Below are 247,732 nucleotides of genomic sequence, written 5' to 3'. Positions count from 1 at the left end.
TTGGGCAGACAGAGGCGAGAAAGTGACTTTGGTAGATTAAAAAAAAAAAAAGACCAAGGTGATTGAGAGTGGGGGAGACGTGCAGAGATAAGGGGGCTCCAGCTGCTCTTTTCTTTTCTTTTTGAGACAGGGTTTCTGTTTCGCAGGCTGGAGTGCAGTGACACGATCATAGCTCACTGCAGCCTCGACCTTACAAGCTCAAGCGATCCTCCCACCTCAGCCTCCCAAGTTGCTGAGACCACAGGTGGGTGCCACCATGCCCGGCTAAGTTGTTTTTTAAAGATAGGATCTCGGCCGGGCGCGGTGGCTCAAGCCTGTAATCCCAGCACTTTGGGAGGCCGGGGCAGGCAGATCACGAGGTCAGGAGATCAAGACCATCCAGGCTAACACAGTGAAACCCCATCTCTACTAAAAATACAAAACATTAGCCGGGCGTGGTGGCAGGCGCCTGTAGTCCCAGCTACTCAGGAGGCTGAGGCAGGAAAATCGCTTGAATCTGGGAGGCAGAGTTTGCAGTGAGCTGAGATTGCGCCACTGTACTCCAGCCTGGGTGACAGAGCGAGACTCTGTCTCAAAAAAAAAAAAAAAGATGGGGTCTCATTATGTTGTCCAGGCTGGTCTCAAACTCCTGGGCTCAAACTAACAGTCTGCCATGGCCTCCCAAAATGCTGGCATTACAGGCATGAGCCACCACGCCCAGCTGGAAGCTTTTTTGATATTGGTGAAGCCAACAGGAGCCCAACACAAATGAATGTCTGTATCATCCTCTGAAACTGTGGTATCTTCTTGTCCTTATCAACCATGCAGATACACAGGAAAAAGCAAATCACATACAAACTTTGGGGTTTCATGATACCTCCGTGTACCAAGACTACACGGTGCAGGAGTTTCTGGGCTCTGCAGATCCAGACCCTCCAAGTCATGGTCAAGAGTAGGAATACAAGGCTGGGTGTGGTGGCTCACACATGTAATCCCAGCACTTTGGGAGGCCAAGGCGGGTGGATCACTTGAGGCCAGGAGTTCAAGACTGGCCTGGCCAACATGGTGAGATCCCGTCTCTACTGAAATACAAACATTAGCTGGGCATAGTGGTGCATGCCTGTAATCCCAGCTACTCAGGAGGCTGAGACAGGAGAATCACTTGAACCTGGGAGGTGGGTGGAGGTTGCAGTGAGGCGAGATCATGCCATTGCACCCGAGCCTGGGAGACAGAGTGAGACCCTGTCTCGAAAAAATAAAATAAAATAAAATACAAAAAAGTGGTACACACCTATAATCCCAGCTACTCAGGAGGCTGAGGCAGGAGACTCGCTTGAACCCAGGAGGCAGAGGTTGCAGTGAGCCGAGATGGTGCCATTGCACTCCAGCCTGGGGGACAGAGCAAGACTCTGACTCAAAACAAACCAACAAACATAGATTGGGAATACAGGTGTGCCAGTGATATAAATGAAGCTCCATGGAATGTGAGACATGGGTTGAGGATGTGGCCCTGGGAGGGGATGGAGGAGAAAGAGGAGGCTCTGAGCTTCCAGGGAGGGAGGAAATCAAACTAACAAGGGAACAAAGGCTTTGGGAAGGTGGGAGTAGTCTCCAGTGTCTTGGGCTGGCCTGGAGGCTGTGTGAGATAAGAAGTGGGTGGTTGCATTGGATCTCGGGACACGGCGTCCTATAGTGACCTCGGGGAAGACAGTCTTAGCGGTATGTGTGTGGGAAGGCAGGAAAGAGGGTGTCCGATGAAGAAGTCAGTGAGAGGAGTCAGTGAGGGAGGTTTTACCTAAAACCTCCCCTCCTAAACCTCTCTGCATCATCACCCACCATCCATTCTTTTTTTTTAATTGTTTTATTTTTTGAGACAGAATCTTGCTCTGTCATCTAGGCTGGAGTGCAGTGGTGCGATCTTGGCTCACTACAACCTCTGCCTCCTGGATTCAAGTGATTCTCGTGCCTCAGTCTCCAAAGTAGCTGCGATTACAGACACCCGCCACCACGCCCAGCTAATTTTTGTATTTTTAGTAGCGATAGGGTTTCACCATGTTGGCCAGGCTGGTCTCAAACTCCTGACTTCTGGTGATCCACTTGCCTCAGCCTCCCAAAGTGCTGAGATTACAGGTGTGAGCCACCGCACCTGGTGGCCACATCACTCCTTTTGAGGTAGGAAGCAGGACTGGACTCCCGAGATGGGGCTAAGAGCCTGGACCAGACTGAAGGCTAGCTGAAACAGCCTGGGCACGGTGGCTCATGCCTGTAATCCCCGCACTTTGGGAGGCTGAGGCTGGTGGATCCCCTGAGGTCAGGAGTTCAAAACCAGCCTGGCCAAGATGAGGTAACCCCATCTCTACTGAAAATATGGGCGTGGTGGTGGGCACCTGTAATCCCAGCTACTTGGGAGGCTGACCTGGGAGTCAGAGGCTGCAGTGAGCCAAGATCACACCACTGCACTCCAGCCTGGGCAGCAGAGTGAGCCTCCGTCCCCCAAAAGCAAACAAACAAAAAACACTAGCTGAAACGGGGAACAGGTGAAAGCACCTCTCCCTAAGACATGCCCTCCAGTGTGCCATGTCAGTTTACCATTGCCATAGCAACACGCAGAACTTACCACCCGTTTCCATGGCAGTCACCCAGAAGTTACCACCCTTTTCTAGAAATTTCTGCATAATCTGCCCCTTCCTTTGCATGCAATTAAAAGTAGGTATAAGTCTCACTGCAGCACTGCCTCTCAGCTGCTATTCTGGGCTCCCTGCCTATGGGGCAGCCCTGCTCTGCCAGGAGCAGAACCTCTGCTACTGCTGTCACTTCAGTAAAACTTACACCACCAGCTCACCCTTGAATTATTTCCTCGGTGAAGCCAAGAACCCTCCCGGGCTAAGCGCAAACTTTGGGGTCTGCCTATCCAGCATCCCTTTCCTCTCTCCTCTCCCAAGCGGTTCTCTCCTGCACTCCCATCCTTCCTCCTTCGGTGTCCTCTTTTTTGTTGGTTTTTTGTCTTGTTTTGTTGAGTCGGAGTTTTCCTCAGTCACCCAGGCTGGAGTACAGTGGCACGATCTCGGCTCACTGCCACCTCTGCCTCCCAGGTTCAAGCCATTCTCCTGCCTCTGCCTCCCAAGTAGCTGGGACTACAAGTGTTAGCCACCACCATGCCCGGGTAACTTAATTTTTTTAATTTTTTTAGTAAAAATAGGGTTTCACCATGTTGGCCAGGCTGGTATGAAACTCCTGGCTTCAAGTGATCCACCCACCTTGGCCTCCCAAAGTGCTGGAGTTACAGGCGTGAGCCACCACACCTGGCCTATTGGCCTGCCTTTCTTTCTTTTCTTTTCTTTCCTTTTCTTTCTTTTTCTTTCTTTCTTTCTTTTTCTTTCTTTCTTTCCTTCTTTCTTTCTCTCTCTTCCTTCCTTCCTTCCTTTCTTCCCTTCCCTTCTCCTTCCTTCCCCTTCCTTCCTTCCTTCCTTCCTTCCTTCCTTCCTTTCCTTCCTTCCTTTCTTTCTTTCTTTCCTTCTTTCCTTCCTTCCTTCCTTCTTTCTTTCTCCTCTCTTTTTTTCCTTCTTTCCTTCTTTCTTTCTGACAGAGTCTCACTCTGTCACCCAGGCTGGAGTGCAGTGGCGTGATCTCAGCTCACTGAAACCTCCACCTCCCGGGTTTAAGCGATTCTCCTGCCTTAGCCTCCCAAGTAGCTGGGATTATAGGCACCCACCACAATGCCCAGCTAATTCTTGTATTTTTAGTAGAGATGGGGTTTCACCACGTTGGCCACCATGTTGGCCAGGCTGGTCTCGAACTCCTGACCTCAGGTGATCCACCCGCCTCGGCCTCCCAAAGTGCTGGGATTACAGGCGTGAGCCACCACGCCCAGCCAGTGTCCTCATTTTCTGTTTCTTGTCCACCTTCTATCTTTCCCCCAAACACTATCCCTGTTGTGGAATTATAGACTATTCCAAAAGAACAGAGCCTTAAACATCTGCTAGTCCAAACCTTTCCCCGGAGCTCACAAAATTCAGCCTATCCTTGATTCTTTCTGTGAACAGGGAGCTCATTATTGAGAAAAGCCATATTTTCCAGCTCTGTTGACCACACAGTTATTCCTTTAGCAGATTCATGCATACAGTAAATACTCAATTGATGTTTGTGGAATCTGTTTCCTGGCCCTTCTGGTACTTTCTGAGCCCCCATCACCCTGACTTACCTTTCAGTATGCTCTCCTCACTTCTCAACTTCTCTACTAAGTTATGTATCCTAAGGCTGGGTGCAGTGGCTTATGCCTGTAATCCCAGCACTTTGGGAGGCCAAAGCGGGAGGATCGCTTGAGCCCAGGAATTGGAGACCAACCTGGGCAACAAAGGGAGACCCACATCTCTACAAAAGATTTAAAAAATTAGCAGGGTGTGGTGGAGCACCTCTGTAGCTACTTAGGAGGCTGAGGCAGGAGGATGTTTTGAGCCCAAGAGTTTGAGGCTCCAGTGAGCCGTGATCACGCCACTGCACGCCAGCCTGGAAAACAGTGAGACCTTGTCTATATATATATCCTAGATGTAAACATCATTTTCAAGGTGTGAAGTGACTTGCAGTCGTCATAGAGTTTATTATTTTATTACTTATTTTATTTTATTTCATTTTGAGACAGAGTCTCGCTGTGTCACCCAGGCTGGAGTGCAGTGGTGCGATCTTGGCTCACCGCAACCTCTGCTTCCCAGGTTCAAGCAATTCTCCTGGCTGAGCCTCCCAAGTAGCTGGGATTACAGGTGCCCACTGCCATGCCCAGCTAATTTTTTTTTTTTTTTTTTGAGACGGAGTTTCGCTCTTGTTGCCCAGGCTGGAGTGCAATGGCGCAATCTTGGCTCACTGCAACCTCCGCCTCCCGGGTTCAGGCTATTCTCGTGCCTCAGCCTCCCGAGTACCTGAGATTACAGGCATGCGACACCACGCCTGACTACTTTTGTATTTTTAGTAGGGACGGGCTTTCTCCATGTTGGTCAGGCTGGTCTCGAACTCCTAACCTCAATTGATCTACCCACCTCGGCCTCCCAACGTGCTCGGATTACAAGTGTGAGTTACTGCGCCTGGCCTGGCCATATATATATATTTCTATAAACTTATTTATAATAAATATATTAACATATATTTATTAATGTATTTGTTAAATATATATTAATAAATATATAAATAAATATATATTAATAAATATATAAATAAATACATATTAATAAATATATAAATAAATATATATGAATAAATCACCAAGCAACTAATGTGAACAAATCTGTCCCTTAGGGGCAGAAACTTACCACAGGGAGGGACTTCGTGTGGTGGATTGTAGAAGTAATAATTCCCGGTTTGTTCACATCTGCTCGTATCCACGCCCTTGGGGAGTCCCCTCCCATGCTGACTCAGGGTTTGGCCATATGACTTATTTTGGCCAATGGGACAATAGAAAATGTGAGAGAAGCAGAGGCTTGAAAAGCATTTGCACACTGAGGTAAAAGAGGGGATATCACTACAGTCCCTATGGACATTAAAAGGATAATGAGGAAATTTTATGAACAACTCTGTGGCAATAAATTTGACAATTTACCTGACATAGACAAGTTCCTCAAAATGCAAAACCACTACGCCTTTATTTTATTTTGAGATGGAGTCTTGCTCTTGTCACCCAGGCTGGAGTGCAATGGCACAACCTTGGCTCACTGCAAACCTCCACCTCCCTGGTTCAAGCGATTCTCCTGCCTCAGCCTCCTGAGTAGCTGGGATTGCAGGCACCTGCCACCATGCCCGGAAAGAAAAGTACAGACCAATATTCTTCAGGAACATCGATACAAACAATCCATCACAAAATATTAGCAAATTGAGTCCAGGAGTATATAAAGAGGAAAACATGTCCTGATCAAGTGGAATTTGTCCGAGGGATACAAGGTGGGTTCGGCATTTGAAAATCAATCAATGGGACTGGGCAAGGTGGCTCAGAGAGAGACTCTGTTTAAAAAAAAAAAAAAAAAGTGGCCGGGTGTGATGGCTCATGCCTGTAATCCCAGCACTTTAGGAGGCTGAGGCAGGTGGATCACCTGAGGTCAGGAGTTCGAGACCAGCCTGGCCAACATGGTGAAACCCCGTCTCAACTAAAAATAAAAAAATTAGCTGCGTGTGGTGGCAGGCACCTGCAATCCCAGCTACTCGGGGGACCAAGGCAGGAGAATCGCTTGAACCCGGGAGGCGGAGGTTGCAGTGAGCTGAGATCGCGCCAGTGCACTCCAGCCTGGGGGATAAGAGGGAGACCTTGTCTCAAAAAAATAAATAAAATAAAATAAAATCAATCAATGGAATTGCCAAATTAAGAGATTAAACAAAGAAATACATGAAACATGGCTAATATCATACTTAATAGTAAGACTCAATGTTTTATCCTAAGATTGGAAACAAGGTAAGGATGTCCAGTTTTGTTTTGTTTTGTTTTTTTTTTGAGACAGTCTCTCTGTCGCCATGCTGGAGTGCAGTGGCGCGATCTCAGCTCACTGCAACCTCTGCCTCCCAGGTTCAAGCAATTCCCCTGCCTGAGCCTCCTGAGTAGCTGGGATTACAGGCGCGTGCCACCTTGCCTGGCTTCTTTTTTTTTTTTTTGTATTTTAGTTGAGACGGGGTTTCACCATGTTGGCCAGGATGATCTCGATCTCCTGACCTCGTGATCTGCCCACCTCGGCCTCCCAAAGTGCTGGGATTACAGGCGAGAGCCACCGCGCCCAGCCTGGTTTTTGTTTTGTTTTTTGAGACAGGGTGTTGTTGCTTTGTCCCTCAGGCTGGAGTGCAGTGGCACGATCTCATCTCACTGCAACCTCTGCCTTCCAGGTTCAAACGATTCTCCCAACTCAGGCTGCCAAGTAGCTGGGATTACAGGCACATGCCACCACACCCAGCTAATTTTTGTATTTTTAGTAGAGACGGGGTTCCGCATTGTTGGCCAGGCCGGTCTCGAACTCCTGACCTCAGGTGATCCGCCCACCTTGGCCTCCCAAAGTGCTGAGATTACAGGCGTGAGCCACCATGCCTGGCCAAGGATGTCTGTTCTTACTACCTCTATTCAGTATTGTATTGGAAGTCCCAGACAGTGCAATAAGGTAGGAAATGAAATAAAAAGCACACAGACTTGGAAAGAAGAGAAAGATGATAGCGAACATATATGAAAAGAAAGAAAAATAAAACATCATCTACACAAAAAATCAGAATGAATGTACAAAAAACCTACTAGATCCAGTAAGTGATTTAGTGAAGTTGTAGAATACAAGGTCTATATATAAAACTAAACTGTATTTCTACACGATAACAATGAATAATTGGGAATTGAAAAATTTAAAAATCAATATCTTTTTTTTTTTTTGAGATGGAGTTTGGCTCTTGTTGACCAGGCTGGAGTTCAGTGGCGCCATCTCAGCTTATCACAACCTCCACCTCCTGGGTTCAAGCGATTCTCCTGCCTCAGCCTCCTGAGTAAATGGGATTACAGGCATGCGCCATCACGCCCATCTAATTTTTGTATTTTTAGTACAGACAGGGTTTCTCCATGTTGGCCAGGCTGGTCCCGAACTCCCAACCTCAGGTGATCCACCCACCTCAGCCTCCCAAAGGGCTAGGATTATAGGTGTGAGTCACCATGCCTGGCTTTTTTTTTTTTTTTTTTTTTTTTTTTTTAGGACTAAGTCTCACTCTGTTGCCCCAGGCTGGAGTGCAGTGGCATGATCTCAGCTCACTGCAACCGCTGCCTCCAGAGTTCAAGTGATTCTCCTGCCTCAGCATTCCTGAGTAGCTGGAATTACAGGCACCTGCCACCACTCCTGGCTAATTTTTGAATTTTTAGTAGGACGGGGTTTCACTATGTTGGCCAGGCTGGTCTTGAACTCCTGACCTCGTGATCTGCTGGTTTCAGCCTCCCAAAGTTCTGGGATTAGAGACATGAGCTGCTGTGCCCAGCCGTGACTCCGTCTTTATAAAAAAAAAATTAAAAATGAGCTAGGCATGGTGTCGCATGCCTCTAGTCCCACCTACTTGGGAGGCAGAGGTGGGAGGATCGATTGAGCCTAGGAGGTGGAGACTGCACTGAGCTATGATCATGCCTGTGCACTCCCTCCCAGCTGGGCGACAGAGAGAGAACCTGTCTCTAAAAAAAAAACAAGAAACAAACAAAAGAACAGGGACTTGAACGTGCACAGAGTGGCAAGTTCTGCCGCTTGCCAGCTAGATGGCCTCGGGTTTAAGCTCTCCCAGACTGTTTTACCATCTTTGTATTCTACCTGATTTTAGTCCCTGACACAAAAGTTTGCTTTGTAATGTAAAGAAAACTAAGCAGGACTGGGGCAGTGGCTTGTCAGTAATCCCAGCGCTTTGAGAGACTGAGGCCGGAGAATCGTCCAGTTTAAGACCAGCCTGGGCAACATAGTGAGATCCCAACTCTGAAATAAACCAAACACAAAAATTAGAGATAACATAAAGATATCCTCACAGATGCACGTGAAGATTCGTACATATTCATCCCCTCGCCGGGCGCCGTGGCTCATGCCTGTAATCCCAGCACTTTGGGAGGCCAAGGCGGGTGGATCACCTGAGGTTGGGAGCTCGAGCCAGCCTGGCCAACATGGAGAAACCCTGTCTCTACTAAAAATACAAAATTTACCAGGCGTGGTGGCGCATGCCTGTAATCCCAGCTACTCAGGAGGCTGAGGCAGGAGAATTGCTTGAACCCGGGAGATGGAGGTTGCAGTGAGCTGAGATCGTGCCTTTACACTCCAGCAATAAGAGTGAAACTCCATCTCAAAAAAAAAAAAAAAGATATTCATCCCGGTTTCATTCATAACACTGAAATGTCAGAAACAACCATGATCACAGGATTAAGTTACTTGATAAATATAACCATAACCCCCCCCCGCCTCAAAACAGTGGCTGGTATACAATAAGTGTTCAATAAACATGAACAATGCTTGATATTCTGCCTAATTGATGTGACAAATATTTCCTCCCAGACTGTTGCTCTGCCTGTCTTCTGTTATGTTTTATTTTCTGTTTTGTTTTTGTTATTGTTTTTTGAGACAGAGTCTTGCTCTGTCGTCCAGGCTGGAGTGCAGTAGTGCGATGTCGACTCACTGCAACTTCCACCTCCCGGGTTCAAGCGATTCTCCTGCCTCAGCCTCCCAAGTAGCTGGGACTAATTTTTGTATTTTTAGTAGAGATGGGGTTTTGCCATGTTGACCAGGCTGGTCTGGAACTCCTGACCTCAGGTAATCCGCCTGCCTCGGCCTCCCAGAGTGCTGGGATTACAGGAGTGAGCCACCATGCCCGGCTTTCTGTCATTTTAAAGAAATATTTAGGCCAGGTGCGATGGCTCAAGCCCGTGATCCCAACACTCTGGGAGGTGGAGGTGGGCCAGCCACTTGAGCCCAGGAGTTCAACACCAGCCTGGGCAGAACAGTGAGACCCTGTCTCTACTTTTGTAAAATAAAAAATAATAAAATTTAAAAAGAGCCAGGCAAGGTGGCTCATGCCCGTAATCCTAGCACTTCGAAAGGCCAAGGCAGGCAGATTGCTTGAGCCAAGGAGTTTGAGACGATCCTGGGCAACATAGGGAGACCTCACCTCTACTAAAAATAAAAAAATTAGCTAGGCATGGTGGTACATGCCCTGTAGTCCCAGCTACTTGGGAGGCTGAGGTGGGAGGATCACTTGAACCCAGGAGGCAGAGGCTGCAGTGAGCTGAGACAGTGCCACTGCACTACAGCCTGGGTGATGGGATGAGACCCTGTCTCGAAAATAAATAAATAAGTAAAACAAAAAGAAATATTTAACAATTTCAAAACAGGATCATTTCTGGGGGCTTTAAAAATTATCAAATAAATTTAAAAATTATCACAATAATGCAATCTCATTGTTAAAGTGTCAAACAGTAGAAAAGTAAAAATATTGAAATTCTCCCCCTTAAATTCCCACCCTGATATTTCTTCCCAAGGAACTATCCTCCCAGGGCATCCCGTGCATGTACAAACCTGTGTGTCATGGACGGTCTTGGACGTAAATGTGATCATACTGTACACAATGTTCTATGACTCTTTTTATCCGTGGAGCAGAGTACCTAGGAATTTTTTTTATGTCAATAGCTATAAGTCTGTTTCATTCTTGTTAATGGCTTCAGAGCATTCCCGTAAGGTACTGTGCCCTAATTTATTAAACTATGCCTCTGTTGTCAGTCACTGAGACTGTTTTCCAATTTTCACTTTTATAAGCAACGGCATCATTGCAGAAAAGCGCTGTGAGGAACACACATCTTTAGACGCATGCGTTTATAGAGGATTGATTGTTGGACGAAACCCGGCTAGGTCAAAAGTTATGCGCTTTATATTTGTTGTTTACTGGGAGGCCAAGGCGGGCGGATCACAAGGTCAGGAGATCGAGACCATCCTGGTTAACATGGTGAAACCCCGTCTCTACTCAAAATACAAAAAATTAGCCGGGCGTGGCGGCGGGCGCCTGTAGTCCCAGCTCCTTGGGAGGCTGAGGCAGGAGAAGGGCATGAACCCAGGAGGCGGAGCTTGCAGTGAGCCGAGATCACGCCACTGCACTCCAGCCTGGGCGACAGAGCGAGACTCCGTCTCAAAAAAAAAAAAAAAAAAATTTGTTGCATGATGACAGTCAAATTCCCTTCCCCCTAAAATCTCCATAATTGACAGTTTCCCAGCCTAACACTGTGAAGATGTTTCTTATTCACCCAACTTTCAGTGTGACTGGATGTGTTAATATTTTTAGCATTTGCCAAATTAAGAAGTGAAAACTGGCCGGGCATGGTGGCTCACACCTGTAATCCCAGCACTTTGGGAAGCTGAGGCAGGAGGATCGCTGGAGCCCAGGAGTTCGAGGCCGGCCTGGGCAACAAAGTGAGACCCCCCACCCGCCTCCGCCATCTCACTTTGAAAAAATAAAACAAATTAGTCAGGTGTGGTGACAGGGGCCTGTAGTCTCAGCTACTGGGGAGGCTGAGGTGGGAGGATTGCTTGAGCCCAGGAGGTCGAGGCTGCTGTGAGATATGATTGCCCAATAGCACTCCAGCCTGGGCGACAGAGCGGTACCCATTCTCAAAAACAGCAAGAACACCAACAAAAACACCAAAAAGATAAAAAAGGAAATAATAATACTACCTATATCAAAGGGCTAAAAATTAAGTTATTTGATAAATACAACCCCCCCCAAACAATGGCTGGTATATATAATAGTAAGTGTTCAATAAACATGAACAAAGCTCGATCATCTGCCTAATTTATGTGACAAATATTTCCTTCCAGGCTATTGGCTTTGTTTGTCTTCTGTCTTTGTTAAGCATGTTTTCATGTCATCAAACGCTCTCATCTTTTCTTTCAAGGCACTGACTTGCAATAAAAGCAAATCTAGGACATTTAAATTGATTGCAGAATAAAAAACTGACTCTGGGCCAGGCACTGGGGCTCACGCCTGTAATCCCATTGCTTTGGGAGGCTAAGGTGGGCAGATCACCTGAGGTCAGGAGTTCAAGACCAGCTGGCCAACATGGTGAAACCCCATCTCTACTAAAAATACAAAAATTAGCTGGGCATGGTGGCTTATGCCTGTAATCCCAGCTACTCAGGAGACTGAGACAGGAGAATCGCTTGAACCCGGGAGGCGGAGGTTGCAGTGAGCCGAGATCAAACCACTGCACACCAGCCTGGGCGACAGAGTGAGACTTCATCTCAAAAAACAAAACAGAACAAAACAAAACAAAAGGAAGGAAATTGGGAAAAAAGAAGGGAGTATTAGCAGTGTTCACATCCAGGCGGTGGAATTCCTGTGACCTTTTCTTTTTTTACACTCTGCTTTCCATGAACATATATTTCCAAATGAACACATATTACCTTTATGTTTATGTTGCATTTGTTTTATAAATTTGTTCTAAGCACACAAGTAATAATTTGTTTGTGGGTTTGTTTGTTTGAGATGGAGTCTCACTCTGTTGCCCAGGCTGGAGTGCAGTGGTGTGATCTCAGATCACTGCAACCTCCACCTCCTGGGTTCAAGTGATTCTCCTGCCTCAGCCTCCCGAGTAGCTGGGATTACAGGCGACCACCACCACGCCCGGCTAAATTTTTTGTATTTTTAGTAGATACGGGGTTTCATCTTCTTGTCCAGGCTGGTCTCGAACTCCTGACCTCAAGTGATCCACCTGCCTCAGCCTCCCAAAGTGCTGGGATTACAGGCATGAGCCACTGCACCTGGCTGAAGCACACAGGTAATGATTTTATAATGAGAACAGTACTCCCTCCCCTCCCCTCCTTTCCAATAAATGTTAATTCTAAACGACAAAAAAAAAAAAAAAAAAAGCAGTAAGTCAGCCCACAGCTACTCGGTGCTTAACCCTCCCCTAGTCAGCAAAGCTCCACCCCGGAGCCAGACGCCTGAACGCCATAGCAGGACCGCCCCCTGGTGGCAGAAAAGTAAGAATCTGGTCCAGGTAGGTGTGTGCGTCAGTTTCCTCCTGCAAGGAGCTCTGTTTTGTTTTATCTTAGTTTTATTTTATTATTAATTTTTTTGAGACGGTGTCCTGCTCTGTCGCCCAGGCTGGAGCGCAGTGGCACGATCTTAGCTCACTGCAACCTCTGCCTCCTGGGTTCGAGCGATTCTCCTGCCTCAGCCTCCTGAGTAGCTGGGATTACAGGCGTGCGTCTCCACGCCCAGCTAATTTTTGTATTTTTAGTAAAGACGGGGTTTCACCATGTTGGCCAGGCTGGTCTCGAACTCCTGACCTCAGGTGATCCCACCCGTCTTGGCCTCTCGAAGTGCTGGGATTACAGGCGTGAGCCACCGTGCCTGGCCTATTTTATTTTATTAATGTATTATTCTTTATTAGAGACGGGGGGGGGGGTCTCACTATGTTACCCAGGCTGGTTTCGAACTCCTGACGTCAAGCGATCCTCCCACTTTGGCCCCCCAAAGTGCTGGGATTACAGGTGTGAGCCACCACGCCCAGCCTGTTTCCTTTTATTTAGATCACAGGTCGGGCATGGTGGCTCACGCCTGTAATCCCAGCAGTTTGGGAGGCCAAAGTGGGAAGATCGTCTGAGGTCGGGAGTTCAAGACCAGCCTCACCAACATGTAGAAACCCTGTCTCTACTAAAAATACAAAATTAGCCAAGTGTGGCGGCACATGCCTGCAATCCCTGCTACTCGGGAGGCTGAGGCAGGAGAATCGCTTTAACTCCAGAGGCAGAGGTTGCGGTGAGCTGAGACGGAGGTTGTGGTGAGCCAAGATCATGCCATTGCACTCAAGCCTGGGCAACAAGAACAAAACTCCATCTCAAAAAAATAAAAATAAAGATAAATTACAAAGCAACCCACTGGGACTAAAATTAGGTAGAATACACAGGTGACAAATTTGAGAATGGGGGAAGGGAAGCCCAAGGTCAGCTGGCTAGCAATGGGCAGAACCTGCCAATCTGTGCAAATGTAGGACCCTGATTTTTTTTTTCCTTTCTGGCAATAAAGAAGGAAAGGAAAATTCCCTGTTTTTTGCTTTTTTTGTTATTATTTTTGTTTCAGAGATAGGGTCTTGCTCTGTCACCCAGGCTGGAGTGTAGTGGTGTGATAATAGATCACTGCAGCCTCAAACTCCTGGGCTCAAGCAATCCTCCTGCCTTAGCCTCCCAAAGTGCTGGGATTACAGGTGTGAGCCGCCATGCCCAGCCTCTTATTTTTTTTAATTTGTTTATTTATTTTTTGAGATAGAGGCTTATTCTGTCACCCAGGCTGGAGCGTAGTGGCATGATCTCGGCTCATTGTAATCTCTGCCTCCCAGGTTCAAGCAATTCTCGTGCCTCAGCCTCGCAAGAAGCTGGGATTACAGGCACGCACCACCACATCCAGCTATTTTGTATTTTTAGTAGAGAAGGGGTTTCACCATGTTGGCCAGGCTGGTCTCCAACTCCTGGCATCAAGTGACCTACCTGCCTTGGCCTCCCAAAGTACTGAGATTACAGGCATGAGCCACTGTGCCTGGCCTAAACTTATTATTAATATTATTTTTATAAAAGGTTTTACTCTGTTGCCCAGGCTGGAGTGCAGTGGTGCAATTATAGCTCACTGCAGCCTCTAACTCCTGGGCTCAAGCGATCTTCTAACTTCAGCTTCCCAAGTAGCTGGGACTACAGAAGCCCACCCTCACACTCAGCTACTTTTAATATTTTTCATAGAGTCAGAGTCTCACTATGTCACCCAGGCTGGTCTTGAACCCCTGGCCTCAAGCGATCCTCCTGCTTTGGCCTCCCAAAGTGTTGGGATTACAAGTATGAGCCACTGCACTTGGCCTGGGTGGCCAAAAGATGTCCTACAGCCTGACCAGGTTGGTTCTTCCCTGTCCAACCTCTACATGGCCATTTCCAGACACTGGGCAACAAACACACCAAGAGGCTGGGTGCGGTGGCTCATGCCTGTAATCCCAGCATTTTGGGAGGCCAAGGCAGGCAGATTTCTTGAGGTCAGGAGTTCAAGATCAGCTTGGCCAACATGGCAAAACCCCATCTCTACTAAGAATTAAAAAGAAAATTAGCTGGGCATGGTGGCATGCACCTATAATCTCAGCTATTCAGGAAGCTGAGGTGGGAGAATCACTTGAGCCCAGGAGGTGGAGGTTGCGCTAAGGCGAGATCACACAACTGCACTCCAGCCTGGGTGACAGATAGAGACTCTGTCAAAGAAAGAAAGAAAAAGAGGAGAGGGAGAGGGAGAGGGGGAGAGAGAGACAGAGAGACAGACAGAGAGAGACAGAGAGAGACAGAGAGAGAGAGACCAAGAAAACACTCTTGAGAATGTGACTTTATCAGTCTCTTGGGTCCACACCTCGTGGCCAGCTCCTGTGGATTGCAGGACAGGGCCCCTGACCCTGAACCCAGGTCCTCACTGTAACCTCAAAATTTCTTGGCGCTAGCTGAGTCTCAAGCTCTGGAACCAGAGAGGGGTAGCCTAGAGAGTCCAGGAAGGTCCAGTTGAGGCTCAGTTCCAACTCTGTTAGTCAATAGTTTGTTTTTTGTTTGTTTTTATTTTAATTTTTTGAGACAGGGTCTCGCCCTATTGCCCAGGCTGGAGTGCAGTGGCATGATCATGGCTCACTGCAGCCTAGACCTCCCTTGGCTCAAGTGATCCTCCTACCTCAGCCTCCCTAGGATCTGGGATTTCGGGCTCACACCACCATGCCTGGCTAATTTTTTGTATTTCTGATAGAGATGGGGTTTTGCCATGTTGCCCAGGCTGATGTCGAACTACTGAGCTCAAGCAATCCACTCGCCTCGGCCTCTCAAAGTGCTTGGATTACAGGCGTGAGCTACTGCAGCCCAGCCTGTTGATCATTAGTGATGATCACCAAATATTTCCAATGCTCTCTCTTCTGGGCACATGGTAGGGCTGTTTTTTCCTGGCCACTTACAGTTGGGTAGGACCATGTGACTTTTTCTAGCCAATGAGCAGTGAGATAAAAGTATTGCATCATTTCTGGACCAGAGTATTTAATGATGGGTATGAGGCCTTCCAGAGATGTCTTTCCTCAGTCACAGTGACCCAAAACATTCCAGATAGTGACTACTTTTGTTTTAGAGACAGTCTCACTCTGTCGCCCAGGCTGGAGTGCAGTGGTGAAATCATAGCTCACTGCAGCCTCGAATTCTTGGGCTCAAGCGATTCTCCTGCTTCGACCTCGCAAATAGCCGAGACTACAGGTGCATGCCACTATGCTCAGCTGATTTTAAAAAGTTTTTTAGAGATGAGGTCTTGCTATGTTTCCCAGGCTGGTCTCAAACTCCTGGGCTCAAGCAATCCTCCTGCCTCAGCCTCCCAAGTAGCTGGGACTATAGGCATGAGCCACTGCACCCAGCTCAGAAATTACTTTTGTATTGTTTTTGCCCCCCAAGACTTTGGTGTTATTTGTTACAGCGGCATAACCTGACTTGTCCTGCCTGATCCATTACACCATCCACATCATGGCAGCTGAGTCTAGCCAAGGGCTTCTATGTTAATTTGCTAGGATTCACTGTCACAAAGTTCCACAGATGGGGTGACTTCAGCAACAAAAACGTATTGTCGGCTGGGTGAGGTGGCTCACGCCTGTAATCCCAGCACTCTGGGAGGCTGAGGCAGTTGGATTGCTTGAGCCCAGGTTCAAGACCAGCCTGGGCAATATGGCAAAACCTTGTCTCCATCAAAAATACAAAAATTAAGCCAGGTGTGGTGGCATGTGCCTGTGGTCCCAACTACCAGGGAGGATGAGGTGGGAGGATGGTTTAAGCCTGGGCGTGGTTGCAGTGAGCTGAGATGGCGCCACTGCACTCCAGGGTGGGCAACAGAGCCAGACCCTATCTCAAAATAAAACAAAACAAAATCAGAGAGAAAGAGAGAGAGTGGGAGTTATCTCAGGGATCTTTGCTTCGTCTTTGGAGCTTGATGTCATTCGACATTTACTGAGCACCTACCATGAGCCAGGTGCTGTTCTATGCAAGGTTCTTCCAGTGATGGAACTTATATTTAAGTGTGTCTTGCAGAGACAGATGAGAAACAAGTAAGCAAGTGAGGCCTGATGTGATGGCTCGTGCCTGTAATCCCAGCACTTTGGATGGCCAAGGCAGAAGGATCAATTGAACCCTGGAATTTGAGAACAGCCTGGACAACCTAGCGAGACCCTTGTCTCTACCAAAATTTTTTTTTAAAAATTATCCAGGTGTGGTGGTGCTTGCCTGTAGTCCCAGCTACTTGGCAGGCTGAGGTGGGAGCATCACTTGAGCCTGGGAGGTTGAAGCTGCAGTGAGCTATGACTTCACTACTGCACTCCAGCCTAGGCAACAGAGTGAGATCCTGTCTCTAAAAAAAAAAAAGTTAATTAAAAACTTTAGGCCGGGTGTGGTGGCTCACACCTGTAATCCCAGCACTTTGGGAGGCTGAGGCAGGCAGATTACCTGAGGTCAGGAGTTAGAGACCAGCCTGGCCAACATGGTGAAACCCCGTCTCTATTAAAAATACAAAAATTAGCCAGGTGTGGTGGCGGTTGCCTGTAATCTCAGCTACTTGGGAGGCTGAGGCAGGAGAATAGCTTGAACCCGGGAGGCAGAGGTTGCAGTGAGCCGAGATGACACCACTGCACTCCAGCCTGGGCAACAGAGTGAAACTCTGTCTCAAAAACAAACAAACAAACAAACAAAACAACAACACCAACAACACTTTATACCTGTAATCCCATCACTTTGGGAGGCCAAGACAGGTAGATCGCTTGAGCCCAGAAGTTTGAGACCAGCCTGGACAATATGGTGAGACCCCCATATCTACAAAAAAAAAAAAAAAAAAACTAGCTGCATGTGGTGACTCGCGCCTGTAGTCCCAGTTACTCGGGAGGTTGAGGTGGGAGGATCACTTGAGCTCAGGAGGTCAAAGCTGCAGTAAGCCGTGATCACATCACCGCACTCCAGCCTGGGTGACAGAGTGGGATCTTGTCTCAAAATAATAATAATAATAATAATAATAATAATAATAATAATAATAATAATAATAGTAATAATAAACAATGAAAACAATAAAAACAAGTGAAGCAACTGTGACTAATGAAGTGCTTTAAAGGCAAGGAGACAGGGGCCAACGGGAACAGGGAAGTTACTGTACACAGTCCGAAGAGGTGACAATTGAGGACAGGCTTAATCAGCTACACAGGGAGTAAAAAGCCCAATTCTGTGCTTTGAGCCAGGAATCGATGGAGAATTTGAGGAATAGAATGAAGGCTGGTACAACTGGAGCCTTGTGAGCCAGGATGGAAGGGGAGCCAGTTAAGATACAGACACCAGTAGGTGCCAAACTATGGACTGAACTTTCCCCTAAATGTCCCCCTCCACCCTCAAAACTCAGAGATCTGGAGGGCGCAGGGATATCGGCGGGGGTGGGGGGGCTTGGAGGGAAAGACACAGAGGGGGCGTCAGTAGCACCTCGGACAGCACCATCCCTGTCCATGGTGCTGACAGCTCGAGGCACTGACAGTCGGTGGGAATTTAAAATGGTGCAGCCGCTATGGAAAAGTTTGGCGTTTCTTCAATTCAACACAGAATCTCCATGTAACCCAACAATTCCACTCCCGGGCATCTAGCCAAGGAAGTTGAAAGCAGGGATCCAGATAGTTGTACACCTGTGTTCACAGCAGCATGACTCCCCATAGCCAAAAGGTGGAAGCAACTCAAGCGTCCAACAGATGAACCAATAAATACCATGTGGTCCATCTACACAATGGGATATTATTCACTCATAAAAAAGATAAACCGTTCTGGCCGGTCAAGGAGGCTCATGCCTGTAATCCCAACACTTTGGGAGGCCAAGGCGGGCAGATCACTTCAGGTCAGGAGTTTGAGACCAGCCTGGGCAACGTGATGAAATGCCGTCTCTACTAAAAATACAAAAATTAAGGCCAGGTGTGGTGGCACATGCCTGTATTCCCAGCACTTTGGAAGGCTGAGGCAGGTGGATGGCTTGAGGCCAGGAGTTTGAGACCAGACTGGCCAACATGGTGAAACCCCTTCTCTACAAAAAATACAAAAATTAGCCAGGCATGGTGGTGCTCGCCTGTGGCCCCAGCTACTTGGAAGGCTGAGGCATGAGAATCACTTGAATCCAAGAGCTGGAGGCTGCAATAAGCTGAGATCGCATCACTGCACTCCAGCCTAGGTGACAGAGAGAGACACTGTCTCAAAAATTAAAACAAAAAACAAAACAAAACCAAAAAACCCCCCCACAAAATTTAGCTGGGTGTGGTGGCGGGCGCCTGTAATCCCAGCTACTCAGGAGGCTGAGGCAGGAGAATCGCTTGAACCCGGGAGATGGAGGTCGCAGTGAGCAGAGATCATGCCACTGCACTCCAGCCTCCAGCCTGGGTGACAGAGTGAGACTCCATCTCAAAAAAAAAAACACAAAAAACAAAAAACACACAGAAAGAAATTGAGGGGTGCCATATCGGGCCCCCAAGAGCACCTGTGAGCCCGGGAGGGTGGCACGGAATGTCTGGCCCTGTGGTCCGGAGTCAGCACTGGCTTCTGAGGAGCCAGAGAAGGGGCAGAGTGGGGACAAGCACCTAGTGGGGCTCCGTGTGGATTCTAGAAAGGCATTCCCTGTGGGGGGCAAGCACCAGGTGGTGTCAGACCCCAGCCCCAGCCATCCTGAGCACAGAAGGTGGGTCCCCAGTCCGAAAACGACAGGAAGCCATTTCCAAGAGGCGAGTTTATTGGGGGAGGGGCTGGTCAAGTCATCAGTGCAACACTGCATCCCCGCTCAGGGCAGGTCAGTCCAGTGTGTGGGCCGCGGGGGTCACAGGCATAGCAGCAGGAGGGGGAGTGAGCTACCCCCACGGGGCCACCCCCAGCCCAGTCCAGGGGTGGGAGGGAGGGGGTGACCCCTGTCGAGGTCCTCAGGCATCTGTGGCTGAGCCGGGCGGCTCCTGGGGCAGACAGCGTCGTTGCCGGAGAATCGACTTCTCCTCCTCCTGCGAGGGAAGGTCACACACACGTCACCCAGCACGGGACACTGATGCGTCACATGTCAGCCAGCACCCAGCACACACAGGATCTCAAATACGCCCCCGGCTCCCCTGCCTGACACTGTACTCATGACCCTCTGGGGGATGTGAGGGGACCCTGGGCCACCCACTCTCACCATCTCGGAGGCAGTGCTGGGGCTTGCGCCCTCGGGGGACCCCCCTTCATCCCTCGAGCAGTCGGGTCCGGCGTCCTCCTCATACTCTGTCAGACAATCTGACTCCTCTCCTGGAATCGGGGAGCAGGGCACAGGTGAGGGGATTGGGGCTGGCCTGCCATCTCCAGCCACTCCCCTCCCTCTTGGGGGGTCCCCTGGGCCCCTCACCGTCAGCACAGCCATCAGAGACATAGCTCGTGGGGGGCTCAATCCGGGACACAATCTCTGCCAAGTCAGTGAAGCCAGAGCTTGGGAAGGCAAGCACCTGTGGGGTGACACTGGTGAGGCTCTTAGGGGGGGCCCACAGAGTCTTGGGGCCCCTGGGGGGCCCAGTGGTGCATTGGGGGCTCAGAGGAGATCCTAGGGTGGGAACTCTCTGAAGTCAGCAGAGGTCTGAGAGCTCAGCAAAACCCAGGGACATGTGGGGTCATCTGAGGTTTCGGGGAGACTTTAAGGGGGCTTGGGTTCTGTAATCAGTGGAGTCAGAGTGGCCCTGGGGGCATCACAGGCTTACGTCTGCACGGCGGCTCTCATTAAGGTCTGTAGACCGCCGGTCTGTGAGCATTTTCTCAATGACGTTGCCACGGCTCCAGCCTCCAAACACCGCCTTCCCGTACTGGTAGCCCACATCCTGTGGGAAATGAGGGGCTGGGTCCATGTCTGCAACCCTGCTTTGCTTGTCCCCACTCTGTCTGCCCATTCTCTGGCCCCTCAAAAGCCTGATTCTCTGGGGGAGTTGCATTTGAGACTAAACCTATTTCAGAGTCAGCTGCACATAGCACACTCGCCTACACATCCCCTGTCCTGCCCTTGACAGACATTACCAATCAATCTCTCCATGTTCTTTCCCACACAGCCCCATGCAGGGTGCTGGGTAGCAAATAACACAAGGTGGTGATGTGTGAGCTTATTTTGAAGTCTGCAAACAGGCAGTACATCTGTGGATGTCGCCATCCCCAAGCCCACAGCAAACATCTTGAATTTCTCATGGCATGCTATCCCAGTGAGCCCACAAGGGACATCACACATCTCTTCTCAGACTCAGGGCTTCTGGGCTGCAGCTACTGATCAATTTCTTTCTTTTTAAAAAAATTTTTATTATTTTTATCTTTAATTTTTAAAATTAATATTATTTTTTGAGACAGAGTCTCACTCTGTCACCCAGGCTGGAGTGCAGTGGCACAATCTTGGCTCACTGCAACCACTGCCTCCTAGGTTCAAGCGATTTCTCCTGCTGCAGCCTCTCAAGTAGCTGGGACTATAGGCATGTGCCACCACACCCAGCTAATTTTTGTATATTTAGTAGAGATGAGGTTTCACCATGTTGACCAGGCTGGTCTTGAACTCCTGACTTCAAGTGATCTGCCCACCTCGGCCTCCCAAAATGCTGGGATTAAATGCATGAGCCACCATGCCTGGCCCTTTCTTTTTCTTAGAGACAGAGTTTTGCTCTGTCACCCAGGCTGGAGTGCAGTGACGCAATCATAGCTCACTGCAGCTTCAAACTCCTGGGCTCGAGCGGTCCTCCCACCTCAGCCCCCTAAGTAGCTGGGGTGACAGGCATGCACAACCACACCCAGCTAATTTTTTATTTTTAATCTTTGTAGAGATGGGGTTTTGCTATGTTGCACAGGCTGGTCTTGAACTCCTGGTTTCAAGCAATCCTCCCACCTCAGCTTCCCAAGGTGCTGGGATTACAAGCATGAGCCACCATGCCTGGCCCCCTGATCAATTTCAATTGGCTTGGGCTATGGCACATTTTTCAGGGTCAGTAGCACATAACACACGCACTGCTACCTCCCTCTCCTGGAACTGTGGCAGACATTTCTGCTTCATCACTATTCTCATTCCCACCAATGCAGAAATGGCAGTAGAAATCACTATACAGTGCTTCCAGGGGTGCAGCTGGCCTATAAGGAGAAAGTTCTTACACAGCACATGCACAGCCACACCCCTACTACATCCCCTGCAGACATCACCAATTGATCACTGATCTGTTTTCCAGAGATTCCAGATGGGATTCCTGGATTCCTCCTGGATTCCTCCCCCTCATACCACTCTGGGCTTTAAGTAGCAAAGCTTAGCCGGACCACCTATGCAGGCACCATGCCACTCCTGCCCACTCACATAGATCTGGTCGAACTTCCCAAAGTCCATGGTCTTGAAGCAGTCGATGGGCGGGCGCAGGTACTCGCAGTAGGAGCTGGACTTGACAACCTCTAGCTGCCGCACACAGGACACGTAGGCCAGGCGGGACTGGATTTCAGCCATGTCTGGAACCTTTACCTTGTCAGCCCAGGGATTCAGCCGCTTCCACAGCAGCCACCAGCCGGACAGGCTGTCCCCGTAGGTGCTGAGGTCCGTCTCATCCTGGCTCCCCACGTCAATGGCGATGACCGTTTTGGCACCCATGCTGCGGGCGATGTCCGCTGTGGGGCCAGGGGGGTCAGCGGGCTGCTCCCCTCGGGGGCCCGGGGCAGAGATGTTCAACCCAGTCCCACAGATGCCATCATGCAAATGATCACGCAAAAAAAAAAGAGAGAATACCCACACATGCAAACACCATGCTGTCATGCACAGACGTGCAAATGATGCAACTGAAGTTGAGGAGGGGGGTCAGGTGTTGGGAGGTTTTGTTTTATTTTCTGAGACAGAGTCTCACTCTGTCGCCCAGGCTGGAGTGCAATGGCACGATCTGGGCTCGATGCAACCTCCACCTCCCGGGTTCAAGCAACTCTCTTGCCTCAGCCTCTCAAGTAGCTGGGATTAGAGGCATACACCACCACGCCCAGCTAATTTTTGTATTTTTAGTAGAAACCGGGTTTCACCATGTTGGCCAGGCTGGCCTCGAATTCCTGACCTCAAGTGATCCACCCGCCTCAGCCTCCCAAAGTGCTGGGATTACAGGCATGAGCCACTGTGCCCAGCTCAATAAAGCTTTATTTATACAATCAAACAGAGGGCAGGACTCAGCCTGTGGGCCATAGTTTGCCCACCCCTGGCCTACAAGATTGTGAGCATGTGTGCAGTTGGCGTACATGTCTGTTCATATATGCACACTTCTGGGGTGTGAGATTTTAAGTTGTGTACCTGCCCGCTTCTCACCTGCACCCATAAAGGTGGTAGGCATGACTTAACTCGGTCAGAGGTGCCGCATCCTATCTACGTGTGTGCACATCCCTGCGTGTTTGAGGGAACGTGCAGGACAAACGGGACAGACTGGCATGCGTTGGCAAATGCCCTATTTCACTGACACACGTGTTCATCTGTGCACATGTGCCTGTGTGTACACGTGTGTGTAAGCCCTACCTGCCCCTGAGAGAAAGCATGTGCATATATAGCTGGTGTGCACACGAGTGTTGCATTCCACCTGCATGTCCCCTGATGTGTGTGTGGACGTGTGCACCTGTCCCTCTTGTACGTACATCCACTTGTGCTTAACACAGCACGCCAGCAGGTAGATGTAGATTTCTTTCTTTCTTTTTTTTTTTTTTTGAGACTGAGTCTTGCTCTGTCGCCCAGGCTGGAGTGCAGTAGCATGATCTCAGCTCACTGCAACCTCCAACTCCCAGGTTCAAGTGATTTATCTGCCTCAGCCTCCTGAGTAGCTGGGATTACAGGCACACCCCACCAGCCTGGTTAATTTTTTGTATTTTTAGTAGAGACGGGGTTTCACCATGTTGGCCAGGCGGGTCTCAAACTCCTGACCTCAGGTGATCCACCCACCTCAGGCCTCCCAAAGTGCTGGGATTCCAGGCTGAGCCACCGCGCCTGGCCAGAATGTAGATCTCAACTGCACATGTCGCTGTCCACAGGCACATTCATGTATCATTTTGTGCAAGTGATCGTATGTGTGCGCATGTGTGTCTGCACCCCTGCATGGGCAGCTTGGGCATGTGTCCCGTCATCGAGCCTGTCTGTGTGTGCCCACGCGTGTGCGTGTGTGTGGTGCGGGAGGTGCTTGCGTGTGCGGGTGGTGCGGGCGGCCACTTGCCTGGCAGATTGTTGATGTAGCCGCCATCCATGAGTAGGTGCCCGTCCTTGGGGTCGCACAGCGGGGGCAGGTAGCCCGACAGCGTCATGCTGGCGCGCACGTACCGCCACAGGGAGCCTGCGCGGTGGGACACACAGACACAAACACGCACAGACACGCTCAGACACGCCGGAGGCCCAGCCGGCCCGATGGGCTCGCTGACCTGGGACGTTGTTAACGTAGCACCCGTCCACCAGCAGGTGCCCGTCCTTGGGGTCGCACAGTGGGGGCAGGTAGGGGCAGTAGGAGGCGCTGGCCCGGACGTAACGCCACACACAGCCTGCGGGGATGGCGTGAGGGGGGTAAGGCGTCCGACGAGTCTCCCTGCTCCCCTCCCCCAAGGACGGACGTACCTGGGGTCTCCGGGGCATTAGTGGGTGGCGGTTAGTGGTCGGTGATCGGGCCAGGGTGGACGGTCACTCGTGTTAACAACGTCCCAGAAGCTCAGCGGCCCTCCCGGAAGCATCCCCCCAACCCCACGTGGCGTCAGCGGTTGCTGCAGGCTGGGCGGGGACACCCACCATCTTTGTGGACTCGCATGGCTGAGGCGGTGATATCTGTGGTCACGTTGAAGTAAGGCAGCCACAGGTCCTGCGGGGACAGGGATCGAGGTGGGGGAGGAGCAGGGGGCTCCTCCGGGGAGGGGTAGGCAGGGCAGGGGATGAGGTGGGCCTACCTCAATCTGCTTATCCTGGAAGACCCGATGGATGCTGCGGTTAAAGGCAGACCCAGTGAACATGGAGGTGACTGGGTACGTGAGGTCCAACACAGGTTCCAGCACCGAAGTCATGCTCTAGGGACAAGGGGCCAGACAGGGTCAAATAGGAGTTACATGGGGTCACAGATAAGGTTCATCAATAGGGGGTGAGCAAGCAGCACTTAGGGGCCAGGTGCAGCGGCTCACACTGGTAATCCCAGCACTTTGGAGGCCAAGGCGGGCAGATCACTTGAGGCCAGGAGTTCAAAAGCAGCCTAGCCAACATGGTGAAACCCCATCTCTACTAAAATACAAAAAAATTTGCCGGGCTGGTGGGGCGTGCCTGTAATCCCAGCTACTCATGAGGCTGAGGCGGATAAATCACTTGAACCTGGGAGGTGGAGGTTGCAGTGAGCCGAGATTGTGCCACTGCACTCCAGCCTGGGCGACAGAGCAAGACTCAGTCTCAAAAAAAAAAAAAAAAAAAAAAAAAAAGGAACACTTAGGGATGATGTGGTCATCCAAGGCCATCCACAAGGTGGTCACCAAGGGCCCTGGGTGCTCTCGTTGGGGGTTATGGGTTAGGGTCAGTAGACAGGAGGTCCCAAAGTGGTTACCCAGAGTCCTAGAAGCTTATCTATAAAAGTCCGGACAGCTGGGGATCATAGATTTAATCAGGAAGGGTCACCCTGACCCCGGAGGCTCCCCCATGGGATCAGGTTAGGTTGGAACCACGGGTTTTATGGCACTCCTGGGGTGCAGCAATCCCTCCTCGCAACACACACCTTGGCCCACTCCCGGGCCCGCTGCTTCGTGCGGCTGGCGCTGCGCTCCTCCGCGTACAACGCTCCGATGAAAGAGCCAATGGACGTGCCGCCCACCAGGTCCACGGGGACCCCCGCCTCCTCTAATGCCTTTAGTACTCCGATGTGCGAGCAGCCCCTGCCGGGAAAATGGGCCCCAGTGACCCGCTAGGCCCCACCTGCAGGAACTCCCCTGCCCCTACCTCCTCCCACCTCCCGCACTGCTAAGGAACAAAGGACCCGCCCCTACCCACGGGGTCTCTCCCGGAGGGGAAGCTCCACCCTCGAACACCCAGGCCCCGCCCCCACGGTTTCTCCCAGGAAGCTCCACCCTCGGACATCCAGGCCCCGCCCCCAGAGAGCAAGCCCCGCCCTCACCTGGCCCCGCCCCCGCCTAGCACAAGGGCAATGGTGTTCCCCGTGAGCACCCTCGCCAAGCGGGAGAAGTCGCTGTGCCGGTCCGCGCGCCTGGAGAAAACCTTCTCGTAGAGCTCATGCTGGGATGGGGGAGATAGTCGCGACCCAGGAGCATGAGGGCGGGGTCCGGCGGATCCCCCAGGGGTACCCTGACCTTCGAGCCTGTCCTCAGCCCTCCCAGGCCCCGCCCCAGTCTCCCAAGCCTCGCCCACCAGCCACGCCCCTAGAAGGTGGGGGCCGGCCCGCTCCTCACCAGCTTGGCAGGGCTGCGGCGCGAAAAGAGGCGGCGCGGACAGCGCAGGTGCAGGTGCCCCGAGCACCAGCTGCGCATATTTAGCCACTCCACGGTGCGCGTGGGGCCCGCGCCCTCCTCTCGGTGGAGCAGGACTAGCTGCTTAAGGGCGCGCACAGCCGTGTTCTCCAGCATCTGCTCCAGCTGCGGAATACGGACGGCTGAGGTCACCAGCCGCCCCACCACCACCTGGCCACACCTGGGTCCCTGATCGCCTACCCCCATGGCGAGGGTGCACGTGGCCTGGTGCAGGCACGGGAGGGCAAAGGACGGGACCCGAGGTGGGTGAGATCAGGGGGCACGGGCTTCCGACCTGGCCGAGGGTAGGCTCCTGGTCCCCCAGGCCCACAATGAGGATGCAGTCGGCCTGTCGCAGGCAGCGCACGGTCCAGGGCGTCAGCGAGGCGTCCGTCTGGTAGAGTACGATACGGTGTGCATCCTCCTGCTGGGCCAGCCACCCTGACAGCCGGAACTCTTGGATGCTAGGGTGGGAAGGGGGCAGCGTCATCCTGGGGTTGGCCTGGGGTCAGTGTGCTCCCCGAGACCACATAGCTCCGTTGCTGGGAGGAACTTAGACACCCAAACCCCCACCACGGAAGTCCGTGCTCCGGTGGGCAGATTCACACCACTGCGAATCTCCCCATTGACCTATGGGTAAGACGCAGGCTCCGTGGTTGGAAGCCAAGAACTTGAACTCAGGTCTGAAAGAATTTGAGGCTCCAGGCCCACCCACCACCCTCCCCACTCCCTTCTGCAACACACACCTATCCAGTGCGGAGGCCCCCAGGCGTGCCCGGATGATGTCACTGTTAAGGAGTAGCGTCGGACCTAGGGGTAGGTGGGGAAGGGAGGCTGGGAACCATGGTCCACAGGGCTGGGGCCTAACTCAGAAAAGAATACCCATTACCCCGCCCCTGTGGCCCTGTTCCCCTCCACCCCCCAAATGACCTACCCTAACATCTCTCACTCACTAATGTCCCACCCACCGCCAGCCCCCACCCATGACCCTCACCCCACTGACCGATGGCCTGCAGGGCGTGCTGCAGCTCCAGCGTGAAGGCCACCATGGGGACCTCAGCACACACAGGCAGGATTGCCACAGTTGCCAGGTTGCTGGCTGGGTTGGTGAGTTCCGAGTGTGGGGGCACACCCAACCCAGAGCCTGCTAAGAACCCAATGGATGAGATTTGTGGTGCGAACCTGTGTCCAGAGAGATGAACCCTCCTCCTCCTCTTCTTCCTCTTCCTCCTTATCTGAAATTCTTGCTCCTGTGCTCCCAGACTGCAGCCCCCAGTTGCCCAAAGTCTTGACTCTACCATACAGAAAGCCATGGCTCTGGTCCTGGACCCTCAGCCTCAACTACTATTCCCTCTTTTGTTAAAACCTGGCCATCTACCCTCCACTTTGGGCCCTGATCACCTCAGTGGGATCCATTACACAACTCTACAACCATTCAGATTCACTGTGCTTGGGAGATCAATTGGCCAGTGCCCCTGCCTCATTCTGGCCTTGGTTCCTCTGTCTAATGGGGGACCTGAACATAAAACGAGGCAGAAATAAAGCTATTTTTAGCCTAGCCAACATGGAGAAACACTGCTCTACTAAAAATACACAACAATTAGCCAGGCATGGTGGCATACACCTGTAATCCCAGCTACTTGGGAGGCTGAGGCAGGAGAATCACTTGAACCTGGGAGGCAGAGGTTGCAGTGAGCCGAGATCGTGCCACTGCACTCCAGCCTGGGCTACAGAGCGAGACCCTGTCTTAAAAAGAAAATAAAAGAAAAGACAAAGACAAGAAAAGAAAAGCTACTTTTGACCCAGCTGTTGCTTCCCAGTTTCTCCACTAACAGCCTAGACCAGCTGTCAACTCCCATATCTTGCCTAGACCTCTTGTTGCCTCCTTACTGGTGGAATCCTTCCTCCCCAATCTAACAATAACAATCTAAATAAGCTCAAGTGCCTGTCCACAGCCCCTAGCCCCTATGTGACTTACCCCCCAACCCCCATCACCTCTCCCCTTGATCGCTTTCCTCCTCAGTGCTTCAAAACCACCAGCCTCCTGTGCAGCACCCCTGGTTTCTCTTTCATGTCTGGCCCCATCTTAGTTGTCAAGTCTCAGCTCACTGTCCTTAGAAAAGCCTCTTTCTCCCTCCCTTCCTCCCTCCCTCTTTCAGCCACACGGCAAGATGACCCTCTTTTGTCTTCTAGATATTGTATTCTCTATCTGTAATTTCTTTCCTTTTCTTTTCTTTTTTTTTTTCTTTCTTTTTTTTTTTTTGAGATGGAGTTTTGCTCTGGTTGCCCAGGCTGGAGTGCAATGGCGTAGGCTCGGCTCACTGCAACCTCTGCCTCCCCGGTTCAAGCGATTCTCCTGCCTCAGCCGTCCAAGTAGCTGGGATTACAGGCACCCACCACCACACCCGACTAATTTTTGTACTTTTAGTAGAGATGAGTTTCACCACGTTGGCCAGGCTGGTCTCGAACCCCTGACCTCAAGTGATTCACCTGCCTCAGCCTCACAAAGTGCTGAGATTACAGGCGTGACCCACCGCCCCAGGCCTCTGTAATTTCTTAATGATGTCTTTTCTGCCACTACCGCCCTGCCCCCGCCTTGGGGGATCTAGGGCTCAGGGCCAATTGGGTAGAACCCCTGGAGGGAAAAGGGGTATCTAGGTTGCTGGGCTGGCCCAGAATCTGGCCACCACAATGTAGAAACTCAGGCCCTCATTTCAGCAGGCCTCCAACCCCACCGCACGCCCCATTCTGTTCTAGCTCACTGAAGCCACAGGCTGAAACAGGGGGCTACATCTCCCAGCAAGCTGTAACTTCAGAAGGCGAGGTGCCCAGAGTCCTAAACAACAATCCACAGACTATTTTCCATCATGGTATGGGGAGTTTTGTTTGTTTGCTGTTTTATTTTTTCTGAAACAGGTTCTAGCTCTGTCATCCCGGCTGGAGTACAGTGGCACGATCACGGCTCACTGCAGCCTCGACCTCCGGGCTCAAGCAATCAATCCTCCCGCCTCAGCCTCCTGAGTGGCTGAGACTACAGGCATGTGTCACCAAGCCCAGCTAATGTTTGAAATTTTTGTAGAGACGGGGGTCCTACTATGTTGCCCAGGCTGGTTTCAAACTCAATCTCCTGGGCTCAAGCGATCCTCCTGCCTCAGCCTCCCAAAGTGCTGAGATTACAGGCATGAGCCACCATGACGGCCCTGCCATCATATTCTGATCTAGGACTCCCTTTCTCTCAACGTCCAGGCCGTGGACTTCCCCAGCAAGCCCTGACTCCCGGGCAGACTACGCCAAGTCCACCGCCTAAGACTCCCTCCCCGGCACCACTGATTTACTTTCGAGCCCATTAACTAGCACGCCAGGGGTCGAGGACTTCGTTTCCCAGCATGCTCAGGAACACGAACTCCATTCCCCAGAATGCTCTGCACCTGGGTCCTACTTAGGGTTTGAAACCCTCAGGGGCACGATTTCTTCGCGGAACTCCATTTCCCAGCATCCCTCAGGAAAGAAGGCTTCCCTCCCAGCATGCTCTGGACGCCGGACTACATCTCCCAGCACGCTCTGGGCCGGCCGGCTCTCACCTGGGAAGGGTCCTTGCAGCTGCTGCAAATTCCCTAGAATTTTCTGGCTCAGTAGGTGGATAAGGCGGGTCACGACCTGGGGGCGTTGGAGGCCGGCATTTCAGTGAGACCTGGGAAGCGGCTGTCCAGGTCCCACCTCTCCCTCCTATGCCGGGGCTCCTGGGTGCCCGTTACCTGGGTCCCACCCCCGAGAGCCCCCGCCCTCACTCTCTCGCTTCGGCCCCTCCCTCGACCCCGCCCCTCTGTAAGCCCCGCCCACACACTAGGCCCGGCCCCCACCCCCCCGGAGTCCCGCCTCCGCCTCTCTGCCCCGCCCACAACAGGCCGCACCTGCGGGTACCGGCGTTTGATGTGACCCAAGGTGCCCTCGGGAAGCTTGGCCAGCTCCGTGTCGCGCACCGCGTGCACCGTCGTGGCTCGCGGCTGCCGGGTCAGTGCCTCCACCTGGGGGGCCGCGTGCATGATTGGGGCTGCTTGGGTGGGGAATGAGGAGGCCGAAGATGGGTGGAAAGGGGGCTGTACTGCCCCATCTAGGGCTCCCCTGCAATGGGGGTGTAGGGAAGCAAGCCTCGCTCGCTACCCATTAGAGCTCTGGGGAGAGGGAGAGGACAGGGATCCACGACAGGCGGAATCCCCTTTTTCCAACGAAATGAGGTCTGGGCGGGGAGTGGACTGGGTGACCTCAGAGGTCGGGAGCTGCATTCACCACTCCCTGGATTACCCGGGATGATGTGTGTGAGTTGTCGAGGGACTGGCCTGGAAAAGGCCAGAGGTCAGTGGGTGGGGGTCGCGCTCACCACGCCGATGAGGTCGCCGCGGCCGTACTCGCCCACCAGCTCCTTCTTGCCACTGCCTCGCTGGATCACGCTACGCAGCCGCCCATTGAGCACGATGTAAGTGCAGTCGGAGCGGTCGCCCTGCCTGAGTGGGCGTGGAGGTCAGCAAGGTCTGACCACCCCCAGGTCCCCACCCCTAGGCCGGGCCTGAGCAGCGCGGTGGGAGCTGCACCTGTACAGCGCGCGTCCCGCCTCCACTGCAGTCCAGTCGATGGCGAAGTCCATCTGGCGCACGAAGGGCGACATCCTGGCTGCCACCGTGTGCGCCGCACTCAGCACCACACTGGGCTGTGCGCGCATGATCCTGCAGGAACAGACTTGGGATGAAAGAGGAAGGCCTCAAAACCGTCCTACACCGGCGCTGGGAGGCCAGATCTGGGGGCTCCCTTCTGCTCTTCCAGGAGTGAGGTTGAGGGATGGGGTTCTGGCCACTCCCACGGGTTGGGGTCCTCCGAGTGCCACCCACACTCCAACTTCGGGCTGTCATACTCATAGAAGTCGGACTTGGAGATCCGCAGGAAGGTGCAGTCGCGTTGGGCTCGCAGTGTGAAGATGAGAGGTTCGCCAGTGAGCACCGCCAGCTGCCCCACCAGTTCCCCGGGCTGCGCTACGAACAGGCACACGTCCTCCGCCTTGTCGATCATGCGCTGGTACACGTGCAGGCAGCCCCAGAGCACGAAGTGCAGGCTCACGTCCTGTGCGGGCAGGGGATGTGATGAACACAGAACCCGGACAGCGTGGACCCCAGCTCAGGTCAACATGCCCCCACAGGAAAAAATTAAAGAAGAAAGGAAGGGTTAAGAAAAATATGAAGGCGCAGGGCGCGGTGGCTCACGGCTGTAATCCCAGCGCTTTGGGAGGCCAGGCAGGGGGGATCACTTGAGGCCAGGAGTTCGGCACCAGCCTGGCCAACGTGGCGAAACCTGTCTCTACTAAAATAAAAAAATTAGCTGGGCGTCGTGGCACATGTCTGTAATTCCAGCTACTCAGGAAGCTGAGGCAAGAGAATTGCCTGAACCTGGAAGGCTGAGGTTGCAGTGAGCTGAGATCATGCCATTGCACTCCAGCCTGGGCGACAGAGTGAGACACTGTCTTTAAAAAAAAAAAGAAGAAGAAGGCCAGGCGCGGTGGCTCACGCCTGTAATCCCAGAACTTTGGGAGGCCGAGGCAGGCGGATCAAGAGGTCAGGAGATCGAGACCATCCTGGCTAATACAGTGAAACCCCGTCTCTACTGAAAATACAAAAAATTAGCCGGGTGTGGTGGCGGGCGCCTGTAGTCCCAGCTACTTGGGAGGCTGAGGCAGGAGAATGGCGTGAAACCGGGAGGCGGAGCTTGCAATGAGCCAAGATCGCGCCACTGCACTCCAGCGTGGGCGACAGAGCGAGACTCCGTCTCAAAAAAAAAAAAAGAAAAAAAAGAAACATGAAGGAGAGAATAAAGACTTTGGATATAAGCACCATCTATATATAAATATAAATAAATATAAAAATATTTTTTAGCCGGGCGCGATGGCTCATGCCTGTAATCCCAACACTTTGGGAGGCCTGAGGCAGGCGGATCACGAGGTCAGGAGATCGAGACCATCCTGGCTAACACGGTGAAACCACGTCTCTACTAAAAGTACAAAAAATTAGCCAGGCGTGGTGGCGGGCGCCTGTAGTCCCAGCTACTTGGGAGTCTGAGGCAGGAAAATGGCGTGAACCCGGGAGGAGGAGCTTGCAGTGAGCCGAGATCGCGCCACTGCACTCCAGCCTGGGCGACTGAGCGAGACTCCGTCTCAAAAAAAAAAAAAAAAAAAGAAAAATTTTTTTACATAGATTATATATAGATGAGCAGCATCTCTCTCTCTATATATATATGTGTGTATATATATGTGTGTGTATATATATATATATGTTCCATATACCCAGGATTCAACCAACCTTGGATCTAAAATATTCAGGAAAAAAAAATTGCACCTGCGCAGACCATTTACAGACTATTTTCCCCGTTTTTCCCTAAATAATACAGTATAATGACTATTTACATAGCATTTACATTGTATTAGGTATTATAAGTAATCTCGAGATGATTTAAAGCAAGCTTGTCCACCCTGCTGCCCACGGGCTGCACGTGGCCCAGGATGGCTTCGAATTTGGCCCAACACAAATTCATAAACTTTGTTAAAACATTATGAGATTTTTTTTTTTTTTTTGCGATTTTTTTTCTTTTAGCTCATCAGCTATCTTTAGTGGGGTTTTTTGGTTTGTTGGTTTTGAGACGGTGTCTTGCTCTGTTGCCCAGGCTGGAGTGCAGTGATACAAACTCGGCTCACTGCAACCTCTGCCTCCAGAGTTCAAGTGATTCTCCTGCCTCAGCCTCCCAAGTAGCTGAGATTAAAGGTGCCTGCCACACGCCTGGCTAATTTTTGTATTTTTAGTAGAGACGGGGTTTCACCATGTTGGCCAGGCTGGTCTTGAACTCCTGACCTCAGTGATCCAACCGCCTTGGCCTCTCAAAGTGCTGGGATTACAGGTGTGTGCCACTATGCCCAGCTATAACTGTTAGTGTATTTTATGTGTGGTCCAAGACAATTCTTCCAATGTGGCCCAGGGAAGCCAAAAGATTGGACACCCCTGATTTAAAGTATACTGAAGGGGCTGGGTGTGGTGGCCCACAACTGTAATCCCAGAACTTTGAGAGGCCTAGGTGTGAAGATCGCTTGAGCCCAGGAGTTCAAGACCAGCCTGGGCAACATAGTGAAACCCTGTCTCTACAAAAAAAAAAAAAAAAAAAAAAAAAAAAAAAATTTTTAATTAGCCAGGCATGGTAGCATGTGTCTATAGTCCTGGCTACTCTGGAGGCTGAGGCAGGAGGATTGCTTGAGCCTAGATGTTTGAGGTTGCAGTGAGCTATGATAGCGTCACTACACTCCAGCCTAGGCTACAGTGCAAGACCCCGTCTCTAAAATAAATTAAAGGCCAAGTGCGGTGGCTCACGCCTGCAATCCCAGCATTTTGGGAGGCCAAGGCAGAAGGATCGCTTGATAGTTTCAGCCCAGGAGTTGGAGACCAGCCTGGGCAACATAGTGAGACCCCCGTCTCTAAAAAAAGTAAGAGTAAAATGGGCAAAAGATCTGAATAAAAACTTCTCCAAAGAAGATATACAAATGGCCAATAGGCACATAAAAAGCTGTTCAACGTCAAGTCATTAGAGAAATGCAAAGCAAAACCACAATGACATACTACACTTCACACCCACAAAGATGGCTAGAATTACAAAGGGTTAGAGAGAATGTAGAGAGACTGGAATTCACATACACTGTCAGTGGAAATGTAAAATGGTGCCGCTGCTTTGGAAAACAGTCTAGCAAAGAAACAAACAAACACACAGTGCTTAAAAAAATTAAAAATAGAGGCTGGCCATGGTGGCTCACATCTGTAATCCCAGCACTTTGGGAAGCTGAGGTGGATGGATCACTTGAGGTCAGGAGTTCAAGACCAGCCTGACCAATATGGTGAAACCGTGTTTCTACTAAAAATACAAAAATTAGCTGGGCGTGGCAGCGTGTGCCTGTAATCCCAGCTACTCAGGAGGCTGAGACAGGAGAACTGCTTGAACCTAGGAGGCAGAGGTTGCAGTGAGCTGAGATCGCGCCACTGCACTCCAGCCTGGGCGACATAGCGAGACTCCCTCTTAAAAAAAAAAAAAATTGAATTGGCTTATAACCCAGCAATTCAACTCCTAGGTATATACCCAAGAGAAATGAAAACATATGTCCAAGCACTTTGGGAGGCCAAGGTGGGAGGATCACTTGAGCCCAGGAGTTTAAGACCAGCCTGGGAAACATAGTGAGACCCCACCTTTAAAAAAATAAATAAAATATATGTCTACACAGAAGCCCTTACATAAGGCCGGGTGCAGTGGCTCATGCCTGTAATTCCAGCACTTTAGGAGGGTGAGGCAGGCGGATCACCTCAGGTCAGGAGTTCAAGACCATCCTGGCCAACATGGCGAAACCCTGTCTCTACTACAAATACAAAAATTAGGTGGGCATGGCCAGGTGCAGTGGCTTATGCCTGCCTCAGCTTCCCGTGTAGCTGGGACTACAGGCATGCGCCACCATGCCTGGCTAATTTTTTTTGTTTGTTTTTTGTAGAGACTGGGTTTTGCCATGATGCCCAGGCTGGTCTCGAACTCCTGGACTCAAGAGATCCTCCCGCCGCGGCCTTCCAAAGTGCTGGGATTACAGGCGTGAGCCACTGTGCCCAGCCTAAAGTATATACTTTAAATGGGTAAATTGTATAGTACATGAATTATAGCTCAATAAAACCATTACACCCCCCCAAAAAATATTGTTTCACTTGAGGCCCACTGACTTCCTTTTTTATTTCTTAGAGATCAACCTATTTCTTCCCACCACACAACATTTGCACAAGCTCTTCCTTCTGCCTAGAATGACCTTTCCTCCCACCTGCACCCAGTTTGTTCCTCCCCCTCCTTCCTTCTTAGGTCATGCCCTTAGAGGTGCCACCCTGTCTAAGCCAGACTTTGTAGTGCCAAGATCATTTCCTTTGTGACACTAAGCACTTATGATTTTACAAGAATTTGTGTAATCCTTTGAGTCATGTCTCTCAGAATACGGTGGGCTGCCCAAGGGCAGGGACCACTAAGGGTTTTCCCTGCCCACTTTTTTTTTTTTTTTTTTTTTGAGACAGGGTCTCACTCTGTTGCACAGGCTGGAGTGCAGGGGTGCGATCTCAGCTCACTGCAACCTGTCTCCTGGGTTCAAGTGATTCTCCTGCCTCAGGCTCCCGAGTAGCTGGGACTAGAGGCGCCCGCCATCGTGCCTGACTAATTTTTGAATTTTTAGTAGAAATGGGGTTTCACCATGTTGGCCAGGATGGTCTCGAACTCCTGACCTCAAGTGATCCTCTCACCTCGGCCTCCCAAGGTGCTGGGATTACAGGCGTGAGCCACCGTGCCCAGCCATTTTCCTGCCTCTTGTCCAGCCAGCAGCACACAGTTCGAGATGGGGCAAATGCTGGGTAAACACGTTTCTTTCTTCTTTGGGTAGCCTGACCAGCTAGAAACCTTCCTGTTCCATCCCTTTATAAATAAGGAACTGAAACCGCCCAGAAATGGAGAGATTCCTTCTTTATCCACCACACCAACCTGTCTGGTACCCAGTGAAGCTCCACCTGCCAAAACACTGCAGGGACCCCTGGGTGAGGCACAGTCCCAGGAGATATAAACACATGCTGGAACCTTCTAAGACAGAATTTCCAGACTGTGGCCAGGTGCCGAGGATCACGCCTGTAATCCCAGCACTTTGGGAGGCTGAGGCGAGTGGATCACTTGAGGCCAGGAGTTTGAGACCAGCCTGGCCGACATGGTGAAACCCCATCTCTAGTGCAACTACAAAAATTAGCCAGGCGTGGTGGCACGTGACTGTAGTCCCAGCTTCGAGGGAGGCTGAGGTGGGAGAATCACTTGAATCCGGGAGGCAGAGGTTGCAGTGAGCCAAGATCGCACCGCTGCGCTCCAGCCTGGGCGACAGAGCAAGACTCCGTCTCCGAAAAAAAAAAAAAGTTTCAAGGAGAAGCACAGGAGAGCACAGGGTCCCTAACAAAAGTCCTGCCAACGCAGAGAAGCTCTGAGGGGCTGCAGACCAGCGTGGTACACTGACAGGCCAGGGCTGGGTTGTGGCCAGCAGTCTCCCAGATAAGCAGGGCCCAGGGGCCCCCAAAGAAGCCACAGGGTAACCTTACTTCCTCAGCTATTCTAAGAACAGCTGGCAAAAGCCTTGACTTCCTCTCCAGAAAAGAGCCCATCCCTGCCATGGGTGGTTCAAGGGGACAGCAGAGTCACTGGGTCAAGTGACACAGCAACACTCCAGCCGGCTAACAGTGGGACCACAGCTCCCACCCCACCCCAACCCTGCCCCAGGCTTCTCTCCCCCAAGCCTGGGGCAGAGCTGGGGTCCCAGTGCCTATGACAGCTCACTGTCACCTCAAGCCCCCGCTCCCTATAAGCTGCTGCTAAACACCCTCCCTGACCACTTGTCACTCTTGCAAACCCCACACTGTGGATAATGGACTGTATGGTTCCGGCCTGCTGCTCTGTACATTTGAGCATCCCTGATCTCTACCCATCAGGTGTCAGGAACAGCACCCTGTGAAATCCTAACAATCAAAAATGTCTCAGTAGGCTGGGCACAGTGGTTCATGCCTGTAATCCCAGCTCTTTGGGAGGCCGAGGCAGGCGGATCACCTGAGGTCAGGAGTTTGAGACAAGGCTGGCCAACATGGCAAAACCCCATCTCTACTAAAAATATAAAAAGTAGCCAGGCGTGGTGGCACAACCCTGTAATCCCAGCTACTCGGGAGGCTGAGGCAGGAGAATTGCTTGAACCCAGGAGGCGGAGGTTGCAGTGAGCTGAGATTGTGCCACTGCACTCCAGCCTGGGTGACAACAGCAAGACTCTGTCTCAAAACAAAAAAAAAAAGGCCGGGCGCAGTGGCTCACGCCTGTAATCCCAGCACTTTGGAAGGCCTAGGCGGGCGGATCACGAGGTCAGGAGATCGAGACCACCCTGGCTAACACAGTGAAACCCCCTCTCTAGTAAAAATACAAAAAATTAGCCGGGCATGGTGGCAGGCGCCTGTAGTCCCAGCTACTCGGGAGGCTGAGGCAGGAGAATGGCGTGAACCCGGGAGGCGGAGCTTGCAGTGAGCCACCGTCACGCCACTGCAGCACTCCAGCCTGGGTGACAGAGCGAGACTCCGTCTCAAAAAAAAAAAAAAAGAAAAAAAAGAAGTCTTACTGGGGTTCTGCGAACTAGGCATCTCTTCTTTATTACCTCATTCCACTGATGAGGAAGCAGAGAACTTTCTAGATCATCTGCCACACTCTGGGGACAGAGTGTGGGTTTCAACTTTCCTCTTCTTCTTCCTCCTCCTCCTCCTACCCTGAGGCTTCCTGACTTTCAGCTGGTAGTCGGGTCACTAACCCTTGATGGGCCTCAGTTTCCCCATATGGACAGTGGACAGAATGGTAGGATACATTTTCCTACACATCCTGGGTGCCGCCACAAGGCCCTGAAACCCCGACCCAGGGCTGGTTCATGGCCTTCCGAGGCCAGATGGCGATTTGTAGCCATTTATTGAGCCCCTATCCTGGCAGCGGTCAGCATGAGAAGCAGACATGTTAGTGAATACTGCAGGATCAGAAGTTCAGAAAACAGAATTACAGGAAGAGCCAGGGCAGGCAGGAGAGATCTAGGAGTTGGAGTCCTAGGGCAAAAGGTTCAGGGGTCACAGGTGAAGGGTTGACAGGTCCAGAGGACATAGGGTGGGGTTAGGGGGTGGGGGTCACAGGACCCAAGGGTTAGAGGTTGGAAATGATAGGATGAGAGAGGTCTGCTTCTATGGGAGAAGGTGCTGGTCTTACAGTCAAAGGGCAGGGATCAGAGGTCACAGAAGTCATAGGGAATGATCTCAGGTGGCATGGTTACAGGTCAGGGGTCAGCCTCACCTGGTCTCCCTGGCGGGCAATGATGGTGCCAGCTTTGGCGTGGTGCAGCAAGACTCTGCTGTTCAGGAGGGAGGGGTCCTGGGGAGGTAGGGGGGTTGAGATGGGCGCAGCCAGGCCTCCCTTGCGCCCTGTGCCCAGCTCCCCTCGGCTGCCCACCTCAATCCGCATCAGCTTGGCCAGCTCCTGCTTTGCTGCCTCGAAGATGCTGCTGGTCTGGCGGCCCTGGTAGGGCCCGAAAGGGCAGCCACCAGTGGCCGACTCATCCTCACAGTAGCTGTATTCACAGGCGCCTGCCGGCTGCTCACGAGGCTCCTGAGTGGGGGTCTGAGTGGGGCAGGCTTGTGACCTCCTGATGCTCCCTCCCAGCCACCTTCCCCTGCGGGCTCCACCACCGGGCAGGGTCCCAAGCCTTACCCGAGCGGGGGCTGCCAGGGACCCCCCGGAGGCCTCTTCCTGCAGGGACACGGAGATCCGGCCACGCTCATAGGCCATGTCGAAGTCGGAGCGGGGGCCACCCTGCAAGCCTGCAGGCAGGCAGGGGGGCAACAAAAACCATAAAGATGAGAGTAAGATTTTTAAAAAATGAGCCAGGTGTAGTGGTGCAGGCCTGTAGTTCCAGCTATTTGGGAGGCTGGGGCTGGAGGATCACTTGAGCATAGGAGTTCGAGGCTGCAGTGAGCTATGACAGCACCACTGCACTCTAGCCTGGGAGACAGGTCTCAAAAGAAAAGAAAAAGATGAGAGTAACCACAGTTGCAGTCTGAGACCAATGGATACCAATGTGCCATGGGCCACTGCTGTAGCAGACATGACTAATCAACGCCTGCACTCTCCCTCTGAATCCCTCTTAACAGGTGGGAGAAGCACTATCTCAATGAATATCTACAAAACAGTGCCTGGGGAAGTACTGGCAGTGTTCCCATTTCGCAGATTAAAACAATCAAGACAGGCAGGCGGTGGACCTGGATTCAAACCTGGAAGCTCCATGGCCCTCCCCGCAGACCCAGTGCTCCAAACCTGAGATGTCCCCTGGCATGGAGACGCAGCGGCTCAGCAGAGGGGCCGAGGGGGTTTCCAGGGATGTGGGCTTCACAGGGTCCCCTGGGGGAGACACATGTTCAGGCTCCTGCCCCTCAGAGCCACTAGGAGGATTAGCAGGTTGGGAGATAAGGAGATGCTGGCGACTGATTAACTAGTTAAAGCAATTCCAATGGGCCCTTGGGGACGAGGCCACAGCTTCCTCGGTACCAGATAGGAGTCAGACCTGGGTACCCCGCTATGGAGTCCCTGTGGGGCTGGACAAGGTCAGGTTGACTCTATGCAGAACTGAAAAAGGGGCTGGCGGCTGAGACGGGGCTTCCTGGGAGATTGGGCTCGGCTGGCCTCGGGTCCCTGGGTACCTGTAGGTCCAGGCAGCGGGGCCCCGGTGGGATCGGGTGGCCGCCCTGGGGTCTCCCTGGGCTCGTCTGTAGCTGAGGTGCTGACCATTCTCTTGGAGCCCCGCACAGGGCTGGTGCGAGTTGGGAGGCCGGGGCTGGGGAACAGACGCAGGGGCTGGATCTCCTGGGGGCAGAGAACAGCTTGTGGCCTGTCCTGGGAGGGAGACCTCGCCCCCATCCCCCCTGTGCTCGCTCCCCGCCACCCACTCACGTGGCTGAAGAGCTCATTGGTCAGACCCAGGTAGTTGTGCAGTGCCAGGAAGGTGACTCGCTGCAGCCGCACCATGATGATCTGCAGGGCTCGAGGGGCGTGGCCATAAGATGGGGCGGGGTAAGGGGCAGGGCCAGATGGTGGGCCGGGCTAGTTCGCAGCATAAGGGGTCGGGCGGGAACCAGGGAGAGACCCACAGTCTGGGGAAATGGGGCGAGGCAGCTAAGGGAGGAGTCCGCGGCTGCAGACATCTGGCTGCTCCAGGCCGATAACCACAGCTCCAGCGCCTGCTGGCTGCTGGGCCTCGGTCCCTTGGAGCCTGGAATGGGTGGGGGCCAGGGTGGGGTCCCTCAGGGGGTGACAGGAGGCGAAGGCCCACTGACCTGCACGACCCGCACCAAGCTCTCCGGGTACTTGGTGAAGACCGCGGAGAATGCTTCCACCGGCAGGCGCAGCACCGTGGAGTCCCGGGCCGCCCGGGCAGACACGGTCCGCTGGGGATGCTGGTGACCCTGGGGGAGGGGAGGGCGTGAAGAGAGACAAGGGCAGAGGCTGCGAGTCCCCCTCGCTACTCCCCTAATCCTTCCTGGCGCCAGTCCCGTGAGGGGCCATCGGCAGCATAACGGATGAACCAGAGATTGGGGACCCTGTGATTTCCTTCAACCTAGTCCCTTGGGTGGGACCTTGCACCCCAGCCCCCCTGCCTCAGAAACTGGTCACTCACGGTGATGACATCCAGGATGCTGAGAAGGCTGTTGACGCTGTCCCCAGGAACCACTTCCTTCACCACACACTCCTTCCCGTCCTGAGACACAGGAGACCGTGGACCCTCAGTGGCCTCGCCCTGGTGACTGGCATGTCGCCCCCTCATCCATCCCAATGATCACTGACACTTCTCATCCCTTCTCAGGGGAACCCACCAACCCTTCCAACGAGCAGGCATCTCCCATCGTTCAATACTTGTAACTACTGAGCAACTACGCAGACTACCCCAAATGTCCTCGGTCACCCGTTCCCCTGACTCCCGATGACGCATCTCCAAAGACCACCAGCTCTACAGACCAATGCCTGCTGCCCATCCCCACCACCCATCCTCCTGCAGCAGCCCCTGGGGAGGCCCACTCACAGGCCCTGGCAGACAGAGCTCCAGCAGCCCGTCCTGCACCACGTAGATGCTGGCATCTGGCTGGCCCGGCCGGAAGACGTAGTCACCCTGGCCCAGCCGCTGGAAGACCATGTGGCGGCAGAGCTCCAGGAAGAGTGGCTTCTCGAAGTGGCCCAGCACCCTGTTGGACAGGCGGTGGGCGACAGAGGCTGGAGGTCAGGGCGGCCCCACGTCTGCAGCCCTCCACCCCCACCTGCACCCCAACACTGACCGGACGTTCTTGAGCATATAAAGCACTTCAGAGGGCAGATGGGAGTTAGCCAGGTCGCCCTCGGTCAGGTCAGCTTCTAGCACTGCGGGCGGGGGCTCCTTCCGCTGCAGCGTGGGCGTCTCTTTCTGGATGCGCAGGATCCTGGTGGGAGGGGAGGGGTGCCGGGGGTGAGGGGGGCACGGAGAAGGCTCAGGCAAACCTAAGACCCCCGCATACCCCTTTCCCCAGGGCTCATGTACAGCAAACTCTGGCCCGCTGGCCAAATCAGGCTGGCCACCTTTTTTTTTTTTTTTTTTTTTTTGAGACGAAGTTTTGCTCTTGTTTCCCAGGCTGGAGTGCAATGGTGCGATCTCGGCTCACTGCAACCTCCACCTCCAGGGTTCAAGCGATTCTCCTGCCTCAGCCTCCCTAGTAGCTGGGATTACAGGCATGTGCCACCACGCCCAGCTAATTTTGCATTTTTAGTAGAGATGGGGTTTCTCCATGTTGGGCAGGCTGGTCTCGAACTCCTGACCTCAGGTGATCCGCCCGACTCGGCCTCCCAAAGGCTGGGATTAAAGGTGTGAGCCACTGTGCCCTGCCTCAGGAGTCTCGCTCTTTTACCCAGGCTGGAGTGCAGTGGCGAAATCTCGGCCCACTGCAACCTCCACCTCCCAGGCTAAAGCGATTCTCCTGCCTCGGCCTCCCAAGTAGCTGGGACTACAGGTGGGTGCCACCACGCCCAGCTAATTTTTTGTATTTTTAGTAGAGATGAGGTTTCCCCATGTTGGCCAGGCTGGTCTCAAACTCCTGAACTCAAGTGATCCTCCCGCCTCAGCCTCCCAAAGTGCTAGGATTACAGGCGTGAGCCACTGCACCCGGCTGGCCACATTTATTTTGGTAAATAAAGTTTTATTGGTACAAAGCCACATTCATGTATTTGCATATCATTATGGCTGCTCCCATGCAGCAGAGTTGAAGAGTTGCAATGGGGACCATATGTGGCCAGCAAAGCCTGAAACATTTACTATCTGGCCCTTTATGGAAAAACCCTATGACCCCAGACCTAAAGTTCTCTGAGATGGCCCCTCCACTAGGCATAGGCCCCTGAGCTGAACCCTTTAGGAAGGCAGACCCCTGACATAGCTTCCAAGATAAGGGTAGGCCCAGAAATGGTACCTGTGTTTATCATGGGGGTCCTGAAACGGTCCTTCCAGTAGTCACAGAGTAGATTCCTGAGATAGTCCCCTTAACGTGAGTATGCCTTTGACATAGCTTCCAATATATGAGAAGACCGCAGATACAGTCTCTCTGTTCTACATAAACATTCCTGAGATAGACCTTCCTCCCAGTCTCAGAGAACCTTGAGACAGCCCCTCTGACAGCCACAGAGGTCCCTGAAGTAGCCCTCATTATAAGTGGAGAATCCAGATAGCCCCTCTGCTAATCGTGGACCTGGGAGAGCCCTTCCCCACAAGTCACAGTGATTGCTGAGAAAGACCCTCCGCTGGCAAAAGATCCCTGAGATAGACCTTGGAGGATGGGACCCTGAGTTAAACTCAGTGAAATCAAGAAATTCAGATATAATTCCTTTTTTGGCTGGGCGTGGTGGCTCATGCCTGTAATACCAGCACTTTGGGAGGCCGAGGTGGGAGGATTGCTTGAGGCCAGGAGTTCAAGACTAGCCCAGGCAACACAGTGAGACTCCCATCTCTACAAAAAAATTTAAAAATTAGCCAGGCATGGTGGTGCATGCCCATGGTCTCAGCTACTTAAGAGGCTGAGGCAGGAGAGATCTCTTGAGCCCAGGAGGTAAAGGCTGCAGTGAGCTGTGATTGTGCCACTGCACTCTAGCCTCAACAACAAAGTGTGATCCTGTCTCCAAAATAATAATAATAATTATAATTGTTATGATTATTCCTTTTTTGATCAGGGAGATCTTGGGCTAACTCTTCCCTAGGTCACAGAAAGCTCAGACAGCCCTCTGACAATCATGAAGATATCAGGGTAGTCCCTTAAGAGTGTGCAAACACTACAGACAGCTCCTGTGATGTGGAGAAACCTGAGGTATAGACCCTCAACTGATCATGGGGAACTTTGAGATAGTCCTTCTACTCAACTCACAGAAAGCCCTGCCATTGGCCGGGCTCAGTCGCTCATGCCTGTAATCCCAGCACTTTAGGAGGCCGAGGCGGACGGATCACAAGGTCAAGAGATCGAGACCATCCTGGCCAACATGGTGAAACCCCGTCTCTACTAAAAATGCAAAAATTAGCTGGGCATGGTGGTATGAGCCTGTAGTCCCAGCTACTCGGGAGGCTGAGGCAGGAGAATCTTTTGAACCGAGGAGGTGGAGGTTGCAGTGAGCCGAGATCGTGCCAGTGCACTCTAGCCTAGTGACAGAGCAAGACTCCATCTCAAAAACAAACAAACAAACAAACAAAAAAGAAAGGACTGCCATTGCAGGACTATTGATCATGGAGAGCCCTGCCCTGGTGTGAAGAAACCCTTGAGGCAGACCTCCAGGTAGACTACATGACGCACAGGGATCCCAGAGCCAGCACCCAACTTGCAAAGAGAGTTGGAGAGCCTTTCTCGCAGACCTTGCTGCCAACAGGGATCTCTGATGCATCCTTCCTATATTTCTAGTGCAAGAAAATTCATAAGATAGCCCCTAGGGAACAGAAACTCCTGAGACAGCCTCCTTAGTGTGGGAAGAACTTCAAGGTCCATAACATAGGAAAGATGCCTTCTGATGTACAGAGATGCCTGAGATAACCCCCGGAGAAGAGAGGCTGGAGGCTGGAGATAGCCCCTTTAGGAGATCGTAGAAACACAATTACCTCAGTGAGGTACCCTGGAAGAAAACCACTCATGTGAAGAGACTCATGAAATAACCTACATGGAAACCCCTGATGTAGACCCCCCCACTAAGTATATGGCAAGACCTCTGAGATATTGACTTGGGAACAAATAGCTCAGATACTCCAGTGGAAGGAGAAGGTCACTGAGGTAGCCCTCAGGGAAGAGATACCCTAGAGACAGCATGTCTGGTGTGGAAGAGCTCTGAGAGGAGAGTCCAGAGATGTCTCTCTGAAACAGGAAGACTTTCTTCTTCTTCTTCTTCTTTTTTTTTTTTTTTTTTTTTTTTTTGAGACAGAGTCTCACTCTATTGCCCAGGCTGGAGTGCAGTGGCATGATCTCAGCTCACTGCAACCTCCACCTCCCAGATTCAAGTGATTCTCCTGTCTCACCCTTCTGAGTAGCTGGGATTACAGGCCCATGCCACCACGCCCAGCTAATTTTTGTATTTTTAGTACAGATGAGGTTTGCCATGTTGGCCAGGCTGGCCTCAAACTCCTGATCTCAGGTGATCTGCCCGCCTTAGCCTCCCAAAGTGCTGGGAATTACAGGCATGAGCCACAGCGCGCAGCCAATATGGGAAGACTTCCACAACACTTTGGTGTAAGCTGATTACTCAAAAGGCCCCTGAGATAACCCCTAATACCAGGTCACACCCAGCACAGCCTTACTTCTTGGCAATGTTGAGCATCTTCAGTTTCTTCCTCATGCGTGGCCGGGAGGTGGCGGAGACAGAGGTATCCACGAGGGAGGAGGTGGATTGTGACACCTGGGAGAATGAAGGCGGAGATGGGTGAATTGCTAATTCAGACCTTGGAGAAGAGGCAGACGGATCCAGGGGGTCTCCATCAAGGAAGGAGCGGTGGCGGACACTAAGAAGTGTAAATAGGGAAGGGGCGCGGCCTCTGTGTGGTCAGGGCGGACCCCAGGGGTCCCGGACTCACCTTCCGCATAATCTTCCGGCCATAGAAGAGCACTTTGTCCCTCTTCCGGAACCGATACCGGGGGCCATCCGGGGCTGGGGTTTCTGGGGATAGGTGGGGACAGGGGCACTCCGAGCTCTGTGCAGACTCCACCCTGCCAGAGCTGGGGTACCGCGAACAGACGCCAGCAAATCCCCATCTCTGCCGCCTCGGGACCCGGGCATTTGGGCCCCCCACCATACAGCCTCCCAAGAGGGGCCCCTCGGGTGCTCACTTGGCACTCGCAGCCTCCGCACCACCAGGAGGATGAGCACGGCCGTGACCACCACCGCCACTCCGGCCCCGATCATCACGCCAAGCACCTGAGGGACGAACGGCACTGGCTGCGCACCGCAAATCCGTCCCGCCGAGCCTTCCCCGGGCGCCAGGACGTCCTGGAACCCATCCCTCTCCGCCACCTTCGCCCCCGAGGAGTTCGTAGCCAGCCCGTGACTCGATGTCCCCATCTGCAGAATGGGCCAGTGCTGCTCCCTCCCCGGGGGCGCGACTCTTCCCTGAGGCCCGGCGGCCCGCAGTGCATGCCGGGAAACGTAGTTCCGCCCGAGCGGACGCAGCGCGTTATCGCCAGACCACGTAATGCGCGCTGAGCACGCCGGGAGTTGTAGTCCTCTTGGCGCCCCACGCCGGCACCTACCCGGTCTCCGCCCCACCCCTTACCATTCCAGTTTGCAGCGGAGCCTCCATCGGTTGATTCCAGCTGGACGGCCGATCTGGTAGCCCGGAGTCCTGGGAAATCAAGGAGTCGAAGGAACCCGTGCAAGTCGTCAATCTGGGCCCACCTCTCCCCTGCCTCAAGCCCTGCCCCCAGCTCAAGCCCTGCCCTCTGGGGTGGCGGGGGAAGCGTCTCCAGCTGCCAGGGGCGAGGCTAGAGGGGCGCTGCGGGACTAAGGGATGGAGCAAACCGACCTCTCGGCCCTGGCCAGGAGATGAGGCGGGTCCCCGGCTTCCTGCTCCCTTCGCCTACGCGTAGGGCCTACCAGACGCCCGCCTGTCCAACCCCACCCCGGGGCCAAAGGCCGACCTGGTACCCACTGTCAGCAGCCTGCAGGCAGGTCCCCACAGGGCACGGTCCTCTGCACCTGGTGACTTCCTCCCGGGTCACTGCCCTCTGCAGGGTTGATCAAGCCTGACCACCCCACCCCCCAGGCCGCACCCCCTACTCCGTCGAAGACTGAATGCCCCACCCCAGGAAAACGGGCCCGCAAACCGTGGGGTCCGGGAGTGGGCACCTAGATACTCGGCTCCCGACGCAAGCCTGCCCCGGGGAAGACCCAGGAGCTGGGAGGCACGGGAGTACTGCCGGGGCATCCGCGGAAGGCGTCTGATACCCACGTTTCAGAAGAGTCCTGGGATGCTTGGGGTGGCGTGGGCTTGCAAGGCGCTGCTGGTTTTTGCCGGGGATTTACTATCACGTAGTAGTGAAGTTATGGGGGCTCTATGGCACAGAGCATCACTGGGACTCCGGGACCGATGGTGGCGCCATTGCTGGGAGGCGTAACCAGAGACGCTGGGATTAGTGGGTGGGGATGCGGGGTCACTGGAAAGTTACTGAGATTCTGAGGATTACAATACTACTGCTGGGAAAACCAGGAGGTGGGTGGGCACATTCCTGGGGTGCTTATGAGAGCGGGCCTGGGGAGGGCGTCCGGGCTCCTTGGAAGATACTGAGAGATGCTGGAATATTACTGGGATTTTTCTGGGAAGCTGAGGATGTTTCTGACATCGCTAGAATATTAATGGAAATTCGGGGGCCGGGAGATAGGAATCCCGGAGACTCCGAGTCGTTACTTGGAAAATTCCTGGGTGGCCGGTCCTCTTCCACCTCAGGGCACAGCTGGCTACCGGTGTGGAAACACCTGCCGAGACGTGGGGGGTATGGGAACATCAGAAAGTCTAGAGTTAACAGGAATCGGAGGACAGATCGTGGGAAAGCGGAGGCTCGCTAACGACCCTCGAAGGGACACCCCTGCGAGGCTAACGGAAACCCAGACTCACCCAGGGGCCGCAGCCGGGGTCCACTCCGCGCCAACACCGCTAGCGTTCCGCCCGGCTCCGCAGGCACGGCCCCTTTAAATTATTCACTCCTAGTCGCACCGCAGTCCCTCCCGACCCTCCCACCCCTCCTCCCCGCGCCATGCTTGGAAGGCCGACTGAGGCCGCCATGCTGAGTGTGGCCGCGCCTTAAAGGGCCTCACACCGCTTAACGCAAGGACTGCTCCTCCCGCTAAAAATGAAAACGACACATTTATTTTCCCTTTTATTCAACACCCTCCCCACCCAGTCTCCCCGCCCCCAAGGGTCCGACACGAAAGGTCCAGGCCCTCCTCGGGCGCGACAGGGAGCCGATCCTTAAAAGCAAACCCTACAAATAAATAAGCGGGGTCGGGGGCGGGGGTCTCTGCAGTCCAGGGCCTACGGTCCAACGGCAGTCAGGTCGAATCAATTCACCAGCAGCGAATGCTCCTCCGAGGGGTCCCTGGAGGAAGGAAGCAGGGAAGAGGGGCGTCAGTTTTCTCTGGCTCGCTCCCCTTTCCCCATTCCCTAACCTCCAATCTGAATGTGCCAGACCCGGGACTCGAACCTTCCGCAGCAGCAGAGAAGGCTGCAGGCCGAGCCGCTCCCGCGGCGGAACTTGCCGGAGGTGGGGCTGTCCTGGCACTGTGCGATGTAGGCCTGCAGCTCGCTCTCCTCTGCGCCTGCGCCGCCGGGATGCTGGGGAGAGAAGCCGGGAGGCTCAGCCTGAAAGTGGCTCCCAACCTCCAAGGCCCTTGAAGTCCGCCCTCCCCTCCAGCCATATCTGCATCGCTTCCCACCTCCGGGCCTTTGCACTTGCTGGGCCTGCTCCACCCGTTGTTCCACAGTTTGCTTGCACAGAGGGACCTTCCCTGACCCCTGAACCTGGATACAAGCTGTGTCTTTGCCAGTCTGTGTCTTTGCCTTCTGCTGTAGGTCCAGCACCTACAGACCTAGAGCCAGGGCTGACATGACCTCGATGCTCAGAAACCATCTATTGAGTGAGCTGGATGCACGCTGAGCACAGCAGTGGGAGCAGGGCCTGAGACTGCCCACCTGAGTGGATGCATGTGTGTGATGTCTACGTGCTAAGGCAAGACAGGAAGTAGTTCCAAGGGCCTGAGTCAATGTGTCTGTGGGACAGCTGAATCCATGCATGGGGAAAAGGGGGTGTACCCATCTGCCGGTGACATTGGATGTGGCAGGGTCCCAGCCAAGGCTTCCTTCCTCTCACTCGGCCTCATGGAGGGGCCATCTTTTCTCCAAGTTTTTTCAGGCTACTAGACCTTTGCTTTAGCTATTCCTTCCCCTCGGTGCACTGCCCCTGGGCTCCCATCTCTTCAGTCTAGAGGCGATGGAAGTATTCAATATCTATGCTGTCCAATATGGCAGCCACCAGCCACACTGGCTTTTGAGCACTGGATACAGGATGGTGCAAGTCAGAGGCTAAATTTGCAATTGTACTTCATTTGAATTAAAATTTTTAAAAAATTGTTGTTTTGTCTTTGAAGCAGAGTCTCGGTCTCTCGCCCACGTTGGAGTGCAGTGGCTTGATCTCGGCTCACTGCAACCTCTACGTCCCAGGTTCAAGCAATTCTACTGCCTCAGCCTCCGGAGTAGCTGGGATTACAGGTGCCTGCCACCACGTCCGCTAATTTTTTGTATTTTTAGTAGAGATGGGGTTTTGCCATGTTGGCCAGGCTGGTCTCGAACTCCTAACCTCAGGTGATCCACCCCCACCCCCCCTCGGCCTCCCAAAGGGCTGGGATTACAGGCGTGAGTCACCGTGCCCAGCCGGAATTAAAATCAAAATTTAAATAGCTGCATAGGGCTAGAGACTAGTGATGGATAGAACATTCTAGAAGCTCTCCTGGATCTCCTGTCATACCAATCTAAAGCAGGGGTCCCTCTGCAACCTTCCACTCTTCCTTCATACCTGTTACAAGTAGGTCATTGGTCATGGGATGTCTGTTCCTGTGCCATCCTTGCCCACAGGCCTTGGACGGATCATGCACACCTGATTTTCCTCCATGCCCAGAACCCAGCACAGATCTTGGCCCTTAGATATATCTGCTGAAAGAATCCTATCTACCTGCCACTTCCGCATCCTGCTCTGTCCCCTGACCCTTGCAGCTTGCAGGGAAACCACTGTTCCCAGCCACCCTACTAAACTGAGGACAGAGGGGTTAGGAGCACGGCTTCTGGAATCAGACAGCCCTGGGTTGAGCCCAGTTTTACTGCTCAGAAGCTAACCTGGGCCGGGCACAGTGGCTCACGCCCGTAATCCCAGCACTTTGGGAGCCTGAGGTGGGCGGATCACAAGGTCAGGAGTTTGAGACCAGCCTGGTCAACATGGTGAAACCCCATCTCTACTAAAAATACAAAAATTAGCCAGGCATGGTGGCGTGTGCCTATAATCCCAGCTACTCAGTAGGCTGAGGCAGGAGAATCGCTTGAACCCGGGAGGCAGAGGTTGCAGTGAGCCGAGATTGCACCACTGCACTCCAGCCTGGGTGACACAGCGAGACTCCGTCTCAAAAAAAATAAATAAATAAAGAAGCTAACCTTGGGCAGGGTCAGAGGGAGTCGGGGGCATGGCTGGGGGCTGGGGTCAGGGTTGGGTTTTTAGAGGTCCGCCATAGGAATGGGGCCAGCTGAGGATCACCATGTTAATGGCAACGTCCCAGGGTCAATGACAAGGTCATTGAAACTGTATGACTTAGCTGGGTTCAGTGGCTCATGCCTGAAATCCCAGCACCTTGGGAGGCCAAGGCAGGTGGATCACCTGAGGTCAGGAGTTCGAGACCAGCCTGGCCAACGTGGTGAAACCCCATCTCTAGTAAAAATACAAAAATTAGCCAGGTGTGGTGGCACGTGCAAGTAATCCCAGCTACTCAGGAGGCTGAGGCACAAGGATCGCTTCAACTCAGAAGGTGGAGGTTGCAGTGAGCCGAGATCATGCCATTGCACTCCAGCCTGGGCCACAGGGTAAGATTCCATTTCAAAAAAAAAATAATAATAATAGGCTGGGTGTGGTGGCTTACGCCTGTAATCCCAGCACTTTGGGAGGCCAAAGTGGGAGGATCACTTGACCTCAGGAGTTTGAAACCAGCCTGGGTAACACAGTGAGACCCTTGTCTCTAATAAAATAAAGAACAATACTTTAATAATAAAATAAAATAGGCCGGGCGTGGTGGCTCACGCCTGTAATCCCAACACTTTGGGAGGCCAAGGCAGTAGATCTCCTGAGGCCAGGAGTTTGAGACCAGCCTGACCAATGCGGTGAAATGCCATCTCTACTAAAAATACAAAAATTAGCTGGACGTGGTGGCGTGTGCCTGTAGTCCCAGCTACTCAGGAGGCTGAGACAGAATTGCTTGAACCCGGGAGGTGGAGGTTGCAGTGAGTCAAGATCGCACCACTGCACTCCACCCTGGGTGACAGAGCAAGACTCCGTCTCAAATAAACAAATAAATAAATAAACTCTATGACTCGGTTGCCCTGTTGGCAAAGACTGACTCAGGCCCCCTCCTGGCCCAAGCCCACCTTGACATCCCCCTGCGCCCCCCAGTTCTGAACCACCCTCTTTTTGGTTTCATAGAGTCTCCCATATTCTCTCCTGGGTCTTCTCTGTTCACCCTGCGGTGTCCCCAAGACCCCCTCATGGCAGACTCCAGGGCACCCAGAGCCCGAGCTCAGGGCTGGGTGCATGCGGCTGACCTTGATGGTGTCGTAGGCGCCGGTGATGAGCGCGATGAAGAGGCTGAGCACCATGTAGATGAAGAGGCTGATGAAGGAGTAAAGGTAGAGCTGGGAGAAGAGCCACACCAGGCTGCTGCGGCCCTGCTGCGCCTGCATGGCGGCGAACGTCACAAACATGTCGTCCCCATTGATGAGCGAGAACAGGCACTCAGACACCATGGAGAGTGAGCGGAACTGCCAGAGGGGCGGCGGGGTCAGAGGGAGCCAAGGCATGGCCAGGAACCGGGGGCTGGGGTCAGGCTGGGGTCCCATGCAAATGGCTAGGAGCTGGTGGCTGGGGCCCCACATGAATGGCCGGGTCCCGGGCTGCGGTCACCATGTGAATGGTCGGGTTCCAGGCTAGGGCCCCTGTGAATGGCCGGGTCCCAGGCTGGGGTCCCACGTGAATGGCCGGGACCCAGGCTGGGGTCCCACGTGAATGGCCGGGTCCCAGGCTGGGGTCACTATGTGAATGGCCAGGTCCCAGGCTGGGGTCCCATGTGAATGGCCGGGACCACGGGTCAATGACAGGGCCACAGGGCCGACCTAGGGTCTGGGTAGATAGAGCAGGAGGGGAGTAATTCAGGTCGAAATAGGGTCATCAACAACTGTGACAACAATAATGGCACAGGGTCAGTGTCAGGGTCACCAAGGACCACAGGGGACAGTGGACAGACTCCCAGCAGTCACCAAGGGGTCATCTGGGGGTCACAGTGTCAATGACAAGGTCACAGGGTCAATGTCAGGGACATCAGGGGTTAGATGTACCTTCACATGATAGGGCCCCAGCACGATCCAGCCACAGAAGCAGTAGCCCAGGTAGATGACAGCCACGCAGCAGCAGAAGCGCATGACGCTGGGCAGGGCCACCCGCAGTGTGGCGATGAGGATCTGGGTTGGGGCAGAGGGAGCCTCGTTGAGGGTGTGGCCACAACTCAGGTCAGCTGTGGGCACCCAGATGGGGGTGGGAGGGGCGGGGCCTTGCCGAGGGCACAGCCGGTGTGGTCATGGGAGCCAGTGGGTGCCTAGAGGGGGCGTGGCCACGTCTGAGGGGGTCCGAGGGCAACGCACGGCTAGACTCAGCTGGGTGGGCACAAAGGAGCAGGCTCCCGGGGCCCCGCGCAGGTGCAGTGACAGATATATCTGGTGTGGGCAGGTAGGAGGAGGAGGCTTGCAAGGGGCCATTGGCCGGGGCTGGTGAGGGCTGCGTGTGTAGGGATTTATTTGGAGGGTGTGGAGTAACCATGTGGAAGGCCCAGCTGCATGTGCAAAACTCACATTGTAGTTGTGGAAGAAGGTCAGGTAGCGGATCACGCCCACCCACACCAGCAGCGTCGAGGTGCCCAGGAGGATGCTGCAGACGTCGTAGCTCGCCAAGTTCTGCGGGTGGGAGCTGCGTCAACCTATCTGGCCCAGCCCTTCCTTTGGGGGGCCTGGGGGAGGATATGGCCCCGGATAGGCACTGACAGCAGGGATGGGACCTGGGGCCCAGGGTGTTGGCAGGACGCACCTTGGCCTCGATGCCGATCTTCATGATGGTGCCCGAGATGGTGAGCACATCGCTGGTGACGAGCAGGATGTACCAGCCATTGACAAATTCCAGCCGCTCCCACAGGCTGATGACCCGTCCCCGCTGCCGCCACATGAACCCCACAAACTCCTGCAGAAGGCAGGCGGGGTGAGGGCCTGACCAGGCACAGGACCCTCAAAGCCCTGGCTTTTATCGCCCCAGGGCCAGGCGGGGAGGACACCAGCACACATGACGCAGAAGCCTCACGTTCTGCAGCAGGAAGCCTCGAAGGAGTGAGCGGGCGCAGAGGAGGAAGGACAGGGAGCAGGTGAGGATGACCACCACGTCAAACAGGAGCCGGAAGCTGTTGTCTCCTGCGGGGAGGGCAGAGCGGGTAGGGCCAAGGATGGCATGGAGCCTTGGGAGGCTAGCATTGGTGCCAGGCCAGGCTGGAGACCTAGGGGGCTGCACGGCTGGTTTTGGTTGGTCAGTGGGCTCAGGGCTTGCTTGGGGTGAGTCAAGAACCCCGGTCAGTGCTGGTCTGGGGCTTGGGGGATCTCAGCACAGGACGGGGTCCCTGGTCTGTGCTGATCTGAGGCTCAGCGGATTCCTGGGGAGGTCACGGCCCCCAGGCAGCGCTGATCTGGGGCTTGGGGAATCCCAGGACAGGCCAGGGCCCCTGGTCAGTGCTGGTCTGGGGCTCAGGGGCTCACCGTGCTGGAAGACACTGGGGTGCTTACACTCCTGGATGTGGGCCTGGGTCTCCAGGCTGATGGGGATCCGCCCACTGTGTGCTTTGTTGTCAAACGTGATCTGTGGGGGCCAGTTGGGGGCAGAGTAAACCTTGGCAGCCCCAAGCCCCAAGGTCCACATGACAGGTGGCCTGACAGACCCCGGGCTCCCTCCCTCATCACCCGCACGCTTGCCCTTGGCCAGTGCTCCCAAGACACTCCCTGACCAGGTCCCTGCCCTGGAACTCAGGAGCCCTGTGGGTTCCCGGGGGGCCTCACCAGGACGCTGAAGGTATAGCAGTCCGGGATCTCATTATTGATGAGGCTCTGGAGGTTAATGGTCTTCAGCCGGAAGTGGATGGTGACATTGACCAGCCTAGGCAGGAGGCTCGGGTGAGGGTCAGGGGCGTCTTCGGGTCCCTTCCGGCCCCAAGTGCCAGCGTCCCCTGCCACGTGCTGACTCTGCAGCTGGCAGGGGAAGTGCTCACCCAGCAGGCACCAGCGCGGGCGGGGGGGCCCTGTCCCCACCTTAGGGAAGTAGTTGCTGGGGTGAGAGTGCCTAGTGTGCTGCCTCCCCCACCCTGGGCCCCCCTCGAGTGAGCAGGCAGTACTTGTGGAATTTGAGCGTGAGGTTCTTGTAACTGGAGCTGCTTTCCAAGAGGGTGAGATCGTCGCTGGGGGGCGGAGGGGGCCGCTCGGGGGGATCCACCTGGATGCAGTCTAAGGACAGGGAGTCAGGGAAGGGCCTCAGGGGGCCGGGGAGGCCAGGCTGGTCTCCCCAGAGTCCCCAGTGGCCTTCTTCCCTGTGCTTCCCCAGGGTTGGGTCATTCCTACAGGCCTGGCACTCTCTGGGCCTGCGGATGTTTTACTGAATGAGCCATATTAAAATATAACATCTGGTGCTTTCTACGTGGCAAGAGTCACACTCACACTAAGCATACTTGTTTTTTTTTTTTTTTTTTTTTTTTGAGACAGGGTCTCACTCTGTCACCCAGGGTGGAGTGCAGCAGCGTGGTCATAGCTTACTGCAGCCTCAACCTCCCGGACTCAAGCGATCCTCCTGCCTCAGCCTCCTGAGTAGCTGGGACCACAGGGGCACGCCACCACGCCCAGCTAATTTGTTTGTGCGTAGAGACAAGGTCTTCCTACGTGGCCCAGGCTGGTCTCAAACTTCTGGCCTCAAGCAATCCTTCCTCCTCAGCCTCCCAAAGTGCTGGTATTATAGGCGTGAGCCACCGTGCCCAGCCACAGCTGTTGATTTTAATCCCAGCAGCTCAGGCTCCCAACAGTGAAGCCTCGTCCTGCCCACTCACCAGTAACCACCATCGGATCAATGTCAAATGTGTCGTTGGCCGGGTCCACGTGGCCTCGGTGGTAGTACCGCTGGCAGAGAGCAAGCCCTGAGCCATTGGTCCAAGGGTCACCCCCACCACGGACATACGCATACCGGCCCAGTGACACGTCAGGCAACGCCAGGTACTGTGGGCAGAGAAGGGGAGGGCCTGTGAGTCCGGCCCGCTCTCTGCAGCCCACCCACCTGCACCTGCCCGCCCACCAGCACCTGCCCGCCCAACTGCACCTGCCCGCCCACCTGCACCTGCCTGCCCACCAGCACCTGCCCGCCCACCAGCACCTGGTCCACAGCATGGAAGATGGCCTGGTACAGCTGCTCCCGCGTGTAGGCTGCGAAGGTGTCATCCGCTCCGTCCGAGTAGCCCAGCAGGAAGAGGTGTCGGAAGGCGATGGTGTTCTCTTCCCGGAATGTCACAGCCAGCTGATTACTGAGCCCAAACAGGATGAGCTGGGGAGAGGGTAGTAGAGGTTGGCATGGCTAGGATGGGGGTTGGGGTGTATCTCCCTCAGGGCACAGGCCCTGGAAGAGGACAGGGAGGGCCCTGCAGATGTCCACTGGGGTGGGGCAGGGCCCTGCTAACTTGGGCCACAAACACGGATTTCACTTGTGCATTTCTTTGCTTTGATTAATTTCACCCCACCTCCTGGCATAAGCTCCATGCCACGCCCACCACTGTGTCCTCCCCCGTACAACACAGGGTGGGGACTCATCTATCTCACTGCAGGGACTAACGTTCATTAAATGTTTACTGGATGTCCGATTCTGTGTTAAACCCAAACTTTCAGGGTAAGTACCATGACTGGGTCCCTTTTCTTTTCTTTTTTGAGACAGAGTCTCACTCTGTTGCCCAAGTTGGAGTGCCATGGTATGATCTCAGCTCACTACAACCTCCACCCCCTGGGTTCAAGCAATTCTCCTGTCTCAGCCTCCTGAGTAGCTGAGTTACAGGTACCTGCCACCAAACCCAGCTAATTTTTGTATTTTTAGTAGAGACGGGGTTTTGCAATGTTGGCCAGGCTGGTCTCAAACTCCTGGCCTCAAATGATCCACCCAACTCAGCCTCCCAAAGTGCTGGCATTACAGGCATGAGCCACCATGCCTGGACAATTGGGTCCCTTTTCAGAGGGAAAATTAGAGGCATGGTGACATGCTAAAGTCAGCCCAAAACATGAAGTAAGCACTTAGGGCAGTGGCTGGGTCTGATTCATCTTGGGGTTCCCAGAGCCCAGCACAGGGTCTGGCATGGGGGAGGGAGAACTATCTGTGCAGCCATTGGGTCAACATGGTGTCAGACTGCCTGGGTTCAAATCCCAGCTCCCAATGTTCTATTGCTGTGTGACTTTGGGCAAGTCTCCTAACCTCTCTGAGCCTCAGAGTCGGCTTCTTTTTTTTTTTGAGACAGTCTTGCTCTGTTGCCCAGGCTGGAGTGCAGTGGCATGATTTCAGCTCACGGCAACCTCCGCCTCCCAATTCAAGCGATTCTCCTGCCTCAGCCTGCCAAGTAGCTGGGATTACAGGCACCCGCCACCACGCACGGCTAATTTTTTTGTATTTTTAGTAGAGATGGGGTTTCACCATGCTGGCCAGACTGGTCTTGAACTCCCAGCCTCAAGCGATCCACCGGCCTCGGCCTTCCAAAGTGCTGCTTTAAGACTCTCTTCAAGGAGCACAGCAGCCACAGGTGGCCTTCAGCTGGGGCCCCTGCTTGGCTGGCCTCACCTGCACCGTGACCACCAGGATCTTGACCACTTGCAGCATCAGCTTGCAGGGCTTGCGGCCCTTGGCTCGAAACTTGTCGCAGGGACTCATGAAAAAGTATTTGAGACGACGGCGAAGGTCTTCCTCTTCTGGGGGTGTCGGAGGGGCCGGTGAAGGCCCCGCCTGGGTCCCATACCCGGGGTTGGGGGTCAGAAGCCGCTCGGTCTCTGTGGGAATAGGAGAGGGCACTGGGGTGAGGCCTGGGCAACTCCCCTTTTCCCCTTTCTCCAACCAGGAAGGCAGCACACGCCCTATCTTCATGTCCCCATGCTCCTGCCAAGGAAGAGCTCTGAGAGGTCTAAAGAAAACCAGAAAACCTGTGACATTGTAGGTATCTATGCACCCGTCCTGCTCAGAGGTTATGAGTTTGGGTTTGGGAGGTACAGGGCCTGGGCTGATTCCTGCCCCTCCTGCTCACCAGCTCTCTGAGCCTCAGTTTCCTCATCTGCGAAATGGGGCAATAATATGTCTCATGGGAACGCTAAGGACTGGATGCTTATGAAGCATTGATCACAGGGGCTGGTCCATGGTGAATGTCAGAACATTTCATCAATGTTCCCGTTATTGATCAGTGGGGAGAGAATGAACTGCTCCCACTGGCTTTTCACTGGGCGTTCAAGCCTGCTGGGCTTATCCCAACTCCAGCTTCCAGACATGAGCATAGAACTCAGCCTGTATTCTAGGTTTGTCTGGACAAATACCCAAAAGATGACCTCTGGGTTCATTATAACCTGGCCCATCAGCTGACACTCTCAGAAGCCAAGGACCTGGAGAAGAGGTAATTGACAACATAAGTAATAATAATGGAACACATTCGCTAAAGACTCATTTTATCTCCCTGAAAAGCACCAGCTCCTAGAAATCATGCAGCCCTAGCATCAAATCCCAGACCTGCCACTTTACAGTAGGTTGACTCCAGGTACCTCCCTGAGCCTCCATCTCCTCATCTGAAGAGTGGAAATTTTAAAAAGGCGACCCCTTGGCTGGGCTCAGTGGCTCATGCCTGTTATCCCAACGGCTTTGGGAGGCCAAGGTGGGAGGATCCAGCCTAGGTAATACAGCGAGACCTCCCTGTCTACAAAAAAAAAACATTTTTTTTAAATAGTCAGGTGTGACGGCTCATGCCCGTAGTTAGTAGCTGGGACCCCATCTACCCGGGAGGCTGAGTTGGGAGGATCACTTGAGCCCAGGAGTTCGATGTTACAATGAGCTAGGATTATGCCACTGCACTACAGCCTGGGCAACAAAAAAAAGTTTATTAAAAAAAAAAAAAGTCCACCCTCTCCCTGAGCCTTGAGGTTGAGATCCTGAAGCTGCTCTGAGAATTCAGTGAGACACAGCAGATAAAGACCTCTTCAGCAAACACAAGCTGTTCTAATCACTGTTTATTTTTTTCCAGCCTAATGGTTAGATCTAAGCTTTCAGCAACTGCTGGAGTCAAAACCAGTCACAGTAGCCCAAAACTGTCCCTGTCACACCCCCATGGGGATGTGCTTTCTAGGGCCTGGCCCCGTGCTGCTTTCTAGGGCCTGGCCTCCTGCCTAGCAAAGCAGTCAGGATAAATGTGTGCACTGTCAGAACCTCCCTTGCAGAGAGGGACAAGTTCCCGGCCCCTCCCTTTGCAATGAGATGCTGCTGTGGCTGTTTACGACAAAGCCAGAGGGCAGGGCCCGCTTACAGAGCTGAGATTACAGCTAACCCACCCCAGACCCTACTAGCTGGGACACCGGGACATCTATCAGGTAGGGGTCCCCAGCTAGCTCCAGAAGGGGAAGCTAACACAAGGGGTCTTCCTCCAGCCTCCCCGAGGAGGGGTGGCATCAGAATTGGCTAGAAGCCCGAATTTAAGAAGGCTGCGCTTCCAGCGGTTTGGAAAGCTAAAACTGAGTTAATCGCCTGGGGGCAATCCCTCCAGCTCTCCAGGCTTGAGCTTAGGGAAGCTGAGCATTTGTCCCCTGGAATCAGGAGGGGAAGCCTGGGAGTCTCACGTGCGGGTTGGAGAAGCTGGTGCCCGCTGTCTGAGTTCCAGACGAAGTTGAGCAATCGGAACCTAGGCTCCCAGTGGGAATCCCAGGAACCTCGCCGCCCCAGAGGGAGAAGCTGGCGGCCCGGCGCGATCCCTGCCTGAGTTTGGGAACCCAGCAGAGCCTGGGTTCAGGAGGAAGAATTGGAGAGGCTGGTGCCCACCCGCCGCCCAAGTTCTAGGAGCCGTCTGCCCTTTTCTCCACCGTGAAAAGTCAGCGCTGGAGCTTAGAAAAAAAGAGACTAGGAGCTCCGCCGCCCCAGGTGGGAGACACAGCCCGCCCGCCTGAGTTCGGGGCCCCACGGTGCCGCCCGCGCCCTCACCTGAGCCGCGCGGACCCGCCGGGGCTGTCATGCTGGGGCGGGAGCGCGGGACGCAGGCGGGTACGGCGGGGCAGCCTGGGTCCGATCGCCCGCCGCTGTCACTGCGACCTCGCTCCCTCGCGGCGCGGCTTCAAACCCTCCGGCATCAGCTGATCTGTGCCTCGGTCACGTGACCCGGTAGCCCAGAGCCCCTCACGTGACCGCCTCTGGTCCCGCCCCCTGCGCCACGACAACCCCTGCCGGAACAGCGCGCATGCGTGCCTCTGCCGGCGCCCTCTGGGTCGAAGGCAGTCGCTAGGTCCTAGCGCCGACGCGCTCTGGGTGGCGGGGGATGGGCTGACTCTGAGTTTGGCAACGACGAGCTCTGCCCTGGCTCCCGGCCATGCCCCGAATCCGGTGCCAGGCTTGTGACTTCCATGTCCAGAGCTTGACCCCTTATCCTCCTTGGTGCCTGGTGATGACCCTGCCTACTATCTCAACGCTGTCTTCCTCTTTCTCCCAGAAACTCCTTTTACCCTTCTCCTGCGCATCTTCAGCAAACACGATTTCCTAATTATGTATCAAATAGAACCACTTATCCCCACCCCATGGCCCCCAGCCCAGAGTCTTCCAACATTCCTGGCCTGGATCTTTGCAGCAACCTCCTCCCCGATCTCAGCCTCCCTCCACTCCACTCTCTACCCAGCAGCCACAAGCATCTTCAAAGAATAATTCCTATCCTTCCTGCGAGAACCTGCCCTCGGCTTCCCATTGCTCTGTAATGACAGGCAGAGTCCCCACTCTCGTCTATCAGGGCCCTCTGATCTGGCTCCTACCTCCATCCAAAGCTCATCTTTCTATAGCCCCAGAGCCTTTGCATACTTTTGCCCTGGAGCGTAATGGTTAAGAATTTGGACCCTGGAGGGCAATTGGGATTTAAATCTAGGCACTGACAATGCCACTTCTACATCTTCCAGAGTCCCTTCAACTCCAAGCTGAGCGCAGTGGGCGGTGGCATGCACCGGCAATCCCAGCTACTCGGGAGGCTAAGGTGGGAGGATCGCTTGAGCCCAGGAGGTCGAGGCTGCAGTGAGCTATGATCACACCACTGCACTCCAGCCTGGGCAACAGAGCAAGACTGTCTAAAAAAAAAAAAAAAAATGTGCCTCAATTTTCTCATTTGCAAAATGGGGATATTCAAAGTCATCTACCTACTGGGGCTGTTGAGAGGATTAAATGAGAGAATGCAAAAACTATCGCATAAGGCTGGGCAAACAGTACTGATTATTAAATTAGTGATTATTGGGATTACAAAATCCTTCATTGAGAAAGCTGCCTGCCATTTATATCAGAAGTCTTGTTATGCTTCTCCTAGAATGTACTATACCCCGTAATTATTTTTTAAGTATTCTGAATTTAGTATCTATGAGCTCCATGCAGGTCGAGGCCATATTTATCTTGTTCCCTGCTGAGACCCCAGCAATCCAGAGATGTTTGTTGATTGCATAAATGAGCAACTTTTTTTGTCCACTTGTATACCTACTGTATGGGCTTTGAAGAGCAAGGGGTAAGTGAGAGGAACAGAGAGTGGTGACTAGTGGGATGGACCAGGATGAGACACTGTGGGTTAAGCTGGAAAGTCTAGCTGGTGGGCCCAAGAAGGAAGCCAGGACACTGGAGCTCCAGATTGTGGCTGGCCCTGGCCACAATGTCCCATCTCCGGAGCAAGGGGCTGTGCTCAGAAAGAAAGCACAAAAGGCAAGCCACGACACAGAGCCCGGAGGCAGTGGGAGGATTTTACTGACTGCACAACACACAACTTCCCCAGGCCCCCGAGGATGCCGGCGTCTCCTTCAGCCATCAGGCCCCAGCAGTGCCCCTTGCTCCTGTACCCACTCTGGACTCTCGCCGGTAGGGAGGGCTGGGCTGACAGTGCCACGAGTGGGAGAACAGGGGTCAGGGCAGGACACAGGGTTGGGATCAGGGCTGGGCACAGGATCAGGGTCTGGGCTGGGCACAGGATCAAGGTCTGGGCTGGGCACAAGGTCGGGACCAGCGTCGTGCCCAGCCTTTGGGTCAGAAGATTCCACAGGAGTAGGGCTGGGGGTGGATCTGGAGCCGGGGAGGGGTTTGGAGCTGGGATCCGGCAGAGTGCCCGGCCCAGAGCCAGGGTCAGGGTTGCGGCCAGAGCTGGTGCCAGGGCTGAGGCCCAAGCCAGAGCCGAGCACAGAAACAGCATCAGGACCCAGGAGGGAGACCTGCCCCGGCCTCATCATGGATGCAGGGCTTAGGCCAGGCCCGAGGCCCAGGCCGGCGGCCGCTGCTGCAGCTGCAGCGGCCGCGGCAGCTGCAGCAGCGGCTGCACCCTCATGCACCCGTTTGTGCTTGGTGAGGCTGGAGGCCTGGCCGAAGGCCTTCCCGCAGAGCTGACAGCGATAGGGACGCTCGCCCGAATGCACGTGCAGGTGCTGGAGCAGCGCTGAGCTCTGGCCGAAGGCCTTGGAGCAGTGCGGGCAGGCGTAGGGCCGCTCGCCCGTGTGGATGCGCAGGTGGTGTTGCAAGTTGGAGCTCTGCCCGAAGGCTTTGCCGCAGTGGGGGCAGCGGTAGGGGCGCTCGGCCGTGTGTGTGCGCTGGTGCTGCAGCAGCGCCGAGCTCTGCCCGAAGGCCTTGCCGCACTGCGGACACGGGTAGGGCCGCTCGCCCGTGTGCGTGCGCAGGTGTTTGAGCAGCGCAGAGCCCTGGCCGAAGCCCTTGGCGCACACCGGGCACTTGTGGGGCCGCGGGCCGCCGTGCGTGCGCAGGTGCTGTGCCAGGAGCGAGCCGTGCCCGAAGGCCTTGCCACACACCGGGCAGTGGTGCGGCTTCTCCCCGCTGTGGCTGCTGCGATGTTTCAGCAGCGTGGAGCGCCAGCCGAAGGCCTTGCCGCAGGCCGCGCACTGGTACGGCCGCGCCCCAGTGTGGATGCCACGGTGCTGAGCCAGGGTGGCACCGTGGCTGAAGGACTTCCCGCAGTCGGGGCAGCGGTACGGCTTCTCGCCGCTGTGCGTGCGGCGATGCTGGCTCAGCCCGGAGCTGCGGCGGAAGGCTCGCCCGCAATCCGGGCAGGAGAAGGGCCGGGGCGGGCTGGCGGGGGCGGGGAGCACCGCGGGGCTGGTGGCCAAGACCTGGGGGGTGGCAGTGAGGCCAGAGGAGATGGGGTCCACTTTTGGATCGCCGGGGCTGAGGGTGTCGCTGTTAGGATCGAGAATCAGGGGTACGGGGCCAATCACATCTGGATCGAGGTCGAAACTCGAAGACATGGGGTCGGGATCTTGGGGTTCCGAGCCCGGAGCTTCGGCGTCGGGGTCCAGATCCTCCGAGACGGGCTCCAGATCTTCATAGCTGGGGTCCACGTCTTCCGGGACAGTGTTGAGGTCTTCAGGATCAGGCTCTGGGTCTTCAGAAACCGGGTCCAGATCTTCAGGATTGGGGTCTAGGTCCTCGGAGTCAGAGTCGAGCTCTTCATAAACGGGTCTCAGGCCTTTGTGGCCTGGGTTCCTGACCAGGACTGAGCGCCGCATTTCAGGCGTGGATGTGCCCGCAGCTTCTGGGGCAAGACCTGCAAGGGCAAGGATAGAGGGTAGAGGGTAGGTGGGTTCTGTGGGAGCGGGGGTGTCTTTTGGAGTCTGGTTAGGGATGAGAGACGGGACCCGATTGTGCCCCCAGAACCCACTTCTTTTTTTTTTTTTTTTTTTTTTTGAGATGGGGTCTCGTTCTGTTGCCAAGGCTGGAGTGCAAAGGTACCATCTCGGCTCACTGCAACCTCCGCCTCCCAGGTTCAAACAACTCTCCTGCCTCAGCCTCCTGAGTAGCTGGGATTACAGGTGTCCACCACCATGCCTGGCTAATTTTTGTATTTTTAGTAGAGATGGGATTTCAGCATGTTAGACAGGCTGGTCTCAAACTCCTGACCTCAGGTGATCTGCATGCCTCAGCCTCCCAAAGTGCTGGGATTACAGGCGTGAGCCACCGCGCCCAGCCCCACTTCTTTATTTTTATTTTTTTGAGATGGGGTCTCACTCTGTCACCCAGGCTAGAGTGCAGTGATGTGATCATACATAGCTCACTGCAGACTGGAACTCCCGGGCTCAAGCGATCCTCCCACCTCGGCCTCTCAAGTAGCTGGAATTACAGATGCACCACCACACTCAGCTAACTTCAATTCTTTCTTTCTTTCTTTCTTTCTTTCTTTCTTTCTTTCTTTCTCTCTCTCTCTCTTTCTTTCTTTCTTTCCTTCCTTCCTTCTTTTCCTTCCTTCTCTCTCTTCTTCCTTCTTTCCTTCCTTCTTTCCTTTCTCTCTCCCTCTGTCTCTCTTTTTTGAGATGGGGTGTCGCTATGTTGCCCAGGCTGGTATCAAACTCCTGGACTCAAGCAAACCTCTGGCCTTGGCCTCAGAAAGTGCTGGGATTACAGGCATGAGCCACTGTGCCTGGCCAAACCCCACTCACTTCTGAGCATACACGTGGATCCTTCCCTTGTCTCTGACTGCAAGGAGATTTCTGACTTACCCCAGCCAGGGCAGGGAGTTGAGGGAACCAGGTGGGACATGGTAGGACCCTCCCCTCTCAGCCCCAAACCTGGACGGAGGTCATGAGACCCAGCACTAGAGGTTTCTAGTCCCCAACTCCATGGCTCTGCACCTCTCTCCAACCTGGGCTCCTCTTGTGGGAAGCTGGGGTCCTGTGGAGGAGACAGTCCTAGCTTCCTACCCCCTTGCTGGGCGTCCCCACATGGGGAACAGTGTGGGTGTCAGCGTTTCTGTGCTCCTGAGCACATGGCCTGAATTCTTGTCCCATACTTGGAGGCGGCAGATTAATTTAGGGGGCGAGTTCTGGTAGGGAGGCCCCCCTCCAGCAGCAGCATTCTGAGCTCTAGAACCCATGTCTGGGGGATAAGAATATGGAACAAATAACATCAGGTATCCCTCCCAAGTCACTGGGGAAAGACAAGAAGACTCTGGCTTGCCCTCTGGGGAAAAGAAAACCTGAATTCCAGAGCTCACAGCTCCAGGTGGGAGTCAGTGTCAAATCCTCTCTCTTAGACAGATCGGAAATGCCCTTTCCTACAGCCAGATAGTGAGCATGGTAGAGTGATATTTGGGACCCCTCCTGGTGAGGAGGGATGGGTAGGGAGACTCATGAACCCCATAGGCAGGATGGTGGGGACAGTTGTTAGTATACCTGTTTTATTTATTTATTTATGTTTGAGATGGGGTCTTGGTATGTTGCCCAGGCTGGACTCAAACTCCTGGGCTCAAATGATCCTCCCACCTCAGCCTCCCAAAGTATGGTGATTACAGGCATGAGCCACCATGCCCGGCCAGTATACCTGTTTTCCCTATTGGCTAGAAGGTCCTGCATTTTAACTTCTAGCTGGAGGATAGGCAAAAATAATACCTGGGGACCCTCTGAAGTTAATGGGGGAACGCCTGAGTCATCTCCTCCCATGGCTGGGACATGGCGGGTAGTGTCAGCACACTTGTAGCCCTTCCTGCAGGAAGGATCCTGAACTGAATTGCCAGCTTGTGGCTAGGGGCAGACTGGGAGGTAGAGGGACAAAAGCTGGAACCACTTCTGGGGAGCAATGGGAGCCCAGGATGACCTGCCGGGAGGATGCCTTGAGCTCCCCACCCCATGGCTGGGTGTTGAGGTGTCAACAATGAATGATCTGCTCCTGGGAGAAGCTGTGGGGGGACCTGTGGCTCCCCTTCTGGGGAAAGGAATACACTGAGCCACAACCCCATAGCTGGGAGTGTGCAGGCAAACAGAGCCGAGTTCCTGGACGGCGGTCCTCAACCCAGACCCCATAGTTGGAGAGTGGGGGAAACAAGACCTGGGACCCCTCCTGCATCAGGGGCAGAGGAACCCTTAGATTGCCTCCAGGGGAAGGAGCCCCCTGAATTCCCATCTCTTAACTGGAAGGTGGGAGGAGAAATCACTTAAGTCTTTCCTGAGTTCCCAGGGGTGAGGGCAGGTGGACCCCTGGATCACCTCCAGGGAAAGGAGCTTCCAGAACTGCAGACCCCAAGACTGGAGGGGCAAGGGAACAATCGCTGGGACCCTTCCTAGGGTCCTGGGGGAAGAGGGAACCCCTAGGTCCCCCTTTTGAGGACAGGGCCTCCTGAACTCCAGACCCCAGGCGGGAGGTGGGAACAATACCTCGAATCAGGAGGGGAGGGGGTCCTGGATCGCCTCCTAGGGAGGGGGCGTCCTGAGCTCCAGACCCCAGAGCTGGCGGGCGCCCCCCACCCCGCCCGATTGAAGGCTCCCAACCTCCTGGCCCTTTCCCCCCGGGCCCCAGCGGCGGGATGGGTGCGCTAGGCCGGAGCTGGCCGCAGAGTCCCCTCCCCATCGCTCCCGCGACCCCCGCTCGCCTGGGCCAGGGCCGGCGGCGCGCAGGGCGGGGGACGATTAGAGGTCGCCCCGGGCTGCGCCCCGCGCCTGGAGCTCCCCCGCCCGCCCGCCCCCCACCCAGCCCCCCGCCCCGGCCCCAGCCCGCTCGCAGGGACACTCACCCGGCGCCCCTCGCCCCTGCCCGGCCCGCCGCGCCCGCGCCGGCCGCCGGCTCCCCCCGGGCCCGCAGGAAGCCCCCCGCCCGCCAGCCCCGCCGGCGGCCCCCTCGGCCCAGCGGCCCCGCCAGGCGCTCCCGGGGAGCGAGAGGGGCCGGCCGAGGGCCGCAGCGGGAGCTGCTGGGACTTGTAGTTCGCCCGCGCCCGCCGCGGCCGTCGCCATCGCTGCCCCCGCCCCCCGGGCAGGCCTTTGTCCCCGGCCAGGCCACCCCGACCGCGCGGCCGCGCCTTTGTCTGCACCGTGCCCCGCCCGCACGCAGCCCTGGCCCCATCCCTAGTCTCCTCCTGGGCCTGTCTCAGTCCCTCTGTGGCCCTGGCCCTATCTCTTTCTCTCCATCCCTGTCCCTCTCTCTGTCTCTCTCCGTCCCTATCTCTCTATCTCTGTTCATTCTCTGTCTCTGTCCCTGTCTTCCCATCTCTGTTCCTTTCTCTGTGTCTCTGTCCCCATCTCTTTCTCTGTGTTCCAATCTCTTTGCCTCTGTTGCTTTCTCTGCCTCTATCTCTCTCTGTGTCTGTCTGTCTCTCTCTCTCTGTCTCTGCCTCCTGCCCATGTCTCTGACTCTATCTTTGTTCGTAAAACTCTACACATGTTGTTCTTGGAGACTTGCAGCGCACATAGGCACAGCCAAGCCTCTCAGCTCTGCAATCTAAAAACATGTCTATTTTTGCTTAACCTGGCCTTCCTCCAATTTTTCCTTTTTGCATGGTGAAACCCGTCACCCTTTCTGGGTAACACCCGCCAAGGCACAGATTTGGGATATTCCTCCTCTAGTGTTTTCAGCCTCCTACCCAGATGGTGGGTCACCGCTGTCCCTGGAGGCCTCCAAGTGCTAGATGTGAGTGATGGTTTCCGGAGAACCCTACGCCGGGCCGGGAAGGGCTCGGGGCAAACTTTCCTTGGAGACACAGATCCCCGCTGCCAGCCAGGAGAGAGAGTGGAAATCAGCTCCTGATGGCTGGGCCGCGATGTTCTCCACTAAATATAAACAATGGTCACAGAATATAAACAATGATGAGGCAAGGCCACTCTGTGACCATGTCTGAACCAAGATAGAGACATGGGCCCTGTGCAACCACAAAAATGAGTTCTCATCCCCCTCTCCAAGTGAACACAAATGACTGCCACTTCTTACCGACGACAATTCCAACCCAACTGCCATCCTCCCACCTCTGAGACAAAAATCACTGAAATACCTAGTCAGCAAAGCGCTCCCAGGTTCCCGACAATACCACCCTAGTAATTCTCTGTAAAACCACCCAGTATAGGCTGGGTGCGGTAGCTCATGCCTGTAATCCCAGCACTTTGGGAGGCCAAGGCGGGTGGATCTTGAGGTCAGGAGTTTGAGACCAGCCTGGCCAGCATGGTGAAATCCTGTCTCTACTAAAAATACAAAGATTAGCCAGGCGTGGTGGCAGGCACCTGTAATCCCAGCTACTCGGGAGGCTGAGGCAGGAGAATTGCTTGAACCCAGGAGGTGGAGGTTGCAGTGAGCCGAGATTGCACCACTGCACTCCAGCCTGGGCAACAGAGCGAGACTCCGTCTCAAAAACAAAAACAAAACAAAAAATGCAAACCACCAAGTACAAGCCCAAATTCTATAAGATACTCCTCTGTCCCCATGTCCTCCTTATAGAGACACCCTATGGTTCCTTCTTCCTTCCTGAACCTTCTAGATGTGTGTTAGACTCAGCCTGAGACCTGCTTTCCATCTTTCCGCAGAGCCCACAGCAGATCTGAGAGATTGGAGATAACTTCAATTGGATTATGCCCCTGGTTCCTTATCCTGACACTTCCTGGATGATCCCATTACAAATACATGTGATGACATCTGTTGTTTCTTTGGCTCAGAATCTAACAGTACTTTCTTTTCCTTTGTGGGGTCCCCTCCACTACTCCAGATGCACATGTGTCTAACACCCCTTCCCAGTCCCACGTGAGCTGGACTCTAATCAAAGGGCCCCTATCCCCTGGCCACAATAATTAGGTATGGGTTGAGAAGGTGACATTGGAGGTTCTCACTCTACTTCTGGGGTTATGAGCCACAGGGGGCTCATTCTGCCTGCAGCCACTTTCCCCAGTTGTTCAAAAGAACGGTCTGCAGACTGAGGACAATATGCACCAAGATGTACAAGTAAGAGTCAGAGAGATAGCTCTGGCTATATTTGTTGAGCTCCTGGATATAGCCGTACCTGAAGCCACAGAACTCATTCTTTCCTGTACCACAAACCAACAAATGTTCTGGGTGTTTGAGCTGGTTTTAGTGGATGTCTGTTCTTTGCATCCGTGACAGTCTTGACTAATTTAGGAATTATTACCTGGAAAGGAAAGAGTAATAAAAAAAATCTTTTAAAAAAAACCCTAAAATGTGGAACAAACTAAAGAAAGATGGGATAGAGAGCCAGGGTTGCCACATACATGGACTATAAAGTGAATAGGGCACCTTAAGTTATGCAATGCACGACCTGTCTAGATGTATACGGGGCTTTGTAAAAGAGCTTTCCCCCAGAAAACTAGAGTTATGTGGAAGAAAACCAGCGGATTAAATTGTTGCCTGGCCAGGCGCGGTGGCTGACACTTGTAATCCCAGCACTTTGGGAGGCTGAGATGGGCGGCTCACTGAGGTCAGGAGTTTGAGACCATCCTGGCCAACATGGTGAAACCCCATTTCTACTAAAAATACAAAAAGTAGCCGGGCATGGTGGAGGGCACCTGTAATCCTAGCCACTTGGGAGGCTGAGGCAGGAGAATCACTTGAACCCGGGAGGTGGAGATTGCAGTGAGCCGAGATCGTGCCACACTATACTCCAGCCTGGGCAACAGAGCGAGACTCCATCTCAAAAATAAATGAATAATAAATAAATAAATAAATAAATAGTTACTGATTTTTTCATGGAACTCTAACCATGTGTCTCCTAAGGACCAGAATATTGGAATATGGGGAAGCTTTCTTTCTCTTTTAGAGACAGGGTCTCATTGTGTCACCCAGGCTGGAGTGCAGTGGCACAATCATAGCTCACTGCAGCCTTGAACTCCTGGGTTCAAGCCAACCTCCCACCTCAACCTCTTGAGTAGCTGGGACTACAGATGAGTACCTGGGGACTCAGCCTCCTGAGTAGGTGGGACTACAGCCACCATGCCTGGCTATTATTACTATTTTATTTGTAGAGATGGAACCTCACTATGTTGCCCTGGCTGGTCTCAAACTCCTGACTTCAGCGATCCTCCCAACTTGCTGGGACTACAGGTGTGAGCTACCATGCCTGGCCTGGGGCAGCTTTCATGCAATCTTCAGCAAAGTCTTGCAAGAAAGACACAAGTTTCTGGAATGTGTTTCTTCTCAAAGCAGAGAATCATCTGCTTCATCTTGTGAGAACCTCAGAGCTGAATTTTCCGCCCCAGGCTAAAAGACGAGGCAGATGATGAGGTAGAAGATAAGACTGGGATTATGGGAGGACATCTGACACCCTAAACTACTCCCAAACGCTGAACATTCCTTGTCTGCAAAGCTGACAATCACTCTCACTGGGAAGAGCCTATTAGCTGAGCTAATCCACCCTCCAGATTGCAACCTGGGGCAGGACACAGATTTGTCCTTAGGAGACACAGTCAATTAAGGTTGGGCTCCAGCGCCGTGATCCTGGCTGGGTTTGGGGAGTTAAATAACCTAGGGGTGGGTTCCTGAGCTGGGCAAACCAATCACCATATTGTTTTCCTCTGGGCACAGTGATTGGTCCACAACTCGGTGAGTGATTCAAATGGGCCAATCAGCCTGTTCCTTAAATCCCAATATGGGGCCCGGTGTGGTGGCTCATGCTTGTAATCCCGGCACTTTGGGAGGCTGAGGCGGGCGGATCACTTGAGGTCAGGAGTTCAAGACCAGCCTGGCCAACATGGTGAAATCCCGTCTGTAATAAAAAATACAAAAATTAGCCGGGCATGGTGGTGCATGCCTGTAGTCCCAGCTACTTGGGAGGCTGATGCAGGAGAATTGCTTGAACCCAGGAGACGGAGGTTGCAGTGAGCCGAGATTGCATCACTGCACTCCAGCTTGGGTGACAGATGTCTCAAAACAAAAACCAAAATTCGATAGAGGGAGCGTGGTGGAAAGACCCCGCCCTTCTCTGGGGGATCTAATCATAATGATTGGAAAATACTACCAGCATCTTCCTTTGCTGTTGCTTGGAGGGACACAGGACTGAGAGATGGCCAGGGGGACAGAGTCCTGATGCAAAATGCCTGATATTAGACCCAATTCCAGACTCAGACCTTCTTGTTTCTGTGTGTGTGTGTGTGTCTGTGTGTGTGTGTGTGTGTGTGTGTGTGTTATTGTTGAGACAGAAACTTGCTTAGTTGCCAAGGCTGGAGTGGAATGATAATAGCTCACTGCAGACTCAATCTTCTTGGCTCAAACAATCCTCCCACCTCAGCCTCCCAAGTAGCTGAGACTACAGGTGCACACCACCATGCCCAGCTAATTTTCTAAATTATTTTTAGTGGAGATGAGATCTCACTATGTTGCCCAGGCTGGTCTTGAACTTCTGAGTTCAAGTGATCTTCCCGCCCCAGCCTCCCAAAGTGTTGGGATTGCAGGCATGAGCCACCACGTCTGGCCTGTCTTTTTCTAAATCAATAAAATTCCTTTTTTTCCTTGAGCCAGATGGAGCTTGGTTTCTGTCATTTGCAACAAAATGACGTAAGACATTAACACATTTAGTCACCATTCACTGAGCTGCAGCCAAGTGCCAGGCCCTCTTCTGAGCATGGTACATGCACCTCTTATTTAATTCCTGTAACCACTCTATGAAACGGGAACTATTGGCATTCCCATTTTACAGATAAGGAAAGTGAGGGTCAGGGTGTATTTTTGCCTAAGGACAGAAAGGCAGGTCTGAATTCTGCTGCTGGGTGACGCTTACCACTGAGAAAGTTGTTTTCCTTTAAAAATTAATCTTGGTGGGCTGGGCACGGTGGCTCATGCCTGTAATCCCAGCACTTTGGGAGGCCAAGGCGGGCAGATCACGAGGTCAGGAGTTCAAGACCAGCCGAGCAACATGGTGAAACTCCGTCTCTACTAAAAATACAAAGATTAGCCAGGCGCGGTGGTGGGCACCTGTAATCCCAGTTATTTGGGAGGCTGAGGCAGGAGAATTGCTTGAACCCAGGAGGCGGAGGTTGCAGTGAGCTGAGATTGCACCATTGCTTTCCAGGCTGGGTGACAAGAGCAAGACTCTGTTTCGAAAAAAAAAAAAATCTTGGTTTCTCACATTCAATTCTATATTTTTTTGTCTTAATCCCTAGGCTTTTGGGGGAAGGAAGGGAGTGAGTGGAATATAGGAGGGTTAGTCATAAATCCATAAAATACATCCAGAATAATCCTGATGTAGTGTCTTTCCCCAAGGATTAAACATTTCCAGTACAGTTTCTGTTCTTCCCTGGCAAGCCATCCTAGGGCTGGTCATTTTCATTGTCAGAAAGTGCTCCAAGTTGTGCTGAAATCCAGCTCTTTTTTAATTGCTATGGACTGTTTTCATCTAATGCCTAAGGCTGTTTTAAACCATTCCTGGGATGAGGCAGGAAGATAATCCTGCAACTACAGCTACATGGAACTTAAGACCAAATAAACATTCTGAGCTTCCCAGAAGGCAAGGCAAAAAGGGAAAGCCTTTCTGTTCTAGTAGTCTGGTCACTAGGCAGACCAGCTTCATCAGAAGAGGATGAGCTTATCGAAGTGGTTTCCAACCAGGGCAGTTCTCTCCCATCTGGAAGATATATGGCAATATTTGGGACATTTTGTTACAAGTGGGAGGGAGAGGTTCTACTGGCATTTAGTGGGTAGAGGACAAGGATGGCACTAAATATCCTACAATGCACAGGAGAGCCTCCAATAAAGAATGATCTGATCTAAGACACCGATAAATGATAAGCCCTGGTTTATCCTGAAGTAACTCAGAAGAGCATGATGCCAAATATCTTTAGAGGACATATTCACAGCTGGCAGATTCTTGCATGGTCGAGGTGGATACCATGTGTGGCCAAAAGGGTCATCTTGTCCCTACAGGATGCAAAGCTGGATTCCCTCCTGCCTTTCCTGCAGAAATGACAACCTGGCCTAGAAGAACTGATGCCAACCAGGAAAGGGCTCCTGGGCAGGGTCGAGATTGGCTCAACCTTATGGTTCATTGGATTGGGGTCCTTGGTCTTTGGAGGTTTGATTCTTGGTTCAGGAAAGCCATGTTCACTCCTTGAGACTGGATGTTCAACAGCCCACAGAGGCAGGCCCCGGCATGGTCACTAAAGCCTACCTTACCCGAGACAGACCTTACCCCAGACAGACCTTTCTCCTCACCATGCCCTGGACCTTAAAGGTCAGGCGCTGTCCAAGGTACTGGTCCTTGCTAAGCCCTGTCACTCACTTGCTGCAGAGCCCCATCACATCCTCCTCCTTTTGACCCTTTACATTTTGTCCCTGGCTGAACACTTACCCCCCTGGACCTCATAATATCTTGATGGCTTTTGTCAATTTGCCCCTGGACTCTGCTCTGACCTGGGGACCAGTTGCCCAGACAACCAGTGCCCCATTCGGTCTCTAGTCTCTGTCCATGATGGAAAAAACTGCTGGGTTATTCTCAGCTGTGTCCACTCTTCCATGTCCTCTATGGGCCACATCCAGTGTCCCCACCATTGAAAGCTTTTTCCCCACACCCTGGCCTTCCCCATTCTCATCCTCAGAAGGGAAGCTTCCCCTCCACGACCCCAGCCCCATGCACTGAAAAGTGTGTACATTTCTCATGTATAACAGTCTCATGGGAGAATTGCTACTTATCCCCATTTCATAGATGAGCAAATTGAGGCTCATAGGGGTTAAGTGACTTGCCCAAACTACCACCCAGGACGTGGAGGAGTCCGAGTTTGGATTATGCCCATCCAGCACCCCCACCCTTCCCCGGCCCCAGGGATCTGTGTTCTGAAGTACGCACGCCAGTATCTCTGTTCAGCACTATAACTTTATTCTTTTTTTGAGACAGAGTTTTTGCTCTGTTGCCCAGATTGGAGTGCAGTGGTGCAATCATATAGCTCACTGCAGCATTAAATTTCTGGGCTTAAGTGATCCTCCCACCTCAGCCTCCTGAATAACTTGGACTACAAGCACGTACCACCATGCCTGGCTTTCTAAAATTTTTATTTATTTATTTATTTATTTTTTAAGACTTAGTCTCACTCTGCTGCCCAGGCTGGAGCTCAGTGGTGTGATCTCAGCTCACTGCAACCTCCGCCTCCCAGGTTCAAGTGATTCCCGTGCTTCAGCCTCCCGAGTAGCTAGGATTACAGACATGTGCCACCACATCTGGCTAATTTTTGTATTTTAGTAGAGATAGGGTTTCACCATGTTGGCCAGGTTGGTCTCGAACTCCTGATCTCAGGTGATCCGCTCGCCTCGGCCTCCCAAAGTGCTGGGATTACAGGTGTGAGCCACTGCACCTGGCCGATTATCTTTTTTTTTTTGTAGAAACAGGATCTCCCTATGTTGCCCAGGCTGATCTCAAACTCCTGGGCTCAAGCAATCCTCCCATCTCAGTCTCCCAAAGTGCTGGGGTTACAGGTGTGAGCCACCGCGCCCAGCCTTGACTCCATACTCTTCATGGCAACGCAGCAACAGTGGAGTCATCCTTTCCCGTGCAGTCCCTTCCTCCAGCCCCCACCCACCCAAGCATCCTCTGGATGGGCTGACTGATGGGAAAGAGTGGAATGTTGCCAAGATGGCATTTATTGCTGGCTGGGGCACAGGTACATAGGGGGCTGGGGGACCAGAGGGTCTATCTTCTCCCTGCAGCCGCGCTGGTGAGGCGTGCCCAGGGGCACGAAGCCCTCCTGAGGATTTTTCAGTCTCAGGGCTGCTGGGCCCTGGTACTTGAAAGGAAACTCGTCCTTGTATTGTGTTGAGAAGAAGCGCAGTCCACCCAGAGGGGGCTCCATGTGGCTGTACTTGCACTGTGGAGACAGGGTGGACAGCCTGGCAGGGCAGCCTGGGAGGTGGCCGATCCACCCTGTCCACCCCAGGATCTCCAGGCCTGATGAGTCAGGGGGCGGGGCCAGGCAGGGCAGGCTAGCTGGTCGGGGCGGAGCCAGTGTCTGACCAAGGAGGATGGTTAAGACTGGGTAAGAGAGGATAGGGAAAGGGGCGAGGCTATGGCCAGAAGGGTGGAGTTATGCAGGGGCGGGGCTTGGCCACGAAGGGGCGGGATTGTCCAGGGGCGGAGTTGGGGTTCTGGTCAATTTGGGGTGGGATTTAGCCCTTCAGAAGGTGAAGCCTGGGGTAAGGTGGGGCCGCCTAGGGACAGAGCCAGAGCATCAAAGGCTGGGGAGGTTGAACTCTGGGGAGAGGTGGGCAAAAAGGGCCCCAGGCTGGGCTGAATGAGGAGCTGGATAAGAAGATGGAGAGAAACCAGGGGTGTCCCTGGAAGGACTCCAGGGCTGGGGTGATCCTGGGTGGCTCTGAATTAACCCTCGTCTTGGGTATAACAGTGGTGGTGGTGCAAAGATGCCCCTGAGCTGACCTTGACATGACCCTGGGGGGTGAGCTAGAGATGACCTCTATTTTTTTTTTTCCTTTTTTTGAGGCAGAGTCTTGCTCTGTTGCCCAGCCCAGAGTGCAATGGTGCGATCTTGGCTCACTGAAACCTCTGCCTCCCTGGTTCAAGCAATTCTGTCTCAGCCTCCCTAGTAGCTGGGATTACAGGCATGCGCCACCATGCCTGACTAATTTTTGTATTTTTAGTAGAGACGGGGTTTCACCATGTTGGCCAGGCTGGTCTCGAACTCCTGACTTCAGGTGATCCGCCTGCTTCGGCCTCCCAAAGCGCTGGGATTACAAGCGTGAACCACTGCACCCGGCCAAGCTAGGGATGATCTTCAGGCTGAAGGGATATTAAGATGCCCCCGAGCCTGGGTGATCACTAACTCTGAGACAGGGTGACAGCATAGTCGTCCTGAGATAACTCTACACCAATGTGGGGGTTGCCTAATGATGGGTGGCTCCCCTCCGCCTCCCTTACCCGCTGTAGCATCTCTTCAGTCACCGGGGCCGGAGGTGTTCTGTGTGGCTTCAGCATCTTCTGGTTCATGGTTAAAAAATCGAATTCTGGAGATTCAGGTTGGGGAGGCTGAGTGAGGGCTGTGGGCCGAGGCGGGGCTGAGGGTGTGGTGAAGTTCAAGGGAAGGGTTCAAGAGCCAAGCCCAGGCCAGCGCTGAAGTTGACCAGGGGAGAAAAATGGATTAGGAGAGGGGGGAGGGAGGAGCCAAAGAAGGAGGGAGAAGCCAGAGGAAGGGGGAGGAGCTGGGAAAGAGGGAGGAGCTGGGAAAGAGGTAGGCGCTGGGGAAGAGGGAGGAGGTGGGGGAGGAGGAAGGAGCCAGGGGAGGAGAGAGGAGCTGGGGAAGAGGGAGGAACTGGGAAAGAGGGAGGAGCTGGGACAAAGGAAGGAGCCAGAGAAAGGGGGAGGAGCTTGGGAAGAGGGAGGAGCTGGAGGAGGACGGAGGAGCTAGGGGAGGAACCCAGAGCTAGGGCATAGGGCTAAGAAGGTCAGGGGCGGGGCCGGGCCAGATGAGTCTGTGGGCAGGGCCAGGCAGGGCAGGCTAGCGGGTCAGGGGCGGAGCCAGAGTCTGACAATGGAAGAGGAGTTAAGACTGGATAAGAGAGGATGGAGAAGGGGCAGGGCCGTGTCCAGAAGGATGGAGTTATGAAGGGGAGAGGCATGGCCATGAAGGGGCGGGATTATCCAGGAGCAGAGTTGGGGTTCTGGTCAATTGGGGGTGGGATTTAGCCTTTCAGGGGATGAAGCCGGGGGAGGGGAGGGCTGGTTAGGGGCGGGGCCAGAGCAGTGGCAAGGGCGAGGCTTCCAGGGCTGGGCTTCCCGGGACGGGGCTCCGTGGGGGCGGGGCTCCATGGGGAGGGGCTCCATGGGGGCGGGGCTTTCGGGGGTGGGGCTTCCCGGGGCGGGGCTCCATGGGGCGGGGCTTCCCGGGAGCGCTCACCGCCCGTGCCCCGCGGCAGGTAGCTTTGCTGCAAGTGGAGGTTGGGCGCTTTCTGCACCTGTCTCCACTCTGAAGGGCAGTAGTCCGAGCCCATGGTGGTCTTGAAGAAGCGTTTGAGTAGCTTTGGCTCCCCTAGGGTCACATGACTCTGCAATTTCTCATGAGGCACGTGGCGGCTGGGTGGCTGGGTCGGGGGTGGCGGCTGTAGGACCACATGGCATTTGAAAGCTCCGGCGTCCGAGAGGTCCCCGGGCCCGGGGGGGAGGGAGGAGGTGGGCTCTGTGTGACCTTGGACAGCTCCCTCACCCCTTCTGGGCCCCACCTGGTAGCACTGGGAGTTGGTACTCTTATCTCATTTTACAGAAGGAGCCACGGAGGAGGATCGGAGTGGTTAAGTGACTCGCCCTAGATCACTCAAGTACATCCAGGAGATTCCTGCATACATATCAAGCTCACTCCCACTTTGGGACTTCTGCACCTGCTATTTGCTCTGTCTGGGAAGCCCTTTTCCCTGCCGCCTTTTCGCTCTTCCTGCTCACCTGGCCGTAGAAGTACTGCATGAAGGTGTCCAGACTGCCGGGGCCGGGGCACCAATTTCCTTTCAGGATGTGCGACTCCGGAGTCTGATCGTGGTGAAGAACAAAAGGCTCTGCCAGAAGCGGAACAGGTGCAGAGCTGCCCTGGGAGGCTGCGGTGGGAGGCGGGACGGGGCGGGCCTCAGGCTCTCACCTGGCTCCCTGGCATAGAAGTGCTCGGCCTTGGTGGTCCTGTCGCGGAAGAGGCCGTCACCAGGACGGATATTTACACAGTGGATGTGGGCTGTGGCCTGGGCCTTGTCATACCTGTACGTAGTGTATTATTCCATCAAGAATAAGGTAAAGTGGGCTGGGCATGGTGGCCCACCCCTGTAATCTCAGCACTTTGGGAGGCTGAGGTGGGTGGATCACCTGAGGTCAGGCTTTTGAGAACAGATTGGCAAAAATGGTGAAACCCCATCTCTACTAAAAATACAAAATTAGCCGGGCATGGTGGCACATGCCTGTAATTCCAGCTACTCGGTAGGCTGAGGCAGGAGAATTGCTTGAACCCGGGAGGCGGAGGTTGCAGTGAGCTGAGATTGTGCCACTGCACTCAAGCCTGGGCAACAGAGCGAGACTACGTCTCAAAAAAAAAAAAAGAAAAAAAAAAAGAAGAAGAAGAAGCTAAAGTGGATCCATCTGGGGCCTTGCAACCCCCAGAAAGAGGGAGGGGAGCAGGGTTTCCTAATGACCAAGCTGTGGGGCTCTGATAATGAGAGATCTGGCACAATAGTGCACCTTGGCTACCAGTGACAGAGACCTCAGAGGCAGAGTATGGGCCCTAAAGCCCTAAGGGGCAAATACCACATGCTACTGAAAGCCAGTTGTCCCATCTGGGTGGGAAGGCAGTGCCCCCTCGTCCCCCACTTTTTTTTTTTTTTTGAGATGGAGTCTTGCTCTGTCGAACAGGCTGGAGTGCAGTGGTGCAATCTTGGCTCACTGCAGCCTCCGCCTCCCGGGTTCAGGCGATTCTCCTGCCTCAGCCTCCGGAGTAACTGGGATTACAGGCGCCCACCACCACACCCGGCTAATTGTTGTATTTTTAGTAGAGACAGGGTTTCACCATATTGGCCAGGCTGGTCTCGAGCTCCTGACCTCATGATCTGTCTGCCTCAGCCTCCCAAAGTGCTGGGATTACAGGCATGAGCCACCGTGCCCGCAGTGGCCCCTTTATACCTATCTTCAGGCAGATCCTGGGGCCTGTAGGCCTGTTTCTGCTCCGAACACGTTGATCCATAGCTGATCTTGCAGTCTCCCAGCTCCACTCCGGAGGAGGCCTGTGGGCAGACAGGGATAGGAAGGCCCAAACCACCCAGCCCCCAATTCTGCCCCCGCCTGCAGCCCCAACACAGCCTCAATTTACCCTCTTACACCTCAAGGCAGGTGGGCCTGGCAGGGCCTGGAACTGTCTTTGGTAGGAAGTCCCATCTTGTCTCGTGTAGTCCCACTTGAGGGTGTTGGGGCCCCCTTAGGATAGGCAAGGGGGATGGGGGGAGAGAGAGAGAGATTGAGATTCCCTGCCATCTCAAGCCCTCTGGAAGGAATTCTATTTCTTGCCTGGGAAGGGGAGCTGGGCCATTCTGAACAGTGTAGACTGAGAGCTGTCTGGCAAACACCAAAAGATAAAAATAAAAATAAAATAAATTATACTAAAAGCCAGGTGCAATGGCCCATGCCTGTAATCCCAGCTATTCAGGTGGCTGAAGTGCAAAGATGGGCTTGAGCCCATCTTGAGCTGGAGACCAGCTTGGGCAACATAGTAAGACCCTCATCTCTAAAAAATAATGATAAATTTAAAAATACAGCCAGGTGTGGTGGCTCATGCCTGTAATCCCAGCACTTTGAGAGGCCAAGGCAGGTGGATCACCTGAGGTCAGGAGTTCAAGACCAGCCTGATCAATACGGTGAAACCCCATCCCTACCAAAAATATAAAAATTAGCCGGGTGTGTTGGCATGTGCCTGTAGTCCCAGCTACTCAGGAGACTGAGACAGGAGAATAATTTGAACTTGGGAGGTGGAGGTTGCAGTGAGCCGAGATCGTGCCACTGCACTCCAGCCTGGGCCACAGAGTGAGATTCTGTCTCAAAAACACACACACACAATAAAACAAAAAAACCCCAATAATATCTACCAAGGACTATATTGAGCCACACATAGGTTAAGTGCATTGCATCTTTTTCCAGGACTGAGTATCTCTCTCTCCGTCTCTCTTTTATTTTGGAGATGGAGTCTCGCTCTGTGGCCCATGCTGGAGTGCAGTGGCACAATCTTGACTCACTGCAACCTGCTCCTCCCAGGTTCAAGCGATTCTCCTGCCTCAGCCTCCCAAGTAGCTAGCTGGGATTACAGGAACGCACCACCAGGTCAGGCTGAATTTTGTATTTTTAGTAGAGATGTGGTTTCACCACATTGGCCAGGCTGGTCTCCAACTCCTGGCCGCAAGTGATCCGCCTGCCTCAGCCTCCCAAAGTGCTGGGATCACAGGCATGAGCCATTGCACCCGGCCGCAACTTCTTCTTGGACCTGGTATCATTTCTCTTGTTACAGCCTCCTTGAGGCTCAGAGAGGTTAAGCAACTTGCCAGAAATCACAGAAACTAGGAATCACAACTAAATGTCAAATCAGGGTTTGACAATCCCTGAGCCCATCTTAGGGGCCTCTGACCAGTAATGTTCACCCAAAGGGTCCCTGGAGTCACAGAATTGGAAAATTACACGAATGCTGGCTACTCTTTGTTAAGTGCTCTCTGCACCAGACACACCATACACATTCAGCTTTACTAGCTCCTGTGAATTGGGCCCTGTGATTGCACCCATTTTGTAGACGGGGAAACTGAGGCTTGGAGAGGTTAACTCCCTCAGACTCACACAGCTACTAAGGTGGTAAGGCTGGGGGGTGTGGGGAGGAGGGTGTACAGCTGGGGAACTTAGCTGATTTGTCTGACCCCAAACTGGCATTCATGACTTCTGCCAACCATGCACCACTCTGGACAGATTCAGAGGATATGTCCACCCTCCTGATGCTGAAACTGATGCTCAAGGTGGTTCCAGGGTTTCTGAGGCTTGGTGTAATTGACATTTGGGGCTGGCTGGGAGGATACTTGGCAGCATCTCTGGCCTCTACCCGCTGTCTGCTGGTAGCACCTCTGCCCATCTTTTTAAATTTTTATTTTGTAAGGGCTGGGCTCAGTGGCTCATGCCTATAATCCCAGCACTTTGGGAGGTCGAGGCAGATGGATTGCTTGAGCCCAGGAGTTCAAGACCTGCCAGGGCAACATAGTAAGACTGCATCTCTACAAATAAGTACAAAAAATTAGCTGGGCCTGGTGACATGCGTGTCTGCAGTCCCAGCTGCCTGGGAGGCTGAGGTGGGAGGATCACTTGAGCTGGGCAGATTTAGTCTGTGTGAGCCGAGATCATGCCACTGCACTCCAGCCTGGGTGACAGAGACACTTTCTCAAAAAAATATATACACATATATATATAATAAAAAAATAATAAAATTTTTATTTTGTAGAGATGGGTCTCGCTATGTTGCCCAGGCTGGTCTCCAATTCTGGCCTCAAGACATCCTCCTGCCTAGGCCTCCCAAAGCACTGGGATTACAGGCGTGAGCCACCGCGGGTGGCCTCGCCACCCCCCAAGTCTTCCTCCCTCCCTCCCTCCCTTCCTCTCTGTCTTGTTTTCCTTCCTTCCTTCTTCCTTCCTTCCTCTCTCTCTCTCTCTCTTTCTTCTTTCTCTTCTTCCTTTCTTTCTTTCCTTTTTTTGAGACGGAGCCTTGCTCTGTCTCCCAGGTTGGAATGCGGTGGCACAATCTCAGCTCACCACAACCTCTGCCCCCTGGGTTCAAGCGATTCTCCTGCCTCAGCCTCTCAAGTAGCTGGGATTACAGGCACCCTTCACCGCGCCCTACTAATTTTTGTATTTTAGTAGAGGCGGGGTTCCTCCATATTGGCCAGGCTGGTCTCGAACTCTTGACCTCAAGCGATCCCCCCGCCTCCAACTCCCAAAGTGCTGAGGTTACAGGCTTGAGCCACCGCGCCCGGCCACCCCCCAAGTCCTGACCACCAAAAGCGTTTCCAGACATTGCCAAATGTTCCCTGGGGGAAGGGGAATGAAGAGCCCTTGCCCCTGTTTGAGAACCACAATGTGAAGCAAATCGCCCACTCAGCCCGGGCGCGCGCTCACCGAGGTGGCAACTGGGCGCGCGAGGCTGCGGGCGCGCGTCGTGGGGTGGAAAGAGCGCCTGGTGCGTGGTGGGCGGGATGCGCAACTTGTCGCGGTCGCCAGGAGGCAGGGAGTCGCGGTCGAAGATGAGGCGCGCGCCGCGGATCCGCTCTCGGGTGCGCGCCGGCAGCTCGGGCCAGCCGTAGGCGGCGTGCGCGTTGGAGAGGCCGATCCCGGCGTGCGCGTCCTCGTGCAGGTGCAGGTTGCCGGCCTGCATGGCGAGCGTGCGTTCCCGCGCCTGCGCTTGCAGCAGCTCCCACGGCGGCGTGGATGGCGGCGGGAACGCGCGGTGCGCCTCCGACACGCGCTCTTCCCGGTCCCAGCGCGGGTCCATTGGGAAAAGCAGCGCGGGCGGCGGCTGCAGGCTCGGCGGCTCCCGGGTGGCAGCCGGGTAGGCAAAGTCCCGGTGCGACGTGGTGCGCATGGTGCCCTCGTGCAGCCGCAGGTCAGGCCCCAGCGAGAAGTGCGAGGCCTTGAGGAAGTCCAGCCGGGACATCGGGCACGGGCGCGAGCACGGCAGGAGGGCGCCTGTGGCCATCGCGGGACACCAGCCACCTGCGAGAGGGTGGAGATGAGGGACTGAGCAAGTGCCCATTGGGGCACTTGCCTTTGACTCCTGCTTTTGACTCCTTTCTGCTGCCTTTGACTCCTTTCTGTTCGCCAAGCACTGAGCTGGAGGCTGGGGACATCACGGGAAACTGGTACAGCTTCTGTGCCTTCCCCCAGCGAGAGCAGAGACAGAAATAATCATGGCTGGGCGCGGGGGCTCACGCCTGTAATCTCAGCACTTTGGGAGGCCGAGGCCGGTGGATCACCTGAGGTCAGGAGTTCGAGACCAGCCTGGCCAACGTGGTGAAACCCTGTCTGTACTAAAAATAATTTTTAAAAAAAATTAGCCTGGAGTGGTGGTGGGCGCCCGTAGTCCCAGCTACTCGGGAGGCTGAGGCAGGAGAATCGCTTGAACCCGGGAGGCAGAGGTTGCAGTGAGCCGAGATTGTGCCATTGCACTCCAGCCTGGACGACAGAGCGAGACTCCGTCTCAAAACATAAAAAAAAATCTTTCATGTGGTGCCTACTGTAGGCCTGGCACACAGTAGGCACCACATAAATGATTTCTGTCCCTACTCTAGGCCTGGAGGCCAGCAGGGGTGGGGAACTAACATTAGTTCACAAAATAGACCTAGATCCCTGCCTTTGTGGAATTGATAATGGGGCGGGAGATGACAGACAATAATAAAAAATATAACAACAAAAATTGAAGAGTAGGTTAGAAGGTAATAGCTGGGTACTGTGACTCACACCTGTATCCAGGCACAGTGAGAGGTCAGAGCAAGAGGACTGCTTGAGCCCGGGAGTTCAGGACCAGCCTGGGCAATATAGTGGGACCCCGTCTCCACACACACACACACACACACACACACACACACAAATTAGACAAGTGTGGTGGGCTCAACCTCTTGGGCTCAAACGGTCCTCTCACCTCAGTCTTCTGAGCATCTGGGACTATAGGTGTGCACCACCATGCATGGCTAATTCTTTCTATTTTTTTTTTTAGAGACAGGGGTCTGGCTATGTTGCTCAGGCTGGTCTCAAACTCCTGGGCTCAAGCAACCCTTCTGCCTCAGCCTCCCAAAGTGCTGGGATTACAGGTGTTAGCCACCATGCCTGGCCAAGGGTAGGTTTTAACCACTGCTTCACAAAAGACATTGAGGCTCAGGGAGGTGGTCATTTGCTTGAGATTTGAACCCAGGGCGACTCTGATTCTAGAACTTGGAGAATTAACCACTGCATTCTACTGTATGTCTGATACAAGAACCGCGTCTTCTCACCCTCAGTCAGTTGTCAAGGCCACGGTTTTCTCCTTCTTCCCCTCTGGGGGACCCATTTTTGTTCCTCTGCCTAACTCCAGCCCTGCACCCCAGCCACTGGCCATCTCCGTTTCTGCCACACTTTTTCTCCCTTCTCTCCCCCTCCCCCGCCCCTCCCCCCTCCCCTCCGCTCCTTTCACTTCCCTACCTTCTCTCTCTTTCTTTCTTTCCTTTTCTTTTTGTGACAGAGTCTCACTCTGTCCCCCAGGCTGGAGTACAGTGGCACGATCTCAGCTCACTGCAACCTCCACCTCCTGGATTCAACTGACTCTCCTGCCTCAGCCTCCCAAGTAGCTGGGATAACAGGTACCTGCCACCATGCCCGTCTAAGTTTTGTATTTTTGGTAGAGACGGGGTTTCACCACATTGGTCAGGCTGGTCTCGAACTCCTGACCTCAAGTGATCTGTCTGCCTTGGCCTCCCAAAGTGCTGGGATGACAGGTGTGAGCCACTGTGCCCGGCCTGCCACGCACTTTCTTACTGGTTTTCCCCTGCTCTGCAGTTGTCCTAGGTCCTGCCTATTCTCAATCTCTTCCTGTCTTCACACCTTCTGAGAGTTAGCTCTCTCCTCTGACCTTCAGCTTCAGACTCCAAGCCTCCCCTGACCCTCCGCCTCTGCTCAGTCACCTGGGACTTTCTTGCCTTTGCTTAGATCACAAGTGTCTCCCATGCTCTCCTCTCTGTCTCCCTTGGAGACCAGCATTCCAAGTTCTCAGGCTCACCTCTTGCAGGAAGACCTCCCAGATCACTTCAACCCACAAAACCTGCTTACCTCTACCTATTTAGAAAACATGGATCAGACGGGTGCAGTGGCTCAGGCCTATAATCCCAGCACTTTGGGAGGCCGAGGTGGGCAGATCTCCTGAGGTCGGAGTTCAAGACCAGCCTGACCAACATGGAGAAACCCCATCTCTACTAAAAATACAAAATTAGTCAGGCGTGGTGGCGCATGCCTGTAATCCCAGCTACTCCAGAGGCTGAGGCAGGAGAATAGCTTGAACCCAGGAGGCAGAAGTCGTGGTGAGCCAAGATTGCGCCATTGCACTCCAGCCTGGGCAACAAGAGCGAAACTCTGTCTCAAAAAAAAAAAAAAAAAAAAGAAAAAAATACAAAAATTAGCTGGGCATGGTAGTATGCACCTGTCATCCCAGCTACTCAGAAGGCTGAGGCGGGAGAACCGCTTGAACCTGGGTGGCAGAGGTTGCAGTGATCCGAGACCACGCTACCGCACTCCAGCCTGGGTGACAGAGCGAAACCCCATCACAAAAATAGAAAGAAAACATGGATGAAGGGTGTGTGTGTGTGTGTGTGTGTGTGTGTGTATGTGTGTGTGTGTGTTTTAATGAAACCACAGTTTTTCAGTGTGTAAGTTTGTTGCTTTTTTTTTTTTCTCAGCTCACTGCAACCTCTTCCTCCTGGATTCAAGCGATTCTCCCACCTCAGCCTCCAGAGTAGCTGGGACTGTAGGTGTCCGCCACCACGCCCGGCCAATTTTTGTATTTTTAGTAGAGACGGGGTTTCGCCATGTTGGCCAGCCTGGTCTCGAACTCCTAGCCTCAGGTGATCCACCCTCCTCGGCCTCCCAAAATGCTGGGATTACAGGCATGAGCCACCGCGCCTGGCTGAGTTTGCTGCTTTTTGAATCATTTGCCCCCTGCAATAGTTGAGAGTTGAATATGACCTCCAAAATGGGTCATCAGAGAATCCAACAACTGAGACTACTAGCCAGGTAATCTTGGAATAAGTCATTAAGCTCCCATGAGCCTCAGTTTTCACCTCTGTACATCAGGGACGAGGACAGTGCACCTACCTCAAGGGATGGCGTGTGAATCAATGAGTTTTAGAAAATTCACTTAGCTACAGACCAGATCTTTGGGTCTCCCTCTGTCCCTGGTCTCTCAGAGGATCCTCATGTTCCTTCCCAGGCTGCATCCAAGGGTGGTCCAGCCCTGCGCATTGTGACCCCAAGAGCTTCCTTTGTGTAATGATACTGTCACAATGACCACTCAGCACCTCTAGGGGCAGCCGGGAGGAAAATTAGCAGGCAGGCTTGGTGCGAATACTGCCTCCTTAGAGCTCCAGGAACCCAGGCAAGTAATTGACTTTTTGGAGCCTCTGGGGTTTTGTTCGGTTGGTTTTGTTTTTGAGGTAAGCTCTCGCTATGTTGCCCAGGCTGGACTTGAAGTCCTGGGCTCAAGCGATCCTCTCGCCTCAGCCTCCCAAGTGGGTGGGTCCACAGGTGTGTGCCACCATGCCTGGCTAGGACTTAGGTTTTGTCATCTGCAAAAGGGGACTAATGATGGTAGCCAGTTCAGAAAGCAGTGTCAGTATTGAGGATTTGATTAAATAGGCTGCTGGTGTCCATTATTATTATCATCCTCTAAAGTTTTTCTGTCCCTCTACCTTCTACACACCCCACACAGAATGGACCCACTTCCCTGAATCACTGCACCTCTTGATATTATTCTAGGGCTCACAGATCTCCCTTTAAAGGGGCCGGTCACCCCTCCTTCCCCAGTCAAAGACCACCAGGAATGTACCTGTGATTGAACACATTCAAGCTTATTATTCATCAGAGAGAGAGAGAGAAAGAAAGAGAGAGGGAGAGAGAGCTCATACATGTCATAGGGCACTATGGCGGTCTCAGTAGGGAGGTGTTAGAAAGAACTTTTTTTCGCTATTTATTTATTTATTTATTTATTTGAGATGGAGTTTCGCTCTTGTTGCCCAGGCTGGGGTGCAGTGGCACGATCTCAGCTCATCGCAACCTCCGGCTTCAAGTGATTCTCCTGCCTCAGGCTCCCGAGTAGCTGGGATTATAGGCATGTGCCACCACACCCAGCTAATTTTGTATTTTTAGTAGAGATGGGGTTTTTCCATGTTGGTCAGGCTGGTTTCGAATTGCCGACCTCGGGTGATCCGCTCGCTTCAGTCTCCCGAAGTGCTGGGATTATAGGCGTGAGCCACCACGCCCGGCCAGAAAGCACTTATTATGGGATTTGCAATTCTGCTCGGTGTTTTGGGGGCACAGCTTAAGGAAGTAGGGGATTTGGGTGGGATGAATTTATTGGTTGGAAATTTTACTTTCTTTTTTGAGATGAGCAGATAAAAACAAATAAAAACAACACACAGGTGAGGCATGGTGGCTCACATTTGTAATCTCAGCCTCCCAAAGTAGCGTCCAGAAAAGGGCTGTTGTGGCTTGGTGTGGTGGCTCACGCCTGTAATCCCAGCACTTTGGGAGGCCAAGGTGGGTGGATCACTTGAGGTCAGGAGTTTGAGACCAGCCTGGCGAACACGGTGAAACCCTGTCTCTACTGAAAATACAAAAATTAGCCGGGCGTGGTGGCTCACGCCTGTAATCCCCGCTACTCAGGAGGCTGAGGCAGGCGGATCTCCTTTGGTCAGGAGTTCGAGGCCAGCCTGGCCAACATGGTGAAACCCTGTCTCTACTAAAAATATAAAAAATAGCCGGGTGTGGTGGCGGGCACCTGTATTCCCAGCTACTCAGGAGCCTGAGGCAGGAGAATTGCGTGAACCCAGGAGGCGGAGGTTGCAGTGAGCTGAGATCACGCCATTGCACTCCAGCCTGGGAGACAAGAGCAAAACTCTGTCTCAAAGAAAAAAAAAACTAGCTGGGCATGGTGGCGGGCACCTGTAATCCCAGCTACTCAGGAGGCTGAGGCAGGAGAATCGCTTGAACCCAGGTGGTGGAGGTTGCAGTGAACTGAGATCGTGCCACTGCACTCCAGCTTGGGCCACAGAGCAAAACTCTGTCTCAAAAAAAAAAAAAGAAGCAAGGGCGGCTGAGTGCAGTGCCTCAGGCCTGTAATCCCATCACTTTGAGAGGCTGAAGCGGGAGGACTGCTTGAGCCCAGGTGTTTGAGACCAGCCTGGGCAACACAGTGAGACCCTATCTCTATAAAAAATTAAAAAGCCAGGTGCGGTGGCGCGTGCCTATAGTCCCAGCTACTTGGGAGGCTAAGGTGGGAAGATTTCTTGAACCCAGGACATTGAGGTTGCAGTGAGGGTGCAGTGAGCTATGATTCCGCCACTGCACTCCAGCCTGGGTGACAGAGTGAGACTCTGTCTCAGAAACAACACAAAACAAAAGAGCAGCTAGGGAGAGAAGTAACTATTATTCAGCATCTTAATCATCTGTATGAAGAAGTCAGAAGGAAGGAAGGAGAGAGGGAGGGAAGGAAGGAAGGGAGGGAGCGAGGGAGGGAGGGAGGGAGGGATTTGGGATCTGCAGTTCTGTTAGGTGTTTTGGGGGCACGGTTTTGTTTTTTGTGCAAATCCTGCCTCCTTAGAGCTCCAGGGAAGCTGGGAGCTGGAAGGAAGGAAGGAAGGACGAAGGGAAGGAAGGAGGGAGGAAGGGAGGGAAAGGAAGGAAGAAGGAAAGAAGGAGGGAAGGAGGGAGGGAGAGAAGGAGGGAAGGAAGCAGGGAGGGAGGGAAAGGAAGGAAGAAGGAAGGAAGGAGGGAGGGAGGGGAAGGAGGGAAGGAAGGAAGGAAAGAAAGAAAGAAAGAAGTCAGAAGACTAAAGCTGTGCTTGGTAAGGAACAGCCGTTGCTGGTATTAGCTAGTAGCAGAGGAGGTCCAGTTACTCTGATAGTGTGGACAGTGTTCGTGTTTTGCCTGTGTTCAGACATGATTATGGAGCAGGCTTGTTTTGTCTTGCTCTGCCGCGGTCACAGAGTGGCCTTGTCTGATGTCGGCGTCATGTGAGATTGTTTATGTCCAGCAGGAGGACACCAGGGCCCTGCTTTGACTGCCAGGCCAGCTCCTAGCAACACCAAGGCCAGCTGTGAACACCAGGCCAGCTCCTGTGTCTTTTTCAAAGGTCGAGCTCAGACCTAGCCAGATGGGGGACGCTGGGAGGGCTGGGCTGTGTCTGCAAAGCTCACTGCTGTATCTCTGTTGCCTAGAGCGGGACCCGGCACACAGGAAGCATTCGGGCAAATGCATTGCGCTGTTCCAAGGCTCTTGGGCCTGAGAGGAGGGATCTGCTTATTCATGCAGCAGCAGGCTTTGCGGCCAGTGACCTCTTTCCTCTGCATGTCTGGACCTTGGCTTTGGATTTTTTTTTGTTTTACTTTTTTAGAGATGGGTCTTGCTGACGCCCAGGCTGGAGTGCAGTGGCGTGATCTCGGTTCACTGCAACCTCCACCTCCTGGATTCAATCGATTCTCGTGCCTCAGACTCCTGAGTAGCTGGGACCACAGGCACAGGCCACTGCAGCTGGCTTGGCTTCAATTTTTCTGCTGTGAAAACAGTGACCCCGTGGCTGGGCGCAGTGGCTCATGCCTGTAATCCCAGCACTTTAGGAGGCTGAGATGGGAGGATTCCCCAAGGTCAGGAGTTCGAGACCAGCCTGGCCAACAGGGCAAAACCCCATCTCTACTAAAAATACAAAAATTAGCTGGGCGTGGTGGTGGGTGCCTGTAATCCTAGCTACTTGGGAGGCTGAGGCAGGAGAATCACTTGAACCCAGAGGCAGAGGTTGCAGTGAGCTAAGATCATACCACTGTATTCCAGCCTGGGTGACAGAGCGAGACTCTGACTCTAAAAAAAAAAAAAAAGAGTGACCCCCCCACTGGGGGAGAGGGGAGTGCACAAAGACCCGTGGACCCAAGTCTTTTTTTTTTTTTTGAGACGGGGTTTCACCATATTGGCCAGGCTGGTCTCCAACTCCTGACCTCAAGTGATCCACCTGCCTTGGCCTCCCAAAGTATTGGGATTACAGGTGTGAGTCACTGAGCTCAGCCAGTGGACCCAAGTCTTAAAAGGAGCTGGATGTGGAAGTTAAAGAGTCTCTTGGGGCCAGGTGTGGTGGCACACACCTGTAATCCCAGTGCTATGGGAGGCTGAGGATGGAGGATCACTTGAACCCAGGAGTTCAATGCAGCAGTGGTGCTATGATCATGCCACTGCACTCCAGCCTGGGCAACAGAGCGAGACCCTGTCTCAAAAACAAACAAGAAGAAAAAAAAAAGAGGCTGGGCATGGTGGCCCATGCCTGTAATCCCAGCAGTTTGGGAGGCCGAAGTGGGTGGATCACTTGAGCCCAGGAGTTTGAGACCAGCCTGGCCAACATGGTGAGACCCTATTTCTATTAAAAACTCCAAAAATTAGTGGGGGCGTGGTAGCAGGTGCCTGTAATCCCAGCTGGTTGGGAGGCTGAGGCAGGAGAATTGCTTGAACCCGGGAGGTGGAGATGGCAGTGAGCCGAAATCATGCCACTGCACTCCAGCCTGGGCAACCGAGTGAGACTCTGTTTAAAAACAAAAACAGAAAGAGAGAGAGACAGAGAGGAAGAAAATCACAGGAGTGGACAAGGCCTTTCTTGTGCCCCCTTGTGTTCCATGCTCCCTTGGAGCACAAGAAGAGATCTTTGGACAGGGCAGTGAAACTTACAAAACAGATTCTCTGTTTTCTGCCAGGCTGTGCGGATATAGCCATGAACAAGACAGGTCACCAGCAGGTAACATGGGTAGGAAGTGTCCAGGAGGGTGTGATCGGGTGGGTCCCGTGAGAGGATGACATTCGAGTAAAGGAAGTTAGGGAAGGAGGGAGCCACGTTGGTATCTGGCTCAAGAACATTTCTGCAGAGGAAACAGAACATGCAAAGTTCCTGAGGCAGGAATCTGCTGTAACTTTAAACAACAGGAGGAAAGCAATGCAGGAGAAGAGTAACAAGAGTTGAAATCAAGAGGAAATATTCTGTGAAAGAAAACTGGTTAACATCGAGGCCAGACGCGGTGACTCACGCCTATAATCCCAGCACTTTGGGAGGCCGAGGTGGGCAGATTTCTTGAGATCAGGAGTTGGAGACCAGCCTGGCCAACATGGCGAAACCCCGTCTCTACTAAAAGTCTAAAATTAGCCGGGCACAGTGGCGGGTGTGCTGTAATCCCAGCTATTTGGGAGGCTGAGGCATGAGAATCGCTTGAACCTGGGAGGTGGAGGTTGCAGTGAGCTGAGATCAGCACTGCACTCCAGCCTAGGCAATAGAGTGACACTCTGTCTCAAAAAAAAAAATTCAAACAAACCAACAAACAGACTCGTTGACATCATTAGTCATCAGGAAAAGGCAAAACAAAACCACAATGGGGTGGCACGTCACACCTACTACGATGGCTATCATAATCAAAAAAGGATGTTGCAAGGAAGTGGCGAAATTGGAACCTTTGTGTAATGCTGGTGGGGATGGAAAATGGTACTGCTACTGTGGGAAACAGTTGGGCAATTACTCAAAAAGTTCAACATAGAGTTACAAAATGACCCAGCAACCCCACTTCTAGGTATAGACCCAAAGGAATGGAATCCAGGGACTCCAACTACATATTCACAAATGTTTATAGCTGTACTTATTCACGATCGCTAAAAGGCAGAAACAGCCCAAATGACCATCAGCTGATACGTGGATAAACAAAATGTGGTCCATCCATATGGCGCAATGTTATATAGCTGCAAGTGGAATGAATTTCTGATACATGCTGCAACTTAGACAAACCTCAACACCATTATGCTCAGCTGCACGCAGTGGCTCACACCTGTAATCCCAGCACTTTGGGAGGCCAAGGCAGGAGGATCCCTTGAGTCCAGGAGGTCGAAACCAGCCTGGTGAACATAGCGAGACCGCATCTCTACAAAAGAAAAATTTTAAAAATTGGCCAGATGTGGTGGCGTGCACCTGTAGTCCCAGGCAATGTGGAGGCTGAGGCAGGAGGATCTCTCAGGCCCAGGAGTTCAAGGCTGCAGTGAGCTATGATCACACCACCGCACTCCAGCCTGGTGACACAGCAAGACCCTGTCTCAAAAACAAAAAGCAAAAACCAAAACAACCTATTATGCTTGGTGGAAGAGGCCGACACAAATGGTCACATATTGTATGATTCCATTTGTATGAAATATCAAGGAGGTCGGGCATGGTGGCTCATGCCTGTAATCCCAGCACTTTGGGAGGTCGAGGCAGGCAGATCCCTTGAGGTCAAGAGTTCAAGACCAGCCTGGCCAACATGGTAAAATCCATCTCTACTACAAATACAAAAATTAGCCGGGTGTGGTGGTGCGCACCTGTACTCTCAGCCACTTGGGAGGCCGAGGCAGGAGAATTGCTTGAACTTGGGAGGCGGAGGCTGCCGTGAGCTGAGATCATGCCACTGCACTCCAGTCTGGGTGACAGAGTGAGACTCTGTCTCAAAAAAAAAAAAAAAAAAAAAAAATCAAGAAGTGGTAAAAATACAGAGAGACAGCAGAGAATGCAGATTAGTGGTTGCCAGGGGCTGGGAGGAGGGAGGAATTGAGTGATTGCTTTATGGGAACAGGGTGTAGGGGAGGAAACATACTTTTTCCTTTATTCTTAGTTCTTAGCTGTGATGGATCCTTGCAATGAAAGAATTAAGAAGGGCGGGTGCGGTGGTTCACGCCTGTAATTCCAGCACTTTGGAAGGTCGACGTGGGAAGATTGCTTAAGCCCAGGGCTCAAGGCCAGCCTGGGTAACATGGTAAGACTCCATTTCTACAAAAAATAAAAAATAAAAAGAAATTAGCCAATTGTGGTGGCAGGCACCTGTGGTCCCACCTACTCAGGATGCTGAGGTGGCAGGATGGCTTGATCCCAGGAGTTCAAGGCTGCAGTGAGTTAAGATCGTGCCGCTGCACTCTACCCCTTTTTTGTGGGTAGTTGGTCAAGCTACCATGGGGCAGAATGTAGCAAGCTCTGGGCATCATCCTGGGTCCTCAGGCCCAGAGAGCACACAAGTGGCGGCTTCACATCTACAAATTTGGTTCCTCCCAGAGCGAGGCCCTGTCTCAAAAAAAAAAAAAAAAAAAAAAAAAAAAAATAGAGGCCAGGCGCGGTGGCTCACGCCTGTAATCCTAGCACTTTGGGAGGCAGAGACGGGCGGATCACGAGGTCAGGAGATCAAGACCATCCTGGCTAACACGGTGAAACCCCGTCTCTACTAAAAATACAAAAAAAAAAAAAAAAAAAAAATTACCCAGGCGTGGTGGCGGGCGCCTGTAGTAGTGCCAGCTACTCGGGAGGCTGAGGCAGAAGAATGGCGTGAACCCGCGAGGCGGAGCTTGCAGTGAGCCGAGATCGTGCCACTGCACTCCAGCCTGGGCGACAGAGCGAGGCTCCGTCTAAAAAAAAAAAATTAACAAGGGAAAAACAAATTTATTAACATGTGTACCTTATGTGTACATGGGAGATGCCAAGAGAAATGAGGTGGCTTATATAGCTTATATAACTCCTGCTTATATAGCACCTTCAACATATAGCAGCAAATTTTTGGAGAAGTGACAAGACGAAGGAAAAGGACATTGAGGCCGGGTGCGGTGGCTCACGCTTGTAATCCCAGCACTTTGGGAGGCCGAGGCGGGCGGATCACTTGAGGCCAGGAATTTGAGAACAGCCTGGCCAACGTGGTGAAACCCCGACTCTACCAAAAATACAAAAATTAGCCGGGCACAGTGGTGCACAGCTGTGATCCCAGCTACTTGGGAAGCTGAGGCACGAGAATCGCTTGAACCAGGGAAGCGGAGGACGCAGTGAGCAGAGATGGCGCTACTGCACTCTAGCTTTGGGGACAGAGCAAGACTCCGTCTCAAAAAAAAAGAAAAAAAAAAAAAAGACGTCTCCAGACAAGAGTCTAAAGGTGTCCCTGGTGATCAACCTTTGTCCTTCCTGGTAGAGAGGGGAGGAGGGCACCTTTGTACCTTTAGGTCCTGCTTTGAGGCAAATCAGGGAAGAACAGAGAGCTTTTCCGGTATCAGCTTCATTGATCTCAGCTCAAAATAATCCTACACCAAGGTCGCATATTTCAGAGGGGCATATGCTGGTCTCCTACGGGGGTCTCTCTTGGGGGTGATAAAAATACCCCGAAACTAGCAAGGGGTGATGGTTGTCCAACATGTGCATGTACTAATGTCACTGAATTGTGCATTTTTATTTTTTATTTATGTATTCTAGAACAATTCTTAACGTCCAAAGATAACGTCTTTCCTTAACGTCGAAAGATGCCTTGTTGTGATATTACAGCAGTCATTCCTGCTCACTACGGGCAGGCAGACAGTGCAGAAAAGGTGAAGCACAAAAACTAAAAAGGAAAATCTCTCCTTGAACCACTGCGAACAGGTTGGTGGTTTTGCTTGGAATATTTTTGGAGCGTGTGGGTAGTTGGTTAAACTTAGAAATATATTTTTTTGTGCGTGGGTAGTTGGCCAAACCGCCGTGGGGCAGAATGCAGCAAACTCCGAGGATGATCCAGGGTCTGCAGGCCTGGAGAGCACACACGTGTCGGCCCCACCTCTGCAAACTCTGTCCCTCCCCTACAGCGGACAAAAAGCCGGTCAGGGGGACAAAGGCCTGCGGCCGCGCCTGCGCGCAAGCCTTTGGGGCGCTCCCGGTACCCCGGCCTGGCCCCGCCCCCTGGCGCGGCGCGCCGACGTCGCGGTGACGTCACGGAGTTGCCATGGCGTCGCTGAGCGGCCTGGCGTCGGCGCTGGAGTCGTACAGGGGCCGGGACCGCCTGGTGAGGCAGGGGCGGACCGGGGCCGGAGGTCCTAGAGTTTGGCCCAAGCTCAGAGACTGGGAAACGGGCCAGAGAGGGGACGGGGTCGCCCAGGATACTCCGTCGCAGAGGCCCCGTCCGAGCTAGGCTCAAATGCGGTGCCCTAGCATTGGACATTTATGTATTTATTTATTTTGGCTGGAGTGCAGTGGTGCGATCTCTGCTCACTGCAGCCTCCGCTTCCCGGGTTCAAGCGATTCTCCTGCCTCAGCACTCCCGAGTAGCTGGGACTACAGGCGCCCGCCACCACTCCCTGCTATTTTTTTGTATTTTTAGTAGAGACGGAGTTTCATCGTGTTAGCCAGGATGGTCTCGATCTCCTGGCCTCAAGCGATCCACCTGCCTCGGCCTCCCAAAGTGCTGGGATTACAGGCGTGAGCCACCGCGTCTGGCCAGCGTTGGACATTTAGATAGTTTCTGCCAACCCAACCTGTCTGGACATTGACACACTGGCCAGATTCCCGTGTTTGGACGTTTTGGATCCGACCAGGCCACTGAAGTTGTCCTGAACAATCTCGTGTTGGGATTTGGGATGTTGCAGGGCTCCCCTGTGGCTGGACATTCACTTCCAACCAGATTCCCTATAGTTGGGCATTTAGGTTGTTTCAGCCAACCTAGACCAAAGAACACGCCATGGCCTGGGCCCTGCCATGCCTAAGCAGCGATGGGTTCCAACAAAACCCCAGTTGGTCATTTAGATCGTCTCTGCCAACCCAGCCTGGCTGGACGTTTACATACCAAACAGATTCCCATGTTTGGACATTTAGGATCTGACCGGGCCACTGTAGTTGGTCCCTGGGTTGTCCCAAACAATCTCATGTGGGGATTTAGGATATTGCAAGACTCTCCCTATGGCTGGACAGTTTTTAGTTCCAATCAAGTCCCATATGGTTGAACATTTAGGTTATGCCATCCATGCCCCTGAGTCTGGACTCTTAGCTTGTCCCCACCAGTCTCTTATAGGTAGACATTCAGGTTGTACCAGGCGGTGTACTGGTGGCTAGGCATTTAGATTCCATTCAAATATCTTATGATTGGGGGGGTGGGTTAACAAATCTCCCCCGAGTTGAACATTCAGATTGCAGTGTTTTGCCATTATAATGGGGCTGGAAAGGAATTACAAGTAAAAATAAATAAAACAACAGGAACAAGCAATTTCTGAAAAGCAGGTAAAATAAAGATATAAGGGAGGCCAGGCGTGGTGGCTCGCGCCTGTGATCCTAGCACTTTGGGAGGCTGAGCTGGGTGGATTGTCTGAGCTCAGGAGTTTGAGACCAGCCTGGGAAAAGTGATGAAACCTCGTCTCTACTAAAATACAAAAATTAGCCGGATGTGGTGGTGCGTGCCTGTAGTCCCAGCTACTTGGAAGGCTGAGGCGGGAGAATTGCTTGAACCTGGGATGCAGAGGTTGCAGTGAGCTCACACCTTTGCACTCGAGCCTGGGGAGCAGAGCAAGACTCTGTCTCCAAAAGAAAAAAGATCTGAGTAGTGAAGATGACCTATTTCAGAAGGCTCCACATCACCTACTGAGTAGGTTCTTTCTCTCTAAAGTAATTCTACCAAATTATCCTGTTGTTCACTGGGTTGAGGCCTGATCACCTGTGCCCACCATTCAGCACATCCAAAGGCTTTGGTCCAGGCAGGTAGATGTAAATATACACTTTAGCTGTGGCTTCCTGCCACCTGGGAAAAGAAGGACCTAGGAGGTGGGAAGTAAGGAGCTTTGTTTTCTTTGTTCCTGTCACATCTGTTCCCAAAGGCTGTGCCCTTCAGTTACATCAATGATGTCATGTTTCTTCATTTGTCCCACCTCCAAGTATGTTTTTAAACTTCCAGCTTTTTTTTTCTTTTTCTTTTTCTTTTTTTAGACAGGGTCTCGCCCTGTTGCCCAGGCTGGAGTGTAGTAGCACGATTACAGCTCACTACAGTCTGGAACTCCTGGGCTCAAGTGATCCTCCAGCATCAGCCTCCCAAGTAACCACCATGCCCTGTTAACTTAAAAAAATTTTTGGTAGCCAGGCGCGGTGGCTTACGCCTGTAATCCCAGCACTTTGGGAGGCCGAGGCGGGTGGATCATGAGGTCAGGAGATCAAGACCATCCTGGCTAAAATGGTGAAACCCCATCTCTACTAAAAATACAAAAAATTAGGTGGGCTTGGTGGCGGGTGCCTGTAGTCCCAGCTACTCGGGAGGCTGAGGCAGGAGAATCGCATGAACCCGGGAGGTGGAGCTTGCAGTGAGCCGAGATCGCGCCACCGCACTCCAGCCTAGGTGACGGAGCAAGACTCCGTCTCAAAAAAAAAAATTTTTTTGGTAGACACAGGGTCTTGCTATGTTGCCCAGGCTGGTCTCAAACTCCTGGTGTGAAGGCATCCTCTCACCTCGGTTTCTCAAAGTGCTGGGGTTACAGGTGTGAGCCACTGTGCCCCACCTAAACTTTCAGCTTTTACTGTCACTTTGTAGATTTAGAATCTTCCAAACTCTTGGGTCAGGCACGGTGGCTCATGCCTGTAATCCCAGCACTTTGGGAGGCTAAGGCAGGTGGATCACTGAGGTTATGAGTTTGAGACCAGCCTAGCCAACCTGGTGAAACCCTGTCTCTACAAAAAATATAAAAATTAGCAGGGTGTGGTGGTGGGCGCCTGTAATCCCAGCTACTGGGGAGGCTGAGGCACAAGAATTGCTTGAACATGGGAGATGGAGGCTGCGGTGAGCCGAGATCGTGCCACTGCACTCCAGTCTGGATGACAGAGTGAGACTCTTTCAAAAAAAAAAGAGAATCTTCCACACTCTCAATCCAGCGGGGCCCGGGGCCAGGTATGGGGGGATGCAGCTCAGTTCTGCAGAACAGGAGGGCCACACTGACTGCTTCTGGTTTCCCACAGATCCGAGTGCTGGGGTACTGCTGCCAGCTGGTTGGTGGAGTTCTGGTTGAACAGTGTCCCGCCAGGTCCGAAGTGGGGACACGTCTGTTGGTGGTGTCCACCCAACTCAGCCACTGCAGGACCATCTTGCGACTCTTTGATGACCTGGCCATGTTTGTCTACACTAAGCAATATGGCCTGGGGGCACAGGTAACAGGGTTTGTGGGGCTCTAGGGAGTAGGGTGCGGACCTGAGTGGACATTTTTTAAAAAATTTTTTGGCCCCTCACAGTGGCTCATGCTTGTAATCCCAGCACTTTGTGAGGCCAAGGCTGGCGGATCATGAGGTCAGGAGTTCGAGACCAGCCAGGCCAACATGGTAAAACCCTGTCTCGGCTGGGTGCAGTGGCTCATGCCTGTAATCCCAGCACTTTGGGAGGCTGAGGCGAGCGGATCACGAGGTCAGGAGATGGAGACCGTCCTGGCTAACACAGTGAAACCCCGTCTCTACTAAAAATGCAAAAAATTAGCCAGGTGTGGTTGCAGGCGCCTGCAGTCCCAGCTACTCAGGAGGCTGAGGCAGGAGAATGGCCTGAACCCGGGAGGTGGAGCTTGCAGTGAGCCGAGATCGCGCCACTGCACTCCAGCCTGGACGACAGAGCGAGACTCCGTCTAAAAAAAAAAACCCTGTCTCTACTGATAATACAAAAATTAGCCTGGCATGGTGGCGTGTGCCTGTAGTTCCAGCTACTTGGGAGGCTGAGGCAGGAGAATCACTTGAACCTGGGAGGTGGAGGTTGCCATGAGCCGAGAATTGTGCCACTGCACTGGCAGCCTGGGCAATGGAGCGAGACTCCATCTCAAATAAAACAAACAAAAAAAATTTTTTTTATAGACAGGGTCTTGCTTTGTCATACAGGCTGGAGTGCAGTGGAGTGACCATAGCTCACTGCAGCCTTGAACTCCTGGGCTCAGGTGGTCCTCCCGCCTTAGCCTCCCTGAGTGCTGGGATGGCAGGCGTGAGCCACCATGGGCGTTTTATAGTCTTGTCCCAAAGTGCTCCCTGCGTGGGTAGTTTATTACTTTTAAAAATTTCACTTTCTTCTTTGAGAGGATCAGATGTTCTCATTTTGATTTAAATTTTTAAAAATAGCAAACGTTCACACATTCCAAAGGAGGATATAATTTTAAAAAACCTCCCTCCTTCCTGATCTTCCAGGCCTCCAATTTTTCCCCACAGAGGCAGCCACTGTGGTCAGCTTCTTTTTTTTTTTTTGAGACAAGGTCTCACTCTGTCACTCAGGATGGAGTGCAGTGGCGTGATCTCGGCTCACTGCAACCTCTGCCTCCGGGATTCAAATGATTTTTCTGCCTCAGCCCCTCACGTAGCTGGGATTACAGGCACCCCCCACCATGCCTGGCTAATTTTTGTATTTTTAGTAGAGACGGGGTTTTGTCATGTTGGCCAGGCTAGTCTCGAACTCTTGACCTCAAGTGATCCACCTGCCTCAGCCTCCCAAACTGCTGGGATTACAGGTGTGCGCCACCGTGCCCGGCCCTGTGGTCAGCTTCTTGTGTCTCCTTTGTGAGATTTCCTGTACTCGCATAGGCAAATACATATGGTTTACATAAACAGTGCTTTTTTCACTTAACGGTACAGCTTCGGCATCATTTCTTTATCTTTCTTTTTTTTTGGAGACAGGGTCTCACTCTGTCACTCAGCCTGGAGTACAGTGGCGTGATCATGGCTCGCTGCAGCCTTGACTTCCCGGGCTCAGGTGATCCTCCTACCTCAGCCTCCGGAATAGCTGGGACTGCAGGTGCACCACCACACCTGGTTAATTTTTTGTATCTTTTGTAGAGACAGGGTTTTGCCATGTTACCCAGGCTGGCCTTGAACTCCTGGGCTCAAGTGATCCACCTGCCCCGCCTCCCAAAGTGCTAGGATGACAGGCGTGAGCCACCGCGCCTGGCCACAGATCATTTCTTATCGGTCTAGAAAGAGCTGCGTTCTCAGGACCACATAGTGCTCTGCTATGCAGCTTCGGATTTATTTAATTGGCCTCTGGTTGACGCACAGGGCAATGATTTCTAAGGTTTTGCTATTGCGACAGTGCTGCAGAGAGTAGCCTTGTCCCTGCGGCGTCCCACAGGCGTGCCAGCCTATCTAGAGAGCCATCTTGCCCCCCACGGGATGATCTCAGAGGCTGCGTGGGCCAGCCTCTCAGCGTCCTGCCCCTCCCTGGGCTGCCCTGTCTGTTCTCTCTGTCCTCCCAGGGATCACCTCTCTGAGCCACTTGCTACTCAGGTGCTCCCCGCCCCGAAATCCCAACCCCACCGTGTTCAGCACCACGTGTCCTTGGCCTGATCATCCTATATCATAAGTGTTGCTGTGGGCCGCCTTCCTGTTTTGACACCTATAGCATCCTCCTCCTCCGTGTCTGATTAGGACAGCGCTCTGGTGCATCCCTGAGACCCCTCGTTCCTCTATGCCCTCTGTGGAAGAGCCCTCAGGCAAGGGGTGGAGGCCCTTGCACCTCGAGTGTCCCTTGGCCAGAACAAGAGCCCTGTTTGTTGGGTTCCCGGTTTATATGTCTGCGTTCCTCCCTGCCCTGGTGAGCCTCTGCCCCTCCCCAGAGTCTAGCCTGGACCCTGCCGCTTCTCAGGAAATCCGGGCGGAATGAGCACATTGGGGCGGGGTCCGCCATCCTCAGGGAGGTGGGCAATGTGCCAGGACGCGCCAGGCAGATGAGGGAAGCTGGAGTGAGGTTCAGAGCCCGGAGGGAGGTAGGATCATGACTGGCCAGAAAGAAGGAGAGCAGCATCTGGAATCAGCGGTGGGGGCGGGGAGGAGCTTCCTGGGAAGTCAGAGAGGAGGGGAAGGGTGTGGCAGGTAACAAGGAGGATAAAGGTAGAGGGGGCGGGGCTCCGATGGGGCGGGGTCACGGTGGGCGGGGTCCCAAGGGGGGTGGGGTCCCAAGGGGGCGGGTCCCCCGGTTGGCTGCGGGGCTCCAGTCCCAGAAACCAGGCTTCAGCGCTGGTTTCTACAGCCTCAACTGGTCCTGCCTCGCTGGCTCTAGGCCGTGTGATTAAGAACTTGGGGCAGAGGGTATGGGCACTGTGCAGGACCGAGAGCCCGCGTGTGCATTGCAATTCGAGGGCCTGGAGGCCCATCCCTGCCGGAACTGGGGGCCAGCGGCTTTCCCTGAGAGCCTCAGCGTGGCCGTCTGTAACTTGCTCGGAGTTGAGGGAGGCCATGAGCCTTGCCGCACTGTGCCTGGCGCGTGGTCAGCAGTGGGCGTGCGGTGGCCCAAGGGTTGGCACACCATCTCAGCCTGGTCAGGGTTCGCTGCGGGCCACCTCATGCTCCCTGCATAGAGTCTGGCAACAGAGGTCCCCACCTGTGCAGGAACTGGAAGCCTTTGGGAAGGAAGGCTCTGACACAGGGCTCCCAACTTGGCCTGGGAATCCCCTGGGAATGTGAAAATTCCCTGTGAAAATTCCCGGTACTGGGGCCTGCCCCAGGCTGAGTGAGGCAGAATCCTCACGGCTGGCATTGGGCATGGGGTTTTTGAAGCTCTGCAGAGGACTGCACTGCACAGCTGCGTTGAGAGCCTCCCTCCAAGGGGCACTGAGCACCGTGCTGCCGAGACACAGAAATCAGGCCTGTGCGGGGACCCCAGCCCCAGAGCCTTTCTCCCGCGGGGCCTGCCAGGCCTGGACACGGCCCAGGGACTGGGGTCAGGAAATAGCTCTCTGCCACCTGGCATGGCTACGGTGCTAAAATGGGCAGTGGGTAAGTCTGACCCTAGGCCCCCTCTGCTCCTGGTCCTGCAGGAGGAGGACGCCTTTGTCCGCTGTGTCTCCGTCCTAGGGAACCTGGCTGACCAGCTCTACTACCCCTGTGAGCACGTGGCCTGGGCGGCTGATGCCCGGGTCCTCCACGTGGACTCTTCTCGGTGGTGGACGCTGAGTACAACCCTGTGGGCCCTCTCTCTGCTCCTGGGGGTTGCCAGGTAAGTGGCATGGGCCAGAAGGGAGCACCCAAGGTCCCTGGGCGGTGCCTCCTTAGCAAAGTGGCAGCGGCCCCAGCAACAGCACAGGCTTCAGACTGCGGTGGGTCTTTGCCTCTTAGAGTTTTCCTTGGAGGTTTTGTTGTTTCTTCCTTTTGTGGGTGTATTTGTTTAGAATAACTGTCGGAACAAATTAGCACAACTCTGTAGTGCTGGGCAACAGAAACTTCTTATCTTAGGATTCTGAAGGCTGGAAGTCAGAACACTCCCTGGGCTAGTGTCAGCAGGCGCTGATGCCTTCTGGAGGTCCCAGGGGGAGGTCCGTTTCCTTGGATTTTCCAGCTTCTGGAGGCCACCCACATTCCTTGGCTCATGGCCCCTTCCTTCATCTTCCAAGCATGACCTCTGCTTTCAGCGTCACACCTCCTTCCCTGACCCTCATCCTCCTTCCTCCCTCCTATAAGGACCCCTATGATGACATGGGGACCACCTGGATGATCCAGGGTAATACCCCATCTCAAGATCCTTAGCTTAGGTTGGGCGTGGTGGCTCATGCCTGTAATCCCAGCACTTTGGGAGGCCAAGGCGGGTGGATCACTTGAGCCCAGGAGTTCTAGACCAGCCTGGCCAACATGGTGAAACCCTGTCTCTACTAAAAATACAAAAAATTAGCTGGGCTTGGTGGTGCACACTTGTAATCCCAGCTACTTGGGAGGCTGAGGCAGGAGGATTGCTTGAATTTGGGGAGGTGGAGGTTGCAGTGAGCCGAGATCACACCCCTGCACTCCAGCCTGGCGACAGAGCAAGATTCCGTGTCAAAAAAAGAAAAAATCCTTAGCTTAATCCCATCGGCAAAATATCCTTTGCCTTGGAGGTGAACATGTTGACAGGTTCAGGACATGGACATTTTAGAAGGGGTCATGACTCTGCTGACCACACTTAGAAAGAAGAAGTAACTCCAGGGCCTGTGAGAAGCAGCCAGCGGAGTGGCCTTTACCCGGGTCCCTGAGTCTTGCTGGCGTTGCTGTCAGCCGACACCCCAGAGAAAACAGTCAGCAGTTTCCTGACTAGTTCTGTGCCTCCAAAAAACCATATAGTTTCTAGAACTTTCTAGTAATGGTTTCCTCCCAAACATTTTCCTCTTTGCAAATGCGCTGAGTCAGAATCCCCTGCCCCTGAAAACACCAGCAGGAGCTGGGCCCCCTGGTCTCCATGTTTCAGTGGCTGTGAAGGGCTCTTAGATCGCTGGGGTGAGGTGCGGCTGCCCCCAGCCTCAGGCAGGCTGTGTCCTTTTTCTGGGGGAAGCTTTGCTTGTCCCTGGTCGAGGCTCTGACTCTCAGTAGTTCTTGTTTTCCCCCCGGCACAGATGTCCTAATTACATGCTTACCGTAGACAATCTGGAAAATAGATAAACCTCAGAGTAGAAGATTCGAATTACCCACAATCCAACCCAGACTCCCACTGTTCAAGCTTGGGTGGTTCTTTTCCAGCCTTTGACCTAATACCCTGCCTGTGCATTTTGGCTGTCTCAAAAGGGTCATGTTTCATGGCCATGGCCCCTGGAGGCAGCGGTGTCTGTGCTGCTGGCCTTCCCTGTGTGCTGGGAGACCTGGGGGAGGGTGCCTGGGCCCAGCCTGGATGTTCCTGGGGCTCCGGTCAGAGGGGGGCCTTGGCTCACAGCCTCTCTTCCGCCACCTTCCTCTGGGTGCCTCGTGACCTCTGGTTTGTATTTTAGGGGCAGCCTTGGTTCCTTTCTTTTTTGCTTAAATAAACTTTTTTTTTTTTTTTGAGACAGGCTGAAAAGCAGTGGCTCAATCTTGACCCACTGCAACCTCCGCCCCTTGGGCTCAAACAATACTCCCACCTCAGCCTTCTGAGTGGCTGGGACCACAGGCTGTGCCACCATATCTGGCTAATTTTTGTAATTTTTTTTCTGTAGAGACACGGTTTTGCCATGTTGCCCAGACTGGTCTCCAACTCCTGGGCTCAGGTGATCCACTTGCCTTGGCCTCCCTAAGTGCTGGAATTATAGGCGTGAGCCACCACTCCCGGCCCAGACTTTATTTTTTTAGAGCAGTTTTAGGCTCATGGCAAAATTGAGCATAACGTTCAGAGAGCTCCCATATACCCCCACACACAGCCTCCCCGACTACTGGCAGCATCCACATGGTGCATTTGTTACAACTGATGCCCCTCCATGGATCCATCATCACCCCAAGTGAGTAGCTCACGTTAGGGTTCACGCTAGGTTTTGGGCATCCTATGGGTTTGGACACTGACACGTGTCCCCCCTTGCAGAATCAAATGGAATTGTTTCACGGCCATCGAAGTCCTGTGTGCCCCGCCTGCTGCGGCATTCTTGTTTCGGGCATGTGGTTTTTCATCATTTCTCTGGATTTGCAGTGAGCAGGGGGAGTGGGTGGAGAGCATTCCATGTGTGCTCATCATGACCAGACATCTGCCCTAAGGCCCAGGGCTGCCGGAGCATCAGCCAGGAGGTTGCTAAATGGAGATGCCTGGGTCCGGCGCCCAGGGCTTCTGATTCTTTTCTTGAGACACAGTCTTCCTCTGTCGCCCAGGCTGGAGTGCAGTGGTGCGATCTTGGCTTACTGCAACCTCCACCTCCCGGGGTCAAGTGATTCTCCTGCCTCAGCCTCCCGAGTACCTGGGATTACAGGCGCCCACCACCACCCCCAGCTAATTTTTGTATTTTTAGTAGAGACAGGGGTTCACCATGTTGGCCAGGCTAGTCTTGAACTCCTGACCTCAGGTGATCCACCGGCCTTGGCCTCCCAAAGTCCCGGGATTACAGGTGTGAGCCATCGCGCTTGGCCCAGAGCTTCTGATTCTGTGGGTCTGGGGAGCCCAGGAATCAGTGTTTTTCCCTAGCCCCCCAGGAGGCTCCCACCTGCTGTGCCACTGGCGCTATCCTGCATCCTGCACCCTGGGTACCCAGTGGCCAGAGGAGTTGTGACCAGGCCCTGCCCATTCTGTCACAGTCACAACCCGGCACACCCCACGGCCGAGGCTGGAGAGTGCAGGTGCCTGGTGGACTGGCCCGGGTGGGTGCCATGCACGGCTGCAGAGCCTGCTGGGAGCACAGAGGCTGCCCACTGGGTAGCCCCTTCCTCAGCCTGCAGATGCCAGCCCTGGGGGCCCAGGGGATCATCCAGACAGGTCCAGCCAATGTCCGGGGTGTGTGTGCAGGGGGTGCTGGCATGGCACTGATTTGGACCTTTCCACACAGAGCAGACAAGGCAGCTGAGGCCCGGAGGGGAAACGGCGTCCCCACGCCTGTCCAACTGCGGGCCTCTTGGCATCCTTTTCTGTGTAGGACTCCCTGCCAGGCTGTGAACACCTCACGGGGCTTGATGTTCCTTTGAGCACTTGCCAGTGGTTTGCAGAGGCTGGGCCAGGCCCTGGATGGCCACGTCAGAAGTGCAGGACGATGTCCCGGGTGGGACGGGGCCGTGTTAGAGATGAGTCCCCGGGAGCATGAGGCACAGCCAGGAGGGTGTGGGACTGTGGGGGCAGGGAGAGGGCAGGCCGTTTATCCGAGATGCAGCACCTGTCCCAGACTGTATGTCCGGGGCCAGCGTTGTGGAGCTAACCCTCCTGCTCCCCGCCGGGGCATCCTCCCTCGGGCTCTGGTGCTGCAGGTCCCTGTGGATGCTGCTGAAACTGAGACAGAGGCTGCGGAGCCCCACGGCGCCCTTCACCAGGTAGGAGCCCGTGATCACCCAGCAGGGAGGCCCACTCCCTCCAGCAGGCGTGGGATCCCGGCTCGCAGCCACCCCTGTGCAGGCCCATGCTGGGGACTGTTGTGCTCAGGTCATGGGGGAGTCATCACAGCCTCTGGTGGGTGGCGGTACCTTTTACAGATGGAGAAACTGAGGCTTGCTTGAGCGGGGACTCCAGGGCTGAGCCTTCATGGCTGCGCCCCCAGCAGGAGAGAATGATCAATTTCCCGAAGGCCATGGCCATTGTTACTGTTGCTTTTTCTTTTTGTTTTTTGAGACAGGGTCTTGCTCTGTTGCCCAGGCTGGAGCACAGTGGTGCCATCTTGGCTCACTGCAGCCTCTGCCTCCTGGGCTCAACTGATCCTCCTGTTTCAGCTTCCCGAGTAGCTGGGACTACAGGCACGGGCCAGCACGCCTGGCTAATTTTGTTTTTTATTTTTTGGTGGAGATGGGGTCTCGCCATATTGGCCAGGCTTATCGTCACTGTGTCATCCTGATAAAGAAAGGCCGGGCAGGCACAGGCCACGCTCCTGGGGGTTCCCCCTTCCCTCCACACCTCCCAAAGTGCATTTGTGCTTTCTGTTTTTCACAAGGAATCCCCATCTCTGGGTGTTCAGGACGAGGAGTGAGGTGTGGATTTGAGGACTTGGACCCGGGTTCCTGCCCTGTTCGTGCTTGGGTCGGGGGGGTGATGGGGACTCAGTCTCTGTGGATGGTCAGGGAGGCCACCTCAGTCCTGCCAGCTCCTCCCACTCACAGGCAGGGGCTCAGGGCTGCCAGGCCACACAGGGCATTCAGGGGCTTGGGAAGGGCAGGCAGGTGTGAGCGTGAGTGTAAGCGGCCCCTCTCTGCCCCACAGCCCGCTGCCCCGGGGCAAGCGGAGGGCCATGGAGGCGCAGATGCAGTCGGAGGCGCTGTCACTTCTCAGCAACCTGGCCGACCTGGCCAACGCCGTGCACTGGCTGCCCCGGGGCGTGCTGTGGGCCGGCCGCTTCCCGCCGTGGCTAGTGGGCCTCATGGGCACCATCTCCTCAATCCTCAGCATGTACCAGGCGGCCCGGGCCGGCGGCCAGGCCGAGGCCACTACCCCCTGACACTGCCGGAAGAGCACAGGGACACAGCCAGAGCCCACGGAGGGCCCTTCCCGCAAAGCAGAAGCCGCCAGGGCAGGGGCCGGGGCTCTCATGGAGCTGCCTGTGGTGAAACCCATGGGCAGGGTGGGTGGAGGGACTGATGCGAGGTCCCCCAGGCCTCAGCCTGGAGCTCCTGAGCCGTGACAGTTTTCAGGGGCCGTGCAGGGCTTCAGCAGCACCTCCTGCCTGCCAGCTGGCGTCTTGTATCCAAATCAAGATGAGGAAGAGGGGGCCTGTCGTGCCTTGAGAAAGCTGGAACGGGAATCAATTAAACATTGTGGTGCTGGCGCCTGGCTCAGGGGTGAAGGTTATTACACTGCTGGCTCCTGGCCCCTTACCCTCCACAGGACGGACCCAAAGTTGGAAACCACACTACCCCAGCCCACCTTCAGGAATGCCCTCAGCCCGGTGGGTCCTCTCCATCTTTGAGCAAGCGTTGCCCACGGACCCCAAGTGGCCTCCAGCCATTGAGGGCTGTTCTCTACTCCCCAGAGTCCTGGGCACACAGGCCAGAGGCGCCACCTCTCATCAGGCCACCCGAGGGCGTGGCCTCATGCCACTGTGCTGCCGACGCAGGGCCACTGTGAGCATTTTAAGGGCTCCAGGCTGAGACTGGGCAACACACACTGGCATCGCTGAAGATACTTGGGGCTCCCACCTCAGCCAATGTGTGGTGGGATGGGATGAGGGCACTGCTTAGTCTGCTGGCTGAGAACAACCCTTCAGAGTCTGTGCACATGTGGCCTCTGGCAGACATTGTTGCACAGCCTGGCCCAGGAACACACAACAGCCAGTGTGTGTGCGCCCTTGGGCCTCATGTGATATCAATTGCACTGCCTTGATTTTTATCTTTTTGACCCAGGATCTCTGTCACCCAGGCTGGAGTGCAGTGGTGCGATCATAGCCTCACTGCAGCCTCAAACTCCTGGGCTCAAGGGATCCTCCTACCTCAGCCTCCTGAATAGCAGGAACTACAGGTGTTTATCACCAAATCCAGCTAATTTTTAAACTTTTTGTAGAGACAGGGTCTCACCACATTGCCCAGGCTGGTCTTGAACTCCTGGCTTCAAGTGAGCTGCCTGCCTCGGCCTCCCAGAGTACATTTGTGGTTTGTTTTTTACAAGGAAGATACCAGGTGGCTCTGAGCAGCTGGGAGGCCGGGGACTGCTCAGGGTCACACGGGTGCGGGAGACCCCATCTGTGGGGGCTCCTTCTGCCCAGGACTCACGAGTGGGCCAGGCTTGGTGGGTTTCCCCCTTCTTTCCCTTGTCGGGGGTGCAGGCCTGTCCTGGCCCTCAGCAGAGGCCTCCTTCCCAGCCCCTAGCAGCACCTGCATGATTAGGGCATCTCATTGTCTACCTGGAGACCCAACTACTTACTAGCTCATACCAGTGGGGCCCTTGGAGCAGCGCCTCTGTGTGGGGAAGCCACATGACCACCTGGTCACAGGTGCCAGGAGGAAAAGCAAGCCACCTTCAGGGATACAGCCTGGGCTGGGAAGGCCTTGGACACTGACCATGTGGAGCCCAGGCACAGAGCAGACAGGTTGGATGCTTCCAGAAAGGGAGGCCGCTCTCCCACTCTCTCAGCTGGTCCAGTGGTTGTGTGTGTGTGTGGTTGTGTGTGTGTGTGTGTGTTTAAACAGTTTTATGGAAATATAATTCACATATAAAATTTATCCACAGAAGGGGGACAGTTCAGTGGCTTTTAGTACATTCACAGTCGTGCAAGCAGAGCCACAGTCAACCTTAGAACATTCCATCACCCCAGAGAGAAACCTCACACCCCTCAGCTGTTACCCACCCGCAGCCCCCAGGCTTGGTGACCACTACTCTGTCCCTGGGTTGCCCATTCTGGTCCAGTGGTTTTCAACCTTTTAGGGGCTGGGAACAGACCCCTTTGTGAACCTTAAAGACTACGGGCCCTCTTTTTTGAGACAGAGTCACTCTGTCGCCTAGGCTGGAGTGCGGTGGCGCGATCTCGGCTCACTGCAACCTCCGCCTCCTGGGTTCAAGCAATTCTCTGCCTCAGCCTCCCGAGTAGCTGGGACTACAGGCACGCCCAAGCATGCCTGGCTAATTTTGTATTTTTAGTAGAAACGGGGTTTCACCACGTTGCCCAGGCTGGTCTTGAACTCCTGTGCTCAAGTGATTCACCCACTTCGGCCTCCCAAAGTGCTGGGATTATAGGCGTGGGCCACCGTGCCCAGCCACTACAGGCCCTCTTTGCAGAACATCTCATTTTAGGGTGCCTCCAAGCCCCCCAGGGCCCATAAGGAGTGCTGAGGAAGGCTGGGGGCATCCCAGTGGAGGGGTCAGCTAGGCAGAGGTCAGAGGACGGCTGGGGTTGGGGTGGAGCAAATCAGAGGGTGGGGGGAGACACACACACACACACACACACACACACACTCCAATGCCCACCATCAGGAGAATAGCAACTGGCCAGTTTTATGTTGTGTGCATTTGACCACAATGAAGAAAAAATAGACCAGGCGCGGTGGCTCACGCCTGTAATCCCAGCACTTTGGGAGGCCGAGACAGGCAGATCACCTGAGATTAGGAGTTCAAGACCAGCCTGGTCAACATGGTGAAACCCCATCTCTACAAAAATGCAAAAATTAGCCGGGCATGATGGTGGGTGCCTGTAATCCCAGCTACTCGGGAGGCTGAGGCAGGATAATTACTTGAACCTGGGAGGCGGCGGTTGCAGTGAGTCAAGATAGCGTGCCACTGCACTCCAGCCTGGGTGACAGAGCAAGACTCCATGTCAAAAAAATAAATAAAAATGTAATAAATTAATTACATCCTTTTTTTCTTTTTTTTTTGAGACGAAGTCTCACTGTTGTCCCCCAGGCTGGAGTGCAATCGTGCAGTCTCGGCTCACTGCAACCTCCGCCTCCGGGTTCAACCGCTTCTCTTGCCTCAGCCCCCAGAGTAGCTGGAATTACAGGTGTTTGCCACCACGCCCGGCTGATTTTTGTGTTTTTAGTAGAGATGGGGTTTCAACATGTTGGCCAGGCTGGTCTCAAACTCCGGACCTCAGGTGATCTGCCTGCCTCGGCCTCCCAAAGTGCTGGGATTACAGGCGTGAGCCACTGCGTCCAGCCCTTTTTTCTTTTTTTTTTAAATTTCATTTCTTTTTTCTATCCCCCAAATTTCCTTTTTTTTTTTTAAGCTCTTATAGACAGGGTCTCACCATGTTGCCTAGGCTGGAGTGCAGTGGCACGATCATAGCTCACTGCAACTTTGAACCCCTAGGCTCAAGCAATCCTCCTGCCTTGGCCTCCTGTGTAGCTGGGATTACAGGTGCACGCCACCATACCTGGCTAATTTTTTTTTTTTTTTTTTTTTTTTTGAGACGGAGTCTCGCTCTATTGCCTAGGCTGAGTGCAGTGGCGCAATCTCGGCTCACCGCAAGCTCCGCCTCCTGGGTTCACGCCATTCTCCTGCTTCAGCCTCCCGAGTAGCTGGGACTACAGGCGCCCGCCACCACGCCCGGCTAATTTCTGTATTTTTAGTTGAGACGGGGTTTCACCTTGTTAGCCAGGATGGTCTCGATCTCCTGACCTCGTAATCTGCCCACCTTGGCTTCCCAAAGTGCTGGGATTACACGCGTGAGCCACTGCGCCCGGCCAACCTGGCTAATTTTTTAATTTTTCTGTGAAGGGGTTTCACTATGTTGCCCAGGCTGGTCTTGAACTCCTGGGCTCAAGCTATCCTCCTGCCTCAGCCCCCGCCTCCCCAAAATGCTGGGATTACAGGGATGAGCCACTGTGCCCGGCCCTCCTTTTACTTTTTTAATATGGCTACTAAAAATGAAAAATTCCACACGTGGCCTGCATCATCTTCCTGGTGGACAGTGCTGCCTGAGAGTTCCCTTTTTGCGCTTCCTAGTGAGCTAGTGATCGACTTTACACCTAGTCCCCTTGTGATGGGAAACCCTCTGTTGAAACAGCAGGGTCCTCGCCTCACTGGACCGGGACTCAGACCAGGTGGAAATGATGATTTCATACTCATGGCCAAGCTGCCTCTCACCCCAGATGGAGGAAGTGAAAGTTCCAGCCTTTGCGGTTATTGTGGATTAAAAGCAAAAAGATTTTCGTGGAGGCGCCACCAAAGCCTGAAGTGTACCCGGTGGGCAGGACCCTCCACAGGCACCTCCACGCCCCACTCCTGCCCTGTGCCCGTAATCCCAGCACTTTGGGAGGCTGAGGCGGGCAGATCACTTGAGGTCAGGAGTTCGAGACCAGCCTCGCCAACATGGCGAAACCCCATGTCTACTAAAAAAATACAAAAATTAGCTGGGCGTGGTGGTGCACACCTGTAATCCCAGCTACTCAGGAGGCTGAGGCAGGAGAAGTGCTTGAACCCGGGAGGCAGAGGTTGCAGTGAGCTGAGAACCTGCCACTGGTCTCCAGCCTGGGCGACAGAGCAAGACTCTGTCTCAAAAAAACAAACAAACCAAAAAAACAGAAACAAAAACAAAAACAAAACCCCCAACAACTCCTGGGGACTGGACCTGAAGGGGTCTTCAGAGCGTTAAGCAGGACACGGAGGGCAGGTGAGCGAGCTGAGGGGCAGGAGCCATGGGGAGCCCCCAACAGAACCTGCTACTCCTGCAGCAACGTTTGGGCAGAAGAAAATCCTCAAATAAAACCTCCAAGAACGTGCACGCCAGTCACCGCTCATCTCGGACACGTTTATTGCTAGAATCAGGTCTTAAGTTCTAAAGCGGGTCAGAAATATCCCGCAGTGAGGAAATGTTGTAATCATTGTAAAAATAATTAGCAGGTGACTAAGATCATGACCACAACTGACAAAGACGTGTGCAGATCCCACGAAAATAGGAACATTTGCTCGACTGTCAACTTTACAAATAAAATCGGGCTCCAACCCAGGAGTGGCCGAGGGGCACTGGCGAGGGAAGGGCTGTCGGCGCTGCCGCCCGATGCCTAGCACGACTGAGACCCCTCTGCCACATGGCGGGGACGCGGGGTTCCCACCGCGTGGCCGAGCAGAAATTCCTTGAACTTCTCCCCCATCCAAGGAATTGTGGCATCTCGGAGGGCTGGACCGGCACACGCCGGCTCAGGAGGGTGCCAGGGTCTGGGAATGTTCTCTTCACAACAGAACAGGAATGTACAGTCAGCTTCTGTAAAGTGCTCCGATACTCAGTACAAAAATACAAAACACTGATGATAAACATGGCACACATGGGATCTGACGGGGGGCGGACAGCGTCGCTGATGGCCAGGGACCGGGCTGGGCAGAGTTGAGGTCGTCGGAGGGGCCAGGAGCCTGGGGACACCTGGCCACTGTGTTCTCAGGACCTTGTCACCAATGGGCTGTATGGCTGTGGGGCTCTGGTTCCCGGTTGGCACCAGCTCCTGCCCCGCCCCCTCCTGAGCCCACAGCACCCAGTGGGCGCCTCTGCCCAGGGGAGCACTTCCTGATGGAGTTTCCCCTCCCTTGTGCCCATCTGTCCCCGAGTGGCGGGAATGTCCCTGTTCACTGTATTCAGCGTCACAGGAGTGCCTCTGCCAGCACAGTGGGAGAAGGGCTGAATCCCCCCGGGATCTGCAGTTCCCAGGACCCTGGGTTCGGGAGAAGGACTTGGCCCTGGCAGGGGCTCACATGTACCCCACTGGGAACAAGGACGATCAGCCAGGACCCAGTCCTACCACCAATGCTTGGGGTGCAGAACAAGGCTTGACATGGGCCCTTTCTCCACCGGAGCTGGATCGTGGATGGATCTCACCACCCTGGGATGTCCCAGCACCTTTGATGCTGCCCAACACCTCCTTCCTCCACCCCTCCAGGGAACGGACCGTAAGCTGCAACAGCTCACTACAAGCGAGGGGCCCGCACAGCGGCCACTTGTCCACTTGCTGCAACGTCTCTAGGTGCATCCTCTGCATGCCCTGGGACATGGCGCTCTCGACAGTCTGTGATGTGCCAGCCCCCACCTGGAAGGTGGGACGCCAGCCCTGGGAGCTCATTTCCCGGGGGCTGAGGACCCTGTGCCCAGGGTGTGTACCCGCCCTGGCTGAAGCTAGAGGCCCGCTCCCCCAGACAGGCTGAGCGTGTGAACAGCAACGGTTGCCCTTGGGAAGCAGAGTTTGGGAAACAGCTGGTTTCAAAACCAATGCCAAGTAAAAAGGGGCAAAGGTCAGCCCCTTTCACGATGGGCTTCCAAACCCACAGAACCTGACTGGAGGGCCACTGATGTTCCCTCAGTGGGCCCTGCCCCGTGGCCCTCTCTGCCCATGCCCCCGTGCCTGGCTCATTCCCTGACCCTGAGGTTCATGGTGAACCTGCGTGGGGCTCTGTTTGGGAAGTGGATTCTGCCTGATTCTGGGGACAGATGCTGCCGACGCCACCTGGCCCCTCCTGGTGCCCTAACCCTTGGCTCCACTGTCGCGCGGCGGCTGTGGAGCGTGGCCCCGGCCGGCAGCTCCTTCTCAAAGCAAGGTCTGTCCTGTCCTCAGCTCCGTGCAGAGCCGGCACCGTTCCTCACTGCCTCGGAAAAACAGCTCGGAGTTGATCTCCCCGCCACCCGGATGGGGTGCTATGATTTCAGACAGCTCCCTGGTTTAGTTCTGGCTCAACTTTCCATTAAAAACTTTCCTTTTTGAAAAAAAAAAAAAGAGATTCAGAAAGTGACCCCGGCACCACCGCTAACCCTACAGAAACAGCTGCAAGGCCCAGAGCACCGACAGGCTGGCCCCTGCCAGGCGGTCATCAGTGGTTTGCTAGGGAAGAGGAGGGGACAGCTGGGTGGGCATGGTGACCCCATGGGGGTCCCCAGAGAGCAGGAAGGGTGGGCAGGGCAGGGAGGGGCCTTGCACCTTGAGTCACGGCCCTTTTAGAAGAAGATGACGTCTTCTTTGCTGGCGTCCTCCTTGGCGCTGAGTGGTGTGGCCGGCAGTGGCGAGGGAGCTGGGGGCCCGGGCAGGAGGGCTGTGCCCCCGGCCTTGAGAGAGAAGCCCTCGGAGGGGCTGTCAGCTGGCGGTGGGCTCGGGGCGGGGAAGCCAGGGTCTGGAACAGAGAGAGGGTTCAGACTGAGCAGTCGCCGGGTGGTGCCGCAGCCCCGCTGCCCTGGGACTGGGCTCATGTCAGGGGGTGGGGGCTCACCTGGTGGGGGCGCAGGACTGTGTCTGCCGGGCAGGATAGGGCTCAGCGAGCGGCGGTTCCGTGAGGTGCTCTCATCTTTCCCCATGAGCTTGTTGAGCAGCAGCTGCTGCTTCAGGTCGAAGGACGCTGGAAGAGAGAAGGTATTTGGGCCAGCTCCAGGCTGGCCAGCTGTCCCCACCCGCCAGGGCAGCCTCCGAGAGCAGAGGGGCCTGGCCACCCCCACCTGACACTTCCCACGGGCGGCCTGGATCCCGTGACCTGAGCTGCTCAGATGCTAAGCCCCAGATTCAGGGAGAACGGCCCCAACCTCCCTGCGGAAGGACCTGCAGAGTCACCCGGCATCTGGAGAGGAGGCTGAGCCTCCTGTGGAAATAGCACAGGCCCTAGTGACCACGGGACACACCCTTAATCTTCAGAGAACATCCCAGAACATCCCTGGTTGTCCCCCAGGGAGGTGTCCCCCAGAGGAGCTCCTGGACATCCTCCGTGGAAACACTGGGGCTGCTCTGGGCTCCGTGTCCCACTCTGTGGAACGGCTCTGTGGAACTGGGACAATGAGCAGAGGCGCCTGCACCTGTCCCTGTCCCGGCTGTGCTGATCCCACGTGGCCAGGGATCTCTGCCTTCTTGCCCGTGTCCCTTTCTAAGGCTCCTGGTCCCCATCCCACTGTTTTGAGGGTTGAGGTGGAGAAGATGCAGGGTGGATCATCTCAGTTTTGGGCCTGGAGACCAAACACGGCCCTGTGTGGGGTGGCCTCAGCCACGATGCCAGCTGTGCCTTCTGGTTTTCCTCTCCAGAGGATGGCACAGGTGTCCCGAATTTCCTGGCTCCCAGCGAGCCGCTAGAGCCTGACCAGTTGCACCTTCCAGGCCCAGGCGAAGGGGTGGGGCCGGCTCACCTGAGCTCTCCCAGCGCTGAGAGCCCCTGCTCTTGCCGCCCTTGTCCTTGCCACCCTTGGTGGAGGCCGCCAGCTTGGTGGGGATCTGCTGCTGCACGGCCGCCTGCCTCTGGAACTGGTTGGTGGCGCTGAGCAGCTGGATGGGCACATCGCTCTTGGCCAGCCGGTTCTCGGTGGGGGCGCTGTCCCGGCGAGCCACCTCGGGGCGCTCTGCGTACTCTGGCCCCACGCCGGATGGCAGCATGCTCACACGAGGGCCCTCCAGCCCTTCCCCGTTGAAGCTGGGAGGGTGGCTTGGGGGCTGGGCCTGAGGGGACAACAGCAGATACATCCAATGTGAGGTTCCTGCTGTGCGGCCTCTGGAGAGCCCCCGAGGGTCGTGCACAGGAGACCCTCGACCTCTCCTGTTCTGGACAGAGCCAGGTGCAGCCTGAAGGAGCTGCTGGTCATTGCCCGTCCCCAACCCCTGCTAAATGTGCAGACTTGTGGTGACACTCAGTGGCACCCATACTGTCACACACTCATATACAAACATCTCACACATCCGTGTCCACATCTGTTCACAGAACCCATGGTTTATAGATTTGTTTTCAGAGACACGGTCTTGCTCTGTCACCCAGGCTAGAATGCAGTGGCACAATCATAGCTCTTGAGCCTCTTGGGCTCAAATGATCCCCCTGCCTCAGCCTCCCAAGTAGTTTGGATTACAGGTATGTGCCACCACGCCCTGCTAATTTTTGCATTTTTTTTTTAGAGATGAGGTCTCACTACGTGGCCCAGGCTGGTCTCAAATACCTAGCCTCAAGCAATCCTCCGGCCTCAGCCTCCCGAGTAGCTAGGGTGCACACCATGGCACCCAGCTTCATTTTTTTTTTTTTTTTGAGACGGGGTCTCACTCTGTTGCCCAGGCTGGAGTGCAGTGGCATGATCACGGCTCATGTCTCACTCTGTTGCCCAGGCTGGAGTGCAGTGGCGTGATCACGGCTCATGGCAGCCTCATTCTCCCGGGCTCAAGTGATCCTCCCACCTCAGCATTCCAAGTAGCGGGGACCACAGGTGCATGCCACCATGCCTAGCTCATTTTTGTATTTTTTTGTAGAGATGGAGTTTCGCCATGTTACCCAGGCTGGCCTGGAACTCCTGCCCTCAAGCAATCCGCCTGCCTCCACCACCCAAAGTGCTGGGATTACAGGAGTGCATTTTTTTTTTAAGAAGTTTCTAACATTTATGGCATGTTTTGAGCAACAGCGTTCTGTTAAGCATTTAGCCAGCTCCGAGAAAGGTCTGTACTGCGGCATGAGCTGTTAATGCAAGGGTATCTTGTGCCGTTTGCTCTTACACTCCTGCACGCATGCACCCGCGAACCCTGTCACCTGCATGCACTCGTGCAAATGCACGTGCAAACCGGTCACCCCCAACCTGCGCACACTGGCTGCTGCGCGCTCACCTCGGCCAGTGTGTCGGGCGGCAGCGCGCCTGGCGCGGTGTTCTGCTTCTTGAGGCGGCGCAGCAGCTCCAGGCGCTCCCGCTCGCGCTCCACGGCACGCTGGGCCTCGCGCAGCCGCTCCAGGTCGTGCTGGTAGGCCTGGCGCTGGCGCTCCAGCTCGGCCCGCTCCTGCTCCAGCCGCTCGCGTAGCTGCCGCGCCTCGCCCTCGCGCTCCTGCAGCCGCGCGCCCGCACGCTCCAGCTCCTGGTGCTGCCACTGGCGCTCGCGCTCCCAGCGCTGCTGCTCGTGCCGCAGCTGGCTCTGCAGCTTCTCCAGGGCCGCGCGCTCCTCCCGCTGCTTCTCGAAGTTGCGTTGCCGCTCCTGCTCCAGCAGCAGGTTCCCACGCGTCGACTGCAGCCGGAACTGCTTCTCCCGCTCCTGGATGGCAGCCCGCTGCGTCTCCACATAGCTGTCCTGGTGGGCGATTACCGCCTGCGGAGGGCCAGGGCCAGGCGAGTGAGAGCCGCACCTGCGCCCCAGCCAACCAGGAAAGGGCACGCGTGGCCGGCCCCACCCCGCCCCTGTACCTGAAGGTTCAGGAGCAGCTGGGACAGTGTCTGGATCCGCTGGACAAGCTGCGGAGAGGAGAGGGAGATTGATGCTAGTTATCGGGCTGAGGCCACACGCGCGTGCACAAGGCCCTGGGGAGATGGAGACCCGCGGGCGCCTACCTCCGACTCCAGGACGGTGGGCAGACGGGGATCGGATTCCGTGCCTGGCGCCTCCACCTGGGAAGAGGACACCGTCAAACCAGAGAGAGTGGCTCAAGACCCATCCGACTAGACTCAAGCCTTCTTCTTCTTCTTCTTTTTTTTTAACTTTTTTTTTTTTTTTTTTTTTTGAGACGGAATTCTGCTCTTGTTGCCCAAGCTGGAGTGCAGTGGCGCGATCTTGGCTCACTGCACCCTCCAGCTCCCGGGTTCAAGCAATTCTCCTGCCTCAACCTCCCGAGTAATTGGGATTATAGGCTCAAGCCTCCACGCCTGGCTAATTTTGTGTATTTTTAGTAGAAACGGAGTTTCACCATGTTGGCCAGGCTGGTTGCAAACTCCTGACCTCAGGTGATCCGCCCGCCTCGGCCTCCCAAAGTGCTGGGATTACAGGCATGAGCCACCATGCCTGGCTTCTTTTTTTTTTTTTTGAGACAGGGCCTTGCTCTAGAGTGTAGTGGCCTGATCCTCCCACCTCGGCCTCCTGAGTAGCTGGGACTACAGGTGTGCACCACCAGGATCAGCTATTTTTAATTTTTTTTTTTTTTTTTTTTGAGATGGAGTTTTGCTCGTTGCCCAGGCTGGAGTGCAATGGCACGATCTCAGCTCACTGAAACCACCACCTTCCTGGTTCAAGTGATTCTCCTGCCTCAGCCTCCCAAATAGCTGGGATTACTCGAATGTGCCACCACGCCTGGCTAATTTTGTATATTTGGTAGAGGCGGGGTTTCACCATGTTGGTCAGGCTGGTCTCGAATTCCTGACCTCAGGTGATCCACCTGCCTTGGCTTCCCAAAGTGCTGGGATTACAGGCGTGAGCCACCACACCCAGCAGCTATTTTTAACTTTTTTGAAACAAAGTCTTGCTTGGTCGCCCAGGCTAGAGTGCAGTGGTGCAATCTCGGCTCACTGCAACCTCCACCTCCTAGGTTCAAGCGATTCTCCCACCTTAGCCTCCTGAGTAGCTGGGATTACAGGTATCCACCACCACGTCCAGCTAATTTTTATATTTTTAGTAGAGACAGGGTTTCACCATGTTGGCCAGGCTGGTCTCAAACCCTGGACTCAAGTGATCACCCGAGTCGGCCTCCTGAAGTGCTGGGATTACAGGCATGAGCCACCGCACCCAGCCAAAGGATCAGCTATTTTAAAAATATTTTGTCGACATGTGGTCTTGCTATGTTGCCCAGGCTGGTCTCAAACTCATGGCCTCAAGTGATCCTCCCAAGGCCAGGTATGGCGGCCTTGCCTATAATCCCAACACTTTGGGAGGCCCAGGCAGGAGGATTGCTTGAGCCCAGGAGTTGGAAACCAGCCTGGGCAACATAGTGAGACCCTGTATCTACCAAACATTTAAAAAATTAGTCAGGTGTGGGGGCGCGCACCTGTAGTTTCAGCTACTTGGGAGGCTGAGGTGGGAGGATTGCTTGAGCCTAGGAGTTAGAGGCTGTGTGAGCTGTGATCACGCCACTGCCCTCAAGCCTGGGTGACAGAGTGAGACCTTGTCTCCAAAAAAAAAAAAAAAAAGTGATCCTCCCACCTCGGTCTCCCAAAACACTGGGATTATGGGTGTGAGGCACTGCACCCGGCCCCTGCTTATTATTGAAAATACATCCCTTAGTGTGGATAACAGGAAGGACCCAGGACCGGGTCATGACTGGGAACACAGGCCCTGCTGGTCAGCTGACTTGTACAAATCTGGGTGTTTGGAAAACGAGGGGCTGGGGCCTCCTGGGAGGTAGAGTGGGCTTGGCTATGAGGCCTGCGTGCCAGCTCTGGCCACAGGGGCAAGTCCAAGCCTCAGAACTGATCAGAGGCAACTGGCCTTGGCCTCTGACCCCCTGACCTGGGCAGGGCCGAGTAGGCACCTGGCCTTCTGATTCAAAGGCAAAGGAATAGCCGGGGACATCTGGCATCTGGTAGGCACCACCACACCTGCCCCGGCTGAAAGCTGGTGGTCCCTGTAGGGGGTTCCTCGCCTGTTGATGAAGCCATGGTGAGTGCCCTGAGCCTGTCCCCTCCCCAGCCTTCCTCTTGGGGACCTCTTTGCTTTTCCCAGGAGGCTGCAGGAAGAAATCACCTGCCAGTGCATTAATCTGGGCTGAGATACTGTTATTCACCACAAAACAAACAATGCTTGTCGATGCTAATAAGACTAAAACTGGACAACCCCAGCAGAAGCTGCTCACACACATGAATCCTTATGACGACTCAGACTGTACCGAGCAAATGGATATCCACGTACCACCTGCGGCGATTCCTCAGAGCTCCCAGGAATGTCACTGTCACTGAGCTTCAAGTCCGGGCTGTTTGGGGGGCCTCGCCAGTCTCGGGGCCTGGGGTCAGTGCTGCTGACTTTCTTCTTGAAACTGCCATCTGAGAACCCCAAGCCAGGGGCATGAGGATGCTGCCATCCCGTGGGGAGGGGGAAGCTTCCCAGTCCACCCCCAGCCCCTGCCCAGGTAGGAAACCCAGGCTAGGCCCGAATGGTGGCGTCTGCAGCACAGACGCCTGCTGGAGAGGGGCAGGCTGGTCTGGGTGCTGCTGTCACAACACAACCAACGATGTCTGGAGGGTTTCAGAAGGTTCCAGAAAATCGGCTGGGTGCGGTGGCTCACACCTGCAATCTCAGCACTTTGGGAGGCTGAGGCGGGCGGATCACCTGAAGTCAGGAGTTCGAGACCAGCCTGGCCAACATGGTGAAACCCCATTTCTACTAAAAATACAAAAAGTAGCCGGGCATGGTGGCGTGTGCTTATAGTCCCAGCTACTTGGTAGGCTGAGGCGGGAGAATCACTTGAACCCAGGAGGCAGAGGTTGCAGAGAGCTGAGATTGCGCCACTGCACTCCAGCCTGGGTGACAGAGCAAGACTCTGTCTCAACAACAACAAAAAAGAAAGTTCTAGGAAACCCCATACAAGTTAATGTGCATCCTGAGGGGCGGCCCTGGAGGCAGGAGGGGAGACGGCCCCGCTCTTACTCTTGGTGGGGCTGTTTGTGCAGTCGTAGCCCGCGAAGGTCTCAGCCCTCCTGGGCGGGCCTGTGGAGCTGCCTCCGTCTTCCGCCTGGCCGTTGGCGCTGCCCAGCTGCCTGCAGATCAGGCTCTGGATGCCCTCGACTGTGGAAGGAAGGGGACAGGAGGCACGGGTCGCCCTGCGGAAGTGTGCTGGGGGAATACGGAGCGCTGGGGCAGCGAGACCCGGGTGGACGGAGGGACTCACTGGGGTGGTGATCGCCTGCCCCCTTCTGTGTGCCGTGGGATTTCAGCCCCACTGTCCCTGCGCACACCCTTACTTCAGGTATGGCCACCAGGACAGGCCAATCTGCGTCTAAGTGAGAGGACAGGGCTGTGGGGCAGCCATGGGGAGGGCGGGTACAGGCTCCTGCAGCTCCTTCCACCAGGCCGCCCTGGGCCAGGGGCTGGCGAATGCTGGATGTGGCCCTGCCCAGGGCCAGCAGGAAACACTTGGTGTGTTATATGACAATGACCATACACTGATTGTGTGACAATGGCCATATGGGAGAGTGACTTTGTGGGGAAGGGCTGTCTACAGAAAGCCCTCTAGGACCAACAGGCTGTGGCCAGGCACAGAGGTGGGGACAAGAACATTCCAGGCCAAGGTGCGGGATATGAGAGTGTCCCCAGGGGGCCAAGAACAATGGCCACTGGAGCCGGGTGGAAGGATGTCAGTGGGCCTGGAGGGAGAAAGACTGACCCCCGTCTCTGCCGTCTTATTCTGCGGAAAGGCTCTGGAAGGCAGGGGCTGAGTCGGCTTCCCTCACTGTTGAAAGAGCAGATTGAGGCAGGGCGCGGTGGCTCACGCCTATAATCCCAGCACCTTGGGAGGCAGAGGAGGGTGGATCATCTGAGGTCAGGAGTTCGAGACCAGCCTGGCCAACATGGTGAAACCCCATCTCTACGAAAAATACAAAAATTAGCTGGGCGTGGTGGTGGGTGCCTGTAATCCCAGCTACCCAGGAGGCTGAGGCAGAATTACTTAAACCCAGGAGGTGGAGGTTGCAGTGAGCCGAGATCACGCCACTGCACTCCAGCCTGGGTGACAAAGCGAGACTCCATCTCAAAAAAAAAAAAAAAAAAGAAAAGAAAAAAAGAAAGAGCAGACTGGGCGCTGACTGCCTGCTCAAGCGGCCAGCCCAGGGGCCTGGCGGCTGTGTTAGAGCTGTGCGTGGGGACCCACTGAGGGAGTGTGCGTGTGTTTTTCTGGGGATATCACCAGGACCCACCTCCCAGGAAGAAGAGGAACCTCTGGTAGGTAGGGAACCAGTCTTAGTCAACTTCAGATCCTCCCCACGGCCCGGCTTAGAGCCTCTGCATGCAGGGAGCATCAGAGCGGTTGTTGAACGGGGAGAAAGTGCTTTATGTCTGCAAGGAGCGGCTTGGCCCAGATTATGTCTAAGGCCCTTCTGGCTCTCACAGGCACCGGGGGGCGGTCAGTGCTGCTCCTGGGCCCCCCCCACATAGAAGCCTGTCCTGGACAGGGTGCCGTGTCGGCCACAATGAGCCGTGAGCCTGGCCTGGGGTTCCCTGAGGAGCCCACCCCGGCAAGACTGCACCCTTGAGGTGTGGGCAGCCAACTTACTCTCGCTCATGGCCGACTTGAGAATTAGCTCCCCCTGCAGGGTCTCGGATGGGTCCCCTCCACGGAATAGGCCTCGGGGCTGGGGCAGGTCTTCGAGGCCGCCCATCTCGGCCATCTCCAGGTAGATCTGCTGTTTCTCTAGGAGGCTCTGTGCGATCAGCTGGTCTTTCATGCTCAACCGCTCTGCAGAGTGATGGTGGAGGTGGCAGTCAGCCGGGTCGGCCTTCCCTGGAATCATCTGAGCCCCGGGGACTGGCCTAAGGATGAGGAACCCCGCTGGCCCTGCCCTGAGGTAGGCTGCCCCCTTGTGTCCTGCATTCCTGGGAGGTAGGGGAGGGCATGGCCTTGTCCTCTGATTATTTTCCCCCTTGTTATAAAAATCAGGTTAGCTGTGGTGGCTCAGGCCTGCGATCCCAGTACTTAGGGAAGCCAAGGTAGGAGGACTCTTGCGGCCTGGAGTTCGAGACCAGCCTGGACAACATAATGAGACTCTGTCTCTACAAATAAAAAATTAGCTGGTTGTGGTGGTGCATGCCTGGGAAATGAGGCAGGAGGATCGCTTGAGCCCAGGAGTTCAAGGCTGCAGTGAGCTATGACTGCAGTACTGTACTCCAGCCTGGCCAACAAAGCAAGATCCTGTCTCTAAAAGAAATAAAATAAAATCAAACACAGTAGGGTGTGAGTGAGGATTGTATCAGGCCCATTTATTAGTCTGGGACCAACTTAGAGCCTTAGAAAACTGAATTTTCCATCCTCCCTTTCTTTCTTTCCTTCCTTCTTCTTTTGAGAAGGAGTCTCGCTCTGTCGCCCAGGCTGGAGTGCAGTGGCACAATCTCGGCTCACTGCAACCTCCACCTCCCGGGTTCAAGCGATTCTCCTGCCTCAGCCTCCCGAGTAGCTGGGACTATAGGCACGCACCACCATGCCTGGCTAATTTTTTGTATTTTTAGTAGAAACGGGGTTTTGCCATCTTGGCCAGGCTGGTCTCAAACTCCTGATCTCAAATGATCCACCTGCTTTGGCCTCCCAAAGTGCTGGGATTACAGGCGTGAGCCACCGCACCCAGCCTAATTTTTAAATTTTTTGTAGAGACAGGGTTTTGCCATGTTGTCCAGGCTGGTCTCAAACTCCTGGCTTCCAGTGATCCATCTGCCTCAGCCTCCCAAAGTGCAGGGATTACAGGCATGAGCCACCATACCAGGCCACTTATTGTTTGAGTATTATCCAATTTAGAAATGAATAATACAGGGCCGGGAGCGGTGGCTCACGCCTGTAATCCCAGCACTTTGGGAGGCCGAGGCAGGCAGATCACGAGGTCGAGAGATTGAGACCATCCTGGCCAACATGGTGAAACCCCATCTCTACTAAAAACACAAAAATTAGTGGGGCGTGGTGGCGGGTGCCTATAGTCCCAGCTACTCGGGAGGCTGAGGGAGGAGAATCTCTTGGACCTGATAGGCAGAGCTTGCAGTAAGCCGAGATCACGCCACTGCATTCCAGCCTGGTGACAGAGCGAGGCTCTGTTTAAAAAAAAAAAAGAAGATAAAATAAAAAAAAATACAGACAGTGAAAGGGAAGAAGGGAGCTTGCCGCAGGCTACAGGGCACCAGGAATTGTTCTTGACAAAGTGCTCACTGAGCGCGGGCGAACCTTAATACCACACCTCGAGAGGAGCCAGACCCAAAAGGCCGCGCGGTGTGACTCCATTTATGTGGAATGTCCAGGGCAGGCCAATCTACAGGGACAGGAAGTAGATTCCTGTTGCCAGGGTTGGGGCATGGGGTGGGGAGTGACTGTTAAGGGGGACGGGGCTTCTTTCTGGGGTGGTGGGATGTTCTAAAGTTAACATGATTCTGGCTGCATAATTGGAAATGCACTGAAATGCCCCTGAACCCCACGCTTGGGAGGGTGAGTGCTGTGGTGTGTGAATTACATCTCAATCGTGTAATTAAACAGGGAGGAGGAAGCTCTGGAAGGAGGCTGTGGGGACCCTGTGCTATTCCTTCGTATGGGACTGGGATGCCCTGTTGAGCTCCTGGCTGCACGAGGATGGGGTGGTGGTGGCGTGTGTGGCTGTGTGGTCGGCTCTGGAAGGGGCTCAGGTCCTCTGGGCTCTCCTCCCTCCCTCTCCCACATACCCCCAAAGGGCTAAGTGACCTCTGGAGATCGCTATGTCATGGCACAGCCCGTTCTAATGCTTCACAGAGCTGCAGGACATGGCACAGCCCACGGGAAAACACCGGGTCACCTGGGGGGCAGTTCACCCTCTGTGGCCAGTCCTGATGGAGGGCCCAGGGCTCACCACACAAGGGGTGTGCCCAGACGCTGTCTCCCGCTCACCTTGAAAGTCCCGGAGTCTCGTGGCGCGGGCCTCGACCACCTTCCTTTCCTCTTCGGGCAGGCTGAAGGGCCCCTCCTCCTCGTCAGGGCAGCTGCAGGGAGAGGAGTCGGGTGGGTAACTGTGCTTCCCAGGCAGGCCAGCCTCGGCACAGACGCTGGTTCTGCAGAACCAGCCGCCACGACCGTCTCTGACTTTGGGAGTGATTTAGCTTGTTCGTGGTGCAGGAGGACGAGGAGGGGAAGAGAGAGAGCCACTGACATTCATCCCGCCCCAAAGCGCCAGGGCATAACCAGGAAGAGGCTTTACATGCCTGCCTGTGACTTAGAGGAGGAGTCCAGGGGACAGCGGGCTTGCAGAGGACCTGCCAGGTGCAGGTGGGTGGCTGCAAGCCCCGTAGAGCTACAGCTACTGTGGATGGGGGAGTCTGAACCAGATTAAGGCACCAGGAAGCCTCCGGGAATCAAGAGAGGGAGTGGACAGGCATGGTGGCTCACGCCTGTAATCCCAACACTTTGGGAGGCCAAGACAGGAGGATGGCTTGAGGCCAGGAGTTCAAGACCAGCCTGGGCAACACAGTGAGGCCCCATCTCTACAAAAATAAAAAATCTAGCTGGGTGTGGTGGTGTATGCCTGTAGTTCAAGCTACTTGGGAGGCCGAGGGGGTAGGATGGCTTGAGCCCAGGAGTTTGGGTTGCAATAAGCTATGATTGTGCCAGCGCACTCCAGCCTGGGTGATAGAGCAAGAGCCAGACTCTAAAAAACAAAACAAAACAAAACAAAATAGGCTGGGCGCAGTGGCTCACGCCTGTAATCCCAGCTACTCGGGGAGGCTGAGGCAGCAGAATCGTTTGAACCTGGGAGGCGGAGGCTGCAGTGAGCCGAGATTGCATCACTGCACTCCAGCCTGGGTGACAGAGCAAGACTCTGTCTCAAAAAAATAAAAAATAAAGAGAGGGAGGGGAAGCCAGCTGGTTCTGGGCCCTGAGGGGTGCTCGGCCCAAGGAGGAAGGACAAGATGCCATGCCCTGCTCCAACAAATCTGGCCCTAGAATGCAGAGAGCCCGCCATGGCAGGTGCAGTGGCCCACGCATGCAGAAAGGCCCAGGTTACAGCTGCCTTTCTGGGCCCGTTGGCCTCAACGTCCAACAGGTTGAGTCATCAGAAGGAGCTGGAATGGCGTCATGGGTCCCAAGCTGGGATGAGGGAGTTCAAGGTCACAGCTGATGGCCAACGGTCGAAGCCAAGGGTGGACCAATCAGCGGAAGGAACACAGTGGGTGGGGAGACCCCCAGGCCCTCCTCACCTCTCCACAGCCCTTTGGATGTGGGCCATCCAGGCGTTCCTGTCCTCTTTGGAGCTCGTGTAGATTTCATACATCTCCGGCCCTTGCAAGGAGGCGCTGATCAGAAACATCGCTTTCTCCTCGTTGGCCACTTCCCTCACGATGAGCTTTTGTAACGAGATGACGGGTGGCTTTGAGTCCTGCATGAGTAGAGGGCATTGGGGAGGTCACCCTTTACCCCACAGCACCCAAACAGCAGGGAGGTCAAGGGCCTGGTGAGGGGAACTAAGAGTGGGGGTCACGCTCCTCATTTCTTTTCAAACAATTCAAAGCGGAAATATTTTGCCATCTGGGGGAAAAAAGATACTATTGCAGTGAAATCCTAGAAACCTTTTTTTTTTTTTTTTTTTTTTTAAACTATCTTGGAGGCCAGGTCTTGCTCTGTCACCCAGGCTGTAGTGCAGTGGTGCAATCATTGTTCCCTGCAGCCTTGACCTCCTGGGCTCAAGTGATCCTCCCACCTCAGCCTCCTGAGTAGCTGGGATTATAGGCACGTGCCGCCAGGCCCAGCTAATTTTTGTATTTTTTGTAGAGATGGGATCTCACTATGTTGCCCAGGCTGGTCTTGAAGTCCTAGGCTCAAGTGATCCTCCTATCTCGGCCTCCCAAAGTGCTGAGATGACAGGAGTGAGCCATCTTGCCCCTTAGTATCCCGATAATGTGTCAATTTCATCAGCTTAAAAATTTTTTTTTAAATAGTCGGCAATGCACATACACACGAGAAAGCTCAAAAGATACAACGGTATGTAGTATATAACAACAGATAAACCCATCTCTGTCTTGTGCCTCAGGCCACCCAGAGCCACCGGTATTTCTAGTCTGTCACGCATCCTTCAAGAGACAATGCTTCCACAGACCAGCAAAATGCACATTTTAACTGGCTAGAGTGGGCTACACTGTGTTCCCCACAAATTCATATGAAGTCCTGAGCCCTAGCACCTCAGAATGTGGCTGTCTTTGGAGATGGGGCCTTTAAAGAGGTGATTAATGTGCGGGTGTGGTGGCTCACTCCTGTAATCCCAGCACTTTGGGAGGCTGAGGCAGGCAGATCACTTAAGGTCAGGAGTTCAAGACCAGCCTGGCCAACATGGTGAAACCCCATCTCTACTAAAAATACAAAAAGTAGCCGGGTGTGGCGGCAGGTGCCTGTAATCCCAGCTACTCAGGAGGCTGAGGCAGGAGAATCACTTGAACTCGGGAGGTGGAGGTTGCAGTGAGTCGAGATTGTGTCATTGCACACTCCAGCCTGGGCGACAGAGTGAGACTGTCTCAAAAAAAAAAAAAAAAAAAAAAAAAAAGAGAGGTGATTATGGCAAAATGAGATCATATGGGCGGGCCCAAATCCAATCTGACTGGCATCCTTCTAACAAGAGGAGATTAGCACAGAGGCACACACAGAGGGATGGCCACTCGAGGACACAGAGAACAGATGAGCACATGGCTGCCTACAAGCCAAGGGGCCTCAGAAGAAACCAACCCTGCTGATACCTTCATCTTGGACTTTCAGCCTGCAGAAACATGAGACAATAAATTTATGTGGTCTAAACCACCCAGTCCATGGTACTTTGTTTACAGCAGCCTCAGCAAACAAATACACTGGTTAAGAACACACCAGCAGCTGGGCACGGTGGCGCACGACTGTAATCCCATCACTTTGGGAGGCCAAGGCGGGAGGATCACTTGAGGTTAGAAGATGGAGACCAGCCTGGCCAACATGGTGAAACCCCGTCTCTACTAAAAATACAAAAAATTAGCCAGGCGTGGTGGCGGGCGCCTGTAATCCCAGCTATGTGGGCCTGGAAAACTCACAGGTGCCCCTTCCATGGGCAGTTTCAGCCAACCTCCCAACAAGGTCACAGCAAGCAGGGCCCTTCGTCTGTTTTTTGTTTGTTTGTTTTGTTTTTTTGTTTTGAGATAGAGTCTCGCTCTGTTGCCCAGGCGGGAGAGCAGTGGCGCAGTCTTGCTGGAGAGCAGTGGCACAATCTCAGCTCACTGCAACCTTCACCTCCTGGGTTCAGGTGATTATCCTGCCTCAGCCTCCTGAGTAGCTGGGACTACAGACATGGGCCACCATGCCCGGCTAATTTTTGTATTTTTAGTAGAGGTGAGGTTTCACCATGTTGGCCAGGCTGGACTTCAACTCTTGACCTCAAGTGATCTGCCCACCTCGGCCTCCCAAAGTGCTGGGATTATAGACGTGAGCCACAGCACCCAGCCGACCCTTCGTCTGAAGAGACAGGATACATACCACAGAAGCAAAGACGTATTTCTGATCTTTTTCTTGTAGCAGCAAAAGTACGTCGGTCAGCAGGATAGCCAGGATATCTGGGAAAACAGCATGGAAGGATGCATCTTAAAAGTCCCATAGCCAGGAGGTCTTGCTGGCCACCCCCGCGGATGCCACTTCCCAGGAAGGTGTAAGCAGCATGATGCTTCTGCCTGGGCCTAGAAGTTTCCTTTCTGCCTTGCCTGCACCCCCCATCACCTTTCCAGGTCTCAACCTTCAGCACCAACGAGCAGCCGGAGCCTCCTCTAAGTCCCTTCCGTGTCCAGAGCTCAAACCAGGGCTCCCGCCCATGTCAGGCCACTGTGCCCGGCAATTCTCTTTGCTGTAACAACACCTGCTGGGTCTGACCTTTGAGAATCTGATACGGTTTGGCTGCGTCCCCACCCACATCTCATCTTGAATTCCCACGTGCTGTAAGAGGGACCTGGTGGGAGGTAATTGAATCATGGGGGCAGATCTTTTCCATGCCGTTCTCGTGATAGTGAATGAGTCTCACAAGATCTGACAGTTTTATAAGGGGGAGTTTCCCTGCACAAGCTCCCTCTCTCTTTGCCTGCTGCCATCCATGTAAGACTTGACTTGCTCCTCCTGCCTTCTGCCATGATTGTGAGGCCTTCCCCCACAGGTGGAACTGTTTAAGTCCATTAAACCTCTTTCTTTGGTAAGTTGCCCAGTCTCAGGTATGTCTTTATCAGCAGCATGAACACGGACTAATACAACATCTCTCCCTCTGATGTCTCAGATGTGAACGGAGCTCTCTGTTCTCCCTGCTCCTGGGTCACCAGGACCCGAGCCACAGCAGCGATGCAGGCCAGGGGTGGTCTCAGTCCCCTCGTGCCCCTCAGTCCCCCTTGGCGCCTTGTCCCTGTATGAACCTCTCGTGCTGTAAGGCTTCCTGCACATAGATGCAAATCCTGAGCTGCGTTTCAAGGGCAACGCCACTTTTGGGGAGCTGCTTCCAACACCCCTGTCTAAGTCAGATACGCTTTTGCTAATTCTCTCACACTGCAGCCTGCTGGCTTCCTTAAAGCATGTGCTGGACTTCTAACTAGTTTTTCCGTTTTTTGGCTTGTTTCTCTCTTTCAGCCCAGTGACTGATGCCTTAAAAGGCTAGGCACCAGGTCTTGCCCGGTGGGGTGTATTCCTACCATCCAACTCGGCGCCTGGCAGGCAGAAGGCGCTAAACCTGTCTGCGAAATACACGCCTACTCAAATGATGAGTGGGCAAGTGCTGTCATTTGGCCACCTCAATGACTCCCTCAAGATCCTTAAAGATGCTGATGTGAATAGATAGCTTGGGATGTTTCTAGAGGCTCCAAAAATGAACAGGAAACCCAGGAATGAATCCTGAGCACTCTCTGGTCTGAACTGCAACATGGGTCTTGAAAGTAGGGCTCGGAGCACACCCTGGGCAGCGAGTGGGATGCTTGGGGATGCTGATCAGCAGTCCTGGGGGTATTCTCTATCCACATGGGGGCCTCTCAGTGGCTGGGCCCATGGCAGGCAGGCTGGCCCATGACTGCCCAGATGGGCAGCTGAGCGTGTTTGGAATTCTGGGCCCAAACCTGGGGTGTCTCGATGTGCCACCAATGCCCTGGGTTTCCATTGGGAAGTCAACAACTCAGCATGCCCTCCTGGTGTGTACTGCACCCTTCCAAAGACCAGAGGAGGAGGACGGTGATACAACCATCTCTTTTATGCTACACCCCAGCTGCCTTGCTCATCCTGACTCAGCTCATAACCTCCCTTCAGCCATGAAGTAGCCAGACTTCAGTGGCTCTGTGTCAGTTGACACCCACCAAACCAAACCAAGATGGTGCCCACTGATCCAAGAGGGCACCCACTGATCTGAGAGGATGCCACCACTCCCAAGACCATGCCACCAGTCCGAGATGGCACCCACCAATCAAAATGGTGGCCACTGATCCAAGAGGGAGCCCACTGATCAAGATGATGCCACCATTCCAAGATGGTGCTCACTGATCCAAGATGGTACTCACTGATCCAGGATGTCACTATTTCCAAGACTATGCCACTGATCCAAGAGGCACCCAGTGATCTAAGATGGTGCCATCATTCCTAAGACTGTGCCACCAATCCAAGATGGCACCCACCAACCCAAATTGTGCCCACTGATTCAAGAGGGAACCCACCAAGATGGTGCCACTGATCCAAGATGGCACCCACCACTCCAAGAGGGTGCCCACAACTCCCAAGATGGCACCCACCAATCCAATATGGTGCCACCACTCCAAGATGGTGCTGCTAATCCCATATGGCACCTACCAATCCAAGATGATGCCCACTGATCCAAGATGGCACCCATCACTCTAAGAGGGCACCCACAACTCCCAAGATGGTGCTACCAACCCAAGATAGCACCCACCAATCCAATATAATGCCACCAATCCAACATGGCACCCACCAATAAAAAATGGGAACCAACACTCCAAAATGGTACCCACTGATACAGGATAGTGCCACCAATCAAGAGAGTACCCACCAATCCAAGATGGTGACCACCTCTCCAAGATGGTACCCACTGATACAAGATGGTGCCACTAATCTAAGACAGTGCCCACCACTCCAAGACAGTGCCCACTGATCCAAGATGGCACCCACTAGAGGTGGGCAGGGGCAGGCCTTTACCTTTCAAGCGCCCTGATGTGGTCTTCCAGCATAGCATGCCCTCCAGGTGGAGCTGCCGCTGAAGCATGTCTTCCTTGCGGAAGGTGAGCCCGTTCTTGAGTTTGCTGGAAGACTTCAGGTCCATCTTCCCTGCGATCTCCCTGAGGCGCTGGCCCTTCTCACACTCACTGACCTTGGCGTCCACTTGTGAGATGATATCTTTGATGAGGTTCAAGGCCTGGGTCAGGTCTTCATAGTCCTCAGTGCCAGCTGCCACACATAGCAGAGTTAGCGTCTTTCTTTTCCACTTTAACACAACAGAAGTGGACACACTCACTATGTATGGACATGTGGATCTATGAGGTGTGTGGACACACTATGTATGGGCGTGTGGGATCTATGAGGTGTGTTCTCCAAGGCCACCACTCAGAAGACCCTCAAGATCACTTCCCAAATGTAATCTCCTGAGATGCAAATAGTTCTCCAAAATAAATGCAACACGTCAGAGTTTAGGTTTTTTTTGGGGGGGGGAGGGTAGGGTGGACGGAGTCTGGCTCTGTCACCCAGGCTAGAGTACAATGGCGCAATCTCAGCTCACTGCAACCTGTCTCCCAGGTTCAAGCGATTCTCCTGCCTCAGTCTCCCAAGTAGCTGGGATTACAGGCACCCGCCACCATGCCCAGCTATTTTTTTTGGTATTTTTAGTAGAGACGGGGTTTCACTATGTTGGCCAGGCTGGTCTCAAACTCCTGACTTCAAGTGATCCGCCTGCCTCAGCCTCCCAAAGTGCTGGGATTACAGGCATAAGCCACTGTGCCTGGCCCAGAGCTGAATTTTTACCTAGGTAGAGCATCTATCGAATGCAGAAGCTAAGGTGCAATTCAAGTGGCAAAACTGCCATGACTAGCTCTGCCATCTACTGCTTGGTAAACGAACTTTCCTCTGTCCCAATCCCTTCATAAAAGACTCCCAGCTGGGCATGGTGGCTCACGCCTGTAATCCCAGCACTCTGGGAGGCTGAGGCGGGCAGATCACCTGAGGTCGGGAGTTCAAGACCAGCCTGACCAACATGAAGAAACCTCGTCTCTACTAAAAATATAAAAATTAGCCAGGCGTGGTGGCACATGCCTGTAATCCCAGCTACTCGGGAGGCTGAGGCAGGAGAATCACTTGAACCCAGGAGGCAGAGGTTGCAGTGAGCCAAGATCATGCCACTGTACTCTAGCCTGGGCAATAAGAGTGAAACTCCATCTTACAATAAATAAATAAATAAATAAATAAATTAGATTCCCTCCACCTCCTGTTGTGACTGGGATCTGGCTCTTCCCACTCCAAGGATGTGGCTTTTATAGTGGGGAAATTTGTTCATCCTCTCACGGCCTGAATTCAGTGGTGAAGCGAGAGCTGTGGTCAGCACGGCCCTGGCTGCCAGAACTCCTGGCTGGACTGCCCGCCCTTCTCTGCCTCCCTGGCTCCAGACACATCCCTTGCTCAGCCCTGGTCATGTGACACAGAGGCCATCTCTGGGTCTGTTTGAACCACCAGGGCACCGTCTCCATCCATTCATCCTTTCCACAGACACTAACACTGAGGGCCTGCAGTGGCCCAGCCTGTGCTAGGGGCTGGGGGAAACAGTTGGCAAATGAGACCTGGCTCCTGCTTTCATGGTGCTGACCACCCCATCTTTCTTGTATCAAAAGCCCCAGGCCAGGCTGGGCGTGGCATGGTGGCTCATGCCTGTAATCCCAGCACTTTGGGAGGCCAACATGGGTGGATCATTTGAGGCCAGGAGTTTAAGACCAGCCTGATCAACATGGTGAATCCCCATCTCTACTACAAATATCAAAGTTAGCTAGGTGTGGTGGTGGGCGCCTGTAGTCCTAGCTACTCGGGAGTCTGAGGCAGGAGAATCACTTGAACCTGGGAAGTGGAGGTTGCAGTGAGCCGAGATCGTGCCACTGTACTCCAGCCTGAGGGACACAGCAAGACTGTCTCAAAACAAAACAAAACAAAAAAACCCAGGCCAGATGTGATGGCTCATGCCTGTAATCCCAGCACTTTGGAGAGACCGAGGTGGGAGGATCACTTGAACCCAGGAGTTCCACACCAGCCTGGGTAACACAGCGAGACCCCATCTCTAAAAAAAAAATTAAAAAAAATTAACTGTGTGTAGTGGCGTATGCCTGTAGTCCCAGGTGCTTGGGAGGCTGAGGTAGAAGGACCACTTGAGCCCCAGAGTTGGAGGCTGTGCAATGAGCTATGATTTCACCACTACACTCCAGCCTGGGCAACAGAGTGAGACTCTGTCTCTTAAAAAAAAAAAAAAAAAAAAGGAAGGAACCCCAGCACCCAGCAAACTGGATTTCAAAGGGAATTTATTCAGTTTGCTGCTCAAATAGGGAGTGGGTACACGGAGAGAGCCCTGTGCTGCAGCAGCACGGGCGGGCGGGGCAGTGGGGAGAAGGCCTACCTTCCGTGTTCTGGATGATGCGCTCCACCAGCACTGGGTATTTGGTTATGCGTTGTGTAACCAGGAGAATGCACTCCTGCACGCCAAGCCGCCGCACGATGGAGAAGTTGCCAATTTTCTAGGAAACAGAAAGCAAGATCCTGTATTAACATCTCAGAAACGGACAGCAAGATCCTGTATTAACATCTCAGAAACGGACAGCAAGATCCCGCATTAACATCTCGGAAATGGACAGCAAGATCCCATATTAACATCTCGGAAATGGACAGCAAGATCCTGCATTAACATCTCGGAAACGGACAGCAAGATCCCGCATTAACATCTCGGAAACGGACAGCAAGATCCTGCATTAACATCTCAGAAAGGTACAGCAAGACCCCGCATTAACATCTCGGAAACGGACAGCAAGACGCCGCATTAACATCTCGGAAACGGACAGCAAGACCCCGTATTAACATCTCGGAAACGGAAAGCAAGATCCCGCATTAACACCGTGGAAACGGACAGCAAGATCCCGCATTAACATCTCGGAAACGGAAAGCAAGATCTTGCATTAACATCTCGGAAACGGACAGCAAGATCCCGCATTAACATCTCGGAAATGGACAGCAAGATCCCGTATTAACATCTTGGAAATGGAAATGGAAAGCAAGATCCCATATTAATGTCTTGGAAACAGAAAGCAAGATCGACATTCACACCTCGGAAATGGAAACAGAAAGCAAGATCCTGTATTAACATCTCGGAAATGGACAGCAAGATCCCGTATTAACATCTCGGAAACGGAAACGGAAAGCAAGATCCTGTATTAACATCTCGGAAACGGAAACGGAAAGCAAGATCCCGCATTAACATCTTGGAAACGGACAGCAAGATCCCGTATTAACATCTCAGAAACGGACAGCAAGATCCCGCATTAACATCTTGGAAATGGACAGCAAGATCCTGTATTAACGTCTTGGAAATGGAAACAGAAAGCAAGATCCCATATTAACATCTCGGAAATGGACAGCAAGAGCCTGTATTAACATCTCAGAAACAGAAAGCGAGATACCGCATTAACAGCTCGGAAATGGACAGCAAGATTGCGTATTAACATCTCGGAAATGGACAGCAAGATCCTGCATTAACATCTCGGTTTCTGCCCAATTTGTCAACAATCGGCTGCCAAGGCTGGGGGCTCCTTCCTTTCTCAGCTCACCAGGACCTTTCCTTTGCCACTTTGGAGGAGACAGACACCAGATACCTGAACGCAGGGATCACCTGCTGTATATACAAAGGCCACCAAAGGACAGATGTGGTGGTTCATGCCTGTAATCTCAGCACTTTGGGAGGCCAAGGTGGAAGGAATGCTTGAGACCAGGAGTTTGAGACCAGCCTGGGCAACACAGCAAGACCCCATCTCTACAAAAAATTAAAATATTAGCTGGGCATGGTGGCACACTCCTGTAGTCCCAGCTATTCAGGAAGCAGAGACAGGAGGTTTTGCTTGAGCCCAGGAGTTTGAGGCTGCAGTGAGCCATGATTCTTCCATTGCACTCCAGCCTGGGCCACAGAGCAAGACCCTGACTCTAAAAAAATAAAATAAATGAGAACCAGCCAGGGGGTTATTATGGAAATCATCTGTCAAGCTGTCCACACACACAATGTACACATGAACACACACCCCCTAACCCATGACTGCTGGAACCCTCCAGAACTAGAGTGGGCCTGTGCCTTTTGAATGGGTCCCTGGGTGTGATCTCAGCTCACTGCAACCTCCGCCTCCCAAGTTTAAGCGATTCTCCTGTCTCAGCCTCCGAGTAGCTGGGATTACAGGTGTGCGCCACCACACCTGGCTAATTTTTGTAGTTTTAGTAGAGATGAGGTTTCGCCATATTCCCCAGACTGGTCTCAAACTCCTGGGCTCAAGTGATCCGCCTGCCTTGGCCTCCCCAAAAGTGCTGGGATTCCAAGCGTGAGCCACCACGCCCAGCCTGGGTGCTTTCTGATGCTCACCTCTGGCTAAGAACCAAAAGGGGTCACCTGACACTCTCTCGGGAGCATAGCACATTTTCTGCTTGTTTGCTCCCGCTGCTCTTGTATGCATTTGAGGGATGCCAGCACTTGCAGAGAGCCACTGAAGAGGCCCGGAGCCGCTGTGGGATTTGCAAGAGTCCGTGGACGGAGGTTTCATTGGAATCCCCCTCCTGGCTTTGAGGAACTGCGGCTCCAAAACGATCCTCCCCCTTTCCTACCTACCTATAATGCAATGAAGTTTAAACGCATGTCACTCCTAACTTTGGACCACTGGGTGTAGAATGCCACTGCAGAACCAAGTCCTGGCCAGGCCACAGGTGATGCAGCTCTTGTGGAATCAGCAGTGTTAGGGCCTCTAAAGAGGTGAATGTTGATAGAACCAACTAGCCATCATCCAAGTGTGGTTTCTAGGACGTGGGAGGTGGGGTCTCCCTTGACTTGGCTGACTCCGGCTGGGCTTCGAGCACCTACCCACGCTCACACAAAGGAGGCAGGAAGATCATTCTACACGCTCCGGGGGCGAACATGGACCAGCAAGGGGACAAAAGTTTGGAGTAACCCTCCTTTTTTTTTTTTGTATTTTTTTGAGACGGAGTTTCGCTCTTGTTGCCCAGGCTGGAGTGCAGTGGTGCGATCTCAGCTCACTGCACGCTCCGCCTCCCGGGTTCACACCATTCTTCTGCCTCAGCCTCCCGAGTAGCTGGGACTACAGGCGCCCACCACCACGCCTGGCTAATTTTTTGTACTTTTAGTAGAGACCAGGTTTCACCATGTTAGCCAGGATGGTCTCGATCTCCTGACCTCGTGATCCACCCGCCTTGGCCTCCCAAAATGCTGGGATTACAGGCATGAGCCACTGTGCCCGGCCTACGCCTGGCTAATTTTTTGTATTTTTAGTAAAGACGGGGTTTCGCCATGTTGGGCAGGCTGGTACTGAACTTCTGACCTCAGGTGATCTGCCCGCCTTGGCCTCCCAAAGTTACAGGGATTACAGGTGTGAGCCACCGTGCCCATCTGGAGTAACCCTCCTTGAGACAGACGGCATCCCCAAGGCAAGACAGGCTGGATCTGGAGGCCCAGTTCCTGGGGCAGGGCAGCCCCTTCAAACGACCCTTTGTGTCATCCAAACAGTGATGACACAAAGTGGTGGTCAGCAGGTCCCATACTGAGCTGCAGGGGTCTCTCAGGGGCCACCGTGGCCTGGTAAGGAACAAAGTCTAGATATGCTTTCTTTGATTGATTTTGTTAATATGTGTGTGTGTATACATATGTATCTTATATAATAGAGATGGGATCTTGCTATGTTGCCCAGGCTGCTCTTAAACTCCTGAGCTCAACTGATTTTCCCTCCTTAGCGGCTGGAGTAGCTGGGATTACAGGTGTGCACCACCATGCCTGGCTAATTTTTAAATTTTTCTTAGAGACAGGATCTTGCTATGTTGCCCAGGCTGGTCTCGAACTCCTGGCCTCAAGTGATCCTCCTGCCTTGGCCTCTCGAAGTGCTGGATTTACAGCGTGAGGCATTGCATCTGGCCCGCTTTATTTTACATCTCAGGATTCTATGTAAGATTTCACTGACGTGTTCTGAATGGGGTTGTAGTTAAAACCCAAACCAAACCTTGAAAAATCACTGCTACATAACAGATGCCTTTTAATTCCCAAGTCTCAAGACTCTACAATTCTGTGGAAAAACCCCACAGTGAAGAATGTAAGTTTTTTTTTTTGCTTTTTGTTATTTTGTTTTTGTTTTTTTTGAGACAGAGTCTTGCTCTGTTGCCAGGCTCGAGTGCAGTGGCAGTGGCACGATCTCGGCTCACTGCAACCTTTGCTTCCTGGGTTCAAGCAATTCCTCTGCCTCAGCCTCCCAAGTAGCTGGGATTACAGGTGCGTGCCACCATGCCAGGCTAATTTTTTGTATTTTAATAGAGACGGGGTTTCACCATGTTGGCCAGGACGGTCTCGATCTCCTGGCCTTGTGATCCGCCCGCCTCAGACTCCCAAAGTGCTGGGATTACAGGCGTGAGCCACTGCGCCCGGCCAGAATATAAGTTTTTGATTAAAAAAAAAAATTGTTTTTACCTTGATCAAGTTTTGAAATTTCTTGTTTTGCTGAAGCAGCAACTTGTAATGACTAACAGCTTCATTGTGGCCACTACAAAACACACCGTACTTTTCTTTCATTCTCTCCCCATTTTCACCTGAAAACTGATAAACAAAAGGATGGAAATGTTAATTAAACACGAAAACTGCCAAAGAGTATTTTCATCTAATTCGTCTGAGTCTGCTAAAATAAATATTAGATTTATTTGCAATTCCATTTTCTTTCTTTCTTCTTCTTTTTTTTTTTTTTTTGAGACAGCATCTTGCTCTGTGGCTCAGGCTAAAGAGCAATGGCGCGATCTTGGCTCACTGCAACCTCTGTCTCCCGGGATCAAGCGATGCTCCTGCTGTAGTCTCCCAAGTAGCTGGGATTACAGGTGCCGCCACCACGCCTGGCTAATTTTTTTTAGACAGAGTCTCACTCTGTTGCCCAGGCTGGAGTGCAGTGGCGTGATCTTGGCTCACTGCAACCTCCACCTCCCGGGGTCAAGCGATTCTCCTGCCTCAGCCTCCTGAGTAGCTGAGATTACAGGGGCATGCCACCATGCCCTGCTAATTTTTGTATTTTTAGTAGAGACCAGGTTTCACCATGTTGGTCAGGCTGGTCTCGAACTCTTGACCTCTTGATCCACCCACCTCATCTTCCCAAAGTGCTGGGATTATAGGCATGAGCCACCGCGCCTGGCCAGCCAAAGTATATTTTCATCTAATTTGTCTGACTCTGCTAAAATAAATATTAGATTTATTTGCAATTCCATTTTCTTTTATTTTTTTTAGAGACAGCATCTTGCTCTGTGGCTCAGGCTGGAGGGCAGTGGTGTGATCTTGGCTCACTGCAACCTCTGCCTTCCGGGTCTGAGTGATTCTCCTGCCACAGCCTCCTGAGTAGCTGGGATTACAGGTGCCACCACCACACCTGGCTAACCTGACCATGTTGGTCAGGCTGGCCTTGAACTCATAACCTCAAGTGATCCACCCCCACTCAGCCTCCCAAAGTGTTGGGGTCACAGGTGTGAGCCACAGTGCCTGGCTGCAGTTCCATTTTCTAATATGTCCTCAAACAGAGAAATGCTTCAGTTTGGGGTGTCTAATCGCAAGGTGTCATAAAGGTGAAATAAAAAAACCTTCTGCTTCGGGGCTTTGCTGCATCACAGATGCTGTACAACTTCCTGAGAGCCGAGAAAAAAAGTAAATTTCAGCCAAAGGACGTTAGAAACAAAAAGCAGGCCAGGCGCAGTGGCTCACATACGTAATCCCAGCAGTTTGGGAGACTGAGGCAGGCGGATCACCTGAGGTCAAGAGTTCAAGACCAGCCTGGCCAACATGGTGAAACCCTGTCTCTACTAAAAATACAAAAAAAATTAGCCGGGTGTGGTGGCAGGCACCTGTAATCCCAGCTACTCGGGAGGCTGAGGCATGAGAATTGCTTGAACCTGGGAGGTGCAGGTTGCAGTGAGCCGACATTGCACCACTGCACTCCAGCCTGGGCGACAGAGTGAGACTTTGTCTCAAAAAAAGAAACATAAAAAGCAAAAGGAGTGTTCTTCTAATTAGTTGGCCCAGGATGCTTCGAGCAAATAGTTTGAGGTCACATGAAGGGCACAGCTCCCCTGGGTAAATCTTGGCCTAGGGTGATCATTTGGGGTTAATACCACTACCACGGTTGGTGCTGGTTCACAGGTATGCTTTCCCCCACTCCCAAATTGGGGTCTTACTCTGCTGCCCAGGCTGGAGGGCAGTGGCATGATCATAGCTCATTGCAGCCTTGACCTCTCAAGCTCAAGTGATCCTCCCACCTCAGCCTCCTGAGTAGCTGGGACTACAGCTATACACCACCACAGCTGGCTAATTTATTTTCATGTTTTGTAGATACGGGGTCTTGCTATGTTGCCCAGGCTGGTCTGGAACTCCTGGACTCAAGCAATTCACCTGCTTGGCCTCCCAAAGTGCTGGGATTACAGGTGTGGGCCACTGCACTCAGTCAACAGGTAAGCTTTGAACGGTTGAAAGCATAAGTGACTTGAACCAAAAACCAAAAACCAACCAACCAAACAAGAGCACAGAAGAATGTAACATTGAATAGTGTTCAGCCAGGGACACTGCCTAATTTAGGTCTCTGTGTTTCTAGAATATGAACTGCAGGCATCGCTGTAAGGGGCCCAGAACTGTGTGTCCTCAGGGGCCACTCTCGTTTTATTACTGAAAGGAAAAGGCTGGCACAATGGCTCATGCCTGTGATCCCTGCACTTTGGGATGCCGAGGCAGGGGGATTGCTTAAGCCAGGAATTTGAGACTAGCCTGGGCAACAAAGCAAGACCCCATCTCTTCAAAAAATAAAAAGTTAGCCAGGCATGGTGTTCCCTGGAGTCCCAGCTACGTGGAAGGCTGAGGCAGGAGGATCACTTGAGCTCAGGAGTTCAAGACCAGCCTGGGCCATAGAGTGAGACCTCATCTCTACAAAAAATAAAATTTAGCCGGGTATGGTGGCGCATAGCTGTAGTCCCAGCTACTTGGGAGGCTGAGGTGGGAGGATCACCTGAGCCTGAGAGGTTGAGGCTGCATTGAGCTGTGACTGCACCACTGCACTCCAGCCTGGGCGACACGGCAAGACCCTATCTCAGAAAAAAAGAAGAAAGGAACAGAGACAAGGCAGAGGCTTTGAAGACTGTTGAGATGAACACGGCTGCACCCACCTGCTGAACCAGGAGGTCGCCGATTTTCTGGATGACATAATTCCGGTCACTGCCCTCCTCCAGGGACTCCTGGCGGCGCTCCTTGAGCCGAGCGAGGAAGTGGCTGTGCGTCTCCAGCAGGTCGTCAGCGCATGGGAAGAGGCGGCCAATGGCCTTGCTGCTGAACTGCAGCTCCTCCTGCAGGGCCCTGGAGTACACCTTCAGCATGATCTTGAGCGTCCGCACGTGGTGCACCTCTGTCTGCATCAGCTCTGCAGGGACACAGACGGCAGGACTTAGCCATGCTGGCTCCACGGCCCCGCTGGGCAGTCGTGGGTGCTGCCTGCCCTTCACGTGCTGAACTGGCTTCTGAGAGTTCTCTGCCTAAGACCTTGTGCCTTTGGGATCTTTCTTACTTCCAGGGTGTCCAGGGTTTAGAATGCTGCGGGGGATCCCAGCCTGAAGGAGCAGGGGAAGGAGAGAACCCTGGGCCTCCCCATCACGGGAGGGTTTTGCGCCCAGTGTCAACCCAACGGACGACATTTTAAGTCCGTGTTTTTTTTTTTTTCTTTGAGATGGAGTCTTGCTCTGTCGCCCAGGCTGGAGTGCAGTGGCAAAATCTCAGCTCACTGCAACCTCCGCCTCCCGGGTTCAAGCGATTCTCCTGCCTCAGCCTCCCAAGTAGCTGGGATTACAGGTGCACACCACCACGCCTGGCTATCAAGTCTGTTTTAGGAAGAAGAGTGTTCTGAGGAACACTCCTGTGGCTGTTAAAACTCATCCATCACATCTGTGTGTGTCCCTGACCAGACCTAGACTGCAATGAACAAGATGTTTGCGTCCCCCAAAATTCGTATGTCGAAATTCGAACCCCAAAGGTGATAGTATCAGGAGGTACAGCCCTTGGAAGGTGATGAGGTCCTAAGGGGAGAGAACCTCATGGTGGGACTGGTGCCCTTAGGAAAAGGACCTGAGGGCCAAGGGTGGTGGCTCACGTCTGTAATCCCAGCACTCTGGGAGGCCGAGGTGAGCAGATCACATGAGGTCAGGAGTTCGAGACTAGCCTAGCCAACACAGCGAAACCCTGTCTCTACCAAAAAATAAAAAAATGAGCCGGGCATGGCCGGGCATGGTGGCTGACGCCTGTAATCCTAGCATTTTGGGAGGCCAAGGTGGGAGGATCATGAGGTCAGGAGTCCGAGACTAGCCTGACCAACATGGTGAAACACCGCCTCTACTAAAAATACAAAAATTAGCTGGGCGTGGCAGTGGGCGCCTGTAATTCCAGCTATTTGGAAGGCTGAGGCAGGAGAATTGCTTGAACCCGGGAGGTGGAGGTGAGCCGAGATGGAACCACTGCACTCCAGCCTGGGCGACAGAGCGAGACTCCATCTCAAAAAAAAAAAAAAAAAAAAAAAAATTAGCTGGGCATGGTGGCAGGCACTGTCATCTCAGCTACTCGGGAGGCTGAGGCAGGACAATTGCTTGAACCTGGGAGGTGGAGGTTGCAGGGAGCTGAGACTGCATCACTGCATCCAGCCTGGGTGACAGAGTAAGACCCTGTCTCAAAAAAAGAAAAAAGAGGACCTGAGAAAGACCATGAAGACCTTGTGAGGACACAGCCAGATGCCACCAGCAGGAAGCCAGGAAATGGGGCCTTCATGGACACTAAGTCTGCCGCCGCCTTGGTCTTAGACGTCCCAGCCTCTAGAACTGTAAGCAATAAACTTCTGTGGCTTCTAAGCCACCCTGTGTATGGTGTTCTATGAGAGCTGCCTATATAGGCTAAGACAGCCACCAACAAGGGAAGAAGAAGCCAGACCTGGGCATTCAGCCAGACATGTTCACAGGGACGTATTATAACAAAATCCTCTCCGACAGTCTCTTTCCTGGCATGGGAGGCAGGGCTGCACCAAGAGAGGAGAGAGAAAGACAGAGAGAGGCCAGGCACCGTGGCTCACGCCTATAATCCCAATAGTTTGGGAGGCCCAGGCGGGCGGGTCACTTGAGCTCAGGAGATTGAGACCAGCCTGGGCAACATGGTGAGACCCCCAACTCTACAGAAAATAAAAAAATTCGCCAGGTGTAGTGGCCCATGCCTGTGGTCCCAGCTACTAGGGAGGCTGAGGTGGGAGGATTGTTTGAGCCCAGGTCGAGGCTGCAGTGAGCTCTGATTGTCCCACTGTACTCCAGCCTGGGCAATAGAGAGAGACTGTGTCTCAAAAAAGAAAAAAAAGAAAGAAAGAAAGAGAGAAAGAGGACAAAAGAGAGAAGGAAAGAGAGAAAGAAAGAAAGAAAAAGATAAGGAAGGAAGGAAGGAAGGAAGGAAGGAAGGAAGGAAGGAAGGAAGGGAGGGAGGAAGGGAGGGAGCAGAGAAGAGAGTGGAGGGCCGGTGTGATGGCACAGGGCTGTGGACTCCTCACCATAAAGGACATCTTGTCTTTTCACCACCTCCCTCTTTTGCTTCTTGGCGTAGGCTGCATCCACGGCGAGGCTCCAGGACTCAGCTTCAAACTCGTGGCCGTCTGACTCAATCTCACTCCTCAGCGAGGCGGTGTAGGGATCTGAGGGAAGAGCGAGGTGTGGCTGCTGGGGGCCCAGAGCCATGCCACCCCAATTCCCTCCCGTAGACATGCTGACACGAGCCCCAGCTCTTCCCAGGAGAGACAGGAACTGTGTGGCAGCCGCGAGAGAGCGGAGATGACCATACCTTCTACAAAAATGGACTCGGTGTTTGGAGATGTAAGGGACAGAGAGTCATCAGCTGTCTGCTTAAATTTTAAAAACGCAGAATCGGCTTCATCCATCTCTCCTGTGATTGGTCTGAGTGCAAACAATAAAAACAATTGTTTTAGAAAAGTGAATTAAACACACACGACCTCATGCAACAAAGGCACATCGGTGACTCCATCCGATTCGATACTCTCTGAGAACTCTCCACATTTTCACAGAAGCCTCAACTTTGTCTACAGATCATTTTTAAAAATTGGGAGATTTGCCAGGTGCAGTGTCTCACGCCTGTAATCCCAGACTTTGGGAGGCCAAAGCCAGGAGGATCACCTGAGGTCAGGAGTTCGAGACCAGCTCGCCCAACATGGCAAAATCCCGTCTCTGCTAAAAATACAAAAATTAGCCGGGTGTGGTGGCAGGTGCCTGTAATCCCAGCTACTTGGGAGGCTGAGGTAGGGGAATCACTTGAATCTGGGAGGTGGAGGTTGCAGTGAGCTGAGATTGTGCCACTGAACTCCAGCCTGGGCGACAGAGACTCTGTCTAAAGAAAAAAAAAAAAAAGTGGTGGGGGGCGGGGGGTGGGGAAGATTATCTGTCAATGTCACATCAGGATTTCTTCCATAGTAACTTCCTTTAATGTTTAGTTACGTTCTAACGGGGTGTGGATTGCAGCTTCCTTGACAGACCACTGGAGCCCACTTGGGGCCCCTGGGATCCTGTCTACCAGGAGTTAAGTGGAAATGGTTTCATGGTCAAGGTGGGAGGGCAGTCCTTACTCAGAGGAAAATGATAATTTACTCCCTTTCCCACGAACTCATGGAATAGTCACCACAAACATATCAGCTTCTAGCATCACTTTCTACCCGGACACCGCTGCAGGCATTATCAAGGGAACCACTTTGAAGTCCTATAAAACGAGGTAAGGCACAGATAATGGGACGCCGCCTCCACACACCCAGCAGGACTTTGAGCATCGCCTTGAGTAAGTCAGGAGCCCGGCCTAAGGAGCGAGTCCAAGGATCCCTCGAGGGCACTAAGCAAACTGGCTCCACCAGGGGCCGAATACACCCCGGGACACATCGTTTTTGCAAAAAAGGCGTGGATCCTGGAAGCAAGCGTTAATGGGAATTTCTCTGCTTAGCACGGGGGCTGCCGTGTGGATTCACACAGATCTAAGTCGGGGTCTCCCTCCGAAGAGGCTGTCAACAGCTCCCCGGGGAATGCCACCACCCACCCGAGGGCACAGAGGGGACCCTGGCTTACCCGAGTTGCGTCCCAGGGCCAGCCGGGCTCGGTGTTGGCTGGGGACCCCCTTTCTGAGAGACCGTCATACCGACATTCCTGGACAGGGCCGGGCTGCCATCGGACAGGAGGGTGCCCCGGGGGTGCTCCTTGAGCGAGGCTGTGACAGAGGCAAGGACAGAGTTGGTGCTGAGAAAGTGGGTCGGGTAGCGGAGGTCCCCGGCGCGGAAGCCCCGCTCCGACTGCGGCCGCAGCACAGACAGGATCTTGGAGGTCAGCAGCTCGTTATCCAAGAAGACGTTCTCGCTCCATTTCCTGGGGAAAGAGCCGTAAAAAGACAGCTCGGGGCGGCCGGGGAGCGCGCTGTGCCTGTCCCCGCTTTTGGAGTGCGCATTCCCCATGTTCGCGCCCGGGGCTCCGGGACCCGGCGCGGCGCCAGGCTGGGCTGCGCCGTTTTTATGCCTCGGTGGGATCCTTCTAGAAAACAGAGCTGCGTCTTCCCTTGCTGTATTGGCTGAAGCAGCGGGTCTGGAGGGCAGGATATTGGTCCCCACTGTGACCATTTACTGTGGAAATTGCAGTATTTGCTGCTTTGATAGAATAAAACAGAAAAAAAAAACAACCCCTCCAGGCTCTCCCTTGGTCTTTGCAGGGTGTAAAAAGCAAGTGAGCTGTTTGAGTTTGCTGTAAATAGTCTAAGATCATGAAACGGTGAGCCTGGCGTGCTTCATGCCAAAACCTCGCACATGATGATAATTAATCTAGATCAGATGTTAGGGTGACTCTAAGACCCAGAGATGGCAGGGCATGGTGTTTAGCCGCCCCTGGTCATCAGCACTCGAACAGAATTCTAGCATCGAAGTGGACGCGAGGCTCCGATTCTGTTCCATATGGTGATTATAAACCAACCCAACATCAACAGGGGCTGCAAACCGCTGTCTACACCCATCTGTTCATTAATTTAAGGGTTCAGATCATAGGATACGTGTGCCCGCTGACAAGCTCACCTACTCATGGAAAGATGCAACTTTTTAAATTAATTATTATTATTTTTAGAGACAGTCTCACTCTAGCTCAGGCTGGAGTGCAGTGGCCGACCATAGCTCACTGCAGCCTTAAACTCCTAGGTTCAAGCAATCCTTCTGCCTCAGTCTCCTGAGTAGCTGGGACTACAGGTGTGCTGTATAATTTAAAAATATTTTCTTGTAGAGGTTGGGGGGGGGTCTCACTATGTTGCTCAGGCTGGTCTTGAACTCCTGACTTCAAGCGGTCCTCCTGCTTTGGGCCTCCCAAGATGCAACACTTAATAAAGCTCAACTATGGCCGGGTGCGGTGGCTCACGCCTGTAATCTCAGCACTTTGGGAGGCCGAGGTGGGTTGATCACAAGGTCAGGAGTTCAAGACCAGCCTGGCCAGGAAACCCCCGTCTCTACTTAAAAAAAATAAAAAATACAAAATACAAAAATTAGAAGGGCGTGGTGGTGGATGCCTGTAATCTCAGCTACTCGGGAGGCTGAGGCACGGAATCGCTTGAACCCGGGAGTCGGAGGTTGCAGTGAGCGGAGATTGCGCCACTGCACTCCAGCCTGGGCGACAGAGTGAGACTCCGCCTAAAAAATAAACAAATAATAAATAAAGCTCAACCATCATTCATTAGGTTCAGTTTTCCCCTCCTATTTGACAAGCATAGTTGAGATGGGCTACTTGGCTAGTTTACTCTTACATTTTATAAAATTGTATCTTAAAGCTTTGCCCAGGTAAGGACAAAGAGCAGCATTAAAAAGAAATCTGGCGGCCGGACACGGTGGCTCATGCCTGTAATCCCAGCACTTTGGGAGGCCAAGGTGGGTGGATCACCTGAGATGGGGAGTTCAAGACTAGCCTAGCCAACATGGAGAAACCCCATCTCTACTAAAAATACAAAATTAGCCAGGCATGGTGGCACATGCCTGTAAAACCAGCTACTAGGGAGGCTGAGGCAGGAGAATCGTTTGAACCCCGGAGGTGGAGGTTGTGGTGAGCCGAGACCGTGCCACTGCACTCCAGCCTGGGCAACAAGAGTGAAACTCTGTCTCAAAAATAAAAAAAAAAAAAAGAAATCTGGGCCAGACATGGTGGCTCACGCCTGTAATCCTAGCAGTTTGGGAGGTAGAGGTGGAAGGATCGCTTGAGGCCAGGAGTTCAAAACCAGCCTGGGAAACATAGCAAGACCCCGTCTCTACACAAAATAAAAAAATAGCTGAGCACAAGTGGCGCACGCCTGTAGTCTCAGCTACTCGGGAGGCTGAGGCAGTAGGATTGCTTGAGCCCAGGAGTTCAAGGCTGCAGTGAGCTATGATTGTGCCACTGCACTCCAGCCTGGGTGACAGAGCGGGACCTTCTCGAAAAGAAGAGGGGAGGAGAAGGGAGGAGAGGGGAAGGGAGGGGAGGGGAGGGGAGAAGAGAAGAGAGAAGAGAGGAGAGAAGAGGAGAGGGGAAGGGAAGGGAGGGGAGGGGAGGGGAGGGGAGGAGAGAGGAGAGGAGAGGAGCTTAGAGAAGAGAAATAGAAATCTGATTTGTCAGATCAGGTGCAGTGGCTCATGCCTGTAATCCCAGCACTTTGGAAGGCCGACGCGGGTGGATCACCTGAGGTCAGGATTTTGAGACCAGCCTGGCCAACATGATGAAACCCCATCTCTACTAAAAATACAAAATTAGCTGGGCATGGTGGCGGGCACCTGTAATCCCAGCTACTCGGGAGGCTGAGGCAGGAGAATCGCTTGAACCCGGGAGGCAGAGGTTGCCGTGAGCTGACATCATGCCACCGCACTCCAGCCTGAACAACAAAGTGAGACTCCATCTCACAAAAAAAAAGAAAAAAAAAAGAAATCTGATCTGTCCTGTGGCCTCCTGGCTCCTAGGTCCCGATACACCATTGCCTTGTCTATGTTACAGGAAGAGAGCAGCTAGAAGTCTCTTTCTTGGGAACACGGAGTTATAAACCATGGGGTGGGCAGAGCTTACCCTAGGGAAAACGTACTCGCAGCAGCTCTCCTGGGAGAGGATTCAGCATTCTCTGAGCAACTTTTTTTTTTTTTTTTTGAGACGGATTTCCGCTTTTGTTGCCCAGGCTGGAGTGCAATGGCGTGATCTCAGCTCACCGCAACCTCTGCCTCCCAGGTTCAAGCGATTCTCCTGCCTCCCGAGTAGCTGGGATTACAGGCATGTGCCACCACACCCGGCTAATTTTGTATTTTTAGTAGAGACGGAGTTTCTCCATGTTGGTCAGGCTGGTCTCGAACTCCCAACTTCAGGTGATCCACCCACCTCGGCCTCCCTAAGTGCTGGGATTACAGGCTTGAGCCACCGTAGCCGGCCTCTGAGCAACTTTTAATTTAGCTGTAAATTGAAGGTGATTGTTAACGAGCAGGTGAGTGTGTGTTAGAGATTTTCTGGCAGAGGAGTCAAGAATTCTTGCCAATTAAGACATCAGCCACTAAGCTGTGTAACAGCACATTGCACATATACTCAGTAGCTGTTCATTCTTTCCACAGCCCAGCACAGCAAAGATGACATTTGTTCAGAGGCCAGAAACATTCTGACGTCATAACACATGACTAACAATTACTATTGTTATAGGAGACAAAGCAATTGAAGATGTCACTCACAAAGCAACACCTATGTAAAAAAACAGGAATCCTAAACCAAAGGCGACACGGTCCAGGACAGGCATTTCTTGCCATTTCTGTACAACACTCAACTCCACCCAGGCAATTATGACCTAAACGTACAAATATGGCGCAAATCCCGAGATGTATCCTTTGCCCAGCAGCATCCTGGCAGGGCTGACAGATGGTTGCTTGTGGACTGAGGTCTTGACTGAAATCAGATTAATTCTGCTCTAATACAATAGTCCATAGAAGAAAAAGTCACTAAAAATAGCATCTGGCTGGGTGTTGTGGCTCACACCTGTAATCCCAGCACTTTGGGAGGCCGAGCGGGGTGGATCATTTGAGGTCAGGAGTTCAAGACCAGCCTGGCCAACATGGGGAAAACCTGTCTCTACTAAAAATACAAAAATTAGCTTGGCAGTGGTGGTGCACACCTGTAATCACAGCTACTCAGAAGGCTGAGGCAGGAGAATTGCTGGAGCCTGGGAGGCAGAGGTTGTGGTAAGCCGAGATCATGCCACTGCACTCCAGCCTGGGCAGCAGAGTGAGATCCTGTCTTGAAAAAAACTAAAACCAAAAAACCAAACAAAAAAAACAGCATGTAAGCAATGCCAATTCCCAAAATCAAGTTGATGGCAAAAAAAAAAAAAAAAAAAGAAGAAATGCTGATTCCAAAGAATTTTAATAAACTATTGGTAATGCTAAATCTATGGGAATATATGTAAACCCTCCTTTGATGATTTAGAAGACACTGAAGTTTTCACATGTTGGGGTCATGACCAGGGACAGCAGGTTAGAGACCAGTCTGGGCAACACAGTGAGATCTCGTCTCTTAAAAAACAACAACAAAAAATTAGGCAGGCATGTTGGTGTGTGCCAGTAGTTCCAGCTACCTGGGAGGCTGAGGTGGGAAAATTGCTTGAGCCCTGGGGTTCAGGGCTGTGGTGAGCTATGACTGCCCCACTGCACTCCAGCCTGGGTGACAGAGCAAGACTCTGAAAAAGAATGAAATGAAATAGAATAAGAGGTGGACAGTCATAAATTGAGTCTTCCTGGAACACATGCGGCCACTGAAATAGCTGATGGGTCAAGACATGAGTCAGTGGCCCTGCCACAGACCCGCTGTATTGATTATGTCCTTTTATTCCGGATTTGTGATGCTCTGACATCTTGGGGCTTTGCTGACCATGGATGCACAGCCCCTCCCAGGCCAGTTTCTAGAGACAGTAAAGGGTCTGCACCCAGTGCAGAGCTCAGACCCCCAGTTGCCTCCTTTATGGGGCTCTCACACTCCTGGCCACGGTCCCGCTGCCCTCATCACCTCGGGGCCCCATCCTGAACCTGCTCACCCTGCCTGGCCCATTTGTTCCCCGGGAAACCACAATGAAGACTCCTGTCCATATTTTCCCCTCTGTCCCTCAACTGACCCTGGTGCTTCCCCATGTGGCCCCTGTGTGGTGTGCCCTGCCTCCTGCTTCCAGAGGACTGTGAATATAAACTTCTTCCTTCCTGACGGTCATTTCTGGGTCTGTGAGTCTCACCATACTGGGTTAAGACAAATCCTGGGTACCCTAAAACACCAGCTGCCCAGAGGCCAGAAGTCTGCTTGCCAGGGATGGGAGAGCCTCAGATCTTCTGACGCCTTTTTTTTTTTGAGATGGAGTCTCGCTCTGTCACTCAGGCTGGAAAACAGTGAGGGTGATCTCGGCTCACTGCAACCTCCACCTCCCAGGTTCAAGTCATTCTGCCTCAGCCTCCCGAGTAGCTGGGATTACAGGTGCCTGCCACCACGCCCAGCTAATTTTTGTATTTTTAGTAGAGATGGGGTTTTGCCACATTGGCTAAGCTGGTCTCAAACTCTTGACCGCAGGTGATCCGCCCGCCTTGGCCTCCCAAAGTGCTGGGATTACAGGCGTGAGCCACTGCGCCTGGCCTATGGTGTTTCTTTTTGGGGTTCTAAGATCCATTTCGGTGACTCTGAATATACTAAAAGCCCCTGGGTTGTACTCTTAAATGGGTGCATTGTATGGTCTGTGAATTACGTCTCAATAAACCTGCTCAACCAACAAACTCACACCTGTGATGGACAGGCTTCTTTCTGTGGGAGGAGAGCAAAACATCTGATTTGCAGCTCAACATATGGTGGGAATTAGTCGCTCTGCTCTTGGCTCCGAGAGAGACAGGGATACATATTTATCTCCTGCTACGGTTTTTCCTACAGCAGACGGCCATGGTGCTTGGGGTTCAGCTTGTGCTGTCCAGCACTTTCTGTGCAGCTGCAAAAGCTACTCAGAGTCTAATTAGCGCCTCCTGCCCACTGCTGAGAGGTGCGATCGATTAGTGAGCACCTGGCCCGCTGTGGCCACTGTATGCCGCAGAGCTCTTTCTGCAAGGGGACCTGGAGGATGGATGGAAAGAGGTGAACGGTGAAAATCAAAACAGTTCTGACCTGAGGGGGAAAAAATATACCCTATTCTCAGCAACAAACACAGACAGTGGCCTATCCTCAGGGTGATTTTTAAAAGTTGGTTTTGTCTTGGTTTCATGAATTCAAGAGTAGTCCCTGGCCAGGCACAGTGGCTCATGCCTGTAATCCCAGCACTTCGGGAGGCTGAGGTGGGAGGATCGCTTGAGGCTAGGTGTTCGAGACCAGCCTGGGCAACATAGACCCTGTCTCTATAAATTTTTTGTTTTTTTAAAAAACACTAAAACAAGAGCAATCTCTGAGCAAGTTAGATGACAAAGCTTTCGTAACAGGTGTCAGGATCCCACCTGCATTACTTTACTGGGACAAAAGACTCCATACTTTTTTTTTCTTTTTTTTTTTTTTTTTAATGAGACAGATCTCACTCTGTCGCCCAGGTTGGAGTGCAGTGGTGTGATGTCAGTTCACTGCAACCTCCGCCTCCTAGGTTCAAGTGATTCTCCTGCCTCAGCCCCTCGAGTAGCTGGAATTACAGGTGCCTGCCACCATGCCTGGCTATTTTTGTATTTTTAGTAGAGATAGGGTTTCTCCACGTTGGCCAAGCTGGTCTCAAACTCCTGGCCTCAAGTGATTCGCCTGCCTCGGCCTTCCAAAGTGTTGGGATTACAGGCCTGAGCCACCGCACCCAGCCTAAGACCCCAGACTTTTTCCAGTGCCGCTGTGCTTCCTTTGTGACTCAGTCTCTCATAAATCCTGTAAGCCACAGGCTTTGTCCTCTGACAGCCAAGCACACTCCTTATTAGGTCTTACAGGAACAGGACTCACCAAAAATTACATGAAAACGGCTGAGTAGTTACTAGCCTGTTCAAAGTGATGTCCAAGAAAACCTGATACACTTTTTTTTTTTTTTTTTTTTTTTTTGGAGACGGAGTCTTGCTCTGTCACCCAGGCTGGAATGCAGTGGCATGATCTTGGCTCACTGCAACCTCCGCCTCCCTGCAGTGGTGCAATCTTGGCTCACTGCAACCCCGCCTCCTGGGTTCAAGTGATTCTCCTGCCTCAGCCTCCCGAGTAGCTGGGACTACAGGTGTGTCCAACCACACCCAGCTAATTTTTGTATTTTTAGTAGAGACGGGGTTTCACTATGTTGGCCAGGCTGGTCTCAAACTCCTGACCTCAGGTGATCCACCCGCCTTGGCCTCCCAAAGTGCTGGGATTACAGGTGTGAGCCACCGTGCCCGGCCTGCCTTCTTTTTTTTTTTTAAAGAGAGACACATTCTCGCTCCATCATCTAGGCTAGAGTACAGTGGCATGATCACAGCTCACTGAAGCCTCCAATTCCTGGGCTCAAGGGATCCTCCAGCCTCAGCCTCCTGAGTAGCTAGGATTACAGGTGTGTGATACCATGCCCAGCTAATTTAAAATTTTTCTGTAGCAACGGGGGTCTCATTATGTCGCCCAGGCTGGTCTTGAATACCTAGCCTTAAGTGATCCTCCCGCTTCGACTTCCCAAAGTGCTGGGATTATAGGCATGGGCCAGTGTACCCGGACCTGATATGACATATTAAGTGACTGTCTTAATTGGTTTCAAACTGTCCTTTATAAATAATCTAGAGGCACACTGACTTCCAGAAATGCCAATTTGTAAGCAAGAATTGCCTGTCTTAAATTGCAGATTCCTATATAGCCTCTCACTTGTAAAGGGACCCCAAACATCTTTTGAAGGCAGCTGGGCCCTAGTCCATAAGTCTCCAGTTTTCTGCAAAGGACTATTCAAGAAACAAACAGGGCTGGGAGTGGTGGCTCAAGTCTGTAATCTGAGTACTTTGGGAGGCTGAGGCAGGAGGATCCCTTGAGCCCAGCAGGTCGAGACTGCAGTGAGCTATGATGGCACCACTGTATTCCAGCCTGGGCGACGTAGTGAGACCCTGTCTCTGAACAAAACAAAAACAAAAAGAAAGAAACAAGTGAACCAGACAAGCACCTCGGTTTCAAGGCCTGGTCTCAGAAATAATGACTCCTTTTCTCACATTTAGGGAGGTTTTCTGTCCCCACCCATCCTTCTGTTCTTTGTTTCAGCCAAGACTTTTCTTTTAGGCTGAGAGTGCAACCTGGCTCTAGAGAGTTCTAGCAAGCACTGGCTTACTGGTGAGTGTTCGAGAGACAATTAAAGAAAATCTGATGCCAGATGAAGTTTTCAGTTCACAGTTCCTGCCTTTTCGGCCACCTGGGAATAGACTAAATCGATGAGAAGATGACTTCATTGATTTCTCTTTCTTGCCTCATTTTGATGTTACACAAGCAAGACAGTATTAAAAAGAATAAAAAGGTAGGAGGAAGAAAAAAACCCCTTCATCCCGCACCTCAGGGGACAAAGAAAAATTAAAAAAGACATCTTGCAGCTTAGAAGGTAAGTATGACTCAGAATATTCTTCCCAAACCTGGTACTATCCAAAAACAAAAAACAAAACGAAAAGCCTCCTACCCCAAACTACACGTCAAACCCCCAAAATACCATTTAAAAAAATGTGGTAATTCGTAGCAACAGGTACTATTTATTGAGTGCTTCTTGCATTCCAGGCTGTGTCCTGAGGACTTAGTATTTCTTTTGTTTGAGCTGGAGTTTCGCTCTTGTTGCCCAGGCTGGAGCACAATGGCGCAATCTCGGCTCACCGCAACCTCCGCCTCCTGGGTTCAAGCGATTCTTCTGCCTCAGCCTCCCGAGTAGCTGGGATTACAGGCATGCGCCGCCACGCCCGCTAATTTTGTATTTTTAGTAGAGACGGGGTTTCGCCATGTTGGTCAGGCTGGTCTCAAACTCCCGACCTCAGGTGATCCACCCGCCTTGGACTCCCAAAGTGCTGGGATTAAAGGCGTGAGCCACTGAGCCCGGCCTTTTTTTTTTTTTTTTTTTTTTTGAGATGGAGTCTCACTCTGTCGTCCAGGCTGGAGTGCAGTGGCACGATCTTGACTCACTGCAACCTCCGCCTCCCAAGCGATTCCCCTGCCTCAACCTCCTGAGTAGCTGGGATTATGGCCGCCCACATCCATGCCCAGCTAATTTTTATATTTTTAGTAGAGACGGGGTTTTACCATGTTGGCCAGGCTGGTTTCGAATGCCTGACCTCAAGTGATCCGCCCACCTCGGCCTCTCAAAGTGCCAGGATTACAGGGGTGAGCCACCGTGCCCGGCCTCACTTAATATTTCTTAAGTCCTGCAGTCCTCACAATGACTCAAAAGTAGGTACTACTGTTATTTTATCTTTTTATGTTTTGAAACAGGGTCTCACTCTGTCGCCCTGGCTATAGTACACAGGCACGATCACGGCTCACTGCAGCCTCAACCTCCTTGTCTCGAGTGATCCTCCCACCTCAGCCTCCCGAATAGCTGGGACCATAGGTGTGTGCTATCACACCTGGCTAATTTAGAGATGGGATCTGGCTATGTTGCAAAGGCTGGTCTCGAACTCCTGGACTCAAGTGATGCTTTTGCCTTGGCCTCCCAAAGTGCTGGAGTTCATTTTTGTTATGAAGTATAACATTTAGGTTGAGGATGGTTGGTATATTTATTTATTGTCTATGGATGTGGGCATTATTGTTCTATTTTATTTACTTATTTATTTGAAGAGAGGGTCTCGCTCTGTCACCCAGGCTGGAGTACAGTGGCACAGACTTAGCTTACCGCAGTTACGAATTCCTGGGCTCAAGCAGTCCTCTGGCCTCAGCTTCCCAAGTGGCTGGGACTATAGGCGCATACCACCATGCCCAGCTAATTTTTTAGATATTTTTATAGAGATAGGGTCTCCCTATGTTACCAAGGCTGATCTCGAACTCCAGGCTTTAGCTGTCCTCCCACCTCAGCCTCCCAAAGTGCTGCGATTACAGGCAACACCATGCCTGGCCTGTGTTAATTTTGGGAGCTGTGTATTTGGGTACAGTGGCTCATGCCTGTAATTCCAGCACTTTGCAGGGCTGAGGCGGGAGGATCACTTAAGGTCAAGAGTTTGAGGCCAGCCTGGCCAACATGGTGAGACTTCATCTGTCAAAAAAAAAAAAAAAATTAGCCAGGCATGGTAGTGTATGCCTGTAGTCCTGAGCACTCGGGAGGCTGAGGCAGAAGGATCGCTTGAGCCTGGGACCTTGAGGCTGCAGTGAGCCATGATCATGCCACTGCACTCCAGCCTGGGTGACAGAGCCGGCCTTCATTTCTTTTAAAGAAAAATAAAAAATGACAGGGAAGTATCTCAAAAGTTAAATCCACCAAGTGCAATGTGGGAGCCTGAGCTGGATTCTGGAGCAGAAAAATAGGTGAAATTTGGATAAAGCCTGGGAGTTTAGTCATCAGTTATTAATGTGCGGGGAAACTGGGTGTGGGTACCATGAATATTCTCTTTTCTATCTATGCAATTTTTCTGTAAACTGAAAATTATTCCCAAGCAATAGTTTCCTTAAAAAAAAAAAAAGTATATTGAGGCACAAGTCGATTTAAAAAAAAAAAGTACTTCCAGGATGCACTGAGGCTTGTTAAACACAGCAGAGATTTTGCTAAGGCATATGCACGGGAGCGCTCTGATTTAAGAAAGAACCAGAACTCACTGGCCAGGAGACAGCACCCTCTCCGTGGCATGCATGCCACTGCCCTCTGGGCCCCTCTTGTGGGATCTTCTAGAGCCTCCTCTTATGGGTGTGGGCCCTCTCTCTGTGCCAGGGACATGAGCCCCAGCTTGGGGGGCGTCTGTGGGATGATGACTTCTCTTGCACCCTGAAATCCAATCGGCCACAGTTCTGCCTTCTGCCTGTTTATTTTTATTTATTTATTTATTTTTGAGACGGAGTCTCACTCTGTTGCCCAGGCTGGAGTGCAGTGGTGTGATCTCAGCTCACTGCAACCTCCGCCTCCCGGGTTCAAGCAATTCTCCCGCCTAAGCCTCCCGAGTAGCTGGGATTACAGGCGCCTGCCACCACACCTAGGTAATTTTGGTATTTTTAGTAGAGATGAGGTTTCACCACGTTGGCCAAGCTGGTCTCAAAAGCCTGACCTCAAGTGATCTGCCTGCCTTGGCCTCCTAAAGTGCTGGGATTACAGGCATGAGCCGCCACACCTGGCCTTCTGTTTAACGGGCTTTGGGGCTGCCCACTGGTCACTTAGCCCAGGCTGAGATCGCCGTGGGTGGCTGCCCATCCAGACTCACCCATTCTCATCCCGCCCCATCTACAGGGTCCAGACCCTCTCTGGCCTCACCTCTTGCCACATTTTGTACCCTATACCCCAACTACGCTGACATGCCATACCAGGGGGGAGCCTCAGAGCCCCCGGCCCCTCGACTCAAGGCGTCTCTCTTATCTGGCCAGCTGTGGGGCCGGGTCAGAGTCCTTCTGCATGGCGTGCCCCTGCCCTCGGGCCCGTGGCCTAGGCCTGCGGGCTTCCTTTACAGCTCACCACACTCCCGACTTTATTGCACAGCCTCGCTGCACCTTGACCTCCCTGGGAGCAAGGGTCAGGTGCTGTTCATCTCCAGGCACTGGTGTCACATCAGATCTACGTGCTCAGCCCATTGCGGCACGAGCACACAGCCATGCAGGCTACCACGGCCCTGTGGCGAAGGATGCAGTCGGGCAGGGCGGGGAGCACAGTTAGGAGAGAGATCAGGGAGGGCACCCAAAGGTTCGACCTGCAGGGGCCCAGGGTAATCTCTTTCTTGGCCATTTCACTTTCGTTTTTTCGACACAGTTTCACTCTGTTGCCCAGGCTGGAGTGCAGTGGCGTGGTCATAGCTCGCTGCAGCCTCCCACTCCTGGGCTCAAGTGATCCTCCTGCCTCAGCCTTCTGAACCATTAAAGACAACAGCCACCTTCAGGGCCATTATCTTTGGTGGGATTTTAAGTTCCACTTAAAAAAAAAAATCTCTTCAGAAGGCCAAGGTGGGAAGATCACTGGAGGCCAGGAGTTCGAGGCTACAGTGAGCTATGATCGCACCACTGCACTCCAGCTTGAGAGAAGTGAGAGTCCATTTCAGAAGAAAGAAAATCTCCATGCAACAGGCCGTGGGCTCACCAGGTTCTGCTGGAAGGTGAAGGAAGGCCATAGCCAGGAAGCAAGTGGGCGCCTGGCCCGACAGATGGGAACACAAACTACCTCGCAAAGCCAAGGGTTACTTACCCAAGAAAATTGAGTTAAAAACTGCCTGAAAAAATGCATTTTAAGCACTGCTATTTCTTAAGTGGAATTGTATGACTCTTCGACTTAGCTACCACCCACCCCCATTCAGTTTCACATAAACATGAAAATCCTTACACATTCTCAACATGACCGCAGGAATTAACTGTTGAGCTACTTTCTGGTTTTATCATCTTATTCTTCTTACTGTTTATTTAAGTTCTGTACATGTTTGCCCAGAGATTTGACTCTGTTACTCTTATTCTATTCCTTTAAAAGAGAGGTGATTTTCATTTTTTTCTCTCCCTCTTTTTCTTTTTTCTTTTTTGAGACAGAGTCTCACTCTGTCATCCAGGCTGGAGTACAGTGGCACGATCTTGGCTCACTGCAGACTGCCTCCCAGATTCGACCAATTCTTGTGCTTCGGCCTCCCAAGTAGCTGGGATTACAGGCGTGTGCCAACACACCTGGCTAATTTTTGTATTTTTAGTAGAGACAGGGTTTCACCATGTTTCTCAGGCTGGTGTTGAATTCCTGAGCTCAAGAAATCTGCCTGCCTCAGCCTCCCAAAGTGCTGGGGTTACAGGTGTGAGCCACTGCGCCCGGCCTTCTTTTTTTTTTTTTTTAGAGACAGGGTCTCCCTCTGTCATCCAGGTTGGAGTGCAGTGGCGTGATCATAGCTCACTGCAGCCTTGACCTCCTGGGCTCCAGTGATCCTCCCACCTCAACCTCCCAAGTAGCTGGAACTACAGGCAGACACTCCCACACTCGGCTGATTTTTGTATTTTCTGTAGAGACACGGTCTTGCTATGTTGCCCAGGCAGATCTTGAACTCCTTCCTGCGCTCAGGCAATCCTCCCACCTCGGCCTCCCAAAGTGCTGGGATTACAGGCGAGAGCCACCATGCCTGGCCAAGACAGCCCTTTTTTTCTGGACAATGCCTGGACACATGAAGCCCACAGACATCCCCCCTCCAGGGTACTGGGTAGACACACTTGCCGTTGGGCCCACCTTGCGAAAGTGAGGCAGCTGGGGCAACATTTGACCTCAGTGAGACTCATTTCTTCACTGGGGGCTCTCCAGGAGCCTGCGGTGAATTGGGCCCTAAAACATCCTGTGTGCGCCTTTCCTGGCAGGTTCTGCGACAGCAAAAAGGCCAGATGGAACCACATTCTTGCCTGCAGTGGGGGTTCTGGGTTTTCCCCACCTCGAGCTTACGAGAGGGAAAAAGGAGGCCAGGGTCACCTCTAACCCCAAAGTGCCTGACCTCGGCTCCTCCACCCCAAGAATTCAAACTTAACTTTCTCTGAGACTCAGAAGGCTCTGTAGAACCTTTCAACACGGCGAGGTGACCTATGATTTTAGAATATTTGACAGCATAACTAAGAACTCAAGAGTCCACAGTGAGAAACTGCATTCTCCATGGAAACCAATCGACGCCACTTTTCCTCCTGGGACCAGTCTCGTCCTAAAAGTAAGGGATGCTTCACAGTACAAAACACACTTGCTGCTAGCTGGAAATATCCACATCCTAAGGCCTTTATCCTGGTGGAAGCATTCCATTCTGAGCAAACGTTCTCTCAGCCACGGCAGCGGCATTTCTGTGACATAGGAAAATACTACGTGATTTTGCATAAGGGGAAAACTGAGGTGGAGGTGGGAAAGGCAGGCAGAGAGCTAGATTCTGGTGCCCAAATCACTAGACGTCGATTAGGTGTCTGGTGTACTACCTAAGAGTAAATTCTCATCATTCTTTGGTGCTTTTTTTCTTTTTTTTTTTTTTTTGAGACAGAGTCTCACTTTGTCGCCCAGGCTGGAGTGTGCTGGCGCAATCTCAGCTCACTGCAACCTCTGCCTCCCAGGTTCAAGCAATTATCCTGCCTCAGCCTCCTGAGTAGCCGGGACGACAGGCACGTTCCACCACGCCCGGCTAATTTTTCTATTTTTAGTAGAGACAGGTTTCATCATGTTGGCCAGGCTGGTCTCCAACTCCTAACCTCAGGTGATCCACCCGCCTCAGCCTCCCAAAGTGTTGGGATTACAGGCATGAGCCACCGCGCCCAGGTTATTCTTTGCTGCTTTTTTTCTTTTTTGAGACAGGGTCTTGCTCTGTTGACCAGGTTAGAGTGCAGTGGTGCAGTCATGGCTCACCACAGTCTCCAACTGCTAGGCTCTAGCCATCCTCCTGCCTCAGCCTCCCAAGTAGCTGGGACTATAGGCATGTGCCACCAAGCCTGGCTAATTTCCTATTTTCTTATTTTATTTTATTTTTGAGACAGGGTCTCACTCTGTTGCCCAGGCTGGAGTGCAGTGGTGCATTCATAGGTCACTGTAGCCTCGAACTCCTGAGTTCAAACAATCCTCCTGCCTCAGCCTCCTGAGTAGCTGGGACTACGGGCACACACCAATATGTCTGGCTAATTTTTATGTTTTTTGTAGAGACAGGGTGTTGCTATGTTGCCCAGGCTGGTCTTGAACTCCTAACCTCAAGCGATTCTCCTGCCTTGGTCTCCCAAAGTGCTGAGATTACAGGCATGAGCCACTGTGCCCGGCCTCTCATAATTCTTAATAAGCTTTTTTTTTTTTTTTTGAGACGGAGTCTCACTCTGTCACCCGGGCTGGAGTGCAGTGGCGCTATCTCAGCTCACTGCAACGTCCACCTCCCAGGTTCAAGCAATTCTCCTGCCTCAGTCTCCTGAGTAGCTGGGATTACAGGCACCCGCCACCATGCCTGGCTAATTTTTGTATTTTTAGTAGAGACGGGGTGTCACCATGTTGGCCAGGCTGGTCTTGAACTCCTGACCTCGTGATCCGCCCGCCTCACCCTCTCCAATTGCTGGGATTACAGGCGTGAACCACTGTGCCCGGCCCATTCTTAATAAGCTTTAACTTCAAAAGTTTGTTTTTTTTGTGGGGAAGTAGGGGGAGACCCCCACCTTTTTTCCATTGATGTAGAACGCATTTCTCTAAATGTGTAAGACCAAGCCAGAGCCCTACTCTTGTTTAATGAAGATAAGAACTAAGGTAAACTGCTATAGGTGAGTCACCTTAGGGGCATTAGAAAAAAAAAGGGCGGAACAAAGTGGAACATTCTTGGGCATAAAACCAGTTGGCTGCATGTCATGGTCTTAAAAAAGTACAAATGTGGTACAAACTCTTCATCTGCAAAGATTCCTGGCTGATAAGAAATGGCTCTCGGGAAATACTGATAAGGGCTCATGAAGAAATATCACCTATAGCACTGTTACCTGAATTTGAGCCTTTTTTTTTTTTTTCCCCGAGACGTAGTCTCACTCTGTCACCAGGCTGGAGTGCAGTGGCGTGATCTCGGCTCACTGCAACCTCTGCCTCCCGGGTTCCAGCGATTCTCCTGCCTCAGCCACCCAAGTAGCTGGGATTACAGGCACCTGCCACCATGCCTGGCAAATTTTTGTATTTTTAGTAGAGATGAGGTTTCACCATGTTGGCCAGGATGGTCCCGATCTCCTGAACTCGTGATCCGCCCGCCTCGGCCTCCCAAAGTGCTGGGATTACAGGCGTGAGCCACCGCGCCCAGTCTAAATTTGAGCCTTCTTAATGAATAGTACAAGAGTGAACTAAAATTTAAAATTAAATTAAAATCGACCAGCACTCTTACCATCACTTACAAATGTCTCTGTGCCCCCATCTTTATTGACACGGGTGTACATGTTCAGTTATAGTTGCAGGGAACACACAAGTATTTCACGTTGCTATAGACTTTGTAAGTATCGCTTTAATCGTTTCCCTGCTGTTAGACATTCGAGGCATTCCAATTTCATACAAGAGCCTCCGTGAGACGAGATTTTGGACGCAAAGGTTACAAATCCTTTCTGATGTTTAGACTTGCATTACCAAATTGCTTTTCCCAAGGACTTTGCTAATAAGTGTAACCTTGCAAGAAAATCTAGCTCAAGAAAGAAACTCCGGCCTGGGGTGGTGGCTCATGCTTGTAATCCCAGCACTCTGGGAGGCTGAGACAGGCGGATCACCTGAGGTCGGGAGTTCGAGACCAGCCTGACCAACATGGAGAAACCCTTTCTCTACTAAATATACAAAATTAGCCGGGCGTGGTGGTGGGCGCCTGTAATCCCAGCTACTCGGGAGGCTGAGGCAGGAGAATCGCTTGAACCCGGGAGGTGGAGGTTGCGGTCAGCCGAGATCACGCCATTGCACTGTCCAGCCTGGGCAAAAATAGCAAAACTCCATCTCAGAAATAAATAAATAAGTAAATAACATAAAAACCTCAAAGTGGAGGGCCACCATTTTTGATGCCACCCCAAATCAATAGTGTGTCAGTTTTCACATGGCTTGCTTCTATGAGATCCACTTCTGGGTTCACTTCTACTAGAGCCACTAGAACACACAGCTCGCTTCTATCAATACTAGATCGACTTCCTCTGTTTCCTTTCCCAAGTGTAGGGATGCGGGCTGTAGAATTAGGGGTATCTTGATACATGACATTTCTTTTCCAAAACACAGGCTTTGGCATCAGGTGGAACACGGGTTTGAATCTTATTCTGCCACGTGCTTTTTTTTTTTTTTTTGAGATAGAGTCTCTCGCCCTGTCACCCAGGCTAGAGTGCAGTGGCGCGATCTCGGCTCATTGCAACCTCTGCCTCCTGGGTTGGTTCAAGTGATTCTCGTGCCTCAGCCTCCCGAGTAGCTGGGATTACGGCCATGCATTACCACGCCCGGCTAATTTTTTCTACTTGTAGTAGAGAAGGATTTTCACTATGTTGGCCAGGCTGGTCTCAAACTCCTGGCCTCAAGTGATCCGCTCGCCTCGGCCTCCCAAAGTGCTGCCATGTGCTTTCACTACCTTTTTGATCATGGCCAATTAATGACCAGGCTCCCCTGAGATTGTTTAGTCATCTGTGCAGAAGTAATAAATGACATCCACCTCACAGGACTGTTGGGACAATTCAAGGGGGAAATAAACCTCAAGAATCTGAGAACAGAGCAAGGGGCCAACTGTTAGCTCCCTCACACCCAACCCGAATACTCAAACAGCTAACTGAAGATAGATGGGACAATATTCTCCTGAACGCAGACCGGACCGTGCAAATGGGCTCAGTAATAATCCATGAAACCCCAGCACAATGGAACGAGGAGGAACTGGGGCTTAGCTCCTCCCGGCTATTAATCCCTGAGCTGTCCAGACAGTCACTGATGACCCATGAGCCATGTTTCCAAAAAAAAATTATTTACACATCTGTTTAGAAAAGTTAAAACAGCCTGGTGGGGTAGCTTATGACTGTAATCCCAGCACTTTGGGAGGCCAAGATGGGCGGATTACTTGAGATCAGGAGTTTGAGATCAGCCTGGCCAACATGGTGAAACCCCATCTCTGCTACAAATACAAAAAGTAGCTGGGTGTGGTGGTGTGTGCCTGTAATCCCAGCTTCTTGGGAGGCTGAGGCAGGAGAATTGCTTGAACCTGGGAGGTGGAGACTGCAGTGAGCCGAGATCCTGCCACTGCACTCCAGTCTGGGTGACAGGGTGAGACTCCATCTCAAAAAAAAAAAAAAAAAAAAGAAAAGTTAGAACACATTTTGTTGTGGGACTGATGATGCGGTGTTTGAGAGGAGATCTCCAGTCCAGAGGAGCCCAGGTGATCCAGGAGGTGGTGTGTTAGCAAAGGATGATGGGATCGCCAATAGTGGGAGCTGGGGTGGCCTGAGGAGGAAGGTGAGTCATTTTGCCTGAAGGCAGGAGATCATGGGATCCTTTGCACTGGGTTTTGAGGGATGAATAGGAGGTCATTAGAAGAAAGAAGGATGAGGGAAAGTCATTCCAGGATAGGACAGTGGGCAAGGGCAGAGCCATTAACAGGGGGAATGATGGCATATTGTGGGGAAGGTGGTTACAGGACAGAAGGCTGCGCGGGGCGGGGGGGCATGGGCGGGAGCTGGGCAGACAGGCAGTGCTAGAAGAGTGTGGCCAGAGATGAAGATTAAAAGGCAGGCTGGGCGGGGCATGCGTGGCGTTTTACATGCTGCCCTACGACACTCTTCCAGAATAGGAGCCAGGGGAAGGTTTTAGGCAGGGAGAGGCATGATTAAACCTGCATTACAGAGGTAACCAGTGATAGGAGAGGCAAATGATTAGACGGGGACAGAGAGATGACAGAGGCAGGGAACCAGTTTGGCAGCCTGAGTGCGAGGTGACAAAGCCCTTAAGGAAGGCAGAGGGTGAAAAGTTGGGACAGGAGGTCAGAGGCAGAACCAGCAGGGCTTGGTGCCCCGGTAAACACGGGCACGGATGGAGGAGGCCAGGATGACGAAGATGTCTGGTTTGGGCCACCGAGGTGGGACCTGGAAGAAGGAAGGGAGAAGGGGACAGAGGTGGGAAAAAGAACAGCTCTCCCAGCAGACATGGTCAGTCTGAAATGCCACCCAGGACCCTCTGCTCAGAAGTCCTGAAGGCTGTTGAGACGTGCGTGGAGTCAGGGCCATCATCAAGGCTGGGGACACCTATTTCTTTATTTTTGAGGCGGAGTGTCACTCTGTTGCCCAGTCTGGAGTGCAGTGGCACCATCTCAGCTCACTGCAGCCTCTGCCTCCTGGGTTCAAGTGATCCTCCTGTCCCAGCCTCCCAAGTAGCTGGGATTACAGGCGTGCACCACCATGCCTGGCTAATTTTTGTATTTTTAGTAGAGACGGGTTTTCACCATGTTTGGCCAGCCTGGTCTTGAACTCCTGACCTCAGGTAATCTGCCTGCCTTGGCCTCCCAAAGTGCTGGGATTACAGGTGTGAGCCACTGCAACCGGCCAAAGCTGGGGATATCTATTTGGGAGCAGTCCATGTGCAGAAACAGAAAAGAAGAGGGGGGTACAGTTGTCCGGCATATGGGAAAAGTCGGCCCTCTGAATCTGTGGGTTTTCATCCTGAGAACACTGTATTTTTGGTCTGCTTTGGTTGCAGAAGCAGAACCTGTGGCTGCAGAGGGCTGACTGTATTGACTGAAAAACGTCTGTGTGTAACTGGACTCACGCAGCTGAAACCCGTGCTGTTCAAGGGCCGACTGCAGTCAAAGACATAATCCTGAGGAACGGCATTTGGAGGCTGAAGTGGGCAGATCGCTTGAGCCCAGGAGTTTTGAGACCAGCCTGGACAACACAGTGGGACCACATCCCTACAAAAAATACAAAAATTAGCTGAGTGTGGTGTCACACGCCTGCAGACCCAGCTACTCAGGAGGCTGAGGTGGAAGGACCACTTGAGCCCGGAAGGTGGAGGCGGCAGTGAGCCATCACTGCACCACTGCCCTCCAGCCTGGGCGACAGAGCAAGACTGTTTCAAAACAAAAACAAAAAAACAAAAAACAGTTTTGAACAGAGCTGTCCGCCATCCATCCCAGGTGAACCAGCACAGCAGACAGAGTCTTAAGACTCTTAGGTTTGACAGGCTCACCCCATAACGTCTCCTCTCCACGACGGGTGTGACTCAGGGCAGGGCCACCTGCCCTCTGCAGCCGTCTGCCTGCAAACTGTGCTTACCCAGAGCCATTACTGTTTGTTCCCAGGGCTGTGTGTGCCATCGCTGCCTGCCATCAAAGTTATGCACTTGAGCGACAAAGTGCCACCTAAACTCATAACTCATGAACCCATGGGTGCAAAAGAGTTGAGTGTTTCTACGAAACAGAGTCAAATGCTTTGGAAAAACTGAAAAGCAAGTCACTTAAAAACAAGCAAAACAGGCCCGGCGTGGGGGCTCACGCCTGGAATCCCAGCACTTTGGGAGGCCGAGGTGGGCGGATCACCTGAGGCTGGGAGTTCAAGACCAGCCTGGGCAACATGATGAAACCACGTCTCTACTAGAAATATAAAAATTAGCTGAATGTGATGGCACACGCCTGTAGTCCCAGCTACTCAGGAGGCTGAGGCACGGGAATTGCTTGAACTGGTAGGTGGAGGTTGCAGATTGTGCCACTGCACTCCAGCCAGGGCAACAGAGCAAGATCCTGTCTCAAAATAATAATAATTGCTCAGCTGGCCGTGGTGGCATACACCTGTAGCCCCAGTCCCACCTGTACTTAGGAGGCTGCAGCAGGAGGATCACTTGAGCCCAGGAGTTCAAGACCAGCCTGGACAATACAGCAAGACCCAATCTCTAAAATATATAGAGAGAGCTGGCCTTTTTTGATTAGTTGCCAATCTCTGAGAGCTCAGCTGGCCTGAGGCTGTCGTCAGGGCTTAGCGTGAGTGTGGGGGCTGAGTGTGGGTGCACCTGGGGTGCAGGGGCCGAGTGTGGGTGTGGAGGCCGAGTGTGGGCGCACCTGGGGTATGAGGGCCGAGTGTGAGTACACCTGGGGTACAGAGGCCGAGTGTGGGTGTATCTGGGGTACAGAGCCCAAGTGTGGGTGCACCCCAGGTGCTTCCACTCCAGGCAGCTTTCTATGGTGGAGGGTGTGTATTCAAAACACAGATGAAGAAGAGGTAAGGGCCACCTGCATGGGCTTGGGGTTCAGAAGTCTGTCCTGGGGAAAAGTGCCCTGCCCGACACCTTCCCAAGTGACTGCAACACACCCTACGCAACTCAGTGCTCAAGACGGCAGGTCTGGAGTGTGTGGGAGAATCCTCCGTGAGGTTTAGGCTAGGGTGGCCTGATGGAGAAAAGGAAACCCTTCAAGAGAAAAGGGTTTTGAGGGAGGGTGGGTTTCAGGGCAAGACTAGGGTGGTGCCTGTCCTGCAGCAGGCAAGGGTAGGGAGAGAGGGGTCCTTCTGAGACAGGCTGGAGGCCGGGAGTTCCCTTCACAGTGGGATGGGCTGCCCAGGCTGTGGTGAAGGAGCTGCAGGTGCACCTGGGGTGTGGGGGGACTAAGTGTGGGTACATCTGGGTTGTAGGGGCTGAGTGTGGGTGCATCTGGGTGCAGGGGGCAAGTGTGGGCGCATCTGGGGTGCGGGGGCCAAGTGTGGGCACACCCGGGTGTGGGGGCCAAGTGTGGGCACACCCAGGTGCGGGGGCCGAGTGTGGGCACACCTGGGGTGCGGAGGCCGAGTGTGGGTACATCGGGGTACAGAGGCCGAGTGTGGGTACATCGGGGTACAGAGGCCGAGTGTGGGTACATCTGGGGTACAGAGGCTGAGGGTGGGTACATCTGGGGTACAGAGGCCGAGTGTGGGTACATCTGGGGTACAGAGGCCAAGTGTGGGTACATCAGGGTACAGAGGCCGAGTGTGGGTACATCTGGGGTACAGAGGCCGAGTGTGGGTACATCTGGGGTACAGAGGCCGAGTGCGGGTGCACCTGGGGTGAGGGGCTGCTGGGGGGCTGGAGAGCAGACACACCTGCAATGCAGAAATGAAGGGAGAGGCCCTTCCATTCCCTGGTGCTTACTGAACAGGCGCCAGGTGGACTAGCAGATGTCTGAAAGGAAAGACTCTCCAGGAAACAAGTATTTGTGGAAACTCAAAAGAGCCGTCAATGAGTGCCACCTTCACCTCCTCTCCTCCCTCTCTCCCCCTTGAATCCACACCGACAACTCCATCAGCCACATGGGCCGGGGCAGAGAGGGCAGGTGTGCTAGGAACAGACATCGCAGCCACGCTGCCCGGGCTCAAACCCCCACCTCCGAGATCCAGAGCCAGGGACCTAACTGCACCCTGCCTCCATTTCCCCCATCTGTAGGATGGGGATAATCGTAGTGCCTGCTGGCTGGGCACAGTGGCTCACACCTGTAATCCCAGCACTTTGGGAGGCTGAGGTGGCAAGAAGGTGACAGAGTGGCCATCTGTCACTGACAGAGTGGGAGGAATGCTTGAGCCCAGGAGTTTGAGACCAGTCTGGGTAACATTGCAAAACCCCATTTCTACCAAAAGTAAAAAATTAGTCAAGCATGGTGCACGCCTGTGCTCCCAGTTACTTGGGGGGCTGAGGCAGGAGGATCGCTTGCGCCCAGGAGTTCTAGGCTGCAGTGAGCTGTGATTGTGCGACTGCACTCCAGCTGGGGTGACAGTGAGATCCCGCCTTAAAACAAAACAAAACAAAACAAAAAAACCCCACAAACACAAAAAACCAGTAATGCCCTCTCTGGGGGTTGGCTGTGATAGAGAACATTCTGGAATGCTGTCTGACACAAAGCAAATACTTTCCTTGACTATTTGTACTACCATTCACTTCCTCCGTAGCTGCTGGAATGATTCAACTAACAACCAAGTCAGGCATGTCCCTCCTCTGCTCAAAGCCCTGCCATGGCCCCCACCTTCCCCAGGAACCCGTCTTCACTGTGACCTGCAAGAATGGTCGGCAAACTATGGCCCCAGGGCCAAATCCAGCACCTCCTTTGGTAGAGCAAAAATATGCACCAGAGACCTTATGCTGCCCACAAAGCCCAAGGTATGTACCATCTGGTCTCTTACAGAGAGTCCAGGACCTCTGGCCCCACCCAGGCTATCTCCTCACCAGCTACCACCAGCCTTCACTCTCCCACTCTCCTGGGCCACCTGGCTCCACCCACCCCGGCCTCCTCCAAACATGTCACCATCCCACTGGGCCCCCGTGGCTGCTGCTCCTTCTGCCTGTCCCCATCTTCTTTTTCATTTTATTTTTATTGAGACCGAGTCTCGCTCTGTCATGCAGGCTGGAGTACAATGGTGCGATCTCAGCTCACTATAACTTCTGCCTCCTGGTTTCAGGTGATTGTCATGCCTCAGTCTCCCGAGTAGCTGGGATTACAGGCGTGCGCCACTCGTCTGGCTGATTTTTGTATTTTTAGTAGAGATGGGGTTTTGCCATGTTGGCCAGGCTGCTCTCCAACTCCTCACTTCAAGTGATCTGCCCGCCTTGGTCTCCCAAAGTGCTAGGATTACAGGTGTGAGCCACTGTGCTGGGCCAACTTTTATTTTTAAATGTATAATTTTCAAATAGAGACAGGGTCTTGCTATGCTGCCCAGGCTGGTCTTGAACTCCTGGCCTCAAGCAGTCCTCCTCCCTCTGCCTCCCAAAGTGCTAGAATTACAGGTGGTAAGCCATCTTGTCTGACCTGCCCACCTTCTCAGTGAAGCCCCAGAGGCCACCTTGTTTAAAATATCATCCAGGCCAGGTGTAGTGGTTCACACCTGTAATCCCAGCACTTTGGGTGGTGGCTGAGGCGGGTGGATCACTTGAGGTCAGGAGTTCGAGACCAGCCTGACCAACATAGTGAAACCCTGTCTCTACCACAAATACAAAAATTACGCAGGTGTGGTGGTGCGTGCCTGTAATCCCAGCTACTTGGGAGGCTGAGGCAGGAGAATCGCTTGAACCTGGGAGGCAAAGGCTGCAGTGAGCCGAGATGGTGCCACTGCACTCCAGAATGGGCAACAGTGTGAGACTCCATCTCAAAAAACAACAACAACAACAAAAACAGCCGGGCATGGTGGCTCACGCCTGTAATCCCAACACTTTGGGAGGCTGAGGCGAGCGGATCATGAGGTCAGGAGATCGAGACCATCCTGGCTAACACAGTGAAACCCCGTTTCCACTTAAAAATACAAAAAATTAGCTGGGCGTGGTGGCGGGCACCTGTAGTCCCAGCTACTCGGGAGGCTGAGGCAGGAGAATGGTGTGAACCCGGGAGGCAGAGTTTGCAGTGAGCCAAGATCGTGCCACTGCACTCCAGGCTTGGCAGCAGAGCAAGACTCTGTCTCAAAAAAAAAAAAAAACCCAAATAAAATATCATCCACCCCAAAACACACACACACACACACACACACACACACACACACACACACACACACGAATTTTCTCCGTGAGGCACATCACAGCCTCCTTGCACTCAGGGGCACTTGCTGGCACTGCAGCACTACGTTTGAAGGTCATTTTATTTTCTAAAAAATTTATTATTATATTGTTATTTTAGAGATGAGGTCTCTGCTGCCCAGGCTGGACTGCAGTGGCGTGATCGTAGCTCACTGCAGCCTCGAACTCCTGGGCTCAAGGAATCAAGGGATCCTCCTGCCTCAGCCTCCCAAGTAGCTGAGACCACAGGTGTGTGACACCATGCCTGGCTAATTAAAAAAAATTTTTTTTTTAGAGATAGGGTCTTGCTATGTTGCCCAGGCTGGCTGGTCTCAAACTCCTGGGCTCAACTAATCCTCCTGCCTAGGCCTCCCAGTGTGCTGAGATTATAGGCATGAGCCTCCTCGCCCAGCTAGGGGTCATTTTCAACATTAACATCACCAACAAGAAGCACACAAATGCGAAAACCGTGGTACTCCATAGACCTTCAACAGGGCATGTGTTTACAGTGTGAGAGGCTGAACGAGAAGGTGGAGTGTCGCCTCGCTCAGCCTCAGCTGGGAACCTGTGTGGGAACTCCAAGTTTTCTCCACTCTGCACCAATATGAATGGATTCATGTTGCGGTTACAGAGAAATTTTAGCAAGCGGGTGAAAATTAAACAAAGAATTACCATCCGATCCAGCAATTCTACTCCTGGGTATATCTTCAAAAGGGTAAACACTGACTCTGCAAATCCCAAGGCTCAACTGTAGTTTTGTTTATTTAGAAGGGAAACTCCAGGAGCTGCGGGTCTCTGTGGTCATGGCTGGCACGAGGCCTGTCATGTGGTGGGTGGGTGCTTAACAAATACGCGCTTCAGGGAGGGAGGGAGAGGACGTCTGGGAGGGACCTGGTCTGGACCGGTCAGAGAAAGGAAAGGGCAGGGTGGAGGGAATGTCTTATTCCAGGAGGTTCTGCCATGGGCCTTGGGGGCCCTTGGAGAGTCACTTTGTCATTGAACCTGAAGCCACGGAAAGGTTTATGTGGAGGATTGGATGAGCTCTGCTTCTCGAAACGATGGCTGCAGCGTGGGGAGCAGGGCACACTGGAAGGGGTTGCTGGTGGACGCAGGGGGACCGGGACCTCGAGGGCAGGGTGGAGAGTGGCAGAGAGGGGCGGTGCAGGGGCCATGAAGTGGGGGGCAGAGTGGCGGGCTCGGCAGCAGGCAGCCGCTGGCACGGGGTGTTGCGCTCAGGAGGGCGCTCTAAGCAAGGGGTGGACATTTGGGCCTAAGGTGCTACCTGAAGCCCGGGAGAACCCAGGAGTGCCCAGGAGCAGGGTTAGGGAGGTGGTTTAATGGAGCTGCCTGGAGATTCAATGGGATAAGGGATGGAACTAAGGTCCTTGGGTCCAGCTTTGTTGAAAGCGGTCTTGGGAGCAGAATAGCTGAATGGCATGCGTGGTTTTTATTTTGGGGGAGGGGAGAACACAGTTGTATCATAATCACTGGCTCAAACTAGTATTATTTTATTTATTTATTTACTTATTTATTTTGAGATGGAATTTTACTCTGTGGCCCAGGCTGGAGTGCAGTGGCACGATCTCGGGTCACTGCAACCTCTGCTTTCTGGGTTCAAATGATCCTCTTGCCTCAGCCACCCGAGTAGCTGGGATTACAGGCACCTGCCCCCACACCCGGCTAATTTTTGTATTTTTATTGTTTTTGTTTTTTTCTTTTTTTTTGAGACAGAGTCTCGCAGTCGCCAGGCTGGAGTGCAATGGCGCGATCTCAGCTCACTGCAACCTCCACCTCCCGGGTTCAAGCGATTCTCCTGCCTCAGCCTCCAGAGTAGCTGGGATCACAGGCACGCACCACCATGCCCAGCTAATTTTTGTATTTTTAGTAGAGACGGGGTTTCACCATCTTGGCCAGGATGGTCTCGATCTCTTGACCTTGTGATCCGCCTGCCTCAGCTTCCCAAAGTGCTGGAATTATAGGCGTGAACCACCGTGCCCAGCCTAATTTTTGTATTTTTAGTAGAGATGGGGTTCACCATGTTGGCTAGGCTGGTCTCGAACTCCTGACCCAGGTGATCTGCCCGCCTTGGCCTCCCAAAGTGCTGGGATTACAGGCATCAGCCACCGCGCCTGGCCCTCAAACTAGTATTATTATGACTTTTTAAAAAAACGATCAACTGAAACCCCGAAGTTGTTTCCTCACAAGCTGTCATGAGGTTCTATTTCCCCATCCTGTACTTATATGGTTGCTTATCTAGACCAACGATTCTCTACCAGGGGTGATTCTTGCTCCCAGGGTCATTTGGCAGAGTCTGGAGACATTTTTGGTTGCTATGGGAGTGAGGGGGGAAGAGGGGTGCTCCTGGCATCTGGTGGGTGGAGGCCAGGGATGCTGCTCAGCACCCTGCAGTGCCCAGGTAGGTCCCATCCCAAAGAATGATCCGGCCCCAAATGCCTACAGTATCTAGGCTGGGAAACCCTGATTTAGACCCACGCGCAGGAATCTAAGCATCCCGGTACTCACTCTGTCACCTGGTGATTAAAGCCACCCCTATAGCTGTCTGTCATCTCCAGCTTTGATAAATAAGCTTTCTACATCTTTATCTTCCCAAATTACAAGTTAAATGACTGACCGAGACACAGCAGAGGACAGAACCGTGGGTGGCTTCCTACTAAGTTAACATCAGCCCATTAATTAACAGCTTTGTGAACTTCCATCCACCGATGAGCATGGCTAAAAGATGATTACCTCACGACCATCTTGTTTGTTTGTTTATTTTTTGGAGACAGAGTCTCGGCTGGAGTATAGTGGTATAATCATAGCTCACTGCAGCCCCAAACTCCTGGGGCTTAAGTAATCCTTCTCCCTATCTCCCAAGTAGCTGGAACTACAAGTGCACACCACCATGGCTAATTAAAAAAGATTTTTTTGCCGGGCGCAGTGGCTCACGCCTGTAATCCCAGCACTTTGGGAGGCCGAGGCAGGTGGATCACGAGGTCAGGAGATCGAAACCATCCTGGTCAACACGGTGAAACCCCGTGTCTACTAAAAATGCAAAAAATTAGCTGGGCATGGTGGCGGGCGCCTGTAGTCCCAGCTACTTGGGAGGCTGAGGCAGGAGAATGGCGTGAACCCAGGAGGTGGAGCTTGCAGTGAGCCGAGATCGTGCCACTGCACTCCAGCCTGGGCAACAGAGCAAGACTCTGTCTCAAAAAAAAAAGAAAAAAAAAAAAAAGCTTTTTGTTTTTTGTGTTTTTTTTGGTAGAGACAGGGTCTTGCCGTGTTGCCCAGGCTGGTTTTGAACTCCTGGGCTCAATCGATCCTCCTGCCTTGGCCTCCCACAGTGTTGGGATTGCAGGCATGAGCCACCATACCCAGCCCATAACTATCTTAATATCTCTGCGTGCTTCTGATCCTGCCCCCAAAAATATGGTGTGGGACGTGGTTAGATGCTTTCTATTTCCATGTGTTTGATCCTGATTCGCTGGCTGAAATGCCAAAGGTCACGGGAAACTGTGACTTGCTTTCCAGTTCTTGCAAGATCCTATAGTGTCAGATGCAACTAGTAAGGGGACTCCTCCAACTCAACAATAAAAAACAAATACTCCCATTCACAAATGGGCAAAGGATGTAAACAGACACGTCTCCAAAGAAGAGATACAAACGACCAGTCAGCACATGAAAAGACGCTCAACATCAGTAGTCACCAGGGAAACGCAAAGCAAAACCGCCCACTTCACACCCACTAAGATGGGATAATTTATTTTATTTACTTTTTTTTTTTTTTTGAGACAGAGTCTTGCTCTGTCACCCAGGCTCCAGTGCAGTGGCTCGATCTCAGTTCACTGCAACCTCCGCCTCCTGGGTTCAAGTGATTCTCCTGCCTCAGCCTCCTGAGTAGCTGGGATTACAGGCGCCTGCCACCACGCCCGGCTACTTTATGTATTTTTAGTAAAGACGGGGTTTTGCCATGTTGGCCAGGCTGGTCTGGAACTCCTGACCTCAGGTGATCCGCCCACCTTCGTCTCCCAAAGTGCTGGGATTACAGGCTGAGCCACCGTTCCTGGCCTAAAATGGTATAATTTAAAAAACCGAAAATTAAGTGTCTCGGTGAGAAGGCGGAGAAACCAGGACCCTCATACACTGCTGGTAGGAAGGTAAAATGGGGCAGCTGCTATGGAAGACAGCTTGGTGGTTCCTAAAAACCCTAGCATAGGCCGGGCGCGGTGGCTCACGCCTCTAATCCCAGCACTTTGGGAGGCCGAGGAGGCCGGAATACGAAGTCAGGAGTTCGAGACCAGCCTGACCAACACTAAAAATACAAAAATTAGCCGGGTGTGGTGGCGCGCCCCTGTAATCCCAGCTACTTGGGAGGCTGAGGCAGGAGAATTGCTTGAACCCGGGAGGCAGAGGTTGCAGTGAGCCAAGATCACGCCACTGCACTGCAGCCTGCGTGACAGAGCGAGACTCCATCTCAAAAAAAAAAAAGAAAAACCAAACAAAAAAACACAAAACATGGAAATAAGTGTGCATGTATAGATGAATGGATAAACAAAACGTGACATACACGCACACTGTAATATTATTCAGCCTTAAGAAGGAAGTTCTGACACACAGATGGACCTTGAGGACACTATGCTCAGTGAAATAAGCCAGTCACAAAAGAATACATCGTATGTGACTCCACTTCTAGGAGGTCCCTAGAGTTGTCAGATTCATAGAGACAGGAAGTAGAATGGTGGGTGCCAAGGGCTGGGGAGGGGGATGGAGAGTGAGTGTTTTATGAGGACAGAGTTGCAGCTTGGGAAGAGGAGAAAGTTCTAGAGATGGATGGTGGTGATGGTAGCATCAGCAATGTGTATGTGTTTAATGCCACCAACCTGTGCACTTAAAAAATGATTTTTTTAAAAAAAGATGCCACTTGGCTGGGCACGGTGGCTGACACCTGTCATCCCAGCACTTTGGGAGGCCGAGGTGGGCAGACCACTTGAGGTCAGGAGTTCAAGACCAGCCTGGCCAACATGGTGAAAGCCTGTGTCTACTAAAAATACAAAACTTAGCTGGACATGGTGGTGTGCACCTGTAATCCCATCTACTTGGGAGGCTGAGGCAGGAGAACTGCTTGAACCTGGGAGGTGGAGGTTGCAGTGAGCTGAGATCACACCACTGCCCTCCAGCCTGGGCAACAGGGCAAGACTCTGTCAAGAAAAGAAATAGAAAAGAAAAGGGAAGGGGAGGGGAGGGAAAGGGAAAGGGGAAGGGGAAGGGGAAGGGGAAGAGGTAGGGGAAAGGAACAGGAAGAAAAGAAGGAAAGAGAGAAGCTTGGTGTGCAACTTCATTTTTAACATATCTGACAAAAGAAAGTGCCTAAGGCCAGGTCTCAGGTGGAGAGGCCCTGCGCTGCCCAGGCTTGTTCTGAGATCCTCTGCTTCCTTTTGTGCAAATTTCACACTATTTTCTGGTATCAGGATGGAGGGACCTTCAATATCACCTATAGATATTGCAGATGCTGAAAAAGCATCTGCCTTGTGAGTATTTCTCTTGACACTGGGTACAGGCCAGATGCTGAAGTATAAGAGGTCCCAGCAAAACTATTCCACCCCCTGAGGCCTTCTTAGGAAGGGCAGTGCGTGGCATTTTTTAAACAATTATGTTAGTTCTATTGACTGGGCAGAAATCAAAATGACAAGGGTGAAAAACCTTTTTTTTTTTTTTTTTTTGAGATGGAGTCTCACGCTGCTGCCCAGGCTGGAGTGCAATAGCACAATCTCAGATCACTGCAACCTCTGCTTCTCAGGTTCAAGCGATTCTCGTGCCTCAGCCTCCCAAGTAAATGGGATTATAGGTGCATGCCACCACACCCAGCTAATTTTTTTATTTTTAGTAGAGATGGGGTTTTACCGTGTTGGCCAGGCTGGTCTCGAACTCCTGACCTCAGATGATCTGCCAGCCTCAGCCTCCCAAAGTGCTGGGATTTACAGGCGCGAACCACCATGCCCAGCCCCTGAAAAACATTTTGATGAAAAGAAGACTGATTCTGAAAACATTAATTCAGGTCTAGTTACATAGCTGAAATCTTCCAGAAAGCTGGAAGATTTATATACATATGTGTGTGTGTATGTATGTGTGTGTGTATATATATATATATTTCAAGCCAACAATTTTAATGTGGGAAATAAACAGCAAATAAATGTCAGCAGAGGTGACTCTAAGACGGACAGAGGAAACCAAACACCTGAGAGAGGCCGGGGGTTTCTCTTTCAGCAGATCAAAAGCAATCAGTCACAGGCGGAAGGCAGGGCAGCAAAACAGGTGTGCAGAATGCCAGAAAAAACCCTGTTTGCCTTCAATGGGCGGGGAAAGTATTCAAGGGCACTGCATTTCTGGAAAAAGGGAACTGCAATGATGTCAGGGCTGGTGAACCTTAGAAAAACCCTTCACAGGCCGGGCATGATGGCTCACGCCTGTAATCCCAGCACTTTGGGAGGCCAAGGCGGGTGGATCACGAGGTCAGGAGTTCAAGACCAACCTGGCCAACATGGTAAAACCCCATCTCTGCTAAAAAAAAAAAAAAAAAATACAAAAAAAATTAGCCGGGTGTGGTGGCAGGCACCTGTAATCCCAGCTACTTGGGAGGCTGAGGCAGGAGAATCGCTTGAACTTGGAGGGCGGAGGTTGCAGTAAGTAAGCTGAGGTTGCACCACTGCACTCCAGCCTAGGCGACAGAGTGAGACTCCATCTCAATAAAAAAAAAAAAAAAAGAAAGAAAGAAAGAAAAACCCCTCACAGGCCAGGCGCGATGGCTCACGCCTGTAATCCCAACACTCTGGGAGGCCGAGGTGGGCCTTGGCTCAAGTGTGAGTTCAGGTGTTTGAGACCAGCCTGGCCAACATGGTGAAACCCCGTGTTTACTAAAAAATACAAAAATACAAAAATTAGCTGGAGGTGGTGGCAGGCGCCTGTAATCCCAGCTACTTGGGAGGCTGAGGCAGGAGAATAGCTTGAACTCAGGAGGTGGAGGTTACAGTGAGCCGAGATTGTACCACTGCACTCCAGCTTGGGTGATAGAGTGGCCTCCAACTCAAAAAAAAAAAAAAAAGACTCTTCATTAGTTTCCAATCTAATCCAAACTCTCACAGAGGCCAACCTTTCCATAGCATGGACTGGGACTGCCATTAAGTCTTTTTTTTTTTTTTTTTTTTAAGAAACAGGGTCGGCCGGACGCGGTGGATCACAAGGTCAGGAGATCAAGACCATCCCGGCTGACATGGTGAAACCCAGTCTCTACTAAAAATACAAAAAATTAGCCGGGCGAGGTGGTGGGCGCCTGTAGTCCCAGCTTCTTGGGAGGCTGAGGTAGGAGAATGGCATGAACCCAGGAGGCGGAGCTTGCAGTGAGCCGAGAACACGCCACTGCACTCCAGCCTGGGCGACAGAGCGAGACTCCAACTCAAAAAAAAAAAAAAAAAAAAGAAACAGGGTCTTGCTCTTGCCCAGGCTGGAATGCAGTGGTGCAATCACGGCTCACTGCAGTCTCGAACTCCTGGACTCAAGCGATCTTCCTGCCTCAGCCTCCCAAGTAGCTGGGACTATAGGTGCACACTACCTACCTGTAGTCACCACGCGTGTGTAAGTTTATATATTTCTTTTTGTAGAGATGGGGTCTCACTATGTTGCCCAAGCTGGTCTTGAACTCTTGGGTTCAAGTGATCCTCCCGCCTTAGCCTCCCAAAGTGTGAGATTACAGGCGTGAGCCACTGCACTCAGCCGGTCTTGTTGTTTTCATCTGGGGGGACTCAAACTCTATGTTGAACACCCCCAGGCTTGCAAATACCACAACAGATCATTACTCCCTTAGAAAACACACTGCAGGATAAAGAGGGGCCCCTCAGGGAGCTGCTGCTCATGGATGGGCCCAGATTGTGAAGAGGTCAACCTGGGACACAGCTGCTAAGCTCATGAGACAGGTGAGGGCCTCCTGTTCCCTAACCCGCATCCCTCGCCAAATTTAGTCAGACCATTGTGGCCCTAGAAACAGAACTGTAAAAATGATGCGTCTACTGTAGGGGCTGGTGAACCCCTACTGTCTGTGGGCTGGCCACCTGTTTTTGTAAATAAAATTTTATCAGAACACGGCCACGCCCACTTGTTTCTCTGTTGTCTGTGGCTTCTTTTGAGTTGAGTGGCTGTGACAGAGGCTATGTGGGCTGCAAAGCCTGAAATATTTATTATCTGGCTCTTTCTCTTTTTTTTGAAACAGGGTCTCACTTTATCATCCAGGCTGGAGGCAGTGGTGCGATTTCGGCTCACTGCAACTTCAACCTCCCGAGTTCAAGCAATTCTCCTGTCTCACCCCCCAAGTAGCTGGGATTATAGGCATAAGCCACAATGCCTGGATAATTTTTGTATTTTTAGTAGAGATGGGGTTTCACCACGTTACCCAGGCTGGTCTCCAACTCCTGGGATCAAGTGATCTGCCCACCTCTGCCTCCTGAAATGCTGAGATTACAGGCGTGAGCCACTGCACCCAGCCTACTACCTCTTTTTTTTTTTTTTTTTTTTTTTTTTGAGACGGAGTCTCGCTCTGTTGCCCAGGCTGGAGTGCAGTGGCGCGGTCTCGGCTCACTGCAAGCTCCGCCTCCTGGGTTCACGCCATTCTCCTGCCTCAGCCTCCCGAGTAGCTGGGACTCCAGGCGCGGCCACCACGCCCGGCTAGTTTTTTTGTATTTTCAGTAGAGACGGGGTTTCACCGTTTTAGTCAAGATGGTCTTAATCTCCTGACCTCGTGATCCGCCCGTCTCGGCCTCTACCTAGCTCTTAACAGAAAAAATTTGCTGGCCCCTGGCCTACTATATCTAATTGGTTTGTTCTGGAAGGGAGAGCCTATTTCCAAGAATTCAAATGCAACCAGCTGGGCTCATGCAGTCTGGGAACTCCCAATGCTCTATCCCTGATGTGCAGAAGGAACCGGAATAAAAGGAGTGGCAAAGTGGATTCGCTGTGCAAAGTCATTACTGAATTCCAGACGCTTGAAATTGCCCATGCTGGGAGCAAACAGGCCACAAACAAGTAGCAAAGAGGTTGGTTTCTTTTTTTTTTTTTTTGAGACTCAGTCTCACTCTGTCACCCAGGCTGGGGTACAGTGGCTCAATCTCGGCTCGCTTCAACCCCCACCTCTTGGGTTCCAGCGATTCTCCTGCCTCAGCCTCCTGAGTAGCTGGGATTACAGGTGCCCGCCACCACACCCGGCTAATTTTTGCATTTTTAGTAGAGACGGGGTTTTCACCATGTTGGCCAGGCTGGTCTCGAACTCCTGACCTCAGGTGATCCACCCACCTTGGCCTCCCAAAGTGCTGGGATTACCAGCGTGAGCCACCATGCCTGGCCAGTGGTTGGTTTCTGAGCATCTCAAGTTCCCTACCATCCTGAGTATGATGGCTATAACCTTTTTTTTTTTTTTTTTTTGAGACGGAGTCTTGCCTTGTCGCCCAGGCTGGAGTGCAGTGGCACGATCTCCGCTCACTGCAAGCTCTGCTTCCCGGGTTCATGCCATTCTCCTGCCTCAGCCTCCCAAGTAGCTGGGACTACAGGCGCCCGCCACCACGCCCGGCTAATTTTTGTTTTTTTTTGTTTTTTTTTAGTAGAGACGGGGTTTCACTGTGTTAGCCAGGATGGTCTCAATCTCCTGACCTCATGATCCGCCCACCTCGGCCTCCCAAAGTGCTGGGATTACAGGCGTGAGCCACTGTGCCAGGTGGCTATAACTATTAATATAAGTCAGCAACCAGCTCCTACGCTAGGAAAATTCCAGAACCTTGCAAAGACCTTCATTAGCATTCCTTTTAGAACTGCAACAGTGTGAGCTTGAATATATTTTAACATATCCTGTGTCTCAAGGTCAGCTCGTAAGCTAGGTGCAGGGGAAGGCAGCTGGTACAGCTTTGTTTTTTGCCCTCTCTGAATCTATAACACTTTTGTGTTTGATGAAGGTGGTATCTGAATGCAGGGGAAGGAAAAGATTATATGGAGTATAGGCACACGGCCAGACATTTGACAGACTGTAATATCAGATTCCTACTCATACGTTTTGGCAAATTATATTCACAGAGAATTCAGATTTAGAAGCTTTTCAAAAAGAATCTGGAGGCCAGGTGTGGTGGCTCACGCTTGTAATCCCAGCACTTTGGGAGGCCGAGGTGGGTGGATCACCTGAGGTCAGGGGTTCGAGACCAGCCTGGCCAACATGGTGAAACCCTGTCTCTACTAAAAATACAAAAATTAGCCAAGCGTGGTGGCACGCGCCTGTAATCCCAGCTACCTGGGAGGCTGAGGCAGGAGAATCGCTTGAACCCAAGCGGATGGTGGAGGTTGCAGTGAGCCGAGATAGCGCCAACGCACTCCAGCCTAGGTGACAGAGCGAAACTCCGTCTCAATAACAACAACAACAAAAAGAATCTGGTGTTCTCCTGAAGACCTCCTCTTTCCTCTCTGCAATTAACTGGTTCTAAAGAGTGAGACCTTCTACATTTACTTCAACTTCAAAATACTGGAAAATCACTGTGTTGTAAAGAGCCTAAGAAATGAGTGCCAATAGCTTGTAAACTTGTTCTAGGCTGGGAATGGTGACTCCCACCTGGAATCCCGGTGTTTTGGGAGGCTGAAGCAGGATCCCTTGAGCCCAAGAGTTTAAGACCAGCCTGGGCAATATGGTGGAACCCCATCTCTACAAAACAGCATTACAAAAACCAACAATTAGCCAGGCGTGGTGGTGCATGCCTGTGGTCCCAGCTACTCAGGAGGCTGAGGCGGGAGGATTGCTTGAGCCTGGCAGGTAGAGGTTGCAGTGAGCTATGATCGCACCACTGCACTCCAGCCTGGGCAACAGAGCAAGACCCTGTTTCAAAAACAAAAACTAAAACAAAACAAATTTGTTGTTTACAAATCGCTAGAAATAGGAGGTTCCTGAAGTGGGCTGAACAGTGTCCCACCAAAATTCACGTCCACTAAGAACCCTGGAATATGGACTTCTTTGGAAAGAGAGCCTGGGGCAGAGGTCATTAGTTAAGGATCTCGGGATGAAATTTCGATTTAGGGTGGGCCCTAGAGCCTATGACTGGTGTCTGTGTAGAGAAAGGAGAGGGAGATTTAGAGACACAGATACAGAGGGGAAACACACACACAGGTGAAGGCCACGTGACCACGGAGGGTGTGGAATGACATGGCTACAAGCCGAGGAATCCCTAGGGCCACCTTTTAGAAGTTGGAAGAGGTCGCTGGGCGCGGTGGCTCACGCCTGTAATCCCAGCACTTTGGGAGGCTGAGGCGGGCGGATTGCCTGAGGTCAGGAGTTTGAGACCAGCCTGACTGACATGGTGAAACCTCGTGTCTACTAAAAATATAAAAAATAAGCTGGGCATAGTGGCGGGCACCTATAATCCCAGTTACTGGGGAGGCTGAGGCAGGAGAATCTCTTAAACTCAGTACACAGAGGTTGCAGTGAGCCAAGATCATGCCATTACACTCCAGCCTGGGTGAGTGAGACTCCATCTCAAAAAAATAAAAATAAAAATAAAGCACCCGAGTCTGTCGCACACAATAAAGGTGAGTTCGGTTTGGTAACACTTTGCATCCTATTATTGTACGTGTGCCCATTGGATCACGGTATAGAATGTTCTGTTTTTGGTCAAAACAAAAGCACCCATCTGAAGGAGCTACAAGAGAGTCCCTGAGGCCCCTGTCTTCAGGCCCAACCATCAGGCGAACCTTCCAGACCAATAGAGAGCTATCCTCATGCTAAAATACTCCAGGACTGGGATGTTCAGGTCGGATTAGCTCCACGATCTATCTAAAAGGCCTTTTAATAGAGACATGGCAAAACCCCATCTCTACTAAAAATACAAAAATTAGCCGGGTGTGGTGGTGGGCGCCTGTAATCCCAGTTACTGGGGAGGCTGAGGCAGGAGAATCACTTGAACCCGGGAGACGGAGATTGCAGTGAGCCGAGATTGAGCCACTGCCCTCCAGCCTGGGTGACAGAGCGAGACTCCATCTCAAAAAAAAAAAAAAAAAAAAGAGAGAGATCCTCCTGCCTCAGCCTCACAGAGCGGGTTTGCTTTGGGTTTCTACCTAACTGTGTTTCTCTTTTTTGTGACTTGACAACTGTTATCCAGATCAGTCGGTATTTACAGGACAACAGAGAACGCAGCCCGAGAAGCCCCTCGAGCATCTAACTGGCTCCCTGGAGCCAGGACAGGGAAGGGATCAACAATGAACACACAAGGTCAGGTCAACTCAGTGAAACGGCCCCAGGGCAGCCCGTACCTGCCTCTGGCAAGGTGCTCCTTACTATTCCTTCACATTTCTTCTTACAGATTACAAATAACTAGGCCAGGTGCAGTGGCTCACACCTCTAATCCCAGCACTCTGTGAGGCTGAGGCAGGAGGATCTCTTTTTTTTTTTTTGAGACGGAGTCTCGCTCTGTTGCCCAGGCTGACATGCACTGGCTCAATCTCGTCTGACTACAACCTCCGCCGCCTCCCGGGTTCAAGTGATTCTCCTGCCTCAGCCTCATCAGTAGCTGGGATTACAGGCACCAGCCACCACGCCTGGTTAATTTTTGTATTTTTAGTAGACATGAGGTTTTGCCATGTTGGCCAGGCAGGTCTTGAACTCCCAACCTCAGGTGATCTGCCTGCCTTGGCCTCCCAAAGTGCTGGGATTACAGGTGTGAGTCATTGAGCCCAGCAGGAGGATCTCTTGAGCCAAGGAGTTCAAGACCAGCCTGGGCAACACGGCGAGGCTTCATCTCTACAAAAAATAAAAAATTAGCCGGGCACGGTGGCGCACACCTGTAGTGCCAGCTACTTAGGAGGACAAAGCGGGAGGATTGCTTGCGCCCAGGACGTCAAGGCTTCAGTGAGCTGTGATTCCTCTATCCTGGGCAACAGAGCAAGACCGTCTCAAAAAAAAAAAAAAGAAAGAAAGAAAGAAAGAAAGAAAAAGCTAAGTTTAGGCAACAACGTAAATGAACCTTGCAATCGTTATGCTAAGTAAAAGAAGTCACATTAATACATCAAGTATACTGTAAGATTCCACTGATATGAAAAGTCTAGAATAGACAGATCTAGAGACAGAAAGTAGGGTCGTGGCTGCTGGGGGCTGGGAGGATGGGGGAATGGGCAGTGAAAGCTATGGGTGTGAGCTTTTCTTGTGGGTGATGACAATGTTCTGAAATTATAGTAGTGACAGCTGCACCACTCTGTGAACATAGTAAAAATCACTGATTTGGCCGGGTGTGGTGGGCTCACGCCTGTAATCCCACCACTTTGGGAGGCCAAGGCGGGCGGATTGCTTGAGGTCAGGAGGCCTGCACCTGTAGCCCCAGCTACTTGGGAGGCTGAGGCAAGAGAATTGCTTGAACCCAGGAGGCGGAGGTTACAGTGAGCCGAGATCGCGCCACTGTACTCTAGCCTGGGTGACAGAGTGAGATTCTGTCTCAGAAAAGACAAAACAAACACATTGAATTGTACACTGTAAAAGGGTGAGTTCTGTGGTATGTGAATCACATTATCCCAATTTTAAATTTGCTATAATATAACATAAATTGTGATCATATAATTATCTTGGCCAGCAGCAGCTGGTCAAGAGGGCTTTCTGGGTCATGCCTGGGCTATACCTGCTCCGAGGCTCTCACTTTGTCACACTGGATGGTACAGACACACTTTGTAACCTTCTCCTACGTGGTCCTACATGGCAGGGACCAGCGCATGGGCACACTGACATCTCCTGGGCATTAGGCAATCTATTAACCTAGCCCCACACCACTTACGGGGCAAGCTGGTCCCCTTTCCTTTAGGGTTCTCTTAGCTTTACCCCCCAGTCTTCCTGCCACTCAGTCTCAAACCATTCCTTAAAATTCTGTCCCATTGCCACTGTGCTTCCAGTTCTTATTCCATCTCTTCCTCTCTTTGTAACTGCTTTATTGAGATAGAATTATCATACCACACAACTCACCCTTTGACAGCATCCAATTCAATGGTTCTTAGTATGTTCACAGAGTTCTGCATCTGTCATCACAATCTATTTTATGTATTTATTCATTTTATTTTTTGAGACAGAGTCTCGCTCAGTTGCCCAGGCTGAAGTGCAGTGGCAGGATCTCGGCTCACTGCAACCTCCGTCTCTGGGGTTCAGGCAATTCTCATGCCTCAGCCTCCGGAGGAGCTGGGTCTACAGGCACGCACCACCACACCTGGCTAATTTTTGTATTTTTAGTAGAGATTGGGCTTCACCATGTTGGCCAGGCTGGTCTCGAACTCCTGACGTTGTGATCTGCCCGTCTTGGCCTCCCAAAGTGCTGGGATTACAGGCATGAGCCACTGCGCCCAGCCTACAGTCAATTTTAGAATGCCTTCATCACCTCAAAAAGAAACCCCATTACCTTGGCCATTACTCCCCACTCCACTACCCCCAGCCTGTGGCAACCACTAATCCACTTTCTGTCCTTGTGGATTTGCCTGTTGTATACATTTCATATAAATGGAATCATACAGCAGGTGGCCTTTGGGGACTGGCTTCTTCCACTGAGCAAGTTTTTTCCAGGTCCATCTCTGTATCGGAACTTCTTTTTCATGGCCAAGTAATATTCCACAGTATGGCGGGACCACATTTTATGTATCCGTTCCTCAGCTGATGAACATTTAGGTTGTCTCTGCTTTCTGGCTACTTGGAATAATGCTACTATGAACATTCCTCTGCAAGTGTTTGTGTAGACCTATGTTTTCATTTGCCTTAGGAACCTACAGAGGAACAGAATTGCTGGGTTAACTCAAGGTTTAAGCTTTGGAGGAACTGCCTGTTTCCCAAGGCAGCTACACCAACCTATATTCCCACCAGCAGTGTATGAGGGTTCCAATTTTTCCATCTTCCCATCTCTCTTAGGGATGGGCACAATGGCTCATGCCTATAATCCCAGCACTTTGGGAAGCCAAGGCAGGCAGATTGCTTGAGTTCAGGAGTTCAAGACCAGCCTGGGCAACATGGTAAGACCCCTGTCTCTCCAAAAAATAAAAAAAAATTAGCCAGGCGTGATGGTGTGTGCCTGTGGTTCCAGCTATTTGGGAGGCTGAGGTGGGAGGATCACTTGAGCCCAGGAGGTTGAGGCTGCAGTGGGCTATGATTGTGACACTGCACTCCAGCCTGGGCGACAGGGCAAGACCCTGACTCAAAACCAAAACAAACAAAACCTCATTGGTTAGGAGCCCCCAAGTGGACATCACAAAGGGTCACACGGACCCACCACTGGCCACCACACCCTGGCATTGTCAGCGCTACAGAGCTGATCCCTTGCTGCCTCCAGCGCCCAAGGATGCTGAAATCCTTTGCTCTACATTCTACCTGGTCCGTCACTATCCATTTCACCCCCGTAAGGGAACTAATGAGTCCAGTAATCCCCATTGTGGATAACTTCCCAACTTACTATGGTTTCTAAATTCAATTTTGCTCTTCAAATGAAACGTCAGCAAATTAGAGGTATCCCTACACAGAGTGTAACTGGGATGTCCCTGTATGCAAGATGATGCTAGATTCCTGCCAAGTAATCTGACATGGTCCTCCCCTCCTTCCATCCCACACTGCAATGAGAGAGCACCTGCTCAGGACTCCCTCTTTTCATTTATAAATATTTATTTATTTAGAGATAGGGTCTTGCTCTGTTGCCAAGGCTAGAGTGCAGTGGTGTAATCACAGCTCTCTGCAGCCTTGACCTCCCAAGGCTCAAGCAATCCTTCCATTCCAGCCTCCCAAGTAGCTGGGGCCAGAGGTGTGAGCCATCACACCTTGCCAATTTTTCAATTTTTTGTAGAGATAGGATTCTTGCTATGCTATCCAGGCTGGTCTTGAACTCCTGGCCTGAAGTAGTCCTCCTGCCTCAGCCTTCCAAAGTACTGGGATTACAGGTGTGAGCTGCTGTGCCCGGCCAATTTTTGTTTTCATTTTTGAGCTGAGACTTTCTCCAGACCAACTCCCTCTTTTCACTTTCTCTCCTCCTGAAACCCACCCATAAGAATGATGAACTGAGCCAGGTATGGTGGCTGATGCTTGTAGTCCCAGCTACTCAGGAGGCTAAGGCAGGAGGAACACTTTAACCCAGGAGTTTGCATTTAGCCTGGACAACACAGCAAGACCCTGTTTTTTTAAAAAAATAATAAGATGTCCTGGAATTAAATACTGATGACTGTTGCTTAACTCTGTGAATATCCTAAAACACACCAAATGGTACACTTTTAAAAGGTGAATTTTATGCTGTGCTAATTATATTTCAATAAAGCTGCTGTATTAAAAAAGTGACGTGAATTAAAAATGTAACCATCCACCATCCACAATGTGTTAAACGTGTACTGTTAGTGAAACCTTTAGAATATATATTTTTTCAATATATGACCATAAATCAGTGTATGAAGCCGTGCATGGTGACTCACATCTATAATACCAACACTTTGGGAGACAAAGGTAGGAGGATCGCTTGAGCCCATGAGTTTGAGACCAGCCTGGGCAACCCTATCTCTAACACACACACAAAAATACAAAAATTAATTGGGCGCGGTGGTACGCACCTATAGTCCTAGCTCCTTGGGAGGCTGAAGTGGGAGGATTGCTTGAGCCTAGGAGGTCGAGGCTGTAGTGAGCTGTGATCGTACCACTGCTCTCCAGCCCAGGTGATAAGAGCGAAACTCTGTCTCAAAAAAAAAAAAAAAAGGCGTGGTGGCTCACGCCTGTAATCCCAGCACTTTGGGAGGCGAAGTGGGCGGATCACGAGGTCAGGAAATCGAGACCATCCTGGCTAACACGGTGAAACCCAATCTCTACTAAAAATACAAAAAATTAGCCAGGCGTGGTGGCAGGCACCTGTAGTCCCAGCTACTCGGTAGGCTGAGGCAGGAGAATGGCGTGAACCCGGAGGTGGAGCTTGCAGTGGGCCAAGATCGCGCCACTGCACTCCAGGCTGGGGCACAGAGCAAAACTCTGTCTCAAAAAAAAAAAAGAAGGAAAAAAAAACATTAGTGTATCTACTGCTTTGAACATATTGAACATAATCAGACTAGAACTCTATACTCAGTTGAAACTATGAATCTATCTCTGACAAAAGCAGAGAAGCAAGCAAATTTAATTTAGTTCACATACAACTTAATTTGCATCACAAAAATGAGAACAACTGCTGTCACCGAATGCTCTCGGAGGACATTATTTTACCCAGTTTCCCTCCCTCACCCAGTCAGCCACAATCCTCCCCTCAAAAAATTCCTCCAGGCAGCTGCGAGGCTTCCACTGGTGCTGTTTTGCACCTAGAGAGAGGGTTTTCAAACACAGTAGTTCTTGACCGTCTCAGGGGGAAAGTAAAGTTTACCTAACAAATAACAAAGAAACAGCGATTGGCTGGACTTCATATAAGGTCTCTGGGCTTTTAAATGATTTTCAGAGAGGTGGCAGCAAAAATGTTTTGTAAGTCATAGAGTTTGAAGAGATAGAAACATGACCCAGGATGAGTGAGAATGAGGGAGATCTTGACACACGATCTGAGCTATGTTAAACATGTGCTAGGTAAACACCCAGGGAGGCACAGCCAGTCACCACGGCCCTGGCCCACAAAGGGCAATGGCCTTGAAGCCGTAATTGCTACTGTGTGACAAGAATGAAAATTATACTACAGCTATGCCAGAAACAATGTATGTGCTACTTCCCCTTTCAAAGTGGGGACATTCTCAAGTCGATTTAAGCAAGAAAGAGAGAAGGAACCAAAGAATCTCTTTTCTTTCTTTCTTTATTTTTTTTTTTTTTTTTGAGACAGAGTCTAGCTCTGTTGCCCAGGCTGGAGTGCAATGGCGTGATCTCGGCTCACTGCAACCTCTGCCTTGCGGGTTCAAGCGATTCTCCTGCCTCAGCCTCCCAAGTAGCTGGGATTACAGGCGCAGGCCACCACGCCCAGCTAATTTTTGTATTTCTTAGTAGAGATGGGGTTTCACCCTGTTGGCCAGGCTGGTCTCGAACTCCTGGCCTCTCTGCCCACCTCGACCTCCCAAGGTGTTGGGATTACAGGTGTGAGCCATGGTGCCCGGTCTCTTTTCTGCTTCTCTAAGGTATGCCATTTAAAAATGAAATATGACCGGGCGTGGTGGCTCATGCATGTAATCTCAGCTCTCTTGGAGGCCAAGGAGGGGATATTACCTGAGGTCAGGAGTTCGACATCAGCCTGGCCAACATGGCGAAACCCCGCCTCTACTAAAAATACAAAAAATTAGCTGGGCGTGGTGGCACACACCTGTAATCCCAGCTACTCGGGAGGCTGAGGCGAAATTGCTTAAACTTGGGAGGCGGAGGTTGTAGTGAGCCAAGATCACACCACTGCACTCCAGCCTGGGCGCCAGAGCGAGACCGTCTCAAAAAACAAAAGGAAAAAGAAAAAGGAAACACACTTTGAAGTATATATACACAGTGGCATGATTAAATCTAGCTTAGTAACAAATGCAGCACTTCGCATAGCTCTCATTTTTGTGGTGAAAGTGCTTAACATCCGCTCCTCTTGCATTTTTCAAGAATATGTCACGTTGCACATGATAAATACATACACTGTTATCTGTCAGTTAAAAAAACAAAAACAAAAACCACAGGCTGTGGCAGCTCACGCCTGTAATCCTAGCACTTTGGGAGGCCGAGGTGGGAGGATCGCTTGAGTCCAGGACTTCAAGACCAGCCTGGGCAACATAGCGAGACCCCACAAAAAAAATTTTTTTTTTTTTTTGAGATGGAATCTCGTTCTGTTGCCCAGGCTGGAGTGCAGTGGCACGATCTCGGCTCACTGCAACCTCTACCTCCCGGGTTCACGCCATTCTCCTGCCTCAGCCTCCTGACTAGCTGGGACTACAGGCACACGCCATCATGCCCAGCTAATTTTTTGTATTTTTAGTAGAGACGGGGTTTCACCGTGTTAGCCAGGATGGTCTCAATCTCCTGACCTCGTGATCTGCCCCCCCCCGGGCCTCCCAAAGTGCTGGGATTACAGGTGTGAGCCACCGCACCCGGCCCAAAAAATTTTTAAAAATTAGCCAGACATGGAAGCGCGTGTCTGTAGTCCCAGCTACTTGGGAGTTTGTGGCAGGAGGATTATTTGAGCCCAGGAGTTCGAGGCTGTAGTGAGCTATGATTGTGCTATTGCACTCCAGTCTGGGCAACAGAGTGAGACCCTGTCTCTAAAAAGAAAAAAAAAATTTTAAGTAAAATCACATACTAATTTCAGAAGAAAACAAAAACTAAATAAGCTATACAAAACCAAAACAAAGTAACGTTTACAAAAATGAAATGTATTATGCCTGCCAGCTGTTTGCTCTTTTTTGCTCTAGAACAAACACATCTTCATTTTTTTTTTTTTTTTTTTTTCGCAAAAAGGCTTGCTGACCTACAGAAATAGGAAACTACTGATAAAGCGTAAACCCTGACTCGGTCCAAACAACATCCGAGATGCTCAAATTTTCCAAACTCTTTATAATTTGGAATGTTAACCTAAACATCCAAGCCTGGGAGCATTCGCATATGCAAAGGGTGTATAACACTGATGGAAAGTTTGCCATATGCCAGACACTTCTGTGATGCACCTTACACAGATTACTTCATAGAAACCCCAACCAACCCTTATTCCCATTTTAAAGATGGGAAGACGGAAACTTAGTGAAGTTACACGGCTAACAGGTGGTGGAACTGGGACCAGAACCCAGCTCGGATCTGACCTCAAGCCTGTGCTCCTGACACTTCTTTTTTTTTTTTTTTAGACAGTCTTGCTCTGTCGCCAGGCTGGAGTGCAGTGGCCCGATCGCGGCTCACTGCAACTTCTGCCTCCCGAGTTCAAGTGATTCCCCTGCCTCAGCCTCCAGAGTAGCTGGAACTACAGGCGCCCGCTACCATGCCCGGCTAATTTTTGTATTTTAGTAGAGATGGGGTTTCACCATGTTGGCCAGGATGGTCTCGATCTCCTGACCTCGTGATCCACCCACCTTGGCCTCCCAAAGTGCTGGGATTACAGGCTTGAGCCACCGCGCCCAGCCTCTCCTGACACCTCTTACAGCTGGAGGATTAATCATTCACTCAGACACCTGCAAAACTCATCCCTTGGCCACTGGGCTGTCTATACTGTCCTGAACTCTCTCTCTGGTCAATGGGAAGAGAATGGGGCCCTTCAAAGCTACTGGCTGGAGCTTCATCTCCGCGAAAACAAGGCAAAGGGGAAAAGGTGTGTTGGCCGCTTCGCTTCCGTGGTAAAACTTTAAGAATGTTTTTTAATCCTGTGGTCCAGGCTTTAATCTCAACAGAGCAAGAGATAAGGGGCAGATAGCCACAGCAAAACACTCAAGTGCTAGTAGAATTAACGCAGGAAAAGAAAACCAAATACTGCACTTTCCCACTTGTAAGTGGAGCTAAACCTTGGGTACTCATGGACACCAAGAAGACAACAGAAACTGGGCTCTACTAGAGCGGGAAGGGAAGGAGGAGGTCAAGGGTTGAAACTATCTATTGAGTACTATGCTCAGTACCTGGGTGACGAGATCAGTCACACCCCAAACCTCAGCATCACGCAATATATCCAGGTAACAAACCTGTACATGTACCCCCTCAATCTCAAATAAAAGTTGAAATTTAAAAACGTAAAACAAAACGAAACATGTAAGGACCAGGGGAAAGCTTCTCGTTCCCGTCCGCAATGAAAGCACCAACTGAGTTCTTATACAAGAAACTAAAACCCATGGCACAGATAGTTCTCACGGTTTTGCACCCAAACGCTCCCTGCCAGGGAGGGCTGTCTGCTCCGGGGTGTGAGGGTTCTCCCGGGAGGCCTGAAATACGACGGTGCTGGGTATTGTGGTGGGTTCCATTCCATCCCTGGTCCTGCCCCGGGCGCTCCTGAACGAGGAGCAGAGGCTGGGGCCCAAGTGACCCCTCCTCTCCTCTCCTGGAGGAGAGTAAGCCGTAGCACCCCAGGACTGGCTGGGGCTCGGACGGAGCGGGCGGGCATCGTCTGCACCTCTGCACCCTGCAATCGCCGCCTAGAGCCTCCATGCATTGAAGGAGCAGCCTGCACCCCAGCACCCGTTCGCCTGCCTGGAGAAGTCCCCCAGGAGCCGGCGGGAGGCCCGAGGCAGCCCCGGGGGTCCCGCGCCCCAGGCCACCCCCTGAAGAGACCGAGGGCCCCCTCCTGAGCCCCGTTTTCCTCGGGACCGCCCCGCCGCCGTCCTCACCTCGGCCCGATCGCCCGCAGGCCGCTCTCCGCCAGCTCCTCTGCCACTCTCGCAGCCGCCTCCGATGCCTCCGTCCGGCCCCCCCAGATCCACAGTAGCTAGCAGCTGGGAGCCGGAAGCGGGAAGCCGCGCGAGGAGAGCAGCGCATGCGCGATCCCGCCTCGGAGGCGGGGCAGAGGGCGTGACCCGGAAGGAGGCGTGCCCTCGAGGGCGGGGCGCTCCCGGGGACCTGGGGCTGCTGCTCCCCGAGCCGTGGTGAGGGGGCGTCGGCTCGGCCTTGAGAGGGGCGCGGGCACCGAAGTGGGAGGGTGCTCGCGGCGAGGGTGAGGGCGACTTTTGAGGGGCGGGTCAGCGGGGTTGGGGGGCTTTTTGAAGGAGAGCAATGCGAGCCTGGCTGTCAGTAGGGCCGGGGGCTCTGAGGGGACAGCTGGGTTGCGGGGATCCAGAGGGAGAGCAGCAGGGTTAGGTGGGCGTTTTGTGGGGTTAACGGAAGCCTGGGTGATTAGCGCGGCTGGGGAGGGAGTCCTGAGGAGGACAGCGGTTTGGAGAATCTCAAGGGGGGTACAGCACAGTTAGGGGGACCCTGAGGGAGGACAGCGGGGTTGGGGGACCCCAAGGGAGGACAGCGGGGTTGGGGGGACCCCGAGGGAGGACAGCGGAGTTGGGGGACCCCGAGGGAGGATAGCGGGGTTAAGGGGACCCCAAGGGAGGACAGTGGAGCTGGGGGTGTTTTGGAAGAATCAACGGATGCCTGGAGGGGTTGTCAGTGGGCTCCTACGGGCTCGTTAGGATTGGAAGTACCTAAGGGGGGCACTCCCAGTGGTGGGGAGTCCTAGCGGGGAGAGTCCAAGAAATGGAGAGGGCAGGGTCTGTCACCTGAGAAAAAAGAAGCAGCATCAGGGAGTGGTGGGGGGATCACTTCATCCCAGGAGTTCAGGACCACCAGTCTGGGCAACATAGCAAGACCCCATCTCTACAAAACATTTTTTAAAATGAGCAGGGCATGGAGGCGCCTGCCTGTGGTCCCAACTCCTCCAGAGGCTGAGGTGGGAGGATGACTTGAGCCTGGGAGGTCCAGGCTGCGGTGAGCTATGATCATGCCTCCAGAGGCTGAGGTGGGAGGATGACTTGAGCCTGGGAGGTCCAGGCTGCAGTGAGCTATAATCATGCCACTGCACTCCAGCCTGGACAACAGAGCAAGACTCTGTCTCAAAATAACAACAACAAAAAAAGAGGCAGCATAGACTTCAGAAAGGTGGGTCTGGGAAAAATGAATCATATACCTCTCCAGTGGTCTCAGACACCCCAACATAGATACCATCAGATCCCCTAAACACAGGCACCCAGGCAGGTGCCATCAGATACCCAAAACAGGCTTCCAGGTAACCCCCAAATATGTCAGACACTCCACATAGGTCCAGCAGATACCCCCAAACACATACTAGATAACCCCAATACAGATGCTGTCAGATACCCTCAAACAGGTGCTCAGAGTCTGAAACACATACCATACCCTCCCCTATCCACTTCCACACAGGTGCTATTTGGCAGATGTGGATAGGCCAGATGCTTCCCCCAGCACCAGCAACCTCTCAATTGCCATCAGACACCCCAGTCTTGAGGTTGCCTGTCTAATCCAAGTCCTGCCACAGGGGAGGCAGTTGAACAGTAACCAGGAGTCGAGCAGAACAGCTCTCACCAAGGTTGGCTGGTCAGCCAGGCCTAGAAGATCTCCCCATGGCCAGGCAAGACGGCTCATGCCTGTAATCCTAACACTTTGGGAGTCTGAGGAGGGAGGATCACTTGAGTCCAGGAGCTTTGAGATCAGCCTGGGAAACCTCGCATGACCCAGTCTCTATTTTAGAAAAAAAGATTTCCCCAAACCCAATCACTTCAAAACATGCACAATATGTTGTTGAGAGTCCCCAGTTCAGAAGCTGGAGGGTTGCGTCCCCAGGTGGACTAGCCTTCAGTTCAAGTCCAACCTTCATGGTCCAGAGGAAGGGAGCATGTTCAGGGAATTGGATGTCCCAGAAATGCAAGACGTAATTCACCAGGCACCCTACTGCAGCTGAGGTCAGAAACTCTAACACGGGAGTTTATGAGGGCTCAATGGTTGGGCAGCTGTGTAGCTGTGGCTTATGGACTTAGGGGCATGAACCTTATTTTTTTTCCTTTTTTTTTTTTTTTTTTTTTTTTTGAGACAGGATCTCACTCTGTCACTTAGGCTGGAAGTGCAGTGGCACAATCATAGCTCATTGCAGCTTCCATCTCCTGGGCTCAAGTTGTCCTCCCACCTCAGCCTCCCAAGTAGCTGGGACCACAGGCACACACCACCACGTCTGGCTAATTTTTTTGTAGAGACAGAGTTTCGCCATGTTGCCTAGATTGGTCTCGAACTCCTGAGCTCAAGTGATCTGCCCGCCTGGGCCTCCTATGATGCCAGGATTGTAGGTGTGAGCCATCATGCCCGGCCTTTGAACCTTATTTCTTTCTTTCTCTTTTTCTTTCTTTTTTTTTTTTTTTCTTTCTTGAGACAGAGTCTCACTCTGTCACCCAGGCTGCAGTGTAGTGGTACCATCTAGGCTCACTGCAGCCTCCACCTCCTGGGTTCAAGTGATCCTCCTGCCTCAGCCTCCCGAGTGCTGGAATTACAGGTATGCACCACCAAGCCTGGCTAATTTTTGTGTTTTTTTTTTGTTTTTTTTTCAGTAGAGTCAGGGTTTCACCATGTTGGCCAGACTGGTCTTGAACTCCTGACCTCAAGTGATCCTCCCACCCTGGCCTCCCAAAGTGCTGGGATTACAGGCGTGAGCCACTGGGTCTGGCCATCAGCCTTATTTCTATAGCTATCTTGGTTATAGGAAACTTCAGGTGGACACAGCCCTCCCCTAAACATAGAAACCAACTTTCTCAGAGACAACTAGGAAGGAGAAACATCTCCCATCTTTCTTTTATCCATCCAACCATTCTGCATTTATGAGTCTTTTTTTTTTTTTTTTTTTTTGAGACGGAGTCTCACTCTGTTGCCCAAGCTGGAGTGCAGTGGTGCCATCTTGGCTCACTGCAAACTCCACCTCCCAGATTGAAGCAATTCTCCTGCCTCAGCCTCCCGAGTAGCTGGGATTGCAGGCACCCGCCACTACATCTGGCTAATTTTTGTATTTTTTGTAGAGATGGGGTTTTACCATGTTGGCCAGGCTGGTCTTGAACTCCTGACCTTAGGTGATCTGCCTGCCTCAGCCTCCCAAAGTGCTGGGATTACAGGCGTGAGCCACCACACCTGGCCTCATTTATGAGTCTTTAGCATGGACCAGGGGCGCTAGGAGCTAAGGAGATGCAAGGAGCTTAGGCCCAGAGCAGGGTTTTCTCAGCTTGGCACTTTCGACAATTAGGGCTGGATAATTCTCGGTGGTGGTGGCAGGGGTGGTCTCCTATGCACTGGAGGGTGTTGAGCGGCATCCCTGGTCTCTACCTCCTAGATGCCAGTGGCTCCCCTGGTCCTGAAAAAAATGCCTCCAGATGTTTCCTTGGCTGAGAGCAACTGGCCTAAGAGACATTCAGACACTTATCCAGCCTAATTCCGACTTCCTGGAGGAAGTGGGCCTGGGCTTTGTCTTAAAAGGATGAGTAAGAGTTAGGTGGGAGAGGGAGTTCCAGGAACAGCGCTGGATGAGCAAGGCACAGCGTATGTGTATGACGTGTATGAACAGCCATGAGACTTCAGGGTGACTGGGCCGTGGAGTCCGGAGAACCTGAGTAGTGGGAGAGAAGCGTGGAGGGATAGGTGGGGTTGAATTATAAACAGCCTCAAAGGTCAAGGCCAGGAACAGGACTGTCTGGCGTGGTGTCTGTTCTCTGAAAAGCATCCCAACTTTATCGTGGAGACCCACCTTCTCTAATTACCTGGAGTATGACTCATTCTCTGTTCTGTTTGTTTAACTTACTGTGAGGCTGTTTCCTCCGTCTGTCCCACGGACGGGAGGAAACGGGACAGACTGTCACGTTGACTTTGAATACCTTTAAAAGCAGGTAGGCCTGTGGGGAGTTATACCTTGGGAGGACTTTTCTCAGCCTGCTGGGAATGAGACATGGGTGTTTTGGCCCCTTCATGCCTCCTGACACAGGTGGGGAGGGGTTTGTTGTCAGAGAACAGGGTTAGGGTCTGTGATTTATTTTTTTATTTTTATTTTATTTATTTATTTTTTTGAGACAGAGTCTCACTCTGTCAACGGGCTGGAGTGCAGTGGTGTGATCTCAGCTCACTGCAACCTCTGCTTCCCGGGTTCAAGTGATTCTCCTGCCTCAGTCTCCCAAGTAGCTGGGACTACAGGCAGGCGCCACCACACCCAGCTAATTTTTGTATTTTTAGTAGAGACGGTGTTTCACCATGTTGGCCAGGATGGTCTCCCTCTCTTGACCTCGTGATCTTCCCTCCTCGGCCTCCCAAAGTGCTAGGATTACAGGCGTAAGCCACCACACCTGGCTTGGTCTGTGATTTATTATTATTTTTATTTGTTTTTGCAGCTTTGCAGAGGCAAGCGTCTATGATTTAAATGCTAGCTTTGCCGCTTACTGGCTGAAAGACTTTAAATGACAATAACAAAAAATGAAGAGGATGATGATGATGATACAAGATACCATTGCCCGTGTGTACCAGACATCATGCTAAGTGAGTGCTACCCACATCATTTTTCTTTCTTTTCTTTTCTTTTCTTTTTTCTTTTTTTTTTTTTTTTGATACAGAGTCTCGCTCTGTCACCCAGGCTGAAGTGCAGTGGCGCAATCTTGCCTCACTGCAACCTCCACCTCTTGGGTTCAAGGGATCCTCCCACCTGAGCCTCCTGAGTAACTGCGATTACAGGCATGTGCCACCATGCCCCGCTAATTGTTTTGTGTTTTTAATGGAGATGGGGTCTTACCATGTTGGCCAGGCTGGTCTCAAACTCCTGACCTCAAGTGATCCTCCCACCTTGGTCTCCCAAAGTGCTGGGATTACAGGTGTAAGCCACCACGCCCAGCCTTTACCCACATTATTTCTTTTTTCTTTTTAGGAACAGGGTCTTGCTCTGTGGCACAGGCTAGAGGGCAGTGGCAAATCATAGCTAACTGTAGCTTTGAACACCTGGGCTCAAGCAATGCTGCCACCTCAGCCTCCCGAGTAGCTAGGATTATAGGCGAGTGCCACCACACCTGGCTAACTTTTAAACATTTTTTTTGTAGAGACGAGGGTCTCACTATATTGCCCAGACTCCTGAACTCAAGGGATCCTCCTGCCTCAGCCTCCCAAAGCGCTGAGATTACAGGAGTGAGCTTCCGCGCCCGGCCCCACATCATTTCTTTCACACAAACTCAAATCTTTCTTGACCTCAAAGGGTTGTCCTGCAAATCAAAATCAAATGATGTCTCCAGGAGAAAGAGCTTAATTCCCACCACCCTGAGAGTGGGCTGGATGTCACGACTCGTGGGCGGATCGCTTGAGGCCAGGAGTTCGAGACCAGCCTGGCCAACACGGCGAAACCCTGTCTCTACTAAAAATACAAAAAATTAGCCAGGCATGGTGGCATACGCCTGTAATCCCAGCTACTCGGGAGGCTGAGACAGGAGAGTAGCTTGAACCCAGGAGGTGGAGGTTGCAGTGAGCCAAGATTGTGCCACTGCACTCCAGCCTGGGTGACACAGCAAGACTCCATCTCAAAAAAAAAAAAATAAGTAAATAAGAAAGAAAGAAAGGAAGGAAGGAAGGAAGGGAGGAAGGAAGAAGGAAGGAAGGAAGGAAGAAAATGTAGGGTGGATGCAGTGGCTCACACCTGTAATCCCAGCACTTTGGGAGGCTGAGGTGGGTGGATCGCTTGAGCCCAGGAGTTCAAGACCAACTTGGGCAATGTGACAAAACCCTGTTTCTACAAAAAAAAAAAAAAAAAAAAAAATTATCCTGGTATGATGGCATGCACTTCTAGTCCCAGCTACTTGGGAGGCTAGGGTGGGAGGATTGCTTGAGCCCAGGAGGCAGAGGTTGTAGTGAACCAAGATCACGCCACTGCACCCCAGCCTGGGCAACAGAGCGAGACTCTGTCTCAAAAAAAAAAAAAAAATTAGCCTGGTGTGGTGCTACGAGACTGTAGTCCCTGCTACTCGGGAGGCTGAAGTGGGAGGATCTCTTGAGCCCAAGAAGTCGAGGCTGCAGTAAGCTGTGATCGTGCCACCGCACTCCAGCCTGGGCAACAGAGTGAGACTCTGTCTCAAAAAAATTAAAAATAACATGAGGAGAAGCTGGGAAGGAGGGCTTAAAGGGACTCTCTCTGCTTTCTTTGTACTTTCCTGTAAATATAAAATTAAAAGTATATTTTTTAAAAATCAAAGGGCAGGCCAGGCGCGGTGGCTCATGCCTGTAATCCTAGCATTTTGGAAGGCTGAGGGGGGTGGATCACCTGAGGTCAGGAGTTTGAGACCAGCCTGGCCAACATGGTGAAACCCCATCTCTACTAAAAATACAAAAATTAGCCAGGCGTGGTGGCGCATGCCTGCAATCCCAGCTACTCAGGAGGCTGAGGCAGGAGAATGGCTTGAACCTGGGAGGCGGAGGTTGCAGTGAGCTGGGATGGTGCCAACTGCTCTCCAGCCTGGGTGACAGAGCAAAACTCCATCTGAAAATAAATAAATAAAAATAAAAATAAAAGGGCATCATATGCCAATGGATTGGTGATCGGGGGCTCAGGCTGTGAGTTCAAACCCTGACTTGAGCAAAAACTTAACTTCTCTGGGCCTCAGTTTCCTCATCTGTGAAAGAGAGAAAGTGCTAGTGTCTACAGAGTTACAAAGCTGAATGAGGAAATCGGTTTAGAGCACTTACAGACCGGGCTCAGTAGTTCATACCAGTAATCCCAGCACTTTGGGAGGCATAGGTGGGAGGATCACCTGAGGCCAGGAGTTCGAGACCAGCCTGGACAACATAGCAAGACCTTGTCTCTATTTTTAAAAAATCTAAATAAAAACAAAATAAAGCACTTACAGTGCTTGGGATAGTGTAAGTGCTCCATACGGTAATGCTAACCATTGTTATTATTTGTGCAAAGTTTTCTGTGATTATAAAGTGACATTCAGGAAATTAGACGCTGTTGGAACTCTCATTGCTCAAGGTCATTTTTTTGTAAGGGGTTTATTGATTTGCAGGACATGATAAGCCACTCACCTTGCTTGCTACCAGATAACCTCGTTCAGGGGTTGGCAAACTTGCTTTGTAATGCTGCAAACTCAACTCTGCCAACCAGAAATGTAGCTTGAGCCAGACACGGTGGCTCATGCCTATAATCTCAGCACTTTGGGAGGCTGAGGTGGGTGTATCACTTGAGGTCAGGAGTTTGAGACCAGCCTGGCTAACATGGTGAAACCCCGTCTCTACTAAAAAAAATTAGCCAGGCATGGTGGCAGGTACCTGTAATCCCAGCCACTCGGGAGGCTGAGGCGTGAGAATCGCTTGAACCTGGGAGGCGGAGTCTCCAGTGAGCCGACATCACGCCACTGCACTCTGGCGTGGGCGACAGAGCGAGATTCTGTCTCAGAACAAAACCAAAAGCAAAGATGTAGCTTGGGAACCACCGAAGGTGATACATAAATGAACAGGCGAGCTGTCCTGCCACAAAACCTTATTTGCAGACTGTAAAATGCAAATTTCATAGAATGGTTGTGTGTCACCAAATATTTGTTTTCAACCATTTACAAATGTAAAAAACCCACCCCATTCTTAGCTTTCAGCGTATGCAAACAAACAAAAAAACTCAAAAAACAAAAAACAGCGCTGGGCGCGGTGGCTCACGCCTATAATCCCAGCACTTTGGGAGACCGAGACGGGCAGATCACGAGGTCAGGAGATCGAGATTATCCTGGTTAACACGGTGAAACCCCGTCTCTACTAAAAATACAAAAAATTAGCCGGGCATGGTGGCGGGCACCTGTAGTCCCAGCTACTTGGAAGGCTGAGGCAGGAGAATGGCATGAACCAGGAAGGCAGAGCTTGCAGTGAGCTGAGATCGCGCCACCGTACTCCAGCCTGGGCAACAGAGTGAGACTCCATCTCAAAACAAACAAACAAACAACAACAACAACAAAAACAGGTGATGGACTGCAGTTTGCCAGTCCCTGGCTTAGAAAATTGTTGCCGAACTTTTCCAAGGTCGCATGTTCTGGTTGGAGATCTGATGAAAACCCTAGCTGCTCTGCTCCTCCAGAAAAACGCAGGGACACAGCAGATGTGGCATACAACTTCAGGGGGACTGAAAGCTCATAAGGAGGTGCTGGACGCTGTCCCGCCCAAATCCCCAGCTGGAAGGCAGGAACTGTCTTTGCAGCGCCCAGAGTGGAGAAGGGATCCGAAGCAGCAATGGGAACTTCCAGGCTCACACAGGGGCCACTGAAGCCTGTCTGCCCTGATAGGAGTCTAGGTGGAGGTGGGATTTGCAGACAGCAAGCTCAGCTATCGAGTGACAAGTGACAGGGTCCTCTGAGCAATGGCTCAGATGGGGGCAGGCATGCACATTTGTGTGACCTGCAACAGGTTCCGACAGACCTCTTCTACCTCCACTTCAAGCACACTGGCCTTTCTGCTGCCCGGGGCACATTCCTGCCCTGGGACCTTTCCACCTACGACCTGGAATACTCTTCCCTACCTATCCACAGGGCCCTTTTCCCACCTCCTCCACATCTGGATTCCAATGTCACCAATTCGGAGAGGCTATCCCTGGACACTTGAGGGAGAGCCGTGGTCCTCACCTGGGGGTGACTGCATTCCTACCCTGCCACTAGAGGACACGTGGCAACTTGGTCATCATAGCTAGAGGCGCTCCTGCCACCAAGTGGGTGAAGACGATGGATGCTTTTCAACCTCCTCCCAGGCACAGGGCGGCCCCACACCACAGCCCCAAATGTCAGTAGTGCTGAGGTTGACAAACTCTGTAATCACTCTGTCTCCTTTTCTAACTTCATGTTTTTCCTTTGTCTTTTTTTTTTTTTTTTTGCAACATAGCAAGAGCCCGTCTCTACAAACAAACGAAAATGTTAAAAATGAGCAGGGTGTGGTTATATATGCATGTGGTCCCAGGTATTTGTGAGGCTGAGGTGGGAGGATTCCTTAAGCCGAGGATTTCAAGGCTGCAGTGAGTTATGATCACACCACTGCACTCCAGCCCCGGGGGTGGCGGGGAGGAGAGAGAGAGAGGGAGAGAGGGAGAGGGAGAGAGAGAGAAAGAGAGAGGGAGAGAGAGAGAGAGGGAGAGAGGGAGAGAGGGGGAGGGAGAGAGAGAGAGGGAGAGGGGGAGAGAGAGAGAGAGAGAGAGGGAGAGAGGGAGAGAGAGAGGGAGGGAGGGAGAGAGGGAGGGGGGAGAGAGAGAGAGAGAGAGAGAGAGAGAGAGAGAGAGATAGAGAGAGATAGATCCTATCTCTAAAATAGAAATTTTGAAAAAGTTCCCAGGTGACAGGCCAGGCGCGGTGGCTCACGCCTGTAATCCCAGCACTTTGGGAGGCCAAGGCAGGCAAATCACTTGAGGTCAGGAGTTTAAGACCAGCCTGGCCAACATGGTGAAACCCTGTTTCTACTAAAAATACAAAAATTAGCTGGGCGTGGTGGTGGGCACCTGTAATCCCCGCTACTCGGGAGGCTGGGGCAGGAGAATCGCTTGAACCTGGGAGGTGAGAGTTGCAGTGAGCTATGATCGTGCCACTGCACTCCAGCCTGGGTGACAGAGTGGGACTCCGTCTCAAAATAATAATAATAATAATAATAATAATAATAATAATAATAATAATAATGAAGTTCCCAGATGACGGCGACGCTCTAAGTCAGTGGGCCACATGGACATACAAGACCTTGGGTGACCCCAAATCAGAGTTTAAAGACCTCAGGATTTTTCTGAGAAGCAAAGCAAAAGCAGGAACAGAAACAAATGGAGAATGATAAGGAACCAGCAATCACAGAAGGAAGTGCATGGTTCAGCTCAGCCTGGAGCTGTTCAAGGAAGGGTATCCGAGGGCAGGCTCCCAGCGCCTGCTCTGTGCAGTCTTGGTTCTAGACCTCTGGCTTTACTCTTCCAACTTCCAACCTTCTATCTGCCCCTTGCATCTGATGCCTAAGATAGACTGAGCACAGCTCATCCCCTGCAGAAGAGAACAAGGTGCCAGGGAAAAGAGGGAGTCACCTGCTGTCCCAAATTAAGGACTTCAACACACTGACTTTGTTGGTGCACTGAAGATTTGGCAAAGGCTGGGTGAGGTGGCTCACACCTATAATTCCAGCACTTTGGGAGGCTGAGGCGGGAGGATCGCTTGAGTCCAGGAGTTTGAAAGCAGCCTGGGCAATATAGTGAGACCTTGTCTCTACAAAAATAAGTTAATAACTTAGCCAAGCATGGTGGTGCACACCTGTAGACCCAGCTACTCGGGAGGAGGAGGTGGGAGGATTGCTTGAGCCCAGGAGAAAGAGGCTACAGTATGCTGAGATCACACCATTGCACTCCAGCCTGGGCAACAGAGTGAGACCCTGTCGCAAAAAAAAAAAAAAAAATTTTGCAAAAAGCTCATGCCAGCCTCTGCTGAGGACAGCTCATGGGTCACAGAGCTGGATGGGGATTGCCTAACAGAGGGAGCTCAAAGAGGAACATCGTTGACACCACTAGCCACCAACAGCCACCCCCAGCCCCATGGCCAGCAATGGCACTGCAGAAAGAGAGGAAAATGAGAAAGAAGGAAAATTCCCACGCCTGAAGCAGGTAAAGCCAACAAATGCAAAACCTGCAAGGCACGTTGCTCAGAGGCACTTGCCCCGGGGGTGGAGATGTTCTCTCACTGCAGGGTCTAAGCCCATCTAGGATCTGTTTGCCCATCTCATTCACCCATTGATTCCTGTCTGGAGGAAATTCTGCCCCCCAGGAGACTTTTGGCCATGTCTGGAGACATTTTTGATTGTTGCAACTGGAGGCAGGAGGTGGTTACTACCAGCATTTAGAGGGTGAAGGCCAGGGATGCTACTAAATATCCTACAATGCACAGGATAGCCCCTTAGAACAAAGAATCACCTGGCCCCAAATGTTGACAGTGCTAAGGCCCAGAAACTGTGAACTAGCCTGAGTTCTGCCAGCCACAGACTGCAGTTTGGATTCGGTTACAAACGGCGCACGCATCTTTTCTAACACGCAGTTGCCACCACCTCCTCCTCTTCATTCCCTCCAACGTGGAGCTTATTTGCAAAAAGACAAAGTTCTAAATCCCGGCAATGACCAGAGCCATCTCTTTCTGGGAGTCTCTTGAATCTGGTACTTTTTCTCGAGTAGAGACTCTTTCCCTCACCACCCCACAACCACCAAGTGCCCCAGGAAGCAGAAAACGACCTGCTATGGATAAAATTGTATGCCCCTCCCCCCACCCATCAAATTCATGTGTTGCAATCCTACTCCCCCACTTCTGTCCTTTAGGATGCGACCTTATTTGAAAATAGAGTCTTCATGGATGTAAATAAGCTAAGCTGAGGCCACACTGGAGTGTGGTGGGCCCCTAATCCAATATGGCTGGTATCCTTATAGAAAGGGGAAACTGGGACACAGACAGGGCCATGTGAGGCTAAGGGATGAAGCCAGGAGAGACGCCTGGAATGGATCATTTCCTGGCACCTTCATATGAAGCTTAGCCCTTGATCTCAGACTTTAAGCCCCCAGAAGTGCAAGGGAATATATCTCTGATGGTTAAGCCACCTGGTGCATGGTACTTTGTCATGACAGCCCTAGCAAACTCATACACGGCTCAAGTCCAGATGCTGCAGGAGGATTCCCACAATCGCAAAAGCTGAGACTTAAAGGGACTGTTGCCAGTCCCGAGTTAGCCCAAGGGTCCCTGTGCCCAGGGACTGATCCCTGGTTCTCTCCAGGGAGCCGCCGAGGAGAGGGCAAAACAGAACGAGGATGCACACATCAAAAGAGACCCCAGGAGTATGATTGAAAGGACGTGAAGAAGAGAAAGTGGCTGCCCTCCAGGAGGATGGATTGGGCCACCAGACTTACCTGAGCTCAAGAAAGGTTTGCCACACAGGGGGCAGCTGGAGGGGCCGGAGAAGGTCCCTTGCAACAGCTGGTGCCCATTGACACACTCCCGCCTCTCTCGTGCATCCTGGCCCTTGTCCTTCAGATGTGCTGGGCTCTTCCCCTGGATGGGACAGAGGTGGGTCTCAGGATGCCCTCTGCAGGCACTGGCCCTCTTATATACTGTGTACCCAGCCCACCACCAGCCCCAGTCACAGGGCTCCCGGGCTAAGGGCAGCAAGCCAAGCTGGGGAAGGCAGAGGAGGGCCCCCGTGGCTTAGCTCCCCTTACCTTCTCCTTCTGCCTGGTCACTCGACTGCGGAGGCAGCTCAGCCTGCGCTTCACACTGGTACTCTTGTCACTCTTCTCGTTCTTGCCAGCACCGTCCTCGCTCCTGAGGGACGAGAGGGAAGGTCCACTAGAGGGGGCCAGGGGCCATTCTGAGGCAGCCCTGTGGGTTGCTTCAGGAATCCACCTGCAACCTGTCTCCCTGTGGCCTCCTGGTCCTGCCTTACCCCTTCCCTGGCCCTTGACTTCCTCCTTCCCTCCCTCCTTCCCTGTCTTACTTATTCACTCAGCAGACATGAATGAATGTTTGCAAGAGCTTTGGGGACTGGGTTTACAGAGGGAAATGCAACGTGATCTCAGGTTTGAGGTCCCTCAATGCCTGGGCTGGGAATTTCAGCTCTGTTCACTTATGATTTCTCCCTCTAATTCACGCCCCCCACCCCCACCCGGTATCTAATTGGCCTTTATTTATTTATTTATTTAGTTATTTTGTTATTTATTTTGAGACAGAGTCTCACTCTGTCACCCAGGCTGGAGTGCAGTGGTGCAATCTCGGCTCACTGCAGCCTCTGCCTCCAGGTTCAAGCGATTCTCATGCCTCAGCCTCCCGAGTAGCTGGGACCACAGGTGTGTGCCACTGTGCCCAGCTAATTGTTTTGTATTTTTAGTAGAGGTGGGGTTTCACCGTGTTGGCCAGGCTTAGGTGATCCATCTGCCTCAGCTTCCCAAAATGCTGGGATTACAGGCATGAGCCACCACGCCCGGCCCTAATTGGTCTTTAAATCCTGCTCATTCTTCTATCTCCTCCCCCACCCCAAACTCCATCCCCAGGTCACTGGCATGGTTTCCTGGATTTCAGGCACACCTTCATTTAATAAATATTAGGTCAGTGACATATAAGGCAGACATGATTCCTGCTCTGGTAGGGTCTATTTCCTGGGCGGAGACGCCATTCCTCCAGTCTGTGCCCCCAGATCCCAGTCCGAGTGGCTTCTGGAACTTTGTAAATATCCATAAATGTTTCTTGAATGAATGAGTGAGTGAGAGAGGGAGGGAGGAAAGGAGGGAGAGAGAGGGATTCAGGGACCTCCAGCCCTGTCTGTGGTCCTCATACTGTCCCCATCCTATCACCAGAACTGATAATGCTCAAAGGCCCCACTGCTCTTTTTATTTTTATTTATTTATTTATTTATTTATTTATTTATTATTTATTTATTTTTGAGACGGAGTTTCACTCTGTTGCCCAGGCTGGAGTGCAAGGGCGTGATCTTGGCTCACTGCAACCTCCGCCTCCTGGGTTCAAGTGATTGTCCTGCCTCAGCCTCGTGAGTAGCTGGGATTACAGGCACCCGCCACCACATCCGGCTAATTTTTGTATTTTTAGTAGAGATTGGGTTTCACCATGTTGGCCAGGCTGGTCTTGAACTCCTGACCTCAGATGATCCACCCTCCTCGGCCTCCCAAAGTGCTGGGATTATAGGCGTGAGCCACCGCACCCAAGCCCCACTGCTGTTTCGGATAAAGTGTGAGCGCCTTTGTGTAGCTGAGGTGGTCTGGTCTCTGCTGATTTCTCCCACCTTCCCTCCTCCCAGCCCCACTCCGATGTCATTCCCTAAGCCTTCTAGTTTCTTTTTTTTTCCTTCATCCTTATCTGCACGTATTGGCAAACTCCTACTCTTCCGTCAGAACCCTGCTTACATCGTCACCTCCTCCAGGAAGTCTTCCTCTGTCCTCTCAGGGTATACGGGAGCCTCATCCCTCCCTTTCCTGCCAGCTCCCACCATTGCCCTGATGGGGGCTCCAGCTCCTGCCCCCAGCATGGGGGGTCTGGCCCAAAGGACCATCTGTAAACACTTGTTCGAATCCAAGGCTGCCCTCCCCAGAAGCAGATCTGTGTACTTACTCCGACAGGAATTCAAACCAGGTCAGGTTCGAGTGGGCTCCTCCGGGGCTGGCTGACATGCAAGCCCTCTGCCGGGCCCTGCAGGATCAGAGGGGACAGATACCTGGGTCGGCAGCCTCTTCTCCCACTCACCTACCCCAGTGCTACCGAGTACAGGCATACACCAGGTACCCCGTCTAAGAGCCCACCTGTCCTTGACACTCTGGGCTTGTATATGAGACATTATGACAGGTTTTCCAGCAGAGGGCAGTAATGTGTCTTGGCTAAACAAAATCAGTGTAGCAGGAAGATGTTTTTTTTCTTTTTTAATAGAGATGGCGTCTCCCTCTGTTGCCCAGGCTGGAGTGCAGTGGTACAATCACAGCTCACTGCAGCCTCGACCTCCGGGGCTTGAGCAATCCTCCCGCCTCAGTCTCCTGAGTAGCTGGGACTATAGGCATGTGCCACCATGCCTGGCTAATTTTTAATTTTTTTTTTAACCAAGTACTTAAATCTTACACAGTTTTTTTTTTTTTTGAGATGGAGTCTCGCTCTGTCACCCAGGCTGGAGTGTGGTGGTGCGATCTCGGCTCACTGCAAGCTCCGCCTCCTGGGTTCACGCCATTCTCCTGCCTCAGCCTCCTGAGTAGCTGGGACTACAGGCGCCTGCCACCATGCCCAGCTAATTTTTTGTATTTTTTAGTAGAGACGGGGTTTCACCATGTTAGTCAGGATGGTCTCGATCTCCTGACCTCGTGATCCGCCCGCCTTGGCCTCCCAAAGTGCTGGGATTACAGGTGTGAGCCACTGCGCCCAGCCCACAATTTTTTTTTTTTTTTAAACAGGGTTTTGCTCTGTTGCTCAGGCTGGTGTGCAGTGGCATAATCATGGCTCATGGCAGCCTTCACTGCCTGGACTCAGCCATCCTCCTGCGTCAACACCCCCACACCCCCCAGAGTAGCTGGGGACTACAGGTATGTGCCACCACGCCCAGCTAATCAAAAAAAAAAAATTATACAGACAGAGTCTCACTCTGTTGCCCAGGCTGGTCTCAAACTCCTGGGCTCAAACAATCCTCCCACCTCAGCCTCCCAAATTGCTGGGATCATAGGCATGAGCCACCTCGCCCAGCAAATTTTTAAATGTTTTTTGTAGAGACAGGGTCTCACTATCTTTCCCAAGCTGGTCTCAAACTCGTGGCCTCCAAATGATCCTCTCACCTTGGCCTCCCAAAGTGTTGGGATTACAGTGGTATGAGCCACCACATCCAGCTACAGGAAGATTTTGTAACAGATGGCAGTGTCTTAGGCAGGAGGCACCTTCACCTGTTTGCTCCAAGGAACCCCTATGCCAGTGGCAGCCTGCTCCTCTCCAACTCTTGTCTTCTATCCTCCTCCCTCCTCTTCTGCCCCATTTTTCTTCCCTTGAACCCAGCCTTGTCTTTTTTCTATTTTTTTGAGACAGAGTTTCACTGTGTTGCCCAGGCTGGAGTACAATGGTGCAGTCTCAGCTCACTGCAACCTCCAACTCCTGGGTTCAATCAATTCTCCTGCCTCAGCCTCCTGAGTAGCTGGGATTACAGGTGCGTGCCACCACGCCTGGCTAATTTTTGTATTTTGAGTAGAGACGAGGTTTCGCCATGTTGGCCAGGCTGGTCTCGAACTCCTGACCTCAGGTGATCTGCCTGCCTCAGCCTCCCAAAGTGCTGGGATTACAGGCGTGAGCCACTGTACCCAGCCCTCACCCAGTCTTCTCTACCCCTGTCTCCTACACCTGTGCACACCCCTGCATGCTTCCTGCTTTTGTCTCCCACTTTGCTCCCCTCAAGCCTGTCCCGATTCCCACTTACCCATGGTACTGTCGAAGTTCTTGAAGCACCTGCTGGACAATCAGCCTGTGGGGGTGGAGGTGGGATTAGAACAGCCCATGGTAGCTCCAGGTTACAGACACTCTCCCCTAGATAAGCTGGGGTTGCCCAAGCAGGCCTCAGGTCCTGATGCAGACCCTACTCAAAGCCACAGTCAGCCGGGCACAGTGGCTCACGCCTGTAATCCCAGTACTTTGGGAGGCCAAGGTGGGCGGATCACCTGAGGTCAGGGGTTCGAGACCAGCCTGGCCAACATGGTGAAACCCCGTCTGTACTAGAAATACAAAAATTAGCCGGGCGTGGTGGCGGGCGCCTGTAGTCCCAGTTACTCTGGAGGCTGAGGCAGGAGAATCACTTGAACCCAGGGGGCAGAGGCTGCAGTGAGCTGAGATCACGCCACTGTACTCCAGCCTGGGTGACAGAGTGAGACCCTATCTCAAAAAAAAAAAAAAAAAAAAAAAAAAGCCACAATTGTCTCCCAAGGCTACATTGAGAACCTTTCTGAGGGGCCTGGGTCCCTCCCACCGGGAGAAGGATGGTGGCAGAAAGATGAGGTTATGGGGGGACTAGTGGGATGGTGTCTGGCCCTGGTCACTTATGGCCAGCAACACTGCACCCTGGCAGCCCTCCTCCCGCAGCCCTGACTTTGTGGCCTGTTCCCTGGGGGTCCCTCCCCCACCACGAGGCAGAAACTCACACGTGATCTGGTTCCACATGGTCTTTTTCCATGCACTCCAGCACTGGAGGTTCCAGGCCTGGAAGAAGCCCCCCATCCCAGGAAGCACAGTTGTCAGGAGCTCTGGGACAGGACCAGCCCAGCAGAGCCCTCCCGGATGCCACCCTGGGCCCCTGCAGAACTGGAGGCCATGCAGACAGGGCCTGTACTCTCAGGCAACAGAGACGAGAAGAGGACAGAGAGCCAGGGACAAACGCAGGTGTCCCCAGTGTCTCGTGAGTGCTTACAACCTACTAAGTGCTTTACGTGTGTGAGATCAGCAGACTCTCCAAGTGGCCTGAAGGAGATACGCTTATTGTCCCCCCTCCCCTTTTTTTCCTTAGACACAGTCTCGCTCTGTCACCCTGGCTGGAGTGCAATGGCTCAATCTCAGCTCACTGCAACCTCCGCCTCCTGGGTTCAAGCAAGTCTCCTGTCTCAGCCTCCCGAGTAGCTGGGATTACAGGCGCACACCACCATGCCCGACTAATTCTTGCGTTTTTATATTTTTAGTAGAGACGGGGTTTCACCATGTTGGCCAGGGTGGTCTCGAACTCTGGACCTCAGGTGATCCACCTGCCTCGGCCTCCCAAAGTGCTAGGATTACAGGCGTGAGCCACCGCACCAGGCCTTTTTTTTTTTTTTTTTGAGACGGTTTCACTCTGTCACCCAGAGCGGAGCGCAGTCCTGCCATCAGAACTCACTGCAGCCTTGACCTCCTGGGTTTAAGTGATCCTCCCATCTCAGCCTCCAAAGTAGCTGGGACTACAGGTGCACACCGTCATGCCTGGCTAATTGTTTTTTGTATTTTTAGTAGAGACAAGGTTTCGCCATGTTGCCCAGGCTGGCCTCAAACTCCTGGGCTCAAGTTATTCACCTGCCTCAGCCTCCCAAGGTGCTGGGATTCCAGGTGTGAGCTGCTGCACCTGTTCTAATAGAGGAAGCCACAGAGGCTCAGAGACTTGTTATGTGTTTAGACTCCAGGTTTGTCTGATGCCAGAGAGGTGCAAGATCTCAGGATAAAAATTCAGAGATAAAGAAAGAGATAAAGAAATAGTCAGAATGCTGGGCGCGGTGGTTCATGCCTGTAATCTCAGAACTTTGGGAGGTTGAGGCGGGCCGATCACTAGAGGCCAGGACTTTGAGACCAGCCTGGCCAACATGGCGAAACCCTGTGTCTACTAAAAATACAAAAATTAGCCGGGCATGGTAGCGGGTGCTTGTAGTCCCAGCTACTTGGGAGGCTGAGGCCGGAGAAGGGCATGAACCCGGGAGGCGGAGGTTGCAGTGAACTGAGATTGCACCACTGCACTGCAGCCTGGGCGACAGAGCAAGACTCTATCTCAAAAAAAAAAAAGAGTCATAGAGAGAAGAGAGAATCTTGGGGACAAGCTCATTGCAATGGGGCAATCTCACACTGGCTCAAGAGCTGCAGGGAGAGGAGGAGGGACAGATGCTGGAGGTCCCTTCCCCTCTCTGGCTTCCCCCAGCGTTCTGCTCAGTCCCTGCCCAGGGGACCCTAAGCCAGCTCCCTTCCCTTCCCTGGGGCCCATCTGGAGCCCCACCAAGGGGACCCTCCAGGATGAAGGATGAAACCCCAACAGGGTTTCACCATGTTGGCCAGGCTCCTCTTTCCCTGACTTGGTTTGAATGAAGGAAACTCCCAGGCTGGCTACCTTGAACAGGTGGAGTGGGCACTTCCAAACCCGGAGAGATTTCCGGAGAGCGGATCTCATAGAAGGACACAGGAACGGACCTTGACCTCCCTCTTTTCTTGGGGCTGTCACATTCCTGCAGGGGATTAAACATCTCACTAAGCTGGGAAGGCAGCCTGGACTGCAGGCAGGTTCCCTGGATTGAGGGGCCCAACCCACAGCCAGGGCCACCTCCACAGAAATGGGGTGACACACTCATCCAAGCCTCAGCCTCCAGCCACTCCCCCCAGCCATAAGACATGGGTTCAGCCACCCCCTCCCCAGCCACAGGGCTGTAGTCCTGGCGGAGGAGCCTCCAGCTCTGAGCTGGAGCCCCAGGTATCAGAGCCACAGCTTCCAACAATGGCCAGGAATTTCCCCCAGGGTCCTTTGTGATCACAGCCAAAGATGTCTCAGCCACCAGCCACAGCTCCAAGCATGCATTCCTCAGGTGTGAGCTGGGATCTCAGGTCAGACACAAATTCTCCTTAGCTGTAGCTGCATACCCCAACCACAGACACAGCTGCCTTCCGGCTGCAGGGCTACACTCCAGGCAAAGATCCTCCAAGCCTGGCTGAAACTGCAAGATAAGACATCCCCCATCCCCTTGTCTCCAGCCCTTGGGTTGGAGTCATGGCCATGCATGGCCTGCCCCAGATGCTTACCCAGGGAAATCCCTTCAGGCCTAGGCTGGAATCCTAGGACCCAGAGACAACTGAGGCACGGGCCACACCACAGATAAGCAGCCTCCACCCTGCCATGGTGGGTAAGCGCCACCAGCCCTGGCAAGTCTCTCCTTCCTACCTATAGCACTGCTTTCTAAACCCAAAAGTGTGCTATTGTCAGGGGTGGCTGCAGGTTATACCCACCTTGCCTGGGCTCTCTGCGGGGGTCCCGCCCCCAGAGAGACACCCTTGAGTCCAGGTCTTCAGCCCTCCTCCTGGCAGGTTCAAAGCAAGGCTGGCCAGTGTTCGGGGGAGACAGGGTTCCTCATCCACAGCTGAGGCATCGAGGCTGAGCCTAGTGGAGAAGACAGGGTACTGGGGCTTCAGCAGGTCTTGCCCACCTGGCTGCTGCCCCAGGCATCCAGGGGGGCTTGAAAGAACATGCAAGGGGGCCCTTCCAGGACAAGGAAGGGTGCGCAAGCCACAGAAAGGGGTCCAGACCTCCCAATATGAGAGGAGTGGGTGGCAAGGGGGAGAGGACAAAGAAAGCCAGCCTGGTTAGATTTGTTGGAGCTACATTTGCATCTCAGATCGTTTTTGCACAGACTGGTTTTCTCTTTCTTTTCTTTCTTTTCTTTTCTTCCTTCCTTTCTTCCTTCCTTTTCTTCCTTCCTTTCTTCCTTCCTTCCTTTTCTTTCTTCCTTCCTTCCTTCCTTCCTTTTCTTTCTTTTTCTTTCTTCCTTTTCTTTCTTTCTTTCTTTTTCTTTCTTTTCTTTCTTTCTTTTCTTTCTTTTTTTTTTTTTGAGACAGAGTCTCACTCTGTCACCCAGGCTGGAGTGCAGTGGCACGATCGCAGCTCACTGCAACCTCCGCCTCCCAGGTTCAAACGATTCTCCTCCCTCAGCCTCCCAAATAGCTGGGATTACAGGCACGTGCCACCATGCCCAGCTAATTTTTGTATTTTTAGTACAGACAGGGTTTCACCACATTAGCCAGGCTGATCTCGAACTCCTCACCTCAAGTGATCCGCCCGACTCTGCCTCCCAAAGTGCTGGGATTACAGGCGTGAGCCACTGCACCCGGCCTGAATTTCTATGTGGGATGACTTGGAAGGGGTTGAGGGACACGGGTTAGGGGTGGCTAGAGCACCCCCTGCCTCTACTATTTGGTGCTGCCACTGTGGGGTGCATGGTGTCTCACACATTTCCGTTCTGATCATAACTGCATGGTGGCTTCATGCGTATGCATGCAAGCAGTATGCAGATCACGTTTAAGCTTATATGCGTGGGTCTGATGGGTGCTGATCGTGGCCGTACTCTCAGCAGGTGTGTAAATTTAGGTTTTTGTGTGCTTGCAGTGTGTGCATGCAGTCGATTTTTTTTTCTTCCTTTTTTTTTGAGACAGAGTCTCGCTCTGTCGCCCAGGCTGGAGTGCAGTGGCATAAACTTGGCTCACTGCAACCTCTGTCTCCTGGGTTCAAGCGATTCTCGGGCCTCAGCCTACCGAGTAGCTGGGACTACAGGTGTGCACTACCACACCTGGCTAATTTTTGTATTTTTAGTAGACAGGGGGTTTTGCCATGTTGACCATGGCTGGTCTTAAACTCCTGACCTCAGGTGATCCACCCGCCTTGGCCTCCCAAAGTGCTGGGATTATAGGTGTGAGCCACCGCGCCCGGCCTCACATGCAGTTTTCAGTTTGGGCTTGTGCATGCATGCTCGGTCACTTGCACAGGCTCTATGTTCATGCATGTGCAAGTTAGAAGAGGGTTTTTTGGGCTGCCTCTGATGGTGCAGACGCCCCTCATGGCCCTAGAGCAGGGATCCCCAACTCCTGGGCCACAGACTGGTACTAGTCTGTGACCTTTTAGAATCCGGGCTGCAAAGCAGAAGGTGAGCGCAGGCATGTGAGCGAAGCTTCATCTGTATTTACAGCCACTCCCCATTGCTCACATGACTGCCTGAGCTCCACCTCCTGTCATATGAGTGGCAGCATTAGATTATCAAAGGAGCAGGGGCCCGGCATGGTGACTCATGCCTGTCATGTCAGCACTTGGGAGGCCAAGGCGGGAGGATCTCCTGAGGTCAGGAGTTTGAGACTAGTCTGGCCAACATGGTAAAACTCCATCTCTACTAAAAATACAAAAAATTAGCCGGGTGTGGTGGTGTGAGCCTGTAGCCTGGGCAACAGAGTGAGATTCTGTCTCAAAAAAAAAAAAAAAAAAATTCTCATAGGAGCGGGAACTGTATTGTGAACGGCACATGCGAGGGATCTAGGTTGCACACTCCTTATGAGAATCTAGGCTGGGTGCGGTGGCTCACACCTGTAATCCCAGCACTTTGGGAGGCTGAGGCAGGCAGATCATGAAGTCAGGAGTTCGAGACCAGCCTGACCAACATGGTGAAACCCCGTCTCTACTAAAAATACAAACATTAGCCGGGTGTGGTGGTGCGTGCCTGTAATCCCAGCTACTCGGGAGGCTGAGGCAGGAGAATCGCTTGAACCCAGGAGGCGGAGATTGCAGTGAGCCGAGATCACGCCACTGCACTCCAGCCTGGGCAATGGAGTGAGACTCCATCTCAAAAAAAAAACAAAAACAAAAAAAAAAAAACAAACACAAAAACAAGAGAATCTAGTGCCTGATGATCTGTCACTGTCTCCCATCACCCCCAGAATGGACTGTCTAGTGCAGGAAAACAAGCTCGGGGCTCCCACTGATTCTACATGATGATGAATTGTATAATTATTTCATTATGTATTACAACGTAATATAAATAAAGTGCACGATAAATGGAATGTGCTTGAATTGTCCAGAAAGTATCCCCTGTCCCCCTGGGTCCATGGAAAAATTGTCTTCCATGAAACTGGTCCCTGGTACCAAAAAGGTTGGGGACCACGGCAGGTGCAAGGGGTGGCTTGTCTTAGGACCTGGCTCTGGCCTTCTGGACCTCTTCCCTGTCCCAGGGGTGCATTGTGGGAAGCAGGCAGCAGTGGGGAACTGACCTCCGCCAGCTCTCTGAGCAGCTCCGCGACCTTTCCCAGCTGCGCCGCCTTGACAGGTCTTGGGACCCTGCCAAGCTGGAGAAAAGAGAATCTCTTCCTGGTTCTTCACCGGTGGGGCGGCTGTCTGGGGTCTCCCCAGGCTGGCTGTGGGAAGGGGCCCCAAGGCCCAGGTCCTGCAGATACTCGCTGCCCTGAAGGGCCCCCAAATCCAGGCTGAGGTCCTCCATACTCTCGCTGAGCCGCCTGGGAAAATCATCCTCCTGTAGGTTGGGAAGGTGAGGAGGGAGAAGAAGACATTGACCAAGGGGCAGCAGAACCTGGGGTCTCTTGACCACAAGGTCCCTGCTCCCAACATCCAGACCCTGCCTGTCCCCTACCTGTCCCTCCTGGGCTCAGCGCCCTCCTCACAGCGGGTGGGATGGAATGGGAGGGAGTAGTCCCCCAGTCCCCTGTCTAACCTGGACCTTCAAGAGCTCACCCCCACAAAAGGACCAGAAGTCTGGTCTTCCATGCCAGATTCCCCTACTTCTAGCCTTGGCAAAGCACTTCTCGTCACTGAGTTTCCATCTGATTATCTCTCTCTCTTTTTTTTTTTCTTTTTGGTACAGTTTCTGCTCCTGTTCCTATTTCTTTGTCCTTCCCTTCTTTTGTCCTTCACTTCCCTCTTCTCCTCCCAGTCATTGTATTTGTCATTCTGTCCAGCCAGGGCACCTGCCTTTTCTTCTTGCAAAACCTCCTCTCCCACCCGGCCCATCCTGAGTCTGTCTGGTGAACTCCTATGCAACCGTCAAAACCCAGCTTGGGCATGCCCTCCAGGTTGCCTTCCTGACTCCTCAAGGTTGGTAAGGTGCCCTTCCTCTGGGCTGTCAGGATCTGCAGGACAGGAATTGTCCTTTTCCAGGCATTTGTTAGGACTGTCTGCACACAGGGTTTGGTGGGTAGGTGGGCGAGTGGGCTTCCCCCATGGCTCCATGCGAGGCCAGTGCTGAGATGTGGCTCCAGGCATCCATGTGATCTCAGGCAGCCCTTGGTGGATGCTCTCAATTTGTCAGCTGGGGATCTTTGCCGGCAGGAGGCAAGGGGCCAGTGTCCACACTTGTCTTGGGATGAGGAAGGAGGAGCTACGCAGGGTTTGCCCTTTACCCAGAACTCACCCATGTTGATGTCTTTATAGATTTGGCCCCTCCCTTCTTTTTATTCCAGTGAAATACACATCACATAACATTTATCATCGTAACCTTTTTTTTTTTTGAGATGGAGTCTTGCTCTGTCGCCCAGGCTGGAGTGCAGTGGTACAATCTCAGCTCACTGCAACCTTCACCTCCCGGGTTCAAGTGATTCTTCTGCCTCAGCCTCCTGAGTAGCTGGGATTACAGGCACCCACCATTATGTCCGGCTAATTTTTGTATTTTTAGTGGAGATGGTGTTTCACAATGTTGGCCGGGTTGGTCTCGAACTCCTGACCACAGGCAATTCAACTGCCTCGGCCTCCCAAGATGCTGGGGCTACAGACATGTGCCACCACTCCTGGTGAATTTTTATATATTTTTTATTAGAGACGGGGTTTCACAATGTTGGCCAGGATGGTCTTAAACTCCTAGCTTCAAGTGATCCTCCTGCCTCAGCCTCCCAAAGTGTTGGGATTACAGGCGTGAGCCACTGTACCCGGGCCCACATCTTAACCATTTTTCAGTGTCCAGTTCAGTATCATTAAGCACATTCCCATTGCTGTGCAACCATCACCTCCATCTATCTCCAGAACTTTCTCATCTTCCCAAATTAAAATTCTGTTCCCATGAAACACAGCCTCCTCATTCCCCTCCCAGCCCCTGGCACCCACCTTTCTACTTTCTGTCTCCATGAATCTGACCAGGCCTGGCGTGGTGGCTCATGCCTTGGAATCCCAGCAATCTGGGAGGATCGCTTGAGCCCAGGAGTTTGAGACCCGCCTGGACAACATAACAAGACCCTATCTCTACAAAAAAATTTAAAAGTGAGCTGGGCATGGTGGGAGGCTCCTGTAGTCCCAGCTACATGGGAGGCTGAGGTGGGAGGATCACTTGAACCTGGGAGGTCAAAGCTGAAGTGAGCTGTGATCATGCTATCGCACTCCAGCCTGGGTGACAAAGCAAGACCCTGTCTCCAAAGAAAGAAAGAAAGAAAAAAAAAAAGCGGGGTGTGGTAAATCTATGAACCCGACGAGTCCAGAGACCTCCTACGAGTGGAATCAGACAGTATTTATCCTTTTGTGTCTGGTTTATTTCACCGAGCATAACGTCCTCAAGATTCCTCCACGTTGCAGCATGTGTCAGAATTTCCTTCCTTTTTAAGGTTGAATTGTATTCCATTGTGTGGATGGATCACATCGCATTTATTCATCCATCCATCAGCAGACACCTGGGCTCTTTCCATCTGTTGGCTCTTGTGAATAACGCTGCTATCAACATCAGTGTGCAGATATCTGTGGGTCCTTGCTCTCAGTTCTTCTGGGAAGATACCCAGAAGTGGAATTGCGGGATCATATGGTAATTTTATTTTTACATTTATTTATTTATTTTATTTATTTATTATTTTTTGAGATGGAGTCTCACTCTGTTGCCCAGGCTGGAGTGCAGTGGTGCAATCTCAGCTCACTGCAAGCTCCACCTCCCGGGTTCACGCCATTCTCCTGCCTCAGCCTCCCGAGTAGCTGGGACTACAGGCCCCCGCCACCACGCCCGGCTAATTTTTTTGTATTTTTAGTAGAGATGGAGTTTCCCTGTGTTAGCCAGGATGGTCTCGATCTCCTGACCTCGTGATCCACCCGCTTTGGCCTCCCAAAGTGCTGGGATTACAGGCGTGAGCCACCGCGCCCAGCCCCTATTTTTTACTTTTTGAGACAGAGTCTTGCTCTGTCACCCAGGCTGGAGTGGAGTGGCACCATCTCGGCTCACTGCAACCTCTGCCTCCTGGGTTCAAGTGATTCTCGTGCCTCACCCTCCTGAGTAGTTGGGATTACAGGTGTGCACCACCATGCCCGGCTGATTTTTCTATTTTCAGTAGAGACACGGTTTCATCATGTTGCCGAGGCTGGTCTGAAATTCCTGATTTCAGATGATCCTCCCCGCTCAGCCTCCGAAAGTGCTGGGGTTACAAGCGTGAGCCGCTGCGCCCAAACTAATTTATTTTATTTTTTGAGACGGCATCTCGCTCTGTCTCCTGGGCTGGAGTGCAGTGGCACAATTGCATGGCAATTTTAGGTTTAACTTTCTTTCTTTCTTTCTTTTAATTTTTTTGAGATGGAGTCTCACTCTGTCGCCCAGGCTGGAATGCAATGGCATAGTATCAGCTCACTGAAACATCTGCCTCCCGGGTTCAAACAATTCTCCTGCCTCAGCCTCCCAAGTAGCTGGAATTACAGGCGCCTGCCACAATGCCCGGCTAATTTTTGTATTTTTAGTAGAGACAGAGTTTCACCATCTTGGCCAGGCTGCTCTTGAACTCCTGACCTCATGATTCACCTGCCTCAGCCTCCCAAAGGGCTGGGATTACGGGCATGAGCCACCGTGCCCAGCCAATTTTAGGTTTAACTTTCCTTTCTTTCTTTCCTTTTTTTTTTCTTTTTTTTCCTGAGACGGAGTTTCACTCTTGTTGCCTAGGCTGGAGTGCAATGGCCCGATCTCAGCTCACTGCAACCTCTGCCTCCTGGGTTCAAGCGATTCTCCTGCCTCAGCCTCCCGAGTAGCTGGGATTACAGGCATGTGCCACCACGCCCAGCTAATTTCGTATTTTTAGTAGAGATAGGGTTTCTCCATGTTGCCCAGGCTGGTCTCAAACCCCCGACCTCAGATGATCCATCCGCCTCAGCCTCCCAAACTGCTGGGATTACAGGCGTGAGTCACTGCACCCGCCTAATTTTGTATTTTTAGTAGAGACACGGTTTCACCATCTTGGCCAGGCTGCTCTTGAACTCCTGACCTCATGATTCACCCGCCTCGGCCTCCCAAAGTGCTGGGATTACGGGCATGAGCCGCCGCGCCTGGTCAATTTTAGGTTTAACTTCCTAAGGACTCACTCTGCTGTTTCCACAGCCTGCCTTCTTGAATCTCTCCTTTGTGGCCACCGTCCTCATTTCCCTCCCTTCTCCCTGCTGACTCCTCCTCTGCGTCCTCTTCCTCCCTCTGCCTTTTGATCACCAGGGTCCCTCTTTTTCAGTCTCTTTCTAAAGAGCCACAGCTCTAGCTCTGGCTGGCCCTCATGTGACTTGGGCGGCAGCCTCCTTTCAAATTCCCACTTACCCCCCAAATGGCTCCATTCCTACCCCCAGTGCCTGGAAAACCTCCTACTGTCTTTTCTGTCGCAGCCCCCGAAGGTTTTTTTGTGTCTCTGGTTTTCATCCTCCTGTAAATATAAACACGTCAGGACAGCCTCTTGGCCTGGCTGAGCCTCCCTCTTTCTCCTGCATCTGGCCTCCCTCAGAGGAGGCAGAGGTGGGAGCCAGGCCAGAGATGGGGGTGGAGCTGGGGAGTGGGGAGCCAGGCAGTACAGGCTGTTCCAGCTCCCACTGGTAGGTACATTGAGGGAGGGAGAGAGGGGGTGTCTCATCTTTTATTTTGGAGCTTGCACCTTTGTTCTGACATATCTTGGGCAAGAAAAGATGAGAGCCAGCCCAGTGGGGGTCTTTCCAGGTATCTGAGTAAGCATCGTACGCTGCCCTGCTGGCCCTGACACCCCAAAGAGGATGCTATAAATCCAGGCTCCTGTTCCCTAGACCTGGGGGAGCCTTGGGGGATGGGATCCCCCATCAAATCCAGAGGTGAAACAGCCCAGGGTTCCCCACTCTTCAGAAAGGCTCACCACGCACAGTTTTGCATAGTACATGAATACATGCTTATTTTAAAAATGTAAATAGTTATTGATCTTGTTGTCTGTTGGAAAAAGATAACACACCAAAGCATAATGTGTCCCTGGTCCCATTTTGTCATGTAAAAAAGTGGCTTAATTTCAAACAAAATGGCAAGTAAATCATAGAGCAGATAGTCTTCTCCTTCCTTCCTTCCTTCCTTCCTTCCGCCCTCCCTCCCTCCCTCCCTCTCTCTCTCTCTCTCTCTCTCTTTCTTTCCTTTCTTCCTTCTTTCCAGGTCTGCACTACCATGCCCAGCTTTTATATATATATATAAAATATATATATATAAAAAATATATATAAAATATATATATATAAAAATATATATGTGTATATATATATATAAAATATATATATGTGTATATATATATAAAATATATATATGTGTATATATATATAAAATATATATATGTGTATATATATATATATTTTTTTTTTTTTGAGATGGAGTTTCACTCTTGTTGCCTAGGCTGGAGTGCAATGGTGCGATCTTGGCTCACTGCAACCTCCACCTCCTGGGTTCAAGTGAGTCTCCTGCCTCAGTCTCCCGAGTAGCTGGGATTACAGGTGTCCACCACCACACCTGGCTAATTTTTTTATTTTTAGTAGAGACGGGTTTTACCATGTTGGCCAGACTGGTCTCGAACTCCTGACCTCAGGTGATCTGCCTGCCTCAGCCTCCCAAAGTGCTGGGATTACAGGCGTGAGTCACCACGCCCGGCCCCAGCTAGTATTTTTTTATTTTTTGTAGAGACAGAGTCTTGTTATGTTGCCCAGGCTGGTCTTGAAATCCTGGGCTAAAGTGACCATCCCACCTCGGCCTCCCAAAGTGCTGGAATTACAGACATGAGCCACCGTGCCTCACAGGGCAGATGGTTTTCAAATGGTCATTGGGTAAAAAGACCTCAGTCAAGGTTTGCATCCTGCTATGGTAACTGTTGTTAGCTTAGCATGACCTCGATCAAGTACCTAAAGCTCTCTGAGCCTCAGTTTTTTCCATCTCTAAAATGGGCATACTGCCACCTACTTGTAGGATTGTGTTGTGCAGGTGAAATGAGATGCTTGGGCAATGCAAACCTTGGCGGATAGAATAATATATTGCTGTTTTTAAATTTCAGGAGTCAGGGGGCCAGGGCCGTGGCTCACACCTGTAATCCCAGTGCTTTGGGAGGTTAAAGTAGGAGGATCAGTTGAGACTAGGGGTTTGAGACCAGCCCGGGCAGCATAGCGAAATCCCATCTTTAAAAAAAAAAAACAACTAGCCGGATGTGGTGGCGTGCACCTGTAGTCCCAGCTACTCTGGAAACTGAGGTGGGAGGGTTGCTTGAGTTCAGGAGGCAGAGGTTGCAGTGAGCTATGATCACACCACTGCACTCCAACCTGGGTGACAGAGAAGACCCCGTCTCTACAAATAAATAATTAAATTACATAAAATAAATAAATTTCAGGAGTCAGGACCCTTCCTCTGAGCAAGCCTCTGACAACCCCAAATGGAATCACACAGTCTCCCCTGTCCTCATGGAGCTAATTGGAGAAGATAGATGATTAAGCCAAACCGTTATAGTCAAGAATGATAGAAGGTTCCAGCCAGCAGGCTGGGGAAGATCTGAGGGGGAACAGATTACGCTCTCCAAAAAGTATCAGGGAGGGCTTCCTGGAGGAAATGGCAGCAAGTGAAGGTCTGAGGACTGAGTAGGAGCTGGCTAGGCAGATACTGCAGGTAAGCACATTACAGGCAGTGAAAGAACAGGACATCCAGAAGTCTGCAGGCTGGAGAGCTCATGGCGCCTTTAAGCAAATGGCAAATGTTCCTATGGCTGAGGTGTGGACCGTTGGGGAACACGAGTCTGGTTGGCCAAAGCATGGATTTAATCTGGAAGTTTCCAATAGTGGTGGTAGGGAGGGCAGTGATTGGCCTTCAGAAAGATTATTCAGCTTGCTGGCTGGGCGCCGTGGCTCACGCCTGTAATCCCAGCACTTCAGGAGGCCTGAGGCGGGTGGATCACATGAGTCCAGGAGTTTGAGAACAGCCTGGCCAACATGGCAAAACCCCATCTCTTCTAAAAATACAAAAATTAGCTGGATGTGGTGGTGGGTGCCTGTAATCTCAGCTACTCAGGAGGCTGAGGCACAAGAATCTCTTGAACCTGGGAGGTGGAGGTTGCAGTGAGCCGAGATTGTGCCACTGCACTCCAGCCTGGGTGATGGAGTGAGACCCTGTCTCAAAAAAAAATACATATGTGTTCAGCTTGCAGAGCAGAGATGGGCTTGGATGGGGCCAAGATGCAGGCAGGTGGCCCAGCCAGGACACCCGTGCAGATTACCTGGGGGAGCCATGACGGGGACCACCACCAGGGAAGGAGAAGGAGGGTGCAATGCACAGAAATGGAGGGTCCTTGGGGTTCAAAATTCACAGGACTTGGTGCCTGATGGGAGAGGAAGGGACAAGGAAAATGCCCTGGTCTCCAGCTCTGAAGACAAAGTGGATGATGAGAATCGAGACTCAGGAAGAGGGGGCAGATTTGCCAGCGGGTGGGGGCACAGCCTTGCTGCCTACTCACAGGCCTGCCTGCTTCCCCAGAGCCCACCGTTCCCCCATTGCCGTGTTACCTGTCCAACTGCCTGCATCCCATGGTTCTCTTTCAAAGAGGTCCAGATCCCAGGGAGGGCGCAGGGCTAAACTCCAGTCCTGGTTCTGTGATCCTTTACCCGGGACCTTCCATGACATCTGGACTAATTCCTTCACTGCTTGCATCTCAGTGTCTTTTTTCCTCATTCTGTCACCCAGGCTGGAGTGCAATGGTGTGATCTTGGCTCACTGCAATCCCCACCTCCTGGGTTCAAGCGATTCTCTTGCCCCAGTCTCCCGAGTAGTTGGGACTACAGGTGCACACCTCCATGCGCAGCTAATTTTTGTATTTTTAGTAGAGACAGGGTTTCACCCCGTTGCTCAGGCTGGCCTGTGCTGGGCATGTTGCCCAGACTGGTCTCAAACTCCTGACCTCAAGTGATCTGCCCGCCTCGGCCTCCCAAAGTGCTGTGATTACAGGCACGAGCCACCATGCCCAGCCCCTCAGTGTCCTCTTCCATAAAATGACAAGCCTGGGTACATGGGATGCCCTTTATGGCTTAACCGTAACAGATCCTCCTTCCTTAGTGTAGCGGATGTTGTGGAAAACCACTCAGATCCTCCGAGGCTGTGGGAGAAGGAACTGTCAGTTCTCAGCCCCCTTCCTGGGCAGCCCATCAGCAATGGGTGATTGACAAGGGGATATAAAAGCTTGCCCATTTCAGCCCAACTCCGTCTGAGTCTGCTTCCTGGAGACCCAACACACACCACCTGACTGTCTTGGTCCCTGGTGGAGCTGGAGCTGAACTATGTTTACGAGACCTCTCCCTGGCCCCTACCCTCTTAAGGATGCACCTCCTAGATGCCACATCTTCCACCCCAGGAGACCTTCCCTGAAGCAGCCTGGAGGCTGTCACCAGGACCTTTGCCACGACCTCAGTCCCAGCCACACACCATCAGGACTTGATGTTAACTGTGCCCCAACTCCACCCAGGGACCACAAGCTTTCAGGGTCTTTCTTTTGAGACTGGAGCCTGGGGGCTGGCCTACCCCACAGGCCCCTGACATAAGCGCTTAGAGAAAGTGTGATGAGAGCAGAGGGTATGGACGCAGGCTGCAGAGTCAGAATGGGCTTGAATCCCAACTCTGCCATGACGGGAACTTAGGCAAGTCAGTCTACCTTTCTAGGCTGTATTTGGTTTTAGTCAGCCTGCCTTCCTTCCTTCCTTCCTTCCTTCCTTCCTTCCTTCCTTTCCTTCCCTCCTTCCTTCCTTTCTTCCTCTCATCCTTCTTCTCATCTATCCATTACCCCTCCATTATCCGTCCATCCTTCCTTCATCCTTTCATTTATCCATCCTCCTTCCTTCCATCAACCCATCCATCCATCTTCCTTACTTCCTTCCTTCTTTCCTTCCTTCCACTCACCCGTCTTCTCATCTATCCATTCACCCATCCGTTATCCATCCATCCTTCCTTTATTCTTTTATTTATCCATCTTCCTTCCTTCCACTCACTCTTCTTCTCATCCATCCATTCATCCATCCATTACCCATCCATCTTTCCTTCATTCATTCATTTATCCATCCTCCTTCCTTTCATCCACCCATCTTCCTTCCTTCCTTCCTCTCACCCTTCTACTCATCCATCCATTCACCCACCCATTATTTATCTATCCTTCCTTCATTCTTTTATTTATCCATCCTCCTTCCTTCCATCAACCCATCCATCCATCCCCCTTCCTTCCTTTCTTCCTTTTTTCCTTCCTTTTCACTCACCCTTCTTCTCATCCATCCATTCACCCACCCATTATCCATCCATCCTTCCTTCATTCTTTCATTTATCCATCCTCCTTCCTTTCATCAATCTAGCCATCTTCCTTCCTTTCACCCATCCATCTTTCTTCCTTCCTTCCTTCCACTCACATTTCTTCTCATCCATCCACTCACCCATCCATTATCCATCCATCCTTCCTTCATTCTTTCATTTATCCATCCTCTTTCCTTTCATCCATCCATCTTCCTTCCTTCCATCTTTCATTTTATTCATCAATCATTCATGTATCCATCCACCCACATTTCTCATCTTTCTTCCTTCCTTCCATTCACCCACCTTTCTACTCTTTCATTCATCAACCATCTCTCCTTCCTTCCTTTAATCCACCCATCCTTCTACCTATCCATCCATACTTCCTTCTTTCCTTCCTTCCTTCATCCATCCTCCTTCCTTCCATCAGTCCATCCATCTATCCATCTAGCTTTCTTCTTTTTATTCACCCATCATCCATTTATCCATTCACCCACACTTCTACCCATCTTTCCTCCCTTCCTTCTAGTCATCCGTCATCCATTCATCCACCCAGCCACCCTTCTATTCATCCACGTATCCATCCATCCATCCATCCTTCTACTCATCTTTCCTTGATTTCCTCTTTCCTTCCATCTATCCATCCATCTATCCAGACACCCACCCACCCATCCATCTATCCATCCATCCATTCATCCCTCCATTGCTCCTTTCCTCCCTCTTCTTATTTCAGAACAGATTCTGGTTTCCTCATAGGTAAAACAGGATAATAAATGACTTTGCAAGTTTCGATGAGGATTCCCTGAGATAATGTACACAAAGTGCCTGGTAAAATGCAGGTGCTAAACAAAGTGTACTTGCTGCCACTGTCGTCATCAGCTCCTGCCCGTTTCAGCAGTCAGACACCTGCCTGATCATCCCCCATGGCAGAGAAGAAGTCTGGGTTCTCAGGTTTCCAGGATCCACTGCTGCTCTTGGTGGCTGAAGCCACAGCTCCAGAGTCAAAAGGCTGGACACATGACTTGGGCTCAGAGCCTGTGGAGAAAGGAGGGACAAGGTGTCAGGGATAAGCTGGGAGTGCTGAGGAAGCCAGGACCTGGATTCTGCATCTGTTGCTGGTCACCCTGGACCTCAGTTTTCTCAACTATAAAATGAGTTGGTGAGGGGAGGGGGAAGATGGTCTCAATGATCTTGAAGCCAACATACGTGTCACCTCTTCCCCATCCCAAGCCTATGGCAGACATTGCTAGTCAATCATGAGTCAATTTCCTGCTTAGCCATTTGCCCCCTCAGGATTCTTCCCAACACACCAGTTCCAACAGCCATCACCAGGTGATCCAAGTTGGCTTATGTATGAAATCAATTTGTTATGCCTGCTCTAGGAAAAAGCCCTCAGTTGATCAATGATGCTAATGGTCCCGTAGACCAAATGCAAGTACCCAATGCCCACATTGTTTTTCCTCCTCCTCCTCTTCCTCCTCCTCCTCCACCTTCTTCCTTCTTCTTCCTCCTTCTCCTTCTTCCTCCTCCTCTTCTTCTCCTTCCTTCTTCCTTTCTTCTTCCTCTTCCTCTTCTTGTCTTCTTCTTCCTCTTCTTCCTCTTCTTTTCTCCTTCTTCTTCTCCTTCTTCTCCTTCTTCTCCTTCTTCTCCTTCTTCTCCTCCTTCTCCTTCTCCTTCTCCTTCTCCTTCTCCTTCTCCTTCTCCTTCTCCTTCTCCTTCTCCTTCTCCTTCTCCTTCTCCTTCTCCTTCTCCTTCTCCTTCTCCTTCTCCTTCTCCTTCTCCTTCTCCTTCTCCTTCTCCTTCTTCTTCTTCTTCTTCTTCTTCCACAGAGTCTTGCTCTGTTGCCCCCAAGCTGGAGTGCAGTGGCGTGATCTCAGCTCACCACAACCTCCGCCTCCCGAGTTCAAGCCATTCTCCTGCCTCAGCCTCCTGAGTAGCTGGGATTACAGGTGCACACCACTGCACCTGGCTAATTTTGTGTGATTAATAGAGTTGGGGTTTCACCATGTTGGCCAGGCTAGTCTAGAACTCCTGACCTCAGGTGATCTGCATGCCTCAGCCTCCCAAAGTGTAGGGATTACAGGTGTGAGCCACGGTGCCCGGCCAGTGCTTTATTTGTTTTAGGGCTGAATAATATTCAATTGCATGGAGATACCACATTTCGTGTATCCATTGATCTGTTGATGGACATTTGGGTCGTTTTCACCATTTGGTTATTTCAAATCACGCTGCCATGAACAATTGCATACAGATGTACGCAATTGCACGGATGTGTGTTTTCCATTGTCTTGGGTCGTTACCTAGGAAGGGAATTGCTGGAGTACATGCTAATCTATGCTTAGCTTTTTGAGGAACCGCTGTTATGCAGTCTCTTTTTTGAGATAGAGCCTCACTCTGTTGCCCAGGCTGGAGTGCAGTGGCGCCATCTTGGCTCACTGCAACCTCCACCTCCGGGATTTGAGTGATTCTCCTGCCTCAGCCTGTTGAGTAGCTGGGATTACACGTATGCACCACCACACCTGGCTAATTTTTTTTATTTTTAGTAGAGACGGGGGTCTTGCTACGTTGGCCAGGCTGGTCCGGAACTCCTGAGCTCAGGCAATCCCCCCGCCTTGGCCTCCCAAAGTGCTGGGATTACAGGCATGAGCCATTGCACCTGGCCTAAAACCACTGAATTGTATGCTTTAAATGGGTGAAGTATATGGTAGCTCAATAAAGCTGTTCCTAAAAAGTTTTTTGTTGGAGCCTCTTGCAGAGCTTTGGATGGGGCAGGTACACATGGGGCCTGAAGCTTCAGTTTCCATTGCTTCAAGGTAAATTTGCCCCCTGATGCCACCTGTATTCACAGATGAGTGGCTGGACAGTAACGAGCAATGCCAGGGTTTCCACCATCACTGCTTTCCAGGTTGCCCTCCCGGGCTGGTTGGAGGGACTCTGTTCAGCTGCTGTTGTTAAGCTTTGCATCTGTTCTCTTCCCCACCCAGAAGCCGAAGCAGCATCTATGACTCACAGAAACGAAACAAGCAGGCTGTGAAGGAGGAGGAAAGCCAGATGTGGGGGAGGGTCCTGGAGGTTGGTGGGAGCTTGGGAGGGGAAAGGCAGTCCCATTCCTCAGCCAAGTCCCCTTAGGGCTGGAGGAGAGCCTGCAGGGTTGGCTTGCTTCACTGGACAGGGTCCTTGTGGAGGCCTGAGGCCTCCTGTAGCCTGCAGGACCTCATGCCCTGTATCTGTGAACCCTGAAGGTCTGGGATCCAAAGATCAAAGGTGAAAGGCCAGGGTTGGCCGGGCCCAGTGGCTCACACATGTAATCCCAGCACTTTGGGAGGCCGAGGAAGGCGGATCACTTGAGGTGAGGAGTTTGAGACCAGCCTGACCAACATGGCGAAACCTAGTCTCTACTGAAAATACAAACATTAGCTGGGCATGGTGGCATGTGCTTATAATTCCAGCTACTAGGGAGGCTGACACATGGGAATCTCTTCAGCCAGGGAAGGGCAGGATGCAGTGAACTGAGATTGTGCCATTGCACTCCAGCCTGGGTGACAGAGTGAGACTCTGTCTCAAAGAAAAAAAAAAAGGAAAAGAATGAAAAAAGAAAAGAAAAGAAATGCCAGGGTTGTGTGATTGTGCATGTTTTGTTGTTGTTGTTGTTGTTGTTGTTTTGTTTCAAGAGAGTCTTGCTCTGTCACCCAGGCTGGAGTGGTTCCATCTTGGCTCACTGCAGTCTCCACCTCCTGGGTACAAGCGATTCTCCTGTCTCAGACTTCTGAGTAGCTGGGACCACCGATGTGTACCACCATGTCCAGCTAATTTTTGCATTTTTAGTTGAAATGGGGTTTCACCATGTTGGCTAGGCTAGTCTCGAACTCCTGGTCTCATATGATCCTCCCACCTCGGCCTCCCAAAGTGCTGGGATTACAGGCATGAGCCACTGTGCCTGGCTGAGTTTTGTTTTTATAGGGAAGCTTCTGACCGAGGAACAGGTTGAGCTTGACCTGATGATGAACTCAACTGTGATCCTAGTTCCCAATGACTGACTCAACTCTGATCCTAGTTTTACAGATTGAACTCCAATCTTTGTGTCACAGACTGAGCCATGATCCTGGTGTCATATACTGAGCCTTGATCCTGATATCACAGACTGAACTTCATCTGGCTGTCATTGGTTGAGCATTCATTCTTGTATCATAGAATGAACCCCCCTCCTAGTGTCATAGACTAAGCCTTTATCCTGGTGTCATATATTGATCCCTGATCCTAGTGTCATAGGCTAAGCCCTAATCCTGGTGTCATAGTCTTAGCTCTTATCCTGGTATCATAGACTGAGCCCCAATCCTGGTGTCATAGACTGAATCTTGATCTGGCATCATAGACTGAGCTCCAATCCTGATGTCATAGGCTGTGTCCTGATTCCAATATTATGAGCTAAGCCCTAATCCCAGTGTCATAGACTGAGCTCTGTCAATTACCAACCACAATTGCCCCAAACGATTGCCAATCACATTTGTCACTGATCCTCAGCTACCAGTCTCTCCCCTGTAGTCCATCTTCTGTCCTGGAGTTGGTGTGTCCTTTTGATATAACCCTCTGATGGTCACTCCCCTTCTACTGATCCCCACCCCTATAGACTCCAGTCCCCTTAGAATGACATTCAGAGCCCTCCTCAGCCTGTCCTCTTACCTCCCTGTCACACACATGCACACCCAACTCACCATTCTCCTGGTATCTCTGTGCTGTTCCTACCACTCTTCCTGCCTGGCAACTGAGGGCTCTGTCTCAGATCCTCTGCAGACAATTTTAGCCATAGGACTTTGGATTGCTCTGCCTAGCTCTTTATAGAAAAGGTTTGCTGATCCATGCTCTAGAGCATGAGGTCTGTGAGGGCAGTGACTATATCTGATCCACTTTTACATCCCCAAGCTCCAAAAGGTAAAATCTTGTATCAATCACTTTCTATATGTCTGGCTTAGTGCTAAGCCCATCATGTACTTTTCACTCTTCTATACTCACAGCAACTCTGAGTCCTCATTTTATAGAAAGGGAAACTGAGGTTTAGAGAGGTGCACTGACTTTACCAAGGCCATACCAATCTGGTATGAGGTAGAGCTGGGAGTCAAATTCAGATGTTTCTGAATTCAAAGAAGAGATCCCAATCACCAGGCTATCCTCTGCTGTGTTGGGTTGGGCACAGAGTCAGTGCCCATATATTTGGATAAATGGGTAGATAAATGGATAGATGGTTGGATGGATGGATGGATGGATGGGTGAGTGGATGGTTGAATGGATGGGTGGATGTGTAGAAGGATGGATGGATGGATGAATGAGTGGATAGACAGATGGGTGAATGGTTGGATAGGTAGATGGATGGATAGGTGGATGGATGAATGGTTGGACAGGTAGATGGATGGATAGGTGAATGGATGAATGAGTAGATAATTGGATGTATGAGTGGATGGGTGGATGGATAGGTAGATGGATGAATGGATGTTGAATGGATGGATGGTTGGATGGATGGAAGAGTGGATGGATGGATGGATGGATGGAAGAATGGATGGAAGAATGGGTGGATGGGTGGATGGATGGATGGATGGATGGATGGAAGGATGGATGGTTGAAGAGTTGGCTGATTGGATGGATGGATGGATGGATGGATGGAAGGATGGATGGTTGAAGAGTTGGCTGATTGGCTGGTTGGCTGGATAGATAGTTGGATGGCTGCATGGTTGCAGGGATGAATGGGTAGATAGTGGGATGGATAGGTTATATGGCAGTGTCCAGAGGCAGCGATGCATTACACTCAGGAGATGGCATTCTGAGGGGGTGAGGAAGCACATATAGAAGGAAGAGGGACAGAATTGTGGCAGAAGAGCCACACAGGAAGGAAACCAAGGTGAGCGAGGCACAGACTGCACTCATCAGACATGCACCAACAGATTGAGGAATGAATGAAAAAGCATGAGCAGAATGGGTAATGGGGGCAGTTGATGGGGAAGGGGCACTGGGACCCTTCACTGAAGGTCTCAGTTCTCCTCTCTCAAGCCTTACTTGCCACCCCAAGTCCAATCCCACCCTTTCCCCGGGAAATTCCTATTAGGTGCCCAGACAGCCAATTACAGAGCTTAAGAGGGTGACAAAAAGGCCATTCTTCCCTGCTTTCCAAGGCTGATGACAGGAGACACGCTGTAAGGGAGTCACTCTCCCAGGGGAGCTAAGCCAGAGGAGAAATGAGGCCTCAGGGAAAGGGGCTCTGTTGGGGATGCACCCTGCTCCCCACCCCCATGCTTCTCTCCAAGGAGCTGTCCATCAGCCTGGATTCAGTCCCAGGCAGCCTCCTCCACTATCAGCCCCCACAGCATCAGCCATAAAAGGGTTTAAGAGTCACTGTCAGTTCCCACAGCTCACTCCCCCACCTGCTAGCATATAAATCCCAGCCTCAACTGCCTGGGCAGGGAGACAGGGTGAGCTGAGCAGCCACAAGAGGGACAGAACTTCTTAGGGACCTGGGTCACAGGCAGACACTTTGGTAATCCATGGCAGATACACTGATTCTTCAGGATCGCCATCCACCGTTGGATCTAAAAACCCTCCCCAGGCACTCCAGCTGCCCACACTGGCAGCTTTGTTCATCAGTCAGAACACATCAAAGTGGCCTCACACAGAATCGGCTTCAAATCCCGGTTCCTCCAGCATATACTTGCTGTGTGACCTCGAGCAAGTCGCTCAACCTCTCTGAGCCCAACTTCATGAGAGCTCAACAGCCACCAACAACTTTTATCCTGATGATTACTCTTCTATTGCATCCCAGTTCCCAGGCCATCCTCTCTCCCCCTAACCCCAGCCCTTGGGTCCCCTGGCACTCCCATCTGCTCCCTGACCCCGGCACAGTGCCTGGTACACAATGAGCCTTCAAGGAGGGTCAGTGGAATGAATGAGCTAACGAATCTTCACATTGGCCCCCTCTTTCATGAAAACTCACTGCTACCTTGAACAAGTACGTGGCTCATGCAGGTGATGGTGGCTGTGACTAACAAGTCATGCAGGCTAAGCGATGCGGCTGGCCTGACCAGGAGGCGCTCATATGGGCAGTGGGGAGCCGGAGACAAGAAAACCCATGAGGCAATGAGTGCATGACCAGCTTTTATGATATTGTCCAGCACTGTCCTCTCATGCCCTACGTACCAGGACATCATCTGGTTATCTTCAAGGGCTAAACTCTTGAGCATTAAGAAGTGTCTCTTTGATGGCTGGGCGCGCTGGCTCACACCTATAATCCCAGCACTTTGGGAGGCCGAGGCAGGTGGATCACCTGCGGTCAGGAGTTCGAGACCAGCCTGATCAACATGGTGAAACCCCGTCTCTACGAAAAATATATAAATTAGCCAGGTGTGGTGGGGGGCACCTGTAATTCCAGCTACCCGAAAGGCTGAGGCAGGAGAATGAATTGAACCCTGGAGGCAGAGTTTGCAGTAATGAGCTGAGATCGCGCCACTGCACTCCAGCCTCGGCGACCGAATGAGACTCGGTCTCAGAAAAAAAAAAAAAAAGAAAAAGTGTCTCTCTTTGCAACAACAGTTCACTCAGGCCTTTGATGACATAATAAAGGCTGTTATCAGTCCCCAGAGAGGTCACCTGAGGCCTGGGGACCCTGGGGGTTGAGAGAGAGAGCACCAGCCGATGTGTGTGTGTATGTGTGTTGGAGGGAGGTGTGTGCCCCAGAGCCTCTAATCCCCCCGTTTTTGTTTCTGCCCTGAGCCTCCTGTCCTGCAGCTGGGCCAGAAACCAACAGCATCTGGGACCCCCAGGAGATCGCTGGGCTGCCCCTGAGGAGTTCAGCGGCTGAGTTAAGAGGGCGGACTTTCTTTCTGCAAATTTACCGCCCGAGACAAATTCCTGGCCAAGTCTTGGGAGACATTTCCTCTGAAACAAGAGGGACCCCACAAGTCTGTGATAATTCCAGGGGGCCCTGGAGAATCAGGGGTCATGGAATCCAGGGCCGATGCCAGCAGAGTCTGTACTGCAGCCAAGAAAAAGCTCGAAGGGGGATGGCGGGCAGGCTGTCCTGGGATCCCCACCTGGGTGGATGGCTCCCGCTGGTCACTGCCAGCTGCTTACCTCTCTTGAAGGCCCACCGCTTCAGCCACAGCTTGGAGAAGGCCGGCCAGGAGTGGTTGAGCACCGAGTCAGCCATGGGGGCCATGCGTGCGTGTGAGAGCTTGAGTGTGAGCTGGCCTGGGAATCCCTGCCAGGATGGGGCTGCCAGTAAGAGGGGCGGAGACTGCCTCCAAGGTCTGCCAGATACATCAGCTGATAGAAGCCTGGGGCTTCAGCAGGGGGGCTGGGGTTTCCAGCTCAGGGGCCCAGGGACCCCTGGTTTGAGGAGAAGCCAAGCCCTTTAGCACCCTCTGTCCCTTAAACCCAGTCTTACAGGCCTCTTACCCTGGCTGGACAAGACAATCTTAGGGAAATACAAGTACAAACTGGGTCCCTCGGGGAGCCTGGGTGTGCATGGATGTCTGAGTGTTTGTGTGTGTGTGCGTGCCATCGTCTTGGTGGGTTTGATGATGCATTTCCATGTTGTGTAGAGAGCACGTGCTTTTGGGTTTGTGATTCTGTGTTTCAGGGTGAGTTCTGAATATCAGCTTGTCAATGTGGGGGTGTATTTGATTATCTAGATAGTTTTAAAAGTGTCTCTGTGATTGTCTGTGTGTGTGTGTGTGTGTGTGTGTGTGTGTGTGTGTGTGTGTGTGAAGCCCATTGGTATCCGTGAGGTCAGATTTAACTACATGACTCATCTGTGTCTTGGGGAGATCTGTTTCTAGTATCTATGAGGTGGTTTTGGTGTCCGCCTGGGTTTCTGTGTTTCTACATATTTGTGTCTTCATCTGTTTCTGTTTTTTGTTTGTTGTTTGTTAGTTTTGAGATGGGTCTTGCTCTGTCACCCAGGCTGGAGTGCAATGGCGTGACCACAGCTCACTGCAGCCTCCAACTCCCGGTCTCAAGGGATCCTCCGGCCTCAGCCTCCTGAGTAGCTAGGACTACAGGTGTGTGCCACCACACTGGCTAAGTTTTGTATTTTTTGTAGAGCTGGGGTCTCACTATGTTGCCCAGGCTGGTCTCAAAACTCCCAGGCACAAGCGATCCTCCTGCCGCGGCCTCGCAAAGTGCTGGGATTGCAGGCATTGAGCCACATCACCTTTCTCTCTGTACCCAAGTGTGGGGTATGGTGTGTGTGTGTCAACGAGTGCTCATCCGTGCAGGTGCTGCCCCCTCGTGGTGGAAGCTCCTTTATCAGCGTCTTCACTCCTTGTGTCTGAAAAATCCCTGCTTCAAATCCTGGCTTCAAATCCCAGCTCCTCCAGCACGTACTTGCTGTGTGACTCCCTCCTTCAGTCTCCCAATTGTTTACATTACTTCCCAGCCCCAAATCACCCCCAGCCCCAAATCAGCCTCCCAAAGTGCTGGGATAACAGGCATGAGCCTGTTATTTTTTAACTTTTATTTTTGAGACAGGATCTCACTCTGTTACCCAGGCTGGAGTAGTATGATCTATAGCTCACTGCAGCCTCGAACCCGTTGGCTCAAGCAATCCTCTTGCCTCAGACTCCTGAGTAGCTGGGAATGTACATGCATGCTATCACACTTGGCTATTTTTTTTACTTTTTTCTTTTTTGTAGGGATGGGGTCTTCTATGTTGCCCAGGCTGGTCTCAAACTCCGAGCTTCAAGTGACCCTCCTGGCTCAGCCTCCAAAGTTTTGGGATTACAGGCGTGAGCCATGGCACCCAGCCAAATCTCACTTTAAAAATACAACAGGGATATCTATTTCTTTTCTTTTTCTTTCTTTCTTTTTTTTTTTTTTAGACAGAGTCTTGCTCTGTCACCCAGACTGGAGTGCAGTGGCTGATCTCAGCTCACTGCAACCTCCAACCTCCACCTCCTAGATTCAAGCGATTCTCCTGCCTCAGCCTCCCTAGTAGCTGGGATCACAGGCGTGCACCACCATGCCCAGCTAATTTTTGTATTTGTAGTAGAGGCAGGGTTTTGCCATGTTGGCCAGACTGGTCTTGAACTCCTAACCTCAGGTGATCCTCCCACCTCGGCCTCCGAAAGTACTGGGATTACAGGTGTGAGCCACCACACCTGGCTAAATCTCACTTTAAAAAAATACAACAGGGATATCTATTTCTTTTTCTTTTTCTTTTCTTTTCTTTTTCTTTTTTTTTTTTGAGATGGAGTTTCACTTTTGTTGCTGAGGCTGGAATGCAATGGCGCAATCTCGGCTCACTGCAACCTCTGCCTCCCGGGTTCAAGTGATTCTCCTGCCTCAGCCTCTCAAGTAGCTGGGATTACAGGCGCCCGCTACCATGCCTGGCTAATTTTTTGTATTCTTAGTAGAGATAGGGCTTTGCCATATTGGCCAGGCTGGTCTCGAACTCCTGACCTCAGGTGATCCAACCACCTCAGCCTCCCAAAGTGCTGAGATTACAGGCGTGAGCCACTGCACCCAGCTGGAATATGTATTTCTAATGATGGCAGGCTAGCTTATTGCAGATTTATTCTCCCACCAAGAACAAATAGAAAAGCTGGACAAAATTGGAAGAGTGAAAAACCACCCTTGCTTGGAAGGCATTGGCAGTCAGAGTTGGAAGAATCACGGCCCTGGAAAGAAAGGAAACCTAGGGGCCAGGCGCGGTGGCTCACACCTGTAATCCCAGCACTTTGGGAAGCCGAGGTGGGCAACTCACTGGAGGTCAGGAGTTCGAGACCAGCCTGGCCAACATGGTGAAACCCCGTCTGTACTAAAAATACAAAATTAGCCAGGCATGGTGGTGGATGCCTGTAATCCCAGCTATTCAGGAGGCTGAGGCAGGAGAATCGCTTGAACCTGGGAGGCAGAGGTTGTGATGAGCCAAGATCATGCCACTGCACTCCAGCTTGGATGACAGAGCAAGAGTCTATGTCAAAAAAAAAAAAAAAAAAAAAAGGCCAGGCACGGCGACTCACACCTGTAATTCCAGCACTTTGGGAGGCCGAGGTGGGCGGATCATGAGGTCAGGAGATCGAGACCATCCTGGCTAACACTGTGAAACCCCGTCTCTACTGAAAATACAAAAAAATAGCCGGGCGTGGTGGCAGGCACCTGTATTCCCAGCTACTCGGGAGGCTGAGGCAGGAGAATGGCGTGAACCTGGGAGGTGGAGCTTGCAGTGAGCCCAGATCATGCCACTGCACGACAGCCTGGGTGACAGAGTGAGATTCCATCTCAAAAAAAAAAAAAAAAAAAAGGAAACCTAGGAAAGTGAGAAGGACATAATGTAATGCTTTTCCCTCACAAACAAGTTGTTGATTTGAACACAGTTCTTGAGTGAGTGGGAGGCAGACCAGAAAAAGCCTGAGAACCTGAATGTAGCTCTTAGCAATCTTATGTTGGGGAAATAAACATTGGAATTCAGGGCCCAAAAAGAGGAGGTGATTGCCACCCCTAAAAGACTACACCCTAGGAGCAAGGAGGGACCAGACATAGACTAGCCCTCACCGAGAGCAAAATCCATCTTCAAGTCAGCATAGGTCACAATCAGATTAAAGTGATCTTTCCTTTCTCTAACTGCCTGCCCAAAGCAAAAATAAACGCTCTATGGAGGAAAATGACACCATAAAGAGACACAAATTATCCCTATAGTTTTTCACAAACAAGGCCTGGCATTTAATCAGACTACCAGGCATACTAGAAGACAGAACCTCATGACCAAAAAACAAGAAGAAACACAGACAATAGCAACAGCCCTACAGGAGATAAAGATGCTAGAATTAAAAATACAACAGGCCAGGTGCAGTGGCTTACATCTGTAATCCCAGCACTTTGGGAGGCCAAGGCAGGTGGATCACCTGAGGTCAGGAATTCAAGACCAGCCTGGGTAACATGGTGAAACCCTGTCTCTACTAAAACTACTAAAATTAGCCAGGTGTGGTGGTATGCATTTATAATCCCAGCTACTCAGGAGGCTGAGGCAGGAGAACTGCTTGAACCCAGGAGGTGGAGGTTGCAGTGAGCTGAGACTGTGCCACTGCACTCCAGCCTGGGCAACTCTGTCTCAGAAAAAAAAAAAAAAAAGAGAGAGAGAGAGAGGCAGAGAGAAAATACAGTAGCATATGATACAGGGATGGCTGGATGGGATCCTTAAGAAGTCCACTCTAGCTGGGCACAGTGGGTCATGCCTGTAATCCCAGCACTTTGGGAGGCTGAGGTGGGGGGATCACAAGGTCAGGAGATCAAGACCATCCTGGCTAACACGGTGAAACCCCGTCTCTATTAAAAATACATAAAATTAGCCGGGCATGGTGGCGGGCGCCTGTAGTCCCAGCTACTTGGGAGGCTGAGGCAGGAGAATGGCGTGAACCCGGGAGGTGGAGCTTGCAGTGAGCCGAGATCGTGCCACTGCACTCCAGCCTGGGCAATAGAACAAGACTCCATCTCAAAACAAACAAACAAACAAACAAACAAACAAACAAAAGAAGTCCACTCTAGCAGACTTGCTTACAGATTGAGATCCACCATGGGTATGACCCAGAACATTTCAGAAGATGGTGGGACTGCTCAGGAAGGAAGGCCTGGGGACAAGGTCAGTATGAAGGCATAGGTGAGGCTGACAATGTTTTCTGATCTATTACGTGCCAGACACTGCACTAAGATCTCACAGACCAAACTTCATAAAGGCTGAGCGAGGTGGTTCATGCCTGTAATCCCAGCACTTTGGGAGGCCAAGGCAGGCAGATCACCTGAGGTCAGGAGTTCAAGACCAGCCTAACCAATATGGTGAAACCCTGTCTCTACTAAAAATACAAAAATTAGCTGGGCATGGAGGCGTGTGCCTGTAATCCCAGCTACTTGGGAGGCTGAGGCAGGAGAATTGCTTAAACCCGAGAGGCGGAGGTTGCAGTGAGCTGAGATTGCACCAATGTACTCCAGCCTGGGCGATAGAGCAAGATTCTATCTCCAACACACACACACACACACACACACACACACACACACACACACACACACACACCCACCCCAAAAAACTCAACAGCCTTTTAACAGATGAGCAAACGAAAGCTCAGAGCAGTTAAGTCATTTGCCCAAGGCCACATAGAGGCCAGGGAACTGGGATTTGAACGCCCAGCTGTCCAACACAGTCACCATGTCATCTACAACAGTATCGAGCATCAACATATGCCCATCCCTTTGTCATGGGCTAGGGGATGCCCAGGGAGGCATGGGAGACAGCCCAGACCAGAAGCACCGACGTGTTTGCAGTTGCCATCTACTGGTTCTTCAAGGCATAATGAAAAGGCTGCCTCTACCAAGCAGCCCTCCCAGAGTGACTCCCAGTCACAGCAAGGGAGTTGAAATGTGGCTGATTATGAGGGCAACCCTTTCCTGACCTCCTTTGGTTGTCATGTTCTTTTCTCAGAACTGCAGGTGACCTGGCCTTGGAGCATCAGCCCCCAGCGTCACTTCCTAGCTCCATCCTCTCTGGCCCCAGCTGTCCACTCTAGCTCAATTCACTCCCTCCTGGTTCTGGGGCCACCTTCCTAGACCTCAGGGTGCCTGAAGCCTGCCCTGCAGCATTGGGGGCTGGCAGGAAACAACAGACTGGGTGTGCCCAGCAGAAACCGCAGCCTTCCTCCCCCACCCCTCCCAGTCCCAGGCAGGCGGTGGTGCAGGAGGTCCCCCTAAGAAGGGGCCACGAGAGGAGACAGGGGATGTCTCCCAAGGGGGAGAACCCTCACCTGGAGGAAGGCTGCCTGGGTGGAGGGATGTGCTCTCTGGATGATTTCAGATCAGGACAAGACCCTTCTCAGGGCTGGTTGTCAGCCATCAGCCTTAAGTGTGAGTTTGTTTTGACAGTGGATTCAGAATCTGCAACAGGGAGGTTCTTGGGGGGCCCGGAATCTGCAGTTTAAGATGCAAAGGGCACCTGAGCCTTTGCCCCAGCTCCCCCATTCATTCTCTGTCTCCTGTCTCCACGCAGGAGGGCCTTGGCTACAAGGAGCTCTATCGTCCTTTCTTTGCTTTTCTTTTTCTTTTCTTTGTTTTGAGACTGAGAGGCTCACTTCAACCTCTACCTCCCGGGTTCAAGCCATTCTCCTGCCTCAGCCTCCCGAGTAGCTGAGATTACAGCTGCCCGCCACCACGCCTGGCTAATTTTTGTATTTTTAGTAGAGACGGGGTTTCACCATGTTGGCCGGGCTGGTCTCCAACTCTTGACCTCAAGTGATCCGCCCTCCTCAGCCTCCCAAAGTGCTAGGATTACAGGTGTGAGCCACCGCGCCCGGCCTCCACCCTCCTTTCTTACCTAGCAGCCCCTCAAGGATCCCCGTCCCCTGGGGTGACCTCTTATGACCACAGATCTCTGCACAATGAACGCAAGGGTCAAACAGCTTCCCCCACCCACTCAGGAAGCAAGTTGACTGCAAGGGGGAGAGAAACAGTGATGTATGTCTGCTCGCTGTCCCCCTAGACTTCCCAGACCCCACTGCCACTCTGTCCCGATGGGTCCATCTCTCTCCACTTCCCAGGATAAGTACTTACCAGATAGAGCTCAGTTCTTCAACCTGCAGGCACCTAGCCTGGCTAACAGCTCCTGCAGCTCCCATGACCTACGGCCAGCGTTTCGAGCTGGCCCAAGGGAACCGCTGGCTGGGTAGAGCCTGGGATAACCACAGAATGACCCAATAGCACCTCGACTTCCTCTTTCTCAACTGCCTGCCTGCATGCTTGCCACTCTGCTCCCAGCTGCAGGCCAATCTAGGGGCCTAAAAAGAGCCCAGAGGATGGGGGTTCTGGAGGCAGAGAGCCCTGCTCCCACCCCTCAGCCCTGCGCATGCAGGTGTCTTGAGGAGGAGGGGTGGGGAGCTGGAGGGAGGCCCAGCGTCCTCAACCCCCACCCCAGCAGCTTCCTGTGGAACCAACTGCTGAAGAGGAACAGGGTGTGGGGGCCTCACCCAGGCACATGGGTGTATAGACAGCAACATATAGGGACGTGCAGGTCATGTGTATCCGTAGAGACTCAGGCACCCAGACACACACCAGCATGGTGGGTACACACAGAGAGACAGAAACACACGTGGCTACATTGTTACATGGGTACCTGGAAGCTGGCGGAACAACATGGTGTGCTGGTAACGTTTAACAACCACCTCTCCGATTTGTAGCCATTGCCAATTCTCCTGGTGTAAATACCCCCAGCATGGCCGATTTCACCTACCAGTGTGATGTCACCGAGTGTGGAGTTGATAGGAAATGCTCAGATTTGGCTTTTTTTAGAAAACAACAACAACAACAACAAAAAACTGTTTATTTTATTTTTAGAGATAGGGTCTCATTCTGTCATCCAGTCTGGAGTGCAGTGGAAAAATCATAGCTCACTGCAGCCTCAATCTCTTGGGCTCAAGTGATCCTTCTGCTTCAGCCTCCTGAGTAGTTGGGATTACAGGCACATGCCACCATGCCTGGCTAAGTTTTTTGTTTACAGATAATTTATGTATAATTTATATATACTTTATATATAATTATATATGGATTATATATAGACTTATATATAATTTATATATAATTTTTTATATATAATTTTTCTTTTGAGACAGGCTCTCACTCTGTCATCCAGGCTGGAGTGCAGTGGGGGTGATTTTGGTTCATTGCAACCTCCATCCCCTGGGCTCAAGTGATCCTCCCACCTCCGCCTCCTGAGTAGCTGGGACCACAGGCACACATCACCACGCCTGGCTATTTTTTTTTGGTTTGTATTTTTAGTACAGACAGGGTCTCACCATATTGCCCAGGCTGGTCTCGAACTCCTGGGCTCAAGCAATCCTCCCACCTTGGCCTCCCAAAGTGCTGGGATTAGAGGCACGAGACATGGCGCCCAGCCTAAGTTAATTTTTTTTTTTTGTAGAGACAGGGATTTTATTATGTTTCCCAGGCTGGTCTCAAACTCCTGGGCTCAAGCAGTCCACCCGCCTTGGCCTCCCAAAGTGCTGGGATTACAGGCATGAGCCATGATGCTCCACTAAACTTGGCTCTTGGGCTGGCTTCAGCCTGTCACTGGAGTGAGTACTCTACAAAAAATTTAAAACTTCGCCACATTTGGTGGTGCCTGCCTGCAGTCCCAGCCGCTCCGGAGGCTGAGGCGGGGAGGCTCACTTGAGCCCAGGTGTTCAAAGCTGCAGTGACCTATAATTGTGCCACCGTACTCCAGCCTGGGTGACAGAGTGAAATCCCATTTTTTTTAAAGAAAGTTAAAATGGTAAATTTTACGTTATGCCTATTTTACCACATTTAAATTAATCACTTTAACATTATTTTTGCTGCATTTTCCATAATCTATGCTTTTTTTCCTTTTCCTTTTTTTTTTTTTTTTTTTTTTTTTTTTTTTTTTGAGATGGAGTCTTGCTCTGTTGCCCGGGCTGGAGTGCAGTGGTGCAATCTCAGCTCACTGCAACCTCTGCCTCCTGGGTTCAAGTGATTCTCCTGCCTCAGCCTCCCAGGTAGCTGGGATTATAGGTGACCCCCACCACACCAGGCTAATTTTTGTATTTTTAGTAGAGACGGGATTTCACTATGTTGGCCAGGCTGGTCTCGAACTCCGGACCTCAGAGGATTCGCCCACCTCAGCCTCCGGAAGTGCTGGGGTTACAGGTGTGAGCCACCACACCTGGCCTCATAATCTATGCTTTTGATGTTGCTTTTGTGTATGGAACCTGTTTGGTAGAAATACTGTATAATGGTTTGCTGCTGTCCATATCTTTCTGACTCACTGTTCGGTGGCATCACTTGAAATTGGCTGTGGCGAGAGTATTTACACCATGAGGACTGGCAATGCTATAAATCAGTGCTCTCCACTGGAGAGGTTCAACATTTACCAGCACACTACTGCACAGCGGTGCACACAGATGGTTTTGGGATACTGCACAATCACACTTCACACATGGTCACACATAGGCACAGGGACTCACAGAGGCAGATACAAGTGTGCACAACTACATGTAGGAGCCACCCCACACACAGAGGACACGAGACACATGCACGTGCACAACAGAGCACAACAGCGCTGCACAACAGGGCTGCAGGCTCCTGGAACACAAAGCTCAAGGACACACCCAGAGGACACACAAGGATACGCAAACACAGACACGTGTGCTCATGGGCACAACTTCACACAGGAGCATGCAGTGTCATGTGGACATGCAGAATGGGCATGCAGACACACATACACAACAAACACCCCGACACACATGTGGACTCACAGCCACAGTCACACAGAACACTCACACACACACACACACACACACACACACACGAGCAGATGCTGCTGGCCAGGCGCGGTGGCTCATGCCTATAATCTCAGCACTTTGGGAGGCCGAGGCAGGTGGATCACCTGAGGTCGGGAGTTTGAGTCCAGCCTGGCCAACGTGGTGAAAACCCATTTCTACTAAAAATATAAACATTAGCCGGGTGTGGTGGCATGTGCCTGTAATCCCAGCTACTCGGGAGGCTGAGGCAGGAGAATGGCTTGAACCCGGGAGGCGGAGGTTGCCGTGAGCCAAGATCATGCCACTGCACTCCAGCCTGGGCAACAGAGTGAGATTCCATCTTAAACAACAAACAAAAACAAAACAACAACAACAAAAAAGAGCAGATGCTGGCCACCTCTGAGAACACCTCTGGAGACACTGACTTGCACACCGGTTGCCACGGGACCACTCAAAATCACTAACACACAGACCCGGAAAGCCCTCACCACAAACACTCACTGGCCCATAGCGCCGCGCTTGTCCCTGGGGACACAGGTGGGGCCATCCCCAGAATCACACCAACGAGACACACACAGAACACAAGGAGACACAGATATACACAGATTTGCACACACCCATTCTGTAACCAGTTGATTATTTCTTTCAGGCAACATGCATTTATCGAGCACCTACTGTATGCCAGGCACTGTGGCAGGTGTGGGATCACGGTGAACAAGACAGACACAAACCCCCGCCCTGCAGGAGCTCCAGCTGGGGGAGGCAAACAGTGAATCAGGAAACACACCTAGGAGATAAATTCAGGTGCTGTGAATTGCCGCAACAGGAAGTAAACAGAGTGATGCGATAGAGTGGGTGGGGGAGGTTGATGCTTTAGCTGGGAAGGTCAGGGAAGGCCATTTGAGCTGAGATCTGTAAGCTCAGAAGAAGTCAGGCATATAAATCAATGTCTAGCTGGGCGTGGGGGCTCACGCCTGTAATCCCAGCACTTTGGGAGGCCGAGGCGGGTGGATCACGTGAGGTCAGTAGTTCAAGACCAGCCTGGCCAACATGGGGAAACCCCATCTCTTCTAAAAATACAAAAATTAGCCGGGTGTGGTGGCGTCTGTCTGTAATCCCAGCTACTCGGGACACAGAGGCAGGAGAATTACTTGAATCTGGGAGGCAGAGGCTGCAGTGAGCCGAGATTGTGCCACCCTACTCCCACCTGGGTGATAGAGTGAGAAAAAAAAAATCTAGGGGAAAGTTATTCTGGGTGGTAAAAACTGCCAGGGCAAAGGCTTGGAGGCAAGACTGAGCTTGGGGTGTTTGAGGAACAGAAGGAAGCAGGTGTGGCTGGAGCCAGGCGGAGGAGGACTGTCACAGGACCCAAAGTGCTGGGATTACAAATACGACACACCGCACCTGCCCTTTTCTCCCACTTTTGATAGAGACATAGCAGAGTGAAATATTTCTGTGCTGTAGAAATACTCTGTGCTGTTTGGGAGTACCGTCCACACTTCCTGTCCACGCTTCCCCACTCTCTGAACCCTGGCCTCTGTCCCCACTGCGCCCCGGACACCTGATATTGGCCTTAAGGCCGAATGCAGAGGCCACCCCTCGGCTGTGCACACCTGGCTCCCTTCCTTCCCCTCCACCACCCCGTCCAGCCCGCAGGGAGGGCCACCACCTGCTCTACCCTTTACTGCTTGCGTTGGTGGGAAAAGACACATAACATAACATTTACCCTTTTACCTTTTTTGTTTGTTTGTTTTTGAGACGGAGTCTCGCTCTGCTGCCCAGGCTGGAGTGCAGTGGCACGATCTCGGCTCACCGCAACCCCCGCCTCCCAGGTTCAAGCAATTCTCCTGCCTCAGCCTCCTGAGTAGCTGGGATTACAGGCACCTGCCACGACACCTGGCTAATGTTTTGTAGTTTTAGTAGAGATGGGGTTTCATCCTGTTGGCCAGGCTGGTCTCGAACTCCTGACCTCAAGAGATCTGCCCACCTCGGCCTCTCAAAGTACTGGGATTACAGGCGTGAGCCACCGTGCCTGGCCTTAACCATTTTTTTAAATTTAAAAAATGATTTTTAAAATGTGTATACATTTAAGGAGTATAAAGGCAACTTTGTTACATGGATAGATTGCGCAGCAGGAAGCCTGGGCTTTAGTGTAACCATCGCCCAAGTAATGTACATTGTAGCCATTAAGTCATTTCTCATCCCTTACCCCTCCCGCCCTTCCTCCTTTACCCCTTCCGGGTCTCCACTGTCTAAAATTCCGCACTATGACCACGTATACACATGATTTAATTCCCGCTTATAAGTGAGAACATGCGGTATTTGACTTTCTATTTCTGAACTGTTTTACTTAAGATGATAACAGCCTACAGTTCCATTCATATTGCTGCAAAAGACATGATTAATTCTATATTTTAACCCTTTGTTTTTGTTTGTTTGTTTGTTTGTTTTTGAGACAGGGTCTTTGTCACCTGGACTGGAGTGCAGTGGTGGGATCACAACTCACTGCAGCCTCAATGTCCCAGGCTCAAACAATCCTCCTGCCTCAGCCTCCCGAGTAGCTGGGACTACAGGTGCGTGCCACCATGAGCGGGTAATTTTTAATTATTTTTTGTACAGAAGGGGTCTCATTATGTTGCCCAGGCTGGTCTTAAACTCCTAGACTCAAGCAATCCTCCCATCTCAGCCTCCCAAAGTGTTGGGATTACAGGCATTAGCCACTGCCCCCAGCCCATTTTAACCTTTTTTTTTTTTTTTTTTTTTTTTTTGAGACAGAGTTTCTCTCTTGTTGCTCAGGCTGGGATGCAATGGCGCAATCTCTGCTCACTGCAACCTCCACCTCCTGGGTTCACGCGATTCCCCTGCCTCAGCCTCCCAAGTAGCTAGGATTACAGGCACCTGCCACCATGCCCAGCTAATTTTGTATTTTCAGTAGAGACAGGGTTTCACCATGTTGGCCAGGCTGGTCTCAAACTTCTGATGTCAGGTGATCCACCCACCTCGGCCTCCCAAAGTGCTGGGATTACGGGCGTGAGCCACCGCCCCTGGCCCTTGTTAACCATTTCTAAGTGCACAGTTCAGTGGCATTAAATGCATTCGCATTGTTGTGCAATCATCTCCAGCACTTTCTCATCTCCAAACTGAAACTCTGTCCCCATGAAACCCTCGCTCCCCATCTCCCTCCCCAGCCCCTGGCACCCACCATTCTGCTTTCTGTCTCTGTCAATCTAGTGACGGTAGGGACCTCCTATAAGTGGAATCACACAGGATTTGTCCTACTGTGCCTGGTTTCTTTCACCCAGCGTAATGTCTTTAAGGTCCATCCATGTCAGCAGGTGTCAGAATTTCCTTCTTTTTGCATCTGAATCATATTCCATTGGTGGATAATTGGGTTATTTCTATCTTTTGGTAATTGTGAATCATGCTGCTAAGAACATGGGTGTATAGGCTGGGCGTGGTGGCTCACGCCTGTAATCCCAGCACTTTGGGAGGCCAAGGCGGGTGGATCACGAGGTCAAGAGATCGAGACCATTCTGGCCAACATGGTGAAACCCCGTCTCTACTAAAAGTACAAAAATTAGCTGGGCGTGGTGGCGCTCGCCTGTAGTCCCAGCTACTTGGGAGGCTAAGGCAGGAGAATTGCTTGAACCCGGGAGGCGGAGGTTGCAGTGAGCCGAGATCGCGCCACTGCACTCCAGCCTGGGCGACAGAGCGAGACTCCATCTCAAAAAAAAAAAAAAAAGAACATGGGTGTATAAACATTTGTTTTGAGTCCCTGCTTTCAACATTTGGGTATGTACCGCTGGAGAGATTTTTTTTCCTTCCTTCCTTCCTTCCTTCCTTCCTTCCTTCTTCTTTTGTGGTGTTGTTTGTTTGTTTCTGAGACAGAGTCTCACTGTGTTTCCCAGGCTGGAGTGCAGTGGCGTGATCTCGGCTCACTGCACTGCAACCTCCGCATCCCGGGTTCAAGCGATTCTCCTGCCTCAGCCGCCCGAATAGCTGGGGATTATAGGCATGTGCCACCACACCTGGATAATTTTTGTATATTTAGTAGAAACAGAGTTTCACCATGTTGGCCAGACTGACCTCAAACTCCTGGCCTCAAGTGATCCACCTGCCTCGGCCTCCCAAAGTGCTGAGATTGCAGATGTGAGCCATCACGTCCAGCAGAATATATGCAATAGAACACAGGTCAGCAAAGTATAACCTTTAGGCCAAGTTTAACCCAATGCTTACTTTTGTAAATAAAGTTTTTATTCTTGTTTTCTGAGAGACAGGGTCTCATTCTGTCACCCAGGCTGGAGTACAGTGGTGTGATCATAGCTCACTGCAGCCTCGACTTCCCAAGCTCAAGCCAGCCTCCCTCCTCATCCTCTGGAGTAGCTGCGACCACAGGCATACAACACCGCGCCTTGCTATTTTATTTTATTTTTGTCCTTTTGAGACAGAGTCTTACCCTATTGCCCAGTCTGGAGTGCAATGGCGCAGTCTTGGCTCATTGCAACCTCCGGCTCCTGGGTTCAAGAGATTCTCCTGCCTCAGCCTCCCAAGTAGCTGGGATTACAGGCATGTACCACAATACGTGGCTAATTTTTTTTTTTTTTTGTATTTTTAGTGGAGATGGGGTTTCACCATGTTGGTCAGGCTGGTTTTGAACTCTTGACCTCAGGTGATCCACCCACCTCGGCTTCCCAAAGTGCTGGGATTACAGGCATGAGTCACCCTGCCCGGCCTTATTTTATTTTTTGTAGAGACAGGGTCTCGCTATATTGCTCAGGCTGATCTCAAACTCCTGGGCTCAAGTGATCCTCCCACCTCGGCCTCCCAAAATGCTGGAATTACAGGCATCAGCCGCCCCTGGAGGGTTTTAAGCAGGGGCCTGTGAACCTATTTTGCTTTCAGCTTTAAAAGATGCCTTGGCCAGGTGCGGTGGCTCATGCCTGTAATCCTAGCACTCTGGGAGGCCGAGGCAGGCGGATCGTGAGGTCAGGAGTTCAAGGCCAGCCTGGCCAATATGGTGAAACCCCGTCTCTATTAAAAATCCAAAAATTAGCCGGGCATGGTAGCACACGCCTGTAGTCTCAGCTACTCGGGAGACTGAGGCAGGAGAATCGCTTGAACCTGGGAGCCAGAGATAGCAGTGAGCCAAGATCGTACCACTGCAATCCAGCCTAGTGACTCCATCTCAAACAACAACAACAAAAAGCCTTTTTCTTCCAGCCTTAGCTGCTATCATGGAGATGGCCACGTGGGGGCAGCACTTCCCCATGGCTTCTCCTCTGGCCAGAAAGACCACAGAAAGCAAAACAGGAAAAAAAACCGACCCTTGTGGAAAGCCGGAAGGCTTACAGGGGCCAGGCAGCAGCCTGAGTTAGTGAGGGCCATGGGGTGTGAGACACGGGTTTGCCCTTCCTTCTACCACGCTTATTTTTTTCTTGGAGTAGTCTCACTGTGTTGGCCAGGCTGGTCTCAAACTCCTGGCCTCAAGTGATCCTTCCTCCTCGGCCTCCCAAAGTGCCGGGATTACAAATGTGAGTCACCACACCTGGCCTTTTCTCCCACTTTTGACAGAGACGTGGCAGAGTGAAATATTCCTGTGCTGCAGAAAACAACATAATTTCAGTTGGGTTAAAGATGAAATGTGAACAATAAACCAATACAGATCATAGAAGGAATTTACAAGGCTATTTTTACAATTGAGGGTTGAAAACATGCTTTTTTTGAAATTGTTGTGTGTGTGTTTTAACTAAGACAGAAAACCCAGAAGCTATGAATGAAACCACAGAAATACTTAATACATAAAAATCTATATAAACGTGGCCGGGTGCAGTGGCTGATGCCTGTAATCCCAGCACTTGGGGAGGCTGAGGCAGGTGGATCACTTGAGGCCAGGAGTTAGAGACCAGCCTGGCCAACATGCAGAAACCTTGTCTCTACTAAAAATACAAAAATTAACTGGGTGTGGTGGTGGGCACCTATAATTGCAGCTACTCGGAAGGCTGAGGCAGGAGAATCACTTGAACCCTGGTGGCAGAGGTTTCAGTGAGCTGAGATCTCACCACCACACTCCAGCCTGGGTGACAGAACAAGACCCTGTCTCAAAAACAAAACAGAACAAAACAAAACGAAACAAACAAAAAACTATATAAACATCTGTTAAAAATCTTATAATAAAAATAAATATAACTAACAGAATAATTTTATAAATTATCAGGGAAGTATATACAAAAGCAATAAAGAAAGATGAATTGGTTGCCTGAGAAGGGTTGGTACCTTTATATGCAAAGAGATTTCACACATTGATAAGAAAAAAACACAACAGAAATAGAAAATTAAGAATTTGGGGCCGGGCTTGGTGGCTCATGCCTGTAATCCCAGCACTTTGGGAGGCTGAGGCAGGTGGATCAGTTGAGGTCAGGAGTTCGAGACCAGACTGGCCAACATGGTGAAAATTAGCTGGGCAGGTGGTGGGCACCTACAGACCCAGCTACTTGGGAGGCTGAGGCAGGAGAATCGCTTGAACCTGGGAGGCAGAGGTTGCGTCAGTGAGCTGAGATCGCGCCATTGCACTCCAGCCTGGGCAACAGAGGGAGACTCTGTCTCAAAAAAAAAAAAAGAAGAAGAAAAAGCAAGAAAAGAAAAAAAGAGAAAGAAAGGGTGTGAACAGGCATGTCTCAGAAAAGCACAGACGGGAGCCAAAGAATGATGAAAATATAGTTCCCAGAAGCCCAGAGAGTGCGAATTTCAGGGAGCTGTTCACTTCATATCTAAGAGTGCGGCAATAGCAACCACCAAAAGGAATGTATCTGATTATCATCTTACTGTAGTTGAAATTATATTGGAAATTAGAACATGTATTTATGAAATTCTACAGTCTTAATTTGTCTACATGATTTCTAATATTTTCTTTTTTCTTTTCTTTTCTTTCTTCTTTTTTTTGGGGGGGTCGGGGGACAGGGTCTCCCTCTGTCACCCAGGCTGGAGTGCAATGGCACAATTTCAGCCCACGGTAACCTCAACCTCTCAGGGGCTTAAGCGATCTTCCCACCTTAGCCTCCTGAGTAGCTGGACAACAGGTGGCCACCTCAAGTGGCATTTCTTTTTCTTTCTTTCTTTTTTATTTTTCTTTGAGAGGGAGTCTCTGTCTCCCAGCAGTGGCACAATCTCGGCTCACTGCAACCTCTGCCTCCCAGATTCAAGCGATTCTCCTGCCTCAGCCTCCCGAGTAGCTGGGACTACAAGTGCGTGCCACCACGCCCAGTTAATTTTTGTATTTTTAAAGACAGGTTTTCACCATGTTGGCCAGGATGGTCTCAATCTCTTGACCTCGTGGTCCTCCCACCTTGGCCTCCCAAAGTGCTGGGATTACAGGCGTGAGCCACTGCACCCGGCCAAATTGTATATTTTCTTGGCAATTATGAATAATATCACTACAAACATTTATGTCAAGACTTCAATGTGAATATGCTTTCATTTATCTTGGTAAAATACATAGGAATAGAATTTCTGGGTGCTATGACAAATGTATATTTAGCGTTGTAAGAAACATTTTAACTGTTTCTTTTGTCTTTTCTTTTTTTGTGATAGAGTCTTCGTCTGTCACCCAGGCTGAAGTGCAATAGCACGATCTCGGCTCACTGCAACCTCTGCCTCCCTGGTTCAAGTGATTCTCCTGCCTCAGCTTCCTGAGTAGCTGGAATTACAGGCGCATGCCACCATGCCCAGCTAATTTTTGTGTTTTTAGTAGAGACGGGGTTTCGCCGTGTTGGCCAGGCTGGTCTCAAACTCCTGACCTCAAGTGATCCTCCAGCCTCGGCCTCTCAAAGTGCTGGGATTACAGGCATGAGCCACTGCACCCAGCTGGACTGTTCTTCTTTATTCTTCTTTTGGTCCTCTTTCAGTTCTCTCCCTCTCTGTCTCTGTCTCTCTCTCTCCGTGTGTGTGTGTGTGTGTGTGTGTGTGTGTGTGTGTGTGTGTGTAGGCAAAAAGCTTAGATTAGATAATTAGGCTGGGCACAGTGGCTCATGCTTGTAATCCCAGCACTTTGGGAGGCTGAGGCAGGAGAATCAATTCAGCCCGGGAGTTCAAGATCAGCCTGGGCAGCATAGCAAGATCCTGTCTCTACAAAAAATTTAGAAATTAGCCAGGCATGGTGGTGCCCACCTGTTGACCTAGCTACTCAGGAGACTGAGATGGGAGGATCCTTTAAGCCTGGGAGGTGGACACTGCAGTGAGCTATGATTGCCCCACTGCACTCCAGCCTGGACAATAGAGTGAGATCCTGTCTCAAAAAAAGAAAAGAAAAGAAAAAGAAAAATAGATCTATATATATGCAGTAGATGTTACTTATTCAGACAAGTGAGAGTACCTAGCACACTTCTGGAAATAGGGTTGCCAGATCAAATATAGGAACCTGAGTATCTTATATATTTATCCGTTAAATGTGGCAAGCCAATTCAGGGACTCTTTGTGATAGCATCTGTGTCCCCAGGGGCTGGTTCCCCAATTCTCATAGTAACACGGGGTGGGGCAGCAGGCTGGGCTCTTTCTTTTTCGCATCCAGGCTGTTGGACCCCAGAGAAACCACAAGGGACTTTAGAGGCTTCAACAGGAAAACCGCATCTTAATATAACCCAAGAACTGAACATTCTCGTAATGAGATGTCCACAGAAGCACAGTGCCATTACTTTACATACTTCCAATGGCAAGATGTGTCCTGGCGTGGCTTCTGGCACTGGTTATGAATCATAAAAGAGGGGTCACCCCTCTCTGAGCACTTTCTATGTAGTTTATTTAATCTCATGCAATCTTCACAACCATCCAAGGAGGAAGGCCCTGTTGGCTTTATTGGCCCCGTTCTGTAGATGAGGAAGCTGAGGCTCAGTGAGGCAAGGCTCTGTGACACACTGTCCCCCAGAGGCTGCAGCATGCAGAACCCCTTAGAACATCTGCTTTGTTAACGGCATGTTGAGAGACACAGCCTCTGGGAACCTGTGTTAGGCACGTTGGCCGAGGGGCCGGGCACCCGTATTGCTAACCCTGCCTGTCTCTGCCAGTGACCTGAACTCACACAGATGGTGCAGTGGACAACCTCTGCTCACCACTTGCACCTGCAGAAGACTCATCAGGGCACACAGGGCCATGCCACAGCAGTTCCCTTCCCACACTGCATTATTCAGTAAGCACAAAGCAATATGGCAGGTGTGATAGTTGGAGCCCAGGTGAGCAGCCCCTGAGCCCCAGACTTGGAAGTCCAGGGAGGCTTCCTCAGGAAGCAGTGCCCAGCACATACCTGAAGGATGTGAAGGACCTGGGACAAGCACAGGGCCACAGGTGATTGCACTCATCCACAGCAAGGAGAACCAAAGGGGAAAGTGGCTATAATGGGGGAAGCTAGAGACAGAGGCCATTGTGTCTGGGTCCAATGGCATAGCTTTAGCTTTTATCCCTAAGGCAATGGGGAGACATGGGAAGTTTTATGCGGAGGGGAGGCAAAGTCTGCTCTTTGTTTCAGAAAGCTCCCTTTAACTGGGCATGGAAGGAATGGTTAGAGGGTATAATCCTGGAAGCTGGCAAGGTGGCAATGCTGTCATTCAGGAAGACAGGACAGTGGCCCAGCCATAGGAGGGAGAAAAGTGGGTGACTCGGGGGGGAATTCGAGAGGCAAAATGAGCTGGACTTTGTGTAGATATGGGTGGATGGGGAGCGAGAATGCCACCCAGCTCTCAGCCTGACTCCCCAGCGGACAGGGTCTGGGACAGGCTCCAGGGTCAGCACTTTTGACTGACAGCCTCAAGTCTATGGGTGTAGTGTCCCTGTCCACTTCCCTCCATTCATCTATTTGCATTTCCTGAGCCTGGAACTTTCCAGCTGCTCCTCTGGTTGCCCTGGAAGGGGGAGGGCTGGGAAGGAGGTCTCCCATCCCAGCAGCTGGCCCGCAAGGCAGAGGCTGCCCCCGGCTGACGCTCTTCCTTTTCCTCCAGGTAGCACTGTGCCAGGGCATCTGGGAACCCCAGAGGAAGGGCAGGGTGTCCAGCGGGTGGGCAAGGGGTCATGGCTATGGGCTCCTCTCTTCCCATGAGCTCATGGGCTCAGCACCCTGCCAGGTGTCAGCAGGAGAGGGCTCAGGAATCCTAGGTGGACGGTGGGGGCTGAGAACCTGTGTTTGTCATCTGGACAGGTGTGTGGATGTCACCCTGGAGGCACATCTGGCTCTTTATCCTTTAGTCTGCTCAAACAGTACTCCCTCAAGGGACTTCACCTCTCTCTATCTCTCTGCTCCCCTCCATACCTCCCCCATTTTGTTTTCTGAGTCGTCTTTATTTTATTTATACGTTTATTTTTGAGACAGCGTCTCACTCTGTCACCCAGGCTGGAGCGCAGTGGCACCATCTCAGCTCACGGCCACCTCCGCCTCCAGGGTTCAAGTGATTCTCCCGCCTCAAACTCCTGGGTAGCTAGGACTGTAGGCTTGCACCACTGTGCCCGGCTAATTTTTTTTTTTTTTTTTTTTTTTTTTTTTTAGTAGAAACAGGGTTTCACCATGTTGGCCAGGCTAGTCTCACACTCCTGGCCTCAAGAGATCTGCCCGCCTCAGCCTCCCACAGTGCTGGGATTACAGGCATGAGCCGCCTTGGGTCCGGCCTAGTTGTATAATAATTTCATTATGTATTACAATGTGGTAATAATATAACAACAGTGCATCATAGTGCACAGTAAATGTAATGTTCTTGAATCATCCTGGAACCGCCACCTTCCAACTGTCTTCCATGAAACTGGTCCCTGGTGCCAAAAAGGTTGAGGATCTCTGGCTTTAACACCATCCCCTTTGTGCTATTCTTGTGACAGTGTGACAATAAGTTCTCGTGAGACTCTGTCATTTAAAAGTGTGTGACACCTCTCCCCTCCCCTCACTCTCTCTTGCTCCTGTTCCTGCCATGTAAGACGTGCCTGCTCCTTCTTCACCTTCTGCCATGATTGTAAGTTCCCTGAGGTCGCCCCAGAAGCCAGCACCCTGCTTCCTGTACAGCCTGCAGAACCGTGAGCCAGTTAAACCTCTTTTCTTTATAAATTACCCAGTCTCAGGTATTTCTTTATAGCAATATGAGAATGGACGAATACATCATCCATCCATCCATCCATCCATCCATCCATCTACCTACGACTCTAACTATCTATATATCTATCTACGTAGTATGTATCTATTTTTTTTTTTGAGACAGGGTCTTGCGCTGTCTTGCCCAGGCTGAGTGCAGTGGTGCCATCATAGCCTAGTGTAGCCTCAACCTTTCAAGCTTAAGTTATCCTCCCACCTCAGCCTCTCAAGTAGCTGAGACCACAGATGCATACCACCACACACAGCTAATTTTTTATTTTTTTGTAGGGACAGGTTCTCACTATGTTGCCCAGACTGGTCTCAAACTCCTGGACTCAAGGGATTCTCCCACCTTTGCCTCCCAAAGGATTACAGGCCTGAGCCACTGTGCCTGGCTCTGTCTGTCTGTCTGTCTATCTATCTATCTATCTATCTATCTATCTATCTATCTATCTATCTATCTATCTATCTATCATCATCATCATCTATGCATCCATCTATCTATAATTCTATCTATCTATCTCCCTCTCTCTGCCTCTCTCCCTCCCCAACACTCCTTTCCTATCTCCCAGGCTGTCATTCATACAACACAGGTTCTACCAGTCAAACCAATTCATAAAATCACAAAACCAACCCAGATTCAAGGGCTGAGAGGTAGATTCCACTTCCTAACAAAATCAGACAAAATTGCAGTCATATTTTCAGGTCAACCAGAATAGCCCTTCCCCAACCTCACAGCCCGGGACTTGGGTCTTGTGATGCTTCCCACAGTGGGGAGTTCAGTTTAAATGCCTTCGCTCCACCATTCAGGGGTTTCTACCCCTAGCAGGCACAAACATCCATTAAAATATAAATGGCCTCAGTTTCTTTCTTTCTTTCTTTTTCTTTTTTTGAGACAAGGTCTCATTCTGTTGCCCAGGCTGGAGTGCAGTAGCATGATCTCAGCTCACTGCAGCCTCTGCCTCCCAGCCTCAAGCGATCCTCCCACCTCAGCCTCCCTAGTGGCTGGGATTACAGGTGCGCACCACCACGCCTGGCTAATTTTTGTATTTTTAGTAGAGACGGGGTTTCACCATGTTGATCAGGCTGGTCTTGAACTCCTGACCTCAAGTGATCCACCTGCCTCGGCCTCCCAAAGTGCTGGGGTTACAGTGGTGAACTACCATGACTGGCCCTTCAGTTTCTTAAGAACCCTGCCTTGAGCAGCAGTCATTGCAGTGTGCATAAAATATATAGTTAATACATACAAATATTTTGGATAAAAATGACTTTTGAGCACTTTCTTTTTTTTTAGTTTTTCCCTTCTCCAATGTGACTATTGTGTTTAAAAAAAAAAAAAAGCAGTCAGCTGTCATCTGACAGAGGTTTCTTAGGAGAATGGGAGGGGTGCTGAATCCCCAGCCCTCTTCCTGGAAGGTAGGTGGGGGTGACCCCAGGGCTGTGTTTGAGGACGTGAGAAAGAATGACTCGCTGACCGGTTAGGACCTTCCCAAGCTTTCCTGAGCCAGACCTGGGAGAGGTTCCCACGGCAGACGATTCACATCCGAAGGCTAGGGGACTTCCCAAAGCTTAGCCCCAGAGGGCAGCTACGGAGGCGCCCACCTCTTAGAATGAAGTTGTAACAATTGTTGCATTTAGTCAGTGTGGGCTGAGTGCCAGGCCCAGGACTAAGAAGTTATGAACACTGCTTTATATCTTCCTCCCAACAAATCGAACACACAGGCTGCCTTTTCGTCCTTCAGACAGACCTCTCTCCAGCCTCCGGGACTTTGCACATGCTGTTCTCTCTGCTCAGCGTTCTCTCTTCCAGGTCCCCTCTGCTTCCGGGATCTTCACGGATGGCCCCTTCTCATTCTCTAGACTTGAAGTCACAAGTCACCTCAGGCAGGCCTCCCTCCACATGCCCCCCACCCCTCTACTTTCTTTATTCTACTCTCATGACACTTCTTGACTTTATTCATTGTTACTGGGATTTATTCATTGTTCTCTCTCTGCAGCTGGAACGGAAACTTGTACAATCAGGAACCTGTCCAGTTTATTTCCAGCCACGTTCCATGCTCCTCTACTTACCACTCATGTGGGAAAGTTGCTTAACATCTGTGCCTCCTTTGTCTGATGTATTCACTGGGTATGATGATATTTTTTTTTT

At 52.1% G+C, this 247,732-nt stretch overlaps 6 protein-coding genes and 2 long non-coding RNA genes across 40 annotated transcripts, besides 40 other annotated features; 3 read left to right on the top strand and 5 right to left on the bottom strand.

Moving 5' to 3' along the window:
• Positions 19,243–46,846, bottom strand: PNPLA6 (patatin like domain 6, lysophospholipase). 5 transcript variants are annotated; one of them, NM_001166113.1, is made up of 35 exons: positions 46,108–46,260; positions 45,808–45,883; positions 45,433–45,501; positions 44,990–45,077; positions 44,737–44,819; positions 44,464–44,561; positions 40,952–41,092; positions 40,702–40,861; positions 40,300–40,380; positions 39,959–40,087; positions 39,576–39,656; positions 39,326–39,488; positions 38,943–39,026; positions 38,340–38,449; positions 38,082–38,249; positions 37,926–38,003; positions 30,898–31,103; positions 30,581–30,712; positions 30,370–30,493; positions 29,903–30,016; positions 29,573–29,648; positions 26,995–27,138; positions 26,738–26,801; positions 26,287–26,455; positions 25,935–26,117; positions 25,643–25,761; positions 25,247–25,403; positions 24,441–24,557; positions 24,286–24,355; positions 23,726–23,842; positions 21,859–22,160; positions 20,246–20,362; positions 19,900–19,996; positions 19,693–19,802; positions 19,243–19,522 (listed from the first exon to the last, which is right to left on the bottom strand). In NM_001166113.1, the coding sequence occupies exons 3-35, from the start codon at positions 45,457–45,459 to the stop codon at positions 19,448–19,450; spliced, it is 3,984 nt and encodes a 1,327-aa protein (NP_001159585.1). In that variant the 5' UTR covers positions 45,460–45,501; positions 45,808–45,883; positions 46,108–46,260; the 3' UTR covers positions 19,243–19,447. The 5 variants fall into 5 exon arrangements, with proteins under 5 accessions (NP_001159585.1, NP_006693.3, NP_001159584.1 ...); NM_006702.5 differs by lacking the exon at positions 45,808–45,883 and adding an exon at positions 46,771–46,846 and having other exon boundaries at positions 19,246–19,522; NM_001166112.2 differs by lacking the exons at positions 37,926–38,003; positions 45,808–45,883 and adding an exon at positions 46,564–46,768 and having other exon boundaries at positions 19,246–19,522; positions 26,995–27,135.
• Positions 29,670–30,361: an enhancer, noted in NCBI's record as "H3K27ac-H3K4me1 hESC enhancer chr19:7615535-7616226 (GRCh37/hg19 assembly coordinates)". NCBI's record gives its function as "activates a minimal SCP1, AML or CMV promoter by ChIP-STARR-seq in primed H9 embryonic stem cells {active_cell/tissue: H9 hESC(primed)}" and the evidence as "EXISTENCE:reporter gene assay evidence [ECO:0000049][PMID:30033119]".
• Positions 30,362–31,053: an enhancer, noted in NCBI's record as "H3K27ac-H3K4me1 hESC enhancer chr19:7614843-7615534 (GRCh37/hg19 assembly coordinates)". NCBI's record gives its function as "activates a minimal SCP1, AML or CMV promoter by ChIP-STARR-seq in naive H9 embryonic stem cells {active_cell/tissue: H9 hESC(naive)}" and the evidence as "EXISTENCE:reporter gene assay evidence [ECO:0000049][PMID:30033119]".
• Positions 45,219–45,458: an enhancer, noted in NCBI's record as "active region_13887". NCBI's record gives its function as "activates an Ori minimal core promoter by ATAC-STARR-seq in GM12878 lymphoblastoid cells {active_cell/tissue: GM12878}" and the evidence as "EXISTENCE:reporter gene assay evidence [ECO:0000049][PMID:35858748]".
• Positions 47,001–58,386, bottom strand: MCOLN1 (mucolipin TRP cation channel 1). The gene is made up of 14 exons (NM_020533.3): positions 58,229–58,386; positions 55,844–56,049; positions 54,404–54,571; positions 54,084–54,249; positions 53,382–53,490; positions 53,050–53,146; positions 52,753–52,852; positions 52,307–52,413; positions 52,040–52,189; positions 51,808–51,909; positions 51,298–51,420; positions 50,509–50,724; positions 47,357–47,487; positions 47,001–47,251 (listed from the first exon to the last, which is right to left on the bottom strand). The coding sequence occupies exons 1-14, from the start codon at positions 58,257–58,259 to the stop codon at positions 47,215–47,217; spliced, it is 1,743 nt and encodes a 580-aa protein (NP_065394.1). The 5' UTR covers positions 58,260–58,386; the 3' UTR covers positions 47,001–47,214.
• LOC105372261 (uncharacterized) lies at positions 56,046–66,657 on the top strand. 2 transcript variants are annotated; one of them, XR_936294.3, is made up of 3 exons: positions 56,046–56,660; positions 57,848–58,168; positions 66,535–66,657. It is a non-coding gene; the product is annotated as an uncharacterized LOC105372261 (long non-coding RNA). The 2 variants fall into 2 exon arrangements; XR_936293.3 differs by lacking the exon at positions 66,535–66,657 and adding an exon at positions 59,185–59,289.
• Positions 58,223–58,352: a silencer, noted in NCBI's record as "silent region_9986". NCBI's record gives its function as "represses an Ori minimal core promoter by ATAC-STARR-seq in GM12878 lymphoblastoid cells {active_cell/tissue: GM12878}" and the evidence as "EXISTENCE:reporter gene assay evidence [ECO:0000049][PMID:35858748]".
• ZNF358 (zinc finger protein 358) lies at positions 59,985–67,130 on the bottom strand. Of its 4 annotated transcripts, none has more exons than XM_047438181.1 (2): positions 67,005–67,130; positions 59,985–61,805 (listed from the first exon to the last, which is right to left on the bottom strand). In XM_047438181.1, the coding sequence occupies exons 1-2, from the start codon at positions 67,021–67,023 to the stop codon at positions 60,061–60,063; spliced, it is 1,764 nt and encodes a 587-aa protein (XP_047294137.1). In that variant the 5' UTR covers positions 67,024–67,130; the 3' UTR covers positions 59,985–60,060. The 4 variants fall into 4 exon arrangements, with proteins under 4 accessions (XP_047294137.1, XP_005272517.1, NP_060553.4 ...); XM_005272460.4 differs by lacking the exon at positions 67,005–67,130 and adding an exon at positions 65,604–65,758; NM_018083.5 differs by lacking the exon at positions 67,005–67,130 and adding an exon at positions 64,761–64,907.
• Positions 64,826–65,075: a silencer, noted in NCBI's record as "silent region_9985". NCBI's record gives its function as "represses an Ori minimal core promoter by ATAC-STARR-seq in GM12878 lymphoblastoid cells {active_cell/tissue: GM12878}" and the evidence as "EXISTENCE:reporter gene assay evidence [ECO:0000049][PMID:35858748]".
• A 5,429-nt stretch (positions 67,131–72,559) lies between the features above and the next one.
• SAXO5 (stabilizer of axonemal microtubules 5) lies at positions 72,560–83,462 on the bottom strand. The gene is made up of 9 exons (NM_198534.3): positions 83,328–83,462; positions 79,611–80,204; positions 76,786–76,889; positions 76,599–76,699; positions 75,574–75,686; positions 75,384–75,493; positions 74,845–75,046; positions 73,869–73,954; positions 72,560–72,804 (listed from the first exon to the last, which is right to left on the bottom strand). The coding sequence occupies exons 2-9, from the start codon at positions 80,185–80,187 to the stop codon at positions 72,580–72,582; spliced, it is 1,518 nt and encodes a 505-aa protein (NP_940936.2). The 5' UTR covers positions 80,188–80,204; positions 83,328–83,462; the 3' UTR covers positions 72,560–72,579.
• Positions 72,773–73,067: an enhancer, noted in NCBI's record as "tiled region #11228; K562 Activating DNase unmatched - State 8:EnhW, and HepG2 Activating DNase matched - State 9:DNaseU". NCBI's record gives its function as "activates a minimal TATA promoter and a strong SV40 promoter by Sharpr-MPRA in K562 cells, with weaker activity in HepG2 cells {active_cell/tissue: K562 | HepG2}" and the evidence as "EXISTENCE:reporter gene assay evidence [ECO:0000049][PMID:27701403]".
• Positions 74,380–74,459: a silencer, noted in NCBI's record as "silent region_9984". NCBI's record gives its function as "represses an Ori minimal core promoter by ATAC-STARR-seq in GM12878 lymphoblastoid cells {active_cell/tissue: GM12878}" and the evidence as "EXISTENCE:reporter gene assay evidence [ECO:0000049][PMID:35858748]".
• Positions 83,463–86,032: 2,570 nt separating the features above from the next.
• On the top strand, positions 86,033–104,135 carry PEX11G (peroxisomal biogenesis factor 11 gamma). Of its 10 annotated transcripts, none has more exons than XM_011528428.1 (7): positions 86,033–86,073; positions 89,888–90,028; positions 91,498–91,662; positions 94,984–95,172; positions 98,799–98,977; positions 102,634–102,696; positions 103,574–104,135. In XM_011528428.1, exons 4-7 carry the CDS (start codon positions 95,134–95,136, stop codon positions 103,806–103,808), a joined length of 516 nt encoding a protein of 171 aa, XP_011526730.1. In that variant the 5' UTR covers positions 86,033–86,073; positions 89,888–90,028; positions 91,498–91,662; positions 94,984–95,133; the 3' UTR covers positions 103,809–104,135. The 10 variants fall into 10 exon arrangements, with proteins under 10 accessions (XP_011526730.1, XP_011526731.1, XP_011526733.1 ...); XM_011528429.3 differs by lacking the exon at positions 86,033–86,073 and adding an exon at positions 86,162–86,361; XM_011528431.3 differs by lacking the exons at positions 86,033–86,073; positions 89,888–90,028 and adding an exon at positions 91,253–91,338.
• Positions 87,973–88,267: a silencer, noted in NCBI's record as "tiled region #6634; K562 Repressive non-DNase unmatched - State 3:PromF". NCBI's record gives its function as "represses a minimal TATA promoter and a strong SV40 promoter by Sharpr-MPRA in K562 cells {active_cell/tissue: K562}" and the evidence as "EXISTENCE:reporter gene assay evidence [ECO:0000049][PMID:27701403]".
• Positions 91,789–92,118: a silencer, noted in NCBI's record as "silent region_9983". NCBI's record gives its function as "represses an Ori minimal core promoter by ATAC-STARR-seq in GM12878 lymphoblastoid cells {active_cell/tissue: GM12878}" and the evidence as "EXISTENCE:reporter gene assay evidence [ECO:0000049][PMID:35858748]".
• Positions 92,169–92,228: a silencer, noted in NCBI's record as "silent region_9982". NCBI's record gives its function as "represses an Ori minimal core promoter by ATAC-STARR-seq in GM12878 lymphoblastoid cells {active_cell/tissue: GM12878}" and the evidence as "EXISTENCE:reporter gene assay evidence [ECO:0000049][PMID:35858748]".
• Positions 96,784–97,305: an enhancer, noted in NCBI's record as "H3K27ac-H3K4me1 hESC enhancer chr19:7548591-7549112 (GRCh37/hg19 assembly coordinates)". NCBI's record gives its function as "activates a minimal SCP1, AML or CMV promoter by ChIP-STARR-seq in naive H9 embryonic stem cells {active_cell/tissue: H9 hESC(naive)}" and the evidence as "EXISTENCE:reporter gene assay evidence [ECO:0000049][PMID:30033119]".
• Positions 101,021–232,073, bottom strand: ARHGEF18 (Rho/Rac guanine nucleotide exchange factor 18). Of its 15 annotated transcripts, none has more exons than XM_011527836.3 (30): positions 225,307–225,415; positions 218,105–218,229; positions 207,939–208,198; positions 205,140–205,290; positions 204,253–204,367; positions 202,559–202,616; positions 201,844–201,888; positions 200,016–200,093; positions 198,116–198,218; positions 197,807–197,948; positions 140,528–140,666; positions 139,245–139,357; positions 138,958–139,098; positions 136,556–136,806; positions 133,842–133,967; positions 129,744–129,861; positions 127,295–127,543; positions 124,607–124,683; positions 122,320–122,498; positions 121,016–121,107; positions 118,676–118,858; positions 117,055–117,192; positions 116,320–116,450; positions 114,036–114,092; positions 113,892–113,939; positions 113,326–113,796; positions 111,879–112,185; positions 110,981–111,106; positions 110,695–110,884; positions 101,021–104,099 (listed from the first exon to the last, which is right to left on the bottom strand). In XM_011527836.3, exons 1-29 carry the CDS (start codon positions 225,389–225,391, stop codon positions 110,712–110,714), a joined length of 4,281 nt encoding a protein of 1,426 aa, XP_011526138.1. In that variant the 5' UTR covers positions 225,392–225,415; the 3' UTR covers positions 101,021–104,099; positions 110,695–110,711. The 15 variants fall into 15 exon arrangements, 13 of the variants coding, with proteins under 13 accessions (XP_011526138.1, XP_047294482.1, XP_006722769.1 ...); XR_007066705.1 differs by lacking the exon at positions 101,021–104,099 and adding an exon at positions 108,532–110,473 and having other exon boundaries at positions 110,695–110,907; XM_006722706.4 differs by lacking the exons at positions 101,021–104,099; positions 225,307–225,415 and adding exons at positions 230,967–231,129; positions 231,769–232,073 and having other exon boundaries at positions 108,532–110,884.
• Positions 103,529–104,164: an enhancer, noted in NCBI's record as "H3K27ac-H3K4me1 hESC enhancer chr19:7541732-7542367 (GRCh37/hg19 assembly coordinates)". NCBI's record gives its function as "activates a minimal SCP1, AML or CMV promoter by ChIP-STARR-seq in primed H9 embryonic stem cells {active_cell/tissue: H9 hESC(primed)}" and the evidence as "EXISTENCE:reporter gene assay evidence [ECO:0000049][PMID:30033119]".
• Positions 107,806–107,855: a silencer, noted in NCBI's record as "silent region_9981". NCBI's record gives its function as "represses an Ori minimal core promoter by ATAC-STARR-seq in GM12878 lymphoblastoid cells {active_cell/tissue: GM12878}" and the evidence as "EXISTENCE:reporter gene assay evidence [ECO:0000049][PMID:35858748]".
• Positions 129,663–130,205: an enhancer, noted in NCBI's record as "OCT4-NANOG-H3K27ac hESC enhancer chr19:7515691-7516233 (GRCh37/hg19 assembly coordinates)". NCBI's record gives its function as "activates a minimal SCP1, AML or CMV promoter by ChIP-STARR-seq in naive H9 embryonic stem cells {active_cell/tissue: H9 hESC(naive)}" and the evidence as "EXISTENCE:reporter gene assay evidence [ECO:0000049][PMID:30033119]".
• Positions 130,206–130,750: an enhancer, noted in NCBI's record as "OCT4-NANOG-H3K27ac hESC enhancer chr19:7515146-7515690 (GRCh37/hg19 assembly coordinates)". NCBI's record gives its function as "activates a minimal SCP1, AML or CMV promoter by ChIP-STARR-seq in naive H9 embryonic stem cells {active_cell/tissue: H9 hESC(naive)}" and the evidence as "EXISTENCE:reporter gene assay evidence [ECO:0000049][PMID:30033119]".
• Positions 144,586–144,773: a silencer, noted in NCBI's record as "fragment chr19:7501123-7501310 (GRCh37/hg19 assembly coordinates)". NCBI's record gives its function as "represses an EF-1alpha promoter that drives an FKBP-Casp9 reporter gene in an ReSE screen in K562 erythroleukemia cells {active_cell/tissue: K562}" and the evidence as "EXISTENCE:reporter gene assay evidence [ECO:0000049][PMID:32094911]".
• Positions 152,069–152,248: an enhancer, noted in NCBI's record as "active region_13886". NCBI's record gives its function as "activates an Ori minimal core promoter by ATAC-STARR-seq in GM12878 lymphoblastoid cells {active_cell/tissue: GM12878}" and the evidence as "EXISTENCE:reporter gene assay evidence [ECO:0000049][PMID:35858748]".
• Positions 152,269–152,378: an enhancer, noted in NCBI's record as "active region_13885". NCBI's record gives its function as "activates an Ori minimal core promoter by ATAC-STARR-seq in GM12878 lymphoblastoid cells {active_cell/tissue: GM12878}" and the evidence as "EXISTENCE:reporter gene assay evidence [ECO:0000049][PMID:35858748]".
• Positions 152,829–152,878: an enhancer, noted in NCBI's record as "active region_13884". NCBI's record gives its function as "activates an Ori minimal core promoter by ATAC-STARR-seq in GM12878 lymphoblastoid cells {active_cell/tissue: GM12878}" and the evidence as "EXISTENCE:reporter gene assay evidence [ECO:0000049][PMID:35858748]".
• Positions 154,019–154,098: an enhancer, noted in NCBI's record as "active region_13883". NCBI's record gives its function as "activates an Ori minimal core promoter by ATAC-STARR-seq in GM12878 lymphoblastoid cells {active_cell/tissue: GM12878}" and the evidence as "EXISTENCE:reporter gene assay evidence [ECO:0000049][PMID:35858748]".
• Positions 170,861–171,000: a silencer, noted in NCBI's record as "silent region_9980". NCBI's record gives its function as "represses an Ori minimal core promoter by ATAC-STARR-seq in GM12878 lymphoblastoid cells {active_cell/tissue: GM12878}" and the evidence as "EXISTENCE:reporter gene assay evidence [ECO:0000049][PMID:35858748]".
• Positions 181,160–181,360: a silencer, noted in NCBI's record as "peak3320 fragment used in MPRA reporter construct". NCBI's record gives its function as "represses an SCP1 promoter by STARR-seq MPRAs in K562 erythroleukemia cells {active_cell/tissue: K562}" and the evidence as "EXISTENCE:reporter gene assay evidence [ECO:0000049][PMID:32103011]".
• Positions 181,998–182,502: an enhancer, noted in NCBI's record as "H3K27ac-H3K4me1 hESC enhancer chr19:7463394-7463898 (GRCh37/hg19 assembly coordinates)". NCBI's record gives its function as "activates a minimal SCP1, AML or CMV promoter by ChIP-STARR-seq in primed H9 embryonic stem cells {active_cell/tissue: H9 hESC(primed)}" and the evidence as "EXISTENCE:reporter gene assay evidence [ECO:0000049][PMID:30033119]".
• Positions 182,503–183,008: an enhancer, noted in NCBI's record as "H3K27ac-H3K4me1 hESC enhancer chr19:7462888-7463393 (GRCh37/hg19 assembly coordinates)". NCBI's record gives its function as "activates a minimal SCP1, AML or CMV promoter by ChIP-STARR-seq in primed H9 embryonic stem cells {active_cell/tissue: H9 hESC(primed)}" and the evidence as "EXISTENCE:reporter gene assay evidence [ECO:0000049][PMID:30033119]".
• Positions 183,020–183,220: a silencer, noted in NCBI's record as "peak3319 fragment used in MPRA reporter construct". NCBI's record gives its function as "represses an SCP1 promoter by STARR-seq MPRAs in K562 erythroleukemia cells {active_cell/tissue: K562}" and the evidence as "EXISTENCE:reporter gene assay evidence [ECO:0000049][PMID:32103011]".
• Positions 185,084–185,263: an enhancer, noted in NCBI's record as "active region_13882". NCBI's record gives its function as "activates an Ori minimal core promoter by ATAC-STARR-seq in GM12878 lymphoblastoid cells {active_cell/tissue: GM12878}" and the evidence as "EXISTENCE:reporter gene assay evidence [ECO:0000049][PMID:35858748]".
• Positions 185,474–186,043: a silencer, noted in NCBI's record as "silent region_9979". NCBI's record gives its function as "represses an Ori minimal core promoter by ATAC-STARR-seq in GM12878 lymphoblastoid cells {active_cell/tissue: GM12878}" and the evidence as "EXISTENCE:reporter gene assay evidence [ECO:0000049][PMID:35858748]".
• Positions 185,474–186,192: a biological region, named in NCBI's record as "ReSE screen-validated silencer GRCh37_chr19:7459704-7460144".
• Positions 185,752–186,192: a silencer, noted in NCBI's record as "fragment chr19:7459704-7460144 (GRCh37/hg19 assembly coordinates)". NCBI's record gives its function as "represses an EF-1alpha promoter that drives an FKBP-Casp9 reporter gene in an ReSE screen in HepG2 liver carcinoma cells {active_cell/tissue: HepG2}" and the evidence as "EXISTENCE:reporter gene assay evidence [ECO:0000049][PMID:32094911]".
• On the top strand, positions 185,951–192,870 carry ARHGEF18-AS1 (ARHGEF18 antisense RNA 1). Of its 2 annotated transcripts, NR_186325.1 has the most exons (3): positions 185,951–186,017; positions 188,303–188,419; positions 190,290–192,870. It is a non-coding gene; the product is annotated as an ARHGEF18 antisense RNA 1 (long non-coding RNA). The 2 variants fall into 2 exon arrangements; NR_186326.1 differs by lacking the exon at positions 188,303–188,419.
• Positions 193,317–193,476: an enhancer, noted in NCBI's record as "active region_13881". NCBI's record gives its function as "activates an Ori minimal core promoter by ATAC-STARR-seq in GM12878 lymphoblastoid cells {active_cell/tissue: GM12878}" and the evidence as "EXISTENCE:reporter gene assay evidence [ECO:0000049][PMID:35858748]".
• Positions 197,547–198,047: an enhancer, noted in NCBI's record as "H3K4me1 hESC enhancer chr19:7447849-7448349 (GRCh37/hg19 assembly coordinates)". NCBI's record gives its function as "activates a minimal SCP1, AML or CMV promoter by ChIP-STARR-seq in naive H9 embryonic stem cells {active_cell/tissue: H9 hESC(naive)}" and the evidence as "EXISTENCE:reporter gene assay evidence [ECO:0000049][PMID:30033119]".
• Positions 200,405–200,494: an enhancer, noted in NCBI's record as "active region_13880". NCBI's record gives its function as "activates an Ori minimal core promoter by ATAC-STARR-seq in GM12878 lymphoblastoid cells {active_cell/tissue: GM12878}" and the evidence as "EXISTENCE:reporter gene assay evidence [ECO:0000049][PMID:35858748]".
• Positions 205,969–206,573: an enhancer, noted in NCBI's record as "H3K4me1 hESC enhancer chr19:7439323-7439927 (GRCh37/hg19 assembly coordinates)". NCBI's record gives its function as "activates a minimal SCP1, AML or CMV promoter by ChIP-STARR-seq in primed H9 embryonic stem cells {active_cell/tissue: H9 hESC(primed)}" and the evidence as "EXISTENCE:reporter gene assay evidence [ECO:0000049][PMID:30033119]".
• Positions 206,574–207,178: an enhancer, noted in NCBI's record as "H3K4me1 hESC enhancer chr19:7438718-7439322 (GRCh37/hg19 assembly coordinates)". NCBI's record gives its function as "activates a minimal SCP1, AML or CMV promoter by ChIP-STARR-seq in primed H9 embryonic stem cells {active_cell/tissue: H9 hESC(primed)}" and the evidence as "EXISTENCE:reporter gene assay evidence [ECO:0000049][PMID:30033119]".
• Positions 226,428–226,547: a silencer, noted in NCBI's record as "silent region_9978". NCBI's record gives its function as "represses an Ori minimal core promoter by ATAC-STARR-seq in GM12878 lymphoblastoid cells {active_cell/tissue: GM12878}" and the evidence as "EXISTENCE:reporter gene assay evidence [ECO:0000049][PMID:35858748]".
• Positions 236,057–236,126: an enhancer, noted in NCBI's record as "active region_13879". NCBI's record gives its function as "activates an Ori minimal core promoter by ATAC-STARR-seq in GM12878 lymphoblastoid cells {active_cell/tissue: GM12878}" and the evidence as "EXISTENCE:reporter gene assay evidence [ECO:0000049][PMID:35858748]".
• Positions 239,599–239,668: an enhancer, noted in NCBI's record as "active region_13878". NCBI's record gives its function as "activates an Ori minimal core promoter by ATAC-STARR-seq in GM12878 lymphoblastoid cells {active_cell/tissue: GM12878}" and the evidence as "EXISTENCE:reporter gene assay evidence [ECO:0000049][PMID:35858748]".
• Positions 239,729–239,838: an enhancer, noted in NCBI's record as "active region_13877". NCBI's record gives its function as "activates an Ori minimal core promoter by ATAC-STARR-seq in GM12878 lymphoblastoid cells {active_cell/tissue: GM12878}" and the evidence as "EXISTENCE:reporter gene assay evidence [ECO:0000049][PMID:35858748]".
• Positions 243,240–243,349: an enhancer, noted in NCBI's record as "active region_13876". NCBI's record gives its function as "activates an Ori minimal core promoter by ATAC-STARR-seq in GM12878 lymphoblastoid cells {active_cell/tissue: GM12878}" and the evidence as "EXISTENCE:reporter gene assay evidence [ECO:0000049][PMID:35858748]".
• Positions 247,104–247,203: an enhancer, noted in NCBI's record as "active region_13875". NCBI's record gives its function as "activates an Ori minimal core promoter by ATAC-STARR-seq in GM12878 lymphoblastoid cells {active_cell/tissue: GM12878}" and the evidence as "EXISTENCE:reporter gene assay evidence [ECO:0000049][PMID:35858748]".

This window comes from Homo sapiens, chromosome 19 (genome assembly GCF_000001405.40).
Source record: "Homo sapiens chromosome 19, GRCh38.p14 Primary Assembly".
NCBI classification, from domain to species: Eukaryota; Metazoa; Chordata; class Mammalia; order Primates; family Hominidae; genus Homo; species Homo sapiens.
This window is presented reverse-complemented; position numbering and strand designations above follow the sequence as displayed.

Excerpts from the sequence above, each read along its gene's own strand:
- MCOLN1 (NM_020533.3), bottom strand. The coding sequence starts at position 58,259 with ATGACAGCCCCGGCGGGTCCGCGCGGCTCAG. Across the intron at positions 51,910-52,039 it reads AGATCGGCATCGAGGCCAAG|AACTTGGCGAGCTACGACGT; the intron begins GTGCGTCCTGCC and ends TCCCACCCGCAG. Across the intron at positions 51,421-51,807 it reads CCTTCTTCCACAACTACAAT|ATCCTCATCGCCACACTGCG; the intron begins GTGAGTTTTGCA and ends GCCCCAACCCAG.
- ARHGEF18 (XM_011527836.3), bottom strand. The coding sequence starts at position 225,391 with ATGGCCCCCATGGCTGACTCGGTGCTCAACCACTCCTGGCCGGCCTTC. Across the intron at positions 140,667-197,806 it reads CAAACCTTTCTTGAGCTCAG|CCTCGCTCAAGGAGCACCCC; the intron begins GTAAGTCTGGTG and ends CCTCTGTCACAG. Across the intron at positions 129,862-133,841 it reads AATTTCAAAACTTGATCAAG|AAAATTGGCAACTTCTCCAT; the intron begins GTAAAAACAATT and ends TCTGTTTCCTAG.
- PEX11G (NM_080662.4), top strand. The coding sequence starts at position 92,000 with ATGGCGTCGCTGAGCGGCCTGGCGTCGGCGCTGGAGTCGTACAGGGGC. Across the intron at positions 92,060-94,983 it reads ACAGGGGCCGGGACCGCCTG|ATCCGAGTGCTGGGGTACTG; the intron begins GTGAGGCAGGGG and ends GGTTTCCCACAG. Across the intron at positions 95,173-98,798 it reads AATATGGCCTGGGGGCACAG|GAGGAGGACGCCTTTGTCCG; the intron begins GTAACAGGGTTT and ends CTGGTCCTGCAG.
- PNPLA6 (NM_001166111.2), bottom strand. The coding sequence starts at position 45,459 with ATGGAGGCTCCGCTGCAAACTGGAATG. Across the intron at positions 26,118-26,286 it reads AGGAGCCTACCCTCGGCCAG|CTGGAGCAGATGCTGGAGAA; the intron begins GTCGGAAGCCCG and ends CGTATTCCGCAG. Across the intron at positions 19,523-19,692 it reads CCAGCACTGCCTCCGAGATG|GAGGAGGAGAAGTCGATTCT; the intron begins GTGAGAGTGGGT and ends CTTCCCTCGCAG.
- SAXO5 (NM_198534.3), bottom strand. The coding sequence starts at position 80,187 with ATGGCCACAGGCGCCCTCCTGCCGTGCTCGCGCCCGTGCCCGATGTCC. Across the intron at positions 75,687-76,598 it reads CAGGATCTGCCTGAAGATAG|GTATGACAAGGCCCAGGCCA; the intron begins GTATAAAGGGGC and ends CACTACGTACAG. Across the intron at positions 73,955-74,844 it reads CCTGCCGCGGGGCACGGGCG|AATTCGATTTTTTAACCATG; the intron begins GTGAGCGCTCCC and ends CTGAATCTCCAG.